Genomic DNA, 288,358 nt, shown 5'->3' on the forward strand with positions numbered 1-288,358 from the left:
TACTTGTTAGTGCTTTGAAGCAATGTGGAGCCTGAAGTCTTACATAGCGGGACTTTAAGTGAGCATTTTTGGCCTTGTATTTATTTATTTTTTTAAAAAATGTGTCCAAATTGGATGAAAACTGCCCTTAAAAATGTACACATGTGAAATCAATTTTACCAGAATATTTTATTATACAACCTTATGCTGGACATAGTATTGATTTATGTATTGTCAAAGCTAATGAATAAATTTGCATAAAACCTTATTTGTCTTGTATTATTCAGTTTGTGGGTATGTTGGTATGCTACATTTAGCATGTGTTCTGTAGATGGAGGTTTTCAGTATCAAGGGATGGAACATCCATGAAGCACAAACAAATAGCACTGAGGAAGAAGCAAATACCAAGTGTAGTCAAATCCTTTCTATGACACTATAACTCTTTGGTGAATTGGTTTTTATTTTTACCATGGTGGTAACTCAAGACACAATACCTGAAGGTGGAGTTGTGGTCTTGCAGCCTCAGCCCAGGGTCCTGCATTGATGATAGAGCAGTTTGGTGTCTTGGCCTGCAGAACAACAGAAAGCAAATGGTATTACCTTCCCACTCCTGTTTTTCCCATACTGACTTGAGATTATGGCAACGGCCTGCAGGGCAGAACCCCAGGCATAGGAGTGCTCACAAATAAATGCAATGCTTTTAACACTCAAGTACTTTTCATGACTAAACCCAGAATATTTCATACAGGACTGCTTCTGGTTATGTGTATTTAGGCTATGTTTCCATGATGAATTGATCTTTAGAAGGATAATGTGCTAATTCACTAGGATTTCTTGGAACTGATTCCTCTATGAACTAGAGGCTTTCCTAGAATAAACACAGGTTTCTCCCTGGTTGTGTTACTACTTTGTTATTTTTCTGTGGGAATTAGAATTAGTTGTAGTAATTGTTTGTTTCCATGTGGAAATAAGAGTGTGGCGAGTTAGAACTACAGTCTTTGTTGCATGTGTCAGACTTGCAGCATTAGGGTAAGTGATGCATCTCTTTTAATAAGAGTTACCTAAATGTCAAAGCTTGCTAAAAGTGTAATTTGGTCATGTTTGCCTCCTTCACTGCCACTTACAAACTAAGACAAGTGTTAGAATTCTGACTTTTGAAAATACAGTTACACGTATTCACTCCTGTAAGTACGAAAGTACAAAGAAAAAGAATTGTGACTAATATTGTGTAGTATAGTTAATGGATAAAGAACACTTTTTTTAACTGAAGAAGACGCTTCACAATTTACCACTGTTTTCCTTCACTCAGTTGTTCACATTTTGGAAAGTTCAGGGGTTTTTAACCCCCTGTGGAATTTAGTGGCTCAGCAGCCAAAGGTAGAAAGACCAGAGATATCTACCACTGTTTGTCTCTTGCACTGTTTTGCTTACTAGATAGTTGGGATGTCAGCCCTGCCTGTGGAAGGCAAGGTATATTGTATATTATATATTTTATTAGTTTGCTCTTGAATATTTCATTGCTCTTTTTTTCAAAAGTGTTTTCATAAACTGAGCACTGATAAAATGGGGCTTGAAAGTTGAATCTTGTTAAAGGAAAAGGGAAAGAGTGAACTCAATCCCTTTAATTTAAAGGAGTAAAGGAGTAAGGAAGTTCCTATCTAGTAGTTTAAAATACTACAGTTACTGCTGTATTTGCTTTAATACAGTACGTGGTGTGTTTGTCCCATGTCAGGAAATGTGTATTTACAGTGACAACTTTGTTAGAAGAATGCAACTAATAGAGTGCAAATTAGTAATTTTTCTAAATCTAGCACTGTGAAGGGTGTAATGACTTTCTATCTGCCTCAAGACTGACCTATTTTCAGGTTCTCTAGGAATATATTGTGCTGTATTCAGACCTTTTGAATAATATTAGAGAAGGTAAGAGTACAGATTACATTAACAGTCCTTTTTGTCTTGCCCTCTGTGCTCACACATTCTCTTTCCTGTTTGTAGCTGCTCTTAACTGCATGGGATAATAAGAATTATTTTATTCTTGGAATAAGACTATGCCTTTAGCTTCTGCTTTTAAAAAAGGCACTATATTTTGCAACTCTGAAGAGCAGAAAAAAATGCCCAAGGATGTTTGCTTAAAGGCTTGCAAAGAGCCTGGACAAAGTGCATGCTGTTCAATAATGCTTTTTCAAATACTTCAGCTTGTCCTTGTATGGGTCAATATGTCTTTCTAGTTAAACTTTATTGTATTTGGTCACAAGAGAAGCATGCAACTACTGCTCTCCACTCTTAGTCTAGGTATAGAGTGATGGAGCAATCTATTTGCACACATGCAGAATTGAGAGTTCTTAACCCTTTGTAAATGCATGGGAAGTTACTTATGGTTAGAAAATCTGAGTCTTCTCCTTTGGCAGATAAGGGTAAGGGAATGTACAATAGATGCTGCTGTTAGAAGTTTAGTAGATACTTAAGCATAACTCATTAAGATCAAAAAACACCCCTACAACAGCAAAATCTGTTAAAGCTGTACAGGTTGGCTCAGAAAACACCCCCAGTTAGTTCATGGAGAGGTTTTGTCTGCCTCAGGCAGGGGAGAGGCAGTATAGGATATCCACATCCCAGTGACCCCATACTAGAGTCTGAAAACAAACTCTTCCTTGCGCAGCAGAACTAATGAAGTGTGGTTTTCTATCTGTATGTCCTTGGTCTGCACACACCACCAGTTGCACGAGCTGCAGCTCCCACCCCATCTTGTGCAATCCTGCCCCTTCCAGGAGAGGGTCCAGCAGTGCTCCCCCCGACCTGTTGTGTCAGCAGAGCGATGTAGGGCACGTGCTCTGCCTGGCCCTCAGGAGCTACATGTGTGCCCTGGACCCGTGAGTGCTCAGGGACGGATTGGCCACCTGACAGACAAACAGCACACAGGAGACCTGTGCTCAGCCAAGGGCACTCACCCTGGGGTCAGGCTTCTCCTCTACCCACCTGCAGAGGTCAAACTTTGAGACCTTTCTCTTCCATCATGTTTAGCTGGAATTATCAAGTCATTCAAAAGTAGTTTGTCAGGAAGTGCTGGAGGTGACAGAACAGTGTGATTGTGTAAGCCCTATGTCCTTAGGAAAAAAAATGAGTAAAAATGTGTCATGTCTGTAATGTGATGTGTGATATGGCTTTATGTCTGTTGCCAACAGCACATCATAACTGACTGATAGAGTTGTCCAGAAAAAGCCAAGATGAAATCCAGTGCAGACAAATGCAAAGCACTTCATTTAAGCCTGACCAACTGACTCCTCAGATACTGGGTCAGAAATGCTTATCCATTTTAATAGAAAATAATTGTGAGGATAAAGTACAAAATGAAACACCTAAAGTGAAGAAAACACACATTACTCACCTTAACATTTTCAATACAGTTCAAACCATTTCAGATGTTTTATCTTCAGTTAAAGGACTTGATGCCTGTTGATTAATGTTCATATAATTTCAGCAGAGAATCTTTAACTAAACATGGTCTTCTGAATTATTTAGTATGACAGGGACATTTACATTTTTCCTACAACTGTACAACAGGACAAATATTCCTTTTTCCATTAAGCAGAGTTTCCAAAACTCTTTTCCAGAATGTAATGTTCCTGGGCAGTGCCTACCTGCATTCTGTGTACATATCCTATCCAATCTTCTTTGAGCTCCTTTAGCTGTCAGTAACCTGCTGATTTAAGAGCTACAGACCTTAACTAGGTGAATTTGGACAGAATGTTTTCTGGGTTTGCTCCTAAAAAGGCACAGTTTTGTTCTAAAACTGTTGAAAAAGGAAATGCAGTGTCTGAATTCCTTTATTTCTGGGAGCTTCCTTACCCTAGCTGACCACATCAGGCATCAGACCTGACAGGGTGTTACACAAATATGTGATCAGCCCAGCTGAGAAAGAGGGAGGAGTTGTCCATGTTAGAAATATTTGTTCAGCTACTACTGGAGTTAGGCCAGTCAAAGTTACTGTTTACAGTATGAAGTGTCCTGCAGTCCATTTATCTTCTGAAGATAACTAAACAAGATAAAGAATCCATTCTTTGGGACAGTTTTAACTTCATTTGCTTGACTGCAGTATACTATTCCCAACTCTCCTGTGCTGACCTTGGCCTGAAAGGAGCAAACTGTGACACAGCTTGGGGGCAAAGAAGCCCCAAACAGCCCATCCAAGCTGGGAGCTTCCCTGGGGATTGTCTAAGCACAGGCACAGCTGCTTTGGAGAAACCCCCCGCAGATTTCAGTAGCATAAGTGGACTGAATGGATGGCATCAGGATCAAACTCTCCCACACCCCTGCACACAGTGGGGCAGTTGAATACAACCAGTTCCTGGAGGGAAATGCAAAAAATAACACTAGAATAGTAAATGCTCATGGAAGGAATGTAAAAAAATTAAATATTTCTCCTGGGAGAAAAATTTTGGATAAGAACACCTCCTGAAGGTCTTTCAAAAAGTTTCTTTCCCCTCTGGAATACCAGGAAACTTTGTATGTCTCATAGAGCCTTGGTTTACTTGTTTTTAAGACAGACTGTTTCTTTTATTATTTATCTTATTGTAAAGCAACAGCCATTTTTGTCATGCACACTTCAAAGACCTTTAACTATACTTTTGCCTCCTTTACAGCCCCAGCATAGCCTTTCCAACGATTTTTAGTTGTCACATAAGTAAACTCATGCTTTGACTCTTTTATTTTCATCTATCTTGTTTGCTCTAATTAGTTCCTAAAGCTGGCAGGTATCACGAGCTCCTGTGCAAATTCCACAGTAGCCACAAAATAACAAAATACATCTTTTCACCTTTAATTCCTTCCCTGGATCTGTCATTAGGCTCATCATAGCCAAAAGAGAGAAAATGAACTGTTCTCCCACTGCTTATTTCCTCTATTTCTTTAATTTTGTGTGACTGTGGACACAAGGAGGAACAGACTTTCTGAATAGAGGAATCAAACCTGAGAATGTCTAATCTTGGATTCAGAGCGAAAGCAGCCTCATTAAACAATAAGTGATTTTTTTTTCTTAAGATGAATGCTCAGATATGTCCTCCTATCCTGTTCTGCTTTGCTAAGACTAGATTTTCAGTTGGCAAAAGGGTAACTTACTTACTTGGATTATAAACATAGGTTACTGGTTCAAATCAGGGGCTATAGTGCTACATATGGTTTCATTTTATCTGCTTAGCTGTGATAAAATCCAAATGTTGTCTTATCTGAATGGAACAGAGCAGCCAGAGGAGACCAAGGCTGGTAGCTGGATGTTCAGCAGGAAACTGTAATTTCAGGCTGATTTTGTACTTCTTTCCCACGTTGCACTTGCTGTTCTGTCGGCATTCCCCACTCAGCCATAGAGGGCATAGGCTAGATGAGTATCAGAGCATGGAAACAGAAGTGCCAGAAGATCATGTGAGTAACTTCAATGTGACAAAGGAATGGAAACACAGATCAGCATTCTTCTCAACCCTAGCTATATACCTCCACTTCACAGAGCTCCTAACCATGGGAGTTGCACCTGTTTGTTCAGGATAACTGCAGATTTCTGGATCTGTAAATTTCCTGTGCATCTCTTACTTGCTGAAAATAGCTTTGTATGTATTGACAAATTTGATAGCAGAAAAGAGGGATCAAGAGGGTACCCAGTGAGAGACACTCAGCAGGATTCTCAGTGGTTTTCATGGACTCTCTTTGTGCCCAAGTGCCCAACGTGATGGCCAAGACAACAGCAATTTTCAGTTTTGTAGTTCACAGAATGTGTGCAGCATTTCTTGGGATCATAGTTGAGCATTACTTGGGGTCATTCTGTGCAGACCTACATGTGCTATTATAAATTCTGAGAACCTTCACCCTTGGAAAGCACACTGAATTAACAAAGACTTATATTCAGAAAATGATTTCTCTAGGACCATTTTGGTTTTCTAATTATCTTCTTTAAAAGACAGAATCAACAACAAGAAGTTACAATGCTCCTTGTTAACACTTCTGAATAGGAAATATCAGTATGTTATCCTGCTTCTTATGAGACACATTGAAAACAATTTAGTTATTATATCTTGCTGCCTGTGAAAAATGTTACTGAGGAAAAGTTCAAGCAGTGAAATAGGGAGGAATACTTTGCCTCAGGAGTACTGACTGCAATTCCTACAATGCATTTTTATTCAGCTAACTTTGCTTACATCTCCGAATGACACTTACTAAAAAGGGAAAGACCAGTTTCTCAAGACCATCTGAGGAAGTGATACAAGGCATTATTAGATGTGCTTGAGAATGACTCAGCAATTCTAACCTTACATCATACTGAACAAATTATACCAGAAGTTTGGCTGTGATCACAACACACCAGGGTGGGGAAAATAAACCAGTTCTGGAGGCCTTAAGTTGGTTAGAAGTGAAAAAGAGAGTTCTGACCTGCATTTCACAGAGCAGCAAAGTAATGCTGATAGGAAGAGAGGCATGAGAGGAAGCAGTTTCTGTAAAGGACTATTTGCCTAGAGCTTGTTGAAGGGCTTATTGGAGAACTCAGACCAGGATGATAAAAGTGTATCCAGCGTTAAGGAAGCAGGAAATACAGAAGCCCAGCAGGAGTGGGTGACACAGAACATTCTGCAGAATAAGGATCATTGGTTTCATGGGATTACCTCCCTTCTAGGCATTTGAATTCCTGCACTCTTCAGACCTTCAGTTTATTCCATGCACATTCTCATCTTTTCCTGGTCCCTTACTCTGAAGCATCACTTGTCTCACTACAGCAAACTGCCTCTAGATCCTACTGCTGCCTCTGGAATCACCTGGAGTGGGTCAGTTCTGTGCCACCCTGCTGATACTGACTGAGGGTTAATGGCTGCATGTTCGTGGTGTTTCAGGCTCACTGTCTGCAGGGCACCATCATTTCTGGGTTCTGATCAACTCTGCTGTTTGTTGTTGAAATCTAAACGATTAGGATCATGAAGCAAAACCTGTTTGTGGATTTCAGGGAAAAGAGCACCCTATCAGACAGACCAAGAGGAATTACCTAATGAGAGCTGTGCTGAGAAGTTCAGTGAATTACTCATGAACTTGTGAGAAATACATAGCGCAAAGGTAACTGTGATAATCATGTGTTGAGGGTTCATTCTTTATAGCAGAAACATATAGCACAAAGTACCTACAACCCCTATGCAGTGTGGATACAGCAGCTTTGCTAAAGCAGAAAATTAACTCAGTGTGTCTTTCCAACAGAACCCATGTGTCCAGCATACCACAAGTTAAAGTTCCATAAAGGAAACTCTGGCAATACCACCCTCTGCTTTCTGAGTGAGCTGCCCCCCACAGAGGCTGCAGAGCAGGGCCGCCCACACTTCCTGCCTAGAGATCAGTCTGCTGCTCAAAGATGGATTTAAAAATGCAAACAAACAAACAAAACCCAAACAATTACATACTGATGTGTAAGTTACAGACAAAATCCAAGAGCTGCAACTTCAAGAGGCTGTGCCACCACAGACGTTTTTTCTACCTCTCCTGTAACAAAAAAGAGCATGAGAATTGTTTCATTCTGTGATACCCAAACTCATGTAAAGGTTACAGAACAGATGGTTGACATTTTCCGTTCTTCTTAGGAACAGTAATGTGTTTTAAATGGTCAGATACTACATGGATGGCAGGCAGCCACTGTGGAGAGATGAAGTCAGCTGGGGGGCTGGGAAGTAACACTCCCAAACTGAGCAGAGAAAACTGCTATATTTCTTCCCTTCTTAGGCTTCTTTCTACAATTTTGCACTGCCTGTCCCTGGAAGCTCTGGTGAGGGACTGCTCTATCTGACCTATCCCTATCCCTCCCAGGATGAGGTCAGCAGCAGCCATAGTGCATTTGGGCACAAGCAAGAGGCCCTGCACCCTGGCAGAGGGGCCAGAAAGGGGGTGAAACTTGTGCTGCTGGAAGAGGGGTGCCCAGCCACCTCAGGCAGATGTACCAAGTTCATGCCAGCAGCCCACATGGCACCCTTTCTGCTGATAAACCCAGGACTTCAGTCTAGGGCTCTGTCACACCAGGGCAGAAGCAATAAGGGAGAAGGTAATGTGGCACACAAACTCAGAGGGCAACTCTTTGTCTCTCCTTCCACCTATAGGATGGCAAAGGCCAGGCCATGACAAAGCCTTTTAGAGGGCATAATTAACTCCAGCTGGAGCTTTTGAACTCAACTTTTTGAAACCTCTCCCACCTCATTAAAGGCATTAAGCAGTCTCCTTTTCCTAGACCTCACAGAGAATGACTTTCCTCATACTACTCCAATCTTCTTTAACTGATCAAGAAATACTCTTTTCTCCCCTTAGGTTTCAGAAACAACTTACAGATTGTGTACTGAGAACATCACAGTCTCACCAGAGTACTACAACTGAGAGATGAGGGATACTCGCTACCCATTAATGCTATGTGTGTAAAAAGGCAAGTAAAGTTTCTTCTAAAGTGTGTCAAATGCAGAGAGCTCACAGAATGCTTTGAAAATATTTTGGGAACTTTCATCTGTTAAAAGCTGATGTTGTCAAAGAGAGAACTACTATAGAAGTGTAGAAGCTATTCTCGTTCTCTCAAGTCAGAAAGGTAGGAGAATGCTTTTTCATCCTTCCTGACCAGCAGTGAGTCAGCAGGTTTGAACAGTGGGGAACGTTAACAGCTTGTTTGTGCTTTGCCAGATGGAATGCTATTTTTGGTGTGAGTCTAACAGCATGATTCAGCACTTTCCTAGCCAGCAAGTAGTTGAGACTTATCCCACAGTATTTTAAGAATCTCTATGTCACATGTTGCTTAGTAATAGTTTTCCTCTCTTACCTTATCTGTGATTACATGGTATTTCCATTAATGTATCACTTGTTAATAATTGTGAGAACACATTAGGTTTCAGAGTATAAAGAGAGAACTCAGTCAAATGGATACAGTGATCACTAAAGGTATTCCTGTTGAGTAGAATCATCTGTAACTTTAGTTCTTGTGAGAAAACTAAGTTTGGACTACAGAGAGCTGAAATCCATTAAATCTAAGCCTGACAGGGTCAACTCATGTGATTGTACAGTGCTACTTTTATGTCACTTTGCACAAGGCTACTAATACAGGGAAAACAACTTGTCTGTATTTTTGGGATTGGGGTTCTGGTTGCAGTTACTCCTTTGACATTGCCAAGAGAAAGATACAATGGTCAGTGGTCAGCTGTAAGGCTGGAAACTTGAACTGACAGTGTAAGTGTGAAAATAGTTTTAATGAGAAAGGTAAGATTCAAATGTGTTAGAATATGGGAAATGTGTGTGAGATGCTCTTGTTTACTCTGCAGTCAGGTGAGCACCCCTGTAAGTGTCATGTGAGGAGTGTTCACTGTATAGCAGAAAAACAGTGACATGAGCAGAAAGCAATGTTCTTGCTACTTTGCCAAAGGATTTCTGATTAAAACTAAAAAGGAAACAAAAGGCATGTGCTGACACTTCAGCAGTTTATAACTCCCCTCTCTTTATTCACACACCTTGCACAGATCCCCTCTCCCCACTGCCCTCCCATCTTCCTGTGTAGCTGGCTAATGGCATGTGCAGGAGCACCTCATCCCTCAGCTTCCCTGGTAAGAATCCCGATACAGTGCTGTACTGTGGAAAATCACTTTGGCCTCCTTGGTACAGTAGCCTGTTTGTTCCATAAACTCAGCTTTCATGGTTCCCCCCCAATTTTTGGGCAGAAAATAGGGTAAAGCACACCTGATGCCCCTTGGCATGTCCACGGTATTTGCTGCATGGAGAGGAAAACAGCCTGTGTGGGCAACTTCCAGTATCTGTGAAATCAAACAGTTTCCTCTGGAGAAACATTCCATGGTATTTCCTTTGCAGGGAGGGGCAGGGAATGAGAGGTGGAAAGAATCTGACCTGATAGCACAGTCCTCACTGAAAAAGGGAAAAATAATCAGCACAGTTCTCAGTGGAGTTAGTGATTCCTGTTGTTTGTGTGGGAGTCAGGCAACTAAATACCTTTGCAGGTTCAGTCCATGATCTAGAACTAAACTAAAGTTTTCAACTAGTCAATAGAACTAGATTTGGTTCAGTGACTGAACTGGGGAAAAAGACACTTCTTGAGTTGGAGAAAAAGGTCCCAAACAAACACATGAGTCTTGCTCAGCCTCAAAAACTTGAATGTTCTTGGGAAAAACAATAAAAAAATTAACAGCAAAAGAACACACTCTCCAAAATATATTTTGGGAAATACAAAATACTGAGCCTTATCCAAAGTGGGACTTAAAAATCAACATTCTCTAAACACAAGTAACTGCAAAGCAGAATATTAAAATGTTATCAAATGTCAACCCCCAAACAACTTAGTTGGGTTTTTTGCAAGAGGAAAATATATTTTTGTTTGAAGCTCTCCTATAATTTAAACCAAACTTCCTTAATGCTATAGTCCCAGCCTGCTTTTTATTTTAGAGAGGTAAAAGATTTATGAAAATGAAATGGAAAGAATGAATGTTATATCACATCAAGGCATCAGAATAGCAACAAACCAAAGGATTAAACAAAATAAAACTCTTTCAAGATCAAATCAGTTGTCTTTTGGCAAAGATAATTTTAAAAATGGCTATTGAAGACTTGGAGGTTCCCATGTTCACTCAGGTGTTCATGGGCAAGATTAAAACACTCTATGAAATGCGAATGTGAGGCATGTCACGTGAGGTTTTCTCTTGGGCATTTCTGGCAAAGCAGGGCCCTTTAGGTCAAGAGATGAATAAATCCACCCTCTCAGGCAACATTTGGTGGCCGGGGAAGTATTTGTTACAAGAAATCTGTAGTAGCTGATAGCAAAGTGAAAGCTGACCTGTAATAGTGGCTTAACACAGTATAAATTAGTTACTTACAATGAAAGCTTCTCCCCCTGCCCTGGATTCCCACAGAGTTTATAGTTCTGTAAGCAAGTAAAGCCAAGTGAAAATACAAAAGCTCTACAGACCTCTGAGCTTGTCAGCCACTATGTAAGGCAAAGTTCAGCTCTCTGCTTTCCATTGCTGAGATTCTTGGCAGGCAGGACAAAGCTTTCCTCCTCCCACTGCTGGAGCCTTGCCACAGCTGCTCTGAATGTCTCCCTGCTTTAGGCTGTGAGAAGCTGACAGGGGACATTTGACATTGTACCTGTAATTTCTTTTTTATGTGAAAAGAGCTAAAACTCTGGGCTCTTGAAACTGCTGTGTTTGTTCTATGAGAAATTTTTAAGGCATTGAAATTTGATTGGAAGCTTCAAACACACAATATCTTGCACTTATTTCAGATTTTTTTTTAGCAAAGGTGCTCATGAAATCCCTAGGTGGTGACAGCCCTTACTTTCTGGGTCTTTTCATTCCTTACCAACACATTGTTCTTCTGGATGGAGAAGATACTTTTACCTGCTTTAGCTTCATTTTTCTGTGTGAAACATCCTGCTGCTCAAAATGTACATGCCAGTGGTTCTGGATGCCTGGAAAACCAAAGACCCTTTGGTGTAAGCTCTGAAATCACTTCATCTGGGTAACTGTTTAGTGAAAATGAGGAGAACCTTTCATCATAGTAAAGATAAGACAATGTTGCCTTTACGACTAATCTTCTTTTCAGATTCTGAAATAGTTTATTATTAGATTGAGAGGGATGTAAAGACAAAGGTTGGATGCCCAACATCTACTAAGGCTATTGATTTGAGGCCTAAACCTATATTTTTTCAAGTAAACTTTCATTTTAAACTATTGCAGCAAGAGCTTTACCCAGATAGATTCCCTGCAATGGACAACTGCCTTCAGAAATGAGAAGGAACTAAAAGCCTTGCTTGTGTTACTGGTAAAATATTACCAGAATGACAATTACAGCTGATCACAGAATAAAAACCCACTATTCTGATTGCAGACTGCAAGTTCTTCTCGTGGGGTCAGGAATTGTGTGTTGTCTATTATTAAACAGGTTTTTTACTCCTGATACATATTTTGAGTTGCATTCAATCACAGACCTGAATTCTGATTATCAAGTCAGAAACCAGCTGTTGCAGAAGACAGTCATGTATCTCCTTAAGTAGGGAACAATCTGTTGCTTTGAAGTAAAATAGTTATATTCTGGTTGTTAGGATTTTTAAATTTTTTTCAAGTTCAAATTTCTCTTCTAATTTAGGCTCTACCTACAAGGAATGATAGGGAACAATCTGTGGGATGATTTAAGCTTTGTGAATCTATGGCACTCCAACTCGAATAATTGTTTCTCCTTTTGCCTGTAACAGTGCTCATTATTGATTCTGTTTCCTGAGATAAACAAAAGCCAGGAAAACTGCACAGTTTAAATTGAGAGAATACAAGTTTTGAGAACAGATTGTTGTTCATCACCCATTGCAGAAAAGCAACAAAAATTTGTCAGATTCTGGTAATTTCTACTTAAAAACTAATAATGAGGTAGAAATTTTAGCTGTCCTGCTCTTTAACAGAGTGAATCCAAGGCTCTCTATGAACTAGCAGTCAGTCACCTTTAAAGGTTCCTCTAACAGTCAAACCAGCAGAACATGTTCAGCTTGATATCCAAGCTTGAGCACGTTCCTCCCCTGAGCTTCCACAGAAGTGGTAGTACTTGAAAGGGATTCACTAAGAAATGTCTCAGAGCTCTTGCCCACCCCTTCACAACTTTCCCTTCCACCCTTCCTGAAGCTCTGCATCCCTAAGCACAGGATGACACAAGGCTCAGTTCTTAAGCCACAGTCCTGTCCTAGTGTATCTACGACTGGAAATTTTTAAGCTTGTTTGGATGGAAAATTGGTAGTCTTGTGTATATTTTGTTAGGCTTCAAATACTAATTTATTGACAAAATAGTGGAAATACTTCCTTTAAGAGAGATGCAGGGTGCAGTGAAACATTTCTCTGCACGTGGAAAAACATGTGGATGTGAGGTCAGCGATGTATAAAACACCATCTGCAGTGTACCAAGTCTGTGCTTATTTCTTGCTATGAAGTTCACCTCAGCCATGAAATATGTGTCTTCCATGCAGCCAGTGCAAGACTGTGCTGGAGAGCAGTTTCAGGCTGTGAATAGCAAGGATGCATTAGCCATGGAACAGCCTGTTCCTGTGCCCCCTCAGCATCAGAGGGGTTACTATGGCTTCTAATACAAGGATCTGTCAACTAAAAAATGTTACTTCTGTGTGAACCAGAAAATTCATGTGGTGCCCCTTACCTCAGGATCACTCGTTAGAACATTTGCTGTTATTTGTGTCCTTAGAAACAAAAACTCATGTTTTTCAGTGCAGATATAGCAATAGTACTTATGCTGATACTTGTAAATGGGGAGTTTCATTTCCTTGATGTTCTTATCATTCCCCTGTCCTTGGAAAAACAGAAATGCAATTAGGAAGTCAAATTGCTGTCTATTGGCTGTCTATGGCCAGTTGGCACATTCCTCACATGATTTCTATTTTTGCCTCGAAAAGAGCTCATGCCCTCTTTCACCTTACATGTGTTCTGGAGTGAACCCCTCACTCCTGTTTACACTCTTTCAGAGAAGTTACTTTTTTTTTTCCTAAGAGAGGCTTAAAAATTAAAACCAGAACAGACAAGATTAAAAGCAAATGTAAATGCTTTATGAGCCATAAATGTGTGTTTAATATTAGTTTCAGGTAACTTCAGATGGTAGGCTGAGAAGGGATTCTCAGATGAAATTTCAACTAAAAATCGGGTTTGTAGAGTTGGTGTTTTGGGCCCAAATGGATTTTTCCCCTGATGCAGACACTTGCCAGAACTGCAGGGATGGCAGGCAGCAACTGCAGAATGAATGGCTGTGTGTTACTAAGAGGCTCTGAGCAGGAAGACGTCGCAAAGATGTTCAGACACTTTGAGAGGTACATGATGACAACTAACTAGAACAGGATAAAATCCTGGTAGGTGTGTAAAAGCCTAGCCTGTCTGCCTGTAAAGCTATAAAAATAAATTTTCTTACCTGTCATCTCCTAAAGTTAGCTAAGTGGGTTTTTTCTGCCTTTTGGTGAATCAAGGTTCTTTTTCATTCACTTTATTTTATTACAGCATCAGAAATGCTATTTTTAAAAAAGTCCTGTCAATACTTGTGCTTCTACAGAGAATGTGGGTTTCTCAGCCTAATTTTGGTGGTTCTGTCTGTTGAAGACCTACATGTTCAAAGTAGAACAGGTTATGCTAGATCAGCTTTTGCTCTTTAGTACCAAAACCATAATATGATGTATAATGATGCATCCTCATCTAAACATGCATGTACCATCAAACTCTATAGGTATTGATATTTTAGAGAGGAAGTTTCTCCAAAAAGGAAACCTTTGCTGTAAATAGCCTATTTTAGTAGATCAAAACCTGAGTTTAGAGCATTCTGATTCTAGCAACAAACCTGCTCCTTGATTTGCCCCTGGGAGCAAGCACATTCATTGTGCTCATGGCATGTAAAAATATACAAGAAATAATACTTCTGAGGTTTCACATCCTTTCACAATGTAATCAGAAGAGCCAGGAGTAGATGTCTGAGCAATAATAGGAGTGCTGTGGAGTCATATGTTTCCCATGAAAATAATTTGTGACTTCCCGCTCTTTACTGCCCCACATCTTCAAAGCACAAAACCAGCTTGTATTTTGATCAGAATAATTATTTGCTTTACATCAAAGTTTTATGTAGCCCTTGATTCAGACTGGATTTCAAAGGAGTACAGTTGATGGAGGTCTCTGTAACACATGGGTGGTGATGTGTTTTCTACTCCTGGGACACTTTCTATTGATAGACCTCAGTATACTTTACAAACATTAATAATTCAGCTGCTTGCCAGAAAGAAAATATGGTTTGTTGTTTCACAAGAACAATTATTGCTGATTCCTTCTCCTTTAGCAAGGAATTGTAAAAGCAGTCATTTCCATACCTTACCTGCTGTGTGCTTGTAGTGTGATTATGGTCTGATGAACCTCCAAGGGAAGTATCTGGGTGGTCTAGTCCTACAGAGTATAATTTTGCCTCTCAGGATCACACCTTTGTTGCTACTTGGATTGTTCTTGTGGATCAGATTTTTAAAAAAGCAGGCCTGCTGTCATATGTTTAATGGATTAAACTGCTGTCTGAACAGGTTGTTTGCCATCACACTTATGATGCAACTAAAATACTTGGGAAATGAAATTACTCATACTATAAGAATATATATTTTTACTATACGAGTTTAACAACAGAGGTGAACACTGAATGTAGGAAACGTAACCCCAGTTTTTAGATCCAAGTATCAAATTATTTGTTTCTCAGAATAAAAGCTCAGTGTTAACTAGTTAGAAATATGGACAGAAATATTATATTTGTGACGATTGGATCACAAAATAGCTCAAAGCGTTGTCTGTGGTCACTTGGTGAAAGTGTGTTCAGTGTTTGTGGTGATGAGACCCTCCTGTTCTGTGGAACTCTCAGTTCTGCCCCTGAAAATTGCTGGTTCTGCAGATTATTTACAGAAAGACGGTTGTGAACATTTTGCTTTTAAAATTCACAGTCAGTCCAAAACTTATGTGATCTGAGTGTTGTTTCTGTTTCCTCGAAAGGTTAAAATGGCTTCAGTCCTGTAATGTGTTTACACAAACTAACCATTTCAGCCCTTGTGTCTGTAGTTCTTTCAAGGGCAAAAGGGGACTGTAGGTGGCTTTCAGTATTGTACTGGCCTTTATTATAACCCTTTATTAAAGGGCTCTTTAGAATTGACGTTTTTTAAGTGGGGTTAGGTCCTGGTCATGTCCAAGAGCAAAACAAAGACAGAAATTGCTTTCTTTTCTACTGTAGTTCCTTGTGCTAAGGAGCTGAGGTAGCAGAAGTATTTTGCTACCCAGGCTGCTGTTCACCAGTACCAGCAGCAGCAGAGACATCAGTCATTGCAGATAAATAGTTGTCTTCCTGCTTGTGTGACTTCAGTGGGTGAAGGCTCCTCTCAGAACAGGAAACCTCACTCCTCATCCCAAATTTCCATCTCAGGTAGAATCCCAGTCAGGAGCAACAATTAAATATTTCTTCTTAGTGTCCGCCTTTTTGCTGCACAATGCTGTTAACATTGCTATTTTATATTTTTACTTTAAACTTCCATGTATTCTTTTTCTGCTTCCAGTCTCTCAATTCCTCAGCAAGGAGAGTTTTTTTTTCCTGGCCAGCCCAAGAGAGAAGTCTTGTAAAGAGAAATAAAAATGAAGTGTCTAAGGATTCCAGTTTAAACACTGTGCTTGCATCTTATCTCTTCCTTGCCTTGGACATCTCTGCCTGCCTTAGACTGGCTTGTTTGTCCAGACTGCCAGACTTGCTGGAGTCAAATCCAAGGGGAATAACATGCACTCCATTAACCCTGTTGGAGCCCAGTTCTCACGTCTCAACTCCTTAGTGGCCCAATCTGTCTGAGGGATAATTTCCATAGTAAAGGAGAGAGAACCTTGAAAATTTAGGTTGTTTCTAGCAACTAGAGGCTAGTGAAAGTCATCATTCCTTTATTCTCCTTCAGCAGGAAACAGGGCAAATTTGCATGTTCCCTTTTTTTCCCCTCTCCTTCTTTTTTAAAATCTCTTTTCTTTTCTCCTTCCCAATGGATTTTCTGTTAGGATGGCTTTGTGGTGTGACTGAGGGCAGGAGAGCTGTTTCCACACCCAGCTGTATGAAATACATGTCGTCTCATGAAGGGAACCAGCTTTTGGGAACTAGAGGAAGGAAATACTTTTCCTGTTTTGTATTAGCCCCAGAGACTCTAAAGCTACTTTTGTGATTTATCTGACTAAGTGCAGTTTGTCAGTATGAAGAGAGGTGTGTGTTGTTAATCTCTGAATGTCTTTCTTCATTGGAATTCATGCATGGTGTAAAATCCTTGGTACAGGTACATTTGTTTTACTAGGAAAAAAATAGTTTATTTTTTCTTTATTCATGTAGTTGGCTGTAGATCAGAAATTGAAGACAAAAGCACTCACTGATAGGCATACTTCTTGCTTTGTCTCAGATATTTTATAGCTTTTGTTGTTGGGGTTTTTTTTCCTAAAAACAGACTTTATTCAGGGCAAAAGTTGCATTTAGGGACAATTTAAAAGATGAGTGGAGGATGATGTAAAGTGTGCTTTATTGGAAGTAAATGGCCCTTGTTAGGGCTCTTTATGTGGCCCTGGAGGTCTTGGTGGGAATATATTCCGGAGAAACTACAAAAACATCCCTCACTTTATCTACTGGGTGGTTCATTTTTAGCAAAATAATTGATTAAAAAAAGAGGAGTATGAAAACCTAATGGAAAAACTGAAAAAAACCCAAAGTAAAGACTGGACAGGGGACACTAAAATGAGGACTCTGCATTGCTCAAGAGTTGTTTTGTTTTTTATGGTTAGTCCAACTGTCCTTTCCCTGCACCACTGAGGATTGCTAAGCATGAAAGATCCCCTTTTGTAAGCGATCCAAGCCACAGCTTATCTGCAGCGTCAGCTTTCTCACCAGTTTAGGTCCTGGTGGCAGGAGAGAAGTGCTGAGGCTTGTGACTGGTTCAATGACCAGGAGTTATGGTTAAGGAATAAAAATGATCACCCTTAAGTCATATGATTTGGACGTATGGAGAATATGTTCTTGGGCTTAAAGCAAAGTTTGATATGGTTTGATATAAAAAACGACAAATTATTTCACATGGCAAAATACGAATTTAAAAACCATGTGTGAGAAATTAAAAGCTAGAAAATATTAAACGAGACTCTGAACTGCTTTCATATGCTGTCCACAGCAATATTATTTATTGTCACCAGTGAGATCAGCATTCTCAGTAGCATGAGTAGTTGTGGATCATGACTTTAGCTCTTGACTTCAAATATATGGCCTCAAAACTGTCTAATTTCAAATGATAGTTTGAATCTGGCACTGTTTGTATATTTTCTGAGTTTGTGACTATAAATTGGGATTGTTTTAGTTTCTCCAGAAGTGAAAGCAGCAAACCTAAATATTTACCAGCACTAGTGTACTCGGAAGCATTGCTGCTCATTTGAGCACTGGTGCCTCCGACTGGATATGCAGTAAGAGGCCTTTGTCACCAGTACAAGATTTCCCTAATCCTTTACATAAATATGGAACAGATTTTTTTCTCATATTTCTTAGAAGGCTGTAGGTTTAAAAGCTTTTCAACCACATGATACGCAGAAGTTTGTCAGCAGGATCCTAAGCTTTTCTATCAGATAACCCTTAAATTGTACAGTAATGCTGATGCTTTCCCAAAAGATCCCAAAAGAATCCCAAAAGAAAAGAGCCTTTAGTAAGTCCCTGACACAAGCTGAGGCTTTTAAAAGAGGGTGTTTTGCCTTTTTTTTTTTTCAGTTGTTCACAGTGACATGATTCATAAATTTCTTGACTGCTGAAATACTGACTGGTGACATCTTGTATAAGCTTCCCTGAGGATGCAGAAAGTAAATACCAAATTACATGTGATTTCAGTGCCATGGAGCGAGAGTCCTCATCCTCTGGTGGCAGCATCACTTCTGGGTTTGTGGATCCATGATAGAATTTCTCTCTTAGAATTTAGTGATGTGGGCTTCCCATTGCCTTTGCAAGTCTTAGCTCCTTGTCAGAAGCTACTGCAGTAGATAACAGCTCATGCTGTATGTTAGATAATGTGTGTTAATCTCCAAACAGGAGACAGTGCAGTCCAGGGACACCAGTTGATCTATACCTATCATACCTGAGAATGGGTTCTACATGTTTCCACACCAGGATTCATTCCACGTACATAGAGATAGAGAAGTGTGTTTATCATGGAAAATGTGACAAAGCATCTATAGATATGCACTGGTAGTCTAAAGCTGTAAATTCTTTTAAGCCTTGCAACCTTGGCAAATACAAATATAATTACATGCTTGATTATCTGCAATTGTTGTTATGCAGTACAAGCATGAACCAAGGAAAATCATGTCATTGTTTGTTCAGTTGAGGCTTTTGCTTAGCAGAAGGGAACTATCTGCCCAGCTTCTCCACCTAATTGTCATCATGGACTTCAGTGGGGCTTGTTTGTAGCCTTAAATGTGGCTGTATGCACAAGCAACTGAACTGCTGTGCAAGTAAGCTTTTTTTTTTGGTAGATCTAGGAACTCAGGTCTTTGGGGAGGTAAGGAATGCCACTGAATTTTGTAGACCAGTAGCACATGCTTTGGAACATTCCAAAATTATTTGGAACCTCTTCAACTTATGTGTTGCTGGAAAACCAGAACTTGTAGTGCCTAACTCCTAGACATGAAACTTCTGTCTCCTCTCTTACCTTCATTTTCTACTCTCTGAAGGGCTCTAGAAGTATTTGATTTTTGTAAGTAATTCCTATAGATCTGAATTGTCCCAGTAAGTTGAGTTAGACTAACTTTGTGCTTGAACTCATGTGGAAGGACTGGGTCTTTTAGTTTGTAACTTCAGTGCTATAAAAATGCTGAATAGAGAGAGTGAGAAAAACTTAGATCCTTTTTGGATTGGTAAAAATCAATGCATTAGAACTGCATCTAGTATTGTAGGAACAACTTAAAATGTCTGGCAAAGAATTTCTCTGACTGGATTTTGGTTAATTAGCAGCATCTGCTCTGCACTTCCTGCATGTACAGCTTTACATGGCTACAGTCAGGGCTTGTTTCAGGGGGAATTACTTATTTTGTGCACTAAACTACCATCACTGCAAGCTAAGTTTGATTAGAATTGTTTTCTTTTTATCCTTTTAAATAATACTATCTGCTCCAGAGTTTTAAAGTAATTAAACAAAGCAAATAATGAATATTCTGTTCATATCATCTGGTTCTGATTACCTGCTTTATTTTCTAAATACCAGTGGAACTGATTCAGCAAATAAGTGTACAGCCCAGAAATGTGGTATTAATTAATAAGGTACATATTTTGGACTTGCCTACCATATAACTTGGTGGTTTCTGGGCACATTGGTGCATTGCAGAGTTCCCTGATTTCTCTGGTTAGCGTCCAGCTGGGAGTTGGTACTGCTTAAACTACAGACAAGGCAAAATACTGAAGGAAATAGATTCTTTGCTCTGGAACAACGCCCTGTATTGTATTTATGGGGTGCTCAAAGGATCGTTTTACATCAATCATTATTTCCATTAAAAAAGTCAGAAATAAGTGGCTCAAGTATTACAGGAATATAAATTAATTACAGGCATGAAATTCAAGGTAAATAAATAAAATAAAAAAGCAGTCCCAAAAGTTGCATTTCCTCTTTCAAAGTGACCTATTTCTTTAAGAGTCCAACAAGGTACACAATTGAAATAGTTTAATGAAACAAGTGGTAAGTAAAATCAATCCAAACAGTGGTATCTGGCATCACAGGAATGACATTTGAAAAAGGATATGCTAAAACTTTCTTGTATATTCTATGGAATATACCACTGACATGTCAAAGTCCTTTGAACATGTGCTATGCATATCCAAAATGTGTTCTTCCTTTCCACCTTCTTCTTTTCTCTAACTGAGAACAGCCATGGTGAGTTTCCTTCCCGGCCACTCTGGGGGCTTCAAACTGTCTGCAGAGCTTCACTAAACTCTCAGGTGGGATTTGTCATGTGTCTCTAAAGGAATATGCTGTAAATGCCAACATCTACTCCTGTATCTGTTGGATGTGTCAGTAGATTTGCAGGAGGTGGAGTAACAGACCGAGCCACAGACCCAGCTGCCAGGTTACTGCTCCAATATTTATCCTCTCTTTTCTCTTGAAAGAGCAGAAGTGTAACAGAACCGTGTCCTCTGGAAACTTGAGGCTGAAGGTACATTTACTGTCAGGAAAACCATTCATAGTAATTAACTCACTTTTATTATTCTATTTCTACCTATATTACACAATTGTGGCGAGCCTTCCACCTCATGTTTCCAGATACTGTTGTAGCAAAAGGTTACATACATTATTAAATTGGTTAACTTCTAATAGTCTACAAATATTTGAAGGATGCTATGAACTTTACAAGCTATTTTTGAGGTTACTCATTTCTTCAATCAATTAATGTTTGTCTAAATGCAAACACAGCTGTTTTGTGTGGTTGTTTGGTTTTTACCCTGCTCACGTGGGACTCACAAAGTGAGCAAATGAAACACTAGGTTGACAAACTCAATGTTTGCATCTCAAAAAGCTTGGACCCCCTGATCTGCAATATGCACTATTTCATTATTGCTTAACAGAAAATAGCCCCAGAAATACCCACTTCTCTTGAATCTCTCCTGCAGGACACTTCAGCATTTCCTGATTGTTCATTTTTCCAAGATTTCCATTAGTGTAATTTTTGTTACTTTAAACAGCTGTTTGCTTCATTTACTCTTTTTCTTCATGAACATGAAAACTTCACCTTTTTATTAGTGTAAGCAAGCAGTAAATACAGGATTAGCAAACTTGCACAATGGGTTGGTTCACATTTCTTTCCTTGCGTATGATCTCATTAATGAATAGTCAAACTGAATTTGGAAAATGAAGACAGCATAAAAAAAGAGCTGCTTTGTACCTCTCAGATTCTGCTTAAGAAATAATTAATGTTGACTGGATCTAATGAAAGGGTAGACTTTTCAATTTATAATTTTAAATTGAATGTTTGCTATGGAATTCCTAATTCTTCTCAGTTTTTGAGAAATAACAACACCTAAAGATTCCGAGATAGTTTCCATGGAACCCTGCTGGCTTCATTCTTACTAAATTCTATAGATCTGAGCCTATGGTTATTATGAAACTTAAAAGAAAATGACAATTAAACTGATTATTTCAGTAAAATGTTAGGAAGATTAATCTAATCCCTACTGTTCAGCGGACAGATTTTTTTTCCTGCGGAGACAAAAGTTATAATAAATGACTCATTAAAATTTTTAGTTTTCTGAGTTCTGTCAAGTTGTTCATATTTTAAACTTAATTTAGGTCAGAGCCTTATTTGCATTAGTTTGGATGTGGTTTCTTGGTAACTCTTGAATCTCTTTAAAAAAACATGTCAAAAACAGCCACATGGTTTAGATTCCTTAATGAAAGCAGCCTACTTGTACAGCTCGGGTCTGTTTTCTTGTGACAAAGGTTTAGCTCATTAAACAGAGCACAATGGCTAGATGGATATCAGGTACCAAGTAGCTGTGAACCCTTCACCTTTCTTGCATTTTGTTTGATCAGCAAGTACTTGTGAATGGGAAAAGTGTTCGTGCTTGGAAAACAAGAGTTCACTATTCCTGCCAGGGCTTTGCCAGAGCAAACTGCACCTCAGTTATGAGCATCACAGACATGATGCCCAGAGCCTGATTTTATGTGGAGTTTCAAACAGAAACAGAACTCAAGATGCTATCTGTATCTTCCTTTGGAGACCCTTTACTTCTCTGTAAAGCTTTGGGTCTTTTAGATTTTTTTTTAGAAAATCCTTGTTTGCTTCAATTTTTCTTCCTGTGATTATCAGTTGGAGGACTACAGAACTGACAGTTATTTCCTGCAGATTTACTGAAGTCTTATAAATTTCTTCTGTAAGAGTTCTCTTTAGCATTTGCTGTCTGGTTGCTCTCATCTGTTATGATCTCTGTTGTTTCAACTGTTATCTTATTAGTTTGCTCTAAATTCACAGAACCTAGAGCCTTAAACCAATAGAAATTTTTCTTAAAAACAAACAAACAAACAAAACCAGAGCAGTTGTTGCCCAGCGTCAAACCTAATCTGTTGTATTGTGTTGTTTTCTATTGTGTGATCTGCTGTGTTGCAATTGTGAAATTTTTGGACCATCTCGGGTTGAACATCTTTATACGGATCTGAATTACTGTAATAAAATGATTATGAAATGTTAGTAGCCTTTCACGTGTGTTTGATGTATCTTCAGGAAGCCTCCTTGCTGCTTTTTCCTTATGATTCTTATTTAGAAACTATGACCTAGACTGAATTGGTTTGATTTTTTTTTTGTCAAGTATGTTTTCCATAGGTCAGTGGGGTCCTAATGTCAGGCTCTTGTCCCTGTGCATTTATGCATGCTCACCTGGATCCCCTTCCATCCCTGGTATTGCCAGTGGCCCAGGGCATGAGTACAGTGGAAAGGCAGGGCAGCTGCGGTTCCCATTTGGCATGATTGCCTAGGAGGGAGTTCCACAAAAGGAGAGAATTGATTGAGAAAAATGAAACTTTCTGCAATTTCTCTGTGTGTGTCTCCCTCACCCGTGCCCTCCCCTTCCAAATAACTTTTGAACCCTTTGGTCAGTTTTGGCCCTGTTGAATCAGGAGATCACACTGCAGGAAGTTACTTGAGATGAGCAGTTGGTAAGAGGAGAGAGCCACCACGAACATCCCGCTGAAGAGGAGTCTGTGGCTTGGCACCAGAGAATTCATTTGGAAAAGAGACGTAAATGCTCCAGGTAGATGAAAAGTAGCCATTGGAGATCAAGAGAAAGCCAAAGTCACAAGATTATAGGAAAACCAGCAACACTGTTCTGTGCATAGAACTTTTTGGTTTTCTTTTTCCTAAAGCTTTAAGGAAGGTTTCTGTTTTTTTTAAAGTCTGTTCCCCTTTGCCGTTCTTTGCTTGCTGACGCTACTCTTGTAACCTGACCAGGTGCCTGTGAGTCTCTGCAGATTCATTCCTTCCTAAGTTGCAAAGAGCTAGGCAGGCTCAAAATTTATTTCTCTGGATGTAGGATTTCCATATTATACATCACACAGTTGTATTTAATCTGAAAAACTACTTGAGAACTTTTGAATATTTTTAATTGTAAATAGGAAGCTTTATGACATGTCTGTGTTTGAACTGGTACCATCTCTAAGTTGAGGTCTCAAGCATGGTTATGTTATATCTATCTGTATAGATAGACAGACAGACAGATAGATTCATTGATTTTCAGCATTTGTGGGATCTACTGATTTTTTATGCCTGAACTGTGTTAGTGGTGTGATTTATTACTGAGCTAAGAAGGGCAGCCCAAAATCTCCACTGCTTATATATCCTGGCCAGATTATAATTGTTTTGTAAGTATTTCTACTTACATTGCATTATTGAAAGCTGAAATGTTTTTGGAATGTTCTTTGCTGATTAAATGGAAAGCTGTTATTTATGGCTTCCAGGTGATTTGCACTGATGGGTGTTCAGGGTGGTTTTCTGGCTTCATCTAAACCAGTTGATTTATAAGTGGGTTTTTATTTTGCAAGTGATGTGAATTTTTCTTTCCATTTAATCCTTGAGATCAGTTGGTGGATTTCACAGAAAAGGAAAGATAAACTGTCGCGGTATCCTGAGCCTACTCACAGAATATGCAGTCCAGAAATAACATACTGTATGGACTGATGGAGCAAGTGCTATGAAATGTTCCTTTCCTAGTCTATGTGCTACTTCTCAGAAATCCAGCTTTCATTTGCACTATGCCAAGCAAAAAAGGCTCTTTTCATGTATGGGATGTTTCAGGGTTTAAATAGTCTCTTTGTACTAAGGGCACATACGCTGCTTTCTACTGTTTATACTTTTGGTACTTTTCCTTCTGTGAGTTTGAAGTGATGTGGGAAATAAAACAAAGTGCAGGTCACATGAAAAATAAGGAGGCTAAAGTAAAGCACTTTGGGACTTGCACTTCATTGTCTTTGCAACTTTGATGGCAACAGTGTGTGTGCTCCTGGTGGGTCACAGGTCACACAGCCCAAGGTGGCAAACCCACTCTGGTCCTTCTTCTGAGGCTGGTCTTCAATTAATTAGTTGTTTTTCATACTGGTAACTCATCTTTACATAATTTTAATGAATGCTGTGAACTTGTTGCTCCATTAAGCTTAATTTTCAAAGTGGAAGATTGTGAAAGATCTCCCTGCTTCCCCTGTATTTCCTCATTAGAAGAGCTAGGACTGAAATTAAGAGAGGAGCAGGGCCTAGGGAAGCTCAAAGCACAGAGCAAACTTAGCTTGGACAAAACCTTTTATTGCAGAAGTGTCTGACTTCAGTGAAAATTATATACTGCCTTTGAGTAGCAAACTTTACAAGAGTGCCAAGTTACTTTATTATTTGTAAAGTCAGTGACCAAAAATGAAACAGATGACATCTCAGATAATGTTTGTTTGTTAGCTTGTTTTACTGGTTTGAGGAAGAAATGAAAACTCCTTTGGTCACTAAAGGAAATCAGTTAGCCAAGATACTTGAAGCTTTGATCACAGTCTCAAATCTAAAAATATAATAAACTAAGTAGCACTGCAAACAAACTTGAGCCATCAGTAACAGGAACTGATAACCAGCTTTATGGCTGATATAATTTAAATTCAGTGTTATTTTAAGATTAAGGAGTTAGCAGTATAAGAAAGCCATTTTGAAAAACTGGCAAAAAGGTCTTGCTTTTCCAGCACTACCTTCTACCTATTCCTTTGTTTCTGCTCTCATGAAGAAATTAAACAAGTCAATGCCTGCAGTTTCTGTTCTTGAATGATAAGTCTAATTCTTAGCTACGCAGCTGCATCTGCAAAGGTCAACAGAGGAAAAAGGTCATGGCTCCAATAAGGGTACTTCATTACGTGCTAAAAACCTTATAATTCTCTAACTGATTTCATTTTAGAAGCTAAGAGAATATTCCCCATCAACAGTTTAATGCCATGCTAGGAACAGACTAAAAAGTATTTTCTTTGAACTGCTGGCCACTGCTTTATTTGAAATTTATTTACCTATTAGTTTGGGAGAGGAGGAAGAGGGTGTGAGGGGAAACCAGAAGTTGCTGCATGAGAGCTGAGCTGTCTCGGGTATCACATCAAACACCTCCTGGGAATGCTCGAGGTCTGGCTCTGGCTCCCCTGGCTCCAGGGACAGGCTCTGTGACAAAAGAGTAGGGCTTTGGGTGTGTAATATTAAAACCTCATCTCCTGAGCATACACAAACCTCTTGAAGAAAGATTCTTCCCTGTTCTTGGTGGAACTGTGGTTCTGTGAACATCTTCAACAGTTTGTTCATGTGTTATCTGGTTTTGTTGTAAGCAGATTTCCCCCCCAGCCAGTTCCCCACAGAGGCAATGACAGCTTGTGTTGGCACAGGAGCTGTAGCAGATGTTAGCTGGAAGGTGGGAATGCTTCTTTCCATGGTGGCCACTTATGTGTTCAAAGCATTTGAGAAACCCACAACCTTAGGAACTGCTGATATGCAGGTTCCAGAGCTGTGTGGTAACTTCCTTAGAGCCACCTTATGCTGTTTACTTAAAGGTACAAACCATACTAACAAGAAGTTCTTTGTAAGTACCTTGGGCTACATTCACTTTCAAACCACACATACAACTCAGAACACAGTTTAGAGCATTATTTTAATATTTAGGACTTTACCTTGTTGTTGGCTACATGACTTTGTGACCCTGGACTACAAAATCAAAGGGTGCTTTGTCAGTGGCTTCTGAACAGTAGGAATGTCATCCTGAATTGGCTTTACAGTAAGACAAATTTCATTCATGATTTCTGCCATGTGATAGTGATTTCATCTTGTGAAGATACTCTGTTGTGACAAGTCCTCCCCCTTTACATGCTCTTAGTGAGGTAGTTAAAATGCAGAGTTGTTTGGAGTATTATTTAAATGTCTTTTGCAACCTTAGAGGCAAGTGACCCTGCTGCCCTGGCTAAATTCCAGTTTACATCATTACAATCTACTACTTAACTCTGCCAAAAAAATGCTGTGCAGAGGCCACAACTAATGCCTGCACTGCTCAGTCTGAACTGAGATTGCACAGCAAAAGGTGCCCTGCATAGATTCTGCATCAGAAGAGGTGTTTGCTGCTGACACCACAGTATTATATAAGGTATAAATTGTTGCCTTGGCTTCTGCCAACACTACACAAACTCAGTCACTAAAGGCAATAAACAAGGATTGAAAGCCAGAACAGAGAAAGAACAGGCTTTAGGACTACCCAGAAATGGATAAAGTGACCCTGATAAGTTTTTTCCTTGAAATTATAAATTAGTCAGAACCATATTTGATCTGTGAGCAATCAGCCCAAAGAAAGGCTGGAGGATGGTTGATGCTGCTAAGAGCCCAGAGAAAAGCAAAAATGAGTTGTTTTTTTTTTCATTTAAAGGAAATAGAGGAGCATGGTTTCATTTTTTTTCTACAGATTGTTATTAAAGAATGAAAAAAATTTTGCAAGAAAGAAAGGTTATTAGCAAAAAGTCTTTTAGGATAGGTAAGCATTGAACAGATGATAGACCACAGAATGGCTTTTATCAGAGGTTTTCAAAATTAGACAAATATCTGTCAAGAATAACTGTACCTCAGTTACTCTGCTTTGGGGCACAAGGGTGGACTAGAAGGTCTGTTGAAGTGTCTTTGAGTTATATTTGAAGCTGTTGTTTTCCTCTGCTGATTCTAATTCTGGCTGCTAGCACATGCTTTAGGAAGCTCAGTGCAGACTGGGACTTGGCAGATGGAGATATCTAAAAGAGCCTCCCCCAGGCTAGACAGCCAAGTGATTGTTGGGCTGAAATACAAAGATCAGGTGTAATCTAAAACACACTGCACAATTTACTGTTCTTGAACAACTCAAACATAGCAACTGCTGCTTAGTAATACCAGCCTGCAGTGCAGCTTTCCTGCCGTGTCTGCCCACCAAGAACAGTGTTTTGGAGCTGCTGTTAACTAATCACCAGCCTGGGGCCACAAAACACCAGTGCACAGCAATGATTTTCAGTCTCTGTAGACTAAGCTTAACTGGAACAATTGGGTTAAAATTAATGTTAATCTTGCTTCTGCATTTAGAGCAGCACCTGAGCAGTGTCCCAGAGAAGCAGCAGCCCAGTCAAAGCCCATTGCCATGATGTAACCCACAAAGCTCTATTTATTTTTTATAATGCTTTCCATAGCTGCTGACATTTCAGGCCTTCATGTTTATCTGACCCACTTGTCTGAGTGGAAAATTTGGGAAGTAAACAAGTACCCTTCTAGGCACCTGCCACCCTTGTGTGGTCTGTCCCTCGGCATAAATAAAGCTGTGGCCACTTCTGTGAAAACTGCAGTGATGCACGAGACTCCCACAGGCATTGAACACTGACCTCTACGTGTGCAGAGGTATTTTATTACCTGCTATATTTATCCTGTAGCTGGAATCATGAGAGTAAGTTTAATCTTCTTCTCTATGGTCTTTTGTGTCAAATCTTTCTGATAAATAATCAAATCCTTATAAAGTAGCCTTTAGAAGGAAGAAGCAGAAGCCAAAAAAATCAAAGATTTGAATTAGGGCATCATAGTAAACATGAAGACCTTTCATGGCCACAGAGATTTAAAAAAAAAATTGAGAAATAGCAGAAAACTATTTTAAAAATAAAATGTTCCCAAGCAGGCAGAGATGGATGAATTGCAGCTCTCCCTCTGTATTCTTCATTGTAATTGCAGTATCATTCAAAAGCCATTTTCAAAAAGGTTGATCAGAATGTGCCTACTAAATGCAGTAAAACTGTAACCAGAAATGTATTTCCTGCCAGAGCAGAAAAAACATACACATGAAACTACAAAGTGAGGACTCTCTTTGTTATCCCCGTACATTCAATCTACTGTGCAAAGCAAAACAAAGCCTAGTAAAGACAAAAGGTTAAGTCTAAAAGCTGTATCTTGATGAAGATGTCTAACACAATGTGCTCCTGCCTTAGCATAAAACTAAATTGTACCTTCAGATACTGAAGTGCATCTAAATTCTTTCCTGTTAATACCAGGTTAGCTTTCAGGAAAGCACTTGACTTTCACAAGAACATGTGAAGTTTAACAACCCCCAAGAATAGATAGATTTCCTCCTTGCCTCTAAAGCCACAGCAAAGTGTTGCTGACAGTAGCACAACACCAGCCTTGATGTAGCCAGTGCTTTTGAAACAACACACATACAGATCTCTGCTCAACTCACACTTCTTTTTCACAAAGCTGGTCTGATGTCATTTAAAAAAAATGATAAAAACCTTGCAGTGTGCTTTTTCTAGTGTAGCACATGTCTTGATGGAGGAAAAATCTGTTTACTAATCTTTTTTTTCCCTGTACTTTCTATTTCATCTCTGAGTTTTCAAAACCTGTCATTTGTCAGTTACAGCCTTAACACGTTTTCCCTGTTTATTCTGTTGAAACTCTTCATGTGGGGAAAAAAACAACCCATCGAGTCCAAGGTTCTGAAAAGGCTGTATCAGTTTCAGATCTGCAGATAAGAAGGATGAAAATGAGAATTGCATAACATTTGGGCAGCTGTGATTTTTTGCTTCAGCTACTTATACCAGAAGGTTATCTAAACAGCTGTCATAAAAAGGGAGAAAAAGCAGAAAACTGGCTGTAGCTGGGACAGGGTTAGTGTATTTTTCTCTCTCTGTGGGACAGAAATAAGATTGATGAACTTACAGGAAAACCACTTTTGAAAAACTTTCATAGCTTTTAAAATGTTATTTTTCTATTGCACCAAGGCACAACCAAAAAATCAAAATGACTACATATTAAAAACCTTCCTTAAAATTCCCAGTAATATTACTTCTATGTAAGTAATCTATGACAGAAGAAAATGTGCCTTACAGCCCTAAGTAATAAATAGTTTGAAGAGCTATGGTACCTAAACTTAACTGTATGAGAAGCTGCAGAAGCCATTTGCTGCCAAGTGATGAAGTTAACCCAGGGTGGTTTAGTCTGAAACTGTAGCAATTAATTACATTTTAATGCTCATGTCTGATTAGAAGGAAGTATAGTGTGCAATGCACTATCATTGTGCAGTTCAAGTTGCAAGGCACACATTCCAGGTAAGGCTCTTTACATAAAGCTATTAAGTGTGTTGATATTTTCCCCACATTCATGTTTTGACATCCATGACTGTAAACTTACAGAATAAAGGAGTACTTTTCTGTAATTAAACTGATTTTTGGCATTGATTCAGCCAGCCCTCAGACCTACTGGCAGACTTATTTTTAACAGTTCTTTTCAGTGCACCTGTCTCTGAGGCAGTTTTATTTTTCTCAGGGATTAAGACCTGCCCCACACCCTCACTGCGGCAGTCCCAACACACAAAGTACCTCATTCCAAAATATAGAGGTGAAGTCAGTGCTGAGACGTTCTAGGTAATGCTACATTAATCTCTGACCTGCTTTACACAGAGCTGGATGAGAGGTGACTTGTCAGCACATCAAGGGTCAGCAGAAAACATTTGCATTCATGTTAAAATGTGAGACGTTCAACCGTCCAGCAAAATCCCTCTGAGATTCTTTCCTTGATGCCTAAGGACGAATTTCAATGTTTTCTATAAATGGATGGAAGTGACAGATGTTGCCCATTGTAGGATATGTCCCTGCAAAACAAGGTAAAAAGAGTTGCCACTAATTGCCTCCCAATATATGGTGTTATGGGAGGGAGGAAAGGTTCTTGTTTTCGAGGCAAAGTGGGCAGAACATGGGTTTTGCTGACAAGAACTGAAGGATTTGTTCCTGTTTCCAACATTTTTAATCTCAGTAGTTTTAACAAAATACTTTCTCAGAGCTTTTAGTGACTTGTGCAATTTCCATCTGCTGCCCTTCTTACTGCACCACTTTTAGGCCTTCAAATTAACTACTTCACTCTGATATGTATAGTTAAGTGATATATAGGAACTGCAGCTGGTGCATGAGAAGCCTAACCTGGCTGACAAGGTAACAGGTGCATCTCCTTCTACACGGTGCAGTGGTCTTGATATTTGGAAAGGTTTCACTGTGCTCTGATACACAGAAGGATGCTCTGCCTAAGAATCTCCATGCTCTGTGAATATCAGCAACCATTAATATCTGTATTCTTCAACCAGGCCATAAAACCTCTTGTCATCTGCCTCAACATCTGGAGAGGAACTTCTGGGGAGGAGACTTGTTACTTACCTGTAAAGATCCCCAATTTCTGCTGCCAGACCTTGAACTAAACAGTCTCACTAACTGAAGGTGTTTGCTGCTGTTGCTTTGGCAGCAATAGCCCAAGCTCAGAGGGGGGGTTTCAGAAGCTGAGCTGTCACTTTTTTAAGTGATCACAAGATAATGCTCAATTTTGTCATTAGCCTTTCAACTATACTTGCAAGGAGACAAAAAAAAGCCCCCAAACCAGGTTAAATGTTTTCTAAGGTCACAGAGAATCAATAATAAAATAGGAACAGAATCAGCTTTTCAAGGCTTTAATCCCTCCCCTGCCCCCTGCCCCAGTTCTCCTTTCCTTTGGAAAGAGAAGCTGGTAAAATTTATGGCCCAAGGACCTGAAAGATGTTTTTTAAAAGAATATTTAATCCACAAAGCTTCAGCTTGCAGTATAAAAAAATTAGATGTCTGTTTAGAAGGCTGATATCCAACTGTAGTCCATTTTTCTTATTTTTCGTAGCTCTTTTTCCTGGGATTTAGACAGTTTACATGTCATCTCTCCTAATAATTCCATATGGCTTGTATCTTCTTGTTCCATTTCTGCAACATCTCTTTCCTCATCTGAATCATCCTCTGTTTTTTCACTTTCCATTTCTACTTCATCAGCAACTTCTTCAGCACTGGAACATGATTGGAAACAACTTAATTAATGGGTACTTTTACATACTGTAGTGTAACTTACTTATAGGAGAGACATAAGTTATCCTGCAAGTAATTAAGTAAACATTAGAACTTCTTTCTTTTTTTTTCATATCAGGTTACTTAAAAACCACTGTAATAGCTGTACTCTGTTTTAAGTGAACTTAAAGTAGTTTTTTCCTCCAAATATAACACACAATTTCAAAGCAGGCAGATCAGCTTTATGTAAAAAATTACAGTATCACAGTCCTATGGGATTAGAAACATTGGATACACGGGTAGTGAGACAATATTCAGGAAGGCCATTCTTCTCTTTAAATCTGAAAAAGGTCAGTTGGTCTTAAAAACTGCTACAATACCTAGAGTGTTTCCAGGAAAGAAAAGATTTTTATGGTGGTTTTTTTTTTTTTTTGTAACTCAGGGAGGTGCTTAAAGTGGCTGCTGCCATCTGACTTCAAGAGTTAAGCCTGCACTAAAAGTAGAAAGCACAGCTCCAAAGAATTATATAAACCAGTTACAGTTACCATTTTCAATGCAGTAACTAATAGTATTAATTCAAATGTCTGTTGTATAAATATTATGGACCTTACTAGGTGTGAACTGCCTGGCAGAACAATTCTGGTTTCCTACAAATCATCTGTTCTAATACAAACTATCACTCAAAATGTAAGTGGAGAAGCATACAATAATACCATGCTGTCAAGGAAAATAAAAGCATTAAACACTAATAATATATACACTGTACAATATATACACTTTACAGTGGTATCTCCTCATCAGTCTTGGAGGACCCAACCCTACAGCCCTCACGTGTACCTTTAAATGCAGAGTCACACTAATCACCACTGTGAAAGTACAAGCAAATATTCACACAGGCCACTGAACTCTCAAATTCCTCAGCACTGAAGCTACATGCAATTTCCATGTATTAGGTTTTCAGCAGTGTTTGTTGATGCTTTTGTTGTGCCATCCAGTCAGAAAGCTCTCAGTGCTTGCCAGCACAAGGTGGCAGACCCAAGGACACTGCTGTTGTTATGGCAGAACACAGTGCACTGCCACGTTTGTTCCTGGGCAAACCCTGGCACTGGGAACCACCTGCTCACCAGGCTTTGCACATTCACAGTGATGGCTGGCACCAAGGACATGTTTTCATCCCTGCCTTGGCAGAGCTTAATGAAACATCCTAAAGAACAGATTCCACAAAAATGCACTAATTTAACTGGCTCCAGGGTAAGTGACAAGACATTGATCCTTACACAGGACTACATCATGTAACCCCTGTGCCTGCCTTCCTTTTTTAGCAGCAGGCATTGATCTCAGAGGAGCAAGCTACAATATATTTCCAGTACTTGTAAATTTGAATTCTAAACACATAGTTAAGAGTGAACCCAAGGACTACCTTCTTGGTGTATCTATAAACTGAAACCAAGAATTAAGCAGGAAGTCATTTAGCACATAAGCACTTTATGCCAAGACCCAGCAAAAATAACAGCAACAAAAGAACCAATACACTAAACACCCAGACCACCTTTCTGCTTAGAACTGCATTGTTTTAAAAACACTTGTGACATTGAAGTGCTCTATAAATTTTGTGAATAGATGAAGAGAGTTGGAAAATTGCTTTTACACTTCAAACAAAGATGTACACAATTTAAAATAGGAGAGTTCTTGAACTTTTCTTACCTTTTGTTCTCTTTGGAGATGAGCAATGAATTAATAAATATAGGGCAGAGGAAGGAGGCAGATGGCAAAACGTGTGCTGGAGTGTGCAAAAGCTGAAAAGATAAAACAGGAGCTTTATGTAAAATTTTGTTTGATATGATTTTGTTTACACACTTACTGTAATTGCTCCTACCTCTTTGACAGCAGGTGAAGCTTGTTCATGTTTATTATGAACAACTAGTTTTCCAAGGTCTATATCCTCTTGTGATTGCTGACGTCTGTGCTTTCCCAACAGCAAACTAAATGGGGTCACAGGGAGACTTTCTTCTACTGCCAGCTTGAAAAATGTAAAAATTTTAAGGAGAGAATTTTAGTCTCATGAATTTAACTTCTATCATTTTAAGTTGCTAAAATTCAGAATCATCACAGGTGACAAAATTCTACACTCCAATTTAGCTCACCTTAGCTGTGTGGCTCTTTGTACTCATGCTCTGTTAGGCATCTGGAGAGAAGCCTACACAGAGGGTTGCAAAACTCTCCAGAATCGGGCCTCAAAACCACCAGACTTTAGTTGGCTGATACACCCATTATTTTCCAAATAAGGAAGTTGGTGCACGTGCCAGAAAAACTAAGTATGAGTTTCAGATTTCAGTTAGGACTGAAAGATTGTTTATACTGCAGCAACACCTGCAGACAGACTCAATTATTTAATGGGAGGCAAAACATGGCACCTTGCCTTTTGGTATTCTCCTAAACCAATATGCCTTAATCTGAGCACCAAATAATTCCTCCACCCTCCAAAGAAACTGCTTATGCCCACATTCCCACTGGATTTTGTATTAGGAAGATACTAACTTCGACTTTGATCTATTTTACTTAACAAACCAAATCAATCAAGTTCTGTTTCTTTAGTCTGTTCAGTGAGTACGAAACAGTTCTTCAACATGAATTTGAAAAAAATCAAATTTCCCAGACTACATCTCCACAGAAGTACATACTGAAATGCAGTTCTGGAAATCCTTGACTGATAAATCACAACTGGTTGACAATTGTTCATCCTCATCAAAAAGCACAGTTCAGGCCCCACTCAAGGTTCCAAGTGTTACAGAAACCAAGATAAGGAAAGAGTTTATTCAAACATTTTGCTTCATTTGTGTAATCTGAATCTTTTAGAAATATATGTTGGGTTTTTTTGATCAGAGGAAATGGAAAAAGGATGGAGTAGCTTACTGATACTTTTAAAAAAGATTTTTACAAACAGCAGTTCTATCAAAACAAAAGCAAATAGAGATTACTCCCCCTTCAGCTACATGCCTATCAGCCCAACTAAGGATCTGCTGTGCATTTTCATGACAGAAGAATCTGAGCATGACAAAATGAACCCCCAGAATTTTGAACTGCTCTGTACATCTGTCAGAACTTCCACAAGAGGTACCTGTTTGCTCGACGGTGTAAGCCTTTCTTCCAGAGGTTTTGTGCTAAGTGTCATAAGCTCCTAAAATACAAAAGGATGTAGCACAGTTATTCACAGGTGAAACTGCTTCCCACACTTCCACACCTTGCCTACAGGAGCTTCCAAGTGGCCCAAAAATTTTTATCTGTCAAGTGGTAGACACAAACACATCCTCCTGATTTTGTAAAGAAACTGAATCAACCTAGCGGTTCTAAAGACTTTTTGGAGAAACAAAGAAACAAACAAAAACCCCAGACCCATCCAGAAATTACAGGGAAAACTGAGTATCATATGGAAGATTTGTATAAGCAGTGGTAACACACACAGCCTCTAGGTGGTTAAATTAAACTGTGTAATCAATGTTCCCAATTTATCTAGTTTCTCATACCAGTGAGGCAGCATTAACTATTAGAAGTAGAAAACCAATAAATAGTTTTGGCAGTTGAAAGCTGGTAATAAAGAACAAAGCTGACCTGAAATCACAAAAAGAACCTCTTTCACTTAATAGCAGAACTCTGAATTTGTATCATTCAACTTTACTTTTTCCCCAGGAACCACCTGCTAATTTCTTACTTTGACACTATTTCTTACTTGTGTATCCGTAAGAAAGAACAGTTGGGATCTTCTTAGCCAAGGGTATTTCTCTGGGCCAGTTGTTTCAGGTTCATCTCTTGGAACAAAGGCAGCAAGGAGGACCTTTTCTTTGCAAAGGTTTCTCTGGATATAGATTGGCCGTGGCTCATTTGGTTTAAACACAAACACTGCAAAACCAAGAATGTCTTCTCTTTAAATCTTGAAATTCTGACCTCCCTGGCCAGCTGTCAAAGCCCCACATAATACAGCCAATGAAGGCTGGATAGGATTGCATCAAAGCCCTAGTCTGCAGGATAGAATTGGATACCCTTCCTGCATAATGGAAGGTACTTTTCACAGTACTCCAATCCCAAGAACATACTTGGAAATTAATGTTTCTGTAGGATAGTAGCTTCAGGAAAAGTTACCTTAATTTACAGTCGGAGCTCTAAAACACAGCTGTACAGTTCAACAACAGTTTTGCATTTACAAACAGAAGGTCAAGAACACTTGCAGACTCTCATCCAGAAAGCCTGGTTAATCCTGAGCTATATCCTGTACCAGAAACTAACTGTTGGAAGAAAACATGAGGAGTCAACATGCTTTACTTGACGGCTGTTGTTGGACATGGCTCAGTTTCCACAGGTGCAAGCACAGACTCAAGTCCATCTTACTGAATTCACGGTCTGAATTCTAAGAAAACCGTTCTCAGAAATTGTGCTTCCCCAGTTCTAAATTCCGCTATTACTTGTCAAAGAAGCCTTTGTACTTACAGCTGGACTCTTTGGAGAGCCATGAGACTGCAGCAATATATTCAGAAAGGGGATCAGGTTGCAGAACTACGACATTGAGGTGGGCAGTCCACTCCACTGAAAAAAAGGCAAAACAAGAGCCAGAGGTAAAAAGGAGGCATTCAGTTCCACCCCACTACTCTGCCAAATAAAATGTCAAACTGGGCCTTAGCCACTGGAAGAGGCATGCAAGCAGCTTCACTTATTCCCTGATGAATAAAAATAGACAAATACTACCACCTTCTACACAAGTGTAAGAAATACTACCTATTATTGGGTTATCAATATCCAACTTAGAATTTACTCTGCACACAAAGCACATGCTCACTGGACAAGATACTATCCTGACTGAAGTATGAAAACCATTACACGTCCACAGGGCATTTTGCAGTGTGTCAATCTAAAATAGAATTATTCTAAGGTTTCATAGTAATTTGAAGTTACTTTAGCACATATTCAAGCTGATCTTACATGCACAAGTGAGCAGGTTCCAGCAACACAGAAAGCCATAATCAGTGGCACCAATAAGGTACTTGGAACATGTTAGTCTCCCAAAGCAGATGTTCCTACAGAAGTAGAAAGTCAAAACAAATTAGTGACATTTAGATCTCATCTTTGTTTCTCTATATAGCAAGGATTCACAAGTCACAAAACCTCATTCAGTTAACATTTAGTTCTGATATCTAAATCAGAAGTTTGCTTTTTGTTTTCACCTCTAAGTGGCATGAAATACAGAACCATCAGATAGGTCTATAGCATTATGATTTCAAGGGATTTTAAGCTTTAAGTAAATTACAAACACACAATAGTGTTTACATCAGGACTGGAAAATCACTTCTGTATTTAAAGAATTCCTACTATTGCTCTAGAACTAGAGCAACTAAAAAAAACTAGAAAGAGAGGAGTAGTAAAAAAAAGTTATTGTAAATGGCTCCAGTTGAGAGTGTGTGATTTGTTTTTACTTACTTTAATTTCTCACTCTCTTGAGAATACTAGAACAGCCTTTTGATTTCTATTGATAAAATGTTTTTAAAAAAAGCTAGTAAAGGACAGAATTTTTATATTAAAGCATAGCCCTTTGAAATTATGCAATTAATACAGGAATGCAATATATTCCTAATTTATTTCCTTTTACTATAACATATAGTAAAGGCTATGAGAGGAGCACCTGGTCTGGGCAAAGCTTGCCACTGTACCAAGCTCACATACCTCTCACAATTTTCCTGCACACCAGTTTTAGAATCGCGTTTCTCAATTTCTAATCTTAGAGGAGGAGTATAAACAAAACAGACTTCTCAGTACAAAGGAAAGCATACAAACATACACACTAAAACATGGAAGTTAGAAATCTCTGTATCCCTCCTTCTACAATTGATTGTGACCATACAATGTTGGTGTCTTCTATCATGACAGCACACCATGGAGCATGCTGGGATAGTCTGCCAGGCAAACACAGATTTTTCCAGCAGAGGTGAGAGAGGATCAGGGCTGTCAATACAATACTGTGTGCCAAATGACAGATATTTAAGTATGGGAGGCACAGGAGACATAAGCAAGTAAGATGAAGAAACTGCAAAGCTTCATCTTATTAACAGGAAGTTACCAATCACCTAAAAGCCATTTTACCATCTTTTTCATATATGAACTTAAGACTGTTAAATTCAATGTTTATATGAATGTATATAAAGTCTTGGACTACTATGAATTGATTATTTCAGTTCTGAGAGTTCAAGTGAGACATAAAAGAGCCGATGAAAAACATACCTTATGTTTCCAGGAGGATGGCAAAACGTACACTTAAGATCCCAAGTGACAGAATCCCACAGGGTGACAGTTTCTTCAAAGCTAACAGCAAGCAGAGAGCCATCTTCTGAGAAGCAGCAGTTGGTAGCTTGGTAGTTGTGGTAGCTGCCTACAAAGTCACAGCTCCAGCTCACATTCTGCTGTGCTGCATTGAATGAACATGCCAGTTAATTCAAGTCCATACATGAAGAAAGAATTCAAGTATTATTGTTGCAAAATAGCTTTAAGAGCAAGGCAGTTTTGTTTCAGAACGTTTACGTTTTCGAAGAGCACAGAGAATCTGTCCTGTTCTAGTATGAGAAACACCTGGTAAGGTTTCCATTTTTCCTCAGTTTTGCATTTGAGCAGTGAACCCTGAGCCTGACACTGTACAATATTCATCCTTACTCTGCCAACTCTGTTAACTGTGCTCTCCAATAGGCAGCTGTTGGATAAAAAAGATAATCAAGTAATTTCAACATTTATTGTTCTCAAACATACTGTTGTTTTAAAACTCTTGCAAGAACATGAGCATTACTTGAAATTTGAACACAACAAAGCTCATGGTTCATTTACAGGGGACTTGAGGACCACCAGGTGACCCATCAGCATGCTTCCTTATGTTGGTTAACCTGCCAGTGCACTCCTTTTGGATACCTTTCCCACTGTTGATAACTGCCATAAAATAAACTGAAGCAAAGTGATGTACTTACCACATTAACATACATTTCCCAGTATAAAATAATTCCTACAGCATGCATTTGAAACACGTGAGTAGGATGAGGAAAGAAAGGAAAGAAAGCTCACCCTATGCTAAGGTATCCTTTATATAATGGTTCCAAGTTGATGATTAAAAGACCTGCCTGTAAAAAAGAGCCAGAAACCGTTCACGACTTTAAACTGCACGGCACCATCTAGAGGCACAGTGAGACACCTGCAGCAATTAAAAAATATCCCAGCATGTATTCTGCTTATGACCTCATTAGTTTACTAATATTTGCTGCACAGAAGCTGCAGCTATTAAGCCTTTCCACCTGAGCATTCCTACTCTGTCCCTGCTGGGCAAATACACTACCGAAGTCACCACTAACTTGTACTTTTACATATGCCATGGAAGAGAACTCTGTAGTCACTTGAAAAACAAACACACAAAAACCCTCTGATGAAGTCAGTCAGCAGATACAAAACTGTTTTGTGGAAGAAAACAAACTCCATTAGGTTTCATCGCCCAGCCAAACTATACTCAATATCAAAGTATCTGCTTATTAAGTTAAAATATGATCTAGGCTCAGACTAATGTACAACAAAAAAAAAGCAAAACCAAACACTCTTTCAGATACCACTGTGGGAGTTGCTATTAATACAGTCAATGAACACAAGCCTTTGTCTGCCTTCTCATCAGCAGCCATTGTAGAGGAGCAAAGAGCTTGGAAAAAGAAAGTCAATTTGGCAAAATAAGTTTGCCAGACAGAAACCTCAGTGATTCAAAAGTACTTCTGAACATGTTCTCACCTGTCCATGGAAATACAGACAGGTTACTAAACCACAAGTATTTCAGCATGACCATGGTCACAGCTCCTTGGGAACATGAGAAGACAAGACACCCAACTGGGAGGGAAGTTCCAGCTTACTTGAAGTGTGCCTGGCACCATAATAACATTCAAGTAAAAGGAAATTCCTAAGTGGAAAATATTTTGTATTTCACCTCCAATGGCATACAGAGCAATACACATCCACAGATGTTCTGTTTTCAACAAGTGAACTTCAGCAGGCATTTCAAGAGGTGAAATTTGCTTATTTAAAGTATCTTGGAAGTGGATCCTAAATGCCCATTCTAGGATGTTCAACTATCTATTGTGAAGGAAGGATGTTCAAAAAATGAACTCTGAAGTGGTGAAGTTGCAGAATGGAAAAGTACTGTTATTTTCACACATTTCTGCACCCTAGTCCCTTCAGCAGAAGTCTCAAATAAAAAGCCTACCCGGGGGAATGACAAAAGCTATTTTCCCAGCATGGAAAAATCATTAGCACAAAAAATCCTTTAAACAATCAACACAGGCTGCCACTCCCTTCTGCAGCAGGCTCAGGAAGGTCTTTGCTATTTCAGGAACCTCCACATAGTGCAGAACTATGACAGAACTCCACAGGCTGCTCATGAGAACACAATATTTCACTCAGCAGCAGATACAGATGAATGTATGGGACTGAGGAGGTGAAGGAAGGTCAGAATTTCCATAGCATGTTGGACTTTGATGATCCTTGTAGGTCCCCGCCACCTCAGGATATTCTCATGATTCTATGTTGCCAGGTGGCAAGTAAGTTATGTTATGACCATACTTACCTTCTGGATCAGTGTCTTCTACCATCGCCCAGACTTTAAACACACAGTCTCTGCCAGTTGTTACCAGTATCAGAGAGTCATCTTCCAGTTCATCCATGTCACGAAAGCACATGTCTGTGATGTGGTTGTCATGGGGTGTATTTATTCTAGTATTCAGCTTAAAGCTACAGGAAAAGAAAACAGAAGCTTGTCATTCTATTTCATTTGGAACTTGGGAAGACTTCAATTTTAAGATGATTCTGGAATGGGCAGGGAGATGAAAGATAAAAGTTCTGTCTAAGAAAGACACCTAAATGGTATCCCATTCACAGATCAGATTTCCTTGATCACTTCCTTGCAGCAAGAGATTGTAACCCAGCACCTATCACTAGGCAAACATCTCTCAAATATTCAGCCTAAACTCTGGGCAGTCTTTCCAGTACTTAGACAATCAGTCACATAATTGATCTTTCTTTTGCTTTGTTTCTTCTTTAGGGAAATAAAAAATTGTAGTAATTTTTAAAATAAAACATCAGGGTAAGTGTATCAACCAGATACATATGTTAGCTAAAGAATGAAATCAACAATAAAGTCACGATCTTCTGTACTGTAGAAGGGCTAATCAATTAATGATGGATTAGACAAAAGCAGGAAAACTGAACTATAAAACTATTCTGTCACGTCCATAAATTTTAATACCAAAGAAATATGTGAATTTAAGTCCCATGGTTACATTAACCTGTCCGATTACTCTACGTAAACCAGACTCAGAGAAAATATTTCCAATCCGTATTTACTACAACTCTGTGTGCTGCTGCAGATGCTTCTAGTGTGCAGTATGAACTTCCTACAGTCTTCCCCAGAATTTTATTAGTTGAGCTGGAAAAACTCTGCCTCTGCAAGACCACATCTGTGCAGATATTTGTGTGACTCTGACACCTAGAAGGCCAGCTTTGTTATTGTTACCTTTGTGTTTCCTCTTCATAGAACCACAACTTCAGCTCTAACTCAGGGTCTGTCACTTCTTCCCTCTCTTCCACTGTGGCCAACCACGTGCCCTGGGCGCTGAACGCCACCTTCACCAGGTCAGATTGCTTCAGACCTGCCTCGTGGATGTACTGGCGCTGCACAATGTCCAACTGCAAAGAGGACCAATGTTAAACTTCGGAATTCAAGTGTAGCTGTAAGAGATACTATCCACAAAACCACAGATAAAGGATGTTCTGAACCACTAATTAGACCTGACTGGGCTGTGGCATAAAAAAAGCCCCAACATGTGGAGAAAGCATCCCTAGGGCATGTGCATTCCACAATGATGCCATGTGTATGAAAGAAGGAAAAATAATGTAGAGGGATTTTACCTAGAAATTTGACATTTAACAGGTGTAGCATACTGTTTTGAAATACTTTTTCAACTATCAACATTTAGGTATGCTTAATAGGTAAAAAGTTTGTGATAAAGCCAAGAACATCTGAGCCTGGAATCCAGCCTTGCCATACAGCTGCTGGTTTGGGTTTTTTTTTCCCCTTTTAGCCATATTAAGTCTTCAAATAAATTCTGATGTACAAGTTACTTGACTAAATAAATTAAAGTTTTGGTACAAGCTCATTCAACTTACACTGAACAGCTGTTGGTCACTTTGGAGACAATAGAACTGCAAGTGCCCAGGCTCTCCATTCATGACCAGAGCTTTGGTTCTAGGATCAACCACTAGGCCAGTCTTGACATCCCTACCTGGAAAGAAAAATCAGGTGACAAATGACCAAAGATGGTAAGTGACACATTCCATCCTCTAAAGGGAAGATAAATTTTATTGAACTTACTTTTGATTAGCCCTTGAATACTTCTGGAAAACCTTAGGTTGCTATTGATTATTGTAATTCCTGAAAGAGAAACCAAAGTCTTGCAAAAGGCTTCTGCAACATAACCACATCTCACAGTGGGGAAGGGACCACAACCACTGGTGGTGTACTGTAAATGTATCTTTTCTCAATTTATGACATGTTTACATCAAGATGGAAAGCCAAGTTACAGCAGTCACCAGGCAAATTCAAAGAACTGATGAAACATTAAAAACCCCACTTCAAGCATCAGTACTGAAATTTTATGCAGTATCTAGTTAACTCATCTGAAATCAACAAAATAAAGCTCATACAGATTTGCATTCCATTTTGCATTAAGGGACACTGAAGTTTGTTCTGGCTTACTGTTGTCTGCGTGCAGGGTGCAGCAGAGCGCGCCGTCAGACGACATGGAGATGTACTCGATGGGAGACCCCAGCCGGGGCAGGAAATCCTTCTGACACGACGATTCATTGTGCCACTGGACTAGAACTGACTCAACTCCACCACTCAGCAACCTGGTTCCTTTTCCAGCAACAAAAATGCAGTTATAGGTTTGGCTTAAAAACGAAAATTCAGCAGCACAGCATGTCTTTACAATGACAGACAAACTTTTAAGTGTCTCAAAACTTTTTGAACTGCCACATACAAAGTAAATACATCAAGTTTGGGCAATATACATATTTATGTTTCCCGTTATCCCATGTTAAATTGCTGGAGAAACTTGGATTAAGCAACAAGAATTCGTGCATACAGTAAAATTCAAACACTGCTTTGGGAGTAGTAGATCCCATTACTTTCTGAATCAGCTAAGTATTGGTGTCAGAATACAGCAAAACTGTTCTCCTTCTATGAGTAGTACTTCCCACCAAGAAACACCATGAGAATAGTTCAGTACACACAATTCAGGTAAAAGTGAAGTATTTCTGACACTAGGTTTGAGTTCAGAGCAGACTGGTTTGTTTTATTTGGATGCAAATAAGACTGACAAGAGCTAATCACTATTACTGATGAAAGGGAATGAGAGTGGAAGTGGGGAAGAACAGGTGAGACAAGGGGTTAGACTTTACATTCTACCGCAGAAGGTAGATATTTGACATTATGAATGACAAGCAAAATTACATCACAAAAGTAACAACTGCTTCCATTTTTATTTTAGATCCTTCCTGGACATATTTAAAGTTCTAGAAATTAATTTGTTAGTAAGTGGGCAAACTCAAACCTTTATTGACTGCAACTCTGACTTTGAGAAGCTTTTTTTGTTTGATGGAGATTTGTCTTTGGGGTTTTTTTTGGATTATTTTGTCTTGTGTTTATTTTTCTTTTACTCACCCTCCATAGAAAAAGCCAGATCCATGACAATATCATGATGCCAGTGCAGTGTGGAATATGTGTATTCTTTCCTGCTATGGAAATTCCTCCTATGTGGGGAGAAATAGAACAGATTTTACTCACAACAACAGAGCAAAGGAAAGGAAATACTGATTTGAAGCAAGTGTATCATCCTCTCCTCTAACTAGTTTCCTGAGTGCTCAGGTGATGCAGAGGGAAAGAACCACACCAGCAGGTTTGCAGCTCCCTCCTGGTTCACATCTTACATGTACTGAGCAACTCAGCCTTGGAAGCAACTTGGCCAGTGTATTGATTTTAATCATGTAGCTCCACTGTGTGCTCTCTCTAGGACTACTTGCCCATGAAAAGGTATTTCAGCTGCTCTCATGTTACTTTTTCACATAAATTTGGATTGATGGAGCACAGTGTACCAGGAATACATTTCCATCTGACATTACACTGAAGCTGTCCCCTGCACTCAGTGTCAGTACTACAGGTTCACTGCTCACTCTTTGCTCATTAGGACTCAGGAAAATGGCAATGCTAAGGGCAAATTAGTCTGCTTTGCTCAGGTTTCAGTTAATTCCTGTAGTCAGAGCAGTTTATGGGGTACAGTTGAACCCTAATGCACGTACCAGAGGCGGATCTTTCCATCAGCATGGCCAGTTGCAATGCAGTCCTCTGTAGGGTGGCAAGCTACGCAGCTGAACTGATTGTCTCCACCTTTGGTCTTCACTGTGCGTAAAGAAAACCTTCAAGAGTTAAGAAAGGAACTTTAATTATATGAGTTGGGTTGGTCGGCTTTTTTAAACAAATCTTCAAAAGGATCAGCTAGTGCACATAAAAAAATAATTCTGATTAGCAAAATTAAGCATCTCCACACTGCTATGGTTACATGCACTCTCAGCAAAACAGTGGCAGACTTATTTTTCTCTTTATTTCATTCGTTCTATGTTTTAGAGAGAAAGAAGCAAAAAATATTTCATCTTCATCGTTCTCCTCTACTTCTCTTTCCTCCCCAGGGCCTGGCACTGCCCAAACTATGTCACTTGTTTCAGTTCAGCATCAGCCTAAGTATTTACCTGAAAAAATACATCCCTGAGCTGCAAAGGTAAGGTACCACTGACACTGCAGTGCTCCGTGTCTGCTTCCATGGGAAGCTTCTTACAGAGTGACTACATCCCCTTCAGCATAAAACAAACTGGCTGCTGACAAATATGAAATCATGTGTGCACACATCACCAGTTCGTAAACACAACATATTGGACTGAATCAATACTTACAATTTTATTCTTGTTCTCACCTGTTTAACAGTTTCCGTTTAAAAAAATAAACTTGGAGATTAATCCCCTTCACTGACACCACATATTCACCCTGTTAACAGTAAAACCATTTGGGACATTCAGATTGTGTTTTTACATATGAAAGAAAAAATAAATCACATTTCACTACAAAGTACTTAACACTAAACATATGAGCTGATGTTAAGTAAATACTTTCCTGTTCTAAGTGTTGATGTTTCTTTTTTTTAGTAATATAAAAGAAAGCATAGACCTTACACAGGCTCATTTACTTTCAGTTTTGTTCTAGTATTGCTGTGCTTGTATAAAAGCATAAACACTACAGAGTTTGAGAGGAAAAAAACCCCCAACCAACCAACACCCCACAGAAGAAAGAAACCCAAAGGTGAATATACTTCTCTGCCAAACGCAATGTGCTTTTGCGATGCATTCACACCATCCAGAACCACCGACACCTCCTTGGCTTCCAAGTCTTGGCCTGCTCCTTTTGTCAACTTGACTGACACCAGCTGGAATGTATCTGACCAAATTAAAAATCTGTTTCAAACAATAGTATTGAAGAACGAGGACTAGATAGAGGGTATCAGTGCAATTGTAAGCAGAAACCAAGCAAAGTTGCACAGTATTTGCTCTTGCTCTGAAATAGCAATGTATTACAGTAGAGAGTAAGGAAAAACTGTATTTCTTTCAGACAAAATCCTATTAAAAATATCTAGGCATGCTATTAAATAGGACAAGTCTATTTATGTTAATACTGCTAAAATTGGAAGACTAATCTCAAGAGCTTATATCCAACTCAAGTAGTATACCCTGCACCGAGGTAAGCACCCCTTAAAGATTTATTGCATCTATGAGATCACTTCCATGCAGGATATGCTTCATCAGGGAAGATGAACACTCTTCTAGACAAATATTGGAATAAGATGTCATAGCATGAAAACAGAAAAGAGTATGAAACACAGCACTACAGACACCTGCCACAGGTTTTGAGAAATATTTTCACAATTAAGATATGAAAGCACACTCTTGCAGCACACCATTCACTGATGTGACAGCAGCACAGACAGAGAATGACTGAGATTACAATAATGATATTAATTGTACTGTACCTCGTTCACCCTTCTTTGGAATTACAACAAACACCGAGTCCTCAGCACTGGCAAGTGCATACAGAGCCAGAAGTTTGGATCCCACAGTGAAAGTCTGAAATAAAAAAGAGAAAGAGGTCAACAATTATTACACTTGTGTGTATGCTTTTCAACAGTGAATAATAGTTTTTAGAATAAGGAAATGTGCTCTAAAGAAACCTTCGTGTAGTAATTAAAATTCTTGACTTTAAGACAAACACCTTTATTCTCTCAAGGATTAATATAAATGTTAAAACAGTACTAATAAAATATGAAACATTAGAGTTACTGAAAAACCTGAAGATACCTTACCCCAGACACAAACCAAAGCCCCACTTACAGGGAAGTGCCACTATTTATCAGGAAATGGGATCAAGAGGACTGTTAGCAGCACACATTTTCAACTCACTGTATCAATTGCTATTGGCATATCCCAAACTACAGCACATTCCCCATGAGCTACAATGGACTACAAACTGCCCAAAGTAGCAAAGTCAAAATGTCAGTACCTCCCCCAAAAGAATCTGCACCCTCATCACACATCAACTGCCACATTCTATTACTGCCATAGATGGTTTTCAGGCTGTGTTAATAGCAGAACAACTTATCTCAGACTGACTTGTGCCCACTCGTAGTAATAGCAATAATCTCTAATCAGTGTGCCAAGAATAATTTTGACATGTGCTCAACAGAGTAACTCAACATACTTTAATGGGAATCCCATCCATGAAGTCCCACAGCTTAATGCTGCCATCAAGTGAGGAAGAATAGAGCTGAGGAAAAAAAATATATATAAGCCAAAGCAATATTTCAAAGCCAGCTTTTATATAAAATCACAACCTAAATATTGAAAGACTGATCAACAGAACTGTGATGCCAGGTAATTGGATCATCAAAACCACAGGACACAGAGCAGCTCTGTGCTGCTTTCAAGGAATGCGCAATGGAAGTACAACACTCAAGTTTAAAAAGTACATTGTCACAAAGTCTGAGTGCACAGATAGCCATTATGTGAACATCTAACATTTGCACCAGATTGTGCACGGCTGATATGCAGATCAGTCCCTCTTGGTAAGTAAGTGTTGTTTATATACAGATACGAAAAAAGCTCAAGCGAACTGAGAGCTAGAGCAGGAGCAGGGGAAGGCAGGCTGGGGACAGAGAGAGCCATGGGGCAAGTTAAAGGGCTTTAGTCCAACCTGTATCTGTACCAGCAGATAGAGGCAAACACCAACCACAGCCAGTGCTGCTGATCTTCTAATATGCTTCTTTTACCCTTTCAATCATCAAAGAATCGGAAATTTTGCTGACGTTTCCCTTTTGCTGTCAGTCCATTCAACCAGCACAATCCACATGACGTTTCACGCTTTAATTTGTTGCTAACAGATACTATTTACCATTCTTGCCAGACTGCAGAGCAACATCAGCTCAGAAACGTTCTAATCGCTCCCCGCTCGCTCCCAAACTGCACAGGAGGGCCGGGGGCACCCCCACCCCATCCCCATTCCCATCCCCATTCCCATCCCCATCCCCATCCAGCCCGGCCCCGCAAACCTGCATGTGGTTTTGGGGGTTAAGCTGGATGCCCGTGACCAGGTCGGCGTGGCCGCCCATGAGCCGCAGGGTCTCCTCGGTGGTCACGCTGTACACCTTCACGAAGTCGCCAGCGGCGCACAGCAGGTACCTGCCGGGGGAGCGGCGTTACCGTGGGGACCGGGACGGGCCCAGGCGGCCGCGGCAGCCGCAGGCCGCGGGGACACCAGCGGGCAGAGATCGGTACGGAGGTCAGGAGCAACCCCCACTCCCGAGCACGACATCCCCGTCCCCCGCCCCACTTACTTGGAGTCAGCGGAGAACACGGCCCTGGCGCCGCGCAGGGCGCTGCCCCCGCACCGCACCACGCGGAGCGGCCGCCGCGCCACCATCTTGTCCCGCCGACCCCGCCCCGCGCACCAGGCCCCGCCCCCGCCCCGCGCTCTCATTGGCTCCCGCGCCGCCTCGCGCTGAGGGCGGGCGCCCCCTGGCGGAGCGGGGCGGGGCGGGGCGGGGCGGGGCCTGGGATCGGCCGCTGGGAGCATCCAGTCCAACCTGGGGCCGGACACCCGGCACTGACAGCCAGGGCCAGTCGTTCCTTAAACGCCTCCAGGGACGGCGGCCTCCCCGGGCAGCACGTTCCAGCGTCTTATCACCCTTTCTGTGGAGAAATGCCTCCTGATGCCCAACCTAAACTGTCCCAGTCGCAGTTTCAGGCCGTGTCCTCTGGAGCCTCCTGGCAGTGGTCGGTGAGGACGCTCGGGGCTCTCCACCCTCCCCTTGACCATCGTTCGCTGGCCTGGGCGAGCCCAGGTACCGAGCCCAGGTACCGAGCTGTGATACCAAGCCCACGTACCGAGCACATCGTGTTCCACACCTGGGGGAAAAGCGCTGTCAGAAGCGATGGGGATGGCTGGAATAAACCATGATTTATGCTGTCTGTGCCCTTCACTGCTGCTTTGGAATAGTAATCACAGTTCTCTCACAGCTGTGTATTTTTGGCAGCTGTTTACACTATTGAAACCATCTCTGGTATGCTTGTAATTGATTTTTAAGCAGTCCCACTTCACAATAACAGGGACAGGTGTGCTCTGGGGGGGTGGTTGTGATTCTCCTGCTGCAAGCCAAGTTATGTCCCTCTTTCACTACTGACTGAACTCTGGAGGTTAAGTGAGGATTGTGCAGCGGGAGTAGCACATGCATTGGAATTTTGTGGTTGTAGGGAACTGGGATGGGTGTGAGAGAGCACAACGCACCCAGAAACTTGGCTGCTAATCTCAGATGCTTTGCCGATTAAACAGTCCACACTTTCTGAAGCTGAGAGCAGAATTTACAAGTTCTGCCTGATCTCTGCTGTTGGGCGTAACAGCTGCACCGTTCTCTCCCTCTTGGTGAATATTTTGGAACCCAAAGGCACATGCACCTTAGTGCTCCTTCTGTTTGGGACTGTCTGAGCCACAGACCATGAGTAAAGCCAGAGTTCTGTCATACAGCAAAAGGCAAGGTCTCTAGGAAAAGATAGTCCCTTTAATCCATGTTATTATGTGAATGGCAAAAGGCTTCCTGTCTCTTTAGTCCAGGTCTACACTACATGTAGTCAGGTCTAGCTTGGTTTGTTCAACTTTCTCCTGGAATGTTTCATACTTAGAGTAGCATTACTAGTAACTTTTGGGCAGCATTACTTAAAACAGTCACACGGTGCATCTGTGGTTGAAAAAACCCTGTATATAATAACTACCAAGTGGTCTTTTGCTACTGAAATCACATTGAGTGTAGCTGCACCTATTGGGTTTTAATGCTTGAGCATGGGAAGGAGAATATGAACTAATTTTGCTACTGGAAGAAGAGAAATCTGGTGCTGAAGGCAGTGCCTGTGCTGTGGGGGAACAGTGCTCTGCACTAGTAGCTGCTACCAGCAGCATATGGTTCATTTTATCTACCTGTGCTCCTACCCTATGATGTACATTCCTGTCTTACTCCTCAGTCTCTCTCTCTCTCTTTTTTTTTTGTTTCGATTTCTTTCTACAATGATGTGAATAAAGAAATTTGATCCTGAAACCCTCGTCTTACATGTAATGAATGTAAGGTTATGTGCAGAGCTTACTGAAAAAACAGATACTATTTTCCCAGAGTTTCAGACTTCTGTATTCAAGGTTTAAATATTTGCCATAAATTTATTAGGAGTCCTCAGTGTGCATTAAAAAAAAAAAGAAAAATAAAGAAAAAAGAAAAAGAAGTTTTGTTCCTGTTTTTTTAAATGCATTCAGCCTTTTAGTCCAGTGTCATAATCTGTATTGTTAAGAGGGGAAAATGTGGCTTGGCACAAAGGTGTATAAACCTCCCAGACTTTCCTGTAGCAGTTTTTGGAGGTTGGTGGTAGGAAATACTGAAAGTATCTGGTTTGTGGTATTCAAATGAATATGGAGCACAATTAATCTAACATGTTTTCTGTTTTAATTTGTATGAAGTGCTGGCTTTGTATGGTTTTTTGTTTTATTTGTTTAAATTTACACTTTCAGTATATAAAATTCATGCCTCTGTCCAAAGAAATTTGCTTTTTGCTTTCCCAAAGTAATATTTTGTAATGTTTTGATTCAGTGCATTCTGGTGATGGTTACTTAGGAGGAATTAATCAATAGGAATACAATCACCTCTGAAAGAAGTACTGCAAGGTGTAATTTTCACAACTTTTTAAATGCATTGCAATGAATCAAGCAAATAGTCCATGTATTGGACAAAGATTTCCTTGCATTTAGTATGCACTGTGTGACTGTGTAAATAATTCTATGTAAACTAGTTGGAGAAAATGCAGTTGCAATTTCACAACATTTATTTTAAGATTGTAGATTAAAATAGAATTACTTTTGAATATATTACCAGCTTAGAAGGAAATCCTTCCAGACAAAGAGGCAAGTTCTTTCTGACTAAGTGTCGCTAGTTAGATTAACATGCTTGTCTAGACTGTCAATTTTTTAAACTGTACAGACATTTGTGAAATCCCATGTCAATTTTTTAAACTGTGCAGACATTTGTGAATTCGCATGTAAATTATCCCGTGTAAGAGTGATCAAGAGAAAAAGCCACAGTTCTGACTTCAAGGGAACAGAATGGCAGTCCCTAGGGCAGGCTGTGATACACTGCTGTACCACTGCAATTCATGAACTCAGCAGTACAATATAGGACAAATATCTGATTTGAAATGCTAAATTTTCCATTCGACTTTCTTTGCAGCAGATTTCTTACTTTCTTGTATCCTATTTGATCTCAGCCTTGCTCCTTAATAGAATATTGTCTGAAGACTGCCTCAGAGAGACCCGCACTTGGCTTTGATCCAAGTGGGATCCCAGCTGGGTAACATTTCAGCATGAGGGCAATGTATCTGGTACATACCAAAATCTGTTTGCAAACTCCACCACTGGTCTTGAGCGGCTTTTTGTCATCATAAATCAAGATAATAGAAAACATTACTGATAGTGACAGATCTTCCATTTTGTGTCTTTCTCAGCTAGCTTACAAACTGCAAAGAGGTTTCTGAAATTCATGCCTTGAGGTCTTCTGTAAGGAAATAAGCAATAAGAAAGTCTGCTTGTTTTAACGACTTCATCATTTAGGAGGTGATGCGACTGACTCAAAGAGCTAACTGAGTTGCCTGTGTAAACTTTCTTAAAGCAAAGCTAGTAAATTCACAATTTCTGTTTGGGGAATAGATTTATTTGAAGGGAAATTGCATTGTTTTTCTTTCTTTGGTACACAAAAACTAGCGTCTCATTTAGTGAAAGAAAAATTAACACGGCAGAGATGATAACTGAGCACGTGACAGAGACACTGCTGTTGTAGGAAGCTCCTGCAGCGGAGCACTCAGTAGTTTTGAAGTTGGGAAAGCAGCTCTGCCGAGAGGGGGAGGGCTGGTTTGTAGTGAGAGCATGTCCCCGTTATTTAACGAGTCACAGCTGCCAGCAGCACTAGAGGGTGCTGGAGGAGCGTCTGCAACATTAACAGGTGTGTGCTGGAACTACAGAACGCTGGAAAAGTGAAGCTTGTCTACGCTGGGTGCCCCTCAGAGGTCTCAGCTCCAACCCAGCCATGAACAGCACACTTGTGTCCTCCTGCTGGATCTGCTGCAGTCAAAGGGAAGGCAGTCGCCTGGAGGGACTCCATTGTGTGACACACGCTGTTTCCATAGCAGTGGTCAGCAGGTGATGGCATCTTGTGTTACACCATGAAAACCTCACCATGTCACCAAAAGAAAAAAGCACAACAAGAATGAAACTGTAAGTGCTCATCTCGGTAACTGTTACCACTTGTAGCAGCGATCCTGACTGGAAGGGCATTGAAATTGAGGAGTTAGTGATCCAAGTGTAATTATCTTCAGTGCTGTGGTGTGGTGCAGCTCGATCTTTGGGCTGGTGTTATGGTGCACAAACACCTTGGTCATAGGATGAACTCACTGAAACAGAGCAGCCTCCAGGCAGCTCCCATCCAATTCCAGTGGTTAAGCTACCAGCCTGGCCTTTGGGAATGCAGCAGGAGGTTCTTACCTGAATATCCCTTTATTTTCTGACCATTTATAACGTTGGTAATCTCTTCTTTTATGGAAAGAGAAAAAACTGTAAAGTAAAACGCCAGCAGAAGCTCACCTTGAGGTAGTGTGTGTGTGCTTGACCTTTTCTTCATTCACCAGACTGTGCCTTTTCCTTTGAAAAGGACATTCTGTGGAGCTGTGGTACCAACAGAACTCCATATAAGCGCAGCTGTGCTTTTGTTTAAAGGTTGTGAATAGTCTTCTGGTCTTGCTATGGGACCTTTATATGGTCCTGTATGTGCTGTCCCATATGGATTTTAAGAGCTGTGCATCATCTACATTTTCTGCATCTGTGTGTGCCTTACACCAAGGTGATCATAGAAGAGTCAGGGCTTCAACTGGATAAACAAGTGCCAAGAGTGTCTTCTCAATTGACCCAATAGAAAGAGGGGAGGTAATTTACAGCTGGTTTTTGCTCATTGTAAAACAGGTATGATGTCTTGCACACTTCTATGATGGCAATACGAGTCAAATCCCATTGTTACTAACTGCTTATTAGTACCAGCCAGATGTAGAGGTGTGATAGTTGTTTTATGTTCCGGTGTCTCTCCACTATTCTGGTAATGAAAAGAAGCTCTGAAATAAACAAGTCCTTTATAATCAGTCATGACACTAAATGACTTTAAGTTACTTTATCAATAAGGCATTGGCTACTGCTGGACACTTTTTCCTATCCATGAAAATGCAAACAGAACAACTGACAACTGCCAAATCAGATGCTGAATATTCCAGAGAAAACCTGATGTGCAAAACAGAGCCAGCATCTCTAACTTCTTTCTGAACTGAAACAGTTCTGTGCAGAGGATCTGCTATAAAAAGACAGACATACTCTAAATATATTTTATTGTACATGGAGATCTTTATTCAAGGTTTTGTTCTTTAAACAGTGGCTGTTAGTAAGCAAGGATACAGATTGAGAGGAGTGGGGATAAAATGAGTCTCAATCTTATTCACCTCAAGCAGCTGCTGAATCTCTAATGTGTCCTATTCTGTAAGGCATTTGAAGATTTTTTTTTCTTACCACTGGCAAAGGAGGCCAAGCTTTGCTCAGCTAGGGAAGGTAAGTACTGCAATAGCAGCAAAAAGATTCTGGAATAAAAGGAGACACTCTCAGTCTTTTAGAAACTTCGTGCCTGTAGTCTAACAAATGTTTACAGCCTTTCCTTTGATACAAACCAGCTGTAACTATGCATTTCTGTGTGTAAACAGTGTTCTCCAGCTTTTAGTGTTTCCAACCACAAAGCAGGAGATCGTGAGCTTAACTGTTCTCTTTTCATCTGACTTGTGTTAATTCCCTACTACTGCTATTCACCCCATTTTTTGAAATTCTAACCCATTCCTTTTGAAACCAACGAGAACACAGTCCAGTACTGGATTACTTCTCAGTCACTGGGCAGAACCGGGCCAAAGAGACTGAGGTCTTGGTGCAGCTTTTACTGTCCTTGTGAAGTCTCATTGCAAAAACTTGGAACTCACGGAAACAGTGGTACTTTTTTGCATTAGTTTATTACAATTAGCCTGCACTGCTTTTTGAGAAGTAATTCAGTGAGCAAGTGTAGACTCTTCTTTTTTTCCCATGTTTCATTAATTTTAAAATATTCCTTACAAGAGGTGTTTATCTTAATGGAAGAGAACTCTGAGAGAGCCTCAAGGGTTGTTCATAGATAGATCACAGGAAGTGATACTTTGGAGCTGGTGGTTGTCCTGTTCCAAGTAATATAATTTAATAGGTCAAATCATTATCCCCTTTTTCTTTTCTGATAATGCAACTAGAAGGATTTACTTGGTTTTCCTCTCACACACCTATTTCTCATGAGAAATGTACCCTCTGCTTTCTTCCTGCATTTTGCACTGAGACCTTGGTATTTGTGACACACATGGGCTGACACTGAAGGGTATGTATCCTTTACTATTTAGGGGTCTCCTATGAGATAAACAATGCCAACAAAATTCTAGTTTATAAGTATTCAAGTTGAGGTAAAACTCATTTCTCAAATTATTTCCCAGCATTGAGTCCAGATGCCTCTTGGTAAGGTTTGGATTTTTCTCTTGCAGCAGCTGCAGAGTGAATTTTTTTTGAACAGTTGTATTGAGTTTCATAGCAGGGAAAACTGTTTTGTTGCCAAGTGGTTGTTACCATGATCTCTACTGAAAGAAGGATGTTGGAAGGGAGAAAGAGTCCAAATGTACTGTTTATTTCAGAGTTATGTGGTATCTTTTAATGCACAGTGTTTTTAGTATTCTGAGTAAATGCTGCTGCTTTAAGTATTAGGCAAAAACTAATATAAACAAACCACGATGTATTCTGAACTAAAGCTTTGTAGCTGTTAGAAACAAGAATCAGTCATCATCAAGAGCTTGTATTTTAAAGCCTATTGAACTGACAATTGTAAATTAACTGCAGAATATCTCCTAGCTTACATGCAAGTAACAGGCTGTGTGAAGTGTGGTTTAGTCAGGACACCCTACAAATTTCCCCCTGCCTAACCCAGGCACAGCTGCTCAGTTGTAATGCTGCCCTTTTCACATTCTTAATCCACAGGCCCCAATTCTAGATAAAGGATCTTATAAAATGGTACATATCCTTTCCCCAAAGTTTACTAGAACTTGGTAGCTGGTGGACCAAAGATAGTCTTTTGATTTAGGTTCATGTTGCCTTTAGCAATTGTTGCTATCATTCATGTTGCTAATGTTTTGTAGCTTTTCTTATGACATTTTTTAATGGAGGCTGCATGTTCCATTGGCACAGTGTCCACACAGTGTACTTGGAGGGCACTGACAGAGGAAGAGATCACAGTGATGAACTCAGCTGATCTTGCGGCTTAGAAGGAAGGTTTTGTTCCAATGAACTAATGAGGGTAGCACCATGTTGTTGCAGGCAGCAGTAGCAATGTCTTGCTGTCTTCCAATGATGTCAAGTTTTAATGAACTTTTGGACTTATTTCATGCTATCCTTGAGATGTATTCTTGGAGAAACCAACATTGCTACAAACCACACTTGAGGTCCATCTGGACAACACTATAAAACTCCCAACTTTTAGAAGTCACTAAAGTGGTGTTTACCAGGTGTTTGATACAGTTTATAATTAGTTAAATGGAGGTAAGAGAAAACATGCTGTGGGATAGAAGCATTTATTTGGGTTCATGAACACTAAGTCAGCCTCCTGTTCCAAAATATACTTAATTCCGGTTTTTCATTCTTTCTGTTGGACTAAAATTCTTGTTTTTATGAATAAATATGACCCATAAATATCGGTCATACTGTTTTAGGACATCTGGGTAAGTTTATGCCAATTGAAATTCTTTGGACATTGTGGTAAAGAGTAATCTTAATTGGATTTACCTGGTTTTCCATCCTTGTTATTCCTGTCAGAGAGAATCTCCCCAAGATACCTGTTCCTCTAAATTCTTTCTCCCCAAAATATTTAGTTGGAATTATTTGCTTATTTGTCTTGGTTCCATTTAATTTTCCTTTCATTTCAATGGCTTCTCTATCTTGACTATGTATTGAATTCATGGCTTGCTCTGGGTAAGTTAGTACATCCCCAACCTATTATGGCAGACTAGTTTGACCTTGTTACTTCGACTTCTATTCTGCCCTCTTTGAAGGTTATTCATATAAATTCTTGTGGTATGTTTTAAGTAGTTTCAGTTGTCTTCAGGCTTTTCATTGTCTTCAGTGCTGTTCTACTTGTAAACTGCAGTGAAACTGTTAAATGTGTTTGGGGTTTGCTTCTGAAGCCCATTGTCTTTACTGTGCAACTCCTACACCTTTCTCGCTTAAAATACTTATTTTTTTTCATTTCCAAATTATTTTCTTCCACATTTCAAATATTTTAATAGTTTCTTGATCGATATTGGAGATAAAGAAACTGACACTCCCTAGAAATTTCCTCTGTCTCTGAAGAAAAATGTGCCCAGCACAGCTCACAGACCAGTGTACGTTGTGTCCTGCTGTTTTACTGCCTTGATAGGTGTCTAGGTAGCTAATGTCCTTTGATTTCAGCAAGGGTCTGCCACGTGCCCACTTTTATCAGTTATACTGATATACCATGCAGATATTTCCTATCTCAGAGATGAATAAATAGGATTGTATCTGACATTTGTGAATAAATATTTTGCCTCCACTCTTCCCTAAGACTTACAGCTGCCGTAATTTAGGAGAACTCATCGTTACTGGCTGTGAAAGGCCAGACAGAGCTCCTGCCAGAGCCATTAAAGTCTTTTCTTTGGTCAGCCAGCAGACTGGCTGTTGAGCAACTTGAGGCCCTCCCTTCCCCTGGAGACTGGGTATATTGTTATTGCAGTGCTTCCAGTCACTTCTGCATGAGCAGAGAAAGGACTCGGAAATGTTTAGTCTCTTACATGATAGTATAGGAGGAACTGAGGAACTTGGCTGGCAAGACAGTTTGATAAATACTCAATCTCTGTATAAAATGTATTGTTTGTTAGCCACATGATGACTGCTGTAGGATCTGTGATCCTAAGTAACTATCAGGTCTGAGGAACAGGACTGAAGGTTACAGTTTGCACTGTTAAATAGTCTTAAATAATCTTGTCCTAATGGATGTGCAGCTTTTGAAATACCCAAAATAATCTAGGCTGTCAAAGTAAAATAGCAAAGGTATCTGCAACTGACTTTTTTTGGCTAAGTTTTCTTCCTCTGTTGAGCAATAATGTCTGTAGACCAAAAAAAAAAAAAAATCCCGAGAGCTCCACAAAAGAGTGGCTGCCAAATGCAACAAAGGTTTCCTGTGCAAATCTAGAGAGCCAGGCTTCAGTCAGCCTTATGGCAAATGCTGCAACTTGCTTACCTCTGCATTCTGTTTGACTGTGTGTGCTTCAGGCCCACATAGGCAACCGGCTGTTAACATTGTGGATTACAGGTTTTCAATTTCAATTTAAAAAAGGCAAATGGGGTAAGAGAAAACAATATTAAATGGTTTGGGTGAAATGTCATAGGTTTTATTTCACTTGGATGCTGCTATTTATTACTAAGGGCCCACAAGCATAAGGTCTATGATACTCCTGTATTTATAAACTATTTCCACAGGCATTGCTGCAGGTTCTCCCTGTTTTCTGTTGCTTGAAGCTGATTGACACGTAATTTCCAAGCATGGCTCTTTTGTGATGTTGTAACAAGAAGCACTTTTGTTTCCATTCAGACTAGCAGACCTTCCTAGTTCTGTCTGGTGGGCAGGTGTCTGGCACAAACTGGTTATTTGGGTAATTTTCCTTGTTGTTCTCTTCCTTGGATACAAGTGTTGATGTCATGAGAAAGAATTTTCACCTTCTTACAGGTTTGTGCAACTTCATGGAAAAACTGAAGAATAAGCCAAAATAAAATGGATAATAAATATAAAAGTTCTGTGACAGACCCTTCTGTTTGATATGGACCGAAGTCAACACAAGTATTTTTCTCTGCAACTTACTATCTACACTCCAATTGCAAGCTGAGCTATTTGTTGCCTTGGAAGTCCAAAGGAAATAAATATATTTTCTGCTTACGTTGTCACACTTTAGATTAAACAAGCATTCTGTACAGAACCTCCTTTGACCCTGGAAGTCCTGATGTCAAAAACACAGTCACCTGGAACTAAATTGGAATAATCTTGAAACCAAATCACTAAAGATTTTATTTCCTTTTTTATTTGTGGATGGCTATGTAATAACAATTTTACTTCATAAATTCAAGCTGAAAAATAGCTTTTAGTATCTATCAAGCTTTTCCTTCAGATGCATTTAATATTTTATGCCAGATTCCTAAGAGGAATGTTAATGTTAGGTACAGAGGGATGAAAAAGGACCTCTTCATGAACAAGACAAAAAAATTGTCTTGATTAGTATTTTGTCTCTCAGTGATTTTGAAAGCTGGAGAAAGCTGAATTTTCCAGCAGCAAAAGGAGCAATGTATAAAAAATAAGGGGGACATACGTGATGGTGTGAAGATAGAAATATTTTACAGTCTTTTGACAATATTGAAAAGGCAAGAGGTGAACAGAGCATATGGTAAGTGAGGAGACAAATTTCAGTTTGATTTTATAGCTTTCAGACTTGTTAAGTGCTCCAGGAATTCTTAAAAGATACTGAATACTGAATACTTGGGTGAAAAAGCTGAAGCTTTCGGAAAAGAAGGAAAGACAATGTTCAAATCTGAATGTTGTAAATGGCAATTACAGTTTGAAAAGGCAGTCCCTAGTTGAAAGTTTTGGGACTTAACATTGATAAGTGTCTTTCCCTTTGTATCCCATGTGAAAAGGTCTTAGAGCAAGATACAGAACAGATATTTATGGAATGTCAAGAGCACACCAAGAAGCAGTTTGCACTTGAGATGGAGGATCAGAAGTACAAAGGACTAGAAGGGCATGAAACTTTCATCTGACCTTTTCTTGGGAATAGTCACTAGCCTAGAGTTTTGAAAATTCATGGAGTCAGTTGAAGAGATACTATACTGCCAACTGCCTGTGCTGTGTGGGTGAAATCAGAGATCCTAGTTTTCACCATTGTCTCTCACTTCATTAGCCATTAAGTTACATATAATCTCAAAGAAGAGAACTTTCAAACAGTGAAAATCATCAGACTGATCTTTCACAAATAACAAAATGAACTCATTCATGGCAGGAAAAAGACAGGTCTTTTTTATCAGAGTCTTTGCATCCTGCCCAAAGGTTTTTCACTAGCAGTATCCTAGCACAGCACCAAGTATTAACACCTAACTTTTCAGTTGGCACTAAATAATCACAGAATTGCAGGCAACCATTCTGCACATCCATCAAAATGGACAAATTACTTACATTGTAGGTACTGTTTATCCTGAATAGAACAGAGGGAGGTTTACAGAAGTTTATTTCTATATTCCCTGTGGTTGTTGCAATGTACATAAAGTGAATTTACTTGATGGAAGCATGGTGATAATCTCTTTTAGGACAGGACCTTGTTACTGGCAACATCATGCAGTTTGAAGGACACCAGCCTTTCTAATTTGAGGATAATTTGAAAAGCAGATGCTTTCATTAGGTCATTCCATTAGAAATGGAAGTACCAGAAATATTTTCGATGGGAATTATGCAGTGAAAAAAGAATGCAGTTGTATTTTATCTCTAAAATGGCTTTATAATTCAAATAAGTTTACAAAAGAAGCAAGCTACTGAGTATGTCAAACTAGTTTTAAAATGTGAAGATCAAAGTGTAAACAAACTTGATAATTGCATCTTCACTTCTGGTGGGAAAATGGCATTGTGATAAGCACTTTTGTTACTCAGTTCGAATTATTTCATGTGAAACTACTTCTTGTATTAAGTTTCAATTTTATCTAGAACTCATTTGGCCTATTTTTGCATGGGAATAATATTACAGTCTCATGGCACATCTATCTTAACAGATATAATTTTAATGCACTTTTTATTCAGTTGAAAGCAACTTTCATAGCTGCTGAAGCCTGGTATGCTGACTTGTTGAATATGCCTGTACCTATGTACTTCTATTTTCTTAAGTAACATTTCTCTCACAAGTTACTTAGTTTAAATGAACGCCTTTAATTTAAAATGTCTTTAAAAACTTAAATTAAGAGCAGGCATGATATTGGTAAGCCTTGTTTTCTCAGGTAGCTGGGTTAATATTGACACAGAAGACCTGTTTGCCCAAACCTTGGCAACAGTTTTCAGTTTGCTTATAAAGGTCTAAATTTGTTGAAAGACTAAATGAGGGACATGAAAGAAGGGAAGGAAGGTGCTGGACACTCTTTGACTAGAAGAATTGATATGAAATGCCTGAAAATAAATGAAGACAGAAAAGAGATGGAAGATAAACTTCTGTGCAGCTTTTGGGTGGTCTTGTAGGTTTTTGGTGGTTTTTTTTTTCTTTATTTTTTTTTTTTGTTTGTGTGTGTGTGTGTTTTAAGTTGTTTTCAGGTTTTTGTTTTAGGTTTTTTTTTTGAGGTGGGAGAGGGTGTATTTGTTTTTGTTTTGGTTTTTTGTCTTGGTTGCCTTTGGAAATCCTGATTTCTGTTCCAACTATTAAAGGTATGGAGTTACTAAAGCAGGAACCGCAGTGGGACAGATGCTGGTTTAACTTCTCTCAACTGTCAGGAGCGCGCGACCCCTTGGCAGCTGCCCTGAGTTCTGGCAGGAGGCTGAGGGAGAAGCAGCACAGGAACAATCTCATCAGTTTTTCCACTGAGCTAACTGTCCAGCACCTTATGTCACGCACTGGTGTTTAATAAATTAGCTCTCAGAACGTGAGTGCGGCCAAGTTATAATTTATGTACGGCAATAGGATATATGTTTAAATATACACTGTGTAGATACTGATAGCTCCTCAATAAATAGTCACTGTAGCAGGTGCTAAAGGACATCCCCTGTGTATGAGCTTTAGGAAGAGTACATCTGTGATACGTATTAGGGGACCTGCATCAGATCATACTGTTCCATGGTGTTTATTGGTTCACTTTATCTATTGACATGGTTTCAAAATCCATTTCTCTGCTTTCTTTGTGCCAGCTCCTAGCTGTGGATTCAGGGCTCAGCTCTGAATGTGTTTACATGAACTCAGCTACTAAGTCGTCCTCCCCACACTCTGGAAGATACTTTGGCATAGAAAAGAGGAGTGGCTGGAACCTAGTGAGTCACAGCTAGCTATTTAAGTAAGGTTTAGGCTGATCAGTTAATTGAATACAAAATAGTGACATTTTTGTTCTGAATAAACTGTATTGTTTTCCAGTTCCCTATTGTAATTGTCCTTCAATGCTTTCCTAGCCATGCCTTTTAGTTCCTTAGGAGACCTTACCATAAGAAAGGAGAATGTTGGAAATAATTTGCCCTTTGCTTAAAGGCTTAACTTTGCTTTTAAGTCTGTTCCCTGGCAAACAGAGGATCTGCTTACCAAAATGTGCCATCATAATTTTTAAAGGAAATAAAATACTAATAACTAACTCAAAATACTATTTAAAACTCCTTGAGCAAGAGATCTTCAAGATCGTCTTCCTTAAGACTTGAGAGAGTTCCTTTTAGTCCTCTCCACACAATATTGTTCACAATTTTAGCAAATCTGAGTGGAGTCTGCAGCCCTTGTGTAATCAAGAGTCTTAAGACCATGGATTTAATTTTAAGAGAAGTTAAAATACCCTGAAATCTGAAGCACCAGCCAAAACCCTCGGAGAAGCCTGAATTGTGTGTGTTTCCATTCAGACTTTGGAGTATAGCTGAGACTCTAAAAGATACTTTCCCAAGCCAAAACATTTTGCTTGAAGTATATCACTTCTTGTTCTGAACTGAGACCTGAGTGCCAAAATGTATATGCTAAGAGAAGGGCAAAGCCTGTGTCTCACCCTAATTAAACTAGTTCCTCCGAGGTGTGTGTAGGAAAAAGCTTAACTTGTTCTGATGTGAAATAGATACAGCAGCTCTTAAAAAAAATGGCATTAAGTAGTTAGTAGTTCTCGAGCAGTGAATCTGTTGTTTTCCTTTTTGTTATTTTGTGAATGATAATGAACTATTTCTGCATCAAATAAAAGAAACAGCAGTCTGCTATAGTTAACTTGCAGGTAAAATTTTGATGTGAACAAAACACTGCATGCCCAGAGCTACACTGGTTAATGTATGTAATTAACATGTATTCTGTTGAGGTATTTCTTAGCTGTGTCTGTCATTACATATCCCACCTTCTCTGAGTGGTGAAACTTGTCACCTACCAGTATTCTACACATAGATTACTTGGGCTTATAAATTGTTATTTAATATTTTAGTTCTAGTTATTTTGAGTCTCACAACTACCAGATGCTCTTTCCAGTGTTTACTCAGAGTGATGTCCACTAGAACAGACCCTCCCAGAGAGTAAAAGAAGCATCCAGCTGATGTTATTTTTAAGGTGTTGCCTAAACCCATTCCAAAGCCAGTTCTTCAGAGGAAAGCAAAGGCATAATTCATCTGCTGAATAGGAATCACTTTTTTTCTTGTTATAGCAGAAAAAGCATTCCCTCATGTTGTTAGACCAGCCAAGCAAATCTCTGACATGTAATAAATCAAAATAATATACAGGCTTTTGTAGGAAAAAAGGAAGACTTGTATTCTTACTTAAGGAGGTGTCCAGATTTTTTAACTATGCTGCAAAATACCTGTTTGTATTAGTGATGGTAGCAGTGGAGAGGGATTTGATTATTGTCTGTTTTTTCGTGAGGACCTATTTGAAAATCAGGGTAAACATTAGAATGTTGTTGCATATTCCAGACCCCTACAGAATACCCTCCTGTATTGAACTGGCCAGGGACAGCATCTTCCAAGCATTTAAAATAATGCCATATCAAGTGACACTTTGCTTCCCAATTCTGAGTTTTTTCATAGCCATTTGTCTTCCTGGAAAATACACATGATCACCATTCTGAAACCCAGCCTTTAAAACATAAGAATACAAATAGAGATATAAATGTTTGTTTTGGCTTTTTTGTGATTAACTTTGATGTAGGGCTTTGGTACTTGTAAATATTGTTGTTTTCCCCATGTAGCTCTTTTGACTTCACTATTCAGCAGTCAGCAAAGTAAATTGTGATGCACGGCTGAGGCTGATAGTAGAGATAATGCCATAAAAGGTGGGGATGAGAGTAACTGGAATACTCCAAACTGGATTTATACCTGCAGGATAACAGCTGTAATGCTAGAATAACGGATTCAGGAGGCAAATTGAAAACAAAAGTAATTTGTGTGTTGCAAACTTCAGACTGGTTCACTTGTAAAGGCAGTGTCTTGGGGTATGCTTGTAAGCAAACACACAGAGAAGGTACAAAACCTTCAGGAGGAACAGAAGAGTGTCCTGCACAGCCATCCATCCTCATAATGCTGCTTTATGTCATGTCACAGTGCTCTTTTCACTACCCTTTGCAGCTCACAGACTCCATGTATGAGCATTTAACATCTTACTTTTTGTAGAGAGGTTTATGATTTTCCAGAAAAATGCTATTAACACAAATATTTTGAATTCTTGCTTCTGTCTGGCTTTGGTCAGTAGTGGGATTATTTTCTCTTAATCCCCTATGCTGCTTTATGAAAATGTAGCAGTTTCAAAAGAACAAGTAAGTATTAAATACCTAAAAGACCAGCTTTATTTTGCATTCCTGAACTACTTTTAAAAATATAATTAATAGAGATGAATAAATGAAAATAGATGTGTCTTATTTGGCATTTAAGAATGACCTTTTTAGCTAATATTTAAATTATTCTTGGTACAAAACACATGCATGTCACTATTTTCAGTCACAGTGTACATACTTGGAGTGATTCAAAGTCACCTACAGAGACCAGTTCTATCTATCTAGACAGTGGGAAAGCACCAGTCTAGGTTTGACTTACACACGTGATTGTCTCCTAACAGCTGCTGTTGGCCATGGTTGGTGGGAGGATAAGTGGTCCATCACAGTGTTTTAAAAGTAAGATGAAAACCAATTTTTGTTTTTTCATTCTTGCCTTTATTTTTTTAGTAAACTAAACACATACTCTCATATTCTTTTTGAACAACATTTCCAGTGTTTATAAGGGTAGTAATATTTTTAAACTGAAAATCTTTCTTCTAACCGGAATCTATTTTTCTAGCCTTTGAATCTGCCATGAGGTAGTTGAGAGTTGTTGATGGAATATATCTCTCTGACTCCACAGTAGTTTCTTTTCAGTTTTCTGTTTTATTTGGTTGCCATTTCATGCAAACTCAGCTAGTACTGTGCTAAAAAAAGAATACTGAAACCCAGTCATTTGATCTTAATATCTAAAAAATCTGTGCCATCTTGGCTCATTTCTCTTTGTGCCTTTGGCTGGTGGGACCAGAAGGGTGTAGCTTTGTGTTCTAAGTTCTGGTTTTTAGTACCAGACCTGGTAAGTTAACACAGGCAAGAAAGGTCCATGTGCTGCATTACCCAGTTGGAGCCTGGGCCCTCTCCAGTTCTGTGTGGCACATCATGGGCAGCCTGGTATGCTGCAAGGTGTTTATTGCACTGCAGCTCTCTCTGATGTACCACATCAGCACAGCCCCCCTGAACCGAACAGCCCAGCAGTAACTCCACTTCATTCTTTGCTCACTGGAAGAACAGGAAGGACTCCTGCTCTGGAGAAGTGACAACAGCATTTATCAGGAGCAGAAAGGCAGAATAAAATGACTGATGGCCAGATTTTATATGGCACTCTCTAGAGGTGCCTGTCAGCACTCACTTTCCTTTCTATTGGGTGTTGCCCGGTCAGTTGCATTAAGGGTGGGATTTGTAATGAGATGCACATAATAATTTCAGCTCAAACTGTGCCCTAACTTTAGGATTTACACAAAATTCCAGCTTCATATATGTTCTTTTGCTTAATTTACCAAAATAACTTAAATTGCTCAGTTTATAAATAAGACAAATAATAAAGTCTTCCATCAGTACGTGTACAGAGACAACTGGAAAAATTAAGGTCATGTTCTCAGTCAGTATCATGCTCTGCTAGACATTGGCTTGTGCCAGCCAGGTAGCAACCTCTTCATCAGGAAACTGAAATTCTTGTTTGTTTTATCATTTACAGATTTATTCTTTTCAGAATATGCAGAAATAAGATTAATTTTTGAAGGCTTATCAATAAACTTTTTAAACTCCGAGCCACTATGACATCTGAACTGTAGAGATTAAATTATTCACGATGAAAAAAGCCCTAAAGCGCCCTCACAAGCAGAAGGAAAATCACAGCGATATTTTCACATTTACTAAGTTAAGAATTGCTTTGTGATGGGTTCTTTTTTTTCTTCTTTTTTTTTTTTTTAAAGTCATTACAGTTTTAGGATGACAAACTACAGTGCAAACACAGTCATCAGAGTTTAGAATGTCCTTGCTTTGAAATGTGTTGCTTTAAAAGTATAATTAGATGACTTTGATATTTGTGTGTCAGGTCACAGGCTTTGACCACTGCTGTGGTTTTGTTCCAGGAAGGGACCAGAGCAAGGAAAAGGAAATACTGTAACCCTGAGTATCTGAAAGATTGTTTTAGTGACCATGCCTTTTCTTCATGAAGGAAGAAAAGGAGGTGAGAATCTGAAGGAAAATAAAATAGCTTGTTATTTTGCATTATGGCATTGGAATGTTTAATGCACTTACTGGCAATAATTCAGAAAAGTTAGCTCGATAATTTAAACAGTTCTCTGGATCTCTCTGAAGTTTTACCTCTTCCTTTATGAATGTCAATGACTTGTAACAGAGAGGACTTGTCAGTCGTGTCTTTCCCTGTGCTACCCAAAATGTGTATCAGCACTTGCAGCAAGGAAGGACATTTTTCTTCCACTGGGACTTTGTTGACACCTGTGAGTAATGAGGGTGCTGTTCTGTTGCCTTAAGCATCATTCAAGTGTGTGATGTACTAAGTTGCACTTGCAAGTGGGTGTGGCCTGTGTATACTGGGGCAAGATCATTGACATAAGCAGTCTTAAATGTTTTTTTTCTAGAATTCTTAGCAGTTGTTTCGCAATGAGAGTTTTAGTTCCATTTATATAATTTCATTTTTCAGAAATTCTACTGATCTTATGATTTGTAAATCTAAAGTAAAGCTCTTCTACTCTGGCCTTGCTATGACAAAGTGCAAAACCTCATGATTATGGCATGTTTCCTTAAGTTAGGAGGGAAGAAAACATATTCATCAAGCATTTGCCAAAGCATATTTTTGAATTATTTCTGTTCATCTCTTCTCAAATATGTATGCACTGTGAAATGCCTTGTGCATGAAAATTGATTATTGGCAACTTGTCTTCTGATCAGCATCATCAAGTTCACTTTTTAAAAGCTTTGAGTCTTCCTTTCCATTTGTGCAGCATTCCCTAACAGATTCCATTTTGAAGGAACACTGAATTTTCTTCTGTATTTTGGTACCAGTTTGATGCCTTAAGTAAGCTCTTTTTTTCAAGAAATGGCCTTATTATTTTAATGCAGTGTTACACTGAAGTCAAATAGCATTGCATGAGAGAAAGTTAATAGAACAGTGCTTTTGCTGAGTATTACAGTTGCATCAATTTATTATAATTTATTATACTTTATGGCTACATTTTCAGTCAGAAATGTTCTTGAGGCAATCTGATATTCTAGTAATGCTGGTTTCCTGGAGTTTAAATGCTCTTAAACCTGTGTGTACTTTCAGTTTTTAAGAGTCCACAGCATTTCTCAGTAAGAGAGATGCTGTACACCAAACCCCATTTCTAAGGTGGAGTAGCTGCCTTCTGTAATCACTTGTTTCTGGTTTGGGTAGCAGCTCAAGTTCTAGATGTGTATGTTTTTTTATTTTTAATGGGTCTGCTGGAGTGGCAGCCATGACATCAGTCCAAAACTGAATTACATAGTCACTGGAAAATGCACACTTTGAACTGGCCAGCAGTGAAAGAAAGAAGGAGTGTGTTAGACTGTCAGAGTTTATGCTGTGGAACAGATAAAAGGCCAAGTGTAGCAACTGCCAGTTAAATAATTTCTAAAATAAGCCACTGGAGTTTTTTTCAACTGAAAGCTCAGTTTTTCCATAACTCCTCTAATCTTCTAGTTACAATTCCTGCTTTAGAAACACTACTGCAAAGCAGAGGTAGCAATGCATAATCCAAGTTTTGCCTTGTTATTGGAGTTTTTATTTACATATCTATGTAATATATATATATATATATATATATATATATATATATATATAAAATTAAAAAAAAATCATCTTTCCTCAGCATGGAGTCTAAACTGTTTAAATGCTTTTTCAGGAAATTTTTGAATACTTTTTTCAGTCTTAAAAATTAATTTATTTTACATGAAAAGTATCAAACTGTATCTTAACTATATACAAGCTGTCCTACTGTGACCTGTTCTTGTTGCTGCAGTTAGAAAAGGAAAGTTGCCTCTGCTTCAGAATAGAGAATAAGGATGACTAAAGAATTCAGCCAAACCCCATTGCACTTCAGTTTGAAGCTGAAATCTACTTATGTCTGAATCAGCTGCGACTTGCTCACATTTTTGTCTGTGCTTACAAAGCTTAATCCAAGCAGGATAAAAAACCAAACCCAACATTTTTCATCTCTACCAACCTTTGGAACATTCTGTGCTATTTCTTACAGCTCTTTCCATCCACAGTGTATTCAGTGGCAAAAGATGTGATATTACAGCTAAAACTTCTGGTTTTGTAATCCCAATTCTGGTTCCAACAAACCTCTCCATACAAATGTGAATGCAAACTTCGTCAGAGGTTTGTAAAAGATGAGGCATATGAAAATTAGGTTAATTTAGTAATTGAGTGATTTGGTCCTTCAGAACCAACGTTCAAAGATCTCTTTCAAGTCAGACTCAAAAGGTCTGTGCTTTAAGTCATAGCCTCCTTTCTTGTGAAGGGTAGCATTATAGGTTCCATGACACATTTTGTGTTTCATCTGAATTAGTGGTTTTTTTGCTTGTTGTTAAAGAACAGGGCTTTGTACTATATTTTCTGGCTTTATTTTTCGTCTCTTACTATTCAGTTTTTTGGCTTTTTGCCTCTTTTTTTTTTTAAATACAATTATTCAAGTGTGCTCATGTAATAAAGATTTTTAGAGCCTTTTGGACCCTACACATGAAGTTTCCAAGCTTTCATCATTTTATGTGTTCATACAGTGTAGGTTTAACCTTTATCAGCTTCATATACATAGAAGAGACACTTGGTTGGATATGCACCAGCAGCTTTCCAAGACAGTAAAATGAAACAAGATTTTGAACCCGCTTAATGGGCTGTTAGAATTTTTTCTGTTCTATTATCCAGTCTCTTGGCTCTGTGGAGGATTTATTTTATAACTAGATTTGCTTTACCTTACTGCAAGTAACAGTAACTTAGTGCTGAGGCACAGTCTCTCCTTGTTTCACGGTTACTTCACAAATCGTTTGGATAAATTTAAATACAGCAAGACAAAATTTGGAAGTACTTTGTTGTGAGAGAATAGAAAGTTGAGGGTTTTTTACCCCTTAATAGGTGGTATAAAACTACAGAAGAAGAAAAGCTAGGCAAACATTCCACAGATTATGTCCAACTGGTTTTGAGATCATAAAAATAAATTCAGGACCCAGCTAAAACTCTTGCCAGTCAAAAAAAATGACCCTGAAACTAACCTTTGAACTTCACTGATATTCTTTGGAATGGCATTGACCAGGAATACAGTACATAGCCCAGCAGCTGCCACTGCTTTGTACATCAGGGAGAACTTTATTGACCCATTGATTTCAAGCATTTATAAAAGTTTCTTCCTGGATCAATGGAAGGTATTTTCATAGGCTTATGTCTGTCCTGTAGGTCCGTCTTCAGTGTGCCAGCAGTAGCCCATGCTTTGCAGATGTGCTTGTTTTCATCACATATCAGCTTCTCTGCTCTCTCCCTTTGCTGTGTTATGACTGTAATTCTGAGCTGGGGGATTTACTAACCAGTTTCATGGCATACTTGGTGTTAACACAATTGTTTTACCCTTGCTCATGATGAATCTGCTCTTGAGCTCAGAGTTGCACTGATGCCTGGCACTGGCATTTTTACACAACTGTATCATAGGACCATTTCCTCACAAAGATAGATTTACTACCAGAACTGCCGGGGAACCAATTGCTAAACTGCCACCACAATAAATGTTTTTTTGAGAAAGAAAAAGAAGTGGATTTTAGTGCATTTTTCCATCTGGTTATGCTTGTGGCCCTTTTTGACAATGAGACAACACATAGCACTGTCATGATAGAATTTTCCATGACAAAACCTACTGGCAAAGCCTAGGTTTCTACTATTGGAAACTATTACTTATTTCTAATAAGTAGGCAATTTCAGACAGATAAATTATTCATATTATTGAAATATGAATTGCACTAAGAAATCATCTCTGGAGAAGATGTGAAGCTTTGAACTGTAGTGGTTTAGATTTGAAAAGCCTAGTCCAGGAAAGTCAGTAATTAGAAGGACTTAGCTCTGTGGCAGGGCCAAATAGAAATATAAGGATGTATGAATCGTAGGGAGAAGTATTTTCAGAAGTTGAGTTTCCTAGCGTATGAAATTGTCATTTTTGACATGAGATAAACACTCTCATAGCTGTACCTGAGTCGACCAGGCACCTGTGGATCTTGTTGGATTTAGTTTCTGGAGATGCTAATGTAGATTTTAGAAAAGTAAAACTTCATAACAATACCCCAAACCAATGAACAATATTTTGTGAAACTAATATATGTATTATTGATTTCTTTACTCAGCTAATTCCATGGAAATTATGGCAAGGAGATGAAATTCTATAGTATGAAAAAGCAGAGTCCCTGGTTATCAAAAGCTTTCAAAATGCACATGTGCTTGTGTTGCATGTTGGATTTGAGATGCCTTACAGAAAGACACAATCCCTTAAAAATTCCCTCAGAACACACAATAGTGGTAACTGCTGTTGAAATAAAACAGGGTTTTCTCTTCCTGTTGCTTCCTACTATCTGATGGCCACAGAAATATAACCCAGTTCTCACAAATCTTTCCATTTGTGAATCAAAACCATTTTTAACAATAATATGTTTCTAAGTAGTACCTCTGAAATATCTCAGCATTCTTAATACAATTATTCTACATCAGAGGAACCACAGTTCTACCCAGCTGATTTTTTTTCTAAATACTCTTTCAAATTCTTTACAGGATTTGAATAAAATACCTTAAATATGTATCTAATAAAAAATTCTATCATGGTTAAAGAAGATGTCTTTTATCTATGTTCAACTATTCTGTTCTGACCCACTCTTCAAGGGATCCATTATTTTTGCAGGTGTTAAAGGGAATGCTTGATTTTTATTTTAGATTTTTTGAATGCTCTAAATTGAAACCAAATAAATCATCAACTGCCTGGTAATTAATGCAGCAATAGAAGTGGAACTGTTACTCTGAACACTAAAAGATGTTGACAGTGCTCAAAAAGAATGAGAAACAGAACTTGTCTTGCCTTCTCTTTCAGTAGTCACATTTCTGTGGTCCATAATGGTCCTTCTGTGTATACATCCCTGCCAGGTAGCTTTGTGCTTCCCCCTAATTTATAAACTACCCTTCAAGTTGATTTTAAACATGTTTGCTTGAATTCATGGTATTATATTGTTCCCTCATAAAACACAGACATATAAACTCCTTAAAAATAGTACATGCTACATCTATGTAACAAGAAAAATGCCATCTGTGGTAGATTACAGAATAGAACAAACATGGTTCAAATAAGGAAAAAATCCATTGTTTACTAAAATTTTATATTCTTCAACAGATACCACATGAAACTTGGACACTTTTTCTCAGGCTTCTGTGTCAAATGTCAGGGAGTAAAGCAGGAGGAATGCATAAATTGTAGTGGCAGAAAATCTAGTGTTACGTGTCTTATATCTTGAAGTATGCTAGATATCTCTTTGTTTTCAGAAAGGGCAGATGTAAAGAGGGAAGGAAAGAAAGACTTTCTCTCACCATCTAAGAAGTCAAGCCCAGGACAACCATAGGTATTTTGTGCATGTCTCTATGTTCACATGGATGTAATAAAGCTTTCCAGGCATGGATACAGTCCAGACTGAACCCCATTATGCAGCTTGCTACTCAGTGCAACTCCTGCACAGCAGATGATTTCCCCCTCACCATCAGTGCACCTATTTTCATGGAAAGTAACAAGAGAAGTCTTCACACTATTACACTTCCCAAACTACTTGACACAGCTGAAAGGAATTTTTTAAAAAAATTAAATGTAAGTAGGAAAACCCCCATATTTCTCCCCCATCTTTTACTGCAAATATAAAGGGGCTGTTGAAAAAAAATTACGTTGTGGAGCATGCTGTGCCTTTGACTTCAGAGAGAGAAACTTGCAAGGGCAGCAGAGTCCTGCTTTTGCCTGGTAATCTGGTAGATTTACATGTGACAAATTACGCTTGAACATGTGTGAATCAGGAAGTGCATGGGTCTGTTGAGAGAAGGTTTTGGAGGCATATATCTGCCTTCTTAGGATTTGTTTTGAGTCAGTAGCCAAATATAGTTGTTATGTGGTGCCTAAGTAAGGAACAGCAGAGCTCTGGAAGCCAATTATGCGAAGTTAACTGATAAATAATGCTGAACAAGGTAGGTGGTACAGGTGGTAGAAGTGCAGGAACGTTTTCCCTGCATACAGTGAGTTTCCAGAGGCAAGGTGCCTTTGGTTTTTATGATCCCCATGGTACCATACAGGGTTTCAGGCCTCCACACTTGGCCAAGATTCCTGGGTGCCTGGAATATAAACTCCAGGTAGAGTTATAAACCAGCCAGGGGCTTCTGCAAATGCACAAAAAGTTGGTCTAAAAGTACACCCCAAGCACTCCTTGGGCTCTGGGAGTCAGCTGAATTTCTGTATGTTTGGCTGGAGCTCTCTTGCTCCAAACCCCATCTGGAATGCAGAGAAGTTAATGTGTGTGTGTTCACACACAAAATGTGTAGAATAGAACAATATTATTTATACTGAGGTCAGGTTTAACTGAAATTGGTAAAACTGATTGAAAAATAAACCCAGCAGACTGAAGTTGTTCTCGGGATGCTTGTTATGGTTCCTGTAAATTTTTTTATACTACTTTTGTATCATGTTTAATAACTTCTGACTCAGGAGTCAGTTGTCCCACGATACAAACTGCAGAGTGAGCAGCAATGCCTGCCTTGCTTTCACAGTGCCTGTGAAGAGTTCTAGTTGACAGGAGTGGAAATTTAAACCTTGTCTTGGCAAAGCCTTCGTGCCATTAACTATTGGGAAGGGCAAACCTTTCACTCTGGCATTGAGAAGGACACTTGGTGTTCCAAGCAATGCTGGATAGGAAAGATCACTCAGAAGAGAAAACTTTGCACAAATTGCTGCTAGTAAGAAAGCAGGGTCTGGTATTGTAGCAGACTTAAAGAGATACAAGATGAGGGAATAAGTATTTATTCTGGTAGCTGAGGGTGTGTTACGGTTACTGATGAGAAGGGCTTGGAGCAGAAGCAAGCTTGGACAGCTTCTGTGAATGGAAATTCTTCAAATACACAGATGCTTGCTAATGGTGCACACAGGGATCAATTTAGTCTTCATTAAACTCCTAGCTCTTGTTGTAAAGACCACATTTTTTTTTCTAGTTGTTTCATTTGAAGTCTCAAATCAGTTGAGTATTATGCCCTGACAGGCCCCAAAACAGAATGTTTTGGAAATGCCTGTAGAACAACACAAGCAAATCCCTTCTTACTCCTTACTGTTGTTTTCCAGAGACCTGAGTTTATAAGGCCATACCAGGAATCCCCCTTGTCTTAACTTTGGAAAGGGTGGGTAAAGGAGAAAAGTCAACATGAGAGCTTAAAGAAGGAGTGACTATACAGAAGTCTTACAGTCAGACATGGTACTATTTACTTCAGAGAGACTGTGCCGAAATCTAAAACTGTGTAATGGTAGGTCCTGAATTTCCACACATACTGGCAGAGGAAAGATATATGTGATATTGCAAGAATATAAAAACAAACATGAATATGTATTCAGCATGTTATTATGCATTGTCATGGAATAATGTGAAGTTTTGAAACAATAGGGAGACTTTCTTTCATTATGCCTGTAGGTTGTATCACAGGTAATCTGGTTGCCCATGTTGTTTCCTCTTTGGTTATACTTAGTAGTAGATGTAAAGATATAGAAGTCAATTAGCAGTTAGTAAAAGGCATACTACAGGTTGATGAGTATTTTGGCCCTGAGAATGCAACTGCAACACTTTGTAGTGAGCCAACCAGCAAAGCAGCCACCTTGACCAGCTCTCTGCCTGTTTGTAGTGGGGGGTCAGTAAATAAAACCAGTAAATAATCCATCCTGGTTTAATAAGCTGTTAGTCTGATGATGGAAATCCAGGAGTGTGACAGAAAATAAACCAAAGAGGACAGAACCTACTGCAATGTAACATCACTTTAAATTATAAACTGCATAGTGAGCTGTGGGGACCTTTTCATTTGCCATTGCTTCTTGCCCTACTGTCTGCTGCTATGCTTGAATTGCTTTGGTTCCCCTCCCCCCAGAGAATTCCTTCTGTTTTATCTATTATCCAGAGAAAGAGACTTTTGCTTTGTTTTCCACATTCTTTGTTTTACAGTTATTTTTCAAAAGTAATGCACACTCCTAATGTAAGGCTTTCGAGACAACCCGTAATTCAAGTGCTGTTCTTGCAATGGCCACCCACTGAATTGCAAAAGCAGGCAGTAAAATAATGGAATATAAACTATGTGCCTTTTGTATTTGCTCATATATCCTTATAGTAGAAGCTGCTGCTGCTTGTTTAGAGAACTGAAATGTCCTGGCATCTCTTGCAAGCAGGAAAATCGCAAACTTCAGTCACGTGTCTGCTGAAGGAGTTGTGGTACTTAAAAAACGTCTTGCCTTCTTAGTTAAGATGAAGTGAAAACTAAGCTGGAACACTTTGCATTGATCAGGGAAATGGTACTTCATTCTGTAAGTTGTCATGCTGTTGCACCTCCTTCCCTGCAGATACATTCAAAACCTTCAATAGTTTTCTGTGTTTTTCTCTACAAAACATGGTCCCCTACATGGTTCTGGGATTTCAGTATTTTTCGCCGTCTCAATTATAGAATAAAAAACAAAGAAAAAAAAACCTGACAGAAACCACAGGCACAACTGTCCCTCCCAAAACCTCAAAACTTCACAAAATGAATGCTTTTCCATTCATGGAACTTGCAGAGCTTATTACTGTTTCCATGTTTTTCAAGGAGGTGGGGTTACAGGAGTTATCCAAAGTGTTTGCCCTGGATGGAGTCTTGGTATGTTTATCCCAATCAAGCTTTACTCATATCATCAGAGATTTCTGAGGCAGTGTTAAAACTGGACTTCTTAAGGCAACAGAAACCTCTTTGTTTGAAACATTCAGTTCTAGAATACCATAGTGCAGTTTAGAAAAAAAGAAATAAGAAACATCTGGTAAGTCGGGATACTGTCTGCACTGGCACAACGATGCAATATTAAAAAGCCATTTTTTTCCAAGTCTGCTCTTGCAAATAACATTATTACAACACTTTGCTGGCTGCATAGCCCTTTATGGGGATGAGAACATGTTGCAAAGCATTTTGCTGCACAGAACAGCTACACTTTGGAAATAGTTCTCTGTTGGCTACTTGCATGAGAGAATAGTGAGGTTGGCTTGTAACTGGGGCAGGTCTGTGTGTCTTGCATGGACATGTTCAAGCAAGCAGCTGGTAGCAGAACCAAGTGCAGTGTAAAATTTAGTCCCTTAGTAGTTAAGACGATCACTGTATTCTGTTGGAATTGGTTCTTCATAGCCTCTGAAGAAGTCATTGGATTGCCATCAGGATCATCCTTTCTGGTCTGTCAGCCTGTCTTTGATATCCTTGGTATTGATAGGCTGTGGCCTGAAAGAAAATGGACATGACCTGTGCATATGAAGATTGCTCCCAAGCCCCAACTTTGCTGGACTTACTGATACAGGCTGGGCTGAATGACCCATTGCCCAGGAACAGTTTGTTCTGGGCAAGTGGCCAAAAAGTCCTGGCACAGAGTGATTCTTCAGCCCACAGAATGGGACATGGAGTGGTTGTAGTAGTTCAAGCAAGGTAAGCTCATGCCAGCCACAATCTAAGCCCTTGCATTCAGAATGCAAACAGCTCTTGTGCTTTGCCTGGTGTGCAAGCTCCGCTCATCCTGGCAAAGACAGTGCTAATACTGTTCTCACAAACATAGGGAACTCCCTATTTTAGCAGCAGCTAGAATTATTTTGAGATACAGCAGCCAATAGCCCCATTTTGGAAAAAGTACATTGCAGAAAAAATACTGTGAATGTACTTTCACTTTTTTCTCCTGCATGTAATATGTCCTTGGCATCTTTTTTACCGTTTCCTTTCTTCTTCTTGTAGTCAGATTCTGGTGTGGTTTGATGCTGAATAGGAGGTGCTGATTTATCTTAGTGTCAGTAGCAACTCTTGGGCGAGTTGTGAAGTGGGACCTTTTCCCCGGTGCAAATGGCTCTGCTGGCACCAGATGTCAGTGTCGGTCTGTGCTAACACCGCCGGCAGGGCACATCTGTCTGTGCCCCTCTGCACCGCCCACGGTGGTGACAACCTCCTTGTGACATGACATTGCCTGCTACCCAATTAGAGATAAAAACTGCCTTCTGAGTAGAAGATTTTAAAAAATAAAATACTTGCTTAAAAAAGTGGTTTGATAAATTGTATCAACCAAAGAACAGCCATTTCTGTAAGTGCATCTCATCTTCAGGGAATACAAACAGTTCCAGTGCAGCCAGTTCTAGATGTATCTCACCTGCAGCTGCTGTAGCTGTACTGGAAGTGCAGACTGTGGAAATCTTAATGGATTTTGCATTTATGCTGTGCTAATTGTTTACAGGCAAGTTATTATTACTAGACACTGATTACAGAGTAAAACAATTGTATTAGCTTCACCAAGTTGCCTTGTTACTTAAGGAAATAAATTGTCATTATTGTAAGTTAATAGTAATTCTTGATGTAATGATTAATAGAAATGCTGCCAGCTCAAGTTGTTCAGGGGTGTGTGTGTGTATAGGAAAAAGGAGTTTAGATAAAGTAGAAAGCAACATGTTTTGAGGTGAGTGACTGCAACTGTTTTCTGAGGCACATTCTGTGTTTCACCTTTGGGAGGACTGTGGAGAATTCTTGGCTTGTTATGATCTATGGGCTGAAAGAGCTTTTGGCATACCTTTGCCAGGGAAATATTACTCTGTGTAATGGAAGCTAATGCTGGCTGCCTTTACTTTTAATGGCCACAGTGATGTGAAATCTGGTGCCAGCGTGTTTGGTCAGTACTGCTGGAAAGTGGTGGCCTTCCCACAGAACAGGAGAGTCAGAGGTCAGGGTTAGGGATGCTATTTCTTGACTGAGACCCTCAGTTTGAGGGGAATATACAGCCTGTTTTGGAGTCATTTTGGTTAACCTAAGCAAAACCTATCTGTGCCTTGAATTGCCTTCTATGGATTCCTGTTCATCTCTGATCATTGAGGAGAATACAGCAAGCAGTACCATGGGTCATATATATAATTTAAATACTTAAAATTTAATGTGATCAAAGGTAATATCTAATTTTTAATAGGTCTTGATGAATATTTCTACTATTGCTGCTATAAAATTGATACTTTCTACTATCAGCTCATTAAATTGCCTTTTGAAATACATTACTTTTGACCTCTGGCATTCTGGGGCCATAACTTTCACAGCATGATAAGCTGTTGTGTATAAAGATATCTCCTCTGCTCCTCTTATGCCCCTCAATAATTTACCTTCTCATTTATTAAAGACAGACAACTAATTCCCATCTCTATATACTTCAGTACCATTCTTTTTTTTTTATTTTTTCAGATTTTTGTCATGGGCCTTCCTTTGGTATCTCTTTTTCCTAGAAATGTCTCTATTTGATTCCCAGGTGAGTTCTACACCTCTAATAATGCTGTTCAGGTTTTCTTTGCAGAAAAATGTTCTGTTTTCTAATTTTGCCTAACACTTTTAATGTTATCTATCTATCTATCTATCTATCTATCTATCTATCTATCTATCTATCTATCTATCTATTTGACCTCATGAAACCATTGATATTTTTTGGAAGACTGTGCGTTATGAATCTAAGGTATTTCTTCTGAAATTAATTAATTGGCTTAGATCCATCATTATGTATATACAATGTGTCTTTTTAAAAGGCCTTCTTTATTTTATTAGTATAGCTCATTAGTATTGAATTTGGGGAATATTTGGACTTTGAAAGTCCTTATTCTGTTTCTTCTTCTAGTGGGGAAGGCTTTCAACACTGACAGCACATTAGGAAAAATGTACTTCCAAATGCGATAGTCTACAATCTGGAAATATCAAGGTTTGTCAAGGGTCAAAAAGCTAAATGCTTGGAAACCTCTTCTTTGTTTCTGGTTCTGTCAAAAAAAAAAAAAAGATGTATTCCTTAACCCAGCTCTCACTTGAAGTAGCACTGAATGCTGTTTTCTTGATCCAAGCCTGCTCTTACTTTTGAGATGTATTAGAGGTAGGTCCGGGTATAATAATTTTTCTTAAATTTCAGAAGTCTTGGTACAAGTATTAGGTGTATACACGAATTTACACTAACCATGCTATCCCCAACTGGTTTTGTATAGAGACACTTTCAGTTACTTTAATTAAATGCTCATGAGTCTTTTGCAGCAGGGAAGGTGCTTTTGTAGTTATATATACAGTTATAACAACATAAACCACTTGAGAGCTGCTGTAATTGCTCCCTAAACTTTAGTATTACCTGTGTTCATCTCTAAGCAAATGACAACATCATGGTTAAAACTTTGAAACATTATTCATTGCTTTGCTGTTAAACTAAAAGTGCTATTAAGAGGAAAATGGTATCAAAAGATGAGAAAATCCCAACACGCCTTCAATTTGTCTGTCTCCCTAGATGGCAGCTATTCAGTAGGTGAAGTAATTTTGGGGAGGGTGTGAAGTAGATAAATTTAAGTAGATACTGTTTAACATACTGTCAGTAGTTTTCCTCTCACCCTCACTCCACACTATCTTTCTTTAAACAGATATTATATTAGTTGATCCCTGGTGTGAAAGTATATCCATAAATTAAAGTTGCATTAAGTCCTCAGAGGAGGTAAAAGGTGAAGAAAAGCAAAACAGTTACTTTAGCTTAGTCATACTGAAAAAAGCCTCCCCATGGTAAGAGAGAATACCAACAGTGTGAGAATTGGAACATTGCTCTAATTGAAAAGAATGCTGAACTAATGTTTGTGTTAGAATAAATTACTGGAAAAAAATAAGAGAAACTATGAAAGTATGAAAACATATCTAGACCACAGAGTCCAAATAGATTAAATTTTAAGGAACATTGAGGGAAACAGGAGGCCTCCTCTTACTCTCCTAAGTTAGACTGGTAATAGAAATAAGAAAGTGATCTTAACAAGAAATGTATTTCACTGTTATCCCTGTCTCTTTCCTCATATTACCCTGAACAAACATGATTATGGATATTAAAAATAATAATAAAAAACCCAAACAAAAAACCCCCCACCCCTGCCCCAAATCCAAACCCCTGCCTACCATCTTTATAACTCCTGTCAACCCAGAGGTACTTCCTAATACCCAACAATATTTAGCCAGGAGATGAATTCTGACTTTGTATTATTTAGTCTTCCTATCTGCTTATTACTTTGTAGCTCTGTCTGTGATTTGCAGTCCCACCTGTCACATGCACTCTCTTCTCACCATAGTGCTTTTATGAAAAAATCTTTGCCTGGTACTTCTAAGGCCTTCCACAAAATAAAATTGAGTCATCAATTGTTTCAGTACATTCTGACAACAGTAACCTAAAATATGTTACAGCTGTAATAACTTGGTTAAAAAATGGAAATACCAGTCTATCTTAGAAATATGTAAAAGCCAAAAAGTAGCCACAGCATATATTATAGCATATTATTCTTGAAGAATTACAACCTGTTGGTGTATTTCTGGCTGTGTAGTAAGACTGCAAATTAAATACTCCGTTTACTCAAATTTTCCTGCTCAGTAGTAGTAAGACCAACTGACATTATGGAAATGGTATTTTAATAATGCTTTGAGAGATGAGGTAATACTTTGATCACTGAAAGGGATTGTCCTTCTTGAAGGATTTTTGTTCTGATTTACTGAAAAAAACCTGAAGAGCTCTCATTTCTGTGGGTCTTATGTGTTTTATCCAGGGAAAAAAGTGCAGTGCACAAATTATTTTGTCTTCCTCTAGTCCAGTGATACTGATCCAAATTCTGTTGAAGTGTAAGAACTTTTTAGATGTTTCCATAGGTTTTTGCATCAGGTTAGAAAAAATATTCTCTTTACTGTCATGCAAGTGAACTACTTGTGTCTCAGCTCATAAATCTAATCAGCACTAGAAGTCAGAACAGAAGAGTGTCCCTCTTTAGGCACTGTACCATTGCCCAGGATTTTCACATGCACTCCAGGATTTTCACATGCATTCTTTCTTCTTGTGTACAAGTAATGACTGAGCTTTCCAAAGGGTGTGGGCTAATGATTCCCTCATTTCCCATTTTTTCCTTAGGTAGCAGACAGTTCTCCTTCCCCAAGGTTGCCTAGCATGATGTCCTCCTAAGAAGGTAAGAATAAGGATGTTTAAGACACTTTTTTCTCACATTGCCTCTTTTAATAAATTCTGTGCTTTATTTTTCTTGTACTGGAGTTACTCCAAATGTTTCATCATGAGCTCAGGTTTTTACTTAAATCTTACATCTGTTAAATTAATCTATTTGTATGTGGCAGACTGCTGCAATGATTAATATTTCCCATCTTGGTGTGGACAGTTGATGCAAAACACAGGATAATATTTTCAATACTGTACATTTTTAACTAAAATCCTATTAGTCATCTTTTCTAGACAAAAATGAAGGGACATGTCTATTCTCAAACCAAGGTTACTTTAAAAGTCAGACAGAAAATATCATGTAAAAGCTCACAATATTTTCAGGGCATGCATTGATATATATAACTAAAATATTCCAGTGTGTGGGTTTTTTCTTTCTGGAAGAAAACACAGATGTTTGAACTTCAACACTACCCACTGCACTAGTCATGTTTTCCAGGTTGGCTTCCTAGATGAACTGTGGCTTCAAGTCTAATATCTCTGGGATTCCTCTTCAACTACATCAACATCTGGCATAGTGATTTTATACGGTTTTGTGATTACTTTCCCCATTTAAAATACATGCATCATGAAAAATGTTACAAGGTGGTGATTTGTTATCATACAGAGGAAAGATGGTTGTGGCTGCAAAGCACCACCTCTGCTTTAATGGTTAAACACGAGTGTTTGGTCAGGTTGGTTAGAGACCCTGGTCATACTTTGATTTAATTTTATTTTTCTTATATCTGAGTAAGAACCTTCATTAAATAATGAGTGATAAGCATCTGCAGCAAGCAGAGACAGAAGTCTCTGAAGTAGTGCAGGCACCAAGAAACTTCTCAAATCAAACCTCTGTGACCCAACCCTTCCTTTAGCAACACTAAAAAAATGCTACTGAGAGCAGAAGGTTTCAAAGAAGTAAGTATCCTGTTTCTTGTCCATTCTGCTTAAAGATGATAAGACAGGTAAATAACCCTTGTGTTGTGTAAAACTGAGTTGTGAGCATGAAAATAATGCCCTTGACGAATTTGGGGCAGACAGGAGTATGACAAAATCAGCTGACAGGAGATGACTTCATAGGATTACAGGCTAATCACTTTTGATCTGTACTTCTGTATGTCCTTAACTTGTACCACTCACATTGTAGGGTTTTGTCTTCAGCCTTGGGTTGCTCATAAATCAGAAAAGACTGAGGTCCTGTATTTCTATTGCCTTGCCTAATTCCTCATTTAAAACTATATTTTGTATACATTTAATTTTATACAGGGCCTGTGCTTTATAATGTCATGTAAGGAAATTTCTACTAGTTCTATCCAGTTTATGTCAGAGTTTCTTTATTGTGTAGTTCCATCTGCTACAGATATAAAAATAGTAGAGCTGCCAGAGCTATATTTCCCTATTATTAGTGTCTGGGCTGCAAAAAAAGTCATCTTGCAAGGGTTAAAGACAAAAGGTTCTGCAGGACTTAGAAACAACTTGAACTTGGTAACTTCTAGGGTTACTGGTAAAGAAAACTTGCCTCTGTCAGGCAGATTAAATGTTTCCCTTTTAGATTATGGAAGAGGGAAGTAGCCATGGTTTTGTGTTTTAGTTTAATTGCATTCTAGAATATTTTGAAATAAAGTTATATAACCTAGAGCCTTAGATTTATATTTAAAAATTGATTTAAGATTAATAATGTATGAAATAGAATTATAAATTCTTGCATTTAACCTAGTTAATGCTGATCCTTAACCCAAAGCAGAAAGACTGGTTTATAATATCATCAAATTTTGTCTTCTACATTTTTCATTTCATCAAGTAGTCTGTCTTTTTCACTAGTCTGGAAATAGCAAATGGAATTCACAACTTCTCTGGAATGAGGGGGGGAGGTAAATTCTCTGTGTAGCACTAATTGAACACTACCTGCATTCCTTCCCAGCAAAGAATACCCACTGCCCTGTAGTTCAGAGAGGAATGTCCAAAACTGTTTCCAAACAGTCATAAAACTTAAGTCCCAAACAATAAATTTGGATATTTTCTTTGATAAGAATGGACATGAGAAAGTCAACTAATAAACATATTAAGTGGTCCCAAACTCTCCTGGCAGTTATGCCATTGTACAGTCTTGCATTCTCAAAGCTCTTTGAGAACAGCACTGACTTCCTCCTGTAGCCACTGCTGTTTGCCAGAGTTTCTAAACTGTGGTCATCTTTGTAGCTGTGATCATGGCAATGTCTCTTGTCTTGTGCTCCCCTGAGAGTGCCTCTTATTGGGATTCTTGGAAAAGAAATCCGTGACTGTTTCAGCCCACGTCCTAATGAGTGGATGACCTCTGTATCCCTTTGGATAACTCTGTAGTGACTCACAAGTCTTGTCCAATCCTGGCTTTCTTAACATTTTTCCATTCACTTCAGCTGCAGAACAGTGGTTTTTTCTGCACTTTGGCTCTGAGAACATGGGGGAGATCTGTTTAGCATAAATTAAGTTTTCTGACTAAATCTGTGCCTCCTGCTGGGTGCTTCGTGTGGCAGTTCATTTCCTTTTCCCTGCTATGGTTTCTGTTGGACAAGTTCAGACTCTGAGCAGGAGCAAACCAGGCATCTCCTGGCTGTCCCTTGGCTGTGCAGTGTGACCTTTGCCTGGCACTCCACAATTGCTGCCATGCTCAGCCTGATTTAATTTACCAGTTTGCACAGATTTTATTTTGGAAAAGAAATCTGGCCACGCTGATATGTGGAACTATGTGATGACAAAATCTCTGTGTTACACCGTGGGAAGATGGTGAGTGGTTTGTTTGCAAAACAGGACAGTCTGAGTAAAGTATGCAGCCAGAACATAAGACTTTTAAAGGTACAGAAAGCTATCAGGAATACAGTAGACATAAAATTGAGAGTTCTCAAGACAGTTTTACCAATAATAACTGAAAGGCAGTTACAGAAAATAATGTTTCATTATGATTATCACCTCAGTGCAGATAATGAGAGTAACCAAAGTGGTGGCACTGAACTGGAACAAAGAGTTTTCTCCCCCCAGGGAATGCTCTTACCTTTGGGGCTGTGGGTCCATTTGTACCAGATTTGTGTAATTAGGAAGCCATGGCATCAGCATCGGCTTGCTCCATTTTGGGGAGGTAATGGACTGCAGTGACATGTTTTTGTAAGTCAGCTTGGTCACCCCATCTGCTATCAGGGTTCTGTTCAGAGCTTCCACAAACTGTATCTCAGTTTACAGCACTTGGTGAGTTACTCAAACAAAGAGCATGATTTTTTGTCAAAAGTAAAACTGAGTCTTTTTGTTCTTCATAGTTTATGAAAATTTATTATTTGTATTTTCTTATTTTTTGTAATTTATCATAACTTCCATACTTTGGCAGGAAAATAAACAAGGTAATTAGCTGAGACTTAGAATCATAGAATGGTTAAATCCCAGTTATTAAGGATATTTATTTTAAGATTCAGATATTATACTTAGGGTAGATCTTAAATGAATTTAGACAGAAACAAAATACTATTGTTTGAATGCTTTTTTCTCCCCTTTCTGAAAGAGTTTATAATATGAAAAATGCCAATTTTAGTTTAGTTCTGGTTTTGAGCACAGTCTGAGTGCCACTGTGCCATCAGCCACCTGCTCTGCCATGATGCCTGCCCAGCTCTGGGGGCTGTCAGGCTGTGCCTCAGAGCTCCATTGCCCAGCAGGCTTGGGCTTTAGTCCCTGTGCTGCCTCTGGCCATAGACCAGCCTCAGTTGCTGGGCTGTCCTGCCCACATTGCAGACAAAATCCTGTCCAATAAAACCAGATTTAAAACAGTACCACGTTCCATGTAAAACGTGATATCCGTCTGCTGTGGCAATGATGAGTTTGTTGTGTGGTATAAATGGAGCAGCTCTACCAATCCAAATTCTGAAAGTCTTCCTCTGTGCATAAACATGTCTGTGTAGCACTCATTACAGCAGGGTAGCTTCAGTTTGAAAACAAAATGTGGATTTTTTTTTAGTATAATATTGCAACTGTAGGGTTTTTTTTTTAATCAGCAGATTTGATCAACTTAACAAGAAAGGACTATTTCGATGAAAAAGATGGGATGTGAACAATGTTGACTTTATTCTGAGGTACAGATTGTATGCAGTAAGTAGCAGAAATATTGTGTGATTTTTATTTTATTCTTAGAATATTTAATGCTCCATCAGAGTGTGCAATAGAAATGCTTTTTAGAGGCTGAGTCACTGATGCCTGATGCTGCCAGCTTCTGGAATGGCTACAACTGAAGTTTGGTAAAGTCTTACCTGCTGTACGTGGTTAAAATTCATTTGGCTTTTTTTTTTCCTTTTCCAGTTAAAAATTAAATACTTTAAGACATTAAACAAATTGTTGCTTTATAACTTTATTGAGCTGAATCAAAGGGCTCTGATGCCTTTCTCTATTTATGGTACCTACTCTATTCCTCCACCTTTCACTTCCAAGTGGTGGATGAAAGAGGAGAGTCACTGATCTGAAGAACTGTTAAGCAAAAACAGCTCTCAAAGGTGCTTAAAAATAAAGATCTGAACATTGCACTGAAAATAAAAAGCTGCATTTCATTATCACAGCCAGCACTGAATTTCACGTGTTCCACTATTAAATGAGGCTTTCTGTGCTAAATCTCTCCTTTTTGTCCTTTATTTTTTTAAACACTAGAGGTTACTTCATAGATTGTTTTTTTTTTCAAACAGGGTAATTTCTTAGCAAACTTATGCCTCAATGGCGTGTTCTTCAACAAAAATTGCTAAGAAAAGAAAGCGTTACAGCAATCCATTATAGCACAGTGTTAATTAAAAAGCTGTCTTTACATCTGCAGCTGATTACATTTCTATAATTATTATGCAGTAGCCAAGTGTTGACTTGTTAGCAAAAGAAATCATCCAGGTTGTTAAGAGGTTAATTCCCAAAGCAGGTGGGACTAGGTGGAGCTGGAAAAGTGTGCCAGGCTCTCCAGGAGCATTTCCACAAGGAGAAACTTTCCAAGGTAACTGGAGGTTCATGGTAGGTGAAAGGTTTGAGGAAGTAATCCTTAAATATGCTATCTCTGACCTGGACTTCTAAATGAGCAAAATGTTAAAGAAAAGAACAAAATGAAGTAACTGCTAAGTAGAGGAGATGATCCCTTTGTGTTCCTGAGGAGTGGTTAAGCCAACTTCATTGCTTAGGTACTTCACTTGCCTTAAAAACAAAAATAAAACAAAAATCACAAGAAATCAAAATCCAGCATCTGAACATCTATACAAAATTTTGGGATGTTTACCTTCATAGAATTTATTTGGGACAGAATGAGGATCTGCAGTTCCAAATTATATCTTCACAGATTTTCCAGAAAGAAAAAGTAAATGGATAGATATCAACTAGAGTGGTAACAGAAATTGCTAAAATTTTTCCTTTTATCTTTTTAAAATAATAATTAAGAGGTTTTTTGCAAGATTCTACAGTTTTTGTGGGATTTCTACTTATATGTTAGGACTGGACCCTATGGTAAAAAATTACCAAGTCTTCTAGATTCCAGAAGTCTAGAGGAATGTGGGTGGTCTTGCCACCAACAAGTCAAGATGTTATAATTGAAAATTTTAGTTCTGGCCTCATCTATCTTTATTTTTGAACCAATAGAAGGTTAGAAATGGGCAGTTGTTGAGATCTCCTGTTTGTTGAACTTTGAAGCTTATCTTTGTAAAATAGCTGTGAAAGTCTTGGGGAAATGTCAGGTATGGTTTGAGATGTTTTTTATACAGTGATTTATCTTTCTAATCAAGGCAGACTAAAATTTTAGGAATTTAAATGTAAGAAAGGAAAAGGAAAGTAGGGGAACTTGATTGATGGAATTGGCTTTCTTCCTCCTCTGTATGAGTAAATATATGGGGCTGTTTGTTGGAATGTACTCCGATCCCGTCAGATCTCGGAAGCTAAGCAGGGTCAGCCCCGGATTAGTACTTGGATGGGAGACCTCCTGGGAAATGCCGGGTGCTGTAGGTTCTAGTCCTGAGGACTTCACTGGCACTGTCTAAGCTTGCTCGGCCGTGGCAGATGAACCTCAGGACTTAAACGGTGGGGCCAGTTCTGCGCGCGCTGAGCCTCACCTAAAATCCACTGCGCAGGCTGGAAGGGCACACCCACATGGGGACAGCCCTGCCCAAATCTTCGTTCGCGAAGTTTGGCCATACATACATACATACTGATCATAATAGCACAGAGCCTTTAATTTTTAAGATTTTGTTCTCTTTGAGTCATAAAAGAATAAACTTTCTTGTAGTAGAATAAATACCATTGTGATTTATTTAATCCCAAAGATATCTCCAAATATTTTCCCCCTGCCTTCCCCATGGTAACTAGGTCTGATCTAGAGATAGTAATCCAGCTGCTCTGGTACTGTGGGATTATACAGCATAATAGATGATAACCATGGGGAGAAAAAGTAAATTTGGTTCCTTACCTTGTATTGAAACTCATCAGAGATGTCACTCACTGCTGTTTAACAGAGTTTTAAAACATGGACACATCCAACAAGGACTTGATTAGTCAAGCCTCTTCTCTGCACATAATCCTTTAGGGTCTTGATAAATCTTGGGGTGTGGGGGGGTGGGGTGGGGTGTGTGTGTGTGTGTTCATTTTTATTTTTTTTTCTATTAAAGGTTTTGAAAATAGGCTCTTGCAGGCCAGCTCCTGAAGCCTGTGAGTCAAGGATGTGACACACAAAAGCCCACAGATCAATTCCCTGTACCTATGGGTCTGGTTAAGCAGTCAGTATTTAGAAGGAACACTACAGAATCGGGGATAAAAACTACAAAATCAGGAGGTTTGGATGTGTCAGCATTGACCAGTTTTTGAAAGGGTGATCTAAAACACCTACTTGAGTTTCTACACACAGGGCTGTGTGGTGTTCCTGAACTGCTTTTACCCAACATAAATAGTTTTACAGGAGGAATACTCTGGATCAAAATGACATACCTGTTTATATAGAGTTTGGAAGTAATAAAGACATAATTGAACATTTTATATGAGCACTATCTAAGAATGGTAGTGTTTTATTAATTCTGAAAACAGTAAAACTTGCACAAATTTTTTGCATTAGCCTCTGATGTCTGTTTTCTTAACATCTTGAATTCTGCTGTGGCTTCCTGGCTCTGTGACAGAGATGTTCCCTTGAATGATTAAAGAATGGTAGCAACTACACTGGAGCCCAGATGCTTTAGTGAATCCCAGTTTTGGTATATGGTCCTTATGGCTTCCACAAAATCCTAACTGAAAATTGGTCAGAATGAAGGATTCTTGTTTATAATATCACTTATAGTAAGAGAGTGCTTACAACCTTTGCTTCTAGAAAATGTATAGGACTAAAATTGTATGATTTTGTTCTGTATTTCTATAAAGTAGAGCAGAAAATTCTGAATATTATGCTCATAAAGTTTGAATTCATGTTCTTTTGTCTCTCTCATCACCGTGGGAATTCTAACGGGCCCTTAAAGCATTGCAGGAAGTCGCTGTGGGACTGATGTTTTTCCATGCTGCAGAGATGTGTGGGGTTTGTTCTTAGCTGTGATTCTCATCAGGTAGTTTGGACTCTCTAAGTCTGGACTCTCTATTAAGTTATGTAGCAGAGGAGAAAAGAGAAGAAGCTTGTGAAAATGAAGAAATCTGACTTTAAGACAAAGTAATAAATGGGAAAGGAGAAGAGCAACTTTGTTATCTCTTTAAAAGAAAAGTTTTTCACTTAACTTTTCTTTCATATTTGTTAGGCTATAACCATGGGTTTTGCCTTCTGTAACACAATCTTTTACCAAAAAGTCCTGTAAAATATGATTTCTGGTTTTGAGAAATTTTATTCTAAAAGATCATGCGTTTTTTATGGGAAATAGATGACTTATTTCTAATGCACTTCTGAATTCTGCCAAGTTTTATGACAAAGACTTTACAGCTGTATAGTGAGGTATTCCCATTCAAATTCAACTGTAGTTGTACAATGAACTATTCTTTGAAAACTTTGCAGAGTACCTCTGAGTATTGGAAAGGGCTGCATGGTTCCCCACAAGCTTATGCAATGACTGGAGCATTTGAAATGTGGCTTCAATTGTGGTTTCTAAAAGTATTAGATGTGAAAATGAACAATAAAAAGTGGTGAAGAATCTAAAACTATTTTGAGAATTACACCAATGAAAAAGTATGAAAGAACTTGTAAGGAGAGGTACAGCCAAAAAACCTCCAACAAAAGAAACCCTCCTCCAAACCCCCTGAAGTGCTGCTGTCATAGTTCTTGTTTTAATAAAGAAATTAATAAAAGTAACCTCCACAAGCCCCCTCTGCACCAAACCAGACAAAACTCAAAACAACAACTCAAAACTGAAGTTCTTAGAATGTTGCAAAACCATCTTTGGATATTTTTAATGTGATATGAAAGCTCACAGTAGCCAAATAATGTGTTCCCCAGTTTAATAAACTTACAAGCCAACAAAATGCAGTTCCTCCAAGTCTGAGGTACAACCTCTTTTTTTAGATTAACATGCCAACAATGTTACCTGTGTTTAGGATTTCGTGGTGGGCTGAGCCATAAACAACCTATTTGTCTGAACATCCTTCAAAAGGTGAAAATTAATAGATATTCTAAAGTACACTTTTGGAGTGAAAAAGCTTAATAAATATTCCATCCCTGTGGGATGAGAAAACTGCAAAATTTTAGAGAGGTGGAGAGACAGAGGGGAATGCAGCAGTAAGCACAGTGCCAAATCCCAAAGCAATGCTTCCCTCACTCCCCTTGGCAGGTGTATGGGAAGTGTTGTAGCCTTGTAGTGCTTATTCACTTTCTGTGTGAAACTTGCTGATAACTGACTTTATAGACAGTAGAAGAAAGAGTTTAAAAAGGGACTTGTGCATTACTTTGGTTCCGTGCTTGTATACTGTGTCTCAGCAATTGAACTCAGAGTTAAACTGTAAATTAAGTGCCTTTGAAATTGAAAACCCACATGGGTGACAGTCTCAGGTTTTTCTGATACCTGGCACTTTGCCCTTGCTCATGTTTCTGTATGTACTCTAGAGATGAGTAAAAGGACACCTTTCCCTCAGCCTACGAAACACTGTGTGGAGCATCGCCTTGGTGTGCAAGACAAAGACCCACCTGTGTATTAAGTACTGGAAACTACACGGGAGGAAATGAATACTGGAGGTATGATCCCCCTTCTGCTGGGTCTTGGTGATTGTTCCAGGTTATTGCTGTGTAGAAGTGCTGCATGTTACTGGTGGAGGAGAAATTTCAAGGCTTCCATACAGATCTGGAATACTGCTTTGTGCAAGCAGTAGAAAAGCTCAGTCATGTCAGACCAAGTAAAACATAATGAAGGGACCATAACAAGAACAACAACAACATTTGAAGTGTTTGCCTGTCTCCACTTTTGTTTATGAGCACCTGTAGTAATTGGTACTTGCTGGTTTTGTTCAGTTTGTGCTACTGCTGCTCAGTTTCTGATTAGCTCACTGAGGTAAAAAATGGAAAACAACATCCAGAAATTCCCACAGACAGCAAGAGCAGAGTTTAAAAGTGAGGACTGGAGAAGATCTTCATTATTCCTATCCCAACCTCCTTAATGCTGTATCTGAACTTGTATCTGAGTGTTTGTTCAGCAGTTTGGGCAATGATTGATTTAGGACACATGCACTTCTTAACTAAAGCTGAAATCATGAATGGGCAGGATAGGATTCACTTTCGTGATGGCACTACAAAAATAGCACTGTCTGGAAGCAATTTGGAGAGTCCCTGCAACATAAACAGTGCACTGTAAAGGCTTTCTGATTTGGGAAGTATTTTTGACTCCACGAGACTTAACCCTTTGGTAACTGTAGACGTGTGGGAGTTGACAAGTTGCAAGCAGTGATGTGATCTAGAAGTAGACAAGCCAGATGGCACAGAAGATTAAGAAATTATAAAGTCAGAGATGCTGGTACTTCTAGGATGTGAAGATAAATTGTGCATCTAAGTAGCATTCTGCAGATTAAATGCCTTAAATGTTTATGATTTTTACTAATTATTGTAGAATATGATATAGTGTATTTATATACATGTGCAGACTTGAAATACATGTGTATTTTGTGCTTTAGACACATTTTTCATGAATATTAACTGCATTTGCAGTCCAGAAAATATTTGTATTCAAACTGTTAACAAACACTGTTCCAAGAACACCTTCTTTACAGAAAGCATTTGTGTAAGTTAAAAATGCCTTCTGTTTATACATAATTGCATACACAAAAGTGACATTACAGGTCAGTTGCTTTGGAAAAAGAGTTGTGACCTGGAAAAAAATTGCCATTTGGTGAAAAGGTATTTTCTGTTTGGAAGATGCAAAGCTTTTAGCTTTATTTATCCTTCTGTTCCATTGGGAAAGAAGTGGTATGTCTCATAGTGATATAGTTCATGAGCTAAGGGGATTTTACTGAACTTCTAGAACACAGGAAAGGCTGCACAATGAGATGTGTAAAACAGCATTTGTGAGCAGTTAGTGGCCAGCTCTAGCTGCAAACTTCCATCTGTGCCCAGGGATGTCACCTCTTGTAACAAGACTGAAAGGACTAGATGCTTTCTTTAAACCTTTGATTTTTCAATTGCATTCTTAATATAAGCACAAGACGTGTCTTGCTTGGAGATGGAGGTTATTATTCTTAGCTACCATGTTGTTTGACCTGTCCCTGAATTGAATTGAAGTCCACTGCAATTTCTTTTGTAGCTTTTGAAGAAAAGTGAACTGCATTGCCTTAAATGCAGAAAGGTCTGCATTGCCTGAAAATGCTGTTGTGTGAACTGTGCCAGCTGAGGAGGTGATTGGTGAACATTCCAGTTGCCCCAGGCAGCTGAGGATGCTGCCTCAGCAGTTACCCTAAGCCAAGTAATTTGTCCTTGTGGTCAGTGAGCTATGGCCTGTTTTTCCTTTCAAGTATATTTTGGAATTAATGTACCTATTTTTTATTCCTTTTTATTTATCCTTGTGTTAAAATTATGAATTGCAGTGCTACTTTGTTGAGAAAAAAAATTGCTGGCATTCCAGTAAATGGAAGGTGGCTGAGGCAGGAAGGGTGTTCCTCCAGGGCCAGTGTGGGGATGGGGATGTGCAGGCAGTGTAACCACTCTGGACACAGCACAGCATGGAGAGGGGATGGCTGCAGAGTTTGATGCACCCCTGAATAATCTACTTTGAGGAGGAAATCTTTCTCCATTGAGATGTTTCTGTGTGATCAGATAGATTGTCTTCTCTGACTGAGAAGCAGGAGGCAGAAAAACACAGTATATTTTAACAGAGTAAGTCAGAGGGTTTGAAAGAAAGAGGATTTCAGGTCATATTAACAGGAAAACATATATTTCTGGAGGAACCTAATTTATTGCATAATCTCTGCTTAGCAGTCAAAGGAGAAAATGGGTCCTTTCTCCAAGCTAACAGCCACTCATGACATGCCTTTTGCTCCAGTCTGAGGAGCTCATGAAATAACCATTTACTCTGTACAAGTTTTCCATGTGAACTGAAAGGATAGTGCATCTTTATGACTATAGCTATTACTTTCATCTAGTGTCAAAGCTGAGTTCCAAAAAGGTCTGTGTTTAGTCTCTAGTGAATGAAAAGTAAGTTTCCTACTTCTACCGCAAACTGTCTCATCTTTTCCAAATGGTTTCTGTGTGAAACAAAGGATGTGTCTGAGCAGGAGAGGTGGCAGCAATGCTTTGGCCATGACTAGAATTTGCAGAGAAATGCTCTCTGCCTGGAAACCTGGCTAATATCCCTTCACTGGAGGAGCACACCCATGAAAAGGCAGGATAACAGAAGGAATGCATGTCCCTGTTTGTGTTCCCTGCTTAGTGACACATATGAGCATAACCCTACAGAAGCAAAGCCTAAGTGAACTTCAAAGTGCTTTCCTTTCATGAAATATTTCCTGTTGTATGTGCTAGCTATTCCTCTTCTCTATTTATATACCACTAAACCACTTGGTGGATAATAATCAATTAGAAAAAGATTTCTGTCAATATTGGACCTTCATTTTTTTGGCTTTTGTTTATTTTACATTAGTTTCTAAGTTTAGAAATGCAGGCATTTTAGAATTAGGATGTTTTTAAGTTTTAAAGGAACATTACTTCTGTTGGCTTTTTATTATTTGGAGATTGTAATGAGACTTACTATATGATTGTGAAAAGATTTTTAGGTTACTCCAATCTAAAAACTGGAATTGAAACTGCATTATGACCTTACAGTTTTGAATACTTGTACAGAATTGGTATATAAATCTATTGTCTTAGAGAGGTTTCACACACACCTCCTTCAGATACAAATAGCTCTGCAAACAGCAAAGCAGAGGAAAGCAGTTTCCAGTTGCTCAGTGCTCTTTAATAGCTTTAGCATACGATGTGCAAGTTGTCTGTCTGTTTTTCAGAAGAGAGGAGCTGGTAACAGCAGCGTCCTGGCCACATTCCAGCAGGGAACTCCGGAGCTCCATCTGCCAACTCCCTCCCGCGGTTACAGATGGGTAACTCTTGCCTAAATAAAGCATCCACCCACTGTGACTGTCCTGTGCATAACCAGCACATGCAGTGTGCACAGCTTAAGTGCCTTCATCCCTGTGTCTAAGCCATCTCTTTATTGTGATAACACAGCAGTTTCTCATTGTGTGTTACATTATGAAATGCTGATTTTTTTCTTTATTTTTCCCCTTCATCTCTAAGCAGGTTAGTTAGTTAGTTTGTTTGTTTGTTTGTTTATTAACAGAATTTGCAGGGGAATTGATTGCATGTGTACCGAGGGATAATGTGTCCCTCTTTTGGCTTTGGAGAATTTTTCTGCTCTCTATCAAGCTCAGTACTGAGGAGGAAGTGGGCAGAAGTTTCTTCTGTAACAATGTCTATAAGTATCAAGTGCGATATCAAGTGCTGCTATATAGGAGCTGGCAATCTCTGTGAGGGGAAGTGAAGGTCTGGCATCTCTAAGCCTGAGGATACCAGAAAGAGGGAAACTTCTGTCTCTATCTGAGAGATGGATTTAGGTTTTGCAGCAGGCTTTGACTTTTGAAGACATGTTTTAAAGAAGAAATCTTTGTAATTTTACCTATAGGAAATCATTGTGTGGCTTCTCATGCAGAAACCAAGCTGTGTGTCTTTAGCAGGAGGTATCTAAGCAACTTTTCCAACCCTGGATCTTGTCTTTGCTTTGCTTCTTCTAAACTGGCTCCTTTGAAAAAGAGACAATGAGAAAAAGGCAGGAAGGACAACAGGCATTTTTTTTAGTGAAAAGAGAAAAATGTGTGCATTTCAACAGAGGCACCTCATTTGAAAGGCACTTGCAGATGGTTGTGTGAGGCAATGTTAGTCTAACATGATGAATATCCTGAATCAGCAGCTGCATTACCTCTTCATTTTTTGCTGTCTGTAAACCATAGAATTGAAATCAGTTTATCCTGGCGCTTAGTGTTATGTATATGGATATGCAGGCATTTTCTGATTCCCAAATAAATAACAAATATCTTTACTTGATAGTGAAAATATATTTAAGCTTACTGTTTAAATGTATGTCTCTATTGTAACAAAAATCTAACAATTATAGAACCAGTGCCACTCTGCTGCTCCTACAGTCTTTGTTCAGAATTGTATGTAAGTGAGGGGAAAAAAAAGTTCTTAATTTCTGATTTTCAATAGGCTTTGTTTTCCCATTTTCCCAAGGTTTAAGAAAGCAATTGTTCTTTGGAATTCATGTTTTCAAACATTTTTTTGGCACATGTGCTTCTGGTGTAGCTGCATGTTTATAACCAATTTTACAACAGAATGACAATAAGAAATATCTGATTATGATTTAATATTTCCTTGATAATAAAAGGGCTATTCAAGCATGTATTTTTGTACCCTAGCCCCAGATTTAAGTTTGTAACTGTTGCTAGACTCCTGCAGAATGCAATGACACAAACCCTTGCCTCTGTCAGAGAAAGAGAGCCTGGTTTGAAATCTGGGCATTTCAGATGCAAGTAAGATTTTCACAGTTGTAGGATTTCACCCTTGGATTACACTGAGAGTTTGCAGTCCAGAGACGACTGAAAGCTTAAGCGCTTTCTTTCTTTCTATCTTTTTTTTTTTTCCTACTGGGAAATAAGAAGTTGTTTCAGGCTTATGTCAGAATCCATCCAAGTGGGTATGGAAGCAGGCAAGTTCCAAAATCACTTTAAATTAAAAATCAGGCCAATGATCGTTTACGTTCCCTGCAAGCAAAGATTTCTCAGTATCCAAATATAGCTTCAAATTATGTGGCTGCAAGGAAGGATTTGTACCGTCTTATGATAAATATGATTAAATAGAATAATCTATTTGATGTTCCTCTGGAATTTGCCACTCCTATATTTGTACACCTTTAGCTATTCCTGGAGGAAAATGAGTGAAAGGAATTTTCCTGAGATTTGTATTTGCAAACATCTTTTCTAAGAATCAAGGACTGCAATTTATTTGGAAAATAAGAATGTGAATCTATGGCCTTTTCTGTATTTTATCTTATTGTTGATAAAAAAGTTGTGTGACATTTCAACAACAGATCTGGAGAAACTGTCAGTATTGTGATGCAGAAGATTTGATGAAATACTGGGTGAATGGTTTCTATTTTGAATGTTCAGTAAAATAAATGTGAAGAATACAGAGACTGAATCTACATTCTGAAACATAATTTTGTGGTGAAGGGAGGGAAAGAACACACAAGGACTATCTTCTAAGCAATATTCATGGGGTAAAAGTACAAAGGAAAAAAACCCTCTAAAATGTATCAGTTGAATCTTCGGGTTTTGTGAGATTTAGCAGGCTGTGGATTAGGGTCTTAGAAGAAAATTATTACAATTAGAACTTAATGTGAAAATATGGGGAACACTACACATGCAATGAATGTCTGGGGAGTTGTGTACTGTGGCGTTCTGGCAGATGACAGCACTGAGTGTCTCAGTGGGTCTTCCCTTTTCCTCACGTGGGTGATCCCTCATATCCCCAGGAAGTTTGTTTCCACAGTTAGTCTTGTGGAAATTACCAAGTGAGCACTTCTGGAAGGGACTGGTAGTCCAGCAATTCCACAAAGGTGGAATTTTTGTGACTGCTAAAGGTGTTGTAGCCATAGGCACAGTCAAGGGATCAGGAGGTTATAAGTGTTTCCTTGTTAGGTACTGCCCTGATACTTCATTCAGTATATATGTATTTATATATGTATAAATGTATATGTGTAGAGCATATGTATTCACATAGAGTGAGTTCATTTTTTAAATGGACAATTTCTAATTTGACAGTATATTAGCAAAACGATTGGGAATTAAAAGGATTCTGTCAGGACAGTAAGGCCTCAGATTTTTTTTTTTAATTTAATCAGACATAAGACTTGTGAGATATGTCATGTTGATAATGTTAAAAAGTGAAATTTAGCTTTTATGAGAACAGACTCAGTTTGAAGAGGTATAGATCAAGCTGGTAATTTACTTACCCTAATTCAGAGAGACAACTTTAAAGCATGATTCAGCCTCCAGGGCATCTTTTGATGGATAGTTATGGCAGTTTATGTACTAATAACGCTTGTTCACTAGAAAATCATTTTAAAACCATAGATCACCTATGTAGTCATCCAACAGTGACTGAAAGATAAATTCTAGGAGTCAACTACATTTGAATCAGAAACCTACTAGACAAAATATTTACATTTCTTTACCAAACCTCTGGATCCCCTTATTTTCCTAGAATTACTTTATTTAAGTACCTAAATAAACTGACTTTTGTTTTAACAAAATTAAGTTAAATAATATCGGTAATTTAGAAAAACTAAATAAATTAATCTTGTGCAGATTATGAGAACAGAAAAGTGAAGTCAGTGTGTACAAGGTGGGTGGTTTTATGCAACAGAGCAAGTGAATTTAACAGTATCCCTTGAAAAATTCACGTGGCCTCAAAAATGCAGTCAGATTGCTGGTGTCTCATTTGCAATGTATGTAACTGGGCTGGGTTTGACTCCTGCTGCTATCAGCTGAATTACACAGACAAGGTGCTAGCATAGAGGTCTTGTGTTTACTGTGAAAAGATTTAATAAAAGTTGCAATTCTTAGATACTTCTGCTACTCTTAACACTGTCATTTGTTCATCTTCCCTCTCCACTGGCTACAGTGTTTATTTTTTACAGTGGAAAAGGATGCCTGATGGTGAATCATCAGACCAGCAAATACTGGCCTTGTCTGGAATGATGTAACTGGGAGTCAGATGCATGTGAAAGGCAGTCATTATCTGACCAATGCTAAAATTACAGTATTCTAAACCAAAAAGTATTCAAATGTCACAATAAAAGATTGCATGCGTACTATTTTCTTTTTTTTTTCTTTTTTTCCTTCCCCCCTTCCCCCCCACCCCCCCCCCCAAAGTATCCTCTAGTTTAATTTAGGTGATGCTAATAACTATTCTGCATTCCTGTAACTACACTGCAGCTCAGCTTTCTAGGTAGATGCTGTGCAAACCTCAGAACAGGGATTGTCCTGTCATTCTCGTAGTGATGACTGTGTGATGTGAAGTTCAAAATCTGTGGATCACCAGAAATCATCTTTGTTGTTTTTTTAATACTGGGAATCCTGAGAAAATGTAGTATTTGTGTGACTAAGACTGATGTGTAGAATGTTTTGTTGATTAAGCCCTTCCCTGGCTTAGAGTTGGGGCAAACAAGATGGCAACAGGGAAAGCCTCGGTGCATTCCTAAGGCTGCTCTGCATCCAGTCTGGTATCCCTTGGCATCCTTTCCTGCATTTGCAGCCAGTCCTGATCATGGGACAGGAAACAGGGGGTGTGCCCTCCCAGACCCCTAAATCCATTTTTCTTTAGACATGATGTGTCATATTTCCCCATATTTTATTATCATATGCTATATTACTGCATAATTGACTTTTAAGCTTCAGATTTAAACATGTTCATTGTGTTAAGTTTGGAGTGATCTGGTTTTCAGAATAGCATTGCTTCAACTTTTTTTGGCATATTATTCTCTGTCAAAAGGCAGGGCTTGAAACAGGTTTGTGCAGAATTCAGTCAGTGTTTGCTGAATGGACATAAAATGGCAACAGGTCCATGAGTGCTGAAAAGTCACAGCTATATTTTTTAAACATGGAGAGCATTTGCAATGGACCAAATTTGAGCATTTTACTATCAGCGAGGTCCTATTAATACCTTAATTAGGATCTATTCTTAATCTCTCCTCAAATGCTTTTTAGACTAAAACTAGAATCACTAAGTGCTTCGAAGCATTGTTAGATGACATAATAGGTCTGTTGAGACACATCCTGCCTCTTTCTTAAGGAAATGAACATGAGAGGCATTAGATTTTATGCCAGCAATTGTTCGTTTAATGTGAAACATTTGGCCCTAACAGACCTCATTTTCTTGTTCATGCTGATTTTGCAGAGTGGTAACTCCTCTTACTTCAGTGGCATCAGTGGTATTTCATCTTGGAGAGCAAAGCTGTGTTCACAGAGGGTAAAATGCAATCTTCCAAATGCATTAACAATATGTTTGGGAAAAACAAGAGTTTTTCCTTGTCTGCTCTACATGAAGATATCCCTAATTTTTGCGCTAAACTCTTTATGATAGCTGAGAAAGGTAATATGAGTTCATTGATGCCTGAGTATAGGAGGTTGCTATCAAAAGAGAGCTTGAAACAAATGACTGTAGTGCCATTTTATTTTATTGGCAGTGGTAATTAAGCACTACAGTTACTATGAGGTTCTGTAGGAGTTCCAGAGACAGAAACAAAATTGAAATATGTATTTTCTATGTCTATGCAAATTATTCTGCCAGAGTTCTTTTGTTATTTTTTTTTAATGAGACAGTGGTAACAAATTTTCTGTCATTAACCAAAATGTCACTTTGCAAGGTGACTTTCAGATACACAGCTGAATGGTTTCTTGACTGCCCTGAGATTTCAATCAGCTTTTTATTTCATAGAGTGCAACGTAATTAATAGCCAAGAGAATAATGAGCTACTATTGTAACAAAAATACCTTGCTCAAATGGAGAATTAAAAATAGGAAAAGTTAATATAGAAGTGGTCTGTGCAGTGAGTTGTTTATGGTTGATCTATGCTGATAAAGGTAGTCCTTCAAAGGGAAAAAAAAAACATGTGAGTGAGAGGAGCAGCTTTAGGGAATTTGATGAAAGATGTGTTGAAGATGGAGAGATGCTCCCTTACTTAAACAAAATTGTTCTAATCACTCAGAAAACTCTACTCCAGAGGCAGCATAAGAGAAACAGTCAGCAGAGTGTGTCCAGTGTGTGGCAGCTGACTCTGCTTTGCTTCCTCCTGACAGCAGAAGAATGTGCTCCCCCAGAGTTTGTTCCAAACTTTTCCTTCTAGTCATAGTGTAACATTTCCCCTCAGGTCCAGGTTTCAAACACTTGAATGAATTGTGTCAATAGTGTTGAGACTGAACACATAATTTAGAGTTTATACCAATTTGCTGTTTAAACATGCATAAGATTGACCTCTTGCCCATGCTTACTTAGCAAAGGTTATTTAATTAATTAGGCTATGAAATATGACTTGCCACACCTAGTTTAAAATTCTGTGAGTACTTTTTAAGTAAAGTGACATGCAAAAGTACCTGTTCCAATTTCTTCTTTCATACGATCATAGACTGGTTTGTGTTGTAAGAGACATTAAAGACCATCTCTTTCCATCCTCCTGCCATGGGCAGGGACACCTTCCACTAGACCAGATTGTTCAAAGCCCCATTCAACCTTGCCTTGAACATTTCCAGGGATGGGACATCCACAGCTTCCCTGGGCAAGTGTCTCACCACTCTCAGAGTAAAGAACTTCCTAATATCTACTCTCAATCTACCCTCTTTTGAATCAGTTTGAATCCACTCTCCCTTGCCTTATCACTACAGAAAATAGTTTTTTATTATATTAAGGTGCAAACCAGGTTTATAAATCCTAGAAATTTACATTTATAAAAAGGCAGATTTCAAAAAGCAGCAGTTGCACTGAGTCTTGAAAACATTAAAAAGATAAGACAAAATGAGTGAGGTTTTCTTCACCAGGAAATAGGAAAAAAGGATATTCAGAAAGTTTGGTGCTGCACATATTCAAAATACGTTTGTTCTTTCCTCATCTGTTTCTTCTTCATTTCCTTCACTTGGACATAGTGGTGGAGAAGCATAACCACTGAAATACCAGACTACTTTGGTAGGAACATAAATGATGACGGATGAAACTATTTTGGGGAATGAAAACTGCTAATCCATGTAATTGTAAAAACATATAAAATTCAAGAATGGATTTTTTGTACACTGAAATGAATATGTCTAATTGTTCACTTGCACTTGTCTTTGAGCTTAAGCTTAAGAACTCAGTGCAATCAGACTTCCCAGGAAACTGTGGTACTTCAAAAATAGAGCAGTCAAATCTGAACTGTGAAGTTAATTTTTGGCATGTTTTTCTTCAGTAATGTTGCAGTTAGGAAAAAATCCTTACTGGGGTGGAAAAAAAACCCTGTATGACCCAAATGAACTAGTTTGGTCTATTTTTTTTAAATGTAAGCAAAGCAGCATCATTACATGATTTATAGCTATTCAACAATGTTTGATTGTACACCAGAGGAAGTATCTTGATTGAATGGAAAACTTGTGCATATAAAGTGCTGGTTACCATTCCCCAGTTGCTATGCAGAACTACTGTTTAGTTAAAAAAGGAATATTGAAATGTTGGTGAATTACTGTGACTTTCCATGCAACTTGCCTCAGATGCTGCACTTGGCATGAGGTAATTTCTAGCTGCCTTTTTTTTCCTCTCAGCTTCCAATCCTCATTTGATATTACCTCAAAACTGGTCAAAATGAATGTTTATTATTAGACTATGAGTGTATTGTGGAATGTTCAAAATCCCCTTTTAAAATTTTATCTTGTTGAATGAGTTAAAAGACACACTTGTGAAATTATTTCAGAATCAAATAATGGAAAAAAACTCCATTTTTTTCCCCTCCGTCAATATATTTGCTTTGCTGAATTTGGAGAAATAAGAAAGGGCAAGACTCTAAGAGTGTAAGGTCAAACACCTAAATAGGATTATTGCTTTGCAAATCTATTTTTACACAGTTCCCTTTATGGTGTGGATGGTATTTTAAGCTTTCAGACTTTCTTTTTTTTAAATTTATTTTACTTGCCAGTATCTGAACATCTAATCTTCCTTTTACAAAGCAAATGTATGACAGTGGTCACTTGGATATTGGAAAACATTTTAAGCAGTAGGAGACAAGTGTCAGTGAACTGGCATTAGATTAGTTATTTATACTTAAAATCAGCAAACCCCTCTAAAACTCCATGCCCTTCAAAATAGCTTGTTTCCTGCAGAAAGCTCGATGGTTAAATTCATCATTCTTGTGTTTTCCTTGGATGCTTTTTTGCATGTCTTTAAACACAACTAATAGCTTGGGAAACATCACAAGATGGTTTTGCAGCAACTTTGCGAGTTTCTCAGCCTCAGACCCTCCCAGCAACTTTGCAGTCTGTTTTCATTCCTTTTATTGCTGTTTGTGGCAGCCCCACATACCTGCTCTGTTAGTTCCAAACCCTTGCATTGGATTATAGATGTTTGTTAACAACACCAGTAATAGTCAAGTGCCCTCGATTTGGAAGCAATTAAAATAACATTTTATCATATGTAGTTCCTTACTCTGCCTGTTAGGATCAGGATGTCTTTGAACCATTCTAGCCTATAACTACCAACAATTTGTGCTGCTGCTGTTTGAGAACTTTGGCTTTCTTGCCAGCCTGAGAGTCCTTGGTAGAGCAATCAGTGACTGAGGCAGCTTCATCAGCTACAGATATATAAAAAGATTTAATTTGTGCCTTTTGTTTATTGCAAAACAAAAGTTAAAAAGCCTGGGGGTCTGGTGGTTTTCTTACTTTTCTTGAGGAGAAAGAATTCAACTTTCTGTCTGACTTAAAATTTACACCATTGGAGGGTATTTTCTCTTAGATTTATTGTTGCAACCTGTGCTGGAATGATATGCTCTTTTAAAGTAGTTTGTGCCTGAACTTTAAATGTTCATTAGGGTCAAACAGACATCTCCAGGTTGAAAGAAGCCTTTAAAGTACAAGAGGATGAGATTAATCAACTCTGGTTGTGGCTTGGAAGCAACTGATTTCATGAAGAAGGCTGAAAATTAACTGGAAAACTCTTCTGTCTGCAGAGCCTTAGCATGAAAGGTGTGACTCAGAAATTCAGAGTTAGAATGAACAAGAAACCCCCAGTTCATTTCATTTAAGAGAGATATCAGCACTTAATTCTCATTCTTCTTGGGAAACTATGATTTTTAAAAATTCCTCAAAATATCTACTTAATGATTTTTAAAATGTCCCATCATATTTTTTCTTAATACTGTGCACACTAAGATATAATGTTAGTGACTTGCAAAAGAGTAGTGATCCCACAGGAAAGCCCACAACAAAATTCTGGTGTTCTGATGCTAAATAGTGCTCTGTTCCTTGTACTGTGATTGGATAGAGATGCTTGCACTGTAATTGTACCAGTAACTGAGCTAACAAAAATTTGAAGTTTCATCTTAATTTCTTTTGTTTCAATTTATTACTACATTTAATGACTTGGACCAAGTGTTCATAGCTAATTCCTGGGAAGAAGCTGCAGGAACTACAACAAATGGTTTTCAGCATTTGCACTGCAGTCTTGTTGGTGTCCCAGTGTGATCTGTGAAATATTTGTCTTTAATTAAACCAGTACGACCATTCCTAGGTCTGTGCATCACAGTCTCACTCCCTCCTTCAGTTTACTGAAGTGAAATACTAATGTCTTCACTGCTGAAGGTTAAAGAATTTTTAAAATACTTCACAAGGAGCAGAAAAGGTGAGTCAGCGGTGATTCATTTAATTATCTGGTTCTCCTTAGCCTTGTGGTATTTCACATCTCACTAGCTGTTGGGTCAAATTTTTGGCAACCCATTTAGCAGTAAGTGTAATAGGCAGTTTCTTCTTTCCCTGAAGTGAAGATACAGCTGGGATCCCTGAGGATGGCAGCAGGCAGGTTTGCACTGGCCCTAAGCCATGTCTTAAATGATATCATTTAAGTCCCACAACTGCTTGTCAACTGTAGCACTGCAGTCAGAGATCAACCTCCTGTCTGCCCTGAAACAGTGTGTGATCATGAGTCTCCTGTTAGAGGGTGCACAGCTGTTTCCTTTTATTATGTGAAAAGGCATCTCTTCTCAAAGTACAGGTGGGAAATTCCATCACAGAATCAAATTCTCCAACCTGTATAACTTGGACAAAGTTTTCATGGAAGCATTGATTCATGACATAACCAGCCATTGATGGGTGCACATCAGAACCCTCAGAGCTGTAGAAAAGCCAAATTGCCTGCCAGGTTAAAAATCTGGTGGACTGAAGTGACAATCTATTTAACAACAGTTGATAGTAACTGAGGAGCAAGAAGATGATTATTGAAAAATGTTTGTAAAAATGCAAATAATATAAAAGTTAATGTAAGTACTCCATTACATAGCTTGTCAAGACAGAGAAATTACGTCTGCTTTTATAGAATCGTTTCATGTAACAAACATACAGCAGGACAAAAATTCAATGAAATGTCAGCGTAGAAAAGAGGATTGCACAATTGTTATATTTTGTATTTATGCGTTGGACAGACAGATTTCTCTGCCTGGAAATGCCTTTCATGTAATTGCTGCCTCTGTATGTGCTGTTCAGGTGACACTTCTAGCAAACAGAAAAACATCGAAAGTGTCCACAGGGAAAACCTGCTGTTAGTGGGGGGTGCAGCCCACATCACATCCTTTTATATTGTGGTGGCAGCGCTGAGTTTCATCACTGGTTTTAAAGAGCAAGAATATCATTAAAATGCATTTCTCCTTCCCTGTTAAGATACCATGAGCCAAAACTAAGGACTGCCTGAAAGAGCTCTGTTTGCTATCAGTCAGACCTGCAGTCACTGAAAATCATTAAAATAGCAGCCAATTGAATGTGAAAAGAATTCCCAAGCAAAATGACAGTTGCTTGTTTTATACAGTTCCTCAACCTGCATGGGTTCCCTGCTCAGCAGAGAGGACCCACAGAAGCTCAGCAATGCAGGAAATGATGCATACATCATTCCTGCAAGGTCAGGAAATTCACTACTGGAAGTTAAAAGCTATTTGTATTCAGTGACAAGCATAAAACGCATCCAACAGTGGTTGTAGAATTCAAATAAAATTTCAACAAGCAGACAAATATTCTAACATGATCTGCATGTTTCTACTTTGTGCTATTAAAGGTTAATTTAAATTTTTGCATTTAAGGCTAATTTTATCTTTATTTCTTTAGTCTTTTTTTTGGAAATAAGAAGTATCATTTTTGATTTATGGGAAGCTTTTACTGTCTGTATTTCTACAGAGTGATATTTCTGGTAAATCTGCGAAATTTTGTGTGAAACTTGATTTCTCTCCCACTTTTCTGGCAGCAGCCCACACTCTCCTGGCACCACAGCTTCTCTGAGTCTAACCCCATTTTCCTTATGTATCTGACATGTGGAGTGGGATAGGAGCAATACCAGTGCAGAGGCCTGAGAGGCTGTATCCCTTGCTTACATCCCTGCATGGCAGCTGTGGTTGCATATCCTATGGGATGCAGCATGGTCCTGTCAGGCTGGCCAGGTATTTCATCATCAGGTGTTCCCAGGTGGTTTGGTGAAGTGCATTAAGGTCCAAGACATTTATTCATTTATTAAATCAAGACATTTATTAAATCAAGATTTGTGATAAGTGCCCTTATTATCTTCCATTTACCTGCTCCCATTGTTAGGTAAAGCTCACTTCATTTTGGTATGGCAGAGCTGGTAGGACATGGGCACAGTCTTGGCTTTGCAGCTCCACAGGTAAAACATTGGCTTGTAGGAGGAACTAAACAGTCTATTTTCTGCTTCAGCCTTCTTGTATAGGACACCCACAAAGGGCAGCCTGTAGAACTGGCGTGTTGTTCCCCTGTGGGAACTGATTGTCTCTAAGTGATCAACAGTCTGGTCATTCCTTTCCACTCTGGGAGTATGACTATTATATGGGTACATGGAGGTTTTTAGGCATACAAATGAATTTCATACTTTTCCTTGTCTCTTCTTTCATCCTTGTAGTTATTTTGCACCCTTCTGCTTATTCTTTTATTTACAGCTGTCTCAGATATCTCCTTTAGCGCTATGGGCTTCATTTAATTACCAAGGAATGGGGTTTGGATGCTGAATATTCTTGCTCCAAGTTGTCTTCTTCCATCACTAGCTCAAATAAAAATGAATTGCTTCTACATTATAAAAATAAATGTAAATAGAAGCTCTGAACAGCACTGAGGACAGGACTACTTTTGTATGAAGGATGGTATGTGGACTTTATTTGAACTTTTTAAAGACATGTAACCAACAATGCTAGTCATCCCAAAATATTGCTTTTACATTTGGAGCTTGCACATTCAGGAGTGATAGTGTACCTGATGTAATGAATGGTCTTGGCTCTGATTTTTCCTCCTTCTAGCCTGTTCTTTTAAGCTTTGACTGGTTAGGTGTTTTTTAGTGTAATGGTTTGTCTTCACTTCTGGACTATCAACTTCATTTATCAGGCAAATTCAGCATTTTAAATTTTCTACTCAGGGAATCTGATGAAACTCTCTTTTCTCATCTGTTGACACTGGCAAGTTTCACCCAAGGTGTTGCTGTTATTCCATCTGGATTGCTGTGATCTGTCATAACATCCCATAATATGGATTTTCCACCGGTTTCCAGCATGCTGTCTGCAACTTTGTTATGTAGTTGTTTTTGATGTATTTCCCTTTACTAATCAGTCAATTTCAGGTTTTTGACTCTATATTATGATAGAAGCTATCTCCACACTGAATCTAAAAGTTTTAAAAACCTGAGCATCATTATGGACATTGACTTGATCCAAGTCAAACCTTATTGTGGATATTGATATGTGGGTTGTAAATGTGTTTATGTCTTGAAAAACCCTTTATTACAAAGAAACTTTGGCTTGTAAAAAGAAAGCTTCATTTTTACATGTTTTGTGGGTCAGTTTTACTAGAACTAATTGAGTTTGTAATAATAGTTGACTTAATTTGTATGGTAATTGTTACTTTGTATGATAATTAGGAACTCAGATAGAAAGAGGACACCAAAAGTAAACTGTCACTGAGCATCAAGTACAGATTTATGGGTTCAATTAGGCTTCTTGTAGTGCTGAACTACATTAACAAAAGTGAACCAGGATCAAGGGGAGAGGGAAACATATCTGCTAATGTGTATCTGAGTTTCTCTACTGCCAAAGTAGGTGGCTGACTAGTCCACAGGGACTGATGACAACACTGTACTGTTCTCAGGATTTTTCAGACATGGATGGATTCAAGGTCATGAAATTGCTGGAACAAAGAGTTTTTGTGGAAATTGTCCCATGAATGAGTAAAGTGACTAGTTCTGGGCATCACACAATTGTAAGGAATTAAGTGTTATTTAGATCAGTACATTACTTCAGTGGTTTTCTGTACTGATGGAATACTTTCCTTCCGGAGAGCAGTACTGACAAAGGAGATGGAAGACAGGCATCTCTGACTTGTCTCCCTTTTTTTTCTCCTCCACCTCTCTTCCCTTTTTGAAATACAAAAAACTACCCAGGTCACTTGTAATGAAGTTTGAAGCTTGCTGTGTGTTTATGGTACTATGATCAGTGAACTGTGGCCCTTTCCCCCCACAGTCTCACTTGCCTCTGGAATTGTGACCAAGGTAAATATAGATCAGAATCCTGCTTAGGGAACTAAACATTTGTATGCTTTTTGTGAATATATGCTGTAACATTAGGTGAAACCATCAGCATAACAAAACCATTGCTGTTGATTTCAGTTTGGTCAGGATTTTTCCTCTTCAGTATCTTCCTTTCTTGCCTAAACCCAGGTGTAATACCTAGTAAGCTGGTTTAATGGGAGTGGTTTTGGTATGTGGTAAATTGGTTATGGATACCCATTCACTGCATGAGGTTGAGACCTTTAGGTAGGATAAAAAAATAAGGAAAAAGTGTGGGGCTTGGAAGCTGAAGTTTTTAGTATGCATCAGCTTATCAGCTGTGGGCAGAAAAACAAAAATTCATGCCCATTTTCCAGGCTCTTCCACTGATTTGTGTGTGTGTTGTGAGAAGCTGAAATGCACTTCTCCTAGACCCAAGGAACAAGTACCAAAGTATGAAAATTTAGGATGACAACGATTAGGGAATCAATACCATTGCATGAAAAAAAATTATTGCATGATGTTATAAAGCAAGTTATAGAATTTCCCCAAGTATATGCAAATATTTTCAAAATTAATTTTGAGTAGGTAAAAATGTACCATACCCCAAACACAGTATTGTTTTTCTAATCCAAACCTGCTCATCACTCCCGAACTTGGTGGGAAATAGGACCTCTTTTAAAATATGTGTTTAAAGGAGTAGGACCAATAACTGGGAGTGTCCACACAAATTGTGTTTTCTCTCAGCTTTGGCAGTTGTATGTAACCTTGTGCTTAAGCAACATAATCTTTATGCCAAATCAATTTAGTTGGCTGCTTGCAATACCCATGGGAACCTCTCACTCAGTTCTGCAACAGCCACTGTCAGTCTTTGTGGCATGGTGCATCTCACAGTGACATGTTCATCTGGATGAAGCTGAAGAATTTTTAAGTGAGATTGCTTTTACTTTTTATAGGAAAAATGATCAAGGCAATAAGCTTTTAATTACTTCAGTTGCTTTCAAAAATATAATTTTTATATTATCTTTAGCACATCTTTCAAAGATAAGAACAGCTTTAAAATCTCATTTTCAGCCATTTTAATACCTTGCACTTTAAATCATGTTGCTTAACTCTGGAACCATCTCTTCACTGGATGTTAATAAAAAGGAACTGCAAAATGAAAAGCAGGCTGTATTATTCTGTCTCTCCTGTTTGCTTTTCCTCTGATTTTCACTCTGTTTCTCACCTTTTCTTTTCACGCAACATATGTCTACCAGGTCAATTAAAAATGAAGATTCCTTTTCTGGGCAAGTAGTTTACCATGTGCTACATTTGAGAGATATATTGGACATCTTTTCACAAGGTTTCTGTCATTATTTCTGCCAGTTACAAAAGGTACCATTATTTCCTCAGACCTTTCTTGGAGTCAGGAATACCTAGCCAGTGAGTCAGAACCTCTTCACATTTCACCTTTTAATAATTTTCCAGTTGCAATGGTTGTCTGTGTTGTTTTTTCTAAACCCCATAAATGTAAAAAAAAATATTTTAATTAAGTGAAAACAGACTGAAAAGTGACTCATCCTACTCTTAGGGATTGGTTTGCAGATGTAATTTTACTTTCTATAGCCAAAACCTGGAAACAGCTATAACTAGTCTAACATGATATTATGTTTCTGTTCAACTATATTAAATCTCAATACTTTTAAAAAAAATCAATAAGGAAGTTTCAATAGGAATGGCATTCTTTCAGTCCTCCTATCATTAAGTAAATTTGAGCACTCCCCAGATCAGTCCTGCACTCCTGCATGTCTTATTACAACATAAAAATCCTGCAGGGAATTTTTGAATAAAACAGCAGCTTTTATGCTCCAGCAAGGAAGATTCCTGATAGATTACTGTGCAGCTGTAGTAACATCATTGTTCAGGGGAAAGTGAGGTATTGCTTAACATAGTTTCCAATCTCCCTCCGTATTTCCTTGGGAACTTTTTTAAGAGACCAAAAAAAAGTTTTTTTAATATTGCATTACTTAAGAAGTACACAGGAAGTTAATTTTTGATAAGTTATAAATGCTTTGCTTCCAAAATGCCTTAGCTCACAATCTCTTTGCTTGCTATTATTTCATTAGCCTGGCTGGGAAAACAGACTTTTGAGTTCTTATGGGAAAAGGGGAGGAGGAGAAGGAGGGAGGAGCAAGGAGATTAATATCTGAGTGAGAATTACAAAGCTGGGAAATAAAAATAACTTTTGGGATGACACTGTGAAGTGAGTCATGCATTTGGTTAGGGACTCAGATGAAGGAGGACTGTATAAAGGAGACAGCAGGCTGTGAGGGATGGCTTGAAGGGAGAATTCTTGACCATCTGATGAAAAGGGGAAACCCTCAGGCATGTTTGTTGTTGAAGAAGATGGGATGTTAAAGTGGGATGATTTATTCCATGTTTCTCACCTCTCCTAACCTAGCCAGAATTGTGTTTTTTGGAATTTGCAGACCTTTGAAAGTCCTAAGCTTAGTGCTCGCATGAAGCCTGCACAGGAGAGCAGTCTTTGGAGCAGTAAGCTTTGGCTCTGTGCTGGCCCAGGTACACACACCTCCATTCTCCCTTTTCCTTAGCCCTGCTCCTGTGTGCCGCCAAGGTGGAATCTACCTCATATGTTCATTTGCATATGCCTTATTCTCCAATCCAGTGCCCTCCTTAGACAGGACATTAACTAGTGTCTTGCTATTCCAGTACTCTTTACCACACATCCCAATCTGCCATAGAATACAAGCTGAAGTCATCTGTACAGCATTAGTTACAGAAAAACCCCCACAATTTAGGAATCCCCCTTGGCAAGCCAGGGAAGTTGGGTTTCTGTGCCACAGCCTCCTTTAGCAACTGCAGTGCTCTGTAGTGCCTGACTGGCCAGAAATCAGGACTCATTTCTGTCTCTCTTTTAGCTGCCACCACTGCTGTGAGCCAGAATGCTGATGCAGCTGGAATAGAGTGGATGGAGAGTGAAAAGTGAAAGGAGGTGTATGGCAAATATGGACTGCAGGCACTTTGTGAACACACCGTCTCCTTGCCTGCATCTCACCTGTTATTAAAAAAAAATGTCTTTGGATTCAGTTTATGCACTTTCAGAAATAACAGATTAGAACAAAGTTTTGAAACTAATTTTTTTGTTCAAGCTCTGACTTTTAAAACATTATTACATGTTACAACATTGCTCACTAGAGAAAAGGCAAACATGATTTGTTATTCATTGACGTTACTAAGCTGCCCATACACTCTCACAACCCCACAGATCCTGTCAGCTGCCCAGTCCATTAAATGGATCACATCTTTCTTTCACAGAAATAATTACCTTTGTCAACAGATTTCACGGTGGCAGAAAATTTAGGTATGACTTAATGTGACCTGCGATTATATTAAATAACTACCTTATTGTTAATAAATGGTATGAAAACCCCAATACTGCACTTTCAGCATCTATTTGCTTTACAAAAATAATGCTATAGTTCACTTGTAGAGAATGTTCAAATACTGTGAGATGGGGCAGGTGGTAAATGAATGTGAACAGAAATACTGTGGCTGAATCTGTAATGTATGATGTGCAGTTGGGCAGGGCAGTAGGGCTGGGTGGACCAGCAGAAGATGGACTGATGATCCCTTGGTAGTTCCTTCAGCCTTGTGGGAGTGACGTATTGCTGGTCTAAGACCAGCCTGTGGCCAGTTCCCAGGGCTGTGCAGAGGAACCTCTTTCTCTGCTGGGCCCTGCCCTAGCCCTGACCTGCTATTAAAGCCCTAGCAGCTTTCATAGCAATTTAAAGTGATGCATTTGAAACTCTAGTGAGAGATAGAAATGACTCCTGAGGAAGGAAGACCCTGCCAAACAAGGGATCAATTGAGTCCAACCCCCAGTGTTGCAGCATGAGCCCTTCCAAGATTTCATCACTGGGTGCAGACACACGAACTGCTATCCTCGTGCCCAGATCTCATTCTGAGGAGTGGAAAAGCTCAGAGAGCAAGAGGCTGAGTCCCTCATGCACCCTCCCTCACACTGGCATGTGTTAAGCTGCCAGCCTACATCCCTTGGTGTCCCCCCGGCAGTGCAGAGATGACTGGACAAGCTGCAACTTTGTGAGCCACAGCTGCTCGCAGCTCCATATCCAACTCCCAGAGCTAAGCCTCAAGTTAACAAGAATCCAAAGCCACAAAAGTTGATTAGTCTGCTGAAATATACTATGGTTTTTGCCATTTTAAAATGTAATCTGTCATAAAAAGCCACGAAAATGAGCAGTCATTCAAGAAGAGCTGCAGCTGTAGAGGAATGTTTTGCCCTCAGCCAATGTTTGTAATGTCTATTGCGTTTAATGAGACTTGCACAGGTCCAGTGATGACCTTGGGATTTCAAAATATTTTATGCTTTTAGTTTGAACACTAGTGGCTGAAATTTGCAAGCCTACCAGAGAGCTGGTTTTCTTACAAAAATACATATCTCCAGTTAACTGTTTAAACCCTTCCCCACTTCCACAAAGGGAAGAGAGGATTGCACATATGAATGGTGCTGATTTTACCTGATTTACACAAATAGGTTCTGTAACTGGTCATTAAGTTCCTAAGTCTGTACATAATAATAATGTCAACCCATTTCACAGAGGTTCTACATTCACCAGTTTAAATGTGAAAAAGTAATACTTACATGAATCCTTTGCTGGCTCTTATTTTAAAAGAACATTTTCTTTTGAAGGGATACTGTGATAGTCTACAATGATATGAAAAGATATTCACTAGGAATGTTTTGCTAAATTGCTAAGTGACAAATTCCTGAAATGCTTCAGGCACCAATTTTGTTTCAGAGATGGAGGAAATGGGTTAATTTGCAGAATTCCAGCACCAACAGATGTAACTTGCACAACTGAGTAGGGCCTGGTGTAGATCACGAATGTCTGTTAAAGAAGCAGATGATTAAACTTTTAGTTATGTTTGTCCTCGATAATAACTCACATTCAAATAAAAATAGTACAAAACATGAAGAGCACACTTGTCTGAATGAATACTGGTCACCTGTGTGTTTAGGGAGGAATACTGTTTACAAGCCAAGCTATAGGATTAAAGCCTTCCAGTAGCCTCTGTGTGAATGTGAATGAACAAAAGACAGAACTACTTTTGGTATATCCTTCTTATTGACAGTGTAAAATGATTTTTGTGAAAGGTGGTAACTATCAGAGACTTAAGTTTCAGTATCACTTTAAGTAATTATTTCTGCAGTTTCCTTGAGTCATCTCTCGCCATCATTCGCAAAGCTGAATTTGTCTGTGGCTTTTCTGATGTTCATTGGCCTCTGTGCTCAGAAAGGATACTTTAGTGCTGACTTGAATCTGACTGTGAAAATATGACACTAAAAGCTTGAAAACAAACAATTGCAAAAGTATCTAGATGGATTGAGGGATTTACTGAAACATCCACTGTTGTAGAAACTAATGGTCCTTTGGGTATAAAGCATGTTACAATAAGCATTGAAGCAGTGTGCTATTGAAAATGATCCTGCTTCATGAAAATAAAGGAATCATTCTATGATTATTTAGTTATTCTTTTCTTTCCTATATAACTTTAGTTAGTGTCTTCTTTTTGGAGTTTAGATACTTTAGATCCTACAAAAAGTGTATGATTCGGCTGTGTTTATACAGACTCGTTCTTTGCCAAAGAAAATACTTGTCTGTGTGCCACCTAAGTAAGTACTTCCTCTAGTCTGCGTGTGTGTTAAGTTCAGCTTGGCCTTCGGATGGTCTGTTGTAACCTGTATATAATGTACTGGGCTTTTAAAAATCTTTGTTTTAGGTTTAGCAGCAAACATTTAAACAGCCACTGCAAGATTGTCATAACAACACTGTATGTGGTCTCATATCCTCAGTCTGGGGTTATGGAGAACGTAAAAGGCTCTGTCTGTCTAATTTTTTGTCCACAGAATCTATATTTCATTATTTTGCTGTTGAAGTGCAGGTTGTTTGCCTTTGCCATGGTGGAAGTCCTGTACTAGGACATGCCTTAGCAGGACAATGGGCTGAGTTTCTTCTAGTACTGATATTGGAACTGCAATGCAATGAGCCCCCAGGGATTTGCAGGTCCCTCATTCCCTCACTGGAAATGGCTTTATTCTACAGTTTGAGTGATTATTCAGGGGCCTAAAAATTCTCTTACAAGCACATAAATAGTATTCTTAAAAATCTGTGGCACTGAGGAGAGGTTAGGAGTAACTTTTCCCACTCCCCTCTCTTTCTCTCTGTTTTGGATATATTAGAGTGTTCTTACAAGATTATTCAGAAGCTCCTGTGTGTAAGCCTGAATTTAAGATTTCAAAATGGCTAAAAGAAAAAAAGAAGGTATGTTAAGTAAACTAAGAAAGTCCTGGAGAATGTCCAAACCCTAGGAATATTTGACTAAATGCTGGTGGAGTTTGCCACATCCTTGAGCAAACAGGTTCACAGAGACCTCTGACTTCAGTGGGGCTTATGACAGTTTTGACAACTATTCCTAAGGGGCTGTTACAAGATAAGGCTGGGATCAATGTCAAGTCCCTGACAGGATTTCACCTCTGACACATAAGTGTTTGCCTTCTCTACAGAGGGACATTGTCACAGGCTTCTTGAATGCAAATAAAAGACATCAAGATTTTATATTAAAAGTTTTCCTGTATTCTCAGCAGAGTAGAGCTAGGATTTCATAGCAGTCTCCTGTTCTTAGGTGCAATTCTAAAAAAGGTTGCAAGAAGCAGATAAAAAAATCTGGAAAATTCCTGAACCTTCATTAAAATTGTATAGGTATTGATACATATTCTATTTCAAGTTTTATAAGTAATAAAACATTATATAAAATAATAATAGTAGATATTTAAAGCTTATTTTCCAGTTGTGAAGGATAAGTTTTTATTAACACTGAGCAAAGCACCCGTTTCATCCTTCTTGGAAGTATCTTTCACACAATTTTAACTTTGCTCTTCATAGGAGAATTATTGCATTGATGAATGTTGGAAGTGTACAGATGAAACCGAACCAGCATTTCTGTTAATGCTTTCTACCCAGTATGTGAGATGTTTAAATATAAGCATAAAATTAAAGTGGGCACAGAAAGTATTAAAAATGTCTTCCTACTGCACACGTGCAGTGTCCTGCAGTGCCAGAATTGTGGGAGTGCTCAGTCTGCACAGCGTGGACACTTTTCCATGTGACTGGAGTTTTGGTCAGTGGATCCACATGGAAGACACGTTAGGTGATGGAAATAGGGCCAGTCAAAGAGATCTCTGGGTTTTGCCTACACCTGCTTTTTGTGGGGGGCTTTTCTATATACAGCTAAGTTTGTGTGGGCTCTTCTCTGTGTAGCCATATTTAGATTAGATTTGGTTGTTGAGCTAAGGTGAGTGCCAAGTAATGTACTTGAATATAAACTCCTTATACAAACTCTTTGTCCTAGTTCTGCAATTGGGACCAGCTTATCACTGTGTGAGAGTGACCAAAGCTGAGTATTCTAAACCCTCTATGTCATTTCCCATGAACTGTTACCAATGGACCGTTTGCAGCAGCTGCCCAGGGCACACCCAACCCCTCAGACTGTAAGCTGGGTGTTAAAGAAGCCTGTGAGATAGGAGATGTGATAACTCCCCTCTGGGGTGTCTTTAGAACCTCCACACCCAGCCTGAGGTGTCATGTCTGCTAACGGGCCATCTACAATTCCAAAAATACCCCATGACTCACAGAGTTAAATCACCCATTGTGGATCTCTCTGCCCTGGGGGAGGTACTGGGCATTCCCACCTGAACCAGAGGGTATATAATCTTGTGATTTGGAGACTTCTGGGACTGCTCATTGGATCCAGAGGAGGACCAGAACCTTGACAGGACTGTGACTGTCACCTGCACTAACAGGTTTTTACCCTTCCTTTTACTTTGGACTCAGAGCAACCAAGTGTGTGTGTGTGTGTGTGTGTATTTGAGCACAGGGGCTAACAAACACCATTCTCTTTGTGTCCCAGGGTGCTGGGTTGTACTACTGCATTTTGTGGGTTAAAACCAATTTTCTCTTGGTATCATTGCATTTATTGTAATATTTTTATTTAATTGTAGCTCTGATTTATAATCTCTTTCATGTTAGTTTAATTTCTCCTGCTGGTTTACCTTTAAATCAGCACACCCTTGCTAACAAGAACTCTAAATCTTTGCCAGATAGCAAACAGTTGTTAACTGAGGGGGAAAAGAGAAGTCCAGTCACCCACTGCAGCTATTGCTATTTTTTAAACCAACCCATTACTGGATCAAGGTTTATAAGAAGAGCTTGTGCTCACATGCTGCAGTGCCACCAAGTTTTAACTATTTTAACCACTGTCAGAAATTATAAAATAGGAGATATAAGACCATTTAAAAGTTGTTACCTACTATGAGTAGGGTACTCTCTTAGGGTATGGGGATCTTTGAGGAACAAGTTATGCTACTGCGCAAATGAACAACCAACTTTAAGCATTTATAACACATCTCAGGCTCATCAAAGCTAAGCTTGCTCACCTAAGCTATCAGTCAAAGGGTAAGAGGCTGGTTTGCTGAACTGCCTCATGAAAGCAATTTAGTCGAGGCAAAATAAAACATGACAGTGAGTGTAGAGGGTAGGCATCCTCCTGAAATATCTGTTTCAGCCCATTAACCAGATGAAAATCCACTTGCTGATGGGCCATATCTTTGAAAATAAACCTACTGCATAAAGAGTTCTGAAATGAAAACTTTAAAAAGTTTTAAAAAAGGGCTTAGTTAACACATTTTTTTCCCAGCAAAAATTAAACATAAACTTGAGGGATTGTTTCTGAGCAAACTGTTTTCAATTAGCACTTGATCTTTAACAGCAGTACGAAATGTGCTCCACATATGTACTCATAGAATCTTAGTGCAATACAGCTCATAACAGCTATAAAATATTGGAAAGAAGACAGCATGGAAAGGAAATGGAAAAGTAAAGCAGGCAGAATGAACTTGATTTGCATTCTGTATTTGAACCTAGCATAAGTAACCAGGCAACTGTACTGACATTTATCTAATGCTGTCCTGGGCTTTTAGTTCTAGTAGGGACACCAACATCCCCAGTGAGGGATATATACATATATAATATATACTACAATTGCTAGAGAAAATGTTTCTTGTTTTAGCTTTTTGTGAATGTGATGCATAAATTCAAGTCTTATATCCTTGACTTAAACAAATGCTGATTCCTTTCTTACATTTTTATCTCTGTTGCTTCCTTCTGATGTTCTCCCGCATTCTTCTATTAATCATCCATAATTTTGTCAATGCTTACACAGCTTTTTCCCTTTTACTTTAAAGAAAAATGGAATGTCCATGTCAACATGGAAAATACCAAAAATATGAGAAGTTTGCCTTTTTAATGGTTTTTTAAAAATGTTTTTAAATGGCATTTTAATAATTCCCTGGTTTTCCATCTATCAGATTTTATCGTTTGATATAGGCGGATCCTATTTTCCAGAATAAGACTCACTTCAGAGTGAGAATATAGGCAGTATATAAATCACATTTTCCTGCTAGGAGAAAAATAGTGCTGGAAAGAATCTAAAAGGATCATGTAGAGTATTCCAGTCCGTTATAGCAGGATACACTCTATGCCTGTAATTCCTTGGAAGTATTTGTCTAACTTTTTCTCACAGACCTCTCAAGTGCAAGCTGCCCATCACCTTTTGTTGCTCTGGCCCTGTGCAGCTGGTCTGGTGTGTCAAGGGAAGTGCTCCAGTTGTATGTGCAGAGAAAAGCCATCCTTTATACAAAAGAAACCAGGATGCAAATGGAAGAGAAAGTCCTACAAGTAGCTGGAGTAGCCATGCCTCATCTTGCCAGGGCTGCTGATACACTCCTGAGGGTACGTATAGTTACATTCTTATTCTTCCAAGTGCTCAGGGAGACAGTGTGCTATAGTGACCAGGGACAGCAAAGGAGTTCAAATGTGTGCTTGTGCTGAGAGTTGGAACCACAGTTTTTTTTTCTTTAGAAACAAAAGTTTGGATGTAACAACTACTGCTGCTGCCACCAGCACTTGACAGAAGAGTATTGCTCAATGCCTCAGGCAGGGATGTTTGTTTATGTATTAACAAACAGCGTGATGAAAAGATGTAAGAAAGGGGTGAAAGCATCCATCTCAAGAGAATACATTAATTCAGTAGCTGAACTATTGCTGCTAACCTCAGCAGGGCCAATCTTTCACCACAGTGTCTATTGCTTTGATTTGGTGCCAAGGATACCAGGTACATTTATTATATCAATTTCTTCTTATAAATTAAATATGTGAAATAATTTCTTTTAAGATGATTGCCTTAGAAAAAGATGAGCAATTCCAGTAAGATGCTCTGAGCAAGCTAAGTTCTTTCTGTCAATGGAGCTGAGGCCTTTACCAGTTTTAAAGGGTAAGAAGAGTCAAAAGTGTTCCACTGTCTAGGGCCAAACCAATATGATTAAATATGGGGATTTTCTGGCAAATGTAAATTTAATGTATGGCATTATATCAAACATTCACTAGACATCTGCTAAGGCTTTCTTACATGGGAAACAGTATCCTGTGTAAATGGATCTCTTCAGTCCTACTTTATAGCCTGTGTAAAGTCACAAGCACTTTGTTTCACATGGATGTGGTAATAAATATAGTTTTGCAGGGGGGAAAATTGTATTCTTTAGTTTAGAGGTCATTTGCCTCAGTGTTTCCTTCCTGAGAGGGGAAAGTCTCCTTGGACCCATCCCCACTTTTGGCTTGTACAGACCCTCACCCGCTCAAGATACTGCCTTCTGCAGACCACCCAGGGTGGTTTCCCCACGGCTCCCTGGCCCCCAGCAGGCTCAGGCCCAGAACAACTGCTGACAAAGTCTCATTTTAAGCTAACAGACCAATTCCAACCCATTTGGTTACCTTGGGGTTTATCTTATTTGGCAATTTAGTCTGTAGTGCTTGATCAGTAACTAGCTTTTCGTTGAAGCATTATGTATGTATTTTCCTCTAAGTTTACTTTTAATGTACATTTACTGTGAGTAGCCTAGCAATTCTGAAGTCCCTCCTGGAGCTGCCCTAGCCATTGACCAGCCACATCTGTAGGCCAAGTGTGTTAATTGGCATGTAGTGTGTACAGGTTTTCTCAGCAGTTTTATTTTCCTAGAAAATCAGATGTAACTTGGGAGCAGTGTGGTACGTAGGGCTGTATTCTGAACTTCTCATTCTTATTATGCTGGGTAAGAATTTTGCTACAGACTTAAATGCTTTATTCCCCAGTTCTGTCTCAAATTAATGACTCTGTCAGCTTTGGATATTCTCCAGAATTAACTCTAAGGCTGAAGATCAGTGCTTTAAAAATGAAAGTGTAATGTGATGGGGAAAACAACCTGCCATGGTATATACCACGCTTTGATCAAATATTATGCATCCTGATATACAGCTGATTGGATGTTAGTCCATGAAACCAAACCTGGAAACCACGTGCTCTTTTCTTGCCCACACTGAACTTGTTCAGTCAGCAGAGCTGAACAGAGGTCCAGGCAGTGCTGTGGCAATATGGCTACTTTGCTTCTGTTAGTTGAGGACACAGACTCAGGTCCTCAGCTTGCAAATAAACACCAGTCCCTATAGGGTTCCTTCCATGTGGGGCTTTGATAAGAGTGTGGGCAATAAGGGTTAAATGACCTCCATGTCATCTTCCTGTCTTTTCAGTGGGGTCCTTAGTGCTCCTTACATTTTGTGAGAATGAATTCTGTAATTCAGAATATTCAAAACCTGTAGTAATTATATCCATTTAAATAAACTGCAAAAGGTCTAAAACTTCAACATCCATGGAAAAATCAATAAATAAGATTTTAATCACATCCTTAGTTAACACAATTTAAACTCTAAATGACAGACACAGTAGTTTGGTTCTTAAAGACTTGATATGCTATACTAGGACATGATGACAAGATATAAAAGGGCTCATTTTGTGCTTGGGGCTGCACTGAGCATATTAAAGCACAGTTCAGTGGTCTGGAATCTGTGACAATAAGATGAAATAGTTCTACATAGTCTTGGACACAGATTTTTAAATAAAGACATGACAATGGAATAACATTCTTTTAAAATTGTGGATAAAGTTTTTGGGGTGGTCATCAAGTAATCCTGAACCTCAACGCAGCTTATAACAAGCAACACAGCTTAAAAATCCTACAGGAGAAGAGTGTTCAAAATGAACTTTCAGGCAAATTCCCTGTTTACAGTCCCATTGATTTCACTGATTCCCTGGGTCAGAAAAATTATTGGAAACATGAATGTGCCTGTTGGATCAGACTTTACTTTTGCATGGACTTTCAGTCAATGAAAAATACAAAGTAAACTATCTTAGGGTCCTAAGGTAAATTAATTAAATATTAGAGGAAAAACAAGTGTAGGTCTATCATCAGTTGGAGCCTATTTGAATTACAGATTAGCATTTGCCCTTGCCATTTAAGTGGGTGGCTTACTGTGAACCTTTTATGTTTTCATTTAATCAGTTTAAGTTCTTAGGGAGACAAAAACCAGATTGACAATGAATTTGTAATAAACAATGAAATCATGATGCTGTTTTTCCTGTTCTAGGTAAAGAACAAGTATAATTTACAGAGGACTTCATGCAAGACTTTCCCTAATTATTTCCCTAATTAATTCCTTGATTTTTTTCTTAGACTAATGTTGAGTTTAATTTAATTGAGGCATTCTAAAGGAAAGGCTGCAAGTGCCAACAACCTTACTGAGCTTATTAGGTTTGAAGTTGCTCATAGAAAAAGAACATTTATGGTGACTGACATAATCCAAGATTCTACACTAGCAGTTGAAAAGCAAAGTATCATCCTACTTCCTCAAATCAAAATAAACTGAAACAACATCACAAGATTTGAGTGCAAACAAGAGAGATGTATTTTCTCTATAAGGACTTAAATTCATTTGTTAAACCTTCCTACCCAAAAGTTGATGGGAAAATTCACCTGACAATGGGCAACATGTTACTGATGTAGCCTTGTTTAAATCCCTAGCTGACACTACTCATTCTTTGGTGGATTTCTCTGCAGGAAGACTAGGATTTTGAGGTTGTGCATCTTGGAATCAAGTCCACTTAAAAATCTGGTTAAAAAATGGTATAATATTCTGTTGGTTTTATTTTTGCCCTTTTCTGTAATTTCCTATTACATTTTCTTATTTTAAAGAACAGAATTTTCTGTCCTTACACTATGTGAAAAACCTGCATAAAACAAGAAAATGGATTACTTATGCTGTAAGGGTCTTAAAAGTGCAAAGTGAGCACACTTCAAAGGAAAAGAACTATTTCCTCTCATTTTTTTTTCAGTCATGTTCCTTTTAATGGTTAATTCTAAGAAAGAAGAGTAAACATTTCATGTGGACTATATTTTTTGAGTCAAATACGTGGTATGTTGATTTGCTGCCTTTTTTTTTTTTAAGCTAAGTGTGTGATCGAAGAACTTAAACAAGGTGGAAATTTCAAACAGCACTTACCGCAGATTTAACTGCCTACATAAAACTTGATAGCACCTCTCACACTGACTTAGCTCACTTTGGTTAAGCTGTACTGCTTTTCAAAATCTCACTTGTCTTTGAACAGATACCTTCTGATTTTAACCAGAGCTTACTTCCAATTTCCACAAATCCACTGATTTCATATTGCTCTAAAAGACTTGGCCAGGACCTGATTTGTAGCAGATAGCTTGCTCATTTGTATGAAGGCATTTTTTGTCAGCTTGATATGAATGAGTTTAAAACAGGAGTACTACCACACTGTATGTAACAGTGTGATAGGTCCTTAAAATTTATTGGAGAGACTCTCATGGATATTGGATTTTAATTGCTCATATGTATGCATGCTCCGAAGCATCGAAAACTGCTAATTATTTGGGTTATTCTGACCTGACTTGGAGATTCTGAAAGGTTAAAGTCTGTGAGTTATATTTTAATATACTTCTGAGTTTTACAAGTACCTAATAGTATTCTCTAGTTTCATCTATCACTGACAATGCTCTATGGCTTTTGAGTAATTCTGAATTTCACATGTGGTTTTTAGGTCAGATAACATACAGTTATTGGCTAAAAATAGGAATGGATGTCAGCAGACTGGATTTTAGGGAATCTTTTTTTTTTTCAGAGTACTCTATCTTGATATTTCTAGGAGTGTCTTTGGGGAAAGCTGTCATTTCATGAAGACTTTTTAGAGCATATAATAAAGGAGCACACACTGCTTTTGTGTGAAGATTTTGCTATTGCTTTGTTGTTTCCCTTCATTTTGTATAAAGGTTTTTCAAACTTGAAGGTTACTCTAATGTAAAGCATGAAACACCTCTGCTGTGAAAACAGGCTGAGGGAGTTGGGGTTGTTCAGCCTGGAGAAGAGAAGGCTCCGGGGGGGCCTTATACACTATCCTACCAATACCTAAAGGGAACCTCTAAGAAAGGTGGGGACATGCATTTCAGCAGGGCCTGTTGTGATTGGACAAGGGGTAATGGCTTTAAACTAAAAGAACGCAGATTCAGTCTAGATGTAAGGGTGAATTTTATGATGAGAGTGGTGAAACACTGGAAAAGGGGTCCCATAAAGGTGGTGGATGCTCCATCCTTGGAAACATGCAAGGTCAGGCTGGACAGGGCTCTGAGCAACCTGATCTAATTGAAGATGTCCCTGTTCATTGCAGGGAGCTTGGACTAGGTGGCCTACACAGATCCCTTCCAAATCAAACTATTTTGTGATGCTTTTAGAAAAGGATTTTTAAATCATGTCCTATCACTTTTTCATCTCCCATGGGTCAGTAATCAGCTACAAATTGGTATCCATTCCAAATTCACAGTGTCTCCTGCTGGTAGAAAGAGCTTGGGTTTGTATCCTGCATTTCCACATTTATTGCTCTTCTGAGATGGACTCGACAAAGAGGATTCAGTCCTACCACTCCTGCAGTAGCTCTGTCTACTAAATTTGGGGTTGTTACATACTGGAAGCTTGATGTATAACAACAAGTAGATTGAAGATGGACTGAAAGAGAATCTGCTCCAGGATTCTTCTCCCGAGGAATTTTCATCTTGTATAAATTTTCCTTGTCACAGAAGAAAAACAAGCTCTGAAAAGACTTTATTACTGAATCCTTGATTTTGGACCAGTGTGCAAAATTCCACATTACTCTATTTTTACAGAATCCTAAAACCTATGGAAAAAGTGAAAAACCATTGGAGAGAAGTTGCTGCATAAATATACAGTATTATTCCATGCAATGCTGTCTTCTCTCCTTTTGAGAAGCGGAGGGGGGAAATGACACTGCGTATACTTGGAATTATTTATCTGCCCACTATTAATTGCTTAGTCTGACTCTGTTTACGGTGGTGCCAACTGAAGATTTCTCTCACTCATATCCAGTGGGATGCTATCAAATACTTAGGCCTAGAAGGGAGTTTGTTTAAATGAAAAATTATAGACTCCTTATGATTCTTGTAATAAAATTGAAAGCCCCTTTAAATGCAGATCCATGGTAAAAGGAAGTGTTTATAAGGAGGCATAAGGTAATGTATTCAATTTGCATCCTTTTCTATTCCATTGTTCACCTGTTCTATTTGTGACACCATTTGTTGGTGACACCATTTGTTGGTGACACCAAAGCAGAAATAGATTTGAAGAGCAAGTTTCAGATATCGCTGTAGGAATCTCTACAAAGAAGTGAAATGACAGAAGGTATTTTTGAAAATCTAAGTCCTCAGAAAAAAATTCCTTCTGATTCTTTTTTTTCTTAATGTTCTGCATGGGGAAAAATATGTCACCATAATTCTATACTGTTCTGGTGTTTGTCTCAGAGGCTATAAGAGGTAATGATTGTAGGGCTCATTCTTGCCATGAATACACTAAGAATTCACCAACTTGTTGCAAACTTAAGGTTTGGGGAAATAAGTGTGAGCACCACTTTGAGGACAAAGTAACTGCAAGTGTGAGTTTTACCAGTTTGTGGCCATTTCTCTGACTCTGTGGTCAAGTCCGAGTTCATAGAATCATACAATTGTAAAAGTTAGAGAAGACCTTTAAGATCCAAGTCCAACCATCAACCCAAAGCCATTTAAAATGTGTTATTTTCCTTTTCTGATTTTGGATTGTGTGATTTCATGAGATAATGTAGCCATGGCAGTGTGCTGGATTGTGGCTGTAAGCTTTCTTGTTTGCTGTTCTGTCATAACTAAGGTGAGTACAGAACAGAGCAAATGGCAATGGTCAGATCTGGTTCTAAATTAGATATATTATCTAGAGCATCACATATCATCAGTTTTTTAAAGAAGATTTCCTGTGGTTCTGCTGAAGTACGACATTGGAATCATATGACTTTTGAGACTAGCCAACCAGTGCTAGTACTCATGAACCTGCAAAACAAATTTTCACCTGTGACACGGCAGGTTAGCAAATGCAATCTTTTGCTTTTCCAGCTCTGAGTTTCTCATCTGATACTGATGATTATTATTCCTTCTCAAAAGAAAAATTACAGTGGCTCACACAGCTTCAGTATTTCTGTTTTTTTTCCACAGTTATCACTCTTGAGCAACAGGGACTGTGAGATACTACACTACTACAGTGAAACCTGGTATGGGCTTAAGACTGTTGTGTCAAGACTGCTTGGTGCAAGAGAGTACAGAATTTTGACTTTGTTCTCTTTCAGCAAATTTTTATGTTAATCTCTGGTTTTACTACTAGAGTAGGTTTGATGTAGCACTCCGCTGTTGTACCATTTTCTGAGTTATCTTTCTTCTGGCAATGCTGCTCCTTTGAAGAGATAGAAGAAAACTTCCCAGCTTTAGGGTTCTCATCACTGAGAAGTGCTAAATCATGCTGTGATAGCCACAGTGTTTCCAATCTGCATGAAAAAGGAAAAGGGGCTTACTTCAAATGGGATGTTCTCAAGGATGAAATGGCTGAACATAGAAAACCTTCCAACCTATGCATCTGCATTTCCCTACAGCAGGTATAGGTGACTCCACCCTTAGCAAATGAGGGGATTAGTGACCGAGTTCCCTTTCAGCAGAACATAAACACTGTGGGAAGAAAAAATTTAGCATCCTACTCCCAATTGCAAGTGATCCACAAAAGAGATTGGCTTAGTGCTCATGCTAGAACACTAATTAAGGCACATTGTTAAGGGCTAAATACTAGGCTGTGGCTTAGGTGGGTTTCCAGTTGCCAGGGAACAATGACAGAGAACCTTGGAGAAAAGCAGATAATTAGATAAGTTTGAATGGTCATTCTGGTGTTAGAAGTGTTGAGCATCTTCCAGAGATTTGCAATAGTCTTCCCAGCTTGTAGGACAGCAAATGTAGAGCATGCTAAGCATTTGAGAAAAGGTTATTCAGCAAAAGAATTCATTTGAGAAGGATTATTTCCCTTTAGGTGAAAGACACTTAATTACGTGTTCCTGAAACAAGCTGCCTTAGTAGCTCTGTGGTCCCCCTCCAGGGACTGGAGTCATGTTTGATAACACAGCTACAGCCAGACTAGGGACAGTTATCAGGGAGAGGAGGAAATCCTCCACTGGAGGGCTGGCAGGGATCAAGTTCCTAATAAGGGAATTGGCTCCAAATGGGGCTATACCCTCCATTCCCAGGAAGCGTGGGCTGGGTGTGTTAGAAGCTGAGCTTTCTCTTCCTGACAGCTTCTTATGAATTGTGCTTTTGCTTCCTTAATAACTGGTCCTGACACAGCATATGCACTGTACAACAGCAGGAAAATATCCTGCTAGTGTAATCGTAAAGAAAAAAGTTCAAGAAGAGCAAAGCCAGCTCTGATTCGGTTATTTACCATCAATCAGACTGTTGCTTGGCAGGGAGTGGATGATTAGGAGCCTGGACGAGCTGAAAAGGGGCAGGAAGAGAAGTGGAGGCAGCATTCTTCCTATTTAAAGCTGCATCCCCTGAAAGGAGTGTTTGCACAGTGCGCTGGAGCTGGTGCTGAAAGAAGGGCTCGCAGACTTTGTCCTGGAACTGATGAGGAAAGGCAGAAAGACTCCCCAGCTGGCTTCATGGTGCTAAAATAACCCTACGATTCTGCACTTTTTGCTGCCCAGGGAGGATACATGTCTAATATCTAGGCATGATGGCAATCTGGGTACAAACGAGAACTTTTTTCATCCTTGCTGCTTTATTGGGCCGATTTGTAACCACAAAAGCGCAAGAAGAGGACGAGTACGACGGCGGTGAGTTTCTCTCCCTCCCTCTAAGAAAGTTATCAAAATCCCTTCTCTTTGCATGCACTGTGCTTATTGTGTGATTTGGCTAATAAGAGGAATTGAACACCTCCGGAGCATAACAAGACTTTCGCTTTTATATACTGAGAAGAGCCCAGAGAGGGGTTCGCGCTTTGGGTCTTCTCCCCAGAAGACCGAGGGAGGTTTTTAAAGCCGGATTTTGCGGTTTTGCGGCGCTCGCTGCGGGTGCGGAGCGGGTGGGGCGGTCAAAGGCCAAGTGCTGCGTGGGGCGCTCGGGCTGAGCCCCCCATCCCGCCGGGGCTGCGGCCGCTGGGACGTTCCCAACAAAAGGAAGGGCTTGGGACGGGGCTGGAGAGCGGCTAAGCAAGCGAGCTGGGATAGTAAACACCGAAGCCTCGCAGGGCGGAGTCGTTTGCGCTGGACTACATCTGCTTTCTCACATTCTTTGTTTTAGAGAAATCCAGAAACGTGGATTCTCCTCTCTTCTCCCACCCGCTCCCTTCCCTTCCCTTCCCTCCCCTCCCCCCGCCCTTTTCTCTTCCTCCTCCTTTCTTTCCTTCTCCGACTCCTTTCCCCAGTCTCGCTGGAGGGGCTGCCCGATCCCCCCGGGCTGGCACAGGCTCCCCTCCGCCCAGTCAGCGTCGATCTGTGCCGAGTCTGGGGGGGGCAGGAGGGCTGGCGAGCTGCGAACCTGACCCGTGTAAGCTGAGCTCTCTTAGGCTGCTTTATATCCGTTTTTATTTAATGTAATTTCAATGCCCGCGAGAGAGAGAGCGATGGTCAGGAGAAGGCGCAGTGACTGTCCCCTTTCATCGCTCGGGAGGGATGTCGGACTGTGCGTTGATTCCCTGAAATGTGAGCACCGGCCGTGGGACAGTCTGTGGCCATTGTACTGAACGTACCTCCGAGGCTTCTCATATGTAGCTGTCAGCTTTTCCAAACTATGCCCAACAAAGGGACTTTGTAGGCCATTCGAACAGTTTGCAGTTACTGTATCATGTATTTTCAAGAATGTAATTTTTCTTGTAGCTGAGCTCTGGTAATAGGCTGGATTGCATAAGTGAGGAGTCAAAGCCTGATGAATAAACCAGTGCAATAATTCTGAAACTTTTGTTCTACAGAGCAAAATGAAGAGCTGTGTAAGAAGTCCCATAGAGGGGGCACTTTGTATAAACTTGGGAATGTAATTCATATACTTGCCAGAAAGGGAGGCATATATTATGCATTTTCAGTTACATGTAACACTAAAGAAAACACTTGAGAAAATATTGGCAAAATTTATGTGAGATTTCTGTGGGCTTGTTACATGTCTTTTACTAGTTTGTTGCTATTATGGAAATTATGGAATGAGCCAATAATGTAGCAATACGTTCTGGGATGTACTTCCCATGCACTGAAGGCTGAGGAAATGGGAGAGATACGTGGTAAAGTCAGAGAACAGAATATGGTGTAATAAATCAGTGACATCTGTTTTCACTTACTTCTCTTATTCATCTTTCTGTTTGAGAATGTAATAGCTTTTGTCTACCATACATCTGAGAAAGCACCTTCTCCAGTATCCATTAAATTTTTAAAAAGCCCAACGCTATTTGAGTGGGTGTGAGGGGCAGTGCAGTGAGGATAGAAGTGGGGCACATACTATATGCTATTCTGGTTTAATTGCATAAGAAAGGGATTTCAGCTTTTATTTAGTTCCTGACTGAAGCCTGCAAGTTCTTCAAAGTGGTCAGATTTCTACTCTTAGTTTGTCTTTGGCTTAGTGCTTGTGCAGAGGTCTAACATCAGCCAACATTGTATTGTACTCGAGGTGTATTTGACTATACAGCTGCTTCACTTCTCCCTATTCATATGGTCAAATGTGTCACTTGAATACAGGTGCAAATAGGTAAACAAATTCTGGAAAGTATGTAAACCAGTGTTTTACCAGGCATTTTTCATGGCAGTTTTACAAAAAATAAGGATTAAATACTGGTTATCAACCTCAGCCTCAGAGGAAGAAAGAAATAGCTTTTGTTACAGAATTTATCATGATATGTGGCCATGATAATAACAAATGAGTTGACTATAATGAGACAGATAAAATGGTTTAAAAATTTAATGAAATAACTGTAATACACCTTCAAACCAAACATACTACTTAACAGTATTTTTTTTTGGCACTTACCATTGTTGTGCTTTTAAGTAATGCCAGTTTCTATATTAATTTTTTTCTTTTGGAACCATTGCAGGTATCTGTTTTCCTCAAGAACACTTGGCTGGTAGTGGTACATGGTACACACACTTAAAATGCATGTAAAAATGGGAAAACCAGACACTTTCAAATGTAGCACAGCAAAATTGGACATTTTGAGACTGACTGCTTAAATATGCCTATTTAAAAGTTATTTATAAATGAAGTTAGCACTGCAAAATCCCAGAAGGACTGAAAGATCCTGGTTTTAATTTCTGTGTAGAGACCTGATCTAGTTCAGAAATGCAATAAGGTCCAAAAGTATGCAGGAGATGGATTAAATTATGCATTGTTTAATCACTGAATACTTGGAAGCCCTGAACCTTTGGTGTAGGGATCTCCACATACTGTCCAATCCTTCCTTCCTTTGTCCTTAGGCCTTGGGATTGAGAAAACTACTAGCAGAAACAGTGCATGCTTTTGGGATCCTTTCTCATCCACTTGGGAGTGTAAATGTGATGTTTTTTTCAAAAGAGTTTTTTAAAAGAAATTAGAAACACACCTTCAGTGCAAAATCAGTGAACTTGAATCACATCTGAAATTGAGGGAAACACCTTGTTCAAGAAGAATTGTCTGTGTGAATTCCACGTGGGCATGACAGTGATGGTTTCTTGTCACCATCTACCACTGCTGCAATTCTATACTTGCCTTTAAGTTCTCACCAGTTTCTGCAACATACCCTTGTCTGAATTTTGTGGTGAATTATCTTTCCCTGTTCCCCTTCTGTGGTGTCAACCCTAGTTCAGCTGAGATAAGTGTGAGCCCTGGTATTGATTTAAAAGTATCTAATTTGCCTTGTTTTGACAGCATGAGCAAACAAAAACAAAGAATGGTCGCTGTTCCATTTGAATTAATGATCCTCATTGCCTTCTTTGAATTCTCAAGGTCTTTCATTTTGTCTGGAAACCATGAAAAGAGGAGAAGAGAATTGACTTTCATGGAGACAGAAACAGCTCAGCTGGTTTAATGGGGGCTATTAAATACATCCATTATTGCCTGACTAATATTGGAGACATTATCTTGAGGGAAAAAAAGATGTTACTACATTGCACAGTTTTCATAGTGGGGCAAGGGCTGGGACAGGTGAAAGTCTGCTGTAGCTGTGAGAAAGTAAGAGAATTATTGAGCATTCATACCAGATGCTTTTTTAGTTTCTATGGGTCTTTCATCTCTGTAAAGAGTCCTCACAGCTCCTAAGGAGTATCGTATTCTATCATTCTGTATGAAAGGGTCAACCCCCTCATGACTGTTTTGCCACTTCTCACAATTTTAGTGAGGACCTGATGATATTTAGAATTATAGAATTGTTTAGGTTGGAAAAAAACCTTGAGTCCAAGCGTTTACACAGAACTGCTTCAGCAGATCAACACTCCCAGTCTTGTTTCTGAACTTGCTGTAATTCACTTGTCCAGATAATTGGCACGGATACTAAACAGGACTGGGCCCAACACTGAGACCTTGGGAACACCACTAGTGACCATCTGTGAGCTGGATGCAACTCCATCACCCACCACTCTCTGGGACTGGCCATCCAGATTGTTTTTTATCCAGTGGATAGTGCATCCATCCAAGCCATGAGCAGCCAGTTTCTGCAGGAGAATGCGATGGGAAACAGTGTCTAAGGCTTTACTAAGTTCCAAGTAGGCAACATCCACAGCCTTTCCCTCATCCACTAAGTGGGTCACCTTGTCATAAAAGGAGGTCAAGATGGTCAAACAAGACCTGCCTTTCATAAATCCATGCTGTCTGTGCCTGATCCCCTGGTTGTCCTGTACTTGATTCCTTTTTTTCTCAGAAGCTGCAGATCCTCAGATCACTCTCTTATATTTGTACTTCTGTTTTCTTAGTGAGGTGTGTATGCATGTAGGTATCTGTATTTCAGGGTAAAATCACAGCATGTGACCCAAAAGTAGAAATTATTATGGCTCTAAACAAGCAGAAAATGGGAATTCAATATCTATTAAAAAAAAAATCATAATCCTTTGGGGACTAGCTCATTGACTTTGGAATATTTGGCTTTCCTGATTGTAAAAGGGTGGGAAAGAGACTCTACACAGAAATTTCCACAAGAAGAGTTCTCAAGAGGATTCCTTCTGCTCAACCTGATCAAATCTTTCATCAAAATTCTGGAATACATAAAATTCAAAGTCACATTAAGCTATCCACATTAACTTGCAGTTTCTCTGGAAAATACCTTGTGCTGTGTTTGTTAGTGCAGGCATTTTCCCCTACCATGTTTACAAATCTAGATTGTTGCCATAGAAACAAAATGGTAATTTCATGCTCTTATTCATGTTTTGACATGCTCAGTCTTCATTTCTTGATGAAGTCCTTTCATTCTCTCAATTTGTGTCAGTATGACAAGGATCTACCTGCTTGATTTCATGTAAAACATGTAGGATAGGTCCTGTTTAACAATAGTTTAATTAAAAGTAAGACTTTTTTAACTTGGTAACTCTTTAGAATTTTTCAGAAAAAATAAATATCCACCAAACCTCTTGACTGGTTTGAAGTACACCTAGGAAACCTTGCTTAGGAACAACTACTGCTGTTGAAGTTGTATTTACTATCCGAGTAAACTGTAAGTTGGGATTTTTCTGTGATTAGAATTAGAACTGGTGCACTCACCACATAGATTGGTTTCTACTGTTTTGTGTAAAAAGACACAGGGCTTCTTGTGTGTATGTGCAGGGGAGCAGAAACTCTGGAGACAGATCTTCATGCAACACTATGATCCTTTAAAAAATGAGCAGATGTTCATGGCTTGTGTACAACTATTTTTCCATATACAGAGAAAGGCAATGAACTCTGTGCCAAAAAAATAACAAAGTAATAATAAAAAATAGTCGAAATTCCAGCTGGAGTCATGTGATCTATCCTTATATGTACAGTGATTGTTTCACTCATGTTTGTCATTGTGACCCTGCACATTTTTGTGTGTAAAGTCCTGATGATATAGTTTTCTCTAAAATTCTTAGAAAGAATAAATCAAAGTGCTAATGCAGTGGATTCTCAGTTGGGTCAGGGAAGAGAGACTGGATTTGCACTTCAATTTATAGACAAAACCCCCTTATTTAATGTACAGAACAAAACCAAGTATCCTTTTGTGTAAAATGAATAAAATAATCAGATTAACTTGGAATTTCAGTTTTTGACAAAGGCTTCTTGGAGTTTGAACTTTCAGAGCACGAGGAAGGATTGTTGCACTGCCTGAAATCTCAAGCTGCAACAGACCCACCTTGTTCAGCCATCCTTTGAATGCCCTGGTGAGACTGTCATGTGCAGAAGGTCAGGTATAATTTGAACTGGAATGTCTGATGCATTGATTCCAAGCTTAATGAGGAAAATGTATTTCTTTCAATAGTATAAATTAAGAAATCAGGTACTTTCAAGCCAGAGAAAATGGCTTGTAAGTCAGGTACCACTTTGAGAAACAGAGGTACCCCAGACGGTGGCATTCCGCACTGTTCATAACTTTTATGTAATCAGTGTACAAATAATGTATGTACAAATAGTACCTTTTCTCTACTTTTTTTTTTTGGTCACAGCTTATATTCTTTGATGCTACATGTTTTGTAACCCAATTTCAGATAAATTTGAAGAGTTAGTGCTGTTGCTGAACTGAAGAAAGGATAAAAGAGTGATATGGTCTATAGAAACTGACAAAATTTTTTCATATAAATTCTTATTTTATAATTATGAAAACAGTAACAGGCAGGAAGCTTTGGATGCTGATAAGCCCTTCATGCTGTGGTAATTAAAATATCTAAACCGTTGCTTACAATTATCTCTTCTTGGTAAGCAACATACATTTTTCATAGCCTGCTGTGCTGCCTTTTATTCTTGCAGTGAGAAACAATTCCATTATTCCACTATCCCACCCGCATTTGCTGCAGAAAGGTCATGTGTTATATAAGCATGGAGACTAAGAATGATTGTCAGAGGGCCAGTGGTGGGATGCTCCCTGTCCAGGGAGCCTCTATTCATGCAGACCCTCAGGATCCTGTTTGTATTAGCCACTGAGGATGGGTCTTGTCTTCAGAGAGCTGTTCCATGCTGCTGCCAGATGAATCTTGATTGGAGCTTTGGAGAATTTGCATTTTTCCGCAGCTTTGTGTGAGTAGTACAGTTGGGGAAATGACATGGTATTTTGTGTCTTCACTAGTTTTCATTTATAGCCTTTGGACTATGTAGTGGTGGCATGGAAGTACTAAAGAATTAATTTGAATCTTTGTGCCCCTGTTCTTTGGATAATGTGGCTGAATAGAAACACAAACAGCGACTCTGATACTGCTGGCAGGAATTCAGAGTTTTGGACATGAACTCATTTAGAGTAAGAACACAAGAGTCAACTGTCTTCCTGGGGCTTGCTCCCTGCTGTGCAGTAGATGTCTGGCAGGGAAGGTCCATACAATATCTTCTCCAAACATTCTTTGGTCATTAATGCTTGCCAGCATCCTTCAGCAAGCTGACTATCTGAAGGGAAGGATTATAGGCACAATGACAGTGTAGTGCAGGAAGAGATTAAGGGAGATGAAAAGAATCATCAGAGAATCACAGAATGATTTAAGTTGGAAGGGACATTAAAGATCATCTTGTTCTAACCCCCTGCCATAGGCAGGGACACATTTACACTAGACCAGGTTGCTCAGAGCCCCATCCAGCTGTGCCTGGAACACTTCCAGAGCTGGGGCATCCACAGCTTCTCTGGGCAACCTGTGCCAGTGTCTCACCATCCTCACAGGAGTGAATTTCTTTTACAAGTAACCTCAGAAGTTATGCTGAGCACTTTGTCTAAAGCAGTTCTCTTTCTTCCAGGAAATCATAGACAACCTTGAAGGATATTACATCCCTTTCTACTCTGAAGTCTCATGTCTCTTGTCAGGTTAAATATCCCAGTAGATCAAGAACGAGTATATAAGGAAAAAATTAAAGCAGAAGCAGTGAACAGAAGCTGAGCTAGCTTGATTGCCTGTTTTACACTCAGTTTTTCCAAAATAGTTTCTTTACAGTGTTCTATCAAAACTTTTGATCTAACAAAAATGTGATTTAATGTCATAGTGATTGCTATCCTGTGGTAATTTTTTATGTGCTATTTTCTGACTACCTTAAAGTGTTTTTTTTCCCCCCTCAGCTGCCTCAAGTTTTCCAAATATTGAACCTCACATTTTCAGTGGTAGGAGATAACAGCATCCCATTGCACATTGTGGAGATTAATAACTGAAATCTCCCTGGTAAGAGGAACTTCCATTAGACCAGGATATAACATTAGGTTCATGAGGTGTCAGGATGACTTAGCCATCTTCAAGTCATCTGTGCTATTTCTGGAAAATCAAATTGCCCTGAATGATAAACATTCAGTAAAACCCAAATGATGAATTATAATTATAGGTAATAAGTAATATAATCAATAAATATGGGTTATTATGATTGTTTGTAATCAAATATTATCTGTTTTTGGCTTTCTCACTAACTTAAAAGATGAACCTCATGTTAGGAAAGATGGCATTGAGTAGCTGGGTCATCTCACTCCTCTAAGGCTAATGGAAGTTTCCTCTTATTCCTCTGAATAATCCTCAGTGTGTCCAAAGCTCAGAGAATAGAAAACAAAGGGAAGCAAGAGTCAGGAACTTCCTAAGGCATGTTGGGTGTGTGGTGGTGCTCATACCACTTGAGGAGCCCTTGGCTCTGTGCTGCTGAGTTATTGCCCTGTTGTGACTTTTTGCTGTGAAAAAGGAGTGGAAATAGCCTGCATTTTCCACTCCTTCAGAGGCACAGACAAAAAGTAGTATCCCCTTTTCTCTGTATTAATTTTCTATCGAAGGAGTGGCTTTTTTTTTATCCTTAAAAATCCACAAACAAGCAGCTGTAATGCATGCATTGAAAATCTATTGTATTCTAGAAAAGATAATCAGCTCCTTAGCTTCATGATGCAGTGGTTGAAGGTGTCTTTTAACTCGTGAAGAACACGCAAGAGCTTTTCATAAGCCATGCATCAGCCTCGACAGTTTCTAGGCCTGTGAGGCCTATTATTAACAAAGGACTTACAAGACAGAATCATTGCATGCATTGTGCATGCTTTCTATCTCCTGACACATAACACCAGATTTGTTAGCCATCCTATACTTTGTAGAACTGAAACTTGAATTGTCTGAGGAGTGAAGTGGAATGCAAGTGACAACTTCCGAAGACACGGTTAAGGCTCACAGCACAAGCATTAGAAACAGCACAGAAAACTCCCTCTTGTTGGGGTACTTTTTGTGGAGTTTTTTTGTGTGTGGGGGGCTATTTTATTTTTTCTAATCTTGGAAAAAAATGCATTTCAAATGTCATGCACTAGAAAAAGAACACAACTCTCAATGTAAATATCTGTTATTTAGAACTCTTTCAAATCAGAAGCCTTTGGGTCTGTGAAGCTACCAGTATACATACTTAAGTTTTAAAAGAAAGTAATGTGTGTTTGTAATTTATTTCATGTTAAATTTTAAAGTAGGTTAATATAGAGTGTGTTATTTTATGTAAATATATATTAATTTTATTATATCATATTATATCGTATTAATTATATTATATTTTATTATATTTATTATATATAAAATGCACTAAATATATCTAAGTGTGATATCTTCCCAGTGTATGGGAGCTACATTATAAAGCAAATGCATCTCACTGGTGAAAGCAATGGAGGATGATTTCCAGATGTCTAAATGCTTGCTTTGGCAAGAGTCAGAAAGTGTTGGAACATGCATTGGCGGCAGCAAGGAAGGGAAGAGCCTGATGTAAGAGGCATCGAGCCTGGTGACAAGCAAACAGAACATGGAAAACAGAGCCATGTGGGGAAGGAAGAGCCAGCATGACAGTATGGCTGCTGTGACAGCACTGAATCATGGAGTTATAGCAGTGACTGTCAGAGAACGGGAAACCTACTTCAAAATTAGGACTGAGGCTGGACAAATTGTCCTTTATGCGGTTTTTCTTTTTTTTAACTCTTTATTTTTTTCCCCTTGTGGAAGCATTTGCTGTAATGATAGAAAATCTAAACCTGGATGTTGAGTATGAGGAGCTTGGGCATACTTTGATTTCATGTTGTTACTGAGAAGTGCAGGGCCTTGCTATGAATTTGGTTAGTGCTGAGCACAAAGCACCCTTGATCTCAAACGAAGCCTTAGGGTACTGCTGTAATATACATACTGAGTCATTGTGCTAATAATACATTTCTGGGATTGCGTGGATTTTCATGTTGCATAGCTGTCTGGTTTCAGAAATGCAATTGGCTCCTCAGCAAAGGAGTCTCTAGGTAGTGAACAACCTGCTGGTTGTCAAGTTTCAGTAGGCACTTCTCTGTGGGGCTGGCCATCTTTGTAGGGTACACACCAAAGCTCTGCAGTTTCACCACTTTAGAGCCAAGTGCTCACCCTTCTTGGTTTGCTTTGTTACTGTTTTTTCTTCTGTTTTTTTGGGGGACAGGATGAGGTGATGGGGAGAGAAGGGCTAAATCTTGCTCTTCAGACTTTGTGTGTTTGCCCTTATGAATGGCACAGCTCTAATTTTTATTAGTGATATAATTCTGATGGTTTTAAAATTGAAGGTAGGGAGCACTTAGTTCTTGGGGGTTGGCTTTTTTTTTCCTCCAGCAGTTCTCTGTTTCTTTGAGCCTTTCCTGGTTTCCTAGGAAACCTCTGCAGTATGGAATTTGTCTATTTTACAGGCACAGTGCAAAAGAGGCAGTTTATTTTGTTTGTGTTTGAATGTAATGAATACAGAATGTAAATATTTGGTTATTTAAATTTCCCATTCAGGAGAGTATGTTAGAACCTAACTTGAGGCACATGCATATCTTATTTATTGTAACATGGTGACTTATACCTAGTTTGCCCCTTGATGAGTGAAAACTCTAATTATTTCAGTTTTTAATGTAAAAGATGGCAACAGACTTCAGGATCTATTAATGTGAAGTAAGGCTTACTTAGGAGAAATGATGAAGCAGTAAGTTACTTGTAATAAGAGTAGTTACCTTAAACATCTTTTATCAATTATACTGAAATTTTTGTACAAATTCATGTGATTTTGACTGAAGGTTGCTTCCTGTCATGAGTAAACTTCAGCACACAAACACAACCCACTTTCTGATTTAATGGGAAACCAAGGGAATCTCAGTGGCTTTGGTTTGGTTTGCTTTGTTCTCAAATCTGACACAAAAAAGGTCCTTGCATCATCTCTGTAAGACGAACACGGTGTATAAGCTTTTGGAATTCTAAAGATGATCCATGTGCTTAATATGGTAGATGAACTCCTGGTAAGTTTTCTGTGAAGCTACAAAATTCTCAGTAAAGGCTTGAATTTGAGAGAGAATTTAACCTGCCTGATCTGGATAGTGACTTGGCATTTGGTGTGTGTAACACCCTGATCCATAGCGCTGCCTGCAAGAATGCTTTGGGACCCCTGGCTGGAGTGATGGTAGCAGGAGGGAAGGTGACTGCCTGGAAAGGGGATGTTTCTATGGCCCTGTTTTCTAACAGGATACAGCTGTGGTTTAGTCTAAGTCCTATAAATGTCAATGAGTGTTGACTCAATGCCATGAGAAGAAACTTTCTGATGTGACTGTTCCCTGCCTTTCTCTTAGTGGGACTGGAATCACAACTGAGCAATTCCTGACATGCACAGAATTTGAAAATTCCACAGAACAGAACGAGCTCCCACTGCTGATCTTCATGTCTGCATCCAATGTCCCTGCTTTCAGATCCCAAGTTACATCACTGGTACCACCTGCCAAGTAGAGTTCTCTTGAGAAAGAGACATTTAGCCTGTGCTGCCTTTTTTTAAAAGTCTACTTATCCCATCAGTTATATGTTTAAACTTTCGAAAGAGTGTGCAAATGTAACCAAAATACAGCACTACTTTAGAGATAAAGCTGGTCTGTGGGCTGAGGGATGCATTGGAGTGGAAGCATGCACTGGTGGATGGCATTGCAACCCAGACTTAGTAGCCACCAATACTCAAATTATCTGGGACAGAGTACAGCTCCTGGAAGTGTGGAGCTTCATCAAATAGTTACCAAAGGGCTTTGCTTTTGGAGACTAATAGCTCTGAGACACGGGACAGCAGATGCTGTGACGAATTACAGTAGAAGTATAGGCTGTTCTGAGCCTGTGTTTAAAGACCTCCAGTTTCTCCTTTCATCTTAAGGTATGGTTTGAATGGATGCCAGTTATCTTCCAGTATAATCGTATAAAACTGAATCTGGTTAGGATTAATGGAGTGGTTCATCTTCTGTCTTTCACTTGTTTACTTTGAAAGCATAGATTTGGGGTTGATTTAGCAAAAGGATACACCTCTACTAAAATTAGTTTCCAGTTTGTCAGAACTACCACCTTATACTTTTGGTCACCACAAAAAAGAAAAAAAAAAAGGAAAGAGAAATTAGAATAATTTTTTTATCCCAAAGTGGATTTTATTTCTTTATAAGATGACTAAATAGCTTTTCATCTTATTCTTGTGTGGGTGAGCATGTACTCTCTTCCTTTTTTTTTTCTTTTCTTTTTCTTAAATCTCCTCCCTTCTGGAGGCTGAAAGACTGAAATTCCTCCTTGAAGTTTGTCTTAGAAAATTCTAAGTCATTTGTTTATACAATGGAATGCAGTTCACAATGAAATATAAATATCACCACTCTGATCTTCCTGCTTTTGCGTTTGTTTTGACATATAAGTGTTTATTAAAATGGCAGAGCAAGCCGTAGGACATTCTATCAGTCAGGCAAGCCAAATACCTAATTATTATGAGCCCTTTTGATATCTAACAAACTGTGAAGTTTGAGAGTAGATCTTTCTTGAGCCTGGTTCTTTCAGTACTAGTCTCGGTAGGTAGGTGAGGGTTTTTTTCCAGATATGTGGTTGTTAGATTTTTGAAGGGGAGGGGTAGGCATTGGTTTTTTTTTCTTTTTTCTTCCCCCCCGAGTTAGCTAGCATGAGGAAGATGAAGATTTGACAAATGATTTCAGAGCTAATACAGGAGCTTCTCTTATCTGTGTGTCCTGTTAAGGCAATGCTGCTAGTACTGCTAGCCTTGCTGTGAGAAGACAACAACAAAAATGGTATCAGACAACTTTAAGGCAATTTTAATAAAAGAAATTGCATATGGTTCTGGCTGACAGTAGCCTCTATCCCACTGAAAAACTTAACTAATACCTTCAGTCTGGTTGGGAATGCAATGCCACTGTATTCAGATATGAAAAAGAAAAAGCATCTGTTGTGTAATGTAAGTTATTACAGATGCTATACAATTATAGCAATTATATTTTCTCTTTAATGCAGCACAATATCTTCAGACATCTAAAATGTTCCTTTCAAGTCTTAATGAACTACACCCTGCCCCTGTTCCTGAGGGTGATGTAGCCATGTGCCATACTTCATGTATAGCTCTTCTGTATGTTTTTGTAGCCCAGTTGGAGATTTGAGGCTGGGAGAAATTGCAGATCTAACTACTGTCCCTAATGACACCTGTACTACCAATGAACACAGAGTATTTCCCCCTCCTTTTTTTTAATTTTTTTTAATTTTCTTTTTTTTTAGTTCCGATCCTGTGGGAAACATGTAGGAGCCTGTAACCAGACAGCTCTGGGTTTGGAAATGAAATTGTCTTTACACCAAGTGCCTTAAGGGCAATGTTTTCCTTTCAGTCCAAATAAATGCATAATGAGTTTTCTAGCACCTGCGTTAGAACACTCACTACTCTATGATGAGGACTCTGACATTCTTGCATAATTCAGGTTTTCATAGCCTGTGAAGTTTCTGGTATGTCATATACATTTAAAGCTCATGTCATGTGTTGCACTGGTGCTTAGTCAGAGAAACTTTCTGCAAAACAAAATGTGAGCAGTACATATTCTGATTGTACTGTTGGGTCTGGGCATAAATATTCCTTATCTAATTAAAGGAAAACAATTGGTGATGCCTCAAACACGCTGGTATATATGTTGCTTAGGCTTCATAATAGTATTATGAAGAACAGAACAGAGAATAGAAAAAACCCTTAAACATAACTCTTTTTGGTCCAAACTGACTTTGCACTTTTTGATTAAGGAGTATTCTCTCTCAGTCATTGAATGTTTGAATTATTGCTTTTTATAGCATGTGAATAGTCCTGAAATTAACCAGCTGTTGTGTAGGAATGCTTCCTACTGAGTTTAAGGTGTTGCCATGTTCATAATAAATTAATATTAAAGAAGATGGTACCGGGACATAAGGTCCCTTATTCAAAGGGAGTAAGTTTATAAAGCCAATTCTGGATCCAGTGGAGCATAGCCTGGCTCCTGTGCCATGCACCTCTGAGACAGTATTACAAGCTCTTCTAGTCTCTGCAGCTTGATAATAAAATGCAAGGCAGCAATAAGGTTTTTGTTCTTTGAGCACTGCTCAAAGAGGAACATGAAAGAGAAAGTTGAAGAGAAATTTTTTGAAGATCTATTAAAGGGCCTCTTTAACAATATTTTAATATTTCTCAATTAGGTGAACTTTCAATGGGTTTTATTTCTGGATTATATTGAAAGTATCATATTGCTCCATCATAGCAAAATGGCACCCTCTTCCAAACCAGCCCACATACCAATGTGTTATGGTTGAGTTCTTCATACCTTAAGGGCATTGCACTGCACGTACGTAGGGGGATGGAAACATAGAGTGAGGAGACATCTGTTTCCATCTGCCTGCTTGTTGAGAGTATTCCTTTTAGATACTGATAGGGAACACTCAGTAGGGAATGCTCTCCCTACAGATTTAGTCACACAGTGACCTCTTTCTGGTTAAGGGTGTTTCACAGTGAAGCTCTAGACACCTGTGGTACATCAGGAATGTTTAATTGTACAGCTCAGTTGCAGGAGGATGTCTTGCAAAAGACTGTTAACATTTTTATATGCTGTCCTGTTTGAAAGAAAGTGCTTCTGTTGCCAAAGGGATGATTGACATGGACACTATTCTGTACTTTCATTATTACCAGTTGTGCATCTGGGATTTAATTCATTGCCCTTGAGGTATTCTGAAGAGCAATTATGTTCTGAATAAAGCAGTCATGGGCTCTGTACCTTACCAGTTGGCTCTTCTGCCTCTCGGCCTGTATCACTGGGCTCCTCAGAGCATATTCTTTTCAGAGAGAGCTTGCCAGTAATGAATGAGGCCTGTTTTCCATATTGACCTCAAATTGTACATAATTACATAAATGCAGCCAGAGGTAACAATGAGGTGTGCATAGAAAATATACTTTATGGATGGATTTTATAGAGCTCACAGTGCAGTTGAAATTACATAGCTAGTTATGGGAACTGTATGGTTAGTTGTGCTCTATGCTGCGCCTTCCCTCAATTCTGCACCATGAAAGAAACACATTGTCTGTTCCAGCACTGTCATGAGGTTTGTTGTTTCCATGCTTTGGCTGGAAAAGGTATGGCCTTCTGTCTACCTTTAATACCTTTACAATAGTGTTATTTCCAAATTTTAGAAGTTTTAGCACAAAATGTCTTTCTCTTTTATATTTTTTAGTCAATCAAAAAATTAATTGCTCTGTAGTTATGAGCATCTCCTGCCTGCTCCAGGTGTGATTGTGACCTGTACTCAGTCCTCAGGTATGGGTAGGGAATTAGCAGACTTCAGAAGGTGCAGTTTCTCTGCAAAGTACTGGTAGGACAATGGAGGGAACTTCACTCTGGCAATGTGACATTTACATAGGGCAGCAGAGTGGGATTTGAACTTGCATTTGACTGGACAGCCCTGCTACCAAGCTGCCCCCTCCTTAGGGTAACAAACACATTCAGGGCAGGGAAATCACTTTTATTTGACCAAGACATTGAATTTCTCCATTTCTTATGCCAATTTCTCTGGCTCCAAGCAAGATGAACAGCGACCCTTGTGCTCCTGCTCCTTCCTCCCACTCTGTCAGGGTCACCTTCCAGCACTGGTTCAAACTGGGATTTCCTAATTCTCAATTTCTCATTCACTGTAAATTTATTTTTGTTGTAGGTGAATTACCTTGAGTGTAAAAATGGAGAACTGGCATACTTAATATATACTGGTTCCCATTTGTGAAACAAACAATTACAAAAACGATGATAGATTGATCCTGACTATGATTCTGAGTTGACTTCCACACTTTTTATTATTTTCCCTGATAGATCTGTATGAAAGTAAGAAAAATGATTAATTTAAAATTAATTTTTTTGAACAGTGAAATTTTATTCTCACAACTAAGCTGATTGTGAAGGGAAAATTTCATTCTGGTCTGCTTGGCAATGAACTACCAACATTATTTTACATGTAGTGGAAATATTTTTCTACAAGTAGGCATTGAAATAGCTTGAAGGAGAGCCACTTGTGCAGATTTTGTGTATATCTGAGATGATAAACACTTTCTTTGAATGTAATATTAGCAGGTTTACTTGCACAAGAAGAATGTTGGCTGAGAAAATGTGGGCCGAAACACTTTTTTTTTTTTTTTTTAATGCAGCTCTCAGAAGCTTCATGTGTTTCATTTTTCATCTGATCTGGAGTATGTAATGTAAATTCAGAGCTTGGGAATGGACAGTTTTAGGAAAATTGCTTGGAAATTTCACCCTTTCACCTGAGGAGGTTGTGTCTGGCATTGGTGCTGAGACCCAGGAGAGGTTACTGCTCCAGGGGTGACATCCAGGCTGTCTCTGGGTGTAAGGACCCTGCTCCATTCCTTTAGGCTGGTACCTTTCCATGCTAAGCCAGTCTCTGTGATTTCTGAAATCAACCCAGAACCAGTGGAATAAAGGCAAGCCATCTTTTATTTACTTCAGCTTTCATGAACGAGGCCTATCCCAGGCTCTAGGCAACCTGCCATCAATTATCCACACAATTCATAACAATAAAAGCAAAAAAGCAGTAAACTATACCCACATCTGCCAGCTGCCTTAGCTTAGGGGAGGTGAAATCATGCAGCCTCTCGCGTTCCCTTAGGCCCTGCAACTTGGCCCCTATCAAACATTTGTTCCAGAGACAAGCTCTGTCTCTGGTGCAGTTAAAAATGTACATGTTAATATGTTCCAACAGACCCTGAAATTTCCTAGCTTACAAAGCTGGCTGTGCCAAACTCCTCTATAGACTCTAATTTCCTTTCTGAAGAGAGGAGAAGCATCTGGACCCACTCAGTCCCCAGAGCAGGGCTCGGCCACGTCAGCAAACTGAAGCTCCAGTGTGGCTGCCCAGGGTCAGCTGTGGACTGCCTGGAATCTCCTTATTAAACAAGCCCGGAGTTTTGGATCTGCACCAAACTCCTACAACTGAACAGGCTGGGACATTTGCAAAGTCCTGGTTCTGTACCAGAACTTGATTGCAAAAGGTCATCGATGTGTGCTCTGAGTCTCAGACTTCCAAGGGCAAAACTTTATCCGAGCATAACTAGGATTAAAATCCCAGTTAATGGAGTGGTCTGCTTTCGTTCATCTTTCCAGTAACAAAGCTGACTGTGTTTAACTTTCATGATCGGAATCAAACTGGAGTTTAAAATTTTGGTTTCTTTAGAAAAATCTGTTTAAAACTTACATTCTCAGCCACTGTTGCTTGGTAGAAATTTTCCAGTAATTAAACTACCATCAAAGGCCATTTTTGAACTGTGGTAATATAAAGTTATAATGTATTTGGAATGAATGGTTGATTACTAATTTTGGGGAGAGTGTGTTGTGATATCTAATTTCAGTCCTGGTTGTGTCTTCATGGTTCTTTCTGGATGACTATTCTTCTGACTTTGTTGAGAGAAAATATAACATTATTGCTGGCACCAAATTAACCCTAGGCTTGTTGGCTACTGATATACTAGGTTAGATGGAGATAGAAAGCTGGGATCCTCAGTACACATTAGTCAGGGAGATTGGAACAAGCTGCTTCCACTGGGATGTTGTCTCCTGACCTTATTGCCTCAAAAACCCCAACCCCAAACCCCACGCTAAAAACCCAACACCAGTCTGCCTTTTCTGATTTCCAAGGTGCTGTGTTGAAAGCCAATTCTCACCCAATATGTTTCTGAAAGTTTTAATTTAACAGTACTGGAACTGGTCACGTCTGCAGTGGATTCTCTGGGGTTAGTTTTCAACACCAAATAATTTTGCAGTATATTTTTCCTTTGATTGCAGTTTCATACTCAGGTAAGTAATGCATGAAAAAATGTACTGTCAAGTGAAATCATTTGGCTTGTTGTCCTGGCGTTTTTCTTTGGAAGAGGCAGATCTTGGAAGAGATCTTCATCTGGTGCAAATTACAGTGCTACCATTACTTCAGTGGAATAACTTACACAAGCCAAAGGTCTGCAACATTATCCAGAGACCAGGTGTGCCACATGTTCAGGTTTCTTCCCTCATTGTCTGTAAAAATATTTAATGTATGTGTTAATGACTGGAGAGCTCCTAGTGTGATGGTGATCTGTCCGTTGAGGTGTGTATGGTTAGTGCTCATCATAGTTAGAAATCATGCAATTAAAATATTATCCTTGTTAGTGCTTATCTTACATGTGAAGTACATCCACGATTCTGGAAATATTCCCTAACCTCCAGGCTGTAATTTGGAGATAGGAGAAACTCTCAAAATACACACACTTTTAAATGGAAAACAAACAACTGAAAATGTAACATTCCTATTGTGTAGTAGGTAAGTTAGTATTTTCACTGAAACCACTGCAAACGTTTTGAGAGAGAACCAGTTCTTTTTATCTGATCCCTCAGGAGTTGAGGAAGTCCTCACTAGGACTCTGGGTGTTGCCTAAAAGGAACCATAGAGCCTACTTGTTTGTCTGCTCATGGCTGAAATGTTTTATCATTTAAATACAGCATTGGGATGTCATTAAGCTTATGGTCCAGTAAAATGAATGAAATCAGGCAAATCGTGTCCATGAATAACCGTGTGTTTTTTTTCCATGTGTCATGTCAGACAGAAAAACAACTGATAAGATTAACATCCAGATAAATGAACTGTATTTATATGAACTTCTTGAGATCATGTAATCTTCTGTAAGTAAAGAAATTCCCTGATTGCTTTATGACAATTATTAATAGACTTGGGCAAACTGTGAAGAATGTATAAATGAACCTGTGTGTATGCCTATGTGGGGCAAGAGTAAAAAAAATGTTTATTATGTTGATGAGTAGAGTGTATCGTTTAAAAGAAAAACAAGACATTGTGAATGTTGGCATAGTGAGATATTATTTCTTTTCTTTCCCAACTTTTATGGGAACATTTAGGCATAATTTATGCTTTAAAATTTCTTTCTCTACTGGTCAAATTGTATTTCCAAAGAAGAGACAGAGAATAGTATAAATTTAATTTCTTTTGAAAAATTAAGCTTTTTATTACAGCAAACTTTATTTACTAGACAAAAATGTACTTCGAAGTTGAAATTTTTACCACTGGAAGATTTCTTAACTCTTGTTCATGTCTAAGTATTCCTCAAATGGTTGAGACAAAGTCCATCTCTTCCACAGCATCTGTAACTCTGTTCCCCAAAGCCAGGGAGACCATTGTCCAGGCTAAACCACCACCGTGGATGTTTCCTGTGTTGCTGACTTGATTCAAAATTTATGTAGATGTGAAAAAATGGACACAGGGCCAAAGAATTCACAAGTCGTGAAACTGGAGTGGGGGAAATGTCCAGTTCCATACTGGGAGGAGTGTTTGTTGTTTTGCTGGTTCCTTGCTTTGCAGCATCACACACCACCACTGAATTGTAGGGGAGAACTGGGAGGAAAAAAAAGAGAGGAAAAGGGAAGTGTACCTTTCTTTCAGGCTTACACTAAGTCAGCATACATTTCAATTAAAAGGTAGGGGTTTTCTGTGGTTTTTAAGATCAAATTTCTGTGCTCTCTAGAATTGGCTCAAAGCTAAGTAATTGGGTTGAATGTTAAGTTATTGTTTAATATTATGTTTTGGTTAATAATACACCTTGTGTTCCAGAACAAAAATAATCAAGGAAATATATATAAACAAAGTGAATTAATGACATGACCTACTTTTGCAGTTAATGGATTATCATAATTAGATGTTTTTACTTTTTTATTTCTCCAAGTGATTCTCTTCCTTTCCCCCCCTCCCCGGTTGATAAGCATAGTTTGGGAAAATGGAAATATGAACTATGACACTGACATCAGATTTCTAAAATTCCATTCTGACAAGTATTTTTTTAGTTGCATCAGATACTGACAGAGGTGCAATCAAAATATTTTGTGGCCAGTATGGAAAGCAGTAAACACTGTTAACCTTTGTGGGCTGTGGTGTTTGTTTTTACAGCTACAGATTAAAACACTCTCATATAGTTGGCATGAGAAGGCACCAATTTGATAATACTTAATAACTTGGCATCACATCAGTTTCCATAATTGCCTTTCCATGTATTATGCTGCTGCTGTTTTTTTTTTTTTTTTCAGTGATCCAGGTGTCAAACTCTGAGTTACCTGAGGAGATGAAATCCTTGTAGTGTGTTTATAAGTATCCCTCCTGTGGGTGCAATGGTGGCAGGCCTCTTAAAAAACATCAATTTAATTTTCTACATGTTTATAAAGGAGTTAAAATGTTTAATTTCTATTCTTATTTATTGTTGTAACTAATTAGGGCATTTTTTTACTCCAGTGCTAGAGTTGTGAGAATTTAGAGTTCTAAATCTGACTGTGAGTTGTGTAGCTCTTTGCTTGGAAACATTTCTGAATATAAGTATGTTTGCCACTGCATCTAAGGAAAAAGATTGCAGGTTCTGGCTTATACTTCTGGAGAGTCAAGAAAAAGCTTAATTAAAACAACACAGAAGAGTCATTCTTGCCCACTGTATGGGATCTTTGGTGCCATCAAGGCAGTGTAAGTAACTGTTTGTATCAGTTGATTCTCTTTTCATATGACAAAGGTTTCATATGCAGAAATCACATTTCTCTTCAAGTTAGGGAGGCAACTAATGATAACAAAAGTTTATAGAGTAGAAGAAATAACGAGAACTTCCTATGTAGTGTTTAAGAGTAAAATCTGTTCAAAAGGTGCACACAGCAAGTTTAAAACCCACCTGTGGAGTGTGTGTTAGACTGAAAGCAGGGGTTTCCACCTCGAGTAAAACCCCTGAGCCAGCAAGAAGTCAGTTTTCCAGCGGGAGCAACCACACCAAAAGATGAAATGTCCTTGCAAAAGAACTCCTTTGAGGAAAGGACAAGGTACCAAAGTCACGGGGACTGGACATCTTTCACTGGGCTTAACAATGTTATGAAATCAGACTGAAGTAGTACATTTTTTTAGTCATTGCCTTCAGTCAGTCTCAAGCTTTATTTTATGGAGAGTGACAAAATATGACATGCAGTGTATTCCAGAGACTCTTGGCTGTGAAAACCAGGGGGATTGATCACTTTCTAGTAAAACTGGAAAAAACCTCCAAACAAACAAACAGATATTTGTGGAGTGTCTCAGAAAAGAACTGAGACTTTTTTTCCAGTGGACGAAAAGGTAGGTGGTTGGATATATTCTTTCAGTAAAGCTGCATGTGATATATCTGTATTTCTAGCTAACAGATACCTGACTTAAAAATCTCCAAAATACTTAAAAAATTAATAGCAAAATGTACTCAGCAAATTTAACTTATCCTTAAATTTTGCTGTATAATTAATCTTTTTATAGTCCATTTATATTACAATTTTTTTTTAAGTAAAACTACCATGAAGTCACATTGCTGTGGAGTATAAACTGGGACTAATGTAGGTGACTGTAAAACAGCCAGATGATGTAAATCTAAAAATTAAACTTGATTTATTGGTAATATTATTTGCAGCATTCTTGCTTTGCTTTCTGCATCTTCAGTGGAGTAGGGAAGACTTTCCTGAGGCACATAGGAGTGGGCTCTATTCAGCTTGTCTCAGATGGGTTCACTGTGACAGTAAGCCCAATCCCCTCAGATATTTTAAAGACATGGCCAGAGAGGCAGATAAAACACAGTATCCCTCTTGGAAAAGTCTGGGAACAAATTTCTTTTCAGGGAACAGGACTACATGACTTCTCACAATGTATGATTAGGCAAGCAATAATTACAGAATAATGTAATATCTTGTGTTAGAAGGTACATGCAAAGGATTGTTGGCTCCAACTCCCATCAAAATGTCAACACTAAAATGAATATTGCTATCGAGAAGGAAACAAACTGAGAAAAGCAATAGATATCAGTTTGCTATAGAGAATACTTTCCAATTTTATAAAATCTATTAATTTCCACAAATTAGGTGTTAAATAGAATCCAGCTAGAAAAAAACTGTTGAATTTATCTTCCCAACTTAGTGCAGACCAAGGTCAAATTTCTGCAGAGTGACCTCTAGTTGGCCTGCTAAAAAAGAAAAGAGGAAGGAATGTACTTGATGAGTAGCTGTCCTCACAGTATCTCGGGGTGAATAGGCCTACTATTTTGGAGAGGTAAAGATTTCAGTGTTCTAAATTGGGAGACATGTAGGCCTGAATTTGAAAGAAGCAATTTATTTGCCCTTTTTACTTCAGGTTGAGGGGTGGTTGTACATCATTTCATTAGAAAACAACAATAAATGAAATCTTTCCAGCTGAACAACCCCAAACAAGGCACAACTTTCAAATATTACACATTCCTCAGCTGTAATATAGGAACAAAGTAATATTATATAACCTAGGGTTGTTGATGTAGGGTTTTTTTAAAAAAACTTCAAAGTACTTAATGTCTTTTTATGCAGTTAATTGTGTTTTAAAAATATTTTTTGGAAATTATACGTCAGATTAAAATGTTGCTGTTTCATGGTACAATGGAAAATATCTCCTTAAATAATGAATTTCATAAATAATTTTCTTGAATATTACTCATAACAAAAATGTAACATTCTCAAGTTATAGTTATACATTTGAAATACTTTATAATATATGAAAATTATATGTATATTAGAGAATTTATTTAATGCAAAGGTAAGTATCCTGATCTCCTTAGGAAAGTGTAGAGGAAACTTAGCAAATTCTGTCTTCTCTGATTTCATTCAATGGACAGAAAAAGAAATCAGCAAGAAAAATCAAGTTTCAAAAGAGGTGTCTGAGAATTATTAACATTAGCAAGGCAGAGTATATGCCAATTGTGTCCCTGATTCCATTAGGTGGGATGCTACATCAGGTGTTGTTAAGTATTTCAGAATTAGCCAGCAAACTCTGCCTTTTCTCCTGAGAGCACTACATATCGGCAAAATATTTCCAACTTTATTAAAACTTGAGGCAATTGGTTCATGCTACTTATGCAAGCTGAATACCTGGTAAAACATTTTCATGTTCCTAACACAAGAAAAAACAAATTATGGCTTAAGGCTCTAAATAATTTGCAACTAGATGATTACCTAATAATTGTATTTGAATTCAAACATCAGGCTTTTGCAAAGCCAGACATGTGCAAGCTGGAACTGGAGTTGAGACGAACCAAAACACAAGTTATTCTACAAATATTAAAACCCTCCTATCCCTGTGTGTAGGTTATTCAGAGGTAGCATGAAGCTTGCAAACCAGTGCCAACTACATGACTAGAGCAGCATGACCGAACCTGCTGGTGAAGCTGCTGGATGCAGACAGGCATTTGCACTCCTCAGAAAAGTAATTTTCTGCAACTCAAGACAGAACCCTAAATATTGTAAATAGAGAGTCAGTCAGTACAGGCATGAGTGAATTTCTGCTACTCTTACCTTAGTTGAAGAGGTTATGCAAACACTGTATGTTTATTTATTTGAGTGGCTTTTTCCTCACTTTAATTATTGTAACTTTTAGACCTGTTCATTAGAATGACACTAAATAGAAAATAAGCTTAAACCTCACTAGCTTATTTTGTGGCTATAGAAAGAAACCTGTGAGCTTGCAAGCCAGGTCAATTAAATAATGTGAGTATGAAAAGTTAAATGAGGCCTTTACCCACTTTACATGTGCTGGGACTGTGGGCACTAAGTTGCTGTATGGACTCCATCCCAGGAGCACTGAATTGGTTTTCCCAGTCTGTACAACCTACTTACTTTTATTCCACCCAGCAAAACAGTGAAGTGTATGGTTTACTACAGAGTTATACTGACAGGCTGAGCTGGATCTGGGACATAACAATTGCCTAAATGTAGGCATTTAGGGAGGGCTGTTTGAGCAGCTGTAATGTGTCCTGCTTTGCCTCCAGCTGCTAGACCAGAATAGCAGGGGCCCTCCTGAATGTCCTGGGTTGTATCCACCAGTCTTACTTAGAGGTCTTGCACAACTTGGCATCCAAAATGTCACTAGATGGCCTATATTTAAACCCAATATATTGATGAATATATGCCTGTGCAAGTTTTTCTTCTGTGCTGTCTAAATATGTTTTCGTGGCTACTTTGTATCTGATGTAATATTCAGATTTTACTTTTGTCATGTGCAAACCTGCAATTGTTTTTTGAAGGGTAATTCATAGACTCATATAAATTGCTTATGCATTCAATGTAATTTTTTGAATTTTATAAAATGGCAAGAGTTTTCTTCACCAAAGCTTGTATTTTAACTGAAGTTTTGAGTGTAAAATTGGACAGCTGATAATGATGATGCCATTACAGAATAAAACCAACAAGCACAGTAATAGTTGCCTATCGCAAATCTGTATTGAGGGGATAACAGTGAACCAACTGAAAGTTGGGTAGCATGTGATGAGAAATGCATCCCAGAGCTGTGGTTTCTGAGAGTTAAGGACAGACATTGAAAGGAGGCAAGGATGTATCCAAGAAGGACCAAGTAATGGAGTCCAGAGCAGGAGAGCAAGAAGCCGGAGCAGAAGCAGGAATGAGGGCTCAAGAATTCAGAGTTCAACTGTATGAGGATGTATATAAAGCAGAAAGTAAAACCAATAGCCTTCTCTTATATAAATAGCATAAATAAATACCTGATGTGTCAGGATTTCAGTTTGAGGAAGATTAGCTGTGAGTAGTGCAGACCTGCCAGAACCTGACAGTAAATGCGACTGGCAGCAGGCCAGGACTCATTAAGCTTTTTCTGTTCTCATGACCTGGAAAGGATTTTACAGCAAAATACCTGAGTTCTCCTTTATTTATAATTGAGCTGTAATCTACAAGGTAGGAAGGTAAACTAAGTTCAAACTGCTTGATAATGCAAAAAAGCAGTTTCCCTTTCCTGTTTTTGAATCAATGCATATGATGAATGCTTAGCACTCTGATGTTGAGTAAATGTGAATTTATTAGCTGTATGTTGCTTTTATGTTGTTTTGTGTGACTGTACAGATGTTTTGTGAGAGAAGGATGTAGAAGAAAAGACAGGATTTGGAAAATGTTTAGATGGTTCTGATATATGTAATGCTGATGTTGGGCTTTCCTTGAAAATGGGGGTAAATGCATGTGCAATTAATTAAAGTTTTGGAATAGATAACCAGAATTAAACAAAAAGAAGGAACAATCTGATGCTGATAATAGTAGATGAGGTTAATGTCATGAAACTAAAATGCAGTTAATGCTGTGTTGTTCATTAAGATATTACTTGATTTTATTAAAGTTAGCTGTTACAAGCCTTAAACAAGACTGAACGGTACATTTGTTGCCAGAGATGACTGCTATTAAGCTCATATTTTATATGTAAAAAACTGTAAACTCTCAGAAACAATAGATTAAATGCAAGCCAAAATGTGGGAGGATGTTTTCTGCTTATGTGCAGGGAAGATGAGCAAATGGGCTTATAGACACATGTGTGCAGTTATTGCAGTGACTGCTCCCTGCTCTGTGTGAAATCTGGATTTGAGGGAACACTGAGAGCCTCCCTCAGCTCCATGGCCGATATGTGTTTGGTCCTGTTTCAATGACTGAGTCTGCCTGCCCAGCTGGGAAGTGTGGGGGTCTTTGCAGAGGAAAAATATGCGAACCCATCTGAAAAACTGTTCTGCAAGGCCTTGTTTCCATGTGTGGGGGTATTATCTGGGATTTAACAGTAGATGGAAATGGCATAGTACTCAAATTTATGAGTTACAGTTTATGTCTGAAGTAGAAAGCCTGTGATGCCTCCATTTACCTTTCACTGGTTTTGTTTCAAAAATTTAGAGGGATACATAAGATTTAGTGGGTACTCTGTACAGAAGGCAATGTCAGCTGTGATTCCTGCACAGATTGTGAGACTACGTCACTGAAATAGTCCTCATGTCCTCACTAGACTCAGAAATGAAATGGCATTGCAGCAATTTCGTTACACCTGTCAGCAAGTGGAACTCAAAGGGAGTTTGCTGGAGCCTTGGTGGTCTGACCTTTCCTCCCGGGCAAGTCATGGAGAGGGCTTGGATCTGCTGGGACAGGGTATCTGGCTACATCCATTTTTCAGATGCACAGCTCATACTCTGTGTGAATCAGACCTTTCTGGGAGTTGTGATCAAACCATCACAGCCTGAAAAGCTGCAGGACTTAAAATGAAGCAAACAAGATTCAAATGTAGGTACAGTGAAAGAGCCTCTCACCCAGGGAAGCCTCATATGAAGGTGAGGAGAAGGAATTCAGAGTTCTAAAACTTTTGCCCCATGCTTTGTTCTGCACCACATGGGTCTCATGGTGGTGGTAGCAGAGCAGGCCATTGAATTTGGTCTTCTCTGTGGCTTGTTCGTATGTGCAGTCAGGTAAACTGAGTTCTGGACACTGAATGTCTTTTGCCATGGCAATGAGTTATGGAATAGATTGGCTACAATTTGCCTCACACATTTTTTTCTTGCACAAAATGTGTTAGTGCGTTGGGCTGCAGTAGTCAGAACATAAGAAAGGCTGAGGCAATAATCCAAAGGTGAATCTTCCTGAATGTTAAGAATTACAGAGTTAAGGGTGCATTTTAGCAAGGGACAACATTATGATTCAGGAATGATTTAATAGATTATTTTAACTATAGCAGAACTTTTCTGTAGTTTTGCCTGAAATTTCTAAAATTGAAATGACTTTCAGGACTTCAGTTCTGGTGGAACCCCATTGGGTTTATGGTAAAAGGCATGTGTATGCTTGCCAATGGACAATTTCACTCTCAATTTTCCTTAATTTGTAGATGTTGAGGTTAATATTCTTCACTGATTCAGTCTTTAGCATAAAATGAAGTTTTACAACAGGATAATAGTGAATAAACCTATGTATAGTGGTAGTGAGGCTATTTTTCTAATGTCTTTTGTCTGTTTAGCTTTAGCTGCTTAGAACTGCAGTGCTTTAATGGTTAGCAGGTGTACTGATAATTAAATAATTAAGCATCAATTAAGTAATGAACACCAAAGGTGCTTTTGGATTATTATCATCCCCCAAAATGAGAGTTTGTGCATTCTAAATGAATCTATGGATTGTTTCAATAACATGAGATGGAATATATTTGAAACCTGACTTTGTGCCCAAGTGAACAAAAAGATAGCTTTGTCCTCAATGCCAAGAAGATGTGTTTTCACCACTAGATAATTAATATCATTCACTCATGCCAATGTAGAAAACCAGCCTGGATTTTACTGTAAAGTAACCGTGTGAGATCAAGTTACTACAGTGATGGTTGACCTTATCTCTATTGGGATTTTACAGGGCATTCTCTCATGGTAGTTTTCCCACTGTGCAAAAATAAACCCAACAAAGCAAAAATTAAAACCAGCTCTTCTGCTTCCAATTAAAGAGCCCAAATTTGTACTAATAAAATCTTTTTTTTTTTCTTCAGTAAGAGTTATCTTAGTCTATATTTATTCTTTTCCAACCAACCACAATCATAACAGGTGAAGAACATGAATAGGGTAGGACTAGCTTGAACCCTGGTAGCCTAGATAGAGAGGGAGAGAGTAGCAGGGCTTGAGATGGTTCTTTGCTTTCTGAAAGGACAATTGAGAATTTTAGGGGATGGTGAAGAAATATTTTAGGGAATGAATATGACCAAAATTCAGGTGACAGAAGAACATGCTGAGATTTGGTAAGAGGGGGTATGCAGTCCTGAGTACACTCTTCTAAAGGAATTACAGAAACAGAAACCTGTCAGTATTTCCAGTTGAAAACCTTATGAAATCATGAGTCATGTTAAAAATAAATGAAAATAGACATAAGGTTAATTTTTAATTGTCTTCTGCATTTGTTTAGGTTTTTAGGCTTCCCACACATACTTTTTTATTTTTTAAGTTAGGTTGTGTTTAAAGATTTCATTTGCAAGCTCTAGGTTAAAATTATCTCTTTCATAGCAGATTAAATTCTCATAAATAATATGACCCAGAATCTATAGCTATGGTGAAAGCCATGAATGTTAGACTGGTTAACATATGTAATTGATTACCTCTATATATGCTAAATGAAGATTTAAAAACTTTTGCCTTTTATGTGTAATGTGCACACTTATTTGTTGTTTTGAGTTACATGGGGATACATTTACTCAAAACAGGAAGGATTTAAAACTTACAATACATGGGAAGGTCCAACCAGATTAAAACTAAGTACAGTGGGGTGTAATACAATTTCTAAATACCTTTTTGTACCATTGCTCTTAGAAATTTCTAAACCTGCTCTGTGTCTGAGAATTCTCCATGACATGGGACTGTCTGTAAGAAAAGATAATACTGACCTGATTTCAGAGGTACATGACAGCTAAGAAATGAGGACTAAGGGTTTTAAAATAACTGGTCTGAACTCTCTGGAAAAGATGTATTATGTACTGCAGTCTACCTTAATTTTATTTTGTGTGTGTGTGAGAAAGAAAGAGAGGTGGTCTAATGGATATTCGTCTAACTAAACTCTAGGAAATTATTCTCAGGTCTGTGGCTTCTGTTTTAGAAGGAACTTGTCTGCTCCTCCTAAGGACACTCGTAGATCAGATGAAAGGCCTCTCCCTACGAGCTGCTCCTTGCTGATTCCCTCAGACCACATTAGCTGAAACTGCTTTGTTGCCCTTTCCTTTTTGGTGACGTGATGATTTCTGAAAACAGCTGTCCAGGCTGGGAGCATTGGTTGGTGGCACAGAGATGAGGAATGTGAGATAACCTTTCCTTCCGTGTAAAGCTAATGCAGATGGGAAAAGGTAGAACAGTAAGAACTGGAACAATGATTTCTGACAGTAATTTATAAAATTTGCCATCTTTTATATAGCATCCAGATCTGTAGGTGAATAGGGGATCAATACTGATTTGCCTAGGTGGGCTTAGAAGCTTTCAACTCACGGGCTGAAGGCTGTGGTTGGTGGTGTTGGGCTTCTTCAACATCGTTCTGGTTCAATAACGTGATATAATGTGTCTTCAGAGTAAAAACTGTGTAGTGATCTCTAAACTAGTGGAAAGACACAGTTATTTGAACTATATGAATTCATCATCTTTTGATATCATTGTTACGAACATACTGATTTGGGCCATAGTGCAAGCTAGGTGTAAATTCTGGGTTGGTTGTTAATACAATACATTTTGTTGGTAAAGGCTGAAAAAAGGGGACATGTGATCTTCAGTTGTGTTATTTCATCTTCAGTGGAAAGAATTACTTGTATACAAAAATGATTTTCAGAAAGACCTAGTCAATTTGCAAGTTGGTTTTTTTAAATTTTGCCACCTATGACTCATTGATTTAAGTAAGGTTTTCTGTGGCAGTGAGTGCCACATGTCAAAAAACTTAAGCATTTTCTGTATGAGAAACATTTTCAAAAATTGAAAACCTGAAGTAGTTGAAATTGAACAGGCAGGAAACTGGGGGGCTTTGCTCTGTTGAAAGGAAAATGCTCCACAAGTGCCTGCTTGGCATTTTCCAAACACTGTGTGGTGAGCGTGGAGGCATCACATTGAGCAAACACTGGAGCAGCCCTGACCAAAGGCTCTTTGGAGCTCCCTCCCACAGCACAACCTGGTGGGGTGCTTGTACTCCAGCATGGGTTCCTACAGCTATCTGACATTGCTGTGCATTTACTCTGATGCACATTTGATTTGCTTTAGAAATTAGGTGTCAGTTAATGTCCTGTGTGCCCATGAAAATGGTGTCCTCTCACCAGGCAGTGCCTCATGGCTGTGAACTGCACTCTCCATAAACTCCCCTTTGGGTAAGATGTTTGAGGTTGAAAAAGAGCAGTGCCAGCCAGCAGCTGACCTAGGGCTGAGCTCAGTGATGCATCTCTGCTGGATTATGCTTTTCTCTTGTGATGGACAGCACCATTTCAGGTGCCATAGTGCCATAGTCCTAGATAAGGCTTTTTCTTTACCTTGAGTGAGTCAGACTAATAACATGAAATACAGAGAAAGAAAATGCACAAGCAGTGATTTGTTGAGTGTAAATGGGAAGGAAAATAAACTCTGGCCAAAGGCTGAAAATGAATCTCATCAAGTTTTGCACTAACTTGGGCCTTCAGACTGATTTTTATTCCACATTTTCTGGATTTAATCTGCCTTGAGATTTGGGAGATATTTTTAAAGAAATAGAATAGTTTTCTGAACTCTGGAAAGCTGAAGCTATTTCCATATGAAATAGCCTTCCTGGCTATGTCTCAGGTTCCCATATGTATTAAAATACAGGAATATGTGCTTTTGTTCTTTTGTACTGCGGTGGGATGTAATCAATTATAAAGACATGCAAAATGTAAAGTCGTTTTTGTTGGGTGTTTTCTTTTTTTCATGCTTGGATTAATAACTATCACTGTCAGGAATATTCCCTTATCAGTCTCTCATACTTATCTAGTTCTCTATGTACAAAATACTCGGGGACTGCAGGGGAGTTAATGGGGCATGGGTGCAGTGACTGCAGGAGGAACCCAGAGGTATTTGCTAGGAGCAACTGATCCCTGGGATTATGGCTTTTCAGCATTTTCTAATATGTGGGCCCTGAAGAATGCTGGGAGTGTGGTGTACTGTAGAGCATTATAAATCTGCTCACAACATATTGGCTTTTCCTCTGACATTCTTTAAACCAAGAGGCTGAGATGCATGTCCAAACTGCATCTCAGTTCCATATTGGAGCAGAAGGACTATTTCCTACAGCCTTGGCTTACCTATTACCTTTTCTGCCCTGTTGGTTTTTTTTTTTTTTTTCAGGAAGAACTGTCAGGGGATGACTTAGAAGTGGGCTCTGATGCCATGTGGTCAGGGCCCAGCTGTGGAGTATCAGGACACTCAGTGCAGCCAGGGCACATGGCTACACCTGCATTTTATGCACGTCATATGCAGCTGAAGTTATCTTAGGGGGGCTTTTTTTTTTTAAACCCAGAGACCATAGGTTCAAAATCACTGCAAGAAATGCTGTTTGGAGAGAATTGCCAATAGCTCTGCCAAATAAAGTGGGACAAAGCCTATAACCTGTTCATCATTAAAAGAGATTAATATGCAGTGAAAGGCATATATTAGAAGAGACTGTTAAAATTATACTGAACTACTAAAATCCAAGCTTGGGCAGGGTGCTTAGTCTTCTATATGAAATACACCTTTTACTAGTACTTCTTGCATCCCCAGAAGCTGTTCTTTGCTGAGCTCTTATGTGGGTGCCTGATTCCTGCAGATGGCTCAAGGAATACCAGATTTTGAGTGTTAGACCCTCACACCTCTTGACTCTTTGAGAAAGCACTACCAAGTATTTGCCGTGTTTCCAGCCTCTTGGCTGGATGGTCACCTCCTGCCATGAAGGTAATAGTTCAAAGTATATCTGGTTCTTATAAGCTGAAGCTCCTGGCTGAGAAAATTGATACTGAGGCACAGTAGAAATGGAGACTTTTGTAAGAATATTTACCATGACTACTTGCATAGAGATACAACGTGATTACTGTGCATTTCAATACAGTTACCATGAGCAGCTGTAAATATTACTTCTGTGCTCTGTATAGTAATACTGATTACAAGAAATCCATTTGAAAAGATATTTAAAGAACTATGTAAATAATTTGGATTTTAATATCTTATTGATGTATATGTATTTTATTGTATATATTTAATATGCTCTGAGTTTGAGAAGCAAACACATTTATTTGCTTATAGCTTGCAGAGCTATATGGATGATTTTGTATATTCAGGTTTGGTAGACATATTTATGATGTCTGTAAAAGTTGCAATAGAAAATTGATTGGAAATAGATTTGCATGTTTGATTTAAGAAAGGTGTTTGAACTGAGTATTGGTGGAAATTGGTGGCCATGTTAGCAACACCATCTAAACAGGAAAAAAATTCTTTACCAAGAATCCCCCCAACTTGCTTTTATTATCTTTCTTTTAGGAAAGTTTTCTGTCTATCTTTTCTCCTTATATTGCTGTACTTTGATAAATAAAATCTATATAGAACAAAATAATGGTTAACAATAATATAATATATTCCTGATAAAAATATTTTGATGCCTACTCCCAAATGAGTTTGAATTTTTTAAAAATATAACCATACCTTCTGAAGTTGGTCCTGGACTGCTATTTTTGTTACAGTGTCCATTTTTTTTACTGTTCAGAGCATATACTAAATGTGTGTTAAATGCAGTGTCTTGAACCTGGTACACTTTGTACTGGACTATTTGAAAGACAGAAAGAAATTCCATTCACATAAATCTGTCAAAAATCAGAATGAATGAAACTCTGGAGTGATCGTGTCTGCTTTCCATTTACTATATATGCTATCCAGCACAGAGCAAGATATTATAAAATAATGTAATGCATAAGTCCTAAAGGAAAATTTTGTGGGGGATTTTAACTTACAGAAAGGAAAAGGGGAAGTTATTTCAGACTGTGGCTCACATTCCTTGAAGTCACAAACTTCTGAACATGCAAAGAAACTGAACCTTTACCTGAGGACAGTTGGAACAGCAGTGGGGATAAGGTGCAGCTCAAAGTGAGTAAGTTCCTAGAAGAGATTCTGCAGCTTTTTATGCTCTGTCCATGTGTGTATCTTTTGGTAAACAGTTAAATTATCCACTCTTTCATTAATATAGATTTATCAGTGTTATTATTTTGGGTTATTAAAACATTCTGGTTTAGGCTCAGACCCATATTTTCAGAATTTGTTTGTAAATGGGAGCTGATACTTGATTTAGTTTAAAACAGGAAGGAAAGAAGAAATCTTGTGCTACTTCATGCTGTTTGCTGTTAATTGTCTAGAGTACTAAAATTACTTTTAAAAAGCAGTTGAGAGGAAAACAGATAAAACAGATCCTGAGCATTGTGCTTTTTTAGTGCAAGGGTGTCTGTGCTTCAGGTTTCCAAACCATTCACCAATGGAGAGGAGTGCTACAGGGTCGAGTCTCCAGTTCCCTGAAGTCGGATTGGCACCATCCCCTGGGGTCTGACCGGAGTCTTAGGGATGAAATGACAGAATCACAGCCTGGATGTGACTAGTAGATAGTGCCAGAAGATAAGTAAATAGCAGCAGGACATATTTCCACTCACCCTATGAGAGAGAGCACTTAAAAGGCAGATCTGCTTGTAAACTTTAAATGGAAGAGTCTGGAAGATAAATTTTTGCAGCATTGTTTTGATTTTTGTTACATGTCTTAGAGCTTTGAAGTTTTGCTGGCAAGTGATAATCTGCTTTGTTGTTGTTGGATGTCTTAGCATGTATTCATTATGCTTACAACAGCCATGAAGACTGCAAATAAATCGAATAAACCATTTAAAACTATGCTATGTGCTATAGACAGAGTAAATTTGAGGAATGTCTGTAAATTTTAACCACTCACCCACCCCCTGTTTGCAGTACAAAAAAGCTGATAGATGGTGCCTCCTTTTTGAACCTAAGTTATGGATACTCTAACATAAAAAATCACTTATGTCTTGTGGTAAATTCTTTTCAAAGTGATATTTCAACCTACTTTATTAAAAAAAAAAGGATAATTGTTGTTTCCTGTAGTCAGCTTCTTGAATTTTGCTCTAAATATTTTAGTAGTGGTAGGAGAATTTTGCTAATGTATTTATTATGCTTGGTGATGAGGTAAGTGGAGCAATCTAAACTTAGAGACAGAGCAAGGACAATGAACTAAAAATGGTTTAATAGTCCAGTTTCCTATCATCATCTCCTACAATATGCCACTACAAGGAATTCTCTTTTTTTAAAAAGAGCAATTCCAAGACTGAGCATCAGTAATGGTCTGCAGGGGGACACTTTCATGTATGTTCATATGAACAGCTGATGCAGAAGCAGAAGATGATTGTATGCTGGAGCTTTAGGCTGCAAAAGATAGTTCAATGGTTTTCTTAGGTAGAGAGCTTTGATATCTTTTAAACCAGAATTCCTTCTCTGGATGTTTTGAAGTGTTCACCATGAGAAGCTGCAGTATGAGTGGGTGGATCTGGCAGGAAACTACCGCTTACAGCCCAGAAAAATGATGTTTTATGACATAAAAATAGATATAAAATGTGACACAGAAGCTCTTTTGTCTCTTGAGTTTGGCAGGCTTTCTGTGGGGATGGAAATTCATGTGAAAGTGCTTATTGGGGGTATTGATCAGAGATTTATCAGTCATCCACTGAAGGAAAATGGAACAATAGCTGTACAGTGATTTTTGAATCAGTTGGGATTTGGGAGCCAAAAAATACATCTGCAATAATTGCATAGAAGTCTAAAGGTGTAAACTGACCTGATCTTACCTTAACCAAACACAATTATCATATTTTAAACACAACCTAGTTACTTTTCAGAAATACTTTCTTAGAAGATTGTTTTAATTTTAAGTTTTTTAGAACAGATCTTCATGAGGCATGAGTGAATCATTGAGAACAATTAAGGCAGATTATAGGGTTTGGTTTGGAAGGGGAGTTTTCTGTTCCAGCACAGGCAACAGTAGAACAATTTCAGAGGACAATATGTGGCTTTGCTGGGTATTGGAAAAGTCATTAGTTACTTGTCTCTCATTCTTGTCAAGTTTCTTTCAGACTGTTTTGTGAGATCAGATGTTCCCAATGGGTCTCAGTATCCACAGGACAATATTTCAGTTTCTGGGTTTTAGGAAAATAGATGTCAGTGTTTCAGAGTTTTATTAACTCATACTTTTGAGATGAAGGCATCCTGCAAATCATATGGTGACAGTCTAATAAATATAACTTTTCTTGAAAAGAACCTTTTTGTGTATAATGAATCTTTTACAGACCAAAGTGGCAAAAAGAATCTGTGGTGGAAAAAAAATCTAATTTAGTCATTAAAGACTAGTTAATTCATAAAGTTTAGTGACTCTTCAGACTGTCCCATTGGTGCAGGTAACCATGCAGCTCCCAGAGTGACTCCTGGCTGGCTGTGGTGCAGGGCTCAGCATCCTGCTGGCTCTGCTGTTCTGGCCTTGTTCTAGATCCTTGTTCTAGGATCTGCACTTGAACTGTCCCAGACTCAAGAGCTCACCCTGTGAGCACAATACAGGTGTGTTTGAAGGTGTTCATGGAGAAATTGCCTCTGCTTGGGCAGGCAGAATCGTTTTCTACAGTCCTTAAAATACCCTCCTGCTGCTCTCTGCCTCATCAGGAGATGGGAATTTATTGCTTAGGACTGCTTTGCTAGGCACTGAGAATTAGGCTCAGGTTAGGTATCCTGTGGTGTACTGAGTGGTAAGAAATTTGTAGAAACCACAGGTTCTGAAAATATACTCTATCCAACATCCTGTGGTATCCCCAAACCTTACCTTGATTTCAAATCTTGGAGTATGTATTCTCTCAGTTCTGCTTCTCTCTCTTATTATCTGAGGTGGAATCTTTATCACTGAATTAAAATAATTTCCCCTTTTGCGGAGACTGGAAAGTTCCCACCTGTTGAAAGATGCATTATAATACCGGTGTGTTAAGGCTGAATCTCATGTTATTGGAATAACTGCATAGGATCAAAGGCTGTGCTATGTATATACATATATAGAGAGAGAGGAAGAAGGAGAGAGAGAGAAAGAGAGAGAATTCAGGATGAAACTGGGTTTTCGGAAGGCAAACATGGACTGAACCTTACTGAGTTCTGTTGATGTTAATAAATACATAGGGCATATGTAGCGAATACAAAAAACTGTGGGTCCTTGTGAATTTGCACCTTTTAAACCTAAGTGGTCAGTCAGTCCTGAAGAGGGAATTTCAGCACTGTGAAGAAGGCAATGTGATATTCATCTGCAAGCCATGGATTTCATCCTAGAACTTTCCTCCAGTATTTAAAGAATTATTCTTCCAAAGTATTTGAATGAACTTTTTATTCCACAGCACCCATACAGGTCCCTATAAAACTGTAATAAAAATAAATCACAATGTCCAACTGTAAATATAGAAATTATAAAATAATAGTTTCTGTAGCACTTCGTTAGATTTGTGAAAGATTTTTTACTGGATTCTTGTATTTGGAGGTGAAAGTGACTGTTAGACCATCTGTTCCCTGGCCCTTTCATATCACATTTCATTTGCTCTCACCACTCCACCCTTGAGCCTAATATTCTGTGTTTTTATTGATGAAATCACTATTGAAAAACATTGTGTGCCTTGTTATCCTAGTTTTCCCAGAATTGTTATGGTGCCTTTCAATTTTTGATGGTTTCTCATCTATATGATTGGAAAATGCAGTCTAACAGAGAGAGGTGAGGTTCTTGTGGGTTCTTGGTTTTCATCTGATAATGTCAGTGGGGTCTAGTATGGCTGGTGGGATCTAGTGTCATATTTATTTGCATGTTGGAGAGCTTGGGAGCTCAGCATTTGCTTAGTATTTACAGAGATGAATATTGAAAGGTATTGCCTGCTATCCACCAGTTCATTCCTAACATGTCATAATCTTTCTTAGTCTTTCCCGCCCCACTGAAAGCATCAAAACTTAGCAGTGATTTCTGTTACCTAGAGTTCGAAAATTGTTACATTATATCAATATTCACCACCACTGGAAATTGCCCTACTGTTTGTTTTTATTTGGTTTTTGTTTTTTTTTTTTTTTTGTTTTTTTTTTTTTTTTTTTTTCCTGAAGGCTGGCTATAATGTGGTTATTCCATAATGTGGTTATTCCATAATATTAGCCAGGGGTCTGGTGCTGACCGCACTACAACTTAGGAGGTTTCAGTGTCTCTTATGGTGAGATTTAGTGGAACTTACCTGGGTCTGGGAAACAGGCTCAGAGACCAGCTGTAGTTCCTGTGCCTGTGTAAGAGTTCTGGAACTGCTGCTAAACAAAGTGCAATGAGACACAAATCTCACCTAAATTACATTATGGATAATAAGCAAACAAACTGAGAAATCAAAGAGAATTGAAATTATTTTTGAAGAAGTAAGAAGTTCAGAATTCAATCAGTACACTGTTTTAATTGCATATTTAATGTTGCTTCTTTAAAAAGGAGCAGTGCATGGCCTATTAAAATAATAATAAAAGATTCGGTTAACAGCATTAACTGTAGTATTGCTTGAATCAGATCTTGAAACCTAGTTACAAAATCCTGTATTGTCATTAGAGAGAACATGGTGTCAACAGATACATCCATAGTGTAAAGAGCTGATAAATACCAGACCAAAGCTTTTAATCCATGTGACAGGCTGTAGAGTAAAATCAATAAATGCCAGTGTCTAAGAATTATTTGTATGGTGTAGTAATTTCAGTTTGTTCATTTTCAATTTGACCATTTCTGTGAATTGGTATCTTGGTTTGTATTTAGAGATTGTGTATTTTGTGCTGATCAAATAGAAACTAATGAGTACAGTTATTTCTGGGGTTTGTATTCAAAATTGAAGAATACTAAGATTTTTAGCTAGTTTCAATGGCCAGGTACTCTGCAGATATACAAGATGATTTTTAAAATGGACTTTTTTATTCATCATTATTCCTTTATTAATGTTATAATGTATCTCACTCAGCAGTCACCTATCTGTTTTGTTGGAAAGATTCTATAAAGTACCACATGCAATTTCTGAGCTATGTTCTTTTGTAAGCTCTTACATTTGATTTATAGACTGTATGAAGTGTAAACTACACTGCTCTGCTTATTATCAAGAGTATAAGAGGCCCTGAAACAACAAGGCTGTTTATATTCTTCAAGTGTTGATATCCAAGGAATGCCTCAAAGTGAGGTTTGCTTCTGAACACATTGTATTATAACTTTCTGTTTGTTAAAATGGTGCAGCCAAACACAAGGAACTTGAAACTGCAGAACTTGCATTGGTCTTCCAATACACTGAAAAGATATTCTGCATCCCAGAACCTTGTTGATGCAGGTCTGTGATCCAAAATATGACTGGATAATTTAAAATAAACCAAACAAAAATCAAGGTACACTCTATAGTGCCTAAGGAACAATCCAGGGTTTGGAACAATATATTTTTAGCACCAAGTCTGACTTAGCTGATGTGTAAGAAAAACACATTTTTACCTCAGAGATTTGTTCCTGGTGGGAAAAAAAAATAGAATATCTGCGAGTTACAGTGCATATACTACACATTTTAGTTTTAAATTACTGGATTTGTAAATTGATGAGTGTTGTGTTAAAATCAAATCATAATGATGTCTATGTAATATAGCAGTTTATCGGCTGTGCACAGTGAGGTGCATCCCATCTTGAAAGTAAACTTCTTTCTGTTTGCCCTACAGTATATCAACAGGGAAGACTCTCCATTCTCCCTGAAGTAAACACAGATTTATATAATTTTCTTATGTTTACACTCCTGCTGAAATGCCACAGACCTCAATACTCAGCTGAATTGCCCAGTCACTTAAAATCCTCACCCAAAACTCCCCCAAAAGCCAACCTTCTTCAAGCTTCTAAAAATTGCCTCTCAGAAGAATTTCTCTATTGAGTCCCCCATATGTTGTATGATTTACATAATATATAATATTTTTATATATCAAAAAAAGCTATTACCTCATCTTGGGTGGGTGCAACTTTTTTTCTAATTTGTACATTCTCATGGTTTATATGTGAGGGAAACTGTTACAAATTTAATCTGTCATGTTGACAGTGTTTAATGTATTATTCATTTTTGGTGCCTTCTACAACAGTAAGAAAACGAAAACAGCCCACCAACCACAAATAAACCCTGTCAAAAAGTCCCCTGTCAAGCAGTGAGCAAATTCCTTGTCAAGAAAGAATTCATGATCCAGATAGAAGAAGAAATTCTAATACCCCAAAGTTCCTAGCAGAACAGAGTCCTAGTCAATATGAAGTGAATCGTAAGTGTACATGGAGGAGCCTGATCCAAATTTAATGAGGCTAAAAAATGTGTTTGTGATTTTTGAATTAGAGGGTTCTGAACTATAACATTAAGTCTGGATTGGATCCAGAACTGAGTAGTAAGAGAAGTATTGTTACATTTACTTTTTACATAGGTCTTAAAAATCATTCATTTTCAATAGATAGAGCTGGTGACAATGCATTAAATTACTCCAGATAATCATCAGTTCTAGATCAAAGCAGTTAAATGCTTTTGGGAAGGACAAAGCTGAACTAATGTTTCCCAAATTGAATCTGAATGTAATTTTTCAACTCCGGTGTTATTTCAGCCATGATGAAATCAGTGTTGGCTCATCCATTAGACGAGATTTTATTGGGTTTTTTTTAGCATCTAACCTTTCCATCTCTCACAGATAGCTTCCTTATCTGTGCTATTTTCAGTTTCTAACAGGTCTTATCCTTGGTTTACAACTACTTGTAAAATAGTTGTATCTGCATGTTTGTCCACAGGTGGGACAGTGTTTGTGCGTGTGTGACAGTGCAGGACAGTGCCACGTGTTGTGGTTCTGGGTCGCTGAAGTCACTGAGCTGTGCCATGAACAGCCACAGAGCCGGTGCAGATCCCACCTCGTGTAGCGACTCCCTCCTGTCGGGAATCAGCGAACTGCTGCGATACTGTCACTTCTCTGCCAACTGCCCCACAAACACCTGACTTCTCTCATTCCTATGTGAGCTCAAGAATGACTTTTGCCCCAGTTTTTGCAGGTTACTCCTGGGATTGTATCTTGCTCATTGAGGTAGAAGTGCTGCCTGACAGCTGGAAACTGCTGGAAACAAGGAGGCCTTTTGTGGAAATACTGACACAATTTTATCGATAGCATAGCAGTGCTATAGCACCATCTGTTTCCAATAAGGTGGTTATTATCTTTTCTTTTCAAACTTATCACTATGAAAATATTTTGCTCTCTTCTTCAATATACAGGAGTGCAGTTACAGACATGATAAGAATGAGCTTTATGAAGTGTGGTATTCCCTTTTGATACTATGCAGTTAAGATACCAATTTATGCATGTTTTTTTCATTGCCAGGGGCTAAAAGTTATATTACCTTTATATTCTCCTAGTTCATCAGTTTTGGAAGTTCCTCAGGGAAACAACACAGAGGACCACACTTAGATATGAATCTCATTCTTCAGCTTTTAAAATTGCTGCATATTGAGTTGTTTAAGAAACGGTGCCCCAGGTGGCTGTGCTGAAGGGCTGTTGAAAGCAATGGGAAAGTCTGTCAGCAATGATGTTGATCCATTAACTTCAGTGCCACAGTACCTGTTCACACAGAGTGAGGGGGAGGTTCTGTATGTGTCATTTGTGAAAATTTGTCTGGTTTTCTCTTCTGCTCATTTAATGCAGTTCAGTCTGTTTTCTTTATCACATGTAATAGTAAGATTCATGACAATAGGTAAATATTAGGAGACTATAGGCCTTAAAGGATTTTGCTTTAAACTTTGAATAAGGCCCTGGTGAATAAAAGTAGAGAAGAATTTATTCATATGGTGTTGCCAGCTCTGTGCAAGAAGTCTTGTGGGTGGTCTATGAGTAAAAAATAAACGTGTTTTATTATATGCATCAAGTGTATGTTGCAACATTACTGAAAGCTTGAACTCTCATGTGAGTTTTTGAAAAGAGCCAGGCACCAAAGCACTCTCCCAAGGAGATGTGCATCTGTGTGTCAGCAGTTCACTCTGAGATCACTGCTGTCTCTAAGGCAGAAGTTAGGTTATACCTGAAGAAAGTTAGAAAGCTCCTTTTGAGTCCCAGGTGTTCACTGAGTATTTGGAAGGTCTGGGCACAGCACACAGGCAAGACAATTCTGCCTAGTATGAAATACAGAACTTGGTCTCACTGCATGGAGGACTCAGTCTGGCTCATTGTCCACATGCCTCTCTGTACATGCGGAGCAGCCATGTAGCTCATGCCTTGTGGCTGCACTACTGGACACTCCTCCCTGAAAGTGTCTGTCTTAAAGCACAGGTCTGCATCTTTAATGGCTGAAATGATCACTTCTTATGTCATGCAGAGCATTTTATTTCAGAAAATTTATTTGATTATAATAACCCCTTAATGAATTTGATTCTGGGTATGACCTTACTAACCTGGTAGGATTAGTGATATTTTAAAAATAATATAGTGCTTCCATATTTAGCCTTATTTGCACAAAAGGTTGTTGAGGGTAGCTGCCTAAGGCTATGTTAGCACAGGTCACTGATGGAGAAGGAGTTAGTGAGGAATGGCACTGGCAATTTTGCGTTTCTTCACTAGTGTGAGTAAATTTAGCAATAAGACACTGTGTTTTGGGGATTGTCACAGACATCTAGTGTACTTTGTGGATAGATGCCAGCTGTTTCTAATTCTCTGGGAATTGCCCTAGAACACTGATAGATAGCTATGTGAAAAACAAGGGACTGATGCTGAACAAGGGACTAAAAGTCAAAATCCGAAGCAGGGCAAGCTGGAGAAAATTCAGTGTACTGATTTCTTAGAGTTGTGACTTTTTCAATCAGCTGCCAATGTAGCACCATATTTCCAGCATTTTTCTTTAAGTGTAAGAAATATGAGCGTCTTTGGTGGTGCTCTTGGTGATTGTAATACCCTGAAGGATCTAGAAGATTAAAGTTGGTTCAAAAGCTGTGTTAAGTCTGGAGTATAACATCCCTAACTGATTAATTGAATTTCAACAGGTGGGTAGAACAAAACCTGCTAATTTGCACGCAGATATTCCAGTCTTGCTTTACACAGAAATGTGTAAATGGCAATAAAACCTTCTCTTAAAAGTCTTGAACATAAATATCTTACAGGCTTTGAAGAACCAGGATAATGATTTCACTTCTGTCCTTTGATCATAACAAGCATAGTTGTTTACTTCTGCTACCAAGAGTGTGTTCCAACATATTCAATACTTTGCTGAACTGGATTCCTATTTCTGAACAGATGGTAAAAGAATGGCAAATCCTTTCCTGTTTGAGGTATTGTGGATTACTTCTTGCTATGGAGTTACTGATGCTTAAAACATTTTATCAAGCAACTATTGAATGGGAAATTTCACTGTTAAGATATCTTTTTGATGCAACACTCAGGTGTGGAAGGTGGTGAAGTAAAGAAAAGGTATGGTTTCTATCCTTAAGGAAAGGGTTCTAGAGAAAGAATTTGGGGTTGGGAGGAAGAAGATAAAGTGGAAATGTTTTTTGGTTCAGAAAATGAAATTACATAGGAACCTAAAAAGATAGGAAATTAAGGTGGTTTTGAGGAAAATGTAAGACTTTGAAAGACTCAGATGAACTTGTGATAAGCTGGAGTTTACCTTAACTAAGCAAAACATTATTTGAGCTTCTCCAGAGAGTAATCAGAACAATATTGAACAGATGTGTTGAGTGGGTTTGTATCATGTTTGTATCCAAACTGCTGCTTCAGTCACAGAATATCTTTTTAATCCTAAATGTCAATTATTCCCTGTTCAAGTAGAGCTCCCAAGGTCCTAAAGGTAACCTTTATGTTCGTTATGAAAGCTCTAAATTGTAAGGTTGAAAGGGGTAATTGGGCTGTTATTATTTATTGCTTGTATTGCTGTCCTAAATCCTGTGTGAAAGATGTAATTGGGGATGTACCAAAAATAATCACTTCTAAAGATCTGCTGCATTAGAGAGAAAAAACTATACCAAAGATTGTTTATAAGGAAATGATGCAATGCATCATGAAATTTCAGTGCCTCTAAATGTAACACAATAATGCTTTGCAGGAGATTAAAGCCCTCTGATATTAACAGGTGTCTTTTGGTGCCAGTGGCTTCATCCCCAAAGGTATATAATTTAATAGCACCGAAGACCTAAGTGAAAAAAAACCCAGTCTGTGGTTTTCCAGCTGAATATATGCTGCTATTATGTAATTGTGGAGATAGGTAAACCAGAACACATATTCACTGTTAAACTGAGTAGAAGGTGATGTGCAAGATTCCTGACTTCCACCTGATGATTTCCACTTCAAAGACCAAATCAGGTTTGGTCAGATTAGAGCGCAGTTTTATGTCAGGGTTGTCTCTGTGGTTTGTACAGTTTTCTGAGTGCAGTGAAGGACCAAGTATTGATACCAGCAATGGGGCATGGTCACACTAGGTTGTCCCACATACCCTGAATTGTTCTCAAGTATAAAGTCTAATCCCTTAGGCATGGGTGATTCTCTAAACTACACGGAGATTTTTATTCTTTTATAGAAATGCTGTTTATTTCCTTTTTTATACTCTATGCATTTACATGCATCTGATTGCAGCTCCTAACTCTGCTTTGAGAGTTAACTGGTGAAACAAGATGTCAGTATTTGTAGTGCTTTGCTTTGGAAGAAGATGTTCTTGCAACTTGGATGCTGCCTCCTTGGGATTTAAAAGCTTATCTCAAAGAAACAATAGTAGGATAAAATTAAAAAGATCTGAAAAATGATAAAGTAGTTTTGAAAGAAGGAACTAAGGGAAATACAAAGTAGATTAAGTTCAAAGCAAACAGTAGCTGGAGGTGATGACGGCTGGTTTGTTTTAAACTATGTATCCCCACTTGAATTTTAATTAATTCAAACCTTTTTAGTATGGACTATTTGCCTGGCAAAAGTTCATAATGCTTCCTCCCTGAAGTACGGAAAGATATCCAATGAATAAGAGCAAGAGAGCCTACAGAAAAACCTTTAATTTCCTCTGTCCCAGAAACCATAATCCTGCAGGACAGCAAAGTAATGGCTGGTATGTGTCTTTTTAAAGGACATTTATCAATGTTATGCATCTGAATGACAGGGTGGATAGGATTTTATCTTTGCTGACTTTCCTTTTTTACTTTTTTTTTAACATTTGGTGAGGATTTTTTGTGCTAACTTTTTAATATGCATGAATCAAGAATTGGGACAGTACTAAAGTACAATATAGTAACAGACAGAGTCTCCAGATGGACAAAAATACCTCTAGTTCTTCTTTCACACTGGATTTTTCTTAAAATAATTAATGTTGCCATTTCCCACTGTTGCATAAAGACAAAATAAGAAACTGAGTTTAGTTTAAACTTTTCTTAAATTTAATGAAGTCATGCAGCACTCTGAAAATGGAGTGAGGACGTTCTTCCCCTGGCCTAGATCATTCTTCCTCTAGTAGTTTTTAAAGTATGTTGGTCTGCCAGTACAAGTCTACTTGAAGACATTCTGGAAGTTGCAGTGTACAACCACCAGCCTGTGCTAGAGAGGAAGCTGCTTATAAATAGTTGGGTTTTCTCAAACCAGCCTGGATGATTAGGGGCAACCTTGAAAAGGCCTCATGACTCAGAAGTGATGGAAAATATGGAATTAGGTCAGGTCAATGAAAACGTTTTTCCTCAGCTTGACTTAGATGTTGTTTACAAGACTTTCACTGGTGTGAAGTTCTCTCTAGCAAATCCTAGTGGGTTTTTTTCCCAGAATTAGGTAATTTCAAACATCCCAGGAATGAAAGAAAAGGTTTTCAATTTATGCACGTAATAAAAGTACCCTATTTGGTATTTCAGTAATGTAATGCCTTCCAGTAATGCCCCCCCCACAATTGTGGAAAAATTCCTGACCAATGAGAATTGTCTTGCTTTTATATTCAATCTCAAGAACTTTTTCATCCCAAACCTTTATTGAAATGAACTGAGCCTTATTTGCTTATTACTGACATTGTTACTTTCATGCACTGAAGAAAAGAATCTGTTTATTGCTCTTATATTTGTAAGTAATAAACAAGTTTCATCTCTCTTGGTCATGAGACACATCTAAATCACTGTCTCTTCCTCATGTGTGTGTGTGAGATTGACTTCAGATTAGGCTTAAAAACTAGGCTACTCCTTTTTACCCCTGGTCCCTGCTGCTCTGCAGAAAGCAGCCAGGATGTCCTGAGGGCTGCCAAAGCCTACTCCGTGTCATCTTGAACCCAGAAGTTGCTGACTGAGCTGTCTGAACTGTGGTGAAGGTAATGGTGGCAGAAAAGAAACAGAGGCTTTGTTCCTGAAATTTTTGCAGACCTTTTTTGCTTACCATTCTTCTTTTTGATTTCTCAAAGGCCCAGAATTTCAGCAAATGAATAGCTTTGCTGTACAAACAGAGTATTATGAGTATAGCTTTCCAGCAATACCTTCCTGCTCCACCCAAACACTGGGTAGTTTTTGCTTCAGTTTGAAGTACTGAGCCTGTTGGAATGCAAACATTTTCAATTATGGAATTGAATTTTCTTACTAATTACAATTCTGTATTTTTAGTTGAAATAGAGGGTGATACAGCCAGCAAGGATACATTTAGGGGATTGCATGAGTCCACTTTGCAAACCACAATGTAGAAAAGCTTTGTGGAAAAGGCAGCGTGTAATGACAGGTTTCTATTAAACTTTCATGTGTTTAGCTTCAAAGAATGAGGATGCTTGGGCAGTGGCAAGTGTATTTCTCAGAGATGTAATAAGAGACATCCATACACATTTTGTTTGACTTCAAAAGAGCTAAACCATACAAAACAAGGAAGGCAAACCAGTTATTTTGCAGTGCATTGTTATTTTACCAGTTAGACACTTCAGTGTTGTAGCATATGTGAAACTGGAACAGAGGAACTTGTAAGATGTTGAATAGATGAGTGCCTTCTGAGTTAAGGGCTATTTAATTAATGCTTTTTTCCTTTGCCATTGAATTGGTTAAATCTGATTGCCTTTTACAATTAGATGATTGGCTTGGGGCACAAATGAAGACATTGGATGCTGTTTGCCTTTGGTCCAGTAACACTTTTGATTCATCTCCAGTAGGAACCATAGGCAAATTGGGGAATTATTCAGTCCCATATTTAGTATAGGACTGAACAGCTGGATAACAATGTGAGTAAAAAACCTGGCGGAACTATTGAATGCAAAGAGTAATGTTGGCAGTTCAGAGTCTAACTGGTGGCTGGATCACAGTGGCATTCCTTAAGGAATGGCTATCTTAGAACCTGGCTGACACAGTGCAATCTCACCCTGCATGGCTTTTTCCTTGGGCAATAGGTTTCTCATTGACTGGACAGCAGGAGGGTTCCTTGTGAATCCCTGATAGATTTATCCCAGAAAGCCAACTGCACTCAGAGTGGAAACTGTGTCTTGGTGATATGGACACAGCAAGCAGCTGAGAGAATTTTCTTCACAGCCAAAATACATTATTTTTTCCTGATGCACAGCAGTCCAAGACTGGATTTTGGAAAGATCAAAATCAAACATCCGTGGGTTCCAGAACAGGGAGCCAAGGTAGACTGTAGATGAATATTACATTTTCATTGTAATCTTGCAATTTTAGGCTTAAGTTTGAATATGTTAGGAGCATGTCCTAATGTCCTGATCAAATTGGCTTTAATTTGCAGTAGCAGCAGTTTGGGCAGAATTCCCACTGTTGGGGTGTGTTTGCTTCCAGAATGAAGCCTCTTACATTTTAGGAAATGTGCTAATTCCGTGTTTAATTCTGTTTTAATTTTAAAGAAAATGCCTATATTGATGAACTTGTGCGCGTTCAGCAGTGCTGAGCCCTGACCCTGCCTCCACTGATTGAAATGCTCCTGCTACATGTTCTTTTTGTAAGCTCCTGGCCAAAAAAATCTGATGTTTCTATGGGACCAGCCTCTCTTCATGCAAATGAAGTGATTCCACTTAAATAGTCATCCAGAGTCAAGAATGTGCTCCAACATTTTGCTAAGTAAAACAAATGATCTTTGTTGCCTCAAGCCTCTTTTGAAATAATAAAGCATAACAATTGGCCATGATAAGCAGTTTATTTAGGGTTTTTCTGCACTGAGTCAGGCAGGAGGCTGTGGTACAGGCAGCAATAGCTGAACTGACTTCACTCTACCTACCTTGCATGACAAAGTCCAGGCAGGGCATTTGTGGCTGTGTGGGCTCCAGCAGAGATGAGGCACCCCACTACTGACTTTGACTTTGGACTGATTTGCTCCAACTGCTGAAATCTGAAATAGTGTTTTCTCAGGCATGCCCTGAATGCCTCCCCATTACAGTCTCTCTGCAGCCTTAGACATTTGGAAGTAATTTTATTTCCCACTGTATGCTTGAGGCTTGATTGCTGTCTGAGAGTATTTGTATAACCATTGCTGGCAGATCAGGCTCCTCAAACTCTCTCCTTCACCCTCCTCTCCTGCAATGTGTCCAGCCATCCTCCTTGTGAACCAAAGGGAAAACAGAGAAAAAGAAAGTAAACATGTTTACATCTAACCTCCTTCATGGCATAACTCCATGAGTTAGTTTAAATAAGCAGATCCAAGATTGTGGGGTAACTAACGGGAAAGGACCACTCAACCAATCTGAGCAAAATGATGCTGCTGCACAATTCCCTGCCCTGTCTGGGATGTTAAAAATGGATAAGTCTTGTTCAACAGCTCAGGAATAGTGAGGTTAAATGCAGATGCATCATCAGATGATCTTAGGGAATTGAACAATATAATAAACACTGGATAGTGCTGTGTAACCAGCAACAGCATCCTTTTTGCTGGAAGGGATTGCAGTGTATTCTGCCTTTCTATTCATCATGTGTTGGCTCTTGTAATAAAAAACATTTTTCTTGATTGTTCTGGAAGTGAAAATTATCCATAAAAAGGTAGGCAAAACTTCTGTTCTTACTGATGGAGACATAAACTCATGAACCTGAGAGCTGGAGAAACAGGGCCCGTCACCCAACCAAATGTAGGGTAATATTGATTCCATCCATTAAGGGAGCAGTGGAGAAGCAGTTGTATACTTCTGATATTAATTTAAAATTAATTTGGAGGATTTTAAACTGTATCCTAAGTATAATTTTTCCTATTCAGTTTTCCCCATTCAGCAAAATTTTAAATCACAATGCTGAGTGAAAGAAACATTTATATATTTTGGCACAATTTTCTGGAAGAAAAAACCCCAGTTGCCAGGTCACACTCAAAGTCCTTTACCTGAGAAATAATCTCTTCTCTGAGTCAGGGTATGTTGTTCAGCTGTTGCTTTTTGCCTGTGGACTGGTGTTCAGAGCTTGGAGGCTGGGTTTTCTTGGTTGATGAATCTTAGAGGGTAAATTCCTTCCCCTTAGTGCCAGCCAGAAGCAACTGGCCAGATGCAAAGTCTACGTCTTTAGTAAGGCTATCATGAACTGCCACAGCAAGTTCAGCAATTCAAGTCTCTGTTTGGGAGCTGACTTGTACCTTGCTACTTTGCAGTTGTTATTCATGCTAAAAGTCATTTGTGGACTCTACAGGAAAACCAGTTGAGTCAGTAACTTTCCAGTCCAAAAATACATGTTTTAAAATTATCTACATAATTTGAGAGAACACCCTGGGACTTCTCTGTTACTGAAAGAAGGCACAAAGGGTTGCAGCTCCTTGTCTACAGCTGACCATTTCAACCACATTGAAACTCATTCAACACCTTTTCATCTGCAGAATGCTTTTAAAAAAACCCCAATTTTGACAATTTTGCATAGGATTTTAATTTTTTTTAAAGCAGGAACTCTGCAGGATGGATTAAAATGGATTAAAAACCTCTTATCTTAAGAAAAAGTTCTGATGAAACCTGGTTTCCTACAGGTTTGTGGTTTAAACTGCATGGCTGTGTGCATTCCCGAAAGCATAATGCAAGGGAATCCCTACTATCCTCTTGTTTTACAAGAGAGCATTGGTAGGGAACTAACTTGAAACTTCCTTCTCTTCCTAACCGTGTATGCACACAAAATTGGCAAAATTGTGCATCAGCTCAATGTTTTATCAGTCAGGGTTTGAGGTTCATCCTCATGTATGCAACTGTAAAGTACTTACATGAATTCTGCGTGTTAGTCGTTATTAACCAGAATTGTTTCTGTGCAACAAATGCAATATAGATTTTGTATTTGTCAGCACTCCTGAAAACTATCTGCTTTTCAAACTAAATGGTGTTTACATTATAATTTGCAAGGTACAATAATTTGGATAATACTTTATTTAATACAACTCTAAAAAAGGTTCCCAAAAGATAAACAAAACAGGCAGTCTGATTCTTATTGGAATAAATGAGAGGTTTTCCCCCACTGATTTAATGGGAGCTGGATCAAGCCCTACATTTGTTGTGGCAGGCTGACAGTCAAACATTATTAACACCAAGCTCCTCTTGTCCCTGTCTTGGCAGTCTGTGCACATGCACAACAGTACATCTGCAAAATGGTTGTTAGCACATATCATCCTTCACTTTGATTTACTTCTGCACCTCTGCTTTGTGAGTCAGCAGGATTAAATTTTGTAATCCATATCTCAAAGCTCTGATTTTCATATTCTAGCTTTTTTAAGCTTAAACCCCATTGTATCTGTGTAATCTTATATTTGTCTATGCTTTTCACAAGCTACTGTGAGGATGATAAAGGGAGAGTAAGATGAGCCCTGCACAAGTTGCTTCATTTCAGTCCTTTTTCATTAAAAAAAAAACATAAAACATACCTATTCTGTTCCAGGCTTTTTATGTTAAGCAATACAAGAGCATTGGAATTTGGTTACAGAATGCATCATGAAGTTCCTCTTGACAGAAGAAAGCCTAAAACTGGCAGACTGTGGTTTCAGTACCAGTCATCATCTTTTCTGCCTTCGTTAAACTGTGTTCTGTGCTGCTGTAGGTCTGTCAGCCTTTAGGCTCCTTTAATTAGCACATTGGTAGGACCAATAAAAATGCAATGAAATGGAGCTGCTTTGGTGTCAAATCCTTTTCTTTCCTTCACCATTTCTTCAATGAACCAAAGTTGTTTGTGTCTGCAGAAAACCTTTCTATCTACACATTTTGCTTAGGCCATTTCTTTCCTCAAGTAGGGTATTGAGGGATGTATTTTCTTCCATCATATACCTGCCATCACCTCAGCTGAGGTAATGGTGGTTGACTCCTTCTGCTTTTTATGGTGTCATTTTCCTTCTTTATTTATTTTTATTCTACCTGGTTCCATGCCCAGGCCTTACTTTCCTTTTTCATATACAAGATGTGAACCAGAAATCAATGAAAGCAGTATGGGCACAGTAACGTGGAGTAAGTAATTTAAACAGCAAATAAAGCAGCACTACATTTCCAGGTGTTACTTTCAAAATTATGCATATCTGGTGGTGAAAAATTGAAATCGTTTTATATGTTGTCTTTTTAAACACATGTCCTAGTGTTGGCTTGTTGAGGAGAGAAATTAACCTCGAGAGAGATTTAGTTGAAAGGAAGACAGGCTCAGCACGACCTGCCCAAAGCAGGGTGTGCCTTACAGGCCTTGTCTGTGCTCAGAATTCTTTGACACTTGCTCATGATGACTGATGGACGTTGACAGCCATCTAGTGGCTGGTATCGTGTCCCCTGCCCCTCTCATCTCCCCAGTAATTAGTACAGTTTCAGTGCTGACACCAAACTGGCCTGGGTATGTCAGTGCCTGGTGTGTTTTTTTACTTCCAAGCTGTTGGTACGTAGTCCCAGAGAGTCTGATGATCTAATAATAATAAGTTAGCTATAACTGGCTGTTTGACTTCTGATAAATGAATTTCTTTAAAGTGAAATCTATACTCCAACATGTCAACATACAGCAGAATATTACGTGCATTTCATTGCAATCTTCTCTCTGAAGGTTGGTTGTGCCATCTCATGGATGAATGAGTTCTTAAATATGTTTTTTGGTATTTCTCCTACCTTGCCTTTCATATTTTCAGACTGCTCTGAAACTCAGTTTCTCCAGCATCAATGTATTGGCAACCCTGCAGGGTCTTTAGTCAGGTCCAATACTAATTAGAGTTGTACATTTTTCAGCAAGAAAGGCATTGGTTAATGGGCTAGCAGATTTTTTTTTTCACATTAAGAATTTCCAAAGCCACTTCTCAAGCCATTCAACACATTGTATTACAACTGCAGAGGCAGAAAGAACATGTGATACATAAAGAGTTTGTAAGTTGGTTCCTGTAATTTAAACAAACTTGCACATTTCCAAGCCAGAGAGGAAATGGTAGAACAATTTCCTCTGCTGCCTTTGCTGGTCTGGGTGTAGCTGGATAACATGTCAGCAGTTCAGGTCTGAGAGTAAAACGTCAAAATGTGCTTGAGAAATAAGTTGGCTTTGAAATGGCTGCTCTTTTCAGGTTACTGTCTCAGTGTAATGCAATCACAGCAGAAATCATAGAATATACTGAGTGGGAAGGGACTCATCAGGATAATGAAGTCCAGCTTCTATAGCTGGACAATTGAAAGATGTAAAAAGGTGAACATCAAAAGATGGAAAACTGTTTTCTGGCAGTGTTATGAGGTATGGGGGGTTCTTGGTGCTTTGTTGTTGTTGTTGTTGTTGTTTGGTTGGTTTTGGTTTTGTGGGGATTTTCTTGTTTGCTTTTTTCATCAGCATATCTGCAATCTGATAGGGAAGCAGACTTCTTAGAATGCTTTCTTAAGCTGGTATGTGCTTTTCCCCCTGCCTTTGTCTGCCTCTTTCCCAGCTGCTGAGCGGGATGCAGGCAGAAGCCAGCCACCATCTGGCTCAGCTCTGATTTGCCAAAGCAGTTGCTATGTGGTTTATTTGAAGTTATGACAGAATGCTGACTTTGGGCTCAATAACTTAGAAATTTCATTTATGCAAACTGCTGCTCTTTTGAACAGCACAACGAGTTCTGAGGGGGATATGTTAAAGAAGACATAGACCATATGCCAGACATCTGGGGGGAAAAGGCTAAGTATGTCAGACAGCGCTGATGTCATGCTCACAAGGGAGAAGTAAGAAGAGTGGTTTCCAAAATGTGATCTGCAGTTTGGAAAATGATTCTCACAGTGTCATAAATGGACTGTACAGCACACTTGGTTGATGTCTTTACTTCACACTGAAAACATTTCCTCCTGAGCTTCTGCAGCATCTCTTCAAGTCATCTTGTCAGTTGGTGTGATGAAGCGATTGAAGAGGAACTGAGCTGGTGAAAATTGCAATCTGAGCTTCTGTTAGAAAGCTGCACAAGTTGGTGATGGCAGGCAACAGTTAATGACACATCTGCTCCATTTCTCTGAGCTTTGACAGTGATGGAGTACCGGGGCTTGAGCTGAGGCACAAAACTGAAATTCCAAATCTGTTCATATTTATTACTTTGTAATTTTCTGTTTACATCTGCTTTGAATTAGGGCAGAAATGTATAGAACAGTGAAATTGACATTGTGCTTACAACTGTGAATTCTTACGCTAATAACAGATTTTCTTAAAAAACAAGGGAATGTCTCCTATATATTTAATTGACTCTACTCACAGTCTTATAGCACTTAGAAATTAGGCCTGCTGAGAAATTTTCAGTAGTGGGTTTAACTGGATTGCCCAGTTTCAAAGACATTTTTTGTAGGAAGGTTTCTGTGATCAGATGAAGTTCTCACCCAGGTAAGATTAATCTTTTCTGCAGCATCTCAGGGTCCCGGAGAATAATTTTGGACTGTCTCAGGGTCCAGGAGAATAATTTTGGACTGTGAGTGACAGCTTTGCTGTGTGTGACTCAGAGAGTGTCTTGGCAGTGGGATTCTTGGTTTACAAGTTGTGACACATTGTCTAGGGACAGCTTGAGAACAATTCATTGGTTTTGTGGTACTTGTGTTCGTTTAGAGCATGAAATAGTCATGACAAAATGAAAAAATCCCATTTTGCTGCTAGGGCATTCTGTAAAACATTTGATACATGAGATAAAATTTCCATTTGATTTTTTAATTCTTTCTTAGATGTATTATAGTTTTAGGAGAAGATACTGAGATATACTCACCTCATGATTAAAAAAAAAATCCAGGTATTTCATGTGTTTCCCTACAGAGTAGAAAGAAAACAAAGTCATAGACTTAACTATGGACAGTAAGAACAGTACCCAGACAGATAATTATGTCCCCTTAGATGCTGCCATCAGTCAAATAGGAAAATTTCTGAAATTTCTAAGTTGTAAATTCAACCCAGAGAAGTTGTTTCACCTTGGTGACAGTAGATTTTTTGTAGAGGAGAGAGCGAAAGCTATATAGAATGGATTTCTAAATGATTACTAAGAGATTAATTCTAAATTGGAATCCAAGGAAAGAAAGAAAATTAATAGTAGTAAGGCAAGGAAGAAAGTAAACATTCTGTAATGGAAGGGATTACGTTAAAAATGACGTACAACATCAATAAAATAGAATGAGCTCCATAGAAATGTGTGAATATGTGCCATAGGTGGAACATGTGCATATAGTCAGTCCATGCTGTGGACATAAATAGCGACATAGGATCATCTTTCATATGTAGGTAAAATATTTAAGAGACATTTTGTATGTAGTTAATATATAACCATATCAATATTTTATGTGTGTGCTGGGGTAATCATGTAGGTCCAGACCAGCCTGATTATAAATACTGAGCAAAATAAGTAATTTGAGGACCTTCTTATTGCTCAGCTGGAGATACTGCAACAACCCTGCGGCGGGTGCTACTGTGCCACTGGACTGTGGCTGACTGTCCTTTTTGGAAGATTCGCCATTCTGTTACACCACTAAATAAACCTTCCCCAATAAATAAACCTTGCCCAATAAATGAGGTGGTGTTTTTCTTTTGCTCAGCCACTGCTGAGTATGTTCAGCATTGTCTCAGGTCTGGCTGCAGCAAGGCACAGGCAGTGTGTGCCATTTCATGCAAGAGTCTCACAGGGTCTTTTCCCTGAGCAGAGTTCTCCAGCACCCTGTGCACAGCAGTGACACAGAGAAGGGAATGAGCAGGAGTTCCTCAAAGCAGAGTTTGTACCCCACTGAGCAGACTGGCATCCAGAGACTTGTGAGGCAAAGTTCATTTAATACTGGAGGGGGACTGTGCACTCTGTGGTGACTCTGTTTTACTTGTTTGTGACCAAGAAATAAGGTGGTAAAATATGAAAGAATTATGAGATGACTGATATTTTAAGGTCTTTAGTATCAGCTTCAGCTATGCTGGTGCCCTGTTTTCTCTGTGTTTGTGGTGCTGCTTCTCATCTCCAGATGTGCTCTTCCCTTTTCCAGACCTACTCCTTTCATTTCATGGTTGGAAAAAGTGTTGTATATTCTCTCTTCTGTCCCAGGAGAAGACGTTGAAGAAATAGCCTGCACTCAGAATGGACAGATGTACCTGAACAGGGATATTTGGAAGCCCTCACCGTGCCAAATCTGTGTCTGTGACAACGGAGCAATTCTTTGCGATGAAATCCAGTGTCAGGATCTGCTGGAGTGTGAGAATCCACAGGTGCCCCCGGGAGAGTGCTGTCCTGTGTGTCCCCACACAGCACGAGATTTTGATCCCACCATTGGTAAGATCGCTTTCTAGTTTGCTTTTTTGAAAGGAGTGACAGCCCAAAGAGCTAGGAAACCTCATTATATTAATGCTTCTAATAGTGTTTCATGGTGAAAGTGTAAATCTGACAATAGTAGGTACTCAACAGTTATCTTCCTTCTTTGGATGCACCAGAGCTGACTCTGGAAGCAGTTTTCTTTAGACTATGTATGTAAGTCCAAATGGCTTTACAGCTAAAAGGTTGATTTGAATTCCATCTTGATATTTCAAGGAGGCTGAATTCTGGCTTTTTTTGTGGTTCATCTTAAACTGAAAGATAAATATATTGAGATAAATGTGCATAATGAATGTATTAAGATAAATCTATACTGTACACATAGCTATATATAATAAAATTAGTGTTTTTTTAAAAAAAGTCTCAATTAAGGGGCCCTTTAGTAGATGAATAAATGTAAACAGTGTAAAGTGTTTCCCCATGGATCCTTTTTTGAGACATAAAAATAAAATGAGCATGAAGTATTGTTGACCCCCTCTTTGCATCCTGTCTGTTATATACATTAAAGATTATGTCCTTTCCAGTCCATTTCTTCTTCCTGAAAAGACTTGGATAAAGCAATCCCTCCTTAATTTTTCTAAAAGAAAATTTCTTACCTTGCAATTAATGCTACATAATACTGTGCATTGAATTACATTCTATGTATAGTAATAAATTTCTTCAGGAGATGTAATTGCTGTTGATTAGCTCAATATAGAATAAAATAGTGACAAAGACCAAAGAAGGGACTTGTGTAATTGAGCAATGGGGCAAGACGTGGTGAACTTTATTAAAAAGGCTGTGCATCCTGCTGTGTTTTGGGAGACATTAGGCCAACATCAACAGGGTACACCCAGCAAATATAAAAGTAGTGTGGATAATTCCAGAATTTCTCACTGCTATTTGAGGTATTGATAAAATGTTCATCTGGAGGATTTTTGTGGGCATGAGTGTGGCTATGTGGCTCTGAATGCAGGCACTTGATACTGCAGGTGCTTTTCAAACAAGAAAAGGTCAAAAATCCCTCTGTCAGCTTTGTCTTTTGAAAAATACAATGAAATATGTTGTGGATCCATCACCCTTGCTTGTGTTGGAGTCAGTAATAAAGCTTCCTTTGACTTCATTGTCAATAATTAGGCAGCATCTCAAAATTCTTCATAAGATGCTCTGCTTTCCCCATGTGGTTTTCGTTATTCTGCGCAATGAGTAAAAAGACTGAGAAATAGAGGGGGCGGGGGGGCATCACGGCAAACTGTTCTGATTCCTCACACCTAAGCAAGGGAGTGTGTCTCCCTGAGAACTTTCCCAGCTCCCTGCAGGCATCATCTGTGCATCCAGGATTGGGGATGGCTCTCACTGCAACACTTTCACTCAACCCTTACTGTGTCTCTCAGTAAAAACATTAATTCCTTTCTTTTCTTCTTTTGTCCTTTTTCATAGGTAGAGGAAGAAAGGTAAGATTTCCTTCACTTTTTTTTTTTTTAAATATATGACAGACTCTTGTATCTCCATGGAGCACATCACAAAAGATGCATATATAAGCTATGTTAGTTAAAAACACTTAATTCTTTCCTTTGGTTTTCTTTGGTGGCTAGGGATATTGCAGTCCACATGGAAAAAATGTTGGGATGCAGGCAAAACTCCTGATCTTAATATAGAGAATCCCCTGGCTGAAAATCCCTGCCGCCTACATCAAAAGAATTCCAGTTTGAGTAGTTTGGTAGTTTCACTTCTAGCAGTGCTACAGACTGAGGGAAGGAACCACAAGGTCATTAGATAGTGAACTACTAAAGCCTGCAGCTGGCTTTTGTGCTGAGGCTGAGCTGCCCAGCAGGCAGCAGGACAATGTGCTCCTGCCCAGAGCCATGGTTTTGTGGGCAGCATCTCTCATCATATGCAATTAAACAAAGAGAAGATGTGTTCTTACAAAAGACATTAAAATGCATTCTGATAAATGTAGGCAACTACAACAAATAATTGAAATACTTTTTAGGTGATCAGGTATTTACACTCACTGAGTGCTCTCCAAGCAGAGATAGTTTATGGAAACAAAAGGGACTGTTACTGGATAAGCAAGGCAGAAAATGTTTTATCTTTGCAAAGTCTTCTTTTTTTCCTTACAAAACCAGTTACCACCAATAGGTTTAAACCCAGTGATTTGATGTAACATGTCATCATTGTCAACACACTCAGCTCAAAGAAAAGTCAATTGGCAAACACCATTGTCCTTCCCTGTGAAGCTCTGCAATATCATTCTGTCCCTAGGCTGCAGAAGGATTTTCATGTCCATAGATTTAATGATACAAATTCTAATTTAATATCTTGAAGAAATGGAATCTGAATGCTGCCTTGGGCTCTGCATTTTGTATGAATCAAATCATCCCACAACAGAACTTCTACATATTTTCTAGCACTTTGTACCAGTTCAAGCACAAAAGCGTCAAGATATATTTTAGTTTGATTATTCTTTCAGATAGCATGCTATGCAGCTAGAGAAGATGTTAATTTATACCCTTCATGTAATCAGTGTCCATAGCCATTGAAATACTATGGATTATTTGTCACAGGTACTTTAATTTAGTCTGATTGTATCCTTAGAGCAGTCTTAGTTTTTGTCACAGTCACAAGGATGGCATTGATGAAACTGGTGTACCGTTAATTGTACTTGCACTTCTATTCTGCCATCTGATGTTTTTGTATCTTTTTCCTACAGGGACAAAAAGGAGAACCTGGAGTAGTGCCTCCTGTAAGTGTGTGTTTTTCTTCTTTTGTCAGCACACCCTGGAAGTGTTCATTTTAGTGCTTTAAAGCAGAATTGCAGTACTGAATGAATTAAATACAACAAGAATGTACAACCTAGGAATAAAAGGAATGGAATTAAGTACACAGTTTCACTATGTAACATCAGAATTTCCTGTCAATTTTGGGAAAAGTTCTCATTGAGTTAAAGTTGCCATAATCTTTATTTTTATAGTTAGATTTACATGGAGGTGTAATGGTAAATTAATATCCCTATCTAGTGTGAAGACAAAATAGATTTTAAAAAATGATAGGTTGAGCCTAAATCACTGTAATTCACTTATGCATTTATTTTTATTTTTTTTTTAGAATAACAATAATACATCCAAGATTTTGTTCATATTTCTTATAAAAACAGTCTAAACTGGAAAGCAATAACCAGTGGATTTTTTCTTTTTTTTCTTTTTCTTCCCCCTAAAAAACCTTATAATTTGCCTGATACTTTAATTTCCTCTCTTGTTATTTGCTTTTCAATAACTAATTTGCTATAGGGCCGTCATGACAAATACAGCCATAATGTTGTGTAGTAACTGTGATTTTTATTGCATGCTTCAGGTTTCAGGAATACGAGGCCGCCCAGGACCAGCTGTGAGTACTTTTGGATCTCCTGTTTCTCTGATGGTGGCATTTGCCACTTTCTGCCACTCTTTTTTCCTGTTGGGGGATGATGTGAAGTAGGACTCCTCCATGCCTGTAGTGGGTATTGTCTGCACAGCTGTTGTGTTTGAGGAGGCGAGAAGATTATGGGATGTTTTTCTGAGTCTTAGCCCATCCTAAGGGAATGGAATTTTGCTTGTGGCACCTGCATGTCTGAGAACCTTCATGCCAGGTGGATACTGGGGAATGTGTCTCCAGCAGGCATCCAGCAGGAGGAGGAGGAGCTGCAGGATGCTCCCCAGCTGTGGCTGAGCAGAGAGCAGTTCTGTACTAGCATGAAGGGTGTCTCACACCTGTGCAGCTCCTCATGGAGAGCCTCCAGCATTCAGAAACCCTTTGCTGAGTTGATCAATGGAGCACATGAGAGATGACACCATTTCGTAGATCTCTGCATACTGGTTCTACTCCCTTCAGGCAATGTACAACTGAGATGAAATATTGAATACTTGGTGATTATATGTTTTCTTTAAGATGATGTGGAACCCCCTCCCCCCCAAATTATTTTTCAAATAAACATTGTATTTCATATTTTCAGAGCTTTATTAATCATTAGCTAGTTTACAAGGTGCTTAATATTTCTGATCTTTCTTTTAGGGACCTCCAGGCTCACAAGGTCCACGAGGAGAACGAGGACCAAAGGGAAGACCTGTAAGTTATTAAATATCTCAGAAATAAAGTACTTAAACTAACCTCAAAAGATTAGATATCTGTAAACTCTCTCTATGTCTTCTAGAGCTACCAAAACTGTTATCTTATTTTCCAGGAACTAGGTAACAAACAGGAAATTATTTCTATTTCACCATTGCTGGGTAGCTTGAAATGTGAATGTTTTGAGAGAATTGACAGAGATTTAGCAATGTTTCCACTAAAAGCCATACGTTCTCAACAAGCATTCCTAGACAAAACTGGATCATGTTCCCGTTTCAGAACTCACTGACTATTTGCTGGTGACTACTGTGCAGCAGAGGCAGTGTGAGCTGTGTGGCCCAGAGCATTTCAGAAAAGACAAAGCTCAGGAAGTTAGCAGGAGTTAAGATGTGACTACATTTGTTGGAATGCTGGTGAAAAATATAATCAGGATTGTTCAGTGGAAATAAAGACTTCATGAAGGAATTTTGGTGTCTGCATGTGGAGAACCACAGAAAGGCCAAAGAGGAGTGCTGAAAATACCCAAGATGACATGTTCCTTTTGAAAAATCTAGGGCAAAGAGCAGGAGCTGCTAAAAGCAGATCTTAGAGTCGTATCCTTGTAATTTCAATGTGGATATTTTCCTATCCCTCAGGAGAAAGCAAGCCCATACTGAGGTTAGACACAGGCCTAAAACAGATTCTTGAACTGTTCTCCCAGTGTGTGCCTGTTGTCTGTAGATGGTAATGACTTTTCTAAAGCAGTGGAGTGAGTGTGTAATCTCTTTGAGATGATTGCCAAGCCACTGCTGCTCTTTAGATCAGCGTAAGACATTTGTCTGAAGAATGAATATCAAGATGTTTAAAAGAAATCTGGGAGTAATTATGAAATTTTTTGTGCAGAGGAACCTGGGCTGTGTTTTCTGAATCAGACTGTGTCTGAAGTGCTTTCCTAATATGCAGTATTGTCAATGAGATGCTAAATAATTTCTATCCCTGCCAAGCATCCTTTGCGTGTCTCTACAGAGTGACGAGTACAAGCACCAAAAGGCTGTAAAAGGGTTTGAGTTCTTTGACACGGGTTATATTTCTGCTTTCAGGGAATATCAAGGGGTTGAGAAGCAGTCAGCTGCTTTGAAAGTGTCATGCCAAAGGTTCCAGTGAGCTGTGTGTGTCAGAATGTAGGTCTGAGACTGAAGAGCACTGCTGCTAAATAGAGAGTGACTGCTAGTGCAGGAAATTTTATTTTTACTTGTGGAAAAGAAATGTTAGCTCACACCTGCAGTTTATGTTATGAAACTCCCTAATGGGGCAGGTAACTTTGTACAGTACAGACTGTCTTTATGAACTCAATCTGGGTAAACACCTTACTGACTGGGGATGTTTTAAAAGCAATAGACACTTCAAGCTGTTTGTTTGTATCTTCAGGTTATTATTTTCTTTTGTTCTTTAAATGAGGCCCTGCTGACTAGTGATCAGTAGGAACTCAGCCTTGCTGTGGATCTCTGTCTTTTACAAAAGCAAGACCCTTGGAATGTAAAATGAATTCAGGAGTGTTGGCATGTTTTTTATATCAAATGCTTTGCAAGGAAATGGCACGTCTGCATTTGCAAAATGTTTCTAGGAAGGTTAGATTTTGGAGCATCATAACATTTTAGGTGTTTACAAATGATCGTTTGAAGGCAGGAAATAAACTTTGGCACCCTCAGAACCATTCATATGTTCTGCTTTCCATACGGATCTGCACTCGATTGTAATTGCAGTAGCACTTTAAATAATCGAAGCTTGAGAGTGTTCTACCACGAGCTGCATTTTCCTTTTATTCGATTACAAGCAAACCCGTCGAGAGTTTCCTGACCAGCAGCAGCAGCAGTGGGGCCAGAATGCAAAGTTGTGTGTTTAAACGGTGCCACCTCGTGGCATTTCTGAGAATTTTTCCTTTTCCCTTTTTTTTTCCAACCTCATTGAAGAGGTGGAAGAGAATGAAGGGGGTTTTATATACATATAAATAGATAATAGATAAAAAAAATCAAGATTTTATTAAAAAACACTTACATTGGTTATATACCACTGCTTAGTTGCCACCTGCAAATACAAACATGCTTCTCTTGAAGCAGGTTGATTTGTGGTAAATAAAAAGTAGGTCCTATTCTAAAAAGAAATGAAAAAAGGACCATTTTCTTGATTAGATATTGCTAAGGTGTTTTGTTTGGATATTAAAAATCATCTTGCTAAATTCTTTGTAGGCAACTGTGGATTTTTTTTCTCTAATGCTTAGCTTCATTTTCTTATTATTTTGAGAACAAACAAAATTAGGTAACTAATTCTTTTCCTCCTTTGGACAATAAGTACTTTTAGGTTTGGCAGTGTGTGCTTGTGTTTATAAAAGAGATATTAAATAATCAAGTTTTTCACTAGAACATTCCCCTTCCATGCAACACGCACAAATCTTCTCATTTGTTTCAGAATACCATCTATTCACAAGTCATTCTGCAAACTGTGCTAGTTCAAACCATGCTAGTTCAGACAAAAATTCCACTGAAATATGTTGCAGACACAGTCCTCGTCTCATGGAAATTCAAGAAGTCTGTCTGATTATTAATTGTGTCTGTAAAGATGACTCACTCAGCCAGGCTTCTAAAGTTTTATGTGTAAGGATCCTTAAAATAGGAGAGTTCATTATACGGTATGAAACTTCTTCGCCGTAGTCAAGCATTTTATTCTAATGAAAGAATCAGCAGTGACAAGCACTTTAACATCTTTATTTATGAATGGACATGTCTTTATTGGCCCTATTACTACTGAGTTTGTTCCACTATGTTTTATTAGCTGCTTCTGTATTTAATTTTAGTTCTTACATGAATTAAAATGAATGCAGTTTAGGAGTCAAGAGTGGGTGATCAAAATGAGAACCACAGGATGGGCTCCTAGCCTAGTCTGTAAATACTAGCTAAAGATAACATTGACACTGGATAACTTATTCTGCATTTCTGGCATTGTAACTGTGCTGAGAATTCATCAATGGTATGAGCTGGCTAAACCATTCATTATGTCAGTAGTCTGTAAAAATCTGAAGTTTCCTAAGCATGTGTATGCGTGTGCACTAATCTGAGCTGTATGTATTTTAGAAGTAAATTCACTTTATTCTGTATTGTGTGCAAAGCCAAATAATTTCTCAGGAATAGTATGATCTAGTACGGAATGATAGGAATCCTGGTTTTCTAAAGGAACCTGTGATAGAAATTACTGCAATTCAATTATATGTTGAATTCATAATTAATTTTAGCCAATGATTTGAAGACAGAAACAGGTCTTGAGGGATGTTGTTTGTTTGAAGATCTTTCTTTAGAAAAACAGGTTTATCACAAAGAGTAAGTTGCTTGCCAGTTACTGTGATTTCAGTGAACACTTTGCACACTTGGAATTTCTGATTTTCTCTTAGGGTCCTCGTGGTCCTCAAGGGATTGATGGTGAACCTGGTATCCCTGGCCAGCCTGGTGACCCTGGTCCTCCAGGGCATCCCACTCACCCAGGACCAGATGGAATAAGCAGGGTAAGTTTTACACTGGCTTTAGGAGAAAGTGGAGTGCGTGTGGATCACACCCACATGGTACAGACAGTAACTGCCCTTTGGGTCAGTGAACATGCAGTGCTGTGCCTACAGTTTCCATATCCCAGCATGAGGGCCAGCAGCTACTGGCACTGCAAGTTGTGCCAAAACCTGGGACAAGTTGAATGTGAGAAACCTCGGAAAGGACACATCTTTCAAAGTGGCTTTTGGGATCTGGAAATGCCAAACTGCCCAAATCTAAAACTGTCACTAGGTTCTGTTAATTCCAGCTAATGTAAAGCTGAGGAATCTGAGAAATATTATAGGGCAACTAGTGCACCAGATTAGGAATATAGAAAAGAGAAAAATAAGTTTAATTATTAGTGACAAAATAACTAGTAAGAGAAATGAAAATGTGATTGGTTATGCTTCTTGCTGGAATTATTCAGACCAACACTGAGAAGATTCAAGTAAGAATTTTGTTTGTAAAAGGCAATGCTAATCAGCCATATATGCTGACAAGTTGTTCTGCAAGACCGTGAGATTAGCTCAGTTGGTTAAAAGTTGGTTGCAATAATGCCAAGGTCATGGGTTCAATCCCCTATGTGGGTCATTGACTTAAGAGTTGGACTTGATGATTCTTGTGGGTCCCTTCCAACTCAGAATAGTCTGTGATTCTATAAAATTTTTTTTCTTCTCTTTCTTCTTTTGGACATCAATTATGATTGATAATTAAATACATATTTGAAATTCTCAAGTATGTTCTGTTACACATTTATTGCAGTTTGGAATGTGCCTGTTTTGGTTTTTCACCCATTAGTCCAGTGGTGTTACTGAAAAAAAAATTAGTTATACTGACAAAAATCTGAAATATTGATGTTAGGCCAATGGCTTGCAACTTTGGGCAGTGTTTCATGACTTAACCACATCTCAAAATAGTACTGAATCCAGCAGATTAAGCCCAAGGAAGTATCTTCAGCAGACACGAATCTCATAGAATCACAGAAGCAGCATAATGGGTGTTAGGCCATTACCCTATATAAAATATGGAAGAATAGGTGTGGCCAGAGGTCTAATACATTTTTTGTGTGTATTCCTGTCTCTGAAGTCAGATAATCTCCAGCCTTGTGGAAAGTGTGTTTGGAGACCAATTTGATGAGGAACAAACGATAAATCTTAGAAGACTTGAATCTATGTTTGAGCTGTTGCTCGTTCTCAGGCACTGTAAACTCTGGTCTGCCATGAGTGAGGATCTAGTACTGAGTGAAGTAAAATAAAACTGTTGATTTCAACTATGTGCTTCCAGAAGGAGGGCACTGAAGTTTCTCCCTGCTCTCATTCATTGGTCTCTGTGAACTGGCAGGAACAGCAATGGCTTTCACCTTTGCTGGATAAGGGCAACATGCTTAAAAATTCTGATTTGCAATTTATAAAATCCGTTATGGGCTTTTTCAACCTTAAGATATTTCCGAAGTTGAAGAAAAGTAAGTGGAAACAAAGGAAAGGCTTAGAAGACATGAAGGAATATTGCAAGTGAAGTTAAGGTGTGATTCAAATTTGATGGTCATGAAAAAATTGCTTAATTTCATGGGATGCTTTCGTCTTTTTAGGTAACTTTCCCATTTGTTTAATGTAAAAGTGGAACTAGAGTACAGAATGATATATTCACCTGGTCTTTGAAGATTTAAACACTTCAAATTTGCAAGAGAGACAAATTCTGTTTTAGTGATTAAAATTGGATTCTAGTTGTTGGCACTGCAAAGCCAAGGCAAATAATGAAAATGTAGTTACGTGGATTTGCCTTATGAACTATGACAATGAACTACAGCTAAAATCACTCATTTTATTTTTTCAGCCATTTGCAGCTCAGATGGCAGGACTGGATGAGAAATCTGGACTTGGTAGTCAGATGGGACTGATGCCTGGTGCAGTGGTAAGACCAGATTAGTCCTTTACTGTAAGGCAGGGTGGAAGTGAGTGCGCTTACTAAAACCCAGAGGGCTTCCTATGCCTCTAGAACCTGGATGTACAGTATATTCACTGCAGTTTTGCACAGCATCTGGAAAAAAAAAGTGAAAAACCATCGTTCTATTAAATTAAAGCCTTTTTCTTCCCACCTCTAGCCACCTTGTGGTTTTCCTTCCCTACTTCTGAAATATAGCAGCTACTAACAGGTACAGGAATGGACAGCTCCTGAGTTTCTGTTTCTTATATTTGGACTTACTGCAGATTAACTGAAAATTGTCAGGTGTAACACAAAGCAGAATAAACAAACATGTGACTTTGAAGCTTTCTTTTCACATTGTGATATCAAAGACATTATTTTTTGGTAGTAGTTAAAAAATATTTCAAAAACCTGCTCTTAACTGAAATCCATGCTTTCAAGACAGACATCCTGTTTCTCCACAGATACTGTTTTACCACTGGCATCCCTCATGTTTTCGATATGTCCTTTACTTTTAGTGCACTGGGGGCTTAATGGTTAACACTGAAATTTTTTACCATCACTGAAAGCTCTTTCACCATCCTAAGCTTTCTCTGCTAGAACCCTTGGGGTTGTTTTTGAGTATTATCTCTTCATGATTGATATCTTGGAAATAGTGTTATCCTCTTTGCTAATATATGTTTATTTATTCTTAAGGAAACAATCCTTTAGTGATTGTGCTCTCCCTGAGTTTGCTTACCTGAATCTTACCCAGCCAAGTCCCCATTAGTAACCTTCAAAATCAGTTTCAATACCATATGAAAGGTTCTAAAGATAATCTGATGTTTTGCCTTAGGATTGACTTTTCTTTGAATGTCTTTCTCCAGTGAATTTGCTTTGTGCACGTACAATGATTTGTGCCATAAGTCTGTCCTACTTTGTTGCCCTTCATTGTTTTGCTTAATCCTTTTACTCTGTTTATCTCGCATTTCTTGTACTGCCTCTTTTGTCATTCTCAAACATGATTAATTTTATTATTATTATATCTATGTCTCTATAAGGCCTTACACAAAGTCCACTAAAGTCAGTTGGCACTCAGTTGCTGTCTTTGAATTGATTGATTATGTTATGTGACATCTTTTATTCGTTTCCTTGTAAACTGAGTAACAGACAACTGAAACACTGTTTTGCTTCTAATGCTGACTAGATTTTTAAATGGCCTATGACTAACTCTTCTACATCTACTTCATAAGAATTATTTAAAATTAATTAATTGTAGAAGACATAAAATCTTCACCTTTGTCAAAATGCAAATTGTTGCCTGTTATAGATAAGTTTGTAACTATTTTCAAACAAGAGAATATTTATTTCATGTTACGAATTACAATTAAGAGTGAGATTTTTCCCAACAATCTCATAAAACTTTCTAAGGGAAAATCAGAACTTTCTGTAACAAACCACAACCATTTGGAAGCTGTGTTGGTGGTTTGTATGAGACATTTAAACACATCCTTGCATTGCTGCTTCTCAGCTCATGGCTGAGAACACCAGGATTAATTTATTTGGTCATTGATTCCATTATGAGATTCATCTGAGTAATGAGACTCCCTTCAAGGGAAGATTATTCCCCCCAACTCTTCTTTTGTTACTACATTTTTTTTTCAATGGAAACAATCTGACTGATTGCAGAGACTGATTTTTCAGAAAGTGAGCAAGCCCATATTTTCGGCTGTTCATGAAATTACACTTCTGTGACTTTTTAAGTTTGAAGGCTTTATTCTATGTGCATTTCATAACACTTCTTTTCTGAGTAAAAGCCTTCCTGAGGGTTTGACCATAGAAGTATTGTCTTGGAGGTCACTCTCGGGCCTTTTTGCTGTCTTTGTAGGGTGAATGTTGCTTGGGAAAAGGTGTTTTCAGTGTGTAATAAACTATGTGTTTGACAGGGTCCAGTGGGTCCAAGGGGTCCTCAAGGTCTTCAAGGAAAACAAGTAAGTACTTCACCTCAGGAATTTGAGATAACTGATCAGATAAAGGCAAAACTCATAGTAATCAATGTGTGTTCACCTCTGGGGCAATGTCCATCTCCGGTGACATGTGATCGAATGTTTCTCCATCTAGAGGGGAATTTCAACAAGCTGCTCTAAAGAGCTCTGCTCCAGATGTACTCTATACACAGGAATTAGCTCAAAAAGAATGGGTTTTAGGCCTTTAACAAGGTTTTAACCCAACACATATTATTTTTTAATGAGGGAACAGCGATGAAAATGGTGACTGTTCTGGTTTTGCTATTGGCATGCTTTTAAGTTTCCAGTGGGATTTGTGTATGGCACAGGATTTCTCTACAGCATCAGTGTTTTTAGGATCCAACTTTCACTCATACTGAAATGTGAACTGGTTCTGAATTAGAATCCAGATGCTCCCATGGGCTGTGATTTTCCTGGTCATGGTTTTTAATTTATATCCTTATAATTCCTTTTGGAATTTGAAGCCTTATTAATCTTTGGTTAATTTTAGGGTGGTGCAGGCCCCACAGGCCCACCTGGTGAACCTGGGGATCCGGGACCTATGGTAAGACCAATAATTGCAAACATTTCTACAAGAAAATTGCCGATTTGCTGTGCCTTTTTGTTTGAGAACAGGGTTTTTTTTCCATGCTGTTTCAACTATTACATAACTTCAGTGAAGAGTTGTGTTGTTCAAAGCAAGGACCAGTGAATTTGAATTGTTTTGAATGTGCACAGGCATGATTATATTATAAATGATCCTTTTCCAGCAGAGACCGGAGGATGGTTAAGCACTGGTAAAACCATATCTGGTAGTGAAACTTACACGAAGAATGATAAGAATGTTTGGGTTTTTAGGCAAAAAAATGATACAAAAGTAAAACAAGAGCCAAAGATCTGACGCAACAGCAACTGTGATTTTTAATGTATTTTTTTCCTTCTGAAGAATCCATCCTATATTTTCATGTAATATAATGCACATTTCTCAGGGCAGGATGGTTAGAAAGAGCATCACAAAATTAAGCAAATGTGCTTAAGCGTAAAATTTGTTCTTTGTCCATCTATTTTTGTAAAATCAGACTTTGAAATGGAGCAAATAGGTATTTTAGTGATGGCTAAATGGACTTCTTAATAAGTATATTTATTTCTTAGGGACCAGTAGGTTCTCGTGGACCAGAGGGACCTCCAGGCAAACCTGGTGAAGATGTAAGTTTGTTATTATTTGTATCTTGGTTTACTTTTAATAAAGCAAACATCGGCATCTGTGAGACAGTGACTAACCAGCAGATGTGTCTGTTGTAACTACTATTATCTGTTTTCTTTCCTGTGTAATCAGACCCCTCATTAAATGCAGTGTCATAACTGTGAAACTTGGCAGCCCTTTCAAGCCCCTCTCTTTTTCTTAGATGTCACCATCATACCTAAGGCCTAATAGCACCAGGTCTTTGTTACTTCTTGCCTCAGTCAGTTCTTAACTAAGATGTCTCTTGAAATCAAACATGGAAATATATCACAATAGGGCAATTATCTTCTCTTGGAACCACAGGATAAGTTAGAAGAACTGTAATGGTAGCATATACATGCATTTGGACAATGAGATTTTAGTATTTAATACCGTAAAATTCGTGATAATTTGTTATATTCATAACAGATTTTATTACTCTACCCGTGTATGTTCACATATATGTAAAACATATGTATTATACCTGTCACATAAGTGTATATGTACTGCATAACAGTAGCCTAGGAACTTCCTGGTATGTGTATATTATTTGTTTGCAAAGCACACTAAATCCATCTGGACTGTAATTTATAGTTTGGAAATTAGTTAAAAACTGTAGGTTGCAGGTATTTTAGTATAAAAATCATCACAGTTTGTGTAATAGCTCCATTCCCATTACATTGTACAAGGACTTTGAAGAATCCTTGGAATCAGTGAATTCTTGGGGCACGGAAGCTTAATCTTCACACTGCTCTAAGAACTTCCTTCATTTCCAGTGTCTCTATGGGTGTCTTTAATTGCAATACACAGAAGATAGTTGCTGACTAGGATGAAGTTATACACATTTTAAAACATTTGAACAGAAGGCAAGCAATAAGCTGCAATGGAGGCAGTTTTAGATTGCTGTTGCAGTGGGAAATTAAAGCAATTTGGTGCTGGGTGAGGATGACAAAAGGTTTCCTCATTCTCAGGAACACTACGTGGCAGCGCCCTCTTGTGATGCTGGGATGCACTGTGGGCTCAGCCTTCAGTGCCCACAATTCTTGGTTAAAAACCTTTCTTAAGTTAATGTTTCTAATGCACATTTGGTGGGCATGTGTGCACTTGTTTTAAAGACAAGATATATAATACTGATGTGAATGCCTTCATTTATTTGAATGGAAGAGTATTAAGAGAAGTTAATTTTCACATTTTTTCCTATTTTAACGTGGTTTTGTTGTTTTTTTTTTCTTTCTTCTTTCCTTAGGGTGAACCTGGTAGACCAGGGCAAACCGGTGAGCCTGGATTTCCAGGGTCTCCAGTAAGAGCATAATCTTATGTCATTATATGATTCTGATTACTTATCACATCATCCTAATGATTCATTAGTGCAAGGCTCTGCCATTCAATTTCTGAAGTACGTGTGTTAGCTCACAGGCTGCAGATCAGTTTTGCTGAATTCCTGTTATCTGAGAGTATGGAGCTGTTAATATGATTTCTATTACAAATTCATATGATCAATATTCTAACACAGCTCCTTTCCATTACCTAGTCTTTCCTGGGAAACTGGGTAAGAAACCCAGTGCAAGATAACTTTGGTTTAGTTGCTAAATGTGTTTTAAAAGCATGCTATTTGACTGACATATTCTGAAAGACCATGTACAGTTTGCAGTTCTGAGTTTTTATTTTAAATGATAGCTCTGAGTTTTGATCTGTTTAATTAATGTTTATCCATATTAAGACTCAAAACTTGATGTACCATCCCTTTTATTTTCTTCTGTTGGAATTTGATGTTTGATCATACATTGATATAAATTATAAAGCTTTTAATATCAGTGAAAATGTGCGTAATGCTGAGATTATCAAACTCAAATTCCCTGCCTTACTATATTGTGTCACCAAGGTGAAGGAGTGGTAGCAGTGTTAGTATCACTGCTGCCAACCTCATCCCTGTTAGCAGCATTATTGCTGGGCTTATCTGTAGAAATGAGGGTATTATTTGTGGTTTTCCTTTTTCCACCTTAGGGCCCTCGAGGTTTTCCTGGTGCTCCTGGTCTCCCGGGTCTCAAGGGTCACCGGGTAAGAGACAAGACTTTCCTGCTGCTTACAGATGTAATTTCCAGGCAATTTCAATATAAAGATTTTTTTTTTTTATCTGAGTGGAACTTGACCACATTACAGGCAAGCCTGTAGCAGAATTACTGGCATTTGAGAGAAAGAGGGCCTTGCAGAAAACCAGCACTCTTCCCCTTTAAGCTGACCTCTGTGTTACATTCTTAAGTGCTTTCCTCACTCTCTTTTCAACTGTTCTGGGAATCTGGAAGGAGATCTCCTGAGCCCTGCCAAACTTCAGGAGGCGCAAACCTGACAGTTCTCTCACTTGGCTGGCAAAAGTTGCATTAGGGTGGGGAACTAGAGAGGTGGATATGTTTGCAACATGGAGTGATTACAAAATACGAAGTTTTTTGGCCAGAATTTTACTTTGGGGACGTATAAATAGGTTTCCTATGGCTCAGAGCCTCCTCCTTGTTGTTTTAGGATTTTTTAAAAAACTTTCTTGTTTTAAAAAGGAAACCAAATCCAAGGAAATGTACCTTGTACAACTGGTTTCCATTTAGGAAATGTTTAAAAACTTTATTCCATCTGTTTTTTTCTTTCTTTTTTTCCTTTCTTACTCTTACCACCTCAGATCCATTCTTAACACTTTAGTATCGAGTTACTTTAACAATAATACTAGGAATTCTCTCTGTATGTACATATATAAATGCAATTTCTCCAATGTTTTATAACTTGCAGGGATTGAAAGGACTCGATGGTCCAAAAGGTGAAATTGGAGCAGCTGGTGCAAAGGTATTTTCATGGCCCAAAGAAATAAATGGTTAAGTGTGTTTTATATAGTGCCAAAATCATGAAAGAGGGTAGATCTTTTGAACACTTCTTTTGTGACCTCTCCTGTCAATGCAATTAGTATGGAATGGAGAGATTACATGGAATTGTCCATATTTACTGTGTGTTTGATCCATATAAAGTGCTGTACAGTGACACCTCTGGGCTTTATACAGGTTGAGAGTTCAATAGTGACAGCCTCAGTTTCAGCTGGGGCTTAGTTTTAGGCCTCTCAGATACCACTGGGTGAATTGACTGCAGTCCATCTGTGACACATATGTAATGCTGAAGACAGTGAACAAAGAGCCAATGCACATATTGCAGTTTTCCACTTGGACAGTTCATGATTCTTGTTGACTTTATGTGGCCAAGTTGAGAGAGGAAAACACAGTTTTATAACATTTTTAACATTATAAAATGGAACAATGCATAACTAAAACCTGACTCTTTCAGATTACTGGTCTAGAGATTGACTTAAAAGAAACAGGCATTGGAGTGGAGAGAGAGGATATATTTCATCAGGTTGACTATTTTTCACCTAACAAGTTTATTCTGTTGGAATTTTTGACCCCCACTGTCACTGCAGCACCCTTACAACTTCAGCTCAAAGCAATGGTAACACAGGATAACCAGCTGGAGTCAGTTCTTTCAAGATAGGTCAAAGTTATTTTAAAAGAGAACAGAACACTTTTTCAAGCTTTCCCACATTCATTATTGCTGTTGCTGAAATCTTTTTGGCCTGGCCTAGGTGATAACTGAATGTGGGACAGAACTATTTCTTTAGATTAAAAACATAGTAAATAAAGTGAACCTTCCAAAATCTAAATGTAAATGTATGATTAATACTTAAAAGGGGAATTTGTGTACAGAATTTTTTTTTCCTAAGATTGCTCACCACTTTCTGTGGAGGCAACAAGAGCAGAAGCCTTGGTAGAAACAATGCAGTAGGTGGTGTGGGCAGGTAGCTGGAACAGGTTCAATCTGCTTCACTGAGAACACATAAATATGGCCCTTCCCATCAACATGGGAAAGGGTGCCCTTGCCATGGGGGATGCACACAGGTGAGTGCAAATCTGCCTCTGAGCTCCAACATAAGCACGGAGGACAGGGATGAGATGTGAGTCCATTTTCCTTTCACCCATTTCTCTAATTGTGATATTTCATTTCCATTTCTAGGGAGAGTCCGGACCAACTGGTGCCATGGGTGCAACGGGTCCTCTAGTGAGTGTCATGTGCACTGGGTAGTACCAAAGTGATTGTCAATACTGTTGCCAATATGAATTTCAAGGTTTTGATATCTGTATTTAAGATCATGGATCTGAACTTTCTCTTAATTAAGGCTTCATTTTCTATTAAACAAACAGTAATTTTGTCCACTCTAAGCTGTTATTCTTCTCCATACACAGACATAGGTAATAATGATAAATCAGAAGGCTCAACAGAAACTTGAATGTAGGTATGGTGAATGTTTAGCTACTTGTCTAAGTGTAGGGGGACTAGTTTTTTCTTTTTTCACATGTTGATGCCTCATATGGAGTGATTTCAATATGAGGAAAGCTGGCTTACATTACTCTGAGATAGTAATGGAGTAGTTTAGGTCAGAAATGAACTAGCTAAGAAAACCATGGACAGATTGTTTTGGAAATTATGGTGAGGACAAGTATGCATGACATGGAAGTGAAATGGAGAACCTTCTTCTCAGAGCAGTTTTCATTCAGGTATGGTTTTGGACAACTGAATAGGGGTGAGCAGTGTAACATGCCAAAAATTGACTCTCAGCAGTGCTTCTGGAAGTAAAGCACCTGACTGATATTAGATAATGACATCTCTCTGGGAAGAACTATCTTGTGTCATGTAGAATGTAATATCCCTGAAGTGGAATCTAGTTTTTGAATGAGAGGTAGTGAATGAAATTTCTTTATTGTCACTGGTGAGTATATGCAGAGTTTATTCAAATGTGTTTAAGACTGGAAATACTGCTGGAAGAGAAAAAAAGAAATTACTATTTATTGAATTGCCACTGGTGAATCCTGGGAGGCTATCAGGGTTTATGTGAGCTGCTACTTCTTTCCTACTGTAGGACAAGACAAGCTACACCTGCAGGAGTGCAAAAAAATAACTTGGTTCTGTAACTGTTGTTTCCATCCTCTGTCCTTGTCATGCTCACAGTCTCAGTGAACCTAATCATGTCTATGTTAAAAATAAAGAAGATCAAGCAGAAAATCACTGGAGAGTGATGCAGTGCAAAACTGACTTGAAGCACAGGAAAGTCAAGTATGTTTAAAAAAAAATAAAAACAAAGAAAAAATATCCAAAACAAATGGTGGCAAGTGTTCTCTTCACTGTGGGGAAAAAAGTCACGTGAACTACGCCTTGCCCTTTTTATTATTTTGCCCTGATGGCCTCCTAAATAATGCACTTTTTGCTCTCTCTTCAAGGGACCCAGAGGAATGCCAGGGGAAAGAGGTCGAATTGGACCACAGGGTGCCCCTGTAAGTAGGATCTTCCTTCCCCATCCCTGTAATTCTTCCCTTGTTTTACCAAAATTTAAATCCCTGAGCCTGAAAGTGTTTGTTCAGTTGACTTGCTAGTCACTTTTGCAGTGAGTTCTGCTGCAGCCTAAGAAAATCAGGGCTGAGTAGCGTTATGGGGTGAGATCTTTACTATAAATTTTAAAAGTTAAAAACAGTCTTAAAAGGAGAGTAGTAGCTGTATAGTAACTTCCCACACCAGAGCTGCCCTTGAGGCCAAATATCCTTACAACACTTTCATCTGTGACACAGAAAAAGTTTTGTTTCTTTGGAATTTCTCATGAGGGGCTATTTTCACCAAAAATTACTGAACTGGAAATAATATGTATTGATTTTGACTGGATAAAGGTTTAAAATAAAAGCTTAGATGAAGTCTTTCGATTCAGATTTCAATTTAGATGAAGTCATGTAATTTAATTCCACATAATAAAGCTGTCTTCTTAAAAAACATCTTGATTTTCATCAAAAAGAGGGATTAGCCTTGACATGAGATCATGTTTGAGAAAGTTTCATCTTGTTGCTTTTCCATTCACTGTCAAGTATTGCTTTTCTGGCAATTTCTCCCCATATGGAGTTTTATATACTCCATTTTTGTTACATGCCACATGCAATGGGCCCCTCTCAAAATATTGTCCTTTCTGAAAATAGAGAAATCCCTTAACTAGAAAGGGAGCAGTTTCTTCTAGAAGTTTTCCATGACAGTGTTTGGAGGAACATGCAATGTAGCATTTCTTTGATCAATTTATTATATATAGGCTTTTATTACAAATGCCAAGAATCAAATAATTTAAAAACCCCAGGTAGTGTTCTTATAAATATTCTGTTTTCTCTTTTCATATCTAGGGTGGACGTGGCCAGCATGGTATGCCTGGGAAACCAGGGCCAATGGTAAGTTTCTTTCTCAATGACCTGTTTTTTCACTCTATATTTCTACTTGCATTTTGACACTAAAAATAAAAATAAAAATATTGGCAGTTGCTGGTAAAGTGCACCTGGAGTTAGTTACCTGTGAGTGATATCTGGTTCAACTCATTTTAGTTTCAGTGCTGTCCTCTGAGAAATTATACTCTGTAGTTTACATCCTCCGAAGGCTTTCATTTGCAGAGGAGTGGACTATAGCATTTTCTGGGGAGGGGTGATGCTTTGCTGCTCTTACTAAATTCATGTTGTAGGGAGGAAAGTGTCTTAAATATCTGCTCTGTAATGTAAAGCAGTTTATAATTGCATATTATCTTCCTTCAGAGTGTAGCCCCTCTCATCCAGAGGAAATGCCACTGACTGTGTCATCTTAATGAACAGATTATTTGAAAACTTCATTAAGACATAATTAGCTGTAATAGAAGCTCAAAAAAATGAGTGTCAGTTCCTAAAAGCTGCAAAACTCTGTTGTTTCATGTATCATGAAAGATGGGTAAATTGCTTGAAGAAACTTTCAAACAATGAAGATTTTTTCAATATTGAATACAAATTATCAAGTTCAAAAAATCTGAGTCCCAAGCTAGGAAATTTTACATGAAGCTTCGAATTTTTCTTTGGAATAAAATATGAGCTCAGCTTCACTGGACATGGTAACTGGTTGGCTAATATTTTTGGAAAGTCCCATGAAGTGTCACAAGGGAGATACTGGTCCTTAATGCACATTTCTCATTGGAGGAAGTGTTAATGAAATGTGTTGTTATTTGGGTCAGTGCAGTGGTACACTGTAACTCTGGAATTCTTCCTGCAAAAAGAGAGAGATTGGGCAGACACGTGTTTGTGATCCAGTACACTGGGACATTGGGTTTCACAAATATACTTTGTGAGTTGTTGTATCAGTTCTGCAGAAAACCAGTGCAAGGTCATGGCAGAAATGTCTGTAATTAATGCTAAGTGGGACAGATTGTTCTGATTAATTTTGTCAGGAAAGCTTTATTACATAGAATATTTTTTCTCAGTATGAATCATATTTTACAAAAAGACAGAAAATCAGGAAAACGTAAGAGGCATCATCTGGGAACATCACTGTAGTGAGTATTTATAACCACTGTGTGCCGCCATCCAGAGGCTTTATAATACAGTCAAAAGTTCTGTTGAATGTTTTGTTCAGCCCAAGAGGCATTATGGAAATGGAAAATATTTACAAATATACTCTAAAGCTCTTGGCAGACTTTCTGTACAGCAGAACAAGGTTTGCATCATACCATACAGTTATATTCAAATGTGTACACTTGAAGTTTGCTTTCTAGTGAGTTTGGACAGCCTGCCCTGTAATGCAGCCCCAGCTGTTTGCACCCCTGCCCAAACATCACATCCTCACAGTCCCCTGAGGTGTCACTCTGTTACTCTGCAGCACAACAAACCAAGAACTTGGCTCTAGAGCCAGAAATAATGTAGCTACATCAATACTGTGGCTCAAACTGTCAGCCCTTGGTGGAGCATTGACTATCTCAAGATATAAATCAGTTTGGGAAGAGCCAAACCTGGTCTGGGGAGCTGAAGGTGTAACTCTGCACAGCATTGTGTTTCATGGTGTGGCAGAACTCAGCCTTTGCTCCACTTCCTTTTCCAGAAACACCTGCCCATCTTTGAACAAAAATCCAAGCAGTAAATTGTCTCTGCTCTACATCTTTGTCTCTCTAGCCTTGAAATTTTCATACAAAATCTGTATTCTACAGCTTGCAAAGGAATTTATCTGTGAATTTGGGAATTTTAATTCCCATAATTGTTAACTATGTATGTATCAATTTGGGCACTAATAGCTGAATCAAGAACTACTGCACTACAGGTCCATAAAATGTGTGTGTATCACTTAAAAATGTTTTTTATAATTATATTTGTTTTATTATAAACAAATGTTTTATGACAAAACCCCACATGTAATCCTAGAACCACATTTACCCAGTGATTAGAAAAGAATCTGTGTCATTTAAACTGCCAGATTACAGCTTTGTGTGTCTGTCTCTTATAGGGCCCACTTGGCATAACTGGTTCTCCAGGTTTTCCTGGTATTCCTGGTATGAAGGTAAAAAATAAAATGAAAGTATATTTTTAAAATGTATAACAACACATAATTAAAAATGTGTACTAACTGCACAGAGTTCAGATTGAGGTGTACATTCCCCAAGTGTCCCTGTGAAATCAATCAAGACCTTCAGAGAGAAGATAAAAACCCAAAGCCAGATAAAGCAATTGCAATTCACCACCCTAAGGATACTTTGCTTTCACTTTTGCTTATGTTAAGGCCGGATTATGAGAACACTGTCATGCTGTGTCTCAGGAATCTTGTCCAGTTCATTAAAAGAATAACAAAATGTGTTGTTGCTAGTGAGGTTGTGAGCACTGGTCTAAGTCAGTATGAAAGCAGTACCTTCTAGTGCTGAAACGTCTAGTTTTGGCAAGGACCCTTTTTGAGATAATCTAGACTGGTAAGGCAAATGCCTGAACCCCAACAGAGGTGTGCTGCAATAGAAGAATAGAACAAATTATCACAATAGAACAAATTATCATTACTGCGTTTTGTGGCTCAATGTGATTGGACAGAAATGCAGAACTTTCACTGACTGCAGCACTGCCTTTGTGGCACTTCCCTCTCTTCCTTTTCAAGAAAGTGCTGTTTTCTTTTTCTTAATCTTGAGGTGGTGTCTTCAAACATAAAAAAGAGAACTCACACAGCTTCATTATCCTTCTTATACTTGCCCTCCACCCAGTTACTCCTCTTTGTTCCTTTACACTCCTAAAACATGATAGGAAAATGTTATACAAGAAGAAACTCTGTAATAGTGGGGTAGCCAAGTTCAGCAGATGTTTTGTGTTGTTGTGAAGCTGGCAGGATTCATAAAACTGTTTTGGAAACAAGTCTTAAGAAGAGTGTTAACATAATCATAGAATCAGAACAGCACGTTGGAAGGGGACCTCCAAGGATCATCTGATCCAACCTTTCTTGGCAAAAGCGCAGTCTAGACAAGATGGGTGTATAGTTAAATGATAGACCTTTTAGTGCATGTCATAAAGTGTTTTGATATGGTAAGCACTATATTACCTAAGTAAAAGTTTAGGGAAGATGTTACATGATGAATCAATTACAGCTTTTGCAAAGGAGGAGCTCCCTTCAAGTTTGATCATCAGATGATGTCAAATTGGAAGAGCTGCTTTGAACTCACAAAAGCCAAAGATGTGGACTTCATTTATGAAGACATGATATTAACAGCCATCAATTCCAAGAGGCAAATTTCCTATATAAAATTCAAAGATGATGCTAGGAAGAATTTTTTTTAGAGCATCCAGTCCAATCTTACAGGGATTTTATATTTAATATAGTGCTGAAACAGTGAGTTCATCTTGGGGGGGGGGGGGGGTGGGGAATGTTAACACCCCCCCACCCCCCTGCCCCAACCTAGATGTGTTATTATATTTAAATCTTAAGCCTTGTTGTTAATGAAGGTAAAAAATAATCTTGTAAAATTACAGACACATACTGAGATGTCTGTCCCTTGATCTGATTTGGGCTCCTGGATAATGCTTCTTTTGTATAGAAAGTTTCTTTGTCTTCTATACTTTGAGGAAAAATCCTATTTACACTTTTAAAGTCTGCTTTCACATACAAGTAATAGAAGCAAAATTAGGTAAGCAAAATAATATTTTAAGGATAATCAACTATTTCAATACTTGAATTGTTTTTTGGTTATAAACTCAGTATTCCTTCTTAGTTACTTTATAGTGCTGCTTTTTAGACCAAAATAATCTCCAGTTGTTTTGTTGTGTGAAATCTTAGGGTGAAGCAGGTCCAACAGGTCCTCGTGGTCCTGAAGGTCCTCAAGGACAAAGAGGTGAAACAGGTCCACAGGGCCCAGCTGGATCACAAGGTCTTCCTGTAAGTCCATTAAACTGAGCTCCTCAGTGCTCAGCTTGTGCATGTTACCTGTTTATGGGGGTTTTAGTACCCCATTTGAGACACTGAGTTCTACTCAAGTTACTTTCCTTTCCCCTCCACCCCGGGAAAATAAGGTCTTATTCCTTTGTTCTGTGCTTATTTTATAGATAATAACTTTTCATTATTTAATTACAACAAGTTGGAAAACTGAAATTTACACAGCTTGATACAGTCTCAATCCTGGAAGTACTTAAAAACTTAAGCTTAAACATAAGATCTTCAACACTAAAAATCCCATTTACTTGCATTCTTCATTACCCCTTGTAGTATTTGCATAAGTAGATCATATGTTGCTGTATTTATTTAACAGTCTTTATTGTCTGGTCTTGTAAAGGGGATAAAAAAATATCTTCTGCTTTTGTAATTGATGCTCTCCTCATTAAAATGATTTTTAATGATTGGTATGTTATCTTCAGGGTACTGAAGGCACAGATGGTTCCCCAGGTGCAAAGGGCCCTACTGTAAGTAACTGTATTTCCTGCTGAAGAAATTGTGTAAGTTCATTTATTTTATTTCCTTCTTTTTATTGTGTGTCCTTATGGTGCTTGCTGTCCTTTCTTTTTGTAGGGATCTCCAGGCACAGGAGGACCCCCTGGTTTGTCAGGTCCCCCCGGCTCCCCAGGCCCACAGGGCAGCACTGGGCCCCCTGGCATCCGAGGCCAGCCGGTAATGGTGTCCTTCTCTGTGGAAATTGCAATGTCTGACAAGTGTGGCACTCTGGGAAACCAAACTCAGCAGTTAGCAGGGGATCCTGTTAATAAATTCATAGCATGCTTGTGAGGATGCTCACTCAGATCTTGTGGGTCTGCTGTGTGTCCAAAATGCTCTTACTGCTTTCTCAAAGGTATAAGGAAGAAGAATGTCTCTATAACCTTAGACAAAGAGATTTAGTTAAGTTTTTTTCTTCATAATGTCACAATAAACAAGTATAATAAGGGGAAAGACAAACACTATTTTAGGCATCCTATTATATTGCCTACAACTAGTAACTAAACTAGGAAATGTTCCTCTGTTTCACAGGATAATACAAACTGATCACGTGATTTATGCAGACTTTTAACCTTGCCATGTCTTAATTTTCAGGGAGACCCTGGTGTCCCGGGTTTCAAGGGAGAAGCAGGACCCAAAGGTGAACCTGTAAGTCTGCATGTGCTTTGTAAGATGAAAAGCAATCACAAGGCTTGCATGAATATTTCAAATAGATCCTTACATTTTTAAAGACATTTCTAATGCTCATAATCAGGAGAGTAATTATTATTGAAGAGAAAGCACAGTGAAACTTGGTAAAGAGTGCTAACAATGAATGACAAAGTAGGTGCTTGGATGTTATAAATCAATGTAGGCCTTACAGGACTCAGAGGCAGAGAAACAATTTAGTGCATCTATTGGTTTCTGTAGCACACAGTATTTTGTAGCTTCTCCATCTCACAGAAAATGGATCCATATTATTCTGAACATTTAAGAGCACACAGATTGGTGTGGTAATCATAATAAAGTCCATTTTATTTTAAACTTACATTTAGTACTTATGTAGTTTTTTATGTATTAAATGTAGTTTAATTAGACATTAAAATAATATAAATATTTACAAATTTATGGAATCATTAGCTGTTTAGCCCACAGTTAATATTTGTGAAAGATTACTTGAGGTCATGGCTAATTCCATCCTATAACCATGTGACTTTTGGGAGAAAACTGACTCTACATAGTTTGACTTGTCAACCAATCTTTAGTTTTTCTTTCTCACTAGTTAAATGATCATGTAATAAGTGACAAAAATGTACAAGTGAAGTAATGGTTTCCTTACCACTGTCTTCTTTACTAGTCTCACTGAATTTTGAATCCTTTGCAGCTTGTCCAAATACAAATTGTTATGGGTGATCATAAGAAGCACTGTACAGCCCAACTGCAGAATTACAATTTATTAGTTTATAAACACTGTAAAAGAGAAAAGTGGATGCTTAAAAGCTGCATTTTTTAATTGATTCAAAACCTAACTATTTTTTTCTCCTTTATTTGAAAAAATTTTTATGGTGTTTAGAAGACTGTGTTTCAATATGCTAGAGAAATGGTGAGCTTAACAATGACTTTTATTTTTACTAGGGCCCACAAGGTTCCCAGGGTCCCATTGGTCCTATAGGTGAAGAAGGGAAAAGAGGTCCTCGAGGTGATCCAGGGTCAGTAGGTCCACCAGGTCCTGTTGGAGAGAGGGTAAGGAATCCAAAGGAATAATATCTTGAGATATGCACTACGAAGCTGAAAAACCTCTCGACCTAACCTTGGATATTCTTACAGCTTCATTGTGGGTATAGTCAAACTTTGTTTCCCTAATAATACTTAATACTGTGCTTAATAATTTTTTTACACTGGCTATTTTCATGTAAAGATTCAGTGCATAGGATGGTATGGTAAGAAAAATGATGGAGATAGGACAAGCTAAGCTCCAGATCTTCTTCTTAACACTATACAAATGATCATCTTGCTTCCAGCAAGACTGTTCACATAGAAGGAGCAGTTCCACATGCACGAATGAGCCACTGATATTTTTACCAAAAATAAACCCCCCAGGTTTAAGTTCTGAAGTAAGAAAATTGTGAGGAAATGAACTGAACCTCATAAACCGTAAATCTGGTCCTTCATTTGCAATAAGTTATGTAAAAGTCAAGATAATCATATCTATTGCTTTTCCCAGGGTGCTCCTGGTAACCGTGGGTTTCCAGGTTCTGATGGCTTGCCTGGACCAAAGGTAAGTGAAATTAAAGTGTCCATCTTTTATTGGGTCATTTGTTAAATTTTCATGCATACAGCTACATAAAAAGAAATTGTTCCATTTAAATGTCTGCTTCTGGGCAAATAGACAGATCTTCAAAATCACTGGAAGCACAATCAAAAAGAATTAAAAAAAAGATAAAAGTGGGTTGAGATCAAAATTTTTTGGGAAAAGTCACTTTTAGTTCCTGTGATGTTCAGCTTTGCTTGCTTAATGCTCCCTCATGCTGAAATGTGTATAGATAAAAGATATTGACCTGTTCTAGTCCTATATTGCTTTACATATGGCTCTGTAAATTTCATTTTCTTTGTGTGTGGAGTAATTTTCTAGATTTGTCCCTCAAACAGATGGGCTTGTCTAGCTTTGGCTTTCCTAACTGCTCCAACATTTCCAGGGAAGTGACTCACATGGGTATTTATCTAATGCTCCTGTAAATTCTTAATTCCTTGGTAAAAACAAAGGGATTCTAAAATTCTTACATATATTTCCTTTAAGGAAGAGACAACTTTTAAGTAATAAATTGTGAAAACAGTAATGATAGTAGTGGTCTGGATGATTTCGAACTCTGTTTGCAAAAATAGGTTCTTAGTAGAAGTATTTTTATTTAATGTTCTTTTACTATCACTGCTCTAGCTGTTAACTAGTAGCCCACTGGTGTCTTTCTAGGGTGCCCAAGGAGAGCGTGGCCCAGCAGGATCTTCTGGTCCTAAAGGAGGTCAGGGAGATCCTGGACGTCCTGGCGAGCCCGGCCTTCCTGGGGCAAGGGTAAGGGACTCACAGCAGGGCTCCATAAACTGGGGCACTCTGCACTTTCTAAAGGCAACAATGAGTGTTTGGGAATTAAGAAGCTGTTATACAAGGACAGACTAGTTTCAGTGGGGCTAAGAGCAAAAATACCTGTCTGTTTTTCCTGCGGATGTTGGGAAGCACAGATTTTTTCTTTGGAGAAGGGGAAATAGCCCTGACTGAGAACAGCTAATGGAACTGAAGGGATTGTTCTTGTGAGGCACGTAGTTGCCACAGATAACATGGATTGAAGGCCAACCTTCATTAAATTCATGATTGATAACTTAAATATTTGGGTGATGCACGTCATCTAGAGATTTCTTTTCTCAGGAAAAATATTTGAGGACAATTTGGAATATCAGAAAAACAGATAAGGGAAGCAGAAAAAGAAGATGTGGTACAGATCACAGTAATAGTGGCAGAAATAAAGATGAGCCTGTGAGAAGCTCAAGAGGTGTAAAAGCAAGAAAAGGGGGAGCAGAAAAGGGCAAGATTAGAGACAGAGAGGGACGAGACTGTAAAGTTAAGACAAAGATGACGATCTTTGATACAGAGAATTTTGTATTGTACTAACTGAGCATGTTTTTTGGATTTATTTACTTCTCTTTAATGTTCTAGAATTATATGTGTTATTCCCATTTCTAGGGTTTGACAGGAAATCCAGGTGTTCAAGGTCCTGAAGGAAAACTTGGACCCTTGGTAAGTGACACCAAAATTAGTCTTTTCAGTTAATGCCACAGCAATTCAAAGCTCTCACATAATGGAAAATACTTTTATTAACATGCGTGTTCTTGATTTCTTAAGGCTCATCTACTCCTTTAGTTGTTGACTTTATGTTCCTGACTCCAAAATTAGTGCAGATAATGTTCCATTAGTTTAGTCTGTGTACCAATATCTGTTGTTTAGCAGCTACTGCAACATTTTTTAACCATTTATGGTCATATATTTTTCTAGTTGTCTCTTTAAGGCCACCATGAAATACTAGTACATCATAATTCATTTGTAGTAATTGCATAGTATTTGGTTAAATTCAGCAGTACTGCTAAATCTATGTCTGCTTTAAAGATGTTTTGACTGATAAGTTAATGTTACTTTCTTTATATACACAAACATTTTCTCGAGGTTAATAAGTGCATATGAATAAATATACTAACAATTCAATGTGTAAAATACTTTTATCTCTGCAGGGTGCTCCTGGGGAAGATGGACGTCCAGGTCCAGCAGGTTCAATAGGAATCAGAGGTCAGCCAGGCAGCATGGGCCTCCCCGGGCCAAAGGGTGGTAGTGTGAGTATGGCACCTGGATCCAACACCCGTTTGACTTGAAACATTTGTATATATTTTAATGGATGAAAAAATTATCTAAAAATAGCCATTTTTATTTTTGCAATTTAGGGTGATCCTGGAAAACCTGGAGAAGCAGGCAATGCAGGTGTCCCAGGACAGAGAGTGAGTGTGGCTGTTATTTGAAGTGATTACAGAAAATGATACTCTTCTGTTATATAAGTTCACTCTACAAGATTTCTTCCTATGTCATTTTAATTTAGGGAGCCCCTGGTAAAGATGGTGAAGTTGGCCCTTCTGGTCCTGTTGGCCCACCAGTAAGTCAGCTCTTACCACTCCGCCTGCCGGTCACTCCATCCATTCATTACCCTCTTGGCTTCTGTTTTTATCTGTCTTCATGCCAGATGGTGATTCTAAACAAAAAATCTCAAGAACATTTTAAGAATAGATTGTCCTATAAAAATGGGAAGCTTTGTATCAAATGTGTGTATATATATATATATGTGTGTGTGTGTGTGTGTGTGTGTGTGTGTGTGTATATAAGTAGTCTAATTCCTTTTACTCACCATAACAAAACATGGTGCAAGCAGCAAAATTTTCATAGTTCATTTTTGCAGCTTCCTTGGTTTTAGTAGGACTGAATTCTTTTCTGTGATCACAGAACTTGTGGGGGAAGGATCTTACAGAAATAATAGACATTCTTATTACGTCTTTTAGATAGGGGTATATCTTGGCCTGGAATAAGTAAAAATGTTGAAAACACATATTCAGAGAGAAGAAAAATTGTGGATTCTGCCTATATTCTTCTACTGTTTGCTTATTACTTTCTTTTATGTAGGGTTTGGCAGGAGAAAGAGGAGAACAAGGCCCTCCAGGTCCTACAGGGTTTCAGGTATGTGTATTAATTAATTAATTAATTAATTAATTATTAAAAAATAAACAGCTGTGTCTTTATCAACTTAAATTGGAGAAATTCAATCAGGTCATATATAACAGAAAACAACTTCAGAACTAAGGCAAGGATGTTCACAAAAGTTAGTGATACTTAACTTTCCTATCAACTGTACACTAAACTGAACTGGCAAAGGCTTATATACCACGTCTGCATCTCGTGAAAAACACAGTTGTTATTCAGTTTTAATCTGGAGATTTTCCAAAGATGTTCCAAATATGGAGGAAAATACTTGTTTTGACAATGAAGTATTATTTAAGTCAATCTCTCTTTACGGAGAACTTTATTTTTAGGGCTGACATGTACATGTGCTGCAAATGTTAAAGAAGGGCTACCATCTCATCTAGAGCGGAGAGAACACTTTGGTGCAGTATTCATATAACTGGTTCCCTTGGGGGTCTCTAAGTGTATACTCTTGTGCTGAGTATGCTACTACATTCATAGCCTTGGTGTCTTAGTTAAATCTGGATTTACACAACTTTCTATCACGTTTTTGAACATTTTATTTACTTTTTTAACAGGGTTTGCCTGGGCCACCGGGTCCTCCAGGTGAGGGAGGAAAGCCAGGTGATCAGGTAATTTATATGTAACATAACATTAGAAAGAATTCACTTCATAAAGTAATTTTACATTTTTTTTCCCTTTTAATTTAATTTCCCACTCTATTTCAAAATATGTACTGATGTAGTCTGCAGGCTGTCCAAGAACTGCTTTTGGATAAAATAATTACTAGAATCTGACCATGTGCTTGGACTGAGTTGAACTATCACCTCTTGTCATTGGCAGATAATATTTAGAACTAGGCATCTACATGCACAGTATTTTGGAAATAAAAATGTTTATCTCTGATTTCCATAACTGTAAGGTTATGAATAATGATTTCATTCTAATGCTCAGTTATGTTCTGCTTAGGGTGTGCCTGGAGATCCTGGAGCTGTTGGTCCATTGGGCCCCAGGGTAAGTGTGTTCTTTCAATAGTTTTCTGAAGTTGAAGGTTGATATACAATATGGACTGTAACAGCTAAAGTGAATATTTGACTTTTTTCCCACCAAGAAAATGCTTATAAATACAGATATGTTTTAAGTTAGTTTCTGTAAAACCAACCACCTTTAGTGGTTTTGTAGCTCCTGAAGTGGTGTTGACTATCAGCTGCTAAATGATCTGGTTTACAGCTGTGCATTGACAGTTTTTAGTTTGCTGACCAACATACTATTTCCACCACCTGTAACAGTAAAAGCAGAAAGTTGCTTTTTATTTGGTCAGTTCTCCTAGAATTTGTTCACAGGCTCTGCAGTTCTACACTTATGGTGTATTTAGCATTTTCTCTACCAAAACTGTCCCCTGACTTCTGCATAAGTAATAATTTTCTATTTTGTAGGGAGAACGTGGCAATCCAGGGGAAAGGGGAGAACCAGGTGCATCAGGACTCCAGGGTGAAAAGGGTATGGCTGGAGGTCATGGTCCTGATGGTCCAAAGGTAAACTGAATGGAGATTTGCACTGCTAGAGTGATGCCATGTATAATTCTGCTGATTTGCGTAAACATAAAAGAGAGAGCTTTTTAAAGTATAAATATGAAAGACACCTTCTTCATATAAGGGTTTCAGGAGGACACACAAGTTATTCCAGATATAAAAATATGAATAACTTGCAACATACTTAAATGTTGAGAAATCTCAGTAAAGCTGGACAGAGCCATTTCTGAACTGCAGCAAATGTTCTAGCAATGTTTTAAGAGCCATGTCACCTTATAAAAAAACACTTGGCAGGGCTGAACATTTAAAAGAAAATACTGAAAGCTGCTTGCCTGTCTTTCATCTGCTATTGATGTGATTAGGCCTAGGAAGATCACCCCAAGTAGGGAGTGCCTCTAGTAATTTAATAGGCATGAACTATGAGAAACAAAATATAAATAAAGAGTCTCTGTCCCTGGAAACTTCTACCTGTACCTATATTGTGTACTAAACCTATGTGGCATCAAGGTCAAGGCATAAAGATGCTCAAGCTTCTTTTTTTGCTGGTTTTCATCCCCAATATGCACTGAATAAATACTTTGGAAGGACTATGGTGTTACAATTGAATTTCCTGAGTAACACAATGGGAAAAGAAAAGTATTTGGATGTGAATAAAGTCCAAATTTCAGATGAAGTTATTACCTAAAATTGTACCCCAGAGACTTCAGCACAGGCACAGCATATTCTACAGCCAATTGACAAAGATACTTGTCAGTTGAATGGGCAACAAGTTGTTCTTTCTCTCCTCCAGGGGAGCCCAGGCCCTAGTGGGACACCTGGAGATCCGGGCCCGCCGGGTCTTCAGGGCATGCCTGGAGAAAGAGGGATCGCTGGCACACCCGGCCCCAAGGGCGACAGAGTAAGCCTGATTGTTTCTGTTCTCCTGACTACAGTCACCTACCTCTTAACACTTCAATTATTGCAGGATATGAACTATTCAGCATTCAGTGTCATAACTTAGACTTTCTGGGTGTTTTCCATAGGGCGGCGTAGGGGAGAAAGGTGCTGAAGGTACAGCTGGCAATGACGGGGCAAGAGTAAGTAAATCTGCCACTCTCCTTTTAGACCTACTCTTCACACATTGCATTGTTTGTTGTGCTGGGCTTCTCAGCTCATGGAGTTGAACATCACTCAGCTTGGTGATATCATGGGTTTATAGTCATTGTCATTACTCCAGCCTCCAAGACTGCACAGTGTTTTGGAACATCTGTGTTCCAGCTCCCTGTTTGGTATCATCAATAACAGGAATTAGATGTCAATAGAAAGGATTTCCAGTTGATTTGGGATTTGGCTAAGTTGACTATAGTAAAAAATATGAAGGGAACAGGCAGAGATCAATATGCAAAAATCAGAACTTCCAGCTCTCACTCTTGGACTAAGGCAAGAGTATTGAGTAGCCCACAGTCAGTCCTGAGTTTCACAGGTGAAAATCACTGTCAATGTTCTTCCCCGTATGGCAGAGAGTTGCCAGCACTTCTGGAAAGCTTTGAATCTCATGTGCATAAATAACATGTCTAGTCTGCTCAAGACATGTTCAAGACACATTGCACATGCTCTGCTGCGTAGACCAGCTATCCAATAATCCCAAGTGCACTGGGTTTTCCTTGTGGGTACTGACCATATTTTCTTCCCAGAAGTTCTTTTAGTTACTTTTAGTATGAATTGCCTATATCTGAGACTCTTGGGTTGTGCAAACCCATTTTAACTAAATTCAGTGCAATTTTTTTTGTGTGAAGGGCCTTATTTCAAGACAAACTTGGTGCAAGTTTGTGGTGCTTCTAAAGTAAGATAATTATAATGGGCATAGTTCAATATTCAAGAAGGTAATATCATTACTGCTGTGTGATTACAATGTGGACTTGGAAGTTTTGGATGGAGAATTTGCAACCTATTTGCCTTATAAAGAGAGAACGGATATTTTTGAGGAGCTTGCAAGACATAAATAAGTTTTCAGAAGTAAGAAAGGACACTTTAAAATTAAATGGTTGAATACTAGCAGAAAAGAAGGAGCTTCTGTGCAAGTGGGGAAAAGTACATAATTTCCTCTTGAGACAGCAAAATAAAGCTGGAGCCTTTTTAAAAAAAATCTTTGGGCTTATTCATGCCCCCTGCATAAAGGAGAAGCTGAAGTTAGAGAAGAAATAGAGAATGAAGGAAAGAAGGTCTTTTGTAGGGACTTTGGTCATTGGGAGAGGAAATTCAAATCAATTTTAGATAAAGGAGTCAAAACAAGTTTCAGAGATAAAGAATTCAAATGAATGAAAAAGCATATGGGAATAGCAACGTGAGAAATTTTGAACTAACTACTTTGGAGCATTATTTCTCTAACTTCCTTTCATCTTAATTTGTTCAAAAGGGTCTCCCTGGTCCAATAGGCCCAATGGGTCCAGCAGGTCCCACTGGTGAAAAGGTAAACAGAGTTTTATTCCATTCCCTACTGAAGCTTCTTAATATTACCAGACTTTATTAGCACTTTTGCTACTCAACAAATAAGTTCCTTGGAAAATAATAACCTTTAATTTTATTTGAAGGGTGAACCAGGTCCTCGAGGTCTAGTTGGTCCTCCTGGCTCTCGTGGAAACCCTGTGAGTAAACATGCTTTGTTTTGCCTGGCATTAGTTAATATCTAACACTCATCCAGACTCCAGGCATTTTTCTCATTTGCTGATATATTTTCCTCTTTTTCTTTCCCTTTCTTTGCAGCCAAATCTGTAGTTCTGACTTGTAGCTGAGCACTTGCAAAACTATTACCAGATTCTGATCCTCTCTCCTATACTTGTTTTAGGGTAAACTTTACAGAGTTACCCTCACTTACATCACTCCTGAAAGTATGCCACCACTTTTAATTGTTTAAATGTTTCTAAACGCATGCCCATTCCAGATATCACTGTACATATAAAAATATTTAGGTGGACAAAGTGCAGAGGTAATTCTTAGTTCATCTAGTTATGTAACTTGTCATCTTCCGTCTATTGGTGATTTTGAGTATTTTAAGTGTTGACTTCAATTAAGGAATTAGAGGCTCAGCCCTTCTAGATTCTTCATACTGCTTGAAATTGATTATGCCCCTGTCATAAATCAGGACAGTCTTATTTCCAGTATAAATTGGAATAGCTTCTAAAACTCTAGGGAGTGCTGGAGTTGGCAGACTGCAGCTACTTCTTTTCCAAACAAATGTTGTGTGGAAAGCTCAGCTGAAACAGCTCACAGCCTATTCTGACCTTGCAGAAGAGTACAGCTTTGAACTCTACCCCCAGTGTGGTTGGAGTGGTGGGTTTCATGAAGTACATACTCCTTGGCTAATCATGCTCTCTCTGGAAGGGGTGGGTTGTGAGCAGAATTTCTTCTGCTGTTTAGTGCTTGCTCATGCCTTCCATGTCTAAATTCTGAAAGCTACATATAGTCTTCAACACATGGCAGATTTTAACGTCATAGTTAACAACCTTTCTTTTATGATTAAAATATCATTTAATTCTGATTAATAGAGCAAAAGTGTAATCACACATGACAGTACATAGTATCCTTTCTTATATATTTAACTGTAAATTATCCTGTCATTAAATACAATTACTCTAATTTTTTTGACCAGGGTTCCCGAGGAGAAAATGGCCCAACTGGCGCTGTTGGTTTTGCTGGCCCTCCGGTATGTGTTTTGGAACACTAATGAATTTCCTTTACTCAGGCTTTGACACACTTCGTTTCCTTCCTTATGAATAATATTGCAGTGCTCTGGAACATGAGACACATTTTTGCATGAAAAAGAGCTGTTTCTTTTTTCCATTAGCATATCAAGTGAAGAAAAGGGCCAATAAATGTCCTAGACAGTTGAAAAGTGGTTGACTTTATAAGATTATGTAATTGCTCATCAGATTCCATATTTTCATTAATAGGCTATGTTGCTCCATTGAGATTAAAATGAGGCAAGCTAAAAAGTGTCATCTACGGAAGGTAGCAAAGTTTTGCACCATGAGTAGTGAAGGCTGGAATGAGTTGATGGACCAGATGGAAGGGAATAATCTAAACTTTCCCACAGCCTAAATATCCTGTTTCAGACCTTGCACAAAGAGTCAGGCACCTGCTTTCCTTGGTGGGAAAAAGAAAGAAGCCTAGAAAAGATAATGTTTTTTCAGTCCCTTTTGAGTTTAGTTATGTAGTAGCTGCTGAGGAAAATAGAAAATCTAAGGAAAAGAAAAATGTGAGAGAGAGAAGAAATATATTTAAAATGGCAATACTGACTTCACAGCATGTTCAGAAAATTTCATGTAGGATCTTGCAAAGACTGTGATATACTGTTATAACTACTTGATCTGAAGTAAAAGCAGTGTTTTCTAGACTGATTTGTTCCCCTGTTATTTTTTGCCTTCTAGAAATTCCCTACAAAATTTCTTCATTACCCTCGAAAGATTTGGTATTGTCTGACCTGACATCTCTTCTAAATATTATTTCTTATAGGGTCCTGATGGTCAGCCAGGTGTGAAAGGTGAACCTGGAGAACCTGGACAGAAAGGAGATGCTGGTTCTCCAGGACCACAGGGTCTTTCTGGGTCTCATGGTCCACCAGTAAGTATGAATATCATCACAGAAACAATGGCATGGGCCGATCTTGCTCATTTAAAAAGTTCTGTGTGTTCACTACCACCCCTCTCATTCTCCTTTCTTCTTAGGGTCCTCCAGGTGTTCCTGGTCTGAAAGGTGGTAGAGGAACCCAGGGTCCTCCTGTAAGTAGATTTTGTTTGTTGTGACCTGATTGTAGATAACGCAATACTGAAATTTTATGTTATGTGTGTTTTATTCCTCATCTCAGCTTGTTTTTTCACAGCCTGTAATTACAATGTTTGCTCACTCATTCTGCTCAGGACATTTCATGTAACCAGTGCTGTACTTCTTTCAGTTAAGGTGGTATTAAAATGTTTTTTAGGGTGCTACTGGATTCCCAGGTTCTGCTGGAAGAGTTGGGCCTCCAGGACCTGCTGTAAGTCAATTGTTATATTCCTATGGGGTGTGTTTTTAAACTGGTCATCATGAATCTGAGTAAATAAAGCAGGAAAGGTGAAGCATTGTTTGTGGCTTAAAGCTACAGAAACAACAGCTTGTCAGCACTGCCTTCTGTGACTGCATGTTTAAATTAAGGGAAACTCAGTAGTCTTTGGCTTGATCCAGTGCTAGTGTCCAATGGGTGCAGGGCTTGTCACTGAGTTGAGTAGACTTTGAGCTTTTGAAACTGCTCTAATCACTTAACTGTTTACAGGAACAAAAATCCAACCTATATGTTCCTCTGCTTTTTAGTTTTTTGTCCCTTCAGTGGTGACTGAATTTAGGAGAGTTTTTGGAAAACAAAGAGCCCCTGCTGGGCTATCGAATTGGTGGAGTTGCTTGTAAGATCCATTAAAATAAATTCAAAACAAAACATAATGAAACCTACAAAATATCTTATGTTCAAAAATTTCAGAAACACTATTAAAAAAGAAAAAATTAGCTGTCGATCAACAAGTGGAGGATTGAACTCCACACAGAGAACTGTCATGCTTGATTATGTCTTTTGATGTTTAGATATGAAAAATAACTTGCAGTCATTGTAAGTTTCTCAAAAGTTTATGGAAGAATTAATATACCTGGGAAGTCTTTTTAAAGTACTTGAGGAATGAACAAAGGTCTGCTAAAACACCAATTTGTACCACGTGAATGAAAAGTTTGGATATGGACTTTAGCTTGATGATAGTGGAAAAAATGAGCAAAAGTTTTCTAGCAGTGGTTGTACACCTGAGCTGTAAAGAAAAAAAAGGAAAAAGAGAGGAACATCCAAAATGTGTTTTAAAGGAGGGAGTTTGGAATTGAAAATTATTTATTTAATCATAAAAGGGATGATAATCGCTTTTAGCTCATTCACAGTTTTGTCATTTCTCAGATTATGCATATTTATAGTAAGAAACCTCATGGTCCTTAGAATTTTATTATCCTGATCAGAAAACTGTCCAATGTAACGAAGTGTTTTAATCTTCTTAGGGGGCCCCAGGACCTGCTGGGCCTATTGGTGAGCCAGGAAAAGAAGGTCCCCCAGGTCTTCGTGGTGATCCTGGTTCTCATGGCCGTATTGGAGACCGAGGGCCAACGGGGCCTCCAGGGGGTCCTGGGGACAAGGGTGACCCTGGCGATGACGGGCAGCCGGTATGTCCTTTGCCTGGTTCTCATTCTCCCCGGGCCAGCTCTGGGCTCAGACTCATTGTTACTTATTGCTGCTGACATGATAGTGATGTGCTTTTCTCCTTTGTGGATTTCAGGGCCCGGATGGCCCCCCGGGTCCAGCAGGAACCACTGGTCAAAGAGGAATTGTTGGTATGCCAGGACAGCGAGGGGAGAGAGGCATGCCAGGGCTGCCAGGTCCTGCAGTAAGTAATGACCAGGGCAATATTGCCACCAGCCTGGGCATTCTCTTCGTGGCTTTCTGAGGGTAGTGCCCCATAGCACAAGGAGAAAGATGGAAAACTCCAATTGCAGGAGTGAATATAGAGAGAATAGGAAGTAACTAAATCTCATGTAAATACATGAGGAGCAAGGTTTGTTTCTGTCATAGAGGAAGGTCTGAACCTGAGTTAAGAATGAGTGGATAATAGCATTAGGAACACTATCTAAAGTGTTCCTATTTGACTTAAAACTAAATTCTTGAAGGAAACAACCCCAAACTCTTCATTTGGATGCCCAAAGGTCACTTGAATGTGAGTAGATACTCTGTAACCACTATTTTATAAATAGTGAACTACAGTCTTCAAATTACCCTTTGTGCTCTCTTTGCTTTTATGTAGCATATATAAATATTTATTGGAAAGCCTAATGATCTAGGAATTCAAGACATTCAATAGACTCTCAGTAAAAGAGTTGGTATGGAGGATCTGCCATTGCCACTGGATCCATAAAGTCAATTTATAGCCGAGGTTGACCAGAAATGATTTCAGGCTAAGAAGATTTGTTGTTGTTCAAACAGAGAAAAAACCAATGCTACTTATTTCAAACTGCATTATATTTTTTTGGAATCTAAAAGACCTTACCTGTTGCAGATTGGAGGTATTGATTTATCAAGGGAGTGTGTGCTTTAGAGAATTGCTACTATATAGACTAATTTTAAGTGCATTTTCTAGTCTAAAAAAGCCCATTGAAAATTAACTAACTCAATTAAACTTCTCAAAATACAAAGTATATTAAATATGTATTAAAAACCTATAGGAATATTTTATTACCAATTTTTTAAATTTAAAAATGTAGATGCTACTTCAGACTGGATTAATGTACTTTTGGAGGCACCAGTCTTTTTGTGCTTTCTTTGTTTTGTGATTAACATTTTGATATGATATTTTTCATCTCTTTTAGGGTACACCAGGAAAACAAGGTCCCACTGGGCCACCTGGTGATAAAGGTCCACCAGGACCTATTGGCCAGTCAGGTGCCACTGGACCTGTAGGTGAAGCTGGTCCGGAAGTAAGTATTAGAGCCTTGTAACATGCAAAAAAGACTAGTGGTTATTCTCCTCGACTTGAATGTAGACTTGGAGAACAACTTTTTAGTTCTGCTTCTGGAAATGCAAGATTACAGACTTAATTGATAGCTCTATTCTTAATCCATAACTCTAGGGACCTGCTGGTAATGACGGTACTCCTGGACGAGATGGAGCTGTTGGAGAACGTGTAAGAATTTATTGTTTTCTTAAGTCACTTCTGGAAATCTCCATTTTCTTATTGGCTTATTGTGGTTTTTCTCTTTATTCAATGAATCTGCACAGACAACTTATTCTGAAAGTGTATCACAGCTTTCAATAAGTGGTACCTCTCAAAGCTGAGGATACCTGGCTAAGAGGCTAAGAACACCTGCCTCCATGAATGCAGACTTGATCTCTTGCAGCAGGAATATCTTTGCTGATTGCAAGTGGTCAAAAATAGATGAGCAATGCTACTGGTCTAGACAAGTCCTCTTTTTAGATAAATAATGTTGAAATCCTGTTTTGCAGGGTGATCGTGGTGAACCTGGCCCTGCAGGTTTACCAGGTTCTCCAGGGGGTCCAGGAACTCCAGGCCCTGTTGGTCCTCCAGGAGATGCAGGTCAAAGGGGTGAAACTGTAAGTGAGACTTTTTTGCAAATACTTTGTTTATCAAAAAACTGCTCTGTGTGTTTTTGTGCATTGCTTCACACCCCTTCTGTATGCCATTGTTGTAGGGTTCTCGAGGTCCGATGGGTCCCCCAGGTCGTGCGGGAAAAAGAGGCTTGCCTGTAAGTTGTCCATGGTCACTCTGGTTTTGTCTGAGATACCTTTCACAGGAAAGAGGATGAGAAACTCAGCCCAAATTAGAACACTAAACAGGGCTTCAGCCAGCTTGTAGCGTTGTGACTGCAACTGGGTGCAGGTAGTCTTCTGAGCTGTAGCCTGTTTAGGTACTCTAATATTTCCACATGGAAATAACAAAGGCTTTGGAAGCCTCTTTATTTTAGACTGTGTTCATGTCTGAACAATAGTATGACCTAAGGTAACAAATGGCTGGAGGCTGTGTTTAAATAAAGGGTAAAGAAATGAATGCTTAAAAAGAAGGCACACTTTTAGGTCAAAATGGTAGAAATACAACTAACTCACCTGTTCCCATTAAACTTCCTTAATTCGACTCGAATTTCTGACTTCAGTCCAAATGGAGAACAAACAAAACTCATCTTTTTTATGTTACATAACTCTTTTACAATCCAAGCTTGGAACAGAAAATTAATCACAAACATGAGAAAATCAAAACAATGTTGTTCTGTCCCTAAGCAGATGTCATTTTAGAGACAAGAAAAGTTTATTGAGTAGTTAGTGATAATGATGTAATTGATAAAATATTTGTAATCTGGCATTGAGGAATTTAGCATTTAATTTGGGCTGAGAAATATAGAATTGAAAGCAGAAGCCATATTTTCCACTGATTCTTGAATTTGTATGAGAAGTTTGAAACTATCAAAACTAAAAAAAAATATGAAATTGTGACAGTAATAAAAGCAAGCTATTTGTACTGGGGAGTCTGGATGTTGTGTGTAGTTAGAGGATGTAACTTCAGTTGTACTCTAATCATAGTGAAGGTGAAAGAAACTGTGAGAAATAAAGATGGAACATGGAGGATTTCATACTGAGAATATATCTTATCATTCTGAGTCTGTGAGAGATCCCTAGTATTTCAATCTCATCAACAAAAATCATTTGGCACATCCAGTAAGACAAAGAAATTTCTGAATCTTAAAAAACCTGGTTATGTAAATTATTTATTATCATTATTATAGGTTTGGGATTTTTTTACTCTATTAGGTAGCTAAGTAGACTAAATTTGCTACAACTATTTTTAAGTACAAAAGAGTTTTCTGTAATTATTTACTTATTCGTTGATAAAAAATTAAGATTCCTGGACCTGCCCCAGCATCATCTTCTTTTTGGCTTTAGAAGGGAAGGAAATATGAGTGCAGCATCTGAAAGCAAATGAGAGGTGTTTGAGGTTGTTTTTTTTTCCAGTTCTGAATTTTACAATTCATCACTAATATTTACAGGGTCCCCAAGGACCTCGTGGTGACAAAGGTGACAATGGAGATCGAGGTGATAGGGGCCAGAAAGGACACAGAGGCTTCACTGGGCTTCAAGGTCTTCCTGGTCCTCCTGTAAGTTGTTCTGGTTTTATTATAATTTTATTTCCTTGGCAATTAAATAATGTATCAGGAACACAGTTAAAACAGAAAACAAAGCAAACTAGTTATTTTTCCCCTACAAGGTATTTATGAGTGACCTGGCTGTCCATACTTGATGATGTTTTTAATGCAACTTTACAATACTATTGCATGATGAGGTAAACCTGTGTGTTGCAAGATGTGTGTTCTCCTACTCCTGTTCTGTTTGCAAGACTGATCATTGACAGTCTATGACCTATCAGCTCAAGATGGTAACAAATGTTGGTAGTTTCAGATAAGCAGCTTAGAGTCTGAAATGCTCTTTTGCCAGTGTTTGAACTCCCTACAGTCAAGGAATCAAAAGCAAAATCCCATGAGGACTGTGATAGTATCTCTTGCTAATATTTGCCAGAACTTCATTACTTCATTGTCAGTTGAATGGAAATACAATGGAGAAAACTCACTTTTTTCTTTTTTACATTTATTCATTGATCCTGTGCAAAAGTTGGATGTTTCAACATGCAGGAATGGCATCAATAGCAAACCCCAACAGCCAAATCAGCTTTTTACTTCACATTAGCCCTGTCAGTTATTGTCTTGTGCAACACTCTGATTCTAAATGCCATGAAATCAAGGCTTTTCTGCAGAAACAACTTTATGTATAGCCAAGTACCAGTAAATTGTATTAAGTTACTAAGGAATTAAGGAAAAGGTACTACCCATTGTTCATGTATATTTTAATCCTATTAATCCCACATCTAGTGTATCACACATTAGTGCTTTAAAACTAAAGGCGTGTGCTTGAAATGTCACAATAATATGATAATTTTTTATGTTTAGGGTCCTATTGGTGAACAAGGCAGCCCTGGCATTCCAGGCCCATTTGGTCCTAGGGTGAGTATGATGTTTAAAGTGTTTTGTGCTTGAGGGTTTTTGTTCATGATCAGACTTCTGTTTCTGCTTCATTTTTATTTCAGTGGCTTTTATTGACTTTGGTATCATGTGGTGATTACCCTAATATTTCTTGCTGAGACATCACATTGTTTAATACAGTAAAGCTTTAACATATGTGTCTTTTATAGCTAGATAAAGAGATCAGAATAACAACAGACTTTTCTTACAGACACTTGCTGCAACTGATGCAAAGCCAAATAAGTGGCAGCTCTGCTAATTGCTACTCTGCCTATCATACCCCCATATCTCTCATTCAGCCAAAAACAAAAGAGAAAGATGACTGCCTTGGATGTCCCCAAGGGACAGTGCATCTCCGAGCCTGTATGCATGTGGGTGTACAGCAGCTACTCCAGTCCATGTAGCGTCTGGAACTGATCCCACTTAATTAGTTAAGTTAAAAATATACAGCTGATCCGTTACATTGTCTGGCGTGAATCACTTGAGAAAAGCAGCACTGGAACTGCCTTCTTACTTTTACAAAAGAAGAAAAATGGTGACTTTTAAAAGGTTGGTAATAGACACAAATAATTGGATTGCTTCTGGACAAGGTATTGCTTATAAAGGGCTGTTTTGTATAACTTTGTTATCAAATGCTAAAATATATTCCTTCTTTCCCCTGAATTTTCTAGGGTCCTCCAGGTCCAGTTGGTCCTTCTGGCAAAGATGGGAATCCTGGTCCACTTGGGCCAATTGGGCCTCCTGGTGTTAGAGGGACTGTGGGAGAAGCTGGACCTGAGGTAAATTGGTGGGAAAAATTGCCTTCAAATAATGACCTTTTTTCAACAGTCCATTGCATCACTTTCTCAAACATCCAGAGCTCAAGGCAAATGATAAAATGTGTTATTTTGTCCAATAAACAGCCATGAAGGCTGTGTATTCGAAGGGCTTATTTCTTACTCATTTTCATCTTCTGAACCTGTGATGGTATCAGTCTCATGCACCTATGCTCTCCTTAGGCCAGCCTGGGGGCTACTTCTGCAGTTAGCTCACTGGATCCTGCTGGATCTGTAGTTCAATATGGCTGTTTGGTCAGCTGTGTCCTAAAATCTCAGGCCTAAGCATTGGTGTCTCTGGAACCAGAAGCAGTTCAAAGCTGGCAGTCCCACAGAGGTGGCACTGAATAAGCACAGCCATGTTCCTGACTACCAGTACCATATGACCTTGTGCCTGCAGTCCAAATAAACAGCCCAAACTCTAACATTAAGCCCAGCTGACCTTCAGCCTGGTATGAGGTTTATAGACACCAACTATGAGCTGATTCACAATTAATGAAAACTGGTTTTACCACTTTGGAAAAAGTCCTAAACTTCTGCTAAATGTCCCAGGCATATTCCACATTTACCAATTTGCAGCACCCTTTCATAGCATGATAGTTACGCTGTTCCAAGGAAGATAAGTTAGAAAATTAGAGGGATTTGAGACAAAAGTGATCTGAATAATCATGTGAAGAATTAACAAACTGGTGTTGCTTATTTTGGGGAAGAAGTGGAAGAGGTGGAACAAAATCACAATCAAGACAAAGAAGGCAATTTCTGCCTTCTTTGTGTCTGGTAAAACAATTTCCTGTGTTTATTATGTTTATCACCCTGTTCGTTATTCACCCTGTTTCACTTGAATTTCTGTCAATTACTGGTATTTCCCCTTCTGTCAAGACAACAGCACCTGAATGAAGAGGAGATGGCAGGGCATGAGAATATAATGTCTCCAGATACTTCACTTGTGTAATGACAGAGTATGAGAAATAACACATAGCAGTATTTCTAGTTTTGCCTTCCATGGTGGATTGCACACAACTAGAAGTTGGAACCAAAAAGCAAGAAATAAAAGTTAAGATTTCATTTTCAGACACAGTATGTGTTACTTTGGGTGTGTGCTCTGTAGTAAGCATTTGGAGTGCTAGTTGTAAATTCTGAAGTAACTACTCTCAAAGGAAATGCCAGTTCTGATCTCCTATCTCATGCATCTGAGCACCAAACTTCAAATGAAGGTATGTTACACGCTTTATGCTGCCAAAGAAGAGCTGTCAGAGCTTGTAGGTGGAGATATGCTTATTAACAGATACCTTCTCTGTCAAGACTCAGTTGCCTCCCCATGTGTCACAATTCAAGTCGACAGAAGGACCTCACAACCTGTCATGTGGGAAAACTCAGTCAGGAAAACACCTGCTCTTCCAAGCTAGAAACCCTGAGTTCTCTAGTCAGAAAGCTCAACACCGTGCTGGATAAATGTAAAGATGTTTCTAGTGTCAAATTTTACTAATTGAAAATGTGCCTGAGGCAACCCAGGGGAAGCAGGAATCTTAGATTGCTCTCAAAATCACAGCTGTTGGGAATTTAAGAAATAAAGTTATTAGGCGGGGATTTGAACAAGGAGAAACAGATGGCTTAAAATAAAAAGACTGAGGAGGCCATTCCTTGGTGACTTTTTCCAGCTGTTGTGTCTAAAATCACGAGTAGGAAAAGGTAGAGCAAAGCGCTAAGAAAATCAGAGAGGACATGAAGGAGAGAAAATGCCTCACATGTGTTTCTAATCTCTTACCCTGGTACCTGAAAAGGTGAATTGTTTATATCTGAATTATTCTCTGTGCATTAGGGTGACTGGCCCTGAAGTTTTGGATTTTCTTAGTGTCTGGCTTTGCTGTCATTTTGCATGGTATTTACTGTGCCTCAATTGCTTTTTTGTTTTGCTCCTTAGGGTCCACCAGGTGAGCCTGGTCCACCTGGTCCTCCAGGACCTCCAGGCCACCTCACTGCTGCCATTGGTGACATTATGGGACACTATGACGATGCTATGGCAGATCCTCTCCCAGAGTTTACTGAAGATGAAGCAGCCCCAGATGATCACAATAAAACAGACCCAGGAGTCCATGCCACACTTAAGTCTCTGAGCAGCCAGATTGAGACCATGCGCAGCCCAGATGGCTCCAAGAAACACCCAGCACGGACTTGTGATGACCTGAAGCTGTGTCACCCCTCCAAGAGGAGCGGTGCGTACAAACACATCATCCTGTGTATGCTCTGGGATGCTGTCTTGGCTGCAGAATATACTTGGGCACTGGAAAAAAATATGTGTAATACAGATTTTGATGGCCTAAATTGACATTTGCAATAGGAGCTTGAAAACTTTTCTCAAAAAATTATTTCTTCTTGCCAATGAAGTATATATTCTGATGCCTCCCAGATTTAGTTATTCAGTATTTATTCAGATGTATTTTAAAATTAATAGAGTACCACTTACATGATGACAGAGACAGGTTGGGACACCAATAGTGAATATCTGCTTAATTGCTATTGGTAAAAAGTGTTAACGTGTGGGCTGATGACCTGTGAGTTCTTTTCATCCAGAATTCTCTGCTACTGCTCCATGGTGGCACTTCATAAGTGGTAATGCATTAACATGCTGTTTAGGAATTTCCTTAATTTACATGGATAAATCAGAACAGACTGGAAGGTAAAGATAATTTGTGGCAGGCCTTACCACTTTTTGTCCCATTTCCTGGAAACTTTGCTTCCAACATCAGTATTTAGGAGGGGCTGTCATTGGTTTCTTACGTGTGAAGAAAAATGTCTTCTGGCCACTGTGTGTTCTTTCTGTACTTGGAATGTTCAGAAGCTTTGCAATGAATTTAAACAACCTTAGCCATAGACAGCTTTCAAGTCTGAATTCCTCAGTTTTAAATATTAGACATACTGATCAGCAACATTATAATATACCTTAACATTAATATATACATTAACATATGTCTGAAACACACATAAAAAAACTCCATCAAATTGCAATTTACTTTTGCTTAAAGTCTTCCCAGTTACTTCAAGAATCTTTATAATATAACAAAATCCCTTTCTATGTTCTTTGCAGGTGAATATTGGATTGATCCTAACCAAGGATGTGTTGAAGATGCTATAAAAGTGTACTGCAACATGGACACTGGAGAGACCTGTATTTCTGCAAACCCATCTACTGTGCCTCGCAAAATGTGGTGGGCCAGCAGGTCATCTGACTTGAAGCCTGTTTGGTATGGCCTTGATATGAACAGGGGTTCACAGGTAAATAAATATAGTTAATGTTAAGAATTGGCTTCTGTGCAACTTTTGGTTTAGAACTTTTACTGCTACTCTGGGAAGATTCTGCTACAGTTACACATTGTAAGCATTGACTGACTGGCTTATATTCAATGGATTGTTAATACCATTCAGTAAAGATAGGAAATAGCTGGGAAAAACAATGTATGTGCATCTAAGGCAGGATTGCCTATAAGTAGACTCTGATGGAATACATTTATTTCTCTTGATTCCAAAAACATCAGCATCTCTAGCCATCTATTTTACTAAATCATTATCTTGTCCTTAAAGAAGTGTACTTTTACCCTAATATGTGAAACAGATCTCTGCTGTTTCAGTTGAATTCTACTCTTCCTTTCAGAAAACTCTTTACTGTTAAAAATGACAAAACTTGCTTTATAGATTTGTTTTTAAAGAAGGTGTGATTGTTATCATATGTGTCAGACTGACCCATGCTGTCTGCATCAATCTCTAGCCAGGAAAAATTCCACTCACCTTTCTGTTGGGTTTTTCCTCTGTGGTAATTTCTAAAATTAGGCTTAATGATCTCAACAAATAACAGAAATTTATCCTACGCAAAGTATATAACTAATTAACCAGGTTTTGCCATTTTCATTCCTGATTTATTAAAAGCACAGAAAATATCTTCAAGTGTTATTTTCTAGGGAGTTATTTTCTTTAAATTAAGTATTTGGTGTATGAAAAATAAGGCTGTTATCAAGTGGAGTTCTGAAAACAGTTCAGAACTTCAGCAGCTGACAAGATGTGATATTGAGAACAGATGTGATATTGATTGCTTTTTTGAGATACTTTCACTTATTGTTAAATTCAGGAGATCTTGCCATGACCTGAGATATCACAGCTGATGTTTAGCTGCCTGCAGAGCTACCTAGAGTGGTTTTGTAAGTCAGGTGCTCCTTTGCAGAATAAATGATCTTGAGGAATATTATTAAAGAATATTTCTAATTTTTTGAAACAGTCAGATTTGTTAACTAATAGTATGAGCTGTGTAATAGTCATATACACTTCTTGTGGATTCTAAATAATGTGTCCAAGGTTGCTAAATAAATTATGACCATGTCAGTGAATAAGTTTTTCTTTCTTCTTTACTGGTGTATAACTTTTTAGTCATTCTTGACTGTTGTTTTACATGTTGCACTCATTCATAAAATATTAATAAAATGAAACCTGCACAGATAGGGAAAATAATGCCTCAGGAATTTTAGAATTTATGTTATTAGTAAAAAGAGTTGCTTGTCTTTATAGAAGCAGTGTCACTTTGTAAACCATTTGTCAAAATTCTGTTCGAATTGGTAAAGCCATATGCAAATGTATGGTTATTTTTATATAGTCATAATGTGGCTGTTTGTGATGCTTCTAAATACAATACAAACCCTATAGAAAACAAGTTGCTGGAGTTGCAGTACAGCAGGTACACTGTAAAAGGCTTTTCTGTGCTTGACATTTTTTATCTGCTTCAGTGTTGTTCTAATGCACTATTTCATATGGAAGAGTCCCTTTCTGAAATGAAGCAGAATTCACTCCAAAATTTGGCATATCTGTGAAGGCCCAGCTGCCTTTGACTTGTTCAGCTGCAGAGCTTTATGGCCAAATTCTCCAAAATTCTCCATGTTATAGATGGTCTGCATTTCCTTGTCCTCACCTGGCAGCAAATTACAAAAGAAACTATTAGATTTTATGTGTAGGGGTGTTGCTAGTCATGTCTGAAAGGGCTTATGATACTAACAGATTTTACAAAAGTCATCAACTCTGAATGAATAGTAATGTAATGTAAGTTGGCCTATCTCTTCATCTTTACAGTTCGTGTATGGGGATACAGCTGTCACTCAGATGACATTCCTACGACTCCTATCAAAGGAAGCTTCCCAGAACATCACCTACCTTTGTAAAAACAGTGTTGGGTACATGGATGACCAGACAAAGAACCTGAAAAGAGCTGTGATTCTGAAAGGGGCCAATGACTTGGAGATCAAAGCAGAGGGGAACAGCCGATTCAGATACACTGTTCTGCATGACAGCTGCTCTGTAAGTTTAAGGGGGGTTTGCCATTTGCTGTGGAGAAAAAGGACATTTTTTCCTTTTCAGTTCTTTCTTGAATTGGGAAAAAATCCATAGAAAGAAGTAATTAAACTGCTGCAGCATTTTATCATGAATTGTACATGTAGCTGATCAAATAGGCATTTTACTACAATTTGATCTTCACATAATAGAAGTCTCACTATTTGGAGGATATTTACAAATTACTACTTATTAGTGAGCATACTGAGATATGTATCTTGCCATTTTGCATTTCCCAGTACTTGTTTGCCTCTGTATGGAATCACAAACATTTGTCTACCAGATGGGTAAGACTATTGCAGTAGCACTGTGGAAGAAACTTCAATAAGCTGGAGAATTCATTTGATTACTCCAATGAGTACTATGACCCAACTGAGCTGAAATGTTGCCCCCAAAAATTCTTAGTGGGAGTAGAAACCTGCAACTAGTAGATTTTTTCATGTTCAATAGCAGTCTCAGTCAAGTACAAGATACCAGCAAATATTTCTAAATTTAGTCTTCTACCTGAAATAAATGAAGTGCTCTCTGTCCTTTAAAGTCACATAGCCCATGATTATGTGTGCAGGCACATAGTAACACACAGAGAAGAATTTCATGGCATAGAGAAAAATCACTGCTGTTGTGTCAGTCTGACAGGTCTGTTCATTACTGTCACAGCAAGGTAACAAGCTATACACATTTCAAAATAACCCAAGGGAAGTGCAGGCTGGCTGTGACAGAGTGTGTTGCTCAGCAAAGGTAGAGTGAAATCTTTCTGAGCAGTCAGACAACTGACTCTCCATTAGAATTCTGGCTGTTTTGTCATGAGCTCTGCCCTAGAACCTAATTTTTTCTTTTTTTTTTTTCTCTCTTTTCCTTCTAGAAACGTAATGGGAATGTGGGCAAGACTGTTTTTGAGTACAGAACACAGAATGTGGCACGCTTACCTATCATAGATATTGCCCCAGTGGACATTGGCAGCACGGACCAGGAATTTGGAGTTGAAGTTGGGCCGGTTTGCTTTGTGTAAGAGGAAGGGGGGAATTAACACACCACCCAGCAACAGCAGCAGTTACACACATGAACTTAGACTGATTGAAGTTAATCCTGAGACTCTTGAAGTAATGGCTGATACTGGATCAGCATTGTATATACAGCTCTTTTTAAATGCCCGGCCTCCTTCTGAATATTTATTTTACTTACAAACCTTCTGGTTTAAGTGATTGGAACCAACTTTTTAGTACAACAATACAATGGTTGAGAGGATTGATGACCACCTTTTAAAAGTAATATGAATCTTTTTCCTTGGTATTGTTTCAAATAATTTTGAAATTTACAGGTATTCAAAACAGTTAGTTTTAATGTGGGACTATGTAAAGCTGTAGGATTATTTCTCTTGCTTTCATGCATACTGAGTAACAGAAAAGTGGAGCACTTTTGTGAACCATTGACTACATTTCAGTCATACTTACTCCCTCTACCCCAGTTTATTTTCCCATGGTTGCCAGTACAATAGACATACACAGAAATCTGTCTTTTGTAGAAGAAACTCTTCAGACAAGATCATCTTAATTTGGTGTTGTTTTTCCTGCACTTTCCTATGTAGGTCTGCTCAGAAGTGTGATCCATAGTCATGATTAATTTGAAGTAGGAATATGAAGTAAAAACATTACTGGGGTAAATGTGAGTTTTCAGTAGGGGTGTCCCATATATTAAATTTTAAGACCAGACTTCACTTCTCACAATGTATCTATGTAATTCCATTAAATTTTCCTTAATCTTAAAAATATAACTTAAACCAAATACTTGTTGATTTTCCAATACTTGCCCATCTGAGATGCTATTGCATATCAAATCATACAGATGTGTTATATGTGGTGCCAATTTCTGTACATTGCAAACCGTTCACATGTATACAGATCAATTGCTAATAAAGAAAGTTTAGAAATTCATTGGTTTTAGCTGACATCCAGACATGCATCACCAGTAATTTGACGTACTGGCCTTGAGTTGTCAAGGCAGGACAGTTCCACCATTTCTTAGCATAAGCTACCTCATCTCTGGAAGTTGGGATGCAATTAATATTCCTGTTTTTATTTTAGATGTTAAAAGGTGCTATGCTTCCGTGTTATTTCAAGAAAGGAGATAGGCAGGGCAAAAAAAAAAAACACAACAAAAAAGTGATGGTGCTAAATGACAATAGAAGGCTGATGAAATAAAGATGCTTACTGTCAATGTCATTTTCAGAGCTTAGCTGTTAGGCTTATGGTGTTTGAGAGAACAATGTTACAGTGCATTTATTTGTTGGTCATTCAGTATATAGAATGTTTTGTACCTGTAACATGCTTTATTTTGTAAAGTATGTGGGTACAGACTTACATTTTTTTGTTTCTTTATTGCATCTGTGCTCTCCACACTTTTTTTTTGTTTGTTCCTTTTAAAAAATAAACAGCTGGGGCTATCCCTAAAGAAAGTCATGCACACAGCTTTATTCATGTATCTTTGCAAAGCATTTAATTAAATACATGCTTCTTGCTCTGTAAGTGGTTTCCTTTCTATAAAATTCCTTCCAGAGTGTCCCATATCAGTTCATTTCCAGGAAATTAAAAGTAGAGGTATTTAATTTTTGTTTGGGTTCTCTTTGCATAACTAATTTTCAATGCAATCTGATGAAATCTTTCCAACATAGGAATAATGAGGTATTTTGAATAATTCCTTCTGTGTTAGTTTTTAGAGATAGATATTAGTTTGTACAAAGTAATCACCAGCAAGCCTATTAAAGCTGCCTAACTAGTATTGTTTGAGACTACAGAGAGTTTTTCTTCAAGACAATGAAATGTGATTTGGCCAATTCCCATTGTCAATGTAAGTTACCACTAATAGAAAACAGTTCTGGCCAAGCCCTGAAGTTGCATTTGTAGCCCTAAAGTTGCATTTGTAGCTTGCAAGAATTTCCCTTCCTGTCCCCCTTCTGAAAGGGCAGGAGCATGGCAAGTTTCCAAGTTGTCCATATGCATATCCTGCAGGGGAGATGGGCTGGGAAGAGGGAAGATGACAGGTTCACTCCAGTGTTACCTGTTTGCTTTTATTACCTAGGCTGGAACTCTACCTTTTTTTTTTTTTTTAACTAGCATTGAATATTTTTTATAAGTATATGACTCAGGAGTTAACTTATCTAGAGTTGGATCCTTGAGAAGTTTTAGATAATGTGAATTTCAATGAATAAGCACACTTACCCAGATGCACAAAATAAATAACATTTGGAGTATAGGTCTGTGTTGGAAAGTTATTTTTAGTCTCTAATTTTCATCAACAATGACAATTTTCATCAACAATCCATGACTAGTGCAAATATTTTGTGAGGTTTTTGAAGAGGATTATTTTATTATGAAAGGTAATTTTTAAGTCTTTTCATCTCTATCTCCATATGAAGTGTGCAGTATTGTTTCAGCTGGGTGCCTTGAGTACTGAAGAAGAGCTAAAAAGTTGCAAATTAAGTAAATGCCAGCTATAACATTTAGTGAAGCTCTGTCTTGGTTGCAAACAGCCTCAAAAATGCTACAAAAGGCACTTTAGAGTGATTACAATAATATAATATCAGACACTGCATTTAAATTAAATTTGAGTTCCAAGAATTGATCATTGCTTCTGTTCTCTGTAACTGACCTGTCCTCAGTGAGAAACACCTCCAGACTGCCAGCAGCTGACATCTTCTCTTGATTTCTCAAAACCAGTAGTGTAATATTTGTGTGACAACTATTCACTAAAATCTCATCTAGAAAGTAAAATTACCAAACTCCTTCCTTGCCTGTCAGTTGTTTTCCTTCAGGAAACAAAGGCTATACTAAATTTAATACTCACAGGGCAGCCCACCCACTCCTTATCCCCCTCGGGGCAGGAAGGAGACCTGGAGGCGCAAAACATGTAAAAGTCAGGGGCTGACAGAACAGGAAAGGGGAACAATAATTCAAATATACAAACCAATGATGTAGAATGCAGTTTCTCACCACCCACTGACCTGTACCCAGCCAATTCCTGAGCAGTGGCTCCTGAACAGCTTTCACTGCAGCTTTATATGTTGATGATGACACCATAGGGTCTGGAATGATCAGTTGAGATCAGCTGCCCTGACTTGTGCACCTCCAGCTTCCTTGCTAGCAGGGTAGCACGAGAAGGTGAAAAGACCTTGGCTGTAACATCAGCCTGTTACCAGAAATATTTTCCTCCCAAATTGAAAACACAGCATTCTACTGGCTACTAGGAAGAAAATCAACTCTATCCCATCAGAAGTATCAAATCTGTGATTTCCCTCTAGGAATCTTATTCTCTACTTTGTAGATGCGCCCAAACTGAAAGGAAAAATGAGTAGACTTTTTCAGGTACCTTGGAGCTGTTATAACAAATATACCAAAGCTGAAATGTGAGTTACAATGAGAACACTGAAACCATAACATCTCCAGTGCCTCCATGATCGATCCTTCAATGACTGCCTTCTCAGTGGACATGGATTCAGCAAAAAAACTTAAGGTTTGAACTTTACTCTAGACTTGTTTATTGCTAAGGGCATATTGAAAGGAGAGAAGGTTTGAATAGGACTAGCTTTGCCAGGTACAACCTAAGGAAGCAGGAGTGGCTGCTGTAATGGGAAAGCAGCAGTGTAGGTTACAGTCAGTGCTTCCAGAAGGCACACTCTAGGCTGAACCCTGGAGTATTTTGCAAGGTGAAAAGCAAGTAGGAAAACAAGATTCACCAGGATTTTGTTTGAACTTCATTCTTCCTGGAATAGCAATCCCTCAGTGCAGCATGAGCTACTTCTCCCCTCCTCCCAGTAAACAGGTAGGCAGAAGCACAGAAAGCATCTCTTCATCTCCCAAGTCCTAAAACCTCCTGCAGAATATCTTTCTCTTCTACTACTTTAAATCTAGGTTACTTCAGATTTTCTTAAAGAGCATAACAAGATGTAATCAAGGAAATCTGATTGCAAGCATATGTTGAACTAAAATGCTAAATCATGGTAAAAAATATTCATACATTAACTTTGTATTTTCATGACATTATGTGTCTCATTACTCACGTTTCCAGAAGAGAAGTACTTGGTTTAAAAGTAAAAGTCTGCCAGACCCAACTCCTTTCCCAGAGTAAAGAAATGGATAAGATTTTTAAAATGAGCTATTAAGGTTGAAGTGAGCATGTTATCTATAAGAAACACATTTTAATTTAATTTTTTGACTACAATAATACTGTCTCATTGTCATAAATAATAACAAGTCCTCCAAAATAACATCTTTCCCAGCATATATAATTATGGTTCACCTGATAAGGAACACTAGACATTAGATTTTCCTAGCAAAACTCTCAGGACAGCCACAGCATGACAAAGCAAGAGTTGGGAAGATATCTTTCCTTTAGGAATTAAAAATTCCTGTGGACAGCTCTTCCTCTAAGTTACTGCCTGGAAATGGAAGTTTAAGATTAATTGGCTGATGACACAACAAAGCAAGGGCTACCAATTAAACTGCTGCATATTTAAATGTCTATTTTTACTTTGTCTTTTTAAGGAGAAGAGGTTGTTGACAGTTCACCAGCTTCCAGAAGAAATTCCCAGTAGCTACACAAATCCAGAAGCCTTCCCAATCCCACCATAAGTGCTGTTTTGCCTTGGCCTGGCTTTGGCTGCCAACTTACCACTAAGGTGACGCAGTGCAGGGACACAACTCCATGAGCAGCTCATCTCTGGCCAAGAGCTGACCCTGGGTGGGCACATCCAGGCAGGAGTGTTGCTGCAGCCAAGCTGTTTCTGCCTCCCCTGAGAGCTCTGAGAGGGGGCTTTGGAGGGTTTTAAAGTAGGGGCTGGAGCCACACAGCTGCTCAAAGTGATGGCCATGGAGAATGCCCTACCTATTACCTTGAGGGAGGTGAGGTTGTAACTGGGAGAGTCACAGGGGTTTATAATTTGTTTACAATTAGGATCCCATCAGATAGCAAAGATTTTCTGTTAAACAAAGGTTTTTTAGTTTGTTGTCATGTTTGAGGGTTTATTAAGCATTATTTACATAAAGAAATGAGATGTTGCAGTAGTCCCTGTGCCACACACAATGGTCAGGGAGTCCACATTCTCCAGAAGAAAAGCTCTGGTGTCCTACAAAAGGGCTGCACCTCTAGGTAAGAACTTGAAGTTAATTGAAAAGGCAAAGTTGCAAGGCATTATTAAAACCTTAATTAGTGATATCTGGAAGTTCCTGGTTTGCTCCAGGAAACTCTTTGAGAGAGGGCTTTTTTTGCATGTTTCTTTTCTTGTTTAACCAAAGAACCATAGTAATGTAGTGCTATGAAGTGTGTGAGTATCAACTGGTGTAAAATCTGATTAAATAAGCAGCTGTGGATCATAACAAGAGATTTCTTATATCAGTCTGACTGCTGTGTGGGCAAATTCTTCCTTGTTTTTTCATGCCTCTCATTCAACTTCAGACATCTCTTTCAACTATGTAGACAACAGCTTTGAATTTATATGCCAAAGGAATACTCACTTGAAATCTGCCTAAAATGAGCTTCTCTTAGAGCTTAAAAGCAGGTGTTGGTGTTTTCATCCAGAGCAGTTTATACTAAGCAGTTCTGGATGCTTAAAGGAGAAGGAAAGCAAACAGGGTGATTTAAGTCCTCTCTGTGTGAGAGCTGTTTTTCAAACCACAGTTTTGGACATATGCACCTTAGTTTTAGACTAAATATGAAGATGAGTTTACATTGTTACATTTTTCTAACTCTATTAAGGCAAGAGTCAAAAACAAATTAAGAGAAAAAAACACAAACAAACTGTAATTTCTTCACTGATGTAGAGTGAGGCCCCCTGTTGCTCCCTGAAATTGAACTAAGTAAACACTCTCTTAATTCATGGGTATTGTAATTATTTTTTCAAGAAACAGAAGCTATACTAAAGCTTTAATTTGCACTAGACAGTGGGCCCATTGAGAGAGGGACCCAAAATATTTGCAAAAGGAAAACCAAAACTATATGGAAATGTAGAAATAATAATGGAGGAAAGAAAGATTCCCTGCAAGTGTGCAAATACCACATAGAAAACAAGGTAGAAAAGAGAAAGTTAGATTAGACAATGATGGTATTGTTGGTTATAAAATCATGACGAAAGGTGAAACTAAATCAGAATTTCAAACCTGGAATAAAAATGACAGAAAAACTGGGGACTCATAGACCCAGTTGGCCAAACAGTGTCTTTATGCGAGAAAAAAAGCCTAGTTTTGATTTTTGGATTATTGTGTCCCATGAATCACAGTTTAGTTGCTGGGAATTTACAGATTTTGTTGAAGTGTGTGACTTCAAGCCCATTCTGCAGAGTTCAGAATACTCACAAAGGAGTCTGCCTGAGCAGAATTGCTACATGGGGATCAGAAGGTTGAGTCAATATTTTGTGATTTAGGCTGGGTTTATCCTGCCTATTTACATGCTGTCCTGAAATTTAGCTCATGTTAAAATCAGAGGCAATGCTTGTTAATGTGTCAAGCAAAGATTGTGAGAAACATGAAGAATATGATGAACTACAAGTGAAAATCACCTGTGTTAAACCCTGCCCTGCCTGCCCCAGAGTGGTCACAAAGGGTAATTCTTGTGAAGTTGCTGCTTGTTCCTGTGAGCTGATTTTTAGAAAATAACTTTAGGAGTAGTAGAACAAATCTACTTTTTCCACAAGCAAAAGAACAGGAGCCTGTGTGAGTGAGTGAGTGAATCATGGGTGTTTATAATTTGTTTACAATTTGGTTCAAATTAAATATCAAAGTTTTTATGTTTGAGAAGCGTTTGCTGGATTTCTATCAAGTTTCAGACTGTTTCAAACATAATATCCATAAAAAATGTAGAAAGGGGGTGTTGAAATAGGCCCATGCCAGGGAGTCCACCCTCACTGGAAGGAAAGCTCTGGTGTCCTGCAAAAGAACTGCACCTTCAGGTGATAACTGGTAGCAATTGGAAAGGTGAATTTCAAGGCAATATTAAAACCTAAATTAGTGATATCTTGAACTCTTAGTATGATCCAGGTAACTCTTTGAGGGAGGGTTTAGTTTGTTTGCATGCTTGGGTTTTTTTTTTGTTTGTTTGTTTCTTGTGTATTGGAGTTTTTTTGTTTGGTTTGGTTTTGTGAATTTTTCATTGTTTCCTTCTTGTTTTCCCCAAAGAGCAATGTGGTGATATATAAGTACAGGCATATGAGAGTTGTGATAGCTTAACTAGTGACACTGAAAAAAATGAAGGTCTTTGAATCAAGTAAATTTTTTTATGATGGTCCTGGTTATTCCTTTGTGTTTTCTACAAATGTTCCATTACCATGTGTCATTTGTAGAAATTAGTAATGAAAGACTTGATGGCTATGTGTGCTTTAGAAAACAGCCCCCAAATCTTCACATTAAAGTTGAGTGACTGTTCCCAGCCATCCACCCACCCCCCGTAGCACTCGAGATTACAAAGGCTATTTTTTTTCTGCTGTGGGGATTAAGAGCAGGTGTTTCCAATGCATTTTTCCAGCAGTTAATATTCCTACCAGTTGCTTTCATAAAACTTCAACTTCAATCAAGTAATTCAATGTAATTTATGTCATATTAATAGTATTACATACAGATAATAATATTGCATACATGTAATTCTCATTTTCTATGAACAGTAGTCTGTTTTCACCATCAAATGAGGAGGTTTCTTGAAAGAGCCAATATTTTTTATGAATTGGTGGCACTATTGTTTTATGTTGTGTCAAGTATAGTTGTGCCTGTGTTGATACTGCATTTGTGCTGTGATGGTCTCCCCAGAGCCCCTGTTTTTTTCCTGTGTGCCATGTCCAAACTCTGTAATGCTAAAGCAGGGCAATGCCTTGGCTTAGCCCCAGATCTGGTGACATTTCTTAAAAATCAGCATTTCTCTGCTCATTTTTCCTGTTTGGTCCAATTAGAATGTGTTCTCAGAGGATGCCTAATCTGTAATTGGACAGAGAATTTTTAAGAAGCTGTGCTTTGCTTTTTTTTCTTTGTTTGTTTTTTAATCCCTTATTTTTGTTTGCCCTTGTTGTAGAGGGCCCTTAAGGATCCTGGGCTGTGGAACAATTGCATGGCTGTGTGGTAATGATGTGGGAACACGCTCTGCACCTTCCTCCTGAGTAGCATCTATCAACATCGGCCCCTGGGAGAGCTTCCTGGGCCAGGTTCCTTTGTGTGCCTTGTTTCCTTCTTCTGGCCTCGAGCTCAGGCACTGCCAAACTACTGCAGAAATTGCTTCCCCTTAAATTTTTGCTGAGATCTGGGGATGACTTAGTTGGCCATAAAAAATATCAAGATGTTTAAGCTGTCAGCTCTGTCAAAATGTTTCAATTGTCAGCTCTGTCAAACTGCCGATGCCTCTGGCCTGCCCTGTGGGACCCTTAAACCATTTATTTAAGCTGCCATCTGAAAGGCTGGGAGCCTGAGTTCCTATTTATTTAGACTGAGGCAGTTTTTTTTGGGAGGGAAGGTTATATTTTCTCCAAACTGACCTGCCTGGGTCCATGGGGCCTGTTTTGGATCCAGCTGTCAGAGCTGAATCTGTACTGATAGAGAAGCTCACCATGCTTGCAAAAATGAGCCACTGGATTGAGAGGAGTAGAAAAAGTAAGAAAGAAAGTTTCACAGTATAATGCCATAAACTGCATCCTTTATGATTATCAAGTTTTCCTTCAAAGAAATAGCCTTTTAAAAATCAGTTACAGTGATACCGGAGTTGTGTCCTAGCTTGTTCATTTGTTTGAAAGAAGAGATACAAATATTTAACTAAAAAAAAAAAGGTAGTCATTTTTATGAAACAACGAGTTTTATTAAGATATTTTATTATGTGTCTCTGTAAGGAATAGACCAACAACCATATAAAAGCTTACAAAGATGGTTAACCTTCAACACTATAAATGTGTTAACGTGACAGAAGAAATTCACAATTTTGCATCTTTATTGACTTTTACAGAGTGAAGGGAGAAAGTTCTCAACCATGACATTCCAATGACTATTTTTGACAGGAGACATTTAAAATTCTTTAAATCCTTTACCTTTTTGAGTTTTTTTAAGCAAGTCAATAACCCTGACTTGCAGAGTTAGGAGTGAAAAATACATTAGCACCATCATATTAGTCTTTTACACTTCCCTAATTTTAGTGGTCTTGACCAGCAATGACAGGAAAGTAGAGAAGCACCTTTGACAACAGAATACAATCCAACAATAAAATTATGGTGACTACTGATATTAAGGTATTAAACTCTTAAAATATACTGTACCTTTTACAGCTAATCAGTACAGAAATAGACAATTTTGTACCAAATGAATCCATGAAATTGATCACTGGGTCCAATGTGTTTTGATTGATTTGACTGATTTTTGGTTTGACTCATCAGACACATCCCAGTTTCTGTCCATGTTGAGGTAGTTGAAACAGGGAGGTCTTTCTAGGTTTATGGACTGCATCTTGGAAAGAAGGGTAAACTTTGGTACTGGGAGCAATCAGTGCTTTGTAAATTGGCTAATATTCAACTAATAGAACACAGTGTTGTTTTATTAAGTGTTGAAGTTGTATTATAGCACCACGGAGACATGTTTTGAAGATGGAATTTGGTAAAAAAAATAGAGCAAAAAAAGCATTTTTACTGTTTTTCGTGTAATAGCAAAAAAACAAAACAAAACAAAACAAAAACTACCCAAAAAACAAAACCCTTGATATCAAATTGATTTTTCCCCCAGAAATTTTTGTTAATAAATAACTGGGATACAGATGGTCACCTGTACTAGCTGACAAAGGAGCTCAGTTGGAGTGTGAATCTGTTGGGGTTTCAGAAAGAGCAGGATCTTTGATTTATAAGAAGCAGACTGGGCCAACGTCAACGCCAAATTCCTGATTGGGACCACCAACATCTATGGGTGCAATGTCAACCACGGGCAGCCTCATTGTCTTGCGTGTCCTGTATTCAAAGACTGTTTTACCCCATTCACCAGTGTGTTTCTGTGAAATTAAAAAGGAAAAAGTGTTAGAGAAATGAGTGTTGGGCTATATGAATATCATCCCACACTTTATCAGATTTCATATTTTCTATATCCATATTAATGGACCAGCTCAACCCCATGAAAACTGGTTGCAGTCTCTGTGGAAATGAACATACAGGCAAGGCATTCTTCATTTCTGGACCTTTTGTGTGAGGTCTTGACATACAGATCATTGTTGTGCTTTTGGGACTTTAAAATCCAGGAGGGAAAAATTGTGGACAGTTTTGGATTTGTTACTGAAAAGGCTGCAGGGGCTAACAGACCAGCATGCTCATGGATATTACTGCTCCTTTTCAGTACTTTCTGCTGCAGATGGTATGGCACAGGGAAGCTATATTGGATCTGCAAAATGTCCCTTCCCATAATCATAGCCCATGGCTACAATCAGCTAGCCTTGAGTTGTTGGTATGGCTAGTTTTAGAGCTGACATGGGATGAAGCAAAACAGTGACTGTGACTTCACTGATATTGACTCTAAAGCTAGAAGATATCTGTAAACACAGATTTAAATGGAAGTGTACCTCACTTTCTACAGTTGCTACAGGAATCACACTTCTGGTGTACAGGATCTGTTTCCCCTGTTAGGGGCAGCTGTGTTCTTTCCTTGCCCAGGCCATGCAAAGCTCACTCTTCCTCATTATGAGTCTAGTCCTCTAGAGGGAATTATTTATTAAACTGCAGCACTGGATTCCTGTTTACTTACAGTACAGCCATCTTCAAGTACAGCATATGTGAATTTGCTGTTTCCTTCAGCCTTGATCTCACTTTCTGTAGAGCTCATGAGTTTCAGAGCCTTTTTAACATTTCCACTGGCTTCATCCATGTAGGCAATGCTGTTCTTGCAATGGTAGGTGATGTTCTGGGAGGCACGGCTGGAGAGGATGCGGAGGAAGGCCAACTGAACTTCTGAGACATCCTCAGGAAGCTCAGGATCTCCATAGCTGAACTGCAGAGTACCACACATACACACAGCTTGTTTAATCACATCTAGGGACAGTCTGCATCATGATTATTTCATCTACTAAATGTTTCAGTTAGTCTAATTTCAGGATTATTTTCAGTATGTTGTGCTGTACAATTTGGGATGTTAACTGTGGTTATTTCTCACCTGGAAGCCTCCATTCATAGATTCTCCAAACCAAACGTGTTTCATTCCGCTGTTTGTGCTGGTCCACCAGTTTTTCCTTGGCACAGTCCCAGGGTTAGCACTGATGCATGTCTCACCAGTTTCCATATTGCAGTATACTTTAATAGCATCCATCTTGCAGCCCTGGTTTGGATCAATCCAGTATTCCCCTAGAGGTAAAGAAAAATTTTAAGGGGCTTAATATATTTGGAGAAGAATCTGTCTGCATGCTGATAAGGCTTATTGCTATGCCTGAGCCAAATCAGGAAGCATATTAATTTTGACAGAATAGATTCCACAGAAAATATGATATAAAAATATACTGAATTCATGTGAATACTGTAATGGGACTGACATTTAAATAAATATAGAACTTACACCTGTGATTTTTTTTCCCTAATATTATTTAAACATATGTTCACTTACAAGAACATAAGGAATAGAGTTGAAGTCAGTGCATTTACAGTTTAAATGCACAGTTAATTAAAGTTTAAAATTATTTTTACATTTATCATCTTTATCTTGAGATTTGTTTTTAAAAAATCATTTTTTTATAGCAGATCCCTGTATTTAAATACTTGGGTTAAAAAAACCCAACACCCAAGACCTGCTACCATTGGTGAAAATAAAATCTAAACATACCACTCTTGAGCTCGGGATGACAGAATTTCAAATCTCTGCAGTTACGAGCTGGATTCTTCCGTGACCCATCAGGACTAATGATGTTTTCAATCTGATTGTTAATTGATTTCATTGTAGATATGATCTCACCCAGACTGATGTCATTTTCTTTTGGCTCATCTCGATATTCATACCCATAGCCCACTGGACCTTTCTCGCCAGCACCCAGGGCGGCCGCACCACCGCAACAGGGACCAGGAGGACCAGCAGGACCAGGAAGACCAGGCTGGCCTGGTGGACCCTATAAAAATAGTGAACATAGCCCTGAATAAAGATCACAGGTTAAGACTAAAAGTCTGTGTGGATCCTAATCTTAAACCCGAGAATTCTCACATAAGAATTTAATTTAATTAGTTATTAATGAAACAGATGTGTAAGTATTGTTAGACTTTCCAAGTCTTCATTTTCCTAAGACTGGAATTTTTTTCTCCTCATTTTTTCAAGCTGTTACTGTCCTTTGGTCTGGGCTTTGTGGAGGAGAAGGAACCCCTTCCACTAAAGTTCAGGGAATGACCACTTCTTGGCTTTAGAAAGTGACTGTGATAGTGACCTTTGCAGCTCTGGCTGCTCTAGAGCAGTCTAGAAAGCCCATTTCAAACTTCCAAGACACAAATGGAGTCTGTGCTCTGCAATGGAGAGGAGATCCATGCTAAAAGTCAATGATTGTCCAAGACTAACACAATGCCTAGTGAATCAGTGGCTACACTGAACTACGAATGAGCTGTATTTTTTGGGGATCTAGCTGTGATAGCAAGATACCTCCTACCACCAACTCTGTCCATGAAATACAGAATTTCTGAGGGAGCTATTTAAAGAGGAGAGCAACCTAGGTTTCTTGAATATTCCCTAAACCTTTGTCTGTGTGAGTGGGTACTGTTTACTTACAGCAGGACCGCTTTCACCTCTGTTACCACGGGGGCCAGGAGGACCAATTGGACCTGGGTAGCCACTTGTACCATCTTTTCCAGGAGGCCCAGCTGGTCCTGGGGGACCCTAGAACAGTGATGAAAACAAATAATATGGTCAAAATAGTTTATCAGATAATCTGAAATTCAGAAATACTTTGTGAGATATTTCAAACACTTCTGTACAATTTAACAGCTGTTTTCTCTTTCTTCAGCTGCTGTCTGTTAAGAAATCCAATTAAAATTTATATATATACACACACACATATATATACACACACACATATACATAAATGTACATATATATGTGTGTGTGTGTATGTGCATGTGTACATATATATACATATATTTATATATATGCAAACCCAACAGTCTGACTTCTCTTTGCAGTTAGGTTAGGAAAAGAGTTTTTCTTACTCTTGCACCTGAAGCTCCTGGACTTCCAATTGCACCTTGTGGACCCAGGGGACCCTATGAAGAATAGAAAAGTCAGACATACACCTCCTGGTAATATTTTGCAACTAGGTGGATATACCTTATACCTTATATACCTCAAATAAAGACACTGAAACACATCCTTATAAAAAGACTGTGTCAGACATGAGAGAGAATGGTTGACCAGAAAAAAACTCAGACATGATTTATATGAAAACATATTAGCGATGTGATACCCAAAGTGCAAGAAAGCCAACTGACACCAATAACATTTGGATGAAACCTTGTATGCATAAGAATACATAGCCATAGGCTTAAAATGCTGCAGTTACCAGTGAAGTATTGTAAATAATTTGTCAAAACCTCATATTTTCAAATTCATTTAAAAATTTGCTCTATGGATGCACTGCAAAGAACTAAGCCATTTGTTTGATAATTATTGAACATCTTGCTGTCATAGTGTAAATAAGAATTTATCAGATTCTGTTTTTACTCATATTGTACATTAGACAATGGACTACATTTTGTTATTAAAAAGATTGGTATTGGTGTCATTTTTGGTAGATTGAGTTTTCTTTCCTTGATTCTCACTTTTGTCATGAGTGCTATTAATAGTGGGGTTTTTTTGGTATAAATTCCTCTTTAAATTTTAACCTGTCATAAAAATCCAGGACATGCCTTTATATTCTATTTCTATTCTATTACTTTCTTTTGCCCATCAATTCTTTAAGCTATTAAGAACAGTTCAAAATGGTAATGCATGTTTACAATTCAGTAATTTACAATTTCAAGCCCATTTTGCCTAAATATTAATTACTATAAAATATAATGTGACAAAAGAGAGGTATTTGGATTTGAGTAGCTTTAATTGTCTGTGTAGGATAGATTTCTAATGGACATAGATATTTCAACCCATACTTCTATATTTTCTAATTTATTCAGGAATAGCCCATATAAATAAATCAAGAAGTGTTTGTTGAATGGGATTATAGTAAAGCCAGCTTCACCTCCTAGCAGCTTCTTCCAGTTTTCAATTAATACTTATTTCAGGTTAATTCAGGGAATCTGGACTTTTGAACACATTTGACAATGAAATTACACAGGTTCTTTATAAATTTATTCTTTCCTCAGTAAATTAGTCGGGACTAACTAGGGACCTTGGACCTAAACCACGGAAACTAAGAGCAGCTATAGTTCCCAAAATACTCACAGGAGGACCAGGGAGACCAGGGGTACCAGGAAACCCTCTGTGACCCTTTATGCCATTGCTGCCTCGTTCACCAGTTTCACCTTTATCACCACGAGGACCTTGAGGACCCTGTAAGAGTAGATTTGCAATGAAAGGAAGATATAAGGAGATAAGAGAAATGCCCAAATAACAGGAAATAGTGAATGGATGATATCACAAATACTTTAAATATGACTTACAGCAGGACCACGAGCACCAGCAGGACCAGTAGAGCCTGGAGGGCCAGGTGGACCCTGTGACAAGATAAGAATGAGATGGTATGGATCACTTGGAGCTGCCTAGACTTTCTTTTATTTCCAGATGGGCAGTATGTTCAAAGCCAGCAGCTGCTCAGAAACAAGGTGAAGCCACACACATACACACACACACTATAGTCAGCAAGAATCGTGGCCAGATCCTTTTTCTACCAAGTCAGCCTTACTCAGCTGCTTGTAGGCACTGATATGTACCACAGCACTGGAGTCCTTCTTCACTTTGTGAGGTGCTCAGTGCTCAAGCTGTGCTGGTGTCAGCACTTGTGAGAAATAAATTGAAGACTTCTGAAGTTACTCCCTTAGTTTAAATAAATAACGTTGCTTGTACTGCATGAGCACCAGATGGGATGGAAATTAAGACAGGGCCTGGTGGGATGATGTGCTTTTTGGCATCCTATGGAGTACATGAATTGTAAGCTTAATTTCTATGCAGTCATCAGGAACATAAACTGAGATGTCTTTCCTCTCGATATCCTTATTTAGAGGTCCTCAGCACCAAGAAACTACAACAGTAACAAGTGTATGACACTTCAAAACTTGCTTTTTATTACTGCATGAAACAAACTTTGCATAGGAAACATATGTAAGCAGGAAGGAAGTATTTACTTTGGTCTTACCTGAAATCCTCTTTCACCAGCTTTCCCAGGTGCACCAACGTTACCTGCAGGTCCAGGGTGACCAGGGGGTCCTGGAGGGCCAGGAGAGCCACTTTCACCACGGTCACCCTGCAGACAGTAACAGTTGACAGGGTAATAAATGTTATGTTTCACAAAACTCAATAGAAAGAGTCCTTTCAATGGAGGATAACACATTCCAGGAACAAATTAGATAGCACAGAATTATGAATGTTGTCATGTAGCTCACGTGTCATTTATTTAGAAATCTAAGGATATTGGTGACTTCTTACCTTGCCTCCTGGTGATCCATCTCGTCCAGGTAAGCCATCTGAGCCAGGGTTACCCTGCAAAATGAAGGGTAGCATTTGTTCATAAACTGTGTGATGAATAAACAGCTTGTTTTTCAGTAAGCTTAAATAATGCTCATGAAAGAGAGTTTTGAAGAAGGAAGAGTTCCTGGAGGTGGAGTGGCCCCTAAATGATCTGTAAGACTTGCATTATTTTGTAGGCAACTCTTGCTCAGTTACAAATGAGACATGAGGTTCACAGGCAGTGAAGGGATGGCAGACACAGCAGGCTACACCACCTTAGATGAGAGTGTAATGTGCCCAGGCCACCGGACATCAGGAACTTGAGGGAGGCCTTGTAAACCCTAAAGTACGTTTCCTCCCAGAGTCTCCAGTTTGTAACTCACAAGCTAACAGGAAAGAACCCCATCCACTCACATCTCTGCCAGGCTCTCCAGGTAAGCCTCTTTGTCCAATAGGACCTTGGGGACCGGGAGCACCACGTTCTCCTGGGACACCATTGGTGCCTGGTCTACCATCTTCACCCTGAACAAAAAGGGAAAGTATTTTATTTTAGATAATGTACTTATGAAATACCAGTGTGTCATACATCTAAGTAATTTTGCAGTAATTTTGAAGGAGACCTAATAAAGTGGTGGGCCAGTGTGGCTTTGGAGATTGGGAATGAACAAGAGAGTATAAAAACTTGGCCCAACTGTTTTTTTTCTCACTGCTGGTAATATTCATTGAACTCAAAGAATGTTTTTTATCAACTAAGAAATAATAAATGGGTATGTCTCTTATGTGTCCCAAAATAATAGCCAACAAAGCAGTTAAAAAAAATCTGGTTTATCATTGTGTTAGTGATAAAATTTAACCAACACTCACATCACCTTTTCTGAAGGAGTTAAATGTATTTTTCCACTTGAGTCATAATATTTAAGCAAGAAACATATTCAGAATTAAGCAAGGATAAACAACTTGTGGTAGGTGAGACTATGACTCAGATCTTATAGGAAGAAGAGTTTATAGCCTCTTCCTTGATCCTCTTCAAGCGTGTGAAGCAGGTTCTATACTTCTAGATAATCTGATATGGAACACTTGGTAACAGGGATAAAAGATAACCTCACATCTCACACCTGCTTGTTGCCAGACATTCTAAAGCATGATCTTATGGTTGTAAGTACAAATAACTGTAAATTCTGTTGTCTTTGGACTAAAAAGCATTAAACACCCCACTCCCCCCCAACATGTTCATTATTTTTTATATCTCTAAGCAGCTTTTAGACCAGTTTTTTAGCTGTGTTTAGCAGATGGGTTACAGCCATGTTAGTGTTGAGGCAGTTGCTGCCAGGAATGGCACTCACCTTGGCTCCAGCCATACCAGGTGGACCACTGGGGCCACGCAGACCTGGCAGACCTGTGTTTCCCCGGCCACCAACAATGCCTTGAGGACCTGGTTCACCTGGTGCCCCCTGATTAAAGAGAAGGTCACATCGGTCAATACGAGCATCTTTAACATTTCTGCTTGTTCTTGACAGACATAATCCCAGTTTTCTAGTGTAACTGTCCCCAGCTGAAGGTATACTTACCCTTTCTCCTCGTGCACCTGGTGGCCCTTTTTCACCTGGTGAGCCAGGCTCACCTCTGATTCCAGCAGGTCCTGGACCGCCAGGAGAACCAGCACTACCAGGGGGTCCGGGAGGCCCATCCTTGCCTGCAGGCCCTGCATTACCAGGGGGACCTGGACTACCCTAAAAAGAATTTTAAAAAGAAGAGCGTGAGCTGAGTTATCAGAAACAGCCGCACAGATTTACTGGCATTGACCTTGGGAAAGTCAGCTAGACCTGAGTCATTGCCTGGAGGCAGAATTAGGGTCCAGCTTCTATGAGCCCAAATCTGGTCTGGTGTTGTAAGAGAATCTTTTCATGTATCACTTTCAAAACTGGTAGGTATTTTTTTATTGATACTGTCTGGACATAGTTTCCATAATGTAACACATGCACGTTTTGGATGCCCAGTGGCTGCAATGCATCCAACACAGGATACATGTTCCTTGCCCATGGCTCTGCCACAGAATTTGGGAAGAGTAACAGGCCCTTCTGCTTCCTTGAATCACTCCTGCCAGATACTTTTAAGGTAGTGTCTTGGACATGTACAGAGTGAAATGTGTTTCATTAAAACCTTAGCTGAGCCAATCAATGGAAAGAATTTCATTGACTAATGGGACCTTAAATACTACTTTTTCTTTTTATTCAGCAATATTCTAACTCTGTCTGTAACTATGACAGAAAATAAAAATGTGTTTATAGATTTTTAAAATTTTATATCTCAGTTACCATACAAAAAATTGTATTTTAAAAATAGGTATAGGCATTGTATTCTTTGTATTTTCTTAATTTTTGAAGAATCAAAAATCAGAATCTAATTTTTACTATGTGAGTCAAAAGTAGGTACACATTGAACATGCAAGAATATTATGAAACAGCTTTTCTTCTCATACAGATATTGTATAAAATACTGGAATTCGGTGATGCAGCAGGATGTGTTTTTATTATAGGACACTGCAGACTAGTAGATTAAACTTCAAATGAAGCCATCTCATAAGAAAGAAACTTTTCCCCAAGAATGATTCCAGTTAATCCCAAATTAATTAAATCTTATGCCATTCCATTACACAGACACCTAAAAAAAATCTCAGCAATTATCTACAATACATAGCTTTGAAAGTGAATACCAGTTCAAGACGAGCATTAATTATTTCTTGTATCATAAAAGAGCAAGAGAGAAGACAGGATGTCTGCCACCACCAGAAATACTCAAGGACCTAATCCAGGAGAAGGACTCCACTAACTCTGAACTGGCTTTGGAAAGAAAACCATGATAGAAGGTGTATCTAGACAGTAAGTAAAGTGAAAGAATTGCTAGTCTATATGATAAGGAGAGTAAACTTTTTTCCGGATATTTTTCCCCTAAGTCCAAACATCATATTCAGAATGTTTTTGCATAATATATTTTATTTTATACATAAAATATATATTAACAAAGTAAGAATAAAAGGGGTATAAGGTAACTTACATTGTTACCAGGGGGACCAGGTAGACCACGAGCACCAGGGAAACCAGCAGCACCCTGTAAGAGATCAATACTTTTAGTTGTTATTTTATGAACACTGGAAAAACAGAACAAATTGATTTTTGTAGACCAGCTAACTTTCCCAGGTTTTAAATTTTTGTTCCCAGTTGGTTGTGTTTGGTTTTCTTTTTTGGTTGGTCTTTGTTTGTCTGTTTGTTTAGTTTGGTTGATTTGTTTGGGTTTTTTTGACAAGGGGAGGTCACATATGCTCCTCAAAGGTGCATTAATGGACCTTGAGAAACTTGGCAAGGATGGCAGGAAAATATAATAACTGTTGAGATAAGCCATTTTAGAGCTTTGGTTCAGTGTGCCAAAAGATATTTTGGCACCTTACTTACATTAAAATCACTGTAAACCAAATCACTAAACACCTCAGCTTTAATTACTCCTAGAACATTTTAATTATTCTTGAACTGCAGATACTAAATCTTTGAAGGTCTTGTTTTTCATTCACGCTACATTTGTTGTAATAGATAAAGGCATTTAGAAGTGACTAAATCAGAGATACTCACAGGGCCTCCAGGAGATCCACGGTCTCCCTTTATTCCTTGGGGACCAGGTGGACCCTACAGGAAGAAGATAAAGCAAAATTATTTGATAAAGATTGAAATTATGGAAAGTATCTATAAGTTACAGGCAGTTCAATGCCTGCTTTTGGGCCCAGCCACCTTCAGGCTGAGGGAGGGCTGTATCTCTGTATCAATAAGAAGCAGCAAAGACTTACTGGTGCACCAGGACCGCCCTGTGGACCTGCAGCTCCGGGGGGTCCAGCCTCTCCTCTTAAACCAGGTGGGCCTCTTTCTCCTTTCCCACCAGGTTCCCCATTTTGGCCCTGCAGGAAAATTATGTGGTTTTATTACAACTCTGAAAAATGCAGATGATACCTCTGTGATGAGAAACACTCTCCAGATACTCCTCCGAGAGGAATTTCTATATTAGATTTAATGTGAATGCAATCCAGCTCTATTGGTCTACCAGTACAGGAGGGAAAAGATGAAGAAATGTTGCTCTGCATGTGATTGAGTACAGAAAGAGTAGTATATATACTTACTGGAGCTCCAGGGAAGCCAGCAGGTCCAGGAAGACCTTGTTCTCCTCGTTCACCCTACAGAAAACAACATGTTAGAAAGATAAGCTTCACTCTGAAAGTTAGAGAAGTCTCCTATTGATGCTCTTGAAGTTTCTCTGTCTTATTAGCTTTTGGAGGAAAAAAACCCACCTGATCTAAAACAACAATTGCTCTTGAACACTAAGAATTAAAATTATTTGATAATTATCTAAAGTGTGACAAGGTGGTCCTAGCTACACCTGCATAAAGTCTGAGCACAATCCATGGTGTCCCCCAGGTGCAACAGTGATCCCAGTGAGCTGTTTTATCAGTATAAAAAAAATAAATATAAGAGTATTTTTAAAAGTTTCTTTAACTGTAAAACAAGATTGACACAACTATTGCTCACACTCTTGCCTGACCTGTCACCACAGCCCTCTGACCCCTTTGCACTGTTAAAAGCTCTGATTTTCTGAAGACTTTAGTACCTATGGATCTTGAGTCAACAGGAGTTCATTTACAACCCAAGTCTCTTGTGTTCCTGACAGGGTAGGTACAGCACTGATGTCTACACTAGGCTAGAGAAGCCCTGGTAAAGTTATACTGGAAAAAAAAGTACTGTGACTTACAGGACCTCCACGGGAACCCATTGGGCCTGGGGCACCTGCTGGGCCAGTCTCTCCCTGCAGAAAACAAGGATGGTCACTGGGTGCTTGGCTGCTTCTCATGGGACAGCCACTGCTGTACCAAGTGCCATTATAGAGCACGCTTTACCTTATCTCCAGGTGGGCCAGCAGGACCAGGAGGACCGATGGGACCTACATTTCCCTAAAAAATTAGAAAATAATATATTTTGTATCAAATTATGACAATGTTAACTCCTCTGTTTTGATCAACAGCATTTATGTCTCAGTGTAAACCGATTGCTAAAGGTATTTAAATGGAAGCAAGTCTACAATGTCAGAGAGCTGTTGCACCCTGTATTTTGGAGAGACACTCTGAGATCAAACCATTTTGGAATGTGAGAGATCGCCACTTGATCTTTTGTGTCCTCTTTTCCCCACCATCCAAATCTAATCCAAACCCACCTGAAGTTAACAGGTCTCTTTCAATGATGAACACTAACAGTTACCCTTTGCTCTAACTTTTCATACAAATAACTGATCCCCATTTCTTCAGTATATGTTCAATATCTCCTGACTAGCTCCCTGCCTTTTTTCTTTCTTGACAATTTAATGTGTACATTATGGTTTGCAATAATTTTTTTATATTTCCTCCAACTCAACAAAGCTGCACTGATATATTTGTCATTCCTCATTATTTTGATGGATACACTGCTTGCAGGTTTTGATTTGATACATGTATTCATTTCAAGGGTCTATTTTATGTGTATGTGCTATATAGATGTGTAAATATATCATATGTAGTAATCCGTAGAAGTATCCTGCATGAGAATATTTACTATAGATGTCTTTTTGTGATTCATTACAACCTGAATTCTCATCATTCAGAGATTTTCTTTACTTTTATATGATTGTTTTCCCTTCAAAACATTTTCCCAAATAACTCTGATCTTCTGCTTGCTAAAAATTATATTTACCCAAGCAGCAAAAATAACAAAAAGTAGTATTAAGTCTAATTTAGTTTTTGAAACCAATTTTGCACTACTGGAATGAAGCATATTGGGATTACTACTTTACCTCTCCTAGACTTTACCTATTCACTGTAACTTTATTCATGTTCTAAGTGCACACTGTGTGAAACTAATTGATCAACTTTGATGTATAAAGACTACTCACTCTCTCTCCTCTTGCACCAGGAAGGCCATCAGCACCTTTTCCACCAGGCTCTCCCTAGGAAGTGTAAGATGTAAAAAGCATAAGCAAAAACCAAGCATAAGGGGAGGGAAAGGATCTCATACTGAGGGTCTCTCAATAACCAGATTTCCTTACTGAGATCAAACAAATCTAAAAGTGGAGATGACATTCTGCCCAGTATTCAACATCAGATACTATATACTTTGATGGAAAAAATCCAGATTGATTCAAAATGAAGTCTATGCCAAATTGTTTGCCCATGGTATAAATTACTCTCACAATTCATTAGTTTCATTAGAACTCTTTTGGTGTACCCATCCCCCAAGAGATCTAGCACAGCAAAATATCTAGCATCTATTAAACCAGGGGGGAATTCCCATATTTTTCAGCATATAGGACCCATATCACATTGCTAACCCTGCAGCACTGCTACACAATCTGCACTCCTGAAATCAGGCCAAAAGTGAAGACATGAACAAGCCCAGTGCCTTGTGGGAAGCTAACACTAAATTAGCATAAAATTGGCAATGTGTGTGTGTTACCCTCTCCCCTTTTGGTCCAGGACTTCCAGAAGCTCCTCTTTCCCCTGGCATGCCCTGTAAGCCTGGCAGTCCTGTGCCTCCAGGGGGACCAGGCGGTCCAGGAGGACCCTGAGGAGTAACAAAAAATAATTAGAAAAAAACCAAAATTAATCTGGACGAGAGACATAATAGCAGGAAAGCAAGAAAGTCTGTGGGTACCTTGGCACCTTCTGTGCCAGCAGGACCTGGTCCACCTCTTGTTCCAGGAGGTCCTGGAGGACCCTGTGCACCACGTTCACCTGGGATACCATTTTCACCCTGTGATAAAGAAATGTGTTATTCTTTGTTTTCAGGTTCATACTTCATTAATTCCTTCTTGCCATTGCTGAAAAGTTGCTTTATTATTTACCTTAGGGCCTGGGAATCCGGGTCCTCCAATATCACCTTTTGGCCCCTGGTTATGAGAAAATAAATGTAAGTTATCCATGCCCTTTCCTTAGTAAATCTGCATTGTGGTTGGCATCCTGTTTCTGTCCTCTATTTTTAACAAAAATCAGACTTCTTTGTTCTGCAGAGAGCTGAGAACTCTCTGAATTTGGAAATGCATACAGGAAGAACTTCTCATTTTGTTATTTAAATTAAAGGAATTACTACTCACTGGTTCTCCAGGCTTTCCGTTTTCTCCAGCTGGTCCTGGTCCACCAGGCAAACCCTATATGAAGGAACAGTATTATCCATGTTACACAGATAAATTACGCATTTTCCATCTTGTAATATTTTTTTTTAACAAAGATGTGTACCCAAATAATTCAGATCCTTCACAAAGGCAGAGATGCCAATTTGATAGCTGAGGGTTTTATGTTACACAACTTAAGATAACTACCCAGCTTGCAATTATGGTACATGACGTAATAACTTTTTTCTTACTTCAAAATATGATGACATGTACTGCAATGTAAATGTCTAGATGCCTTTATTTTTTTTTCCTGTGTGTTTTAATCTATTAAAAAGAATCAGAAAGCAATAAACACACAGCACCTGGAGGCCAGGTGGGCCTGCTGGTCCTGGTTCTCCTCTCTCCCCAGAAGCACCCTAGAATCAAACAAATGAGTAAAAAAAGCAGTGAACTTGTCTGACAATATTTCAAAATATAAACACCTCTACACCATCTCTAATCTATGCCTCAATATCATGATGTGATGATGACATTGCACAATCCCAAAGCCTATTGTATATTGATGTTCTGGTATTTGCACTTCTCACTCCAACCACTGTTTGTGGTTCACCAGATACATTTTTACTCCATAATAGACTGAACTTCTATAAAGATTAAAGGGAGCAACAATACACTTCAGTTTGAAAAGGGTTTCAATGTGTCTGAGCTCTAAATTGACTTCTCATTTCAGTCTACACCAGGTATACCTGACTCAAGTTTCTCCTAATGAAATTTTGAAAATTAATTCATAGAAATAATGGCAAATAACAGATCTTCTATTTGTCTTCATAAAAGAAGATTTCTTTATATCATTAAAAATATTTTTATTCCCTAAATTCACAGTGTCTATCTGTAGATGCCAGACCCTCTTTGGTAATAATTGATCATTGCCTCAAATGGGACCACCACACTTACAGTAGGTCCTGGAGGACCCGGGAGGCCAACATCACCATTCTTCCCAGCAGGGCCCTATACAAAGACAAAATTAGGCTATGGTTAGTGGTTAAAACAATTTCAATAATATTAATCAAATTAGTATTAATTAATATTATGCCATTATTAAATTTTCATATGATGTCTTTATTAAATTATATTAATATTAAACAAAATGTTAATGAAACTTACAGGTGTTCCAGGTGGTCCACCAGGGCCTCTTTCTCCATTCTTACCCGGTGCACCCTTACAAAAGAGAGAGATCCCATTTGAAATACTTGTTGTGATCAGAGGACAGTAATCTGAAGATGCAGCAGGAGACAGCCCTGTTCTGGAGCAATTTATTTTAACATTTGACTGATCAAGCATCAGTACAAGAGAAGCGGAGAAATCGCACTCACCTCATTGCCCTTAGGACCTGGGAAACCCATTACACCTGGTTGGCCACGTGGGCCTGCAGGACCAGGTGGACCAGCACGTCCAGTGTCACCCTGACTGCCCTGGGATAAGCAAAGAGGAAGAGGAGACAGGGCATCAATTAGATGAAATAAAGGAATATCCATTTAACAGGGAGTGAGGGGTCAGACACTCGTTCAAAACTTATTATGTGTTTTGTATGTCAACTGATCTTCTGTATATTCTGTATTTTACACAGGATTAAATGACAGGATTTACAGACTATTATTACAATGATACAGGTAAAGTGCTCTGGTAATTAAAACAAACAAAACATGAGAAAATTAATCTGACTGTGATATCAAACTGTCATGTGGATACTATGGGATGAAGGTGAGGTCAGTAGGAAGACTAGTATAAAATATTTGCACAATGTACATACTGGAGGGCCAGGTTTTCCATCACTTCCAGGGCTTCCTGGAATTCCAGGCAAACCCTGCAATTGAAAAAAAATAGAGTGTCATACTTTAGTGTAAAATGTATAGTATTAATTTTCAATACATAAATATATAAAAGCTCCTTGTTTTATTTCATCCTCATTAATAAAGTTTAAAAGTCCTCCCATTTCCCCTGTTCCATGAAGGGGCAAAGATGGAGAAAGCTACCAAATTCTTTCATCATGGGTTTATTGCTTTTCCTGAGAGGCACTTTATATAAACAAGACATTGGTCATTAATCAACAAGCATAAAAAAATGTGGGTTTTGTGAAGAAAACTAATTTCAGATGGTAAAAAATCAAGGAATGAAACAATTCTGACTATATACCTCTACCTAAAAGCAACAGAATGTTGACTTATTTTTCTACATACTATTTTTATTGTATTTTAGATAATCCATTTCCATTTCTAATAAAATCCTGTTTAGCTCCCAGCAGCCTGCAGTTGGGCTTTTGAATTTCAGTAGATTTGTTGTCAGCGGTTGTTAATTCTCAGTTCACAGAATGTTGTCCTGTTGTTTCATGTACACTTACACATTTTTGCATGCTTTGAGCATTACATAATAGGCCACCTCTGAAAAGTTTCCTGATAAGTACTATGGAAACCTCACCAACAGCTTATTTGCTTTAATTGCAAATAAGCAATAAATAGAATAATTAATGGTTTTAAAATATATATATTATAGAATTTAATTATTAAAAGATATTTGAATAATACTTTAAGTATTAATATATTTAAATAAAACCTCCTCAATTGTATCAGTTCAGATGATTCAACCCTAATAGAGCTATCTCTGTTTCTTGGAGCTGTCCTGTCTTACTCTGATTCCGGGAAGTCCTGGGCCTCCATCTTGTCCACGTTCTCCTGCAGGGCCGCTGGGGCCAGGAGGACCTGGGCTACCACGTTCACCTGCAGGACCCTAAAAAAGAAGAAATCAGCACCTCATTGAATCTGAAATTCTCTATTCAAAATCACATGGATTCTCCAAAAGTTTGGAGGGGGTTTTTTTAGAGGGAGGTTTGTACCTTTTCTCCTGGAAGTCCATTGGTACCAGGTAAGCCACGGAAACCAGGGGAGCCCTGACAAATAAAACAACAAACTATGGTTCATAGGCAACAAGACATAAGCAAATGGGTTTTTCTTCCAAACTATTTACCATTAGACCTGTTATTATGAAAATTAATGGGGAAAAAAAAAGAGATGGAAGGGACATTTCACTCTAGTAAAAAGGACTACAGATTGTTTTCTCTCTGGTTATAACACTTCTGTTGAAATAATAGTCTGTCCTCTATTATTTTTAACTGGCCTTGCATCATTATTTATGAGTTTTCTAGAAAAATAAAAAAATTAAAACATCACATTCAGTATTGAACAATTATGTTCCTCTAAATCAATACTGAAAAGTGCTCTGTGGTATTGCATTGCTTTAATATTTACATTTATTACTATCTTCATTGTTTACAAGACATTTGAAATATAAAATTTAATTTGCAGCCCCATTTATGCATTTATTATGATTAATTTGTTCACTATGCATATTTGGTTTCCCCATAGTTTCAGCAAACATTGCAAACAATTATTAAGTTACGAGTTATAAATAGATCAGCACAATTTCCTTTGGTTCAGATGGGAACAGAAATCTAAAATTTGTAATGATGTTGCTATTTATTTTGTTGAATAAATCAATTCAGGGATTCCTTTGTGATAATGCTCTTTGGGAAGTTATTGATCTACTATCCAAAGAGCCTATTTGCAGTAAAGATACTATAACACAGAAGACATCCTGACAATATTGTTGTTATTGACATTTAAGATGTATTGACAATAGAGATGTTAAAAGCAGAAGATTTTGCATTAATTTCACTTTCCAGAGCTGAAATGTTCATGATTGTTTAGTTTGTTAACTGAGATGTAACTTTGAAATTTGTATTATTTTCTCCGCTTTGTAGTTCTCAGAGTTTATGGTGCTTTTCAGCACAAATCTTTTGATGCAACTTTCAGATCTGTAAGATTACTTCTTCAATATCAAAGCCTGAAAGGAATTAATTTATTTCAGAGGGGGATAGATCCAAGCACTGAAATTCAGAGGAGTGCTAGATAAGGATTCTGCCCAGTTTAATAACCCAGTTTCACATATGGGATTTGCTTAGAAGGGATGTGGAGCCAAATTTCTCCTGGAAGTATTTTGAACACCCAAATTTGCTGTCTCTGCCTTAAGTGAAAAGGTACCTCATGTGCAGGTCACCTGCAGGACCTTACCCTTTCTCCAGGGGTTCCAGGTACTCCATTCTGCCCAGGTTCACCATTTGCACCTCTTTTGCCTTCCTCACCAGGAGGTCCAGGAGCTCCTGGGGTGCCGTTTTCGCCCTGGCAGCAACAAAGCCCAAACCCAACAGTGAAGGCAGAAGTCTCCATAAAAATCAAACATGATTTGTATGGGGAGTGATTCGGGGTTCAGACTTCCTTGGAAAAAGTCTCTGAATACATTTCAAAATCACTTACACGCTCGCCTTTTGGGCCTGGTTCTCCTTTTGCACCGTCCTTACCAGGGTCTCCCTAAACAAGAGAAAGTTGTGTTAAAACTGTAGTTGTGACAGGGTATTGTTCTAGAGCTGCTGGACGTACCAAAATACTAGGAAGTAGACATGATATCTTTCATATTATTGAGTTCTTTTTATTATTTTACATTCTGTAAAGGAATTAGCATTCACTGGCTGAACCTGGACATGGAAGATTTGGGGTTCCTGAAAAATCCGTTAATGAAAGATGTGATACTGATGCCGAAAGGGTTTTTGTTCTGATTTTCATATTTTGTAGATTTTAGGAACACAGTAGTTGTAGATTTTTAGAGGGTTAATATTTCTAACAGTTTAAGTTTAATGCCTTTCTATCACTACCCCTGTCCCAGAACAGGGAGCTCAAATTCCTTTAGTTAATTAATCTTGTTTAGACTCCTTTCCAAGGTAAAGAGCTGAAGGATATCAGAAGGCCTACAGAATGAAACATAAACATAGGTCAGAGTGACCCAAAAGCCAGAATTGGATGAGCTCCAAGAGACCTTTGTGTGCCTGAGGAAGAAGAGCTGATGAAGACAGAGGGTCCTGACGACCCCAGACCCAATTCCAGGGGGTTGGACCAGGGGTGGGACTGGGGCTGGACTGAGAAATGTGTAAAGCAATGATTGGAGGGATCTTATTATAAAAGCCATGGAAACAAGAACTGGGACACATGCATGTCACCATGTATTCCTGTGGGCTGTAGGCCCTGTGTTATTAAAGGACCTTTACTTTTTATCTTACCCTACACTAACGTGGCTCGAAGTCCTGTTTTTGGGGGGAAGGGTCATTCACGGTAACAATACAATCTCAAACACCACTGAGTAAAATTTTATGCCTGTTTCTGACCTATGTAAGACATCGTTAAGTCTTGTTTGAAGTCTTTGAGTGTTTCCTCTGACAAACTATATGTGGTGTAAGGCTGTCAGAAATGAGCCTGCTAGCGCAAAGGACAGTATAAGAGTAGGTCAACACACTAGGTGTAGTGGGCTGTGGACTTATGGGAATTTAAACAGGTGAAATTAGGATTTTAAATCAATAGATTTTGTATAAGGTAGCTATTTTAGATGAGCTATATCATTGTTGTGACTTTCTGAATTGATAGATAATTTAGGAAAAGAAATAAATAATACTACCATATTTATGTCTATTTTATATATAGAAATGCCTAAATATGTGAAAAATAAGTATATATTTATAAAAATAATTGCCTACTTTTATCATGAAATAATTTTTTAGACCATCTCAAGTGAGTAGAAATTCTGTGGGTTTTTAAAAAATGGTATCAGAGTTACTTCCACCATATTAGTTTCTACAACCAATGTAATGAGTATTAGTTACTCACCGGACTGCCTTTTGCTCCAGGGTTTCCACTTGTGCCTGGAGGACCAGGAAGACCACGGCCTCCTGGTAGACCAGGAGCACCAGGAAGACCAGAAGCTCCCTGTAGAGAGTAAACAGCAAACGGGGATGAAGAAAGCATGGCAATGTTGGACTCTACCAGTCTAAATGGTGACCCACACCAGCACAGCGCAGCAAAAGGCAGTGATATGAACAGTACCCACCGGTTCACCCTTGTTGCCAGGACTGCCAGCTCTTCCAGGAGGGCCCTGGAAAAAGAAATGCATAAATAAGCAATGCTGCTAGAACAAAACACCAAAGGACACCAAGGGCTTTTTGAAGAGCAGGTGACACAACACCTCTCAAATCCCATGTGGTGCTTATGTACCTGAGGTCCAGGTGGCCCAGCATGACCCTGAGGACCAGGTTCTCCTCTTTCTCCAGGACTACCACTAGAACCAGCAGGACCAGGAGGACCAGCTTCACCCTACGGAAAAAAGTAAAAGGAGAAAATAAATGCATTTTAACCTTGTCTCCTGGTCAATCAGTATTAGCTTAATGGTTTCTTCCTCTACTGTGGCATCTCTGTGTGATTTGGGAAGAAGGTTACCACCATCATCACCTGAGTGCAAGAGACAAATCAGACAGTGCCCCGCTGCTGAGGCACACGGTACCCAGCCAGTGCTGTGCTCCAGCCAGTACACAATGCATAGCTCCTGAAGTTGTGGGAAGTTCCCTTCAGTCCCTCCCATAATACTACACAGAGCACAAGATCTACCATTTATTGGTGTTTTGGGGTGGGCATTAATATGGATGATGGGGAGAGAGTTTGTCTCATGCTACATATGAAAGCACATCAGTTCTAGGCTTGCAAACAGTGTAATAATCAGAGGAAGAAGGGCTCATAAAATGGTGATGTTCATGACATAAATTGCATAACTATGGAAAGGACCAAATCCCATGCAATTATACATCTTTTACCTTAAAACCTGGAGAACCTGGAAATCCTGCAGTTCCAGGGGGGCCTGGAGGACCCTTAAAAGTGAAAGAAATACTATTAATGCAAAAAGCAAAAAACATGTGGAATTAATCTTAAGTTTAAAAAAAAAGTCTGATTATGGGATTTTTCTCTGACTAAGGAAACACCTGGCAAAATAGAAAATATAAATCACAGTGTAGAAGATGAAGTTTGGCTAGTCCTAAAGTATCACACCTACATCTTGGTTACCCTGACTTTTACATGTTCAGATACATGCCTGTGTTTTAAATTTAAACCCCATGAAATCTATCATTAAAGAGATTGTTATAAAAAATGTTCAGCATCTGTTCTAATTACAAAAAGTTGTAGAAGGATAAAAGAAAGCCAATGCAGCTGTTGCATATACAAGGGTACATGCTCAAGTTTCTAGGCAGATGAGAAAGAAAAATATTTGCCCATCTGAGACAGCTAAATATTATATTTGATAAGACCATTCACAATTTGATTGCATAGAGTACAACAATTCTACCCATCTGTATGTTCTCTCAGAATAATCTGGTTCTGGATTTTTGCATTTCCTGATCTACAGTGTTAAAGCTCTCCTATTGCACTCTATGCTTTAAGTGTCTTAACCAACAGTTATGAAATATAATCACATGAAATGCTCATTCTTAAAGCAGGGCACACCAGTTTCAGGTTTTCTGGCACTGCAGAACATCAGCTAGAAGTAACTAGACTAAGGCAACACAAATACTTCAAGTTAAACAACTGCAAGATGTCTTACAGGTGGGCCTGCTGCTCCTGGAGATCCGTCTTTGCCATGGGCACCCTACGGAAAGAAAAGAAATGTTGGGTACAGAGCACTGCCCAGACACAGAACCAACATGTTTTCATGTTCATCACTCAGAGACCATGTTCCTGTGTCTGTACATTCCCTCTTAGCTGACCAAGACCTAAGGATTCCTCAATTTAAAAATTCCAAAATAAAAAACTGAATATTTTGTGAAGGAATGTCCAACACTTCATGTGACTTGTGCTGTAATGATGAGACAGTAAGCTGTAAAAATACATTCTCATTACATTTCTTGTGGAAATAATAGCATCATCTGTGTAAATAAATAAGGTTGCAATAGATGTATATTTCAAAGTAACAGTACTAATTCACATGAAACCCTAAAATTTCACTCTAAAATCCTAAAAAACTATGGTATGACTTAAATCCTGCTGCCTACCTTGTAGATGTATCAGACCAGGTCCTCTACTCAGTTTATGTGGTGTTTGTACAAACAAGTTGCTGGTTACTATATGTTAACTGTGCTTTGTTGGCTGTGTTGAATGCTATGAACTATGAATTTCTTCAGAGCAAGCAATGTACCCCTTAATCTGATTTAAAGAGGAAATTTGTCTTTTTTGCTGAAGCTATATCTGAGATTAGATTTTTTCCTCTCTCTGCCTTCTCCTGCTCCCCTTTTTTCCACACCTCCTCTCTGTTCCTCTTGAATGAACCTGAGCTTATGATGAAACACTGAACTCTCCCTCAATGTGTAATCAATTCATTTAAAAAAGGAAATAGAAAATAAGATGGTGAACATGTTGTGAGTTAGAAGCGTTATGTCTTTAGCTGGAGATTGAAAAGTTTTCATGTGTGATTTTTACAGATGCCATGTAGTTTTTTAGTTCTTTGCATTATAACTCTTTTAATGAAAGGCATGAAGTAGGGAATTCTCAACATACTGGATCCAAATATGTGCTGCCTCTGGATAAGAAAAATGGCTGCAAGTACTTACAGGGCCACCGGGATTCCCAGGTCTTCCTCTTTCACCAGCTGGACCTCTTGGTCCCTAGAAAACATGAAAACCAGTCAGTTAAACAGCTTCCAAATTGATATGGCTGGGCAAAGAAACATTTCTCTTATTTGCATGCCTCACTATTCAATGCATGTGGTGAGGTAATTAAAGTAAACAGAATTATGAGTAACAGTATTTAAACCCTGCAGGATGCACATATTTACCGGCTGGCCTGGTGCTCCATTTACTCCAGGAAGACCAGTTTCACCCTGTTATGGAAAGAAAGCACCAATGAGAGAATGAACTTTAGTGAGAACATTTTTTGGTTTGTTCATGAGGAAGAGACACAAACAAGACAACCCAATCCATTGGCCCTTTTGGCATCATGCTGAGTGACCTCAACATGAACTCAGGTCTGAGAAGTCTGAGAATTCTAAACAAGTGCCAAAACATAATATTAAACAGGGAAAAAAACCCAGAAATCCTTGTTCCTTAAAAATATTATTCAAAAATTCTAGATTAACCAGACATGTCCTACATTTTAGAATCTCATGTTTATTATGGCTGAAAAGTCAGGACATGATGTGTTTCAGAAAGTCTAACTCCTTTGGGATGATTCTTATTCTTTTCATAGAACAATTAAATGGGTTTCTTTAATGTTAACTGGATTTCTATAAGATGCAAAGAACAGCTGTACAATAAATGGTGGAGGTCATTAATCTACCTGTTAGAAAGATGACACTCCAGTTTTTTACCTTTGGACCAGGAGCACCACTGTCACCTTTGGCACCATCTTTTCCATCAAAACCCTGTGGGAAAGGAAAACCAGATTTGTCAATAGTATTCTTCCTACATTCTTAAAAACTTGATTCCTCATAGCAAAATACTAAGCCCCTGAAGGGCATATTTTCAATAATGAATGCTATCAAGTGTTGTGAACACTTTTTGGCATTTGGGATGAAGCTCTACAGTTGAGGTAACTGGACAAAATTTAAGGATTTTTTACGGAAGGTCGGATCACATTGTTCAGAAATTTGCCTTTAATTCTCTGATTCAGTCTCTTTGAACTGATGGCTGAAAGAGCACAACCACGCAGCACTATAATTCAAGTAGTGCAACAGACTCGGCTATATTCAATATACTTAATACTTACTCGTTGACCTTTCATCCCAGGCATCCCAGGCATTCCAGGGACTCCCTTGTGACCCTAAACACATAGAGAAAGTTTGATAAATTCTGAACTTACTGTATTAAAAGCACAACCCAATGTTCAATGTGAGTCATGTTCACTTGACTAACTTAAAATGGGAAAAAACCCATTTGATTAGAAGATTGTTGTTAGTGGGGGCTTTTCCATACCGGTATTCCAGGGATTCCACGATCTCCATTTCTGCCTGGTCTTCCTGGTTCTCCCTATTGAAAGAAAATAAAGTTTTGTTAGTGTTTTGCTATGTTTCAGTTACTGGCAAAGCACTAGTTCTAGAAGATGAAGATGAGTCAGAATCAGCAGGTGAAAGTTCTACCAAAAATAAGGGGGTAAATCATAGCAAGGCAACAGTTCACTGCCTTCCAAAAAACAGGTGCCAGAATTTAAAATCTCAGTTTTTAACAAGATTTCAGTTAATATCTAAGTTATTTCAAGCTAAAATTTAGAAAGAGATGATCCCATAAAGCTTATTTTTCATGATAAAACACTCAAAATGGACATAATCTTTAGCTGTTTGTCTTGTCTGGTACTATACCTGTCCAGGACTGCCAGCTGTGACACAAAAGATGGTATTAAATAAGTAATCAAAGTAAGATTTAAGGGGAGCAGAAAACTATCACTACTGCCTGATTTTCTTTATACCTGCTAATTTATTTTGCACCAGATCAAAACAGTGTATTTCATGCTTATGTTTTCTTTTTTTTTTATTATGTAAATCAAATTGCTTTCTAAAATTGAAATGGTTATTTAAAGGATAGTTAGACCTAAAGCATGCCAATTACAGTCATATTGTCAAATGGAGAAATATGGAGATGGCAAATATTCTCAAATGAAATGGTAGCAATGTACTCTGCTCTCTTACCATCTAAGTATAATTTTTTTCTTCCCTTTTATTAATAAATGGATGAATAACAGTGAACTTACATCTTTTCCAGGTGGACCGACTGGGCCTATCATTCCAACAGGGCCTGGAGGACCCTATAGAAAAATAAATAATATTAACTATAATAATAAAAATTATTAAGTCTCTTTCAAACTAAAAATGCATTAAGCTTTATAAAATACTGGTACATTTGACACACATCATAGTAAGCAGACAGGATGAACTGTAAAATGTCAATCCACTTCAATGATGACACAGATTCATGCCTTGAACATATACAGTGATATGAAATGTATACATACGGGAGGGCCTGGTTGTCCTGGTTCTCCAGGGGAGCCTTGGTACCCAGCAGAGCCCTATTATGCAGAAAAAAAGCTAGTTAAGATGTGGGTAATCACAGGCCTCATTTCATGGTGCTGTCATACTTTATAATCTCATAATTGTAAGGAGAATTGTAGTCAAAATGGTAAACAAAGCACCAAAGGTGAATTTAGCAGAATATGCCTCCATGAAAACAGAATTAAAACTACTCCTCTAAAAGGAGATGGATGTCAAAAAATCAGTCCCTTTGTGTGTTTACTGAATGTTTTAGGGCTCCCATTTTCCTTTACCTCCTGTTCAGTTTTTGTATGGATAGACATTTGGGATTGTTAACAGAATGACAGGTAGTGGTATGTCCTAAAACAGCCTTGGCTGACACCCCACAGATTTGCAGAGAGCTCAGGGGAGCACATGGACTTAGGCACGCACAATATGTAGCCCTCAGCTTTTGAGTCTTGGTGATGCATAGAAGGTATGACCCTATCAACAGAGGATGACATTTATCTATACAATTCTAGATTTATCAGTTGAAAAAGTGCTTAATATTTAGGACAGAGAAAAAGAGAAGCTCATATAAAAGAATATGATGTGATTATGAAAAATTAATTTTACTTACAGGGGGACCTGCATGACCAGGTGGGCCAGGGGGGCCACTGGGGCCAGGGGGTCCTGGAAAGCCACTCTATGTGTAGATTAAAAAATAGTAGTTATATTAATGTATTAATCTATATAACTATAAAGCTTAATGTAGTTGTAATAGTCATCAATACCTGTGAAATAAAATTTTACATATTAGTGCAGAGAAAAATTCACAATGACCTGCACCTGGTGCAGTAAAAAAGAAGCAGCAGTGCATATCCACACTGCTAAACAAACACATTGTCTTGTAGCTACAGTGCCTTCAGAAAAGGGTTCACTGGTTTTCTCCTTTCAAGCTTAACTAATATACTCCACAAGATATTTTGAAAGCTGTGATTTTTCCTATTTGAGTCAGTATTCCCCTTCTCTAGACCCCCACAATGATGCCCACAGCTCAGCTTTTCAGGAGAAGAATAGATAACTGGAATTCTTAATTTGTTTAACAGAATAAATGGAATGTCAGCTTCTCTGACATATAACTGACCTTTAGTAGCCTGACTACAGCTTTCTCAGGACTTAAATGTATACTGAATTAGGGGCATAATTTTCTATTGTCAGTAAAGCAAGTATTTCCACCAGTGAAATCTTTTCTGAACTTTAACAGTACTAAGCCATAAGAAAGGAGGTCTGGACTAACCAAACCCTCAATATTTGTACTTCCTGTAACAACAACCACAAAAGCATTTGGTGCTGCAAAACATAAAACATTTGAAAGTTAGCACAGTGGTTCTTTAAAAGCTTTTGTTTAATTAAACCTTTCATTTGTTTCATAAAGCCAAAAGAGTTACATATATGAATTACATGAGAATCACTGTGTGCTGCAGTAGTGGCACTATATCCCACAATTTATTTATCCACATAATGTGTTTCATGGGATATTGCCATATTGTGTCAGAAGAGGTCATATATAGGGGGAGCCCCTTATACTGAACTGGGTTATGGACTGATGGTCAGAAGAGCTCAGGCACAGCAGTCATCAGAAGGCTTGATCAGAAGGCTCACATCTTAGGGAGTTTATTCAACATAGATTAACAGACAGCTCTTCACAGCACATAGTAGAAGTTAGTTCCTATTAGTTCCTATTACATCACCTCACATCCTAGTAGATCTAGATCTGACTCACTCTGACACAGTAATATCCACACCTTTTATGCACTCTCACATCTAACAAGCTATCACATAATTGGTTAACCAATTCACCTTGCATACACCACAGCCTCTCATTGGTCTCTTAGCTACCACACATACTCCAGGTAGCTCTGTTCTCTTTAAGGTAGAACTCCAAACAGCTTTCCTTAAGGAATGCACTCACTGTCACCCCCACAGTAATGTATTACAGATGATACATGAAACTAATTTTCATACTACAAGATTAATTGGTGCTACACTGTACTGGCATATACGGGATATTACACTCCTATACTACAAATACATTATGTTAATATTAGTTTACAGATTGCCTAAATGAGTGAGTCACTGTAATATTTGCTATTTTCTAGGGCAAAAAGTAGAGCGAGTGGCAGAGCAGTTATGGTCAGGGTAAATGGGCTGGCCTTTGAGGTGTGCATACAATAAGCAGTCCCTTGCTGTTAATTGTTAGAACTCATGAGGTATAAGGCAATTATAGATTCAACACAAATTACAGTCATCAACTCATCAACAGCAATCAATTGGTTAGACATATGGCTATAAACAAACAAGATACTATCTTTTTACAGCAACACATTGAGGAGATAATCTGACAGTTTGGAGGGCCATGTGCCTGCTGCCAGCATCCAGGCTCAACAAATGAGCATATTTCAGTTGGAGGATGTTCACTGGAGAAAAGAGACACAGACAATATGTGGAGGTTATATGAGAAAGTAATGAGAAACTGTGATGTAAAGCACAAAATCAGTCTAGAAGCAACAGAAAGCCATGGGAAGACAGCAATGGAGAGATGTGTGATAGAGGAAATGTCAGGCATTGTAACTACTGATGGACAAATCTTGGTGCTAATTTTTAATTAATCTTCCAAATTATTTCAAATTAGAAACTTTCTCAAACCGAGTATTTGAGTTGAAAATGGATCTATGTAATGCTAATTATAGGTATTATTTATTCCTAATTGTTTCAGTCACATCTGTCTGCAAGTGGTGCCACTTTGCTGTCAGGTATGTCATGATACAATGTAAAAGACCTTATGATGTGAAGTATTCAGACAATCCTGAAGACATGAAGACATTCTAAGTTGTCCAATAAAGTAGTTTGTTGGGGTTTTTTAAAACTCAAATCCTGGAATCAGAGCACATGAAATTGCTACTCACTTCCAGGAAAATGCCAAAATAGAGAGGTGTAACCATAGTTGTTAACTGAAAGAGCTGGTTACTTGACTGGTTCAACACATCCCATATTAAGACAGCATGTAGCAAATTGTAGATGATTATGATAAGCTGTGGGTAAAACCTTTGAGGAGTTGAATATGAATGAATGAATAAATAAATACAAAACCACATGATTGAAGAAGACGAATACATTGATGATCATATTAGCCAATGAAGGAGGTAGAGATAAATAGATTAAAAGAAGGTGAGAAAACAATGAATTGTATTTCAGCAAAATCAGCTCTCATGATTAGTAAACTTTATTTCACAAGATCATCTGATTGAACCCTGAGAAAAAAACACATTTGCTTGAAAGTGCCTTGTTAAGTTACAATATGTGATACCCAAACTTGTCACGTAGAATTGGACTGAAAATAATGATTATGATTCATGGAGCAGCAACCTATTTCAAATGATAGCAATTCACAACATCCTCTATATAGCAGTTTGCCTGAATCAAGAACACTTCATGGTGAGTGTCTCCAAATCCCAGCAGCTAAAAGGAAAATCACGAGGTGCAATATTCAGATTTATTTTATATGGGAAGTATAGCTTAGACATAACTCTTTCAAGCAATCCATGCTTTTTGTAACTAAAAAAAAAAATTGTGAAAAGCTTGGGCCAGGCCTAGCAGGCAGATACGTCATCCTTAGAACACACACATAGCTATGGGTAAAAAAATGGTAATTGTGAAAGGAAAAAGTGAGAAGATTTTAACTTCTGGGATGAAAAAAATAAGTTTATAAGAGGGTTTACTTGCTTGTTATGAGGAAAATTTAAATTGTGGAAAAGTAAACAAGTGTGGAGCATCATATTGAGTAAAGACAAAATGCTGCTGATCTGTAAAGGAAGATTAAGGGCAGTAGAAGAGATAAAAAAGTGATGAAAGGGAGGGAAGCAATTAGTGGAAGAATAAGAAGCAGATAAATGAGGAAGGTATGTAAGGGAGAAAGAATAAATGTTTAGGTAGTGTAAGAAAGTGAACTGGAGACAGAGATTAGGAAAATGAAGGTAAGAAATCAAAAAAAGAAAGTGAAAAGACGAAAAATCCAGATGAACTAATTGCTACTTTCTAGAATAATGCTGAGCAAATTGCTGCCTTACATCACATTCAACTTGCAGGCAAAAATTAAATGAAAACTTATATTGTTAAATTAAAATCAGGATACATACACATCCAAGGTATAATCTACAAGCAGAAAATTTGTTCTTTAAATAAAGAAAGAACAGAAAAAGTGCTATATCATCTTACAATGGGCTGTGGGTACCCGATACCAACTGAGCCAGCCTTCACATCATAGGAGTCATACTGTGGAGAAAAACTCTGTAAGAGAAATAGAGAAAAACAGAAAGAAAAAAAAAAAGAAAAAATGTGATTCCTATGAATAAAAAACTCTTTTCTTGTACTGCTATGCCAAATTCAAGGAAATAATTAATTTGTATCTACTGAGTAGTATTTGTTTGACGTATAGTTGCCATGCATTTACATCATCCAGAACAGAAGCGCAGCCAATGTCTTCTTTCTGAGGTCATGGTAAAGTTGGCTCCCTAGGCTGGGAGTGTCCATTTGTCATCTTGACAGCTGGGCCTCAGCAGACCAAAAAAATTACCATTCTCTCTCCTTTTAAAATTCTTCCTCCAGTCTCTTTTCTTTGGACTTAGTTGTCACTCAAGGAAGTTGATGAAATATTTTCTTTTGCACTAAAGAATGCAACTGTTTATTACTAGTTTCCTCATTTCTTTTACCTGTGACTAATGAACAACTCATTTCATAGTAGCAGGCTTAGTTAAATGATATGGCACTAATGCAGTAATGCATTTATGGCACACAGGTGGCTGAGCAGGAAGGGTTCAATACATGCAGTGTTCTCCTAATATACCAAACCACTGCAGACCCAGCCCCTGCACTGGACAGGTACAAGACTCCTGTGCTACTGATATCAATCCTTCTGTCAGGATACAACAGCACATCTTTGACAGAGTGTTGGAATGAGTGACTAATTGAGCCTTTTGCCCTCTCCTGTCAACCCAAAGCTAGTAGCTCTCTTGCTATATTGCTGAGGTGTCCATTGAGACTGGTTAACTGATCCATAGGGACCTCTCCCAGAAGCTCTGTCCTGCAGAGGCAATCCCTTTCAGAATTAAATAAAACCAAGACATTTTTCTTCCATTTCTGCCTTACCTGGGAGTGGAAACATACATGGAAGTTATAATCAGTGGCCTATATTCAAAAATAGCAATTGTTTTAGCTTGCAATTTTTAAGAACTTTGCTAAAGAAACCCAATTTTGTAGATCTAGGCTTGGTCCATGGCATGGGAGACAACACCATCTCTTAAAGCACTGCCTGGGGCTCAGGTACCAGAACAAATCCAACTGCACAAAACCTTTTGCTACACATAAGTTCTATTGCTGAGTCTGCACAGCTCTAATAAAGTTCTTTGGTAATCAGAAACAAATTCAAGATTCAATGAGCCAGAAGTAAAGAGGGAGCATGACAAAACACTTCCTTGCAAGCAGAGGACCTGTCTTTAAGTCTAGTCTTGTGAGAATGTTTCTTTATTCAACACACATTTCGTAAAATATGGGAAAGTTTTAGAGTTGCCTAACCATTAAGATTGAGTGGACATACTTCCTCCTACAGCCTTTATCTGGTCAGACTATTTCCTTCAACAGATCTGGCTTTAAAAGTTTTAAAACGTAAGATAAGGCAGAGATTTCATTGCACTCCAGGGAGGTCTTATGGACAAAAATCCAAAACAACAACAAAAGTCCACATTGCCATCAGCTCTGTTTTTCAAGAGCACTAATGAGAGATGAAAGCAAAGCACCTGTTAAGGTGCAGGGGACAAGTGCTTACAGTAGTGCTTGGAATGCTTATGAACAGCAAGGCAGAAGCTGAACACAGTGATGACTTACACCTCCGCTTATACTGGGACACGACTGGCAGATTCCGGGTGGCCCAGGAGCTCCAGGACTCCCTGGCTGTCCTGGTGGGCCAGGGGGACCATTTCTGCCTGGAGCCCCAGGAGAACCCTGCAAAAACACAAACAGATACAGATGTTGTCATTTGCCTCCAACTTCAAGGGCATTGCAGAAAAAATCTTTCCATTCATAACAAAGCCGGTGTGACCATGGTGGGAAATCTCTGTTAAACACAAGACCACAACCAAATATTCAGGGAAGACATAGCAAACCAAATTCACACATGGGAGCAATTCTTTGCTGCCAGAGCCTTATTGCAACTGATATTTGGTCAAACACCCTAGAAATACTAAACAGTTCAATTCCTGAATCTAAAATTGATACTGCTAGCAGAGTCCATAGATTTTTTTTCCTACTGGGAAGAAGTATAACAAAACATAACAAATGTGACTCAATTTGGACTAATCTCTCTGCGTCCTTCAGTTTAAATTTTGTGGAGTTTTGTTGAACCTAAAAGGATACTTCTAAGTAACTACATAGTGCAATCTGTGGACAGTGCAGACATCAATGAGAGCTCAGTATCTTAGCGTCTTGAATTGGGCACACAACACTAGAGGAATTGGTCTTAATTTTGTTCATTTCCTTGAGAGAATAAAAACAGCTGTACTTACAGGGTCTCCTTTGGGGCCTCGGCTGACTACTCCAGGAGTCTAAGAAAAAAAAGGAAAAGTGATTAAATTTAAAAAGAGAAAAAAAATACACCCATAGACAAGAGCAAAGCACATTTTAGCATTTGACTAAAATTTTATGACATGAATTCCATTTATTTTTATTCAATGTATTTAAAAGCTATGGGATTATTGGTCAGTCTATCAGCACTTTCTTGGTTCATCCATAGAATCACACCTCCTGTCCAGCCAAATAACATGCCACTAATTAAGTCAGTAGAACTTTGCTATTGAGTGCAGTGAGGACAGAAGTCCACTGTGGAACACTGTAAGGGACAGTTTTCTTTTATCCCCAGTCCAGCATGTTAAGTATGAGTATGCAGCTAATTTTGAATTCTCAGATCCACTTTTCCAACTTATTTATTTTTCAATTAACAATTCAGTTACATGTTGCTATCTGGATTTTCAGTTTACATACTCAGCTGCTAGTGGAAACAAAGAATGTTCAGCTGAAACTATCTTGGACCTTTCAAGGTGACATTTCCCTATACACCATCCAAGGTCAACAGGACAGCTTCCAATGGGGTCATATATCAAAGAGAGAGGCTAAGGGGAGTATTCCAGATGTCCTTCATTATCAGCCACCCCAGAACTGATAAAACGAGTCTCTAGACACAAGAGTGGGATCTCCAGTGTGGTTGTATGTACCACTCATGGACACCCCTCAAACTGTTCACTGCAGTAGCTCAGGTAATCCTGGAAGCAGTAGAGTTACACTAGTGTGGTGCAAATAACACAAGGTAACATCTCATGTTTAAGCAGATACTCTAGAGCTGCATAAATGCATCTTCTCACTCTTCCATCTACACCTCTCTTTCACTCTTATCTACTAGATAAGAACCTTCAATGTGTCTGTACTCCAAGAGAATCTCATTGATATTAAACATGGCTGAAATGTTCAGATAACCTTAGAGGTCAGTGTAGCTGCCTCACCCACTACAGTGGTGAGGGAGAGGAGATGGCATGTGCTACCATTCTTGGCTTTTCTGAGGTTAGGTTGCTGCAACTGGCTTATATAATGTTGGTGCCTATAAACATGATGATGATAAATTAGGGATGCACAGTTTGAATCACTTCTCCTTTCCAGGGCATTAAGTCAGCAATAAGTCTGCAAAAGAAAATTTACTCTTTAGTGGTGTAGAATTGAGTTGATAAGAAATGCAGATGCTCAGTGTGCTGTGAAAATTTTCCAGTTTTCTTTGACTTTTTGTTAGCATTGATTTCATGGATATAGATTTATCATGTGGTCAATAAATAAGGTGTTTGCTTTATTCCTATGCTTCTTCCTGAAATGAAGCATATAATAGCTAATTACTGCCCTCTTTCTACTCTTTTTCTGTAACTGTTGTATATGTAAAACTGTGTTGAAAGACTTAATGCTTTCATCTGCATAGGCCAAAGGACTAACAAACATTTTACCATAGCTGGTGCCAATTCTCTGATAGAATACAGAAGTATTCTCAATTTAAATGATAAAGATAAAACTCTGTGTAAGTTCAAGCTGGTTTATAAATGTGATTTGGCAAAATTTGCCCATCCTAAGTATTTGCCTAAAGCCAGAAAGTGACATTGAAGAGTGTTTAAGAGCACCTAAACCAAAATGAATTGAAGTTGACATGGATCAAGAAGGCAGCAACATCAAAGAAAGAACATCGGGAATAAACTTACTCTTGGAGGTGGTGTTGTTGTTTGTGGACAAACTGGACAGCACTCTCCAAAAGGAATCTCTGGGTTGGGACAGTCCAGCTCCTGGTCATCACAGATGATGTCATCACAGAGAACAGATCCCGAGTCGCACACACAGATTTGGCATGGCTCTGGTTTCCAAACATCCCTGTCAGCATACTCCTGCCCAAGATGGGTACATCCTGTGACTGGAGAGAAAGACAAAATTGGTTCATATTTTTTCAAATGTTTTTTCTAAATCAGAGATGAATAAGATGAAAACTGTAGGATAGTTTGTTTTGTATGTTACTGTAATATAGGTTATGTGCGTGAAGGAAAAGGCTAAATACTCCTCTTCAGACGTTGGAAGGATCTGTTACATTAATTGCAGTCTGCTCTGCATTTAGAAAGAGACATCAATGGAAACCTCCTGGAGCTGATTCAAAGCTCAATTGAATTTCTGATAATCTTCAGTCTAGAGTAATTTTAGTGTCAGACTGAGTTACTGTCTAATTATCAATTGAATTCTCCGCTGCAGCTAAAATGTAAATGTGCCAAACTTCTCAAACAAGTGTATCGTTGGCCCCCGTGTGCCAGTATGAGCACTTACACATGGAAGAAACCATCTGTCCAGCATGAACTCTTGTCACCAGCATCTTGCATTAATAGCTAGCACCTGGGGGTTTCAAAGTGGTTTTTGAAAGCCAACGTATGTGACATATCTAAAAGAATGTTCACATTAATTGCCCACATGGTTTGCAATTATTGTGTCATCTGGCCTGTTTAAATGTTACAAGTGTCTGTATTTTGAGGAAAAACATTGTTCATCTGTACTATTCATGGCTTTGTAAATTCCTTCCAACATCTGTTTTGCTAATCAAACTTGTATATTATGAACTTGAAAAGACTGACAAAATTCGGCTTCAAACATTAAATTTGGGCTTTGTATTTTCTTAGAAAAACACCATCCAAAAAGCTAGGTCATTTAAGAAACCAATATGAAAATAGCACTACAAAGTTTTATTAGCTAATTTTAAGTTTTATAGAAGTGATTAGAAGTCTCAGATTACAAGTATAAATACCAGTGAATGTCTTGAATAAAGTAAGATTATTTAGATAATTAATTCAAACTCAGTTTACAAATGAAAAATTCTGGAGGAAGAGCTATTTGTGCACCTACATCATTTATAAAATTTTAATACCAGAATAATTTAACTACTACACATCACCCTTCAAAAAGAAAAACAAGATGCCAAAAGATGTAATTCAAAGCTCTGACATTAAAATTACCACTGGCTCCAGGCAGAAATTTCCAAATGCCATAAAATTGTTGTAATGGTCATTCTTATGTAGTACAAGTCTGAGTCCAGATTTATAGTGCAGTGCCTTCCTATGGATTATGCAGTTCCTTTTTTTGTTTTTTTTTTTTTTCCCCGCTACCTGCATCTTTGATCTTTGTTTTTTTTATCTTTTCCACTATCACATTATCACACTTGTGTCTTTTCATCTCCTTACATCCTTTGTTTTATTTTCTCTCTGTATTTGTGTGTATCTGTTCCCATACCCACATCCAGGCTCTTTAGCAATGAACATACTTAGATGTGTTTCCTCTCTTCTCATGCTCCTGAGTTTCACGTATTCTATAACATGTGACTTCCCTTTTCATCTTCCATGAACACTCTTATTTTGTACCTGAACAGTTCATCTTCTTTATTGTCATGTACTCAGCTGAGATGAGCTTTCCCCCGCTCACTTCCCGTTGTCTCATTCAGCTGCTTTTCCTGGTCCATATTAACCTGATCTTTTTCTTCTATTCCACCCATAAAATTCATCACCTCCTTGTATGAGCTCTGGAAGGGTGATTGGGAATCCAACAAGGACATCATGGCTAACTGAGAGGAGGGCTGGAGTGTGGATCTCAGAGCAGGGCACTGCATGGGACAGGAGGTTCCTTTTTCTGACTTCAACCCTACTATAGGCTGTCTGTGCACACCAACTTATGTTATTTTTGCACTTCAAATATACTTTAAGCAAACAAGAAAATGTTGTCTTGTCAAGGCTGACACATGTTTAAGACTTGATTTTGACCACTATCTTGACTAGAATAACAACAAGATGCATCAAGCTTCAAAACCCCTTTTCAGACCTTTTCTTTGCCTGATATCAGGCTGAGAGCCCCTATTTTGCCTTCCTTTGACAACACAAAAATTCTTAAAATCAAAAATACTCCAGTGGCATATGAAAAGTTATCCCCCTCAAGCATTCTCTGTCACTTAGAAATTTACTTTTTTCTTTTCCATTCCTTTTGTGTCTCACAAGAAAGTTCATATTCTGCACAAGATAGATGAGGAAGAACTGCTAATTTCCAGGACAGCCCCTTCCTCACATCCACGCAACACAGGGGCACAACATCAGAGGAGGCTGCTTCAAAGGACACCACCTAACAATGACTACCTTTGAAGAGGACCTAGACATCTTTCCTTAGTCTGCCAAGCTAGATCTAATTTCTGGAAAAGGTGTCTGGTTTCCCAATTCTCACACCACATAACCATGTCTGTGGATCTCAGGTTAATAAGTTAATTCTCTGCTTAGTTAATTCCTGACTGTTTCTGCAAGAAACATTTTCCTCCTTTTCACAAACCAGGATTTCACTGTGGGCACTTTGGGAAAAAGCAAATTGCCCAGGCTTGACAAGACTAATGATAAATATTTCCTGACAAACAAGAAATCTGAAATGCATTTTATAAATGAGAAGTGCAGCATTATGAATGAAATCCTCTTTCTAGTGACTCAAGAGAAAAACCAAACTATAAAGTGGCAAACCTGAGTAGCTCAGTGGACGAGTGGCTCAGTGTACACACTGTCCTTCATGTGCCGGGGGGAGGCAGAATGCCATCAAAGCTCCTGGGGAGGTTAGAGCTCGCTATCCATCTCAAAGGAGCTGGTTGGATACACCCTGGAGAGCAGGGATGGGCACAGATCGGTATCACCTGGGGTAACTCAGCTGAAACTCTGCTTAAGCCCTTCCCAGCTCCACAGGTTAAAAAGGTTGTTTTCATTTATAAACATAACAAGGAAAGGGAGAAATTATTTGTCTTCAGGGCAAGTTTAGATACAATTGTTAAATGAAGATACCATAATACGGATCTAAAAGAACTTAATATTATTACTGTTTGGCCTTGTAATGTACAGTTGTAGGAATAGCATACACATATAAAAAGATGTATAGTATACACACTTTTCTGTACCAAAAGATATGTTTAATTAATTGTAATAATCAGATTTCCAGATTTCAGTATCACTCTCTTAGCCTTTCAAAACCACATTTTTAAGGCAACAGGGTCCTTATTCACTAGGAAATTCCTATCCAAGGATTTGCACGTTCATCTGTCATTTTTTTCTTCATCCTTACTTAATTTCCATTGATCTGTTCTGTTGTTTACTTATTTCCAGAGATGTGATGCTGCTGCCTTACAGATAAGAGGACAGCTTGGATAGGGAGCAGAAAAATGGCATCTTTGCCATAATTTTGCACTGCTGGTTAGAAAAGATTCTGTTTTCAAGACAACAGCAGAAGATTTCTCAGAGACCAGCTTTTCACACTGAGAACACTCACCTTTCCACATTTTAGTAAACAATATAAAAGAAAATAATGAAAATTTAAAATGTATCAAAACAATTGATAAATTCTACGGTAATAAGGAAATAAAGCAGATTTCCCTGCATTTTTACAAGGTTGTCATTCAGTTCTTCTACAGTAGATGGCACCATTTAACAGGAAGAGGACAAAAAAATTGATGCCATATGGATATAATGACATTCATATCACTTCTAACTTTCTGGACATTGTTAAATGAATTAAGAAATAAGCTAGAAGACCTGCACTGAAAATCTCTGCGGCCTTTGGCACAATGAAAGTATTAAAAAGGTTTCCAAAGGAAACTTGCATCTGGGAAGACTTAGTCTGTTAAAGACACCCCCCCTGTGCTCAGAAGTAGATCTGTGTGTCAGCATGTTATGACATAATGCGTTTTGCATTGCTCATAAAGATTAACCACGAGCTCCAAAATCCTTTGGAAAGCTGATTTGTGCTAAAGCACTGGCAACTAACATATAGGAATAATAAGGTTATAAAAGAGCTGACTTGTCTGCTTCTAGACTTGTGGTAAAATAGTCACATACTTGCCGTAGACAGCTTTTCTTATTGATTCCTAAACACACACATTAGCCTAAGATTTAAAAAGTATTAGAACTCAACAGTATTTGCCTATGTCAATGCAAAAGCTTATTCTTCTTCCCAAAGCCCTAAATACAATGACTATACAGCACTTCACTTCTATGGCATTTGCTGCAATGGGTTATGGGAATCTCTGTCAACCTGTAGTGCACTGTGAAAAAATTCAATATCTGAAAGCCTGAATAATTTTGCATTTATGCTCTTTATTGAGCATACATGTTGTTAAAGATTTTGCTGTGAGTAGCACTTCCACGGGCCAGCCTAAACAGTGAATAAAACAACAAAAGGGCAACACAATCTTTGTCATATGCTGGTTTTGAATTACTTCACATGTTGAGGAGATTAACAGCTGTACATAAGGAGACCAATAGTGAAACCTGAAAGGAAAATCACCATTTAATTCCAAAGAACCTATAAGTGTGGTACATAAAAGAGTCCAAATGGGTACAAGGGGAAACATATATAGTCATTACAAGCCTGAAGCATGACAGATGTCATATGGGGCATAATCCTAATCCCAAAGAGGAGAATGGAAATTTGTTATCCAGTGTTGTGACCTGAGAAGCTGACCTGCTTTGTAGTTGCTTTTGGCTTTATAACAAAGCATGATCATGCAAGCACTATGATCATGACTTAACCACAATTATATGGCAAAGGAAAAAAAATTCCTAATAGTATCCTCAAAAACCACAGGGTTTTCCACTTTGGATAAAGCAAATGTCCAGCTTGTGGATTAGTAGCAGAATCACATATCTCATTTACAGAGATGTGACTAAATGGTTAGAAATTAAAGAACATCTTGAACTTGTCTGATTCTGCCTCAGAAAGGGCAATAGTCCATACAGAGGTGACTCATGATCCTCCAGCAGCTGCTTGAAGATGGCTTGGGAAACAAAACTGAGGAACTTTGATCTGTGAGAATCTGATCACAAGCATGATGAGTCAAACAGGTTTTGCTGTATTTAAAGTGAATCTGGTAAGGGCTAGAGCATCGAGATGAAGTAGGCCTTGCCTCTAACTTTTATTGAATTCAAAGCTAGATGAAGCTAAGCAGGGTCTTTTTCTTACTTTTTAACTGGACAAACCCTCTGCTTCCTCACTCTGACCTGGTTTTGTTCATTTACTTTACAGGATGACCACTTCAAAACTTGCTTTGCGTTTTTTCTGTAGTAAATACATCTATTAATTGGATACTCCAGAGCTGTTTGATACATTATCTAACCAAAGGACAAAGTAGAAAGGAGATATATTGTCTGTTTTTGATGGAAATGCTCTCATTCTCCCCTGCAGTGGAGCAGATGGAGGAATCCACCCCAGCATCTGAAGCAATGCTGCTTTCCATTTACTGAGCAGAAAAGAATGCCACAGCGTCTGCCTTGAAGCAAATGGCCAGGGCTCCCTGTCTGGTATTGTGATGATGTTTATAAGAAACCCAAACACACTCGTTCCATCCCATCATTAGTAATGGAAACAAGTGGACTCATAATGAATGAATTGACTTGCTGAGCCAGAATGGCCTGGCTTGTTGGCCTGCCCTCTCAGGCTGGTGCTGAGTACTCAAAAAGTCTGAAATACTGTCTCTTTCATGGGAATCAGGAGAGAAGGTGGAAATAAAGGAAAATAAATGGTTTATCAGGTAGGTTCTTTTCAACTGCAAGGCCTTCAGACATTCTTTCAGCTGGCACCGTCTTAAAGGAACCAACTAATTAATTGAATCTATTTCACACAGTCCATGAGGACATAAGGACCTATTTGGGCATCCCTACTTATTAAGACATTTCCAGGTTTAATAGTACTGATGTAATATTTTGTAAGCCTTGTCCACCATGTGATCAGAGGTATCAGGAAGAAAACCTCAATTTATAAATCACTTAAATGCAGACGGTGAAGAATTGCAGTGGGTCTGTCTTAAAAATCCTTTCCTGTTCCATGAGTTGTAGGAGGAAGAACTGCTATCAGCTGGAATGGAAAATAATGAATGAATAGTTCACAGATTTCCCAAGTTTCACACCAAAAAGAACATTCTGTGCTTTCAGAATGAAACCAAAGCTTTCTTACTACTAGGGATGCTTATCTGCCAAGAAAGCTGGTGTTGGAACAGTTCTGCCACAGCACCAGTCCCAGGTTTCCCCTTTCCTCACATGCAGAGTAAGAAAAAAAAACCTGCATAAAAGAATGCTGGAGAAGCATGATACTGTACTTGTCTGTCAGCAGTATTATGCAATGGAGGCATGCACTGTTTCACTGACAATGGATGGAAGAGGCTGAATTCTGGGGCTAAGGAACCTCATGGCATACAGTCAAACTGTCCTTGCTCTGAGACTCACCCATTCTATATATCAGATTACAAAACAAACAAACAAAAAACCCAAATAGGCCTGCACAGGTACAAACAAGTACTCGCATTTTAATCAAATCATTCCTTGTTCTTTTGCCTTTATAGGCTTCAAACACTGCAACTTTTATGCAACTTTTAAAAATTTTAGAAATATATCTTAAGCATATTTACTACCAAGTAAAGCACAAACTGGCTTCAGTCTTCTTGCAGATAATTGTGGTTTTTGTAATCTTTCAAAGCGTGATTTAAGAACTCTTAATTTTTCTGCTTTATCTTCAGGGGTTTGTTGTTCTTTTCAAAAGTAATGTGGTCTGAAATAGCTGAATCTGTCACATTGTTCTGTCTCAACATTTCTGTCTCAAAAATTGCTCTGTTTAAGCATGCATGCTGACATCTTTGAATGATGTTCTTCATACAGTTTCTAAAGGTCACCCTGCCACAGCAGTGCTGCAAGGAAAGAGTGACCAGTGATATTGTTACACAACAGCCTTGTTGGCTTCAACTGGTGTCCAGAGTGAGAAACAATGGCAGAAGAGCTTCCTTGTTTCAAAGCTCCTAATAAGCCAACAAAGTGCAAGAAGGTTTCTTTGCTTTTTCAGTTGGTGGGGGTTGTTTTTTGGCAGAACTGTCTCACAATGGGCAGGATGGAGCAGACTGCTGTGTATGTGTCACCTTGCTTCTTTTTGGGGAGTTGCCTAAAGAATTGTTGTATCTGTTTCTGAACTCATAAAAGTAATTTTGAGAAAAACATCTGATGGATGCAAAAGGCAGTTATAAATCTTTTGGTTTTTAGCTATTCCTTGACAACACCATGGCCAAAATTGTTTTTGTAAAGGAGGAAGATATTCCTGAATGACAATCTCTACTGAGATGTTATTCTGGGATTTCCTCTCCAAAGTCCTCTCTCAACAGAATGACTCTGTAACTCAATTATATTTACACTTCTGTCTTTTTAGTAGAGATCGACCTCATTTTGCCATAAGGCACAGAATGCAGATAATTCCTTCCTGGTTAAGGGTAATCACTGTCTGATCAGAACCACCCTTTATCTTATTGGGCTTTGAAGCAGACCTGAAGAACATCAACTTCTAATTATTCTGGTGGAAACTGGATCTCTTCAAATCTTTTAAAATAAGGATAACCATTTGAATTAGAGCAGGACACAAGGTAAGAAAGAATTTAATCTTAGTTCAGTGAATTCAATGCTTTTTTAGAGGAACCATTGCATAATTCTTGGGTTACTCTTCCAATTATTCATAAAATGTCTATGAGATTTTTCCATCCCCTTGTTCTTACATTGCAATATGTTTTGGCCCATCACCTTTTGAGCCATTTGGTGTCACTCTAAAAATAAGGCTGCAAGCATTTTATTTGTGGCTATCTTGTTGTAGCACTGGCACAAATTCTCACTACTCTGCAGTATTCTGATATTGATATGCTTCTTGCCTTTAGTCAGTGATGCCAAATGGCATAAAGACTTGTGTGTCTTAAACCAAATAAAAACCAAATAAAAACTGACATAAATTCAATGTCTAATATGATTACTAATGATTTAATGGATTTATTAGTTTCTTTAAACTTGCATCCTGCCCATTCCTTGGGTAGTCAATGGAGAATTCTACAGTCAGAATCCAAATGTCAAGGTGATCTTTGTTTTGAACATCTGACCACTTCCAATTCTATTCCATAAGAAGCTGGCCTAACATATTTCTAAAGAAAAGCAATAGCTTCAGGCTCAACATTATTAGGATCAATTAAGTGGAAAAAACCCCAAAATTTAACACAAGATTTTATCAGAACTTTAAAAGAAAAGTTATAGCTTAAAGACACTCTTCTGTGTTTTGGATTTTAGATAGGACCAGGAATAGTTTATAGCATTAGAGGGTTCTTTGCAACATTTATTGCAGTAGGTCTGTCCTGGGAAGAATAATGAAAAACTGGAAAAGTCATTGTGTACAGGTTTCCCAGACTGTACAAGCACTCTGACAGATCCAAGGCATCATAAAAGCGAGATTCAGCTTCTCATCTGCTAAGTGAAAGGGAATGAATGAAAATAGATAATTGTTACTGTTTACTCTATGTAGCACCCCATGCAAAGCACTGAGCTACTTAATTCAAGGTGCTTTAAGGTTCTCATGTGATAAAACCCAATGGTTATGTGGGGAAAAATGTATGATATGATTTTTTGTTTTGAGTTGTCTAAATTTGTAATTAAAACAATGTTTGTCAGGCAATTAGAATTTCAAGTGGGACATGACCCTCTCTTTCCCCTTTGCTCTCTGAGATGGCTAACAGATTTATGCCATGCTGTTTCTGTGGTTTGCCTTGGAAGAAATCAGCTTGATTCAATGCTTCTCTCCTGAGGCTGAAGCAGATGGGAAATGTTACAATGCAGTATAGTACATGTGGTAATATCATTTATACTATCAGATACCTTGGGCAGTCAGCCTCAGTATAACTCCATGGCCATAGTGAATTTACATCAGAGATGATTAAAGCAGTAGGGGGTCAAATTCTACACTAGCATAAGTCCCTGCACAATTTTATCAGTTTTCCTGTAATTTCAGAAGTTGGAAGTAAATGAAGGGTTTAGTATTGTATTTCATATCCCAGTGAAAGATTAAAGTACTCTGGCATATTGTCTAAAGAAAAAGAGTCATATCTTTAGCTGCCAATAAATTAAAGGTATTTTTAATTCAGAAGGTCATGGTGGGATTCCAAGCGCGTAGAACATCATTAACCTAATTTCATCTGCAAAACAGTTGTATTCATTCACTTCTTATTCCAGTTTGTACTAATTCACCCCACATCCATTTTGGACAGTTTGTTGGATACAAATGTCAGTGTTTGAAATCCTTCCTAATTTGCCTCATAGAGGATATTAAATGGCTATTTGTGCACTGGATACAACGTTCTTATTGTCAGCTTCCTAGGGCTACTAAAGTGAGTATTGTGAGGATTGTCTCAGAGTACCAAAGACAAATTTCTTAATTTTGGGGCCACTTTTAAGTTTCAAGTTCTATGCCTCGTTGTTTTTCAAGTGGGAAGACTGAAGGATCTTCATAATTCCCTCGTGAGGTGAAAATTCACACTGGTGCAGTGAAGAGCCTGCAAGCAGAGCCGAATTTTTATTAGTATCAGAGGTCAGAAGCCTTGCTACTGGTGTGGCTGCCTGAAGTCTGGCACACATTTAGCTCTCCCTGCTCTGTGCAGCAGCATCAGCTGGGTGAGAATAAGCAGTGCTGCATAGCAGACGAGGGCTAGAACATCTTCAGCAGACACAACCAGATCCACCACAGTTTATCTGCCACAGCCCTTAAAAGGTATGAGTGGAAGAGCTGGAGCCAGAGAACACCTGATAAATGAAAAGCCTCTGTCCTTTTTTTTTTTTTTTTTCTTTTTTCCTTTTTTTTTTTTTCTTTTTTTTCATTCTCACTGAAAGATGTTTACAGCACTCTCTCACTTCAGGAGCCCTAACAGGAAAATAATCATTTGGACTTGAAAACCTCTCTACTTCCCTTTTTTTCTCCTCCTCCTCCATATTTATGCTATTCTGTTCATACCAAAGAGAGGGATCTACAAAGAGGACCACCCTGCCAACAGCTAAGCCACCAACAGGCTTAGAATATTGTGCAAAGAATCTTCAAAATGTCTGAGCAGATTTCAATTACTCTTTTCAAAGATTTGCAATTCCCACTGCACAGCCCATTGTTTGCTTTCACTAGGACATTCTTCTCTTAAACAGCTGGCACAGAATGATTTCTGCTCCACAGGGAGACAAGCAAACACCAGACTGTAGATTTAAAGCCAGACACAGAAAAGATACAGGTTTTTTTATAAAAATGAACCTCTCATGAACACAAAGGTGTTTTCCAAGAAAATATGAATCCTATTTTTGCTGCTTATAGCTAAAGAAGGCATGGAAGGTGTAGTTTATTCTCCTTTGATGCTCAGTGTGGCAATTACACTGAATATCAAAGGAACAATGAGCGGTGCTTTACATATTTTCCATTAACTCTGTTCGGGTGAGCAATTGTTTTGTTGTGTCTGTTTGAAAAAGGAGGTGCAATTTTGCTCTTGCCTATTTTCCTAAAAGAAAATGGAGAGAAGGAAAAAAGGAGCAGCAGCACAAAGGAAAAGAGAAAAAAAATAGATGTTTGCAACAGACGCCTTCTAATGCACCGACTGGTCACTGGGCGTGAACTGCAGGGAGTTTCAGTGGGAACTAATTATGTCCAGAAGTTTTCCAAGAACTGCCAGCATTGAATTGCTGTGGGAAGTAATTTCCAGACACAGATCATCCTTTCACATCTACTGCTGCAAACGTGCTCGGGATGTTCCTGTGTTTCTGCTGCCCTTTGCAATGCTGGGTTTGGGAGCAAAGCAGTGCCTGAAGGTACCATAGCAGCCCACAGAAGGTTTGCACATGGAAGGAAATGTTTCACTGCCTGGCAGGAGAGAAGATGTGCCTGTGCCACAGTCCAGGGTGGGATGCAGAGCAACTGGAAAGATAAATCCAGCAGCAGAAAGGGCTGTGGATAGCTTTGTGTTATAGTGAAGCCAATCCTGGTAAAAACTCAGCTAAACTCTTAAATCTATAAGTCCCATCCCTCACTTCTTGACAGTCACTTGGCTCCCCTTTGGTTGCAGGAGAAGGCCTAGGCTTTCAAAAATGATTAAAAAAACAACCATTCAGCCTTAAAATATATATCTTTTCATTATTCTCACACTGTTCCTGTTCAATGTCCTGTGAATGTTTTCCCCTTCCTTGCAGACATCTCTTCATGGAGCACTTGTGTGAATCAAAGCAAGACAAAAATGTGCAGACATTGTTAAAGGAGGTACCATTTTCATTCTCTTTCTGATAGTTCATGTTTAAATGAAGGGTTTGACGTAAATGAGGGAAAATGGAAGTAGTCTCTGAGCTAATCTGAAAGGAATCTCCTCTGCTAAACTAAACAAAGCCAGAAGTCCCAGAGCTGAAGTTTATCCAAACTAAAGCCAACAAATGGCTGTTGTTGGAGGGGGTTATATCATGTTTTCCATTGTCATGTTGACATGAAACAGGCAGAGGCTTCCACTTTGCAACTTGGAGACAAGATTGGCTCTGAAGTGAAAATAAATAAATAAGAGCAGTGGTTGGAAGTACGTTAGGTTTTCTCAAAGCAAAATGGAAAGAACCTTTCCAGTGAAATGCAAAATGAAAAAAAAAATGACTGCTTGAGAATATAAATGAAGAATTTAATTTACTATGCCTCTATGTGAAAGATGTAACTCTACAGTCAATGATGAAAGTCATTCCTCTTTGCACTCCTCCAGCATTTAAGATAGGATAAAGCACACTTCTCTCTTTTTCTCTGTTGTATGTACAGAAGAGACTTTCTGACTCCTTTAATATGCAATTTTTTACAGCCTGTAGAGATTATCAGTTGATTAGCCATAACCAGGAGCAATGCAAGTGTTAGTACTTGAGATTGTTAGTCTCAAAGCAATGCGAGAAATATTAACAGCATGGTCCCCACACATAAATATAGAAATCTTATTTCCCTGAATCATAAAGCATCTGACTGTGCTGAATGGAGAAAGATCAGGAAATTCTGTGGGAATTCCTCACAGATTTTTCCAGGGAAAAAACCATCTCTTGTAAGGGAAGCCATAGAGAGGATAGAAAGCAAAGCTTCACAAACCCTATGTATCAATAAAATCCATGGAAGAAAGAAAATCCATAGAGCAGTAGCTGTCTTCAGCATCAGCCAAGCCAGAGAAGCAGCTCCCATATCTAGGAACAACTTGGCTGTGGGGAACCAACAGCAGTGATTCACTGTGAGTCACAGTGGGTCCTCTGTTAACAGAGGCAACATCACTGTGACAACCATGTCTCCAAACAGCCTTCTCTCCAGGAGGTACCCACTGGGTCCCCTAGGCTGGAGATGGGCAGCACGCTGAGGGCCAAGGTCTGCAACATTTTGCTGCACCCCTCCATGATCCCTTCAACAGCCTGACCTGAAGGCGCTGAAGTAAAATAACACTTCTTGTCCCTCTCCTTGAGAAGGGATTACATCTGTGCCCAGTTCTCCTTCTGTACAAGGAATATTCTGATGAATATGTTGAAGGAGGGGTAGGTTGGTAAAATGTTGCAACAGGGAAAAGGATGTCACTAAAAATTACGCTCCATTTTGGTTGAAGGTTATTTATCATCTGGAAAAATTCAAAGTCAGAATGTCTTAAACCTATAGACAGCTGGTGGTAAATATTGAACTCTAAATGGTGTCAAAGTCATGCAATCTACAATTTACCAAGCTGCCATGGGGAGAATGAGCTGAATTGGAACAGATTTTATTATACCCTGTTCAAGTCTGAGTTTTAGTTTTTTGGGTGCTGCCAGTAAGAAGTTGAATTTTGCTCTCTCACATCAAACTGAAATGATGTAGGACTCTAACCTAGTTACTTTAAGACCAAAAACCTCCTTAATGTTAGCAACATGTCTCTGCCATTGCCAACAATTTCTCTTTTCTTAGCTGAGATCTTTTGCCTAGTTTCTTAAACAAGCATAATCCGGAGTATTAATGGATATGACCATTGCACTAATTTCTAATTCTTTTGGTTTGATGACTTATTACTTCAAACCAACAAATTAAAACTTGCAACTGTTAGAGCAGCTATGGCTTGTGCTCTTCTCCAGGCTATGAGCCTAGTGCAGAAACATCAAGAGGGATACAGTGTTCCTGGTGTCCACTAGCCTGGGAAAGTGTGCTTTGTTATTGTTTGCCCCTACTGGTGGGCTGAACCTTTCAACTCTGCTTTTAATCCAAAGTGCTAAATGACTGTCTGCATCATTGCCATTACTGACACTCAGCACACTGTCCCAATTATGAAGCCAGGTACATCCCATTTTCTGCAGATTTCTGATTAAAACATGGTGTAGAATCATAGAATATACTGACTTGAAAAGGACCCATCAGGATCATCAAGTCCACCTCCTGGTCCTGTGCAGGACACCCCAAGAACCCTCCCATATGCCTGAGAACATTGTGCAAATGCTTCTTGAAATCAGACAGGCTTGATGCTGTATGAACAGCATACAGTGTAACTGGGACAATGATTAATAGAACCATGTCAGTCTGGTTTCTCAACTAGTCTGTGAAACAAACAAAATGATAGCAATCCAGTCCTTTCTTTCTCTAGAATAGCATTAATTAAGGCTAACACCCAGCTGTTGTGTAAGGCTGGCAGCAGCTAAGAGTTTGCAAGTGACACCTGGCTGCCTGTTTCAAACCTCAACAATCTGGCAGAAGCTGGAAAAGGAAATAGGATCTGCTTGTAATCTGCAGCACTAAGAAGAGAGCAACTGTAATGACTCTGACTGAGGCATCAACAGTAATATTTGTGCCAGAGGCAACACCCTTCTACCTTTGCTTCTTCCCCCTGTAATAAAGCAGTGGATGTTTCCAACTCCACCTCCTCTTTTAAAATATCAGTCTATGTAGATTTGGTGATTTGGTCTCAACTCAAAAACAAATCTGCAAAATAATGAAAGAGTTATATAATAGTCCCATTTTCCTAAGGCTAATGTGTTCCAGGGATTTGTGATATAAAATGTGTTTATGAAATTTGTCATATTTCCAAGAACATATATATAATGTTTAGAGGAGGTGGATTCCCCAGTCTTTCATTTAGCATGATTTTTCCAGAGCAGAAAAGAATGTTTCAATTTTCCTAAGCATAACCTTGTCTGCTGTGTGCTGAGTAAAAACCAGTTAGGAAAAATGGAAAAAGAGGAGTAGACCCCTGATATTTCATTACTTCACATAGTCCAGGTTATTTATGATGGTTAATTATCTGTTGGCACACAGACATGCATCATATGGTTTTACTGTCAAAACTCTGGAGGGGAGTTTTTCTGTGTTACCAAAACCTTTGAGGAAAGATAGTTCTGACTGTTGTTACCATTACCCTTAAACTGGCAATTTATCAACCAAGAACACACGTGTGCAATGTTACACAGAGCTAAGTGCATGACAGTCCAGCAGTCTCACAAATAAACTGCATCTGAACAGTACCCATCCACTTCATAACCTATCTAATCCTTCCCAGTTAATAAAAGAAGGAAGTAAAATAGCCAAGTCATCTGTTCACAAGTTTTCCTAAAATATCATCCATTTCTCAGGGATCAGAAAAGGGTACTCAGCGTGAAAAGTCATTTGCATGCTGCTTTCTGGAACCTCCTTGTAATGGTTATATTTCATTTTAAAACTGTAATTTTTAATTGACAATAATATGAAAGGTTAATAAGTCTTTGCAGAGATATTTTAGGATTCAGTCATTACCTCAGAAATGAGTTTCCTGACCAAATATCCAAGATAATACTTACATTACAAGGAAAACACTAAATTACATTGGAGCGAAAAATTATTTGGAATAATACTGAAGGCCTTCTGGCATCGCTCTCACACTGCTTTTAGAGCAGCAGAGTTTTACTGATGACCTCATTCAAGTTCCTCAAGGACCAAGGAGTGTCCCACTCCAGGTGACTGAGATATCCTTTAAGCACCGCAGATGTAGCTGAGACAGGCCTGAATCCATCTGACTTCCCTTTTGGCACTGATGTGAGGGAGCAGGGGATGTGCTTCCTTTGCAGTCAGTGGAAACTGCCAAATACCTCCAGTCTGTCTAGCTGAAATTTATTCTGTCTTCTGGAAGTAGCTGTCTTGGTTGACTACAAATTCAAGATAAATGGGTTGAATGTATGTTGTAACTTAGTGAATGTTTTCACAAATTGTGCTGGCTAGGTAGAGGATGGATTTCTTTCCTCAAGAGGCATTCCAAGTTCTTACACATTTAGTAGCTTAATATGTGGAATGTAAAGGTGCCTTCAAATGGTGGCATTGAAGATATGCTGCTGGAATCTGAGTCATCTGTCACATCTGAAGCATGACCTTCATGCCCAGTCAGCCATCAGGAGACTTTTTATCTTGAACATGGTCAAGGCTTGAAAACCACTTACACCAACCTGACACACATCAGAAAATCTGGATTCCGTCAAGGTGACTTCACTTGCTGGCTAAAATCATCCCAATGTGTTACAAGGACATACAGCTTTTGGTCATGGAAGTCACAGAATATTCCTTGTTCCACAATATCCAGATCCCAGGCTTTTGGAGAGGCTTAGCCTCAAATCTCCATTCCAAGCTATTACAGCAAGACAAAGAAACACATAGCCTAGGGGTACATCTGACTATCCTAAACTTAGTGTTTACTGAGCAGTTTCCTTAATACCTTGCCAAGTCTTGTCTCCTGGCAGGCTTTCCCAAGGAAAATTTTATGTTGACTTACATTTGATACTAACCATATAAACATTTTTCTTGACAAGAGAGAGCTTTTTAGCATGTCTGGAAATTCTCTTTTCAGTAGTGGAAAATTTGGTTTCCCAGTCCATCGTTGCCCTGTACGTGAGTCAGTGATGCTAATAATCAACTCCTTCAATTGTTATTTTCTGTGAGAAAAGCATATTCAAATGTGTGGAAAGAAACATTCCAAAGAGAGGAGAGAATCCAATTTTTAAAGGCATAAACTAGTGATTTATCAGTCTCTCTCTGTAATCTCATCCATATAAGTAATATGGAAGTTAGCCCAGTAAGGAAATGTTACAATCCCATGAAACAGGAATGTGGCAGAAAAATGAGAATACTCCTTCACACTTCATTTATATATTGTTCTTCTACCCAAAATTTACCCTTTCTTCAGTCAAACATCTCTCACATCTCAGAAATGTTCAGGGATATGACCAGAATGAGGGAAAGGAGATCTGGCTCTCAGGGGGATTTGTTTGTTGCGAGAAGTAAAATTAATGTTCCTTTTTTTTGTATTGGATGGTCTCTTAGTCCTTATCCCTCTGAAGGTAGACATAGGTATATAAAAGTACACATAATTCATGTTAAACACACACAATACACATATTACCTGCTGCTGTAAGCAAAGAAAAGTCACAGCATACATTTACACAAATTCTATAATCTTCACTGAATGTATAATCTTCACAGAACATTATTGGAGGGACAGTTTATATACTAGCAAAACAGAGACAGAAAAGCATCCATTCATGCTAAATTATGTTTACTTTCTACAGAACACCTTTGTATGCCTTGGTTGTTTCTTTTCAGATCCTCAGGCTTAGCCTGTGTCTGTGCTGGCTGGGGAGGTTGGTGTCTGGGCACGCTGCTCTCGCACAGGGTGTTGCCTGGTTTGCTCCTGCATGGAACCCCACCTTGAGCTCCAGCTTCTCCACTGCCAACCTCCTGCTGATGGACTCACGGTCACCCCCCCAGAGGTGCCTTTCCAGGTATAATGAGGCAGAAGGATTTGCCATGAAATGGCTAAAGGAATTGTTTCCATGATTTGTGTCATACAGAGTAGTGTAGGGGGCAGTTTTAATGGCATTTGGCTTTTCTTTACAGCACTGCAGTTTCTTTGGCTGCTGCTTATCAAGTTTTTTTGTAAGGTTATTTGTTGTCTCCATGCAAGAATAAATGCATTGCTGATATTTCATATTTTCAAGAAAGAAAAAAAATTCATTTTAAGGAAGGTCTGCTTTACAATGTCTAGCAAGCAGGAACAGAGCACATCCAAAAAAGGTCAGCTGAACTTGTGGAATGTCATCTGTTTAACGTAAATACTCATACCACACTTATCTTCACTCTAAGTTGAATTATTGTATACAAAGTACTTTCCCCCCTCATCGCTAAATTCCATGCTCACTTGGGTTTTGGTGTTCTCGCTCTCTGTAAACATGCACACACATACTTGCATGGACTTCCAAATACCATCAGCTAATAATCAGTCTCGTGAGGGAACGAAACAGCCTGCAGATGCCCAATTCAAACTATTGTAACTGAGGAAATTAATTTACCCTCTTATTTTATGCCAAAGTAAAAATCCCGTAAGCTGACATATATTCATATATTTCTCTTAAAAATTCCTGCATGAAAACTGATTAGAATTTTAAGGCTTTTATCTGCACAACAATTGTTTAAAGAAACCCCCATGCTGCCAGTAGAAAACAAACAAGTACAAAGGAGAACTCCAAATAAAATAGCTGGAAGCAAAGGCTTATTTCTTCTGACAAATAACTTCCAGGCAGCACAGAGTCAACAGTTAAAATGTCATTCCAAGGGTTAAAAGAAATCGCTTAAAATCCCTCTGGTGTCTGTAGTAGGAAAACAAGTAAGAACAAGGAGAAATGCAGCCAGGGCAGACAGCACTGCACAGTCCCTCTAACTGTAAAGAAAGCAAAGCAAAGAGAAGCCTTCGGGATGACAATGCAAACCCCTGCAGCTTTCAGCTTCACCATTAAATATCTGACTGCTGAATTAGTGGAGGAAAAGTGTTCTGCTGAAATTCCTAAATACACCTTTCTTACAAGCTACTAAAATTATTGGTAAAAATAAAAATAAAATAAAAACATTAAATCATAAGAAACTTGAACTACTCACCGACTTGTTGTGCCAAAATAACTGAGGGTTGAAACACGGCAAGAATGAGCAAAGTTACTTTTTGCACAGAGCTCATCATGTCTAAATATTAGACATGAGACTCTCTGTGCAAAAATAAAAATGGGGGGGGAAGAAAAATTCTATTCAAAATAGCAACATTGGTTGTTCCCTGCCCTTCCAGCACCGGGCCATGTACAGAACTCAGCCACAAGCATTCCCCAGCTTTGGCCTTAAATAGGAAAAAAATTGGCTTACTTTACTTTTCCACCCCCTTTACTGAAACATGAGAAGAAGACCCATCCCCTAACAGTAAATGAATGATTAATATTTCTCTTGGCTTTACAGAAGAATAAAGTCAACTAAACAAGATACACAGCACATCTGGAACTTTTGTGTGTGTACGAAACACACACTGACACTGTATATGAATAGTTAGTGTGTGCTGTATGTGACATATATGCATGTGAAAAAAAAGTCCTGTGGTAAAGCCTCTGAAGCAAAGCATTTTTTCATGTTAATTAGAAGTCAATGGGTAAAACCCAAAGAGGATTTTTAACTGTTAGTGCTCCCTAATAAAGATCAAAGGTAGATCCCTGATGTGGCTGCACAAACTGAAAGAATCTCAGAAGCAGAGGTGCAAACCTGGGTGTTTCTGCTGATGAGCAACGTGAGTTAATAAAGGAAGGACTGAAAATCACAACACTTCTGTTCCAGTACTTTTGTCACCATTTCCACCTCACCACATGCTTTTGTGTAACCTGGGGAGAAAGCAAATATTAAAAAGAAATTATGAAGAGAACAAGATCCCAAATCAGAAGCACCAATCTCTCAAACTAAACTTTTTCAAATAGTTCAATTTTATGCTGTCATTACAACACTCGAAAAGAATGCAGAAGAGGTACCACCTTTTTCTTGTCTGTTTGCTTCTTGAACAAGAAGGTATAGCTGTCAAAAAAAAAAAATCCTGAGACTGCTAATCAGTTTTAAACCTAGTCCTTTTTTTTACTTCAGCAAAACCTTACTGAAAATAAGTTCACAACCCACAGACTTGTTTTCCAAATCAGATGGTTTAAGCAAGCTTTGTTATGAATATAGTTTTGCTGAGAATGTAGCTTTAAGTACAAGTTTGGGAGACTCCCAAGTGAACGCAGAAAGCTCTCACAGTGGGCATCTCTGCTAAAACAAGGACCAAACTAACTGCGACTCTCAATTGATCAACCTGATCCAGGTCATTAACTGCAGAAGTGCTCATTCACGTGTTCTTAAGCTTTGCTGAGATTACAGTGACCGAGGAGGCAGCCATCCCTCCTGTCAATAATTCACGAATGTCATGAACTGTCATCCAAAACAAGGGACCCAAATCTCTGTATGCATCACAAAATCAGGGCAGCCTGAAGTTCACTCTAAATCTGATATGTATTGGGTCTCATTTCAAAACCTATTTATCTGAAATACATTTTCACTGAAACTGAAACATCCTCTTCTACTGGGGTCACCTAAGGTAGAAGAGGTTGAAGGAAGTATGAAGAGATCTTAAATAATGTGGTGTCACTTTGAACATATGCTGAGAGTCTCTTCTGTGTCTTGAATACTTATAAGGTATGAATGGCTTGATATATTTAAAAGGAATTACACACTACTTTATTCATGAACTGAATATAAAGCATTCTTAACTTTGGAATGAAAATTAAACTAAAGTAATGGTTTATCAGAATTGAATGCAGACCTCTTTCAATGTTCTCTGATAATGTCTATATATTTGTTAGAGAAATTGTTTAATTTTCATGACATGTAATGATGCTATGTGATAATGGTTCACATTTAAGGAAAAAAAAGAAGATAAGTTAATTCACTGTCTTTGCCATAAAGCCACTTTCATATTGAGTTCTGCAAAGTTTTCAGCCCGTTTGACTACAACAAACATGTCTTTACATTTCTTAAGTTTAACCTTTCAAAGAAAAAACCCCCATACTTGGTGACTCCCTTATTTTCACTAATGTTTGCCTTCAATTGACTCGACTGTTTAAGTAAAATTTAAATTCTCAGAACAGTTCTGGATTGTTAACCTTAGATATTAGGTTAGTCTATAGCTAGATTATGAATCCAAATTTATCCATGTCACCTACTATTTGCCATAGGCATTGGAGTATTAACATGTGTTCTTGAATTTGTACAGAAATGCACCCTGGGTTTCTCTGTAGAAGCATAATCAATACCATTTAGTGATTACATCCCATAAAAACCAAAATAACCTATTGACCTTACCTTCTGAAGTATATTGCTGTGGTTCAACAACTAATGCATAGTAATGCTCAGCTACACTGGAATTTCTCATTAGTGTTTCCTTCACATAGCAGTGGACGTGAGTTGATTTTGTAATTCTAGTGTAAAAGACTGTGAAAATTACCATTTACTGTCATGACTCTATTCCTTTTGACTGGCATTCCCTATTCTGTTTTAATTATATGGCCTGAACAGACTGTGGTACAGGCACTTTCCTTGTACATCCATGGACACTTTATGAAGAAAGGCTTCCTTTTCATATCCACAGAAACAACCCCCCTAGAAACCCAACTATCTTGACTCTTGTGTCTTGCAGGCAGCTTTGGGTTATTTAGTAAATAACTCTAGGTTAATACTTGGCTTCCTGGGCATGCAATGTCTCAACATCTGGACTACACTGGAAAAGTACTCATTGTACTTTGGAGGAATTGTAAATTGGAGCTTGTAAATTGGAGCATTTTTGATAGCGGGATTAAGAATCTCTATTTGTAAAAGTTACTGAATGCATTTTTGATCCACTGTAGGTACCATGAAAGACATGTAGATCAAAACTATTGACTATTCTCTGCATTAGATGACTGGAATATTCATGCTGCTGCTGCAACTTGGGCTTCCTTCTGCCTGTTTGAGTATTGTGGTTAGTGGCATTCTGCCTCAGAAAGACAGGAGACACGCTCCTACATATTTATCAGGTTGACCTTAGGTCCACTTCCCCAAAAGGTTGGTCCTTAAGCAAATGATATAAGTGTTACTTTAAAAGTTCCCCAAGTTTTGACCTGTAGAGGTAGAACCAGCTGGCAGCAACTTCTTGTTTCCAAGAGAGCTTAACCTGAACTGAGGATCTCCAGATTTTGTCATAGGAGTTATCCCTATGCCAGTAACAAGATATTTACTTTTTATTCTGTATGGATTTTAATGATAGTAAAGAATCCCCAAATTTTAAAAGGAATGTATAATTTCACAGAAACAAAGCACTGCAAATAGTGACAAAAGGCACAGTGGGAGAAAGAACCTACAAGAAAAGCTGAATCAAGAGCCACTAAACAAAAACCACAAAAACCAAAACCCCATGCATTTCTTTAATCATTCCTGTTTGTGAGCTAGAAAATGCAAATTATGACTATTGCTTTAACAGACAATTCCAGGAATTAAGGTAACCAAGTCAGTGGAATAGTTTCATGCTTCTCCCATCTTTCCATTTTCACTGGAATTGTACCTGGAGACAATGGGAAATCAGCTTTCGTGTCCTAGCTTCTTGTTCATATGTTTCTTTTTTTCAGCTTTGCACATCCTCAAGGTTTCCAAAAACAAAAATTCTCTTTTTTCTTTTCCAAAGTCTTGTGCAGATTAAATAAAATCCTTCATCTGAGTCATGTTGGGAACTAAGTGTGTTACAGCACAGCTG

General features: G+C 38.5%; 4 protein-coding genes across 6 annotated transcripts in view; 2 read left to right on the forward strand and 2 right to left on the reverse strand.

Moving 5' to 3' along the window:
• The window catches only part of SLC40A1 (solute carrier family 40 member 1), a 16,100-nt gene extending 15,853 nt beyond the window's left edge, over positions 1 to 247 (forward strand). For both annotated transcript variants that reach the window (XM_071561920.1, XM_071561921.1), the window contains one exon: positions 1 to 247. This exon is cut by the window's left edge and continues 3,061 nt beyond it. The gene's annotated coding sequence lies outside the window, so the exon portion shown is untranslated.
• A 30,865-nt stretch (positions 248 to 31,112) lies between these two features.
• WDR75 (WD repeat domain 75) lies at positions 31,113 to 47,531 on the reverse strand. The gene is made up of 21 exons (XM_071562443.1): positions 47,428 to 47,531; positions 47,143 to 47,272; positions 46,296 to 46,361; positions 45,571 to 45,664; positions 44,857 to 44,981; positions 44,464 to 44,534; positions 43,796 to 43,912; positions 43,161 to 43,249; positions 42,195 to 42,353; positions 41,811 to 41,870; positions 41,606 to 41,721; positions 40,953 to 41,125; positions 40,008 to 40,171; positions 37,649 to 37,832; positions 36,356 to 36,450; positions 35,867 to 35,962; positions 35,112 to 35,281; positions 34,503 to 34,562; positions 33,261 to 33,404; positions 33,089 to 33,180; positions 31,113 to 31,386 (listed from the first exon to the last, which is right to left on the reverse strand). The coding sequence occupies exons 1-21, from the start codon at positions 47,511 to 47,513 to the stop codon at positions 31,179 to 31,181; spliced, it is 2,499 nt and encodes an 832-aa protein (XP_071418544.1). The 5' UTR covers positions 47,514 to 47,531; the 3' UTR covers positions 31,113 to 31,178.
• Positions 47,532 to 122,254: 74,723 nt separating this feature from the next.
• Positions 122,255 to 225,515, forward strand: COL5A2 (collagen type V alpha 2 chain). The gene is made up of 54 exons (XM_071561975.1): positions 122,255 to 122,816; positions 176,176 to 176,400; positions 177,859 to 177,872; positions 179,132 to 179,164; positions 179,773 to 179,805; positions 180,469 to 180,522; positions 183,944 to 184,054; positions 185,907 to 185,984; positions 187,922 to 187,966; positions 188,493 to 188,546; positions 189,134 to 189,187; positions 190,450 to 190,503; positions 191,208 to 191,261; positions 191,979 to 192,032; positions 193,245 to 193,289; positions 194,507 to 194,560; positions 195,443 to 195,487; positions 197,547 to 197,600; positions 199,350 to 199,448; positions 199,925 to 199,969; positions 200,076 to 200,174; positions 200,592 to 200,645; positions 201,612 to 201,719; positions 202,201 to 202,254; positions 202,945 to 203,043; positions 203,710 to 203,763; positions 204,252 to 204,350; positions 204,459 to 204,512; positions 204,611 to 204,664; positions 205,186 to 205,239; positions 205,821 to 205,874; positions 206,212 to 206,256; positions 206,679 to 206,777; positions 207,565 to 207,672; positions 207,797 to 207,850; positions 209,170 to 209,223; positions 209,345 to 209,398; positions 210,403 to 210,456; positions 211,266 to 211,373; positions 211,478 to 211,531; positions 211,732 to 211,785; positions 212,817 to 212,978; positions 213,092 to 213,199; positions 214,176 to 214,283; positions 214,436 to 214,489; positions 214,810 to 214,917; positions 215,016 to 215,069; positions 216,363 to 216,470; positions 217,317 to 217,370; positions 218,060 to 218,167; positions 220,125 to 220,416; positions 221,289 to 221,476; positions 223,313 to 223,537; positions 224,433 to 225,515. Exons 1-54 carry the CDS (start codon positions 122,714 to 122,716, stop codon positions 224,577 to 224,579), a joined length of 4,491 nt encoding a protein of 1,496 aa, XP_071418076.1. The 5' UTR covers positions 122,255 to 122,713; the 3' UTR covers positions 224,580 to 225,515.
• Positions 225,516 to 233,385: 7,870 nt separating this feature from the next.
• On the reverse strand, positions 233,386 to 284,884 carry COL3A1 (collagen type III alpha 1 chain). 2 transcript variants are annotated; one of them, XM_071562091.1, is made up of 51 exons: positions 284,671 to 284,884; positions 266,610 to 266,815; positions 264,885 to 264,923; positions 264,208 to 264,324; positions 262,543 to 262,614; positions 258,905 to 258,970; positions 258,270 to 258,323; positions 258,009 to 258,062; positions 257,237 to 257,290; positions 257,031 to 257,084; positions 256,633 to 256,686; positions 256,102 to 256,146; positions 255,878 to 255,931; positions 254,875 to 254,919; positions 254,093 to 254,146; positions 253,500 to 253,598; positions 253,336 to 253,380; positions 253,116 to 253,214; positions 251,718 to 251,771; positions 251,475 to 251,582; positions 250,241 to 250,294; positions 250,036 to 250,134; positions 249,161 to 249,214; positions 248,724 to 248,822; positions 248,515 to 248,568; positions 248,305 to 248,358; positions 247,713 to 247,766; positions 247,333 to 247,386; positions 247,084 to 247,128; positions 246,894 to 246,992; positions 246,696 to 246,803; positions 246,136 to 246,189; positions 245,111 to 245,164; positions 244,966 to 245,019; positions 244,340 to 244,393; positions 244,013 to 244,120; positions 243,801 to 243,854; positions 243,232 to 243,285; positions 241,746 to 241,907; positions 241,521 to 241,628; positions 240,592 to 240,699; positions 240,157 to 240,210; positions 239,867 to 239,974; positions 239,175 to 239,228; positions 238,957 to 239,064; positions 237,729 to 237,782; positions 237,292 to 237,399; positions 236,368 to 236,647; positions 235,708 to 235,895; positions 235,303 to 235,545; positions 233,386 to 234,559 (listed from the first exon to the last, which is right to left on the reverse strand). In XM_071562091.1, exons 1-51 carry the CDS (start codon positions 284,747 to 284,749, stop codon positions 234,413 to 234,415), a joined length of 4,380 nt encoding a protein of 1,459 aa, XP_071418192.1. In that variant the 5' UTR covers positions 284,750 to 284,884; the 3' UTR covers positions 233,386 to 234,412. The 2 variants fall into 2 exon arrangements, with proteins under 2 accessions (XP_071418192.1, XP_071418194.1); XM_071562093.1 differs by lacking the exon at positions 262,543 to 262,614.
• Positions 284,885 to 288,358: the final 3,474 nt, after the last annotated feature.

This window comes from Pithys albifrons, chromosome 8 (assembly GCF_047495875.1).
Source record: "Pithys albifrons albifrons isolate INPA30051 chromosome 8, PitAlb_v1, whole genome shotgun sequence".
Lineage (NCBI taxonomy): Eukaryota > Metazoa > Chordata > Aves > Passeriformes > Thamnophilidae > Pithys > Pithys albifrons.

What these genes read in the sequence shown, in the direction of transcription:
- WDR75 (XM_071562443.1), bottom strand. Translation starts at nt 47,513, where the DNA reads ATGGTGGCGCGGCGGCCGCTCCGCGTGGTGCGGTGCGGGGGCAGCGCC. An exon ending in GCTCTCCAAAGAGTCCAGCT is followed by an intron (nt 35,282 to 35,866) that starts GTAAGTACAAAG and finishes TTGGTTTTGCAG; the next exon opens with TGTTTGTGTTTAAACCAAAT. An exon ending in TTACACCGTCGAGCAAACAG is followed by an intron (nt 33,405 to 34,502) that starts GTACCTCTTGTG and finishes ACATTTTTCAAG; the next exon opens with CTGGCAGTAGAAGAAAGTCT.
- COL3A1 (XM_071562091.1), bottom strand. Translation starts at nt 284,749, where the DNA reads ATGATGAGCTCTGTGCAAAAAGTAACTTTGCTCATTCTTGCCGTGTTT. An exon ending in TCGGTCCACCTGGAAAAGAT is followed by an intron (nt 257,291 to 258,008) that starts GTAAGTTCACTG and finishes TTCTTTCAATAG; the next exon opens with GGAGAACCAGGAAGACCAGG. An exon ending in CTGGGATGAAAGGTCAACGA is followed by an intron (nt 256,687 to 257,030) that starts GTAAGTATTAAG and finishes CCTTTCCCACAG; the next exon opens with GGTTTTGATGGAAAAGATGG.
- COL5A2 (XM_071561975.1), top strand. Translation starts at nt 122,714, where the DNA reads ATGATGGCAATCTGGGTACAAACGAGAACTTTTTTCATCCTTGCTGCT. An exon ending in AACCTGGAGTAGTGCCTCCT is followed by an intron (nt 179,165 to 179,772) that starts GTAAGTGTGTGT and finishes TGCATGCTTCAG; the next exon opens with GTTTCAGGAATACGAGGCCG. An exon ending in GAGGAAAGCCAGGTGATCAG is followed by an intron (nt 205,875 to 206,211) that starts GTAATTTATATG and finishes TGTTCTGCTTAG; the next exon opens with GGTGTGCCTGGAGATCCTGG.